This window comes from Aotus nancymaae, unplaced genomic scaffold (assembly GCF_030222135.1).
Source record: "Aotus nancymaae isolate 86718 unplaced genomic scaffold, 86718_ANA_hifiasm-v0.15.2.pri h1tg000028l, whole genome shotgun sequence".
NCBI lineage: Eukaryota > Metazoa > Chordata > Mammalia > Primates > Aotidae > Aotus > Aotus nancymaae.
In genome coordinates this window covers 6,132,354-6,347,511 of record NW_026988441.1, presented here as the reverse complement: position 1 = coordinate 6,347,511, position 215,158 = coordinate 6,132,354, and the positions used below count along the sequence as shown (strand labels likewise).

At 53.2% G+C, this 215,158-nt stretch overlaps 12 protein-coding genes and 2 non-coding genes across 22 annotated transcripts; 5 read left to right on the top strand and 9 right to left on the bottom strand.

Annotated features, from left to right (window-relative positions):
* Positions 1-1,957: 1,957 nt before the first annotated feature.
* GYS1 (glycogen synthase 1) lies at positions 1,958-30,033 on the bottom strand. Of its 2 annotated transcripts, XM_021668618.2 has the most exons (16): positions 29,728-30,033; positions 28,029-28,210; positions 22,332-22,523; positions 20,998-21,183; positions 20,609-20,753; positions 18,151-18,268; positions 17,541-17,661; positions 16,039-16,145; positions 11,918-11,977; positions 11,745-11,823; positions 8,718-8,831; positions 8,312-8,438; positions 4,725-4,820; positions 4,342-4,505; positions 3,580-3,660; positions 1,958-3,418 (listed from the first exon to the last, which is right to left on the bottom strand). In XM_021668618.2, exons 1-16 carry the CDS (start codon positions 29,843-29,845, stop codon positions 3,095-3,097), a joined length of 2,214 nt encoding a protein of 737 aa, XP_021524293.1. In that variant the 5' UTR covers positions 29,846-30,033; the 3' UTR covers positions 1,958-3,094. The 2 variants fall into 2 exon arrangements, with proteins under 2 accessions (XP_021524293.1, XP_021524294.1); XM_021668619.2 differs by lacking the exon at positions 28,029-28,210.
* Positions 30,034-30,295: 262 nt separating this feature from the next.
* On the top strand, positions 30,296-66,029 carry RUVBL2 (RuvB like AAA ATPase 2). Its single transcript, XM_012460406.3, has 15 exons — positions 30,296-30,632; positions 49,725-49,776; positions 53,331-53,386; positions 53,984-54,125; positions 57,395-57,524; positions 57,679-57,745; positions 59,134-59,240; positions 59,329-59,422; positions 59,846-59,969; positions 60,363-60,457; positions 60,556-60,674; positions 63,963-64,082; positions 64,498-64,627; positions 65,676-65,790; positions 65,921-66,029. Exons 1-15 carry the CDS (start codon positions 30,621-30,623, stop codon positions 65,944-65,946), a joined length of 1,389 nt encoding a protein of 462 aa, XP_012315829.2. The 5' UTR covers positions 30,296-30,620; the 3' UTR covers positions 65,947-66,029.
* A 6-nt stretch (positions 66,030-66,035) lies between these two features.
* LOC105722736 (choriogonadotropin subunit beta) lies at positions 66,036-67,953 on the bottom strand. 2 transcript variants are annotated; one of them, XM_012460418.3, is made up of 3 exons: positions 67,540-67,953; positions 66,641-66,808; positions 66,036-66,410 (listed from the first exon to the last, which is right to left on the bottom strand). In XM_012460418.3, the coding sequence occupies exons 1-3, from the start codon at positions 67,552-67,554 to the stop codon at positions 66,099-66,101; spliced, it is 495 nt and encodes a 164-aa protein (XP_012315841.1). In that variant the 5' UTR covers positions 67,555-67,953; the 3' UTR covers positions 66,036-66,098.
* Positions 67,954-68,044: 91 nt separating this feature from the next.
* Positions 68,045-71,011, bottom strand: SAXO3 (stabilizer of axonemal microtubules 3). Its single transcript, XM_064380772.1, has 6 exons — positions 70,854-71,011; positions 70,388-70,588; positions 70,127-70,288; positions 69,346-69,473; positions 69,251-69,296; positions 68,045-68,425 (listed from the first exon to the last, which is right to left on the bottom strand). The coding sequence occupies exons 1-6, from the start codon at positions 71,007-71,009 to the stop codon at positions 68,045-68,047; spliced, it is 1,074 nt and encodes a 357-aa protein (XP_064236842.1). The 5' UTR covers positions 71,010-71,011.
* A 1,328-nt stretch (positions 71,012-72,339) lies between these two features.
* Positions 72,340-76,140, bottom strand: NTF4 (neurotrophin 4). Its single transcript, XM_064381059.1, has 3 exons — positions 75,795-76,140; positions 75,263-75,386; positions 72,340-74,264 (listed from the first exon to the last, which is right to left on the bottom strand). Exon 3 carries the CDS (start codon positions 74,250-74,252, stop codon positions 73,620-73,622), a length of 633 nt encoding a protein of 210 aa, XP_064237129.1. The 5' UTR covers positions 74,253-74,264; positions 75,263-75,386; positions 75,795-76,140; the 3' UTR covers positions 72,340-73,619.
* A 5,956-nt stretch (positions 76,141-82,096) lies between these two features.
* KCNA7 (potassium voltage-gated channel subfamily A member 7) lies at positions 82,097-84,666 on the bottom strand. The gene is made up of 2 exons (XM_064380674.1): positions 84,097-84,666; positions 82,097-82,918 (listed from the first exon to the last, which is right to left on the bottom strand). Exons 1-2 carry the CDS (start codon positions 84,649-84,651, stop codon positions 82,103-82,105), a joined length of 1,371 nt encoding a protein of 456 aa, XP_064236744.1. The 5' UTR covers positions 84,652-84,666; the 3' UTR covers positions 82,097-82,102.
* A 6,596-nt stretch (positions 84,667-91,262) lies between these two features.
* Positions 91,263-91,408, bottom strand: LOC135276901 (U4 spliceosomal RNA). The gene has a single exon (XR_010344452.1). It is a non-coding gene; the product is annotated as a U4 spliceosomal RNA (small nuclear RNA).
* Positions 91,409-95,288: 3,880 nt separating this feature from the next.
* SNRNP70 (small nuclear ribonucleoprotein U1 subunit 70) lies at positions 95,289-114,544 on the top strand. Of its 3 annotated transcripts, none has more exons than XM_012460447.3 (10): positions 95,289-95,372; positions 96,155-96,311; positions 100,093-100,155; positions 100,270-100,324; positions 104,456-104,520; positions 104,663-104,725; positions 107,305-107,386; positions 110,547-110,648; positions 113,560-113,647; positions 113,729-114,544. In XM_012460447.3, the coding sequence occupies exons 2-10, from the start codon at positions 96,165-96,167 to the stop codon at positions 114,378-114,380; spliced, it is 1,317 nt and encodes a 438-aa protein (XP_012315870.1). In that variant the 5' UTR covers positions 95,289-95,372; positions 96,155-96,164; the 3' UTR covers positions 114,381-114,544. The 3 variants fall into 3 exon arrangements, with proteins under 3 accessions (XP_012315870.1, XP_012315875.1, XP_012315864.1); XM_012460452.3 differs by lacking the exon at positions 95,289-95,372 and adding an exon at positions 95,604-95,780 and having other exon boundaries at positions 113,756-114,544; XM_012460441.3 differs by lacking the exon at positions 95,289-95,372 and adding an exon at positions 95,604-95,780.
* LOC135276853 (U6 spliceosomal RNA) lies at positions 97,529-97,630 on the bottom strand. The gene has a single exon (XR_010344408.1). It is a non-coding gene; the product is annotated as a U6 spliceosomal RNA (small nuclear RNA).
* A 6,405-nt stretch (positions 114,545-120,949) lies between the features above and the next one.
* On the top strand, positions 120,950-125,159 carry LIN7B (lin-7 homolog B, crumbs cell polarity complex component). The gene is made up of 6 exons (XM_064380673.1): positions 120,950-121,021; positions 121,420-121,538; positions 121,831-121,902; positions 122,960-123,169; positions 124,567-124,730; positions 125,051-125,159. Exons 1-6 carry the CDS (start codon positions 120,985-120,987, stop codon positions 125,070-125,072), a joined length of 624 nt encoding a protein of 207 aa, XP_064236743.1. The 5' UTR covers positions 120,950-120,984; the 3' UTR covers positions 125,073-125,159.
* On the bottom strand, positions 125,078-125,834 carry CUNH19orf73 (chromosome unknown C19orf73 homolog; the record flags this gene model as incomplete). Its single annotated transcript, XM_064380771.1, has 1 exon — positions 125,078-125,834. A coding segment is annotated over exon 1 (756 nt), but the record flags the coding sequence as incomplete, so codon positions are not given.
* Positions 125,835-133,250: 7,416 nt separating this feature from the next.
* PPFIA3 (PTPRF interacting protein alpha 3) lies at positions 133,251-159,809 on the top strand. 2 transcript variants are annotated; one of them, XM_012460485.3, is made up of 29 exons: positions 133,251-133,505; positions 133,757-133,858; positions 134,253-134,417; positions 134,782-134,856; positions 135,396-135,470; positions 135,777-135,998; positions 138,769-138,915; positions 139,005-139,139; positions 139,576-139,659; positions 139,813-139,944; positions 140,418-140,480; positions 140,614-140,693; positions 141,536-141,680; positions 142,492-142,679; positions 144,323-144,545; positions 145,786-145,949; positions 146,075-146,202; positions 147,506-147,599; positions 148,925-149,006; positions 149,606-149,806; positions 153,996-154,058; positions 154,213-154,239; positions 156,034-156,209; positions 156,618-156,715; positions 156,932-157,107; positions 157,196-157,264; positions 157,451-157,622; positions 157,985-158,056; positions 158,141-159,809. In XM_012460485.3, exons 1-28 carry the CDS (start codon positions 133,266-133,268, stop codon positions 158,041-158,043), a joined length of 3,585 nt encoding a protein of 1,194 aa, XP_012315908.1. In that variant the 5' UTR covers positions 133,251-133,265; the 3' UTR covers positions 158,044-158,056; positions 158,141-159,809. The 2 variants fall into 2 exon arrangements, with proteins under 2 accessions (XP_012315908.1, XP_012315899.1); XM_012460476.2 differs by lacking the exon at positions 154,213-154,239 and having other exon boundaries at positions 133,266-133,505; positions 158,141-158,643.
* HRC (histidine rich calcium binding protein) lies at positions 159,092-163,861 on the bottom strand. 3 transcript variants are annotated; one of them, XM_021668611.2, is made up of 6 exons: positions 161,259-163,861; positions 161,113-161,183; positions 160,239-160,307; positions 159,932-159,986; positions 159,416-159,452; positions 159,092-159,231 (listed from the first exon to the last, which is right to left on the bottom strand). In XM_021668611.2, the coding sequence occupies exons 1-6, from the start codon at positions 163,654-163,656 to the stop codon at positions 159,195-159,197; spliced, it is 2,667 nt and encodes an 888-aa protein (XP_021524286.2). In that variant the 5' UTR covers positions 163,657-163,861; the 3' UTR covers positions 159,092-159,194. The 3 variants fall into 3 exon arrangements, with proteins under 3 accessions (XP_021524286.2, XP_021524287.2, XP_021524289.2); XM_021668612.2 differs by having other exon boundaries at positions 161,271-163,861; XM_021668614.2 differs by lacking the exons at positions 159,092-159,231; positions 159,416-159,452; positions 161,113-161,183.
* Positions 163,862-165,882: 2,021 nt separating this feature from the next.
* Positions 165,883-214,537, top strand: TRPM4 (transient receptor potential cation channel subfamily M member 4). 2 transcript variants are annotated; one of them, XM_064381057.1, is made up of 25 exons: positions 165,883-165,966; positions 166,266-166,333; positions 174,536-174,710; positions 175,220-175,400; positions 175,554-175,717; positions 176,245-176,428; positions 180,131-180,192; positions 180,344-180,535; positions 180,767-180,866; positions 187,330-187,442; positions 188,223-188,567; positions 188,737-188,871; positions 193,091-193,220; positions 193,392-193,537; positions 194,964-195,076; positions 195,451-195,528; positions 198,210-198,644; positions 206,416-206,548; positions 206,724-206,898; positions 207,666-207,843; positions 212,889-213,085; positions 213,374-213,506; positions 213,722-213,794; positions 213,880-213,985; positions 214,208-214,537. In XM_064381057.1, the coding sequence occupies exons 1-25, from the start codon at positions 165,943-165,945 to the stop codon at positions 214,210-214,212; spliced, it is 3,645 nt and encodes a 1,214-aa protein (XP_064237127.1). In that variant the 5' UTR covers positions 165,883-165,942; the 3' UTR covers positions 214,213-214,537. The 2 variants fall into 2 exon arrangements, with proteins under 2 accessions (XP_064237127.1, XP_064237128.1); XM_064381058.1 differs by lacking the exons at positions 165,883-165,966; positions 174,536-174,710; positions 175,220-175,400.
* Positions 214,538-215,158: the final 621 nt, after the last annotated feature.

The following is a 215,158-nucleotide window of genomic DNA, read 5'->3' as shown; positions in this document are numbered from 1 at the left end:
ATGGGATGTGAAACTTTGTGCTGGATTCTCCAAATGGGAACTGAAGAAGCTTAAAACGGGCTTTAAAAAGCACCTGCTGGGTCCAAGCTGCAAAACTGCTTTGTCAGCCCTGACCTCTCCCCTTCCCTTCCCCTGGGGCTGGGGTGGGGTGGTTCAAGCCTGTAATCCTAGTACTTTGAGAGGCCTAGTCAGGAGAATCACTTGAGCCCAGGAGTTTGAGATCAGCCTGGGCAACATAGGGAGACCCCTGTTCTTTACAAAAAAATAAATTTAACCAGGTGTGGTGGCATGTGCCTATAGTCCCCGCTACTTGGGAGGCTGAGGCGGGAGGATCACTTGAGCCTGGGAGGTTGAGGCTGCAGTGAGCCATGATTGCTCCACTGCACTCCACTCTGGGATACAGAGGGAGATCCTGTGTCAAAAAAAGAAGTGGTGGGGTCCGGTGGTTCACACCTGTAGTCCCAGGACTTTGGGAAGCCAAGGTAGGCGGATCACTTGAGGTCTGTAGTTTGAGACCAACCTGGCCAACACGGTAAAACCCCACCTATACTAAAAATACAAAAATTAGCTGGCTGTGGTGGCAGGCACCTGTAATCCCAGCTACTCAGGAGGCTGAGGCAGGACGGAGGTTGCAGTGAACCAAGATCGGGCCACTGCACTGCAGCCTGGTGAGAGCAAGACTGTCTCAACAAAAGTGGCTCTGGACACCTGTTGTTTTGCCTGCTCAGGACCATGCGTCTCCTGTCATCACACACTGGTGACCATTCTTGACTGGGGAGGGTTGGCAGGAGTGCTTCTGTGTAAATACGAAGAATCAGCCCTCTAATTGCCTGAGCAGTGATTGGCTCAGAGACGCACACATGGCCTAGTGAAGACCAGAATAAAAGGGAAAAGATTTTTCCGAAAATAGAATCATCCAGAGGATAGTGACACAGACCAGAATCCTAGAAACATGCTTTAAGGCAGTTCGATCTGTGATGTCAGATCGGGTAGCCAAGGACCACATGTGGCCACTGAACACCTGCATATGGCTAGTGCCACCGAGAAACTACATTTAATTTAAATAGCTACACAGGCCGGGCGCGGTGGCTCATGCCTGTAATCCCAGCACTTTGTGGGGCTGAGGCGGGTGGATCACCTGAGGTCAGGAGTGGGAGACCAACCTGGCCAACATGGTGAAACCCTGTCTTTACTAGAAATATAAAAATTAGCCAGATGTAGTGGTATGCTCCTACAGTCCCAGCTGCTCAGAGGACTGAGCCAGGAGAATCGCTTAAACCGAGGAAGTGGAGGTTACAGTGAGCTGAGACTGCACCACTGCACTCCAGCCCGGGGGAAAGGCAAGCGACAATCTCAAACAAACAAAAAAACCCACAAAGCTACACAAGGTTCACAAGTTCATGGCTGGCCTATAGATCTTCCTCCCAGCCACAAAGCCCCTTTATGTCTTTCTTTTTTTTTTTTGAGACAGAGTTTTGCTCGTGTTGCCCAGGCTGGAATGCAGTGGTGCGATCTCGGCTCACTGTAACCTCTGCCTCCCGGTTTCAGGCGATTCTCCTGTGTCAGCCTCCCGAGTAGCTGGGACTACAGGAGTGAGCTGCCATACCCAGCTAATTTTTTTTGTATTTTTAGTAGAGATGGGGTTTCACCATGTTGGCCAGGATGGTCTTGATCTCTTGACCTCGTGATCCACCCGCCTCAGCCTCCCAAAGTGTTGCTATTACAGGCGTGAGCCACCGCGCCCGGCCCAAAGATGTCTTAAGCCTAATTTTTGCCACTTGCAAATCAAGTCCCAAGTAAGCAATCAGAAATACCTTCCGAGCATGACACTGGAATTTTAGAACAGCAATCCAAGTCTCTCTAGAATAGGAAGATGAGCTCACACCCGGGACGGGGTGGGGTTGGGGGCACGTCAGAGCCAGGCCCACCAAGTGTTCATGTCCAATCACGCCTGGGATTCTTAAATATAGATGTATTTTTTTCATCTCATCTCCGGACACACTCCAATCACACCCCTCCTGCCCTCCCCTCCCAACTGCAGAACCAAGCAGTGCAGACACAGCACAGCACACGTGAGGGGTCCTCTCTTTCACCAAAGCTGGAGGCAGGGCACAGTCTGGGGATGGAAGAGCTTCAAGGTAAATGTGGGGGTTCTGGAACCCAGTGACCTCAGTTCCGGATCATGAGAAAGGGACCAGTATGCAGCAGACTGGGAAGGTTCCAGATCTAGAAGGCAGGACCTAGAACCCAGTGGTTTCACAGTGGGATGAGCAGTTGGGAATAAGCCAGGTTGGGGGCGGGGGACAGCCAGCCAGCTCAGTCCTCTGCAGGCACATTCCCTGGAGGGAGATTTTAGATTTAGAAAGGAGGAGTAGGATCTGGTCCAGAAAAGGCCAGAAAGGTAGGAAGGCATCTGGACCAAGACTGTGTGCCCTCCGGAAAGATTGAGCAGCCAAGGGGTTTTGCCATCTCTGGCTGGGCCAAAGTGTAGAGGAAGACAGGAGGCAGATGGAGGGATCCTCTAGGCAGCGCCAGACAGGCCAGGGAGGTCTAGAACACAAGCCCATCCCAGAGCCCAAGTTCTGGAGTTGAGATGGAGGACCATCTTCTCTCGGTTACCTTCAAACTCTGAAAGCGCCCTGGCTCTGGACTTGATTCCTCCATGAGCAGGGACACCACGTGGTTTCCAGCACTTGCTGGAGGGCGGCTGCTCTGTAAGCTGTAGAATTTGCAAGCCACATGGGGGCTCTTGGAGCCCCAGACCCGAAAGCACCATGCCAGGTTTCCTAAAACCTCTGGCACCACGGCAGAGTAACGGCAGATTCCTGGCCTCCGGGAAGCAGTCCAGGCCCCGGGGACTCCAGGGCGCGGCTTATGCATTCTGGAACCAGAGAAAGGCACGGCTTTGTGGACTCTGGAGTGCAGGAACTCGGAAAGTGGAGCTGGAGGGGCTGGAGTGTTTGGCGGACTGGGTGAGGGGCCTGTGGGACCACGCCCAGTGCGGATCTGGAGCGGGGGTTTAGGAGCAGCGCCCTTCTGCATCCTCTCTCTGGAGCAGGGAGGCAGGACAGGCGGGGAGTGTGGTGGGGGGGACTTAGTTGCGCTCCTCGCCCAGGGAGCTGGTGGGGCTGAGGGGCTCGCTGGGGGTGCTGAGCGAGCTGGAGGTGACCGTGTCCACAGAGTTACGCTTGCTCCCGCTGGTGGAGGAGGTGCAGGAGGCGCGGCGCGGCCACTCTGGTGCACGGATGTTGCGCCGGTCCTTGGCGGCCTCCTCGTCCTCATCGTAGCGCTCGCCGTCTTCCTCCAGCGGCCCGTTCCGGGGATCCTCCTCGTCCTCGCTTTGGTGCGGGCTGGAGTGTCGTGACAGCGAGGGCGACGGTGGCACCGAGGCTGGGCGTGGGTAGCGGTACCCCTGGGTCTGCACACGGGGATTTGGGTACAAACCAGAGTGAGCTGAGGACCTCAGTCCCACCCAGGCTTCCAGCCACCTCGAGGCCTTCCCACTCCGGGAGGGACCCCCATCCCACCCAAGCCCACCCCTTTAGCTCCTGGCTAAGCAGAAATCCAGGGTCCACTCACCGCATCCGCCTCGTTGGGCTCGTAGGTGAAGTGCTCTGGAAAGGCCTTGGACAGCGCCATGTGTCGTGCGGACATGTAGTACTAGGGGAAAGGAGGGGAGGGGGCAGAGGACGTGAGACCCAGGCCCCACCCCCAGGCAGATGATGGGGGTGGTGAGTCCTGGCCACACCCTTTATGCAGATGAGCACACTGTGGCACCGTTGAGCCTGCCCCTATGCAAATGATCCATCTGGCGCCACCCCTTATGTAGATAAGCAGAGCTGTGAATAGACAGTTTCTGAGCCACAGTCCTCGAACAGGGGCCGAATTCTCAAGTCAGGCACCTCTTTGGCCACGGCCTTATGCAAATGAGAATTCCTGATCAATGTTCTTCCTTTTTTTTTTTTCTTTAAAAGGGTTTTGCCGTTACCCAGGATGGAGTGTAGTGGGGTTGATTAAAGCTCAACCTCCGAAGCTCAAGCGACCCTACCATCTCAGCCTCCCCCGGTAGCTGAGACCACAGTCACGCACCACCACGCTCGGCTGATTTTTTAAAATTTTTAGTAGAAATCACTGTGTGGCCCAAGTTGGTCTCTTAACTCCTGAGTTCAAACGATCCTCCCTGCTGGGATTACAGGCATGAGCCACCACCTCGATCAGCCTGGTTCATTGCTTAAAGAGACAGCAACTGTCACAAGTGGGACGAGAACCTTCACCCTGCACCAAAGACCCAGAGCCAGGAGCGGCTGATTTGCCACTAGACAGTAAGAAGGGGGGTCCTACCCGGCCTAGGTATTTCCAGTCCAGAAGGTCGGAGAGGCGCTCTGTGCGGTTCCGCTGGATGATACGCTGCCGCCGGCTCTGCTGACAGAAGCTGTAGAGGAAGGAGGTGAGCTGCGAGCAGGAATCATCTAGGCTGCGGAACCGCCGGTCCAGAATGTAGATGCCTGTGGAGGCCAGGTTCAGAAAACGTCCTGGGGAAATCTTCATTGTCTCCAGGACTCTGTGGCACCAGGACGCCTCCCCTCCCAGGGGCCCGAGAGCCCACCCCATTTCCTGGTGCCCCCGGGTCCCAAGGGTGCATGCTCCTCCTTCCCAGGATCCAAGGGTCTCAATCCCCTGTTCTCAAGCCCCCTTCTGGAATCCTCAGGGGCCTGGGTGCTGACCGTAGGCTGAGGGGTCTGCGATGTGTTCCTCCATGAAGCAGCCAAAGCCGGAGAGATTGGTGGAGATACTGGGGATGCCCATAACCGTGCACTCAGCTGCGGGAAGCCGCGAGAGAGACCCACTTAGCTTCCCCCACCTCCTACCGTCTTAATCGCAATAGAAGCCTCCACAGCGCCCTCTACTGGCTCCTGCACCAAGTGCCAGGCGCTCTGCGGAGCGTCGCGGAGCCCCCACAACCAAGCTGTGCCTTTCCCTATTTCTCAGCGGGGCCGCTAAGAGGCTCGAAAAGATAATTACCCGCTCCAAGAACTCGGGATGTGGGAAAGTCTATAGTTGGGAGATAAGGATGCTAATTTATTGGGCGTCCCAATGTCCATTTGACTTAACTCTCACAACCTGTGGAAATGGGCCAAGGTCCATCATTTTACTTAATTGTCACAACATGTAAGATACTTTCTGTGCCAGTATTTTGTACAGATTTGGTCTATTTTGATGGGGGATCAGATAAGACCTCTCATTATTAGTGTCCCTGTGTACAGAGCATCTACTATGTTTTAATACCTTTAACAACCTTGAGAAATAGTTCAAGGGATGTATTATAATTTCTTGACGGATTTTTATGCTTTTTTTTTTTTGAGACAGGGTTTCACTCTGTCACCCAAGTTGTAGGGCAGTGGTACAATCTCGGCTCACTGCAACCTCTGCCTCCTGGGTTCAAGCAATTCTCATGCCTCAGCTGCCTGAGAGTACCTCAGACTACAGGCGCACGCCACCATGCCCTGCTAATTATTGTACTTTTAGTAGATACAGAGTTTCACCATGTTGGGCAGGCTGGTCTCGAACTCCCTACTTCAGGTGATCCACTCATCTTGGCTTCCCAAAGTGGTGGGATACAGGTGTGAGCCACCCCACCCAGCCCAATGCTTTTTTTTTTGAGACAAGGTCTCACTTTGTCACCCAAGCTGGAGAAGAGTGGCTTGCTCATAGCTCACTGCAGCCTGGACCTCCTAGGTTCAAGCAATCCTCCCACCTCAGCCACCTGAGCAGCTGGGACTACAAGCACACAACACTACGCCTGGCTGATTTTAAAAAATAAAAATAAAAATAAACCGTTTGTAGAGACAGAGTCTCACCATGTTATCCAAGCTGGTCTTGAACTCCTGGGCTCAAGCTATACTCGCATCTCAGCCTTCCAAGGTGCTAGGATTATAGATGTGAGCCACTGCTTCTGACCTGTAATTCTTTTTTTTTTTTTTTTTTTTTTGAGACAGGGTCTGATTCTCTCACCCAGGCTAGAGTGCAGTGGCACGATCTCAGCTCACTGCAACCTCCACCTCTCAGGTTCAAGTGATTCTCCCACCTCAATCTCCCAAGGAGCTGGGATTACAGGTATGCGCCACCACGCTTGGCTAATTTTTTTTGTATTTTTAGTAGAGATGGGGTTTCACCATGTTGACCAGGATGGTCTCGATCTCTTGACCTCGTGATCCACCCGCCTCGGCCTCCCAAAGTGCTGGGATTACAGGGCGTGAGCCACCGCGCCCGGCCTGACCTATAATTTTTATATAAATGTTCCTAAAAACCTCTGTAAACTGCAAAAGTAGGCACTAAATACAATAGGTCTGTCGGGCATAGTGGAGCGCACCTGTAATGGCAGAGACTCAGGCTGAGGCAGGAGCATCACCCGAGCCTAGGAGTTCCAGGTCAGCCTGGGCAACATAGTAATACCCCCATCTCAAAAAACAAACAAATAAACAGTAAAAAGCATTAAATAGACATGTATGGTACGGTTTCTGTATCCCCACCCAAATTTCATCTCCAAATGTAAGCCCCACGTGTCAAGGGAGGAAAATCACTGGATTATGGGGGTGGGTCCTCCCTGCTGTTCTCACGATAGTGAGTGAAATCTCGCGAGATCTCATGGTTTTGTAAATGGTGGTTTTTCTTGCACCTTCACACACTTCTCTCGACCGCCACCATGAGAAGGAGGTCCTTGCTTCCGCTTCTGCCATGACTGTGAGTTCCCTGAGACCTCCCCAGCCATGTGGAACTGTGAGTCAATTAAACCTCTTTCCGTTGGACAGATGCGGCGGCTCTCGCCTGTAAACCCAGCACTTTGGGAAGCCGAGGCGGGTGGGTCACTAAGTCAGGCATTTGAGACCAGCCTGACCAACACAGTGAAACCCCATCTCTATTAAAAATACAAAAACTTAGCCAGGTGTGGTGGCAGGGGCCTGTAATCCTAGCTACTCAGGTGGCTGAGGCAGGAGAATTACTTGAACTGAGGAGGTGGAGGTTGGAGTGAGCCGAGATCGCGCCACTGCACTCCAGCCTGGGCAACAGAGCGAGACTCTGTCTCAAAAACAAACAAACAAAAAAACCTTTTTCTGTTATAAATTACCCAGACTCGGATTTTTTTTAATAGCAATGTCAAAATAGACTATCTATCGATCAATCTATCTATAAAACAAGGCTGGCCGGGCTTGGTGACTCACGCCTGTAATCCCAGCACTTTGGGAGGCCAAGGCAGGTGGATTGCCTGAGGTCAGGAGTTCGAGACCAGCCTGGCAAACATGAGGAAACCCCGTCTCTACTAAAAATACAAAATTTAGCCTGGTGTGGTGGCCGGTGCCTATAATCCCAGCTACTTGGGAGGCCGAGGCAGGAGAATCGCTTGAACCCAGGATGCAGAGGTGAGATCATGGCATTGCACTCCAGCCTGGGGGACAAGAGCGAGACTTGGTCTCCAAAAGAAAAAAAAAGTATGGGAAAAAGAGAATTGGGGCTGACCACATGATTCCTAATTATCACACAAGCACAGTTTGCAAGACTTGTTAAATTACTAAAATAAACTAGGAAATAGCACTTAATCTAGCTTTAGAAACATTGGCTAACGTGAACAAACAGGAAGGTGGAGTTGACGGGCACCGCGCATGGCTTGGGAGGAGACTTGGCCACTCTCAGCTGTGTGTGAGGATTGTGCATTTGGTTGCTGCTATTTGGGGATCCAAATACCCAGGCCCTGGAGAAATCAGTGTGAACTGTGACATCCATTTGACACTAACTCGTCCTCAAAACTCAGCCTTTGGCCAGGCGCAGTGGCTCACGCCTGTAATCCCAGCACTTTGGGAGGCCGAGGCAGGTGGATCACGAGGTCAGGAGTTCGAGACCAGCCTGGCCAATGTGGTGAAACCCCGTCTCTACCAAAAATACAAAAGTTAGCCAGGCGTGGTGGCGGGTGCCAGTAGTCCCAGCTACTAGGGAGACTGAGGCAGGAGAATCGCTTGAACCCGGGAGGTGAAAGTTGCAGTGAGCCGCATGCCATTGCACTCCAGCCCGAGCAGCAGAGTGAGATGCAGTCTCAAAAACAAACAAACAAACAAACAAACAAAAACAGCTCAGCCTTCTAGTTTCTCAGTACATGAGCTACCATGTCACACAAGCCGTGCTGCAGCAGAACGATTATCACCATCGTTCTTGTTTTGCAAAGCAGGAAACAGATTCAGAGAAGCCCAGTGCCATGCCCCAGGACATGTGAGATCTCACTAACCCCATGACCACGCCGTCCCCTACCCACTACACTCACCCGGCGTGTAGCCCCAAGGTTCATAGTAGGAGGGGAAGACCCCAAGGTGACAGCCACGGACAAACTCCTCATAGTCCACAGGGAGCAGGGGGCTTGTGGAGGAGAGGAACTCCGGGTGGAAAATCACCTGATAGTGAAAAAGAAGGGCTCAGCCCAAGCACTTTATTTAGCTAAGCCCTGAGATCCCAAGGTGTCCCAGAGAGGGTAAGAAGCTTGTCTAACATCACACAGCATGTGTTTGGCAGGACCCATGTTCAAACCCAAGTCTGTTTGCCTCAGAAGCCAGGGTTCTTCCTAAACATAGCAATGCATCTGATAAAACATATGGGGGAATGGAGTGTGTGAGGCCAAGGACCCAACCCCTTCCCTCTGCTGTGCCCAACCCAGCCCTGGCCAATGCCTTCACCTTCACCCTGTCGGCACTGCTGTTGAAGAGGCCAATTCGGCGGATGGTGGTCAGGATGGGGTCTGAGGAGTCGTCCAGCATATTGTGGGTGCACACAGGGGGGAAGGACTGCCGCTGTAGGAGCCACAAGAAGGGTAGGGGGTCATGGAAGTTACAGGGGCTCCCTACTTCCCCATGAGCCATGCTGAGACCCTGGGGGAGCCCAGGAGACCACAAGTGCCCAGGCTGTGCAGCCATAAACCCAAGTGATTACCAGGTGCTGTGGATCCCCACTAGGCTCTAGTAAAACCCGTAAAGGTGTTCTCTCTTTCTTCTTTTTCTTTCTTTTCCTTCTCTTTCTTTTTTTCTTGAGACAGAATCTCTCTCTGTTGCCCAGGCTAGAGTGCAATGGCACGATCTCAGCTCACTGCAACCTCTGCCTCCTGGGTTCAAGCAATTCTCCTGCCTCAGCCTCCTGGGTAGGTGAGATTACGGGAGCATGCCACCATCCCTGGCTAATTTTTTGTATTTTTAGTAGAGACGGGATTTCACCATGCTGACCAGGCTGGTCTCAAACTCCTAACCTCATGATCTGCCCACCTCAGCCTCCCAAAGTGTTGAGATTACAGGCAAAAGCCACTGCTCCCGGCTCTCTCTCTTTTTTCTTTCTTTCTTTCTTTCTTTCTTTCTTTTTTTTTAGGGATGGGGTTTCACCATGTTGGTCAGGCTGGTTTCTAACGCCTGATCTCAAGTGATCCACCTGCCTTGGCCTCCCAAAGTGCTGGGATTACAGGCATAAGCCACCGCACTCAGCCTCATTAAAAAAAAATTTTTTTTTATATAAAGATGGGATTTCAATATTTGATGTTCGAGGCTGGTCTCGAATCCTTGGGCTCAAGCAATGCACCCATCTCGACCTCCCAAAGTGCTGGGATTACAGACGTGAGCCACCACACCTGGCCTGTAAAGGTTTCCTTTCCCTTAAGCGCCATGAGCTTAAAAGAACTACAATTCCCAGCTGTCTTTGAGGCAAAGCCAGTGTTAACACCCCCCTTACTTCCAAGGACTTTGAGGAGCTGTAGTTATCTCGTTCTGTACTCTTGACTCTATCATTAAAGAAACCAAAGGGAAGTGTAACTATCCCCAGCCAATGGGGGTGGAGACTGTGCCAATATGGCGGCAAGTTTTGGAGACTGCTGGGAATTGTAGTTTCCTTATGAAAATCCACAAACCCTAACAGAGGCTCAAAGAAATCACAATTTCCAAGAGTCACTGGAGCAAGACAGAGCTAGTGTGATAGAAAGCCCTGGGGACTACTGGGGTGTATAGTTCTTTGCAACTGTTCCATCATACCTCATTAAAGGTTTTACTTACCGTCACTCTATTTAGTCTAGGGGCCCGAGAAACTACAACTCCCAGCAGCCCCGTGGCAGAAACATTCATAATAAGGCGGGGTGTCTTAGGTACTATTGGAAATTATAGATGAGCCAAAAGCAGTTCACGTTTTGTTTGTACAGCTTAGTGGTCTAGGTTTCCATTTCCCAGGAAATGGCTCAGCAATGTAGATCACAAGTACTTTAGTCCCTTGGACCCCAGAGAATTAAAGAACTGTAACTCCCAGAAGCCTCTGGACAAGGGAAGAGTCACTACCCCAGAAGGTCAGCAGGGCCTGCTGGGAGTTGTAGTTCTCGTTTTATAAATGCCAATTCTCTCTGAAGTTAGGAATCTAAAGCAGCTACAATTCCCAGCGGTGTCTGGGGACCAACACACAGGCTTTGGAGTAAGAAACTGCAGCTCTTGAGAGTTCGCAATGTTTTCTGGAGAAAGCTGGGTGTTTTTGCTCACCTCCTGACTCTGTCCCAAAACCAGTACCAGCAATTTTAGGGGCTGAGGTGGAGCTGTGTGCAGCAAGGTCGAAAGAAAGCTGGGAGTTGCAATTCTTTTTTTTTTTTTTAGATGGAGTCTTGCTCTGTCACCCGGGCTGGAGTTCAATGGCGCGATCTCGGCTCACTGTAACCTCCGCCCCCCAAGTTCGAGTGATTCTCCTGCCTCAGCCTCCTGAGTAGCTGGGATTACCGGCGCGCGCTACCGCCCTCGGCTAATTTTTGTATTGTTAGTAGAGATGGGGTTTCACTATGTTGGCCAGGATGGTCTCCATCTCTTTTCCTTATGATCTGCCTGCCTTGACCTACCAAAGTGCTAGGATTACAGGCATGAGCCACCTCACCCAGCAAGGTGTATATTCTCGCTCGGCAAGGGTGTAATTCTTTTACAGCTGTCTTTTCTTTCTTTTTCCTCTTTCGTGTGTGTGTGTGTGTGTGTGGGGGGTGTGTTTATGTGTCAATCTCGCTCTGTCGCCCAGGCTGGAGTGCAGTGGCATAATCATAGCTCCCTACAGCCTTCCAGCCAACTTTCTACACTTCCTTTCAAATTTCCCTTTGGGCTGGGAACAGTGACTCACACCTGTAATCCCAGCATTTTGGGAGGCTAAGGCAGGCAGATCACTTGAGGTCAGGAGTTTGAGATCAGCCTCGCCAACACGGCGAAACCCCGTCTCTACTAAAAATACAAAAATTAGCTGGGGGTGGTGGGAGGCTCCTGTAATCCCAGCTACCTGGGAAGCTGAGGCAGGAGAATCTCCTGAACCCAGGAGGCAGAGGTTGCAGTCAGCTGAGATCATGCTACTGCACTCCCGCCTGGGTGACAGAGCGAGACTCTGTTGAAAGAAAGAAGGAAAGAAGAAAGGAAAGGGAAAGGGAAGGACACTTCCCTTTGCTCATTGATTCCAGAGTCCCAGAGAAACCACAACTCCCAGCAACCCCCTTGGCAGAATAAGCCACAGAAAACTGCCCGTCCTAAGTGCCTCTGGGAATTGAAGTTCTACCAATAAGCACACACCCTTCTGTGGACCTTAGAATAGATCCCTTAATAAAGGTCTTCAGGAGAAAGCAGCACTCCCAGCAATCTTGGGGGTCTGAGGTGGTGTGGCAAGCTGCCTCTGGGGCTGCCGAGAACGACCATCTCTCTGCACAGAGGGCCCATCCATACCTGCGTGGCAAAGATAGCTCTCTTCATCATGGTGAAATCTTCCTTATCCAGCATCTTGTTCATGTCCGGAAGGCTCCCACTGCAAGGCGAGCAGGGGCATGCAAGTGAGAACCGAGTGATGAGAGGGTTAGTCAGGGCCTAGGAGGGCACAGGGCTGAGGGCGGGGCACTCACACCAGCAAGGATTCGTAAAGCTTCCTCCCGAACTTTTCCTTCACGGTGTTGGCCGTGTCCCTGGAGGAAGCAGAGCAACAGCGTCACATACACCGCAGCTGCCATCGACTGTTAGGCTTCTTTAGTTTATTTGTTTTATTTTCTTTTTATCTTTTTGAGACGGAGTCTGGCTCTGTTGCCAGGCTCGAGTGCAGTGGAACCATCCTGCTCACTGCAACCTCTGCCTCCTGGGTTCAAGTGATTCTCCTGCCTCAGCCTCCTGAATAGCTGGGACTACAGGCACCCGCCACCATGCCCAGCTAATTTTTATATTTCTTAGTAGAGACGGTGTTTCACCATGTTGGCCAGGATGGTCTTAATCTACTGACCTTGTGATCTGCCCACCTCAGCCTCCCAAAGTGCTAGGTTACAGGCATGACTCACCGCGCCTGGCCTTTTTTTCCTTTTTTTTGAGACAAAGTCTTGCTGGAGTGCAATGGCGAGATCTTGGCTCACTACAACCTCCGCCTCCCAGGTTCAAGCAATTCTGCCTCGGCTTCTGAGTAGCTGGAATTACAGGCATCCACCACCACGCCCAGCTAATTTTTTCTATCTTTAGTAGAGATGGGGTTTCATCATGTTGGCCAGGCTGGTCTCGAACTCCTGACCTTGTGATCCACCCTCCTCAGCCTCCCAAAGTGCTGGGATTACAGATGTGAGCCACCGCACCTGGCCCTATTTTATTTTATTTTTTTGAGAAAGAGTCTCACTCTGTCGCCCAGGCTGTAATGCAGTGGTGTGTTCTTGGCTCACTGCAGCCTCTGCCTCCCAGGTTCAAGCATTCTCCTGCCTCAGCCTCTCAAGTAACTGGAATTACAGGCACCCACCATCACACCCAGCTAATTTTTGTATTCTTAGTAGAGACGGGATTTCTTTCACCATGTTAGCCAGGCTGATCTCGAACTCCTGACCTCTGGTAATCCACCCACCTTGGCCTCTCAAAGTACTGAGATTACAGGTGTGAGCCACCAGGCCCAGCTACTGTTAGATTTCTAGGGTAGAAAGGAAACACGTCTGAGCAGGGAAGCCGTACCCTGGGGCCTCCCGGCTGTAGGATGGGGACCCAGGCGGCAGGCCCTGGAAGGCTGAGATCCCACGTGCCTGACATCAGCTGTGTGGTCAGGGACAGGTGGCCTTCCCTCTCTGACTTCAGTGACTCATCTTTCAGACGAGGATGAAAATAGAATCGACCTCAGAGGTATGCAATGAGGACCCAGTGATGTCATGCCAAAAAGTACACATAGCCAGCCTTCCAGAAATGTCAGCTATTATTAGGACTTGTCCTTGTCCTGCAGGTGGCAATTCTAAGCCCCATCTTATACGAAAAGAACAGAAGATTCTGAGAATGACCCTTTAGGCACACAAGTAAAGCTAGCAGTGTCACAGGACAGCCTGATCATCACTCCTCTACTTAAAATCCTCCCAGGCCAGGTACGGTGGCCCATGCCTGTAATCCCAGCACTTTGGGAGACAGAGGAGGGCAGATCACCTGAGGTCGGAAGTTCGAGACCAGCCTGATCAACATGGAGAAACCCCATCTCTACTAAAAATACAAAATTAGCTGGGCATGGTGGTGCACGCCTGTAATTCCAGCTCTGGGGAGGCTGAGGCAAGAGAATTGCTTGAACCCAAGAGGCAGAGGTTGCGGTGAGTTGAGATCGTGCCATTGCACTCCAGCCTGGACAACAAGAGTGAAACTCCAACTAAAAAAAACCAAAATCCTCTCATAGCGCTGGCCTCATTTATTCATTTATTTTTCTTCCTTTTCTTTCTTTCTTTTTTTTTTTTTTGAGACAGAGCAGAGTCTTGCTCTGTCGCCCAGGCTAGAGTGCAGTGGCATAATCTCAGCCACTTCCTGGGTACAAGCAATTCTCCTGCCTCAGCCTCCTGAATAGCTGCAATTACAAGCGCACACCACCACATCTAACTAATTTTATATTTTTAGTACAGATGGGGTTTCACCATGTTGACCGGGCTGGTCTCGAACTCCTGACCTCAGGTGATCCGCCCTCCTCAGCCTCCCAAAGTGCTGGGATTACAGGTGTGAGCCACCGTGCCCAGGCTCTTTCTTTCTTTTTCTTTTTTTGAGATGGAGTCTTGCTCTGTCGCCCATGCTGGAGTGCAGTGGTGTGATCTAGGCTCACTATAACCTCTGCCTTCCAGGTTCAAGGGATTCTCCTGCCTCAGCTTCCCAAGTAGCTGGGATTACAGATGTGTGTCACCACGCCCAGTTAATTTTTGTACTTTTAGTAGAGAAGGGGTTTCACCATGTTAGCCAGGCTGGTCTTCAACTCCTGTCCTCAGGTGATCTATCCACCTCGGCCTCCCAAAGTGCTGGGATTACAGGTGTGAGCCACCACACCCAGCTAATTGTTTGTATTTTTAGTAGAGATGGGGTTTCATCATGCTGGCCAGGCTGGTCTCGAACGCCTGACCTCGTGATCTGCTGCCTCGGCCTCCCAAAGTGCTGGGATTACAGGCGTGAGCCACCTCGCCTGGCCCCTCACCGCATCTGAAACATGCCCAGGGCCTTCGCATTTGCTGTTCTCCAGATACCCACAGGGCTTGCTCTGTCATGACCTTTCCTCCTCTCTGCCCCATAACATTTTCTCAATGTGGCCTCTCCCGACAGCCCTGTCTCATATTCCAATCCTGCTTTACTTTTGCCTGAAAATAAATTCTGTCTACATGATTTTCTAGAATGCAAGTTCTATGAGGAAAGGGATCTTATTTTTCTGGTTCATAGTTGTATTTCCTGGACCTGGAAGAGTGCCTGGTAAGTAGTAGAGGCTCAATGAGGTTGCAGTGAGCTGAGATCACGCCACTGCACTCCAGCCTGGGCGACAGAAAAAAAATCAGAGAAAAGAAAAAAACTGGGCTGGGCACAGTGGCTAATGCCTGTAATCCCAGCACTGTGGGAGGCCAAGGTGGGCAGATCACCTGAGGTCAGGAGTTTGAGACCAGCCTGGCCAACATGATGAAACCCTGTCTCTACTAAATATACAAAAAAATTACTTGGGTGTGGTGGCAAGTGCCTGTAATCCCAGCTACTCAGGAGACTGAGGCAGGAGAATCGCTTGAACCTGGGAGGTGGAGGTTGCAGTGAGCTGACATTGCACCATTGCACAGCAGCCTGGGTGACAGAGCAAGACTCCATCTCAAAAGAAAAAAAAAAAGAGGGATTACAGGCGCAGTGGCTCACATCTGTAATCCCAGCACTTTGGAAGGCCAAGGTGGGCAGATCACAAGGTAAAGAGATCAAGACCATCCTGGCCAACATGGTGAAACCCTGTCTCTACAAAAAATACAAAAATTAGCCAGGTGTGGTAGTGTGTGCCCGTATCCAGCTACTTGGGTGGCGGAGGTTGCAGTGAGCCGAGATCACACCATTGCACTCCAGCCTGGGTGACAGAGCGAGACTTCGTCTCCTCCCTGGCAAAGAAAAAAAAAAGCAAAGAAAAATAAACTGAGGTTCAGACAGGGACAGCGGTTTGCCTAAACTGAGCAAGCCAGTGAGGGTGGGTGGCGTGAGTGGAATCTCACTGGGCTGGTATCAGAGCCCTGGTCGCACTGTCACACATTTCTTGCCCGTGCCTCTTACTGCCCTCGAGCTGGAGATGTCGCAAGGAAGTGACTTTGCTGGGAATCACTGGGACAGGTTGATCATGTTACAGATGACAAAACTGAGGCCCGAGGGCTGGGCGTGGTGGCTCAAGCGTATAACCCCAGCACTCTGGGAGGCCAAGGCAGGTGGATTGCTTGAGCTCAGGAGTTCAAGGGCAGCCTGGCCAACATGGTGAAACCCTGTCTCTACTAAATCATACAAAAATTAGCCTAGTGTGGTAGTGGGTGCCTGAATTCCCAGCTACGTGGGAGGCTGAGGCAGGAGAATTGCTTGAACCTGGGAGGCGGTGGTTGAAGTGAGCCAAGATCACACCACTGCACTCCAGCCTGGTCGACAGAGAGAGACTCCATCTCAAAAAAAAAAAAAAAAAAAGACTGAGATTCTAGGAGAAACACAGGACCCAAAGCACACAGCTGTGAGTGGGCTGGGCAGGGGTCCTGAGCCGAGGTCTGCTGACCAAAGCTGCTTGCGCACGGCCTGGCCTTTGAGGGTTTCCACGTTGAAATTGTTGGTCCGCGCCGGCATGATGAAGAAGGCAACCACTGTCTGCTCGCTGCCGTTCACCTGAGCAGAAAGAAAGAAGGGGGAGGTCATGATCACGTGGGGAAGCCTGGGACCAGCCAGCCTTTCTGCCAAGACCATTGGGACCCTGCCATACCCCTTCCTGTCAAGAATTACAGGATAGGCCGGGCGTGGTGGCTCACGCCTGTAATCCAAGCACTTTGGAGGCCAAGGCGGGTGGATCACCTGAGGTCAGGAGTTCAAGACCAGCCTGACCAACATGGTGAAACCCCGTCTTTAAAAAATAATAAAAAAAAAAAAAAAAAAAAAAAGAATTACAGGACAGTCCCCACTTGGACTCTGACCTGTCTGGGTCTCTATACTCCCTTCATGGCCCCCACCACACACGGGGGTTTTCCTACTCCATCTTCCTGGCTTCCTGGGTCTCTGTTCTAGTTATTTTATTTTATTTTATTTTTTTTGAGACGAATTCTTGCTCTGTTCCCCAGGCTGGAGTGCAGTGGTGTGATCTCAGCTCACCGCAACCTCCACCTCCCAGGTTCAAGAGATTCTCCTGCCTCAGCCTCCTGAGTAGCTGGTATTATAGGCACATGCCACCACACCTGGCTAATTTTTGTATTTTCAGTAAATACGGGTTTTCACCATGTTGGTCAGGCTGGTCTCGAACTGCTGACCTCGTGATCCACCTACCTCGGCCTCCCAAAGTGCTGGGATTACAGGTGTGAGCCACTGCACCTGGCCTGGGTGTCTGTTCTTACCAGTTTTTTGTTTCTTTGTTTGTTTGTTTGTTTTGGAGACAGAGTTTCGCTCTTGTTACCCAGGCTGGAGTGCAATGGCGCGATCTCGGCTCACCGCAACCTCCACCTCCTGGGTTGAGGCAATTCTCCTGCCTCAGCCTCCTGAGTAGCTGGGATTACAGGCATACGCCACCATGCCCAGCTAATTTTTTGTATTTTTAGTAGAGACGGGGTTTCACCATGTTGACCAGGATGGCCTCGATCTCTTGACCTCGTGATCCACCTGCCTCGGCCTACCAAAGTGCTGGGATTACAGGCTTGAGCCACCACGCCTGGCCCCTGTTTGTTTGTTTTCGAGGCAGCATCTTTTTCTGTTGCCCAGGCTGGAGTGCAGTGGTGTGATCTTGGCTCACTGCAACCTCCGCCTCCCGGGCTCAAGTGATTCTCCCCGCTCACCCTCCCGAGTAGCTAGGACTACAGATGTGAGCCACCATGCCTGGCTAATTCTTACATTTTTTATAGAGATGGCATTTCACCATGTTACCCAGGCTGGTCTCTATCTCCTGGGCTCAAATGTTCTTCCCACCTTGGCCACCCAAAGCGTTGGGATTCCAGGTGTGAGCCACTGCACCCGGCTGTTCTCCCCAGTTCTATACGGCTTTTCTTGCCCTCCCTCTCCCCCTCACAGCCCAGGCCTCACTCTGAGCAGATAGTTGAGCCGGGCCAAGGCCTCCAGGAAGACGTCAGCACCCTTGTTGGAGAACTCGTAGCGGCCGGCGATAAAGAAGTACAAGGTCTTGTCCAAATTGAAGTCCAGATGCCTAAAGAACCCACAAGACAGGGTAAAGCCCAAAGGTCTCACCCGCTAGCCCTGGCCTCAAAACTACAAATCCCAGAAGGTATGGGTGGGGGCAGAGGATAGCTCAAGTAATGCAGAGGCATCATGGGGCCTCCTGGGAGTTGTAGTTTTTTGTTGTTGTTGTTGTTTTTAAGAGATGAGGTTTCACCATGTTGGTGGCCAGGCTGGTCTTGAACTTCTGACCTCAGGTGATCCGCCCACCTCAGCCTCCCAAAGTGCTGGGATTACAGGCATGAGCCACCACGCCCGGCCAGTTCTTCTCTTTAGATGGGGGTTTCCTTTAATCCTCAGCCCACTGTTCCAGCACTCAAGAACTAAGGAGGCCAAATACCCAGGTGCCCCCTCCCTCAGACCCAGGAGTCTGGGCCCCCAGCTACCGCCTCCCCCAGTCCTAGATGATTAGGCTCCCAATGCCCTCCTCTCTGAAGACCTGGGTATATGCCCCACGTACCCATAAAAATGGCCCCGCACAAACTCCTGGATTCGAGCCTTGCTCTGAGCATGGAGGTTCTGGAACTCATGCATGGCAGAAAACTTCTTCACATTCAGGCCATTGGGGGTCACAATATCTGGGATTGGGGGTGAGGGTCCCATGTTTTATTTGTTCATTCAGATCAATGTTGTGGTTGAATGAATAAATTAAGGAAACGCCCCTTGCCTTTTGCAATTTCTTTCTTTCAGTAGCGTTCCTATGAGGTCCCCACTCCCGCCTTTTGTTTTTGGAGACAGGGTTTCTCTCTGTCGCTCAGGCTGGAGAGCAGTGACACAATCATAGCTCATTGCATTCTCGACCTCCTGGGCTCAAACAGTCCTCCCACCTCAGCCTCCCAAGTAGCTGGGACTACAGGCATGCACTACCACACCCAGCTAATTTTTCTTTTTCATTTTTTCTTTTTTTTTTTTTTGAGACGGAGTCTCGCTTTGTCGCCCAGGCTGGAGTGTAAACAGAGTCCAGTGAGCTTTCATTCCCTTTCATAAGACCAATCAGAATTTTATCATATCTGAAATTAATATGAAAGAAATTTATACCTCCCAATAGCCTCCAAAGTGTATAGTCAGAGAGCCTCAAATACAGGTCACCACCCCCACAGCCTTCTGGGAGCTGCAGCTTTCTATTCTTTAGGGAAAAAATGGTGACCGATGGTCCCCAACTTACAATGGTTCAAGTAATGATTTTTCTTTTTTTTTTTTTGAGACGGAGTTTCGCTCTTGTTACCCAGGCTGGAGTGCAATGGCGCGATCTCGGCTCACCGCAACCTCTGCCTCCTGGGTTCAGGCAATTCTCCTGCCTCAGCCTCCTGAGTAGCTGGGATTACAGGCACGCGCCACCATGCCCAGCTAATTTTTTGTATTTTTAGTAGAGACGGGGTTTCACCATGTTGACCAGGATGGTCTCGATCTCTTGACCTCGTGATCCACCCACATCGGCCTCCCAAAGTGCTGGGATTACAGGCGTGAGCCACCGCGCCCGGCCCCAATGATTTTTCTTTTCTTTTTTTTTTGGAGATGGAGTTTTGCTCTTGTCACCCAGGCTGAAGTGCAATGGCACAATCTACCTCACTGCAATCTCTGCCTCCTAGGTTCAAGTGATTCTCCTCTCTCAGCCTTCTGAGCAGCTGGGATTACAGGTGCCTGACATCACGCCCAGATAATTTTTGTATTTTTGATAGAGAGGGGATTTCGCCATGTTGGCCAGGCTGGTCTCGAATGCCTGACCTCAGGTGATCCGCCCGCCTTGGCCTGAGCCACTGCACCTGGCCAAGTTATGATTTTTCAGCTCTATGATGGTGTGAAATATTTATTTATTTTTGAAACTGAGTCTCACTCTGTTATCCAGGCTGGAGTGCAGTGGCCCGATCTGGGCTCACTGCAACCTCTGCCTCCTGGGTTCAAGCAATTCTCCTGCCTCAGCCTCCTGAGTAGCTGGGATTACAGGCGCCTGCCACCACACCTGGCTAATTTTTTATTTCAGTAGGGATGGAGTTTCATCATCTTGGCCAGGCTAGTCTTGATCTCCTGACCTTGTAATCCACCAGCCTCAGCTCCCCAAAGTGCTGGGATTATAGGTGTGAGCCACCACAACCGGCGTATTCAATACTTTATTATAAAACAGGTTTGTACTGGATGATATTGCCCAGTTGTAGGCTAACGTAAAGTGTTCTGGGCACATTTAAGGTATACTAGGCTAAACTCTGATGTTCAGTTTTTTGAGATAGGGTCTCACTGTGTCACCCAGGCTGTGACAGGGTCTCTCCATGCCACCCAGATAGTTTGGTAGCCTGATCACAGCTCACTGCACCCTTGACCTCTTAGGCTCAAGCAGTCCTTCCACTTCAGCCTCCTGAGTAGCTGGGGATACAGGCACACATACACACACCACCATGTCTGGCAAAGTTTGTAACCAGGGATTCGCCATGTCTCAAATTCCCGGACTCAAGTGATCCTCCTGCCTTGGCCTTTCAAAGTGCTGGGATTACAGGTGTGAGCCACTGTGTCCAGTCAAAATACATTTTCGGTTTACACTTTTTTTTTCTTGAGATGGAGTCTCACTCTGTCACCCAGACTGGAGTGCAGTGGCACGATTTCGGCTCACTGCAACCTCCGCTTCCTGGGTTCAAGCAATTTTTCTGTCTCAGCCTCCTGAGTAGCTGTGATTACAGGCGTGTGCCACCACGCCCAGCTAATTTTTGTATTTTTAGGAGAGACGGTTTCACTATCTTGGCCAGGCTGGTCTTAAACTCCTGACCTCGTCATCCACCCACCTCAGCCTCCCAAAGTGCTGGGATTATACCATGCCCAGCCCATGCCATTTCAGTTTACAGTGGGTTTCTTGGGATTAGGAGCAACTGGCTTTAGCATAGACAGCTGTCTGCCTCATTCGTGTCTGGGGGCTTCAGCCCGGCCCATACCTGGTTTCCTCTTGAGCAAGTGCTGTGCCTCAATGGCGGTGATCTGGGACACGGTAGTGAAGACGTGAGCGCAGTGGGCTGCCGCCCTTTCCATGCAGTAGCGGTGATAGATCTGCCTCTCACCTGCTTCCTTGTCCACGTTGAACTGGGCGGGAGGGGACGACATTCAGGTTAGAAGGACTGAGGAGAAGACTCTGCAGGTCCAGACTCCTGGGTCCTAAGGGAAACTGTTGCTGGGGGCTGGATTCCTGGGTCTGAGGTAGGAGGGGGCTTGGGACTTGGACTTCTGGGTCCTGGGAGGAGAGGGGATGCCATCCCCTTGGGCTCCCCGGAGCTTTGGGTTGTCCTGGCATACTCGCAGCCCCTCATCTGCCACGGTCCCAGCTCACGTTCTCCAGGTTGTTGTAGAAGTCCACGGCACCAGCACACAGGTAGCGCCCCAGCAGTGTGGCATGGGTGGTGAAGATGGTTGCCACAGGCAGTCGCCGGGCACGACACAGGCAGAGTCCAATGCCTGCCAACCACTCATGGAAGTGTGCAACCACGTGCGGCTTCTCCTCACTCTGCGCCAGGAACTGTGGGGCAAGAGGGAGAGGGCTGCTGTCTCCACGAGTGTCGGGAAGGGAATTGGCAATCCCCGGTAGGGACGAGGACTTGGGGAGAGGTTCATCTATCACCACACTGCACAGAGTGGGCAGCAGCCTATGGCAGCAATCCCGACTGGACAGGGAACTGGAAATCCCTGAGGCAGCAACTCCTGGGCTCAAGTGACTGGCTCCCCAGGAGTTGATGGGAACTGAGGATTTTTTGGCCAACCTTCTAAGTCCTGGCAGGGTAAGACGGGAAACACTGAAGTTTTCATGTCTCCAGGTCCTGGACATAGTTTCTCAAGACCCCTTGTCTCAAGGGTACGCTGTCTGCATCCAACACTGGCAAAAGGACTACAACTCCCAGAATGCCATAGGAGCAACCAGTTCCTAAATTATTTGTCCCAGGGCATGGGAAATTAAGCTTTTTCTTCTTTCTTTTTTTTTGGACACAGTCTTGCTCTGTTGCCCAGGCTGGAGTGCAGTGGTGTGATCTCAGCTCACTGCAATCTCTGCCACCCAGGTTTAAGCAGTTCTCCTGCCTTAGCCTCCCAGATAGCTGGGATATGGGATTACAGGTGCTCGCCACCATGCCTGGCTAATTATTTCATATTTTTAGTAGAGAGAAGGGTTGGCCATCTTGAACTCCTGGCCTCAAGTGATCTTTCCCCATCAGCCTCCCAAAGTACTGGGATTACAGGCGTCAGCCACCGCACCCAGCCTGGAAATTAAGCTTCTTGAGCCTTTTAAAACCTAGAAAGGGGCCAAAGCCAGGTCAGGCTGGGAATTCGTAAGCATCTGGGGCAGCATCTGAGAGTCAAGTCCAGCGATAGCACCCTAGAGAACTACAACTCCCAAAATTCCCCGGGACAGCCCGCCGGCCTCACTTTGAACCAGAATTCCTCCGCTTGGAAGACTGGAGTAAATGAAGTTGGCATCAAGAGTTTCGGGTCTCTGAGGAAAGAAGATGCTGGGTCCCTGGATGTCCATGTCCCCAAAGGTCAGAGCTAATCCTTGGATTAAAGGACCTTATGACTCCCAGAATGCCCAGGGAAAAGCCCATCCTCTGGCCTGATGGTCATTGTAGTTTCAGGTATAGGTGGAAAGTGACAGATGGGGACTGCAGTGGGACCTACCTCACCCAGGAACCAGGTGGTGAGAAAGCCAAAGAGGACAGCGTCGTTGGCCTCGCGGTCGTACCACGGCACCCCAATGTTGCAGGTATCCCAGAGCTCTCCCTTCCAGCGCTCCAGGGCCCAGGCTGAGGCCCCCACGTCCAGGAGCACCACCAGGGGGCCTCCCTCGATCAGCCAGCGCCCAAAATACACCTGGGGTTGCGGGGGGGCACCACAGAAAGGATCAGGGCTTCAACCTCATGTCTGCATGCATTTGTGGTTCTCCCAGTTGCAGGCAAATGTCTAGACTTAAGCCTCAGCTCTCTTCCCTTCTGTTTCTGTATTTGCTGCTAATTTCTCACCTGCTGCCTGAGCCTATTTCTCTATTTGCATGATTTATTCCCACCACACATTTTTTCCATCTATATTCCTGCCCCTGCTTTTCTTTCTATTTATTTATTTTTGAGATGGAGTCTTGCTCTGTTGCCCAGGCTGGAGTGCAGTGGCATAATCTTGGCCTCCCAGGTTCAAGTGACTTTCCTGCCTCAGCCTCCCGAATAGCTGGGACTACAAGCACCCACCATTACGCTCAGCTAATTTTTGTATTTTTAGTAGAGATGGGGTTTCGCCATGTTGGCCAGGATGGTCTTGATCTCTTGACCTTGTGATCCACCTGCCTCGGCCTCCCAAAGTGCTGGAATTACAGGCTGAGCCACTGCACCCGGCCTAATTTCTTTTCTTTCTTTCTTTCTTTTTTTTTTTTTTGAGATGGAGTCTCACTCTGTTGCCCAGGCTGGAATGCAATGGCACGATCTTGGTTCACTGCAACCTCCGCCTCCCTGGTTCAAGCAATTCTCCTGCCTCAGCCTCCCGAGTAGCTGGGATTACAGGCACCCACCCTCAGACCTGGCTAATTTTTGTATTTTTAGTAGAGACGGAGTTTCAGCATGTTGGCCAGGCTGGTCTCGAACTCCTGAGCTCAGGTGATCTGCCCTTCTTGGCCTCCCAAAGTGTTGGGATTACAGGGGTGAGCCACTGCACCCGGCCTCCTGTTTAATTTCTATAACTGCTGCCCTTCTCCCACTCCCTGCCCCCTTTCTCTGCTTATAACCAGGTATGTCGTCACATGTCCTGTCTCTGTGCCCCCACTGCCCTGTCTGGCCACCCTGCTAATCATTCCCCTACCTGCCACCTTGCTTCTGTACTTGTGGCCACGTTTCTCTGGCCAACCATCTTCATCTCCCGTTGTCTTTTCTTTCTGTTGCTAGTTCCTTCCCTAGGATACTACTTTTCTGTTTTGAGACAGGGTCTTGCTCTGTTGCCCAGGCTGGAGTGCGGTGGTGTGAACATGACTCAGTGCAGCCTCAACCTCCCTGGCTCAGTCAATCCTCCCGCCTCACCTCCTGCGGGTGTGGACCACCATGCCTGGCTAAGTTTTAAATCTTTTGTGGAGATGGAGTCTCACTGTGTTCCCCGGGCTGATTGTGAACTCCTGGGTTCAAGCAATTTTCCTGCTTAGCCTCCCAAAGTGATGATGGGATTAGAAGTGTGAGCCACCAAACCAGGCCCTTTTTTATTTTCAGAGACAGGGTCTTGCTCTGTCACCCAGCCTGGAATGCAGTGGTGCAATTACGGCTCACTGCAGCTTCGGCCTCCCAGTCTCAAGCAATCCTCCCGCGGCAGCTTCCCACGTAGCTGGGACCACAGGCACACGGTACCACGCCCAGCTAACGTTTAAATTTTTTGTAAGGACAGGGTTCACCATGTTGCCCAGGCTGGTCTCAAACTCCTGGTCTCAAGTGATCCGCCTGCCTTGGCCTCCCAAAGTGCTGGGATTACAGGCATGAGCTACTGTGTCCGGCCTGTGATGATTCTTTCACTGTTCATGCTGCCACTGCCTTGTCGCCTTCTGTTACTTTCATCACATATCTGTCACCTGTGACCTCTTTCCTCTATCCATAGGCCCACTCTGTAGTCCACAGCCACATTTCCTCCCTCCCTCCCTCTCTTCCTTCCTTCCTCCTTTCTTTCCTCCCTCCCTGCCTCTCTTCCCCCCTTCCTCCTTCCTTCCTTCCTCCCTCCTTTCTTTCCTCCCTCCCTTCCTTCTGCTCTCCCTCCCTCCCTCCCTTCCTTCCATCCTCCCTCCCTCCCTCCCTCCCTCCTTGTCTTCCTGCCTCCCTCCCTCCTTGTCTTCCTTGTCTTCCTGCCTCCCTCCCTCCCTCCCTCCCTCCTTGTCTTCCTTGTCTTCCTGCCTCCCTCCCTCCCTCCCTCCTTGTCTTCCTGCCTCCCTCCCTCCCTCCCTCCCTCCTTGTCTTCCTGCCTCCCTCCCTCCTTCCTTTCCTACCTGCCTGCCTCCCTTCCTGTCTTCCTGCCCTCCTCCCCTCTTCCCTTCCCCGCCCCTCTTTCTTTCTTAGACTGGTTCTCACTCCAGTGGCCCAGGCTTGGAGTGCAGTGGTGCAATCATGGCTCACTGGGCTAGGCACAGTAGCTCATGCCTGTAATCCCAGCAGAGGCCAAGGCAGGCAGATTGCCTGAGTTCAGGAGTTCGAGACCAGCCTAGGCAACACGGTGAAACCCCATCTCTACTAAAATACAAAAAATTAGCTGGGTGTGGAAGCATTCGCCTGAGGTCCCAGCTACTCAGGAGGCTGAGGTAGGAGAACTGCTTGAATGCGGGAGGTGGAGGTTGTGGTGGGTCGAGATTGCACCCCTGCACTCCAACCTGGAGGACAGAGCGTGACTGCATCTCCAAAAAAAAATATCATGGCTCACTACAGACTCGACTTCCCAGGATCAGGTGATCCTCCCATCTCAGCCTCCTGAGTAAATGGGATCACAGGCATGCACCACCATGCCTGGCTAATTTTTTGTATTTTTAGTAGAGATGGGGTTTCACCATGTCACCCAGGATGGTCACAAATTTCTGGGCTCAAGCTATCCTCCCACCTTGGCCTCCCAAAGTACCAGGATTGCAGGCATGAGCCACTGCGTCCGGCCCGCAGCCACACATTTCTTTTTTCTTTTTTTTTTTTTTTTGAGATTGGCTGGACGTAGTGGCTCATGCCTGTAATCCAAGCACTTTGGAGGCCAAGGCGGGCAGATCACCTGAGGTCGGGAGTTCAAGACCAGCCTGACCGGCCTGGCATGGTGGCTCACGCCTGTAATCACAGCACTTTCGGAGGCCAAGGTGGGCGGATCACGAGGTCAAGAGATCGAGACCATCCTGGCCAACATGATGAAACCCCGTCTCCACTAAAAATACAAAAATTAGCTGGGCGTGGTGGCGCACGCCTGTAGTCCCAGCTACTCGGGAGGCTGAGGCAGGAGAATTGCTTGAACCCGGGAGGTGGAGGTTGCAGTGAGCCCAGATTGCGCCACTGCACTCCAGCCTGGTGCCTGGCGACGGACCAATACTCTGTCTCAAAAAAAAAAAAAAAAAAAAAGACCAGCCTGGCCAACATGGTGAAACCCCATCCTAAAAAAAAAAAAAAAAAAAAAAGAGATGGAGTTTCGCTCTTGTTGCCCAAGCTGGAGTGCAGTGACGAGATCTCGGCTCACCGCAACCTCTGCCTCCCGGGTTCAAGCCATTCTCCTGCCTCAGCCTCCCGAGTAGCCGGGATTACAGGTGCCCGCCACCAAGCCTGGCTAATTTTATATTTTTAGTAGAGACAGGGTTTCTCCATGTTGGCCAGGCTGGTCTCGAACTCCCGACCTCAGGCGATCCGCCCGCCTCGGCCTCCCAAAGTGCCTCATTCCAGGCGTGAGCCACCGCGCCCGGCCTGAGCCACACATTGCTAACATAGCCCATCCTCGTCCATGCCCCAGGGCTGCGTTTTTCTAGCCGAGGCCACGCTTCTGCATCTTGCTGCCTCACTTCTGCCTCTGCCTCATTTCTCCAGTTGGCTGCGTTCCTCCCGGAGATGGTGGCCTTGGTTCTGGGCCCGCTGCCACTGCAGAGGAGAAGCAGCCTCACTCCTCGCTGACCTGGCTCTTTCCTGCCCGGGGCCTGGCTCTGAGGCCCCTCCCCCTCACAGCTGTCGTCTGCCCTTTTGCTGGGGGGGGGCTATTCTTAGGCCCCCAGCACGTGGGAAGCAGCTGCCCTCAGGAAGGGACCAAGCTGTTCCTGGGTCCCTTAGGGACACAGTAGGGCCTGAATGGATTCCAGACCCCACCCCAAACCACAGGCTGTGAATGAGTGAAGGAACCACAGTGCCTCTCCCTCCCAGTCCCGGACTTGTCCGTCCCTCAGTCCCTCAGCCCTGCTTTCTCCTGGGACAACAGTGCGTCTCTTTCCATCTTCATCCTGTGGCCCTGGGACTCTCGCTCCTCTCTATTCCCTGATCCACCCATCTCAGACTCTGTCCTGTGGCTCTGTCTCTTTCCATCTTCATCCTGTGGCCCTGGGACTCTCGCTCCTCTCTATTCCCTGATCCACCCATCTCAGACTCTGTCCTGTGGCTCTACCCGCTGACTTCTCCTGTCTTTCCCGATACTCCATGCTTCTCCCTCCTTCTAGGTCTGACTTTCTGAAACACCTGGCGGTCTCTTTTCTGTTCCTAGTCGGTCTCCCTGTTACTCCTTGCCCTTGGCTCCATCCGCACCTCGCCCTTTGTCTGCCTGCCCCCCTCATTCTCCAAGCTTGGCCATTTATAGTAACAATAAGAATGAAGATCATAATAACAATGACAGCTGGGTGCGGTGGCTCACACCTGTAATCCCAGCACTTTGGGAGATTCATGAGTTCAGAGTTTGAGACCAGCCTGGCCAACATGGTCAAATCCCGTCTCTACTAAAAATACAAAAATTAGCCGGGCGTGGTGGTGGGCGCCTGTAATCCCAGCTACTCGGGAGGCTGAGGCAGGAGAACCACTTGGGCCCGGGAGGCGGAGGTTGCAGTGAGCCAAGATCGCACCACTATACTCCAGCCTGGCAACAGAGCAAGACTCCATCTCAAAAAAAAAAAAAAAAAAGGCAATCACCGCCCACACACTGTGCTAACTTCCAGAACTCTACTAAGCACTTTATCCTTGTTAACGGTTTCATCCTCCCAGCACCTCTAGAAGGTAGATGCTGTTAGCACGTCCATTAGCCGAGGACACAAGGGCGGCAAGTGGAGGGGATGAACTTGGACTTCAGGCTCCAGAATGCTGCTCCTGCCTGACGCCAGGCCCCCTCTCCCCAGCTCTGCCTGCCTGGCTGGCTGGCTTTCTTTTTTGAGATGGAGTCTTGCTCTTGTTGCCCAGGCTGGAGTGCAGTGGCTCAATAGCAGCTCAGTGCAACCTTCGCCTCCCGGGTTCAAGCGATTCTCCTGCCTCAGCCTCCCGAGTAGCTAGGATGTCAGGTGCCCGCCACCACGCCCGGCTAATTTTTGTGTTTTTAGTAGAGATGGGGTTTTGCTGTGTTGGCCAGGCTGGCCCCAAATGGCCATCTTCTGATCCCGCTCGTTTTCTCTCTGGGTCTGAGGATCATGGCCTCTTGGATCTGCGTCTTGGTCTCTCTCATACTTGCCATCTGCCTGTGCCTTTGCCAATGTCTGGGATCCACCCACCCACTTCCAAGCCCGGCATCTGTCTGGGTGTGCTATCATGCCTTGTTTCTGTGTCCAAGCATGCCTCGCTCGCGCTTGAGGTATCACTCCGCACCCCCTCTCTGTTTGTGGCTCCCACCCTGATGGCAGGCTGTCCACCCCCTCCTGCCCTGGGCCGCGCCATGTCCCACCTTGCAGCCCTTGCTGTTCATGGAGTCCAGTGTCCTCTTCAGGGCCGGGGTGGGGGCCTCCAGCAGCTCCACCTGGGTCCTCACGCCCTGCTCCGTGTACGGCCCCACCAGGTAGTAGTTGTCGCCCCATTCATCCCCTGTCACCTTCGCCTTCGTCTGCAGCACCGTGTAGATGCCACCCACTGTGGGCCCAAGCGTGTGAGGGCAGGCCCCGGCCAAAGTCCACAGTTCTGGGGCCTGGGGTGGGGTGGGCTGGGGACGTGGGAGTGCTCAGGCCCCAGACCCCTAGCTCAGGGGGAAGAGGGGGCTAGGAGCTGATAGTTTGGAGTAGGGGGTTTGGAGGCTTGGATCAAGGGAACAGGGGGCTGGAGGGCGGTCCTCCAGGGTCTAAGGGAGAAGGGGGCTGGGGTCAGGACCCTGAGGGAGGACAGGGCTCAGGCTAGACTTCCGGGTCTGAGAGAGAAGGGGCTGGGGGCCGGGACCCCTGGGTCTGAGGGAATTAGGGACTGGGGCTCTAAGGATGGCAGAGCTGAGGACTACCTGGACCCGGGTTCCTGAGTTCCCAGCTCACAGGAGCTGGGTTTAACCCAGTGAAGGAGATTCCCTCTTCATGACAGATTCAGCTTCTCACTGTTGCCCAAGAGAAGCCTGCATGATCACTTCCTGCCCCCAGGGACCCTGCTGACCTGCCTCCCAATTTCCTGACTAGGGACAAAGCATGCAGGGCCCATGGCCCTATCCCAGACCCAGGAGCCGCCGCCCCCAGCCTCCTACCCTCCTGGAGCCCAGGCCCTGGCGAGACCCGGCTATGTGTTCAAGGGGCCCCCCTCTCCTCCTGGGAGACCCAGTCCCTTTCCCCTCCAAGACCCAGCAAAGAAACCCCCAGCCTCTGCTCTTTGAGGTGGGGGACTGGCTTGTTCCTGGGGATTTGAGCCCCAGCCTTCTCCAAGGTCAGAACCTCAGCTTTTTGGAGCCCAAGACACAGAAATGCGGGCTCCCAGCCACTCCCATCCTAGGGCCCAGCCCCTGCCTAACTTAGGACTTCCCAGCCTTCCCTATTCGAGTACGCATGTGTCCCAGGCCCCGGCTCCTCTACTAGGAACTAATAGCTCAGGCCCTCAGCTCCTTCAAAGCCCAGGCATTCAGGCCCGCAGCCTCTCCTTACCGAGGATCTGCGGATTAGCGTCCCTAGCCGCCCTTCTCATCTTTATTCTCAAGCAGTCAGGTCCTCAGGTCCTCCCACTGCAGCTCAGGCCTCCTATCTCCCAGTCAGCTCTCTCTCAAATCTGGAGTTTTATCCCCTAGACCATGCTGTTAGGGCCACAGGTCTGAAACCCCGGAAGCGTCCCAGGTTTGCACACACAAGTCCCAACTCCCCATCCCCTTCCCTGTTCAGCACCCAGGTATCTAGTCTCCCTGAAGCTTCCCTACAGGACCCAGGAGTCTTGCATTTCAGCACCCTCTTCCCTAGGACCCAGAACCCGGGCTTCCAGCCTCCTTTCATCATAAGTCAAACGACTCATCCCTCTCCCACTCACCTCCGGCCTCCCAGTCCCTCCTCAAGGACACAGGAGTCACAGCCTCCTTACCCAGGACCCAACGGTTCCCCTTGTAGCCCCGTCCCCCTACAACTCAGAGTTCCGGGTCCCCATCCACTACTGTCCTTCTCATCAAGGGCCCCGACACCTGGCGTACTCACCCTTGTTGGCCACCTCCCAGGCCACTTCGAAGAGCACTGTGTTCTCCAGATCGAATTCATCCTCCCAGTCCTCCAGTCCTGGCAGTGAGGACATGGACAAAGTGCGGTTTAAAGGCATGGCTGGCGCTGGAAGGCGGCTCCGGGGACCTCAAGCAGGGACCCCGGAGGTGTCGGGGGAATGCACCAGGTAGGGTGCGGGACCGAGCAGCTAGTGCCCGACGGGAAGCTTGCAAGACGCTCAGCTTCCTATTGCACGACCGCACCCCCGCCCCGACTTAGGCAGAAGGCGCCCGCAGCGTCACTGAGCCCAGCGGTGCCCCTGCAATGAAACCTCGCGGCCGCCAGGAGGCGGTGGCCAACCCCCAGCTAGCGCCATTGGCTCATGCCCGGGGGCGGGGATTTCTGCGTCTCCTCGTTGGTGGAATGGGTTAGGGGTCGCTGTGTCCAGGCCCCGCCTCGGCTGTCCGGGGGGCCGAGCTTGTCGCCGCTCTCTACGGAAGCGATTGGCCTTCAGCTCTGTCAATCTGAAGCTGGAGGCCTCAAAGTCGCGGGGAGGAGGAGGGTGGGATAAAGAGGAAAGGAGCGTGGAGGACGTGTGGTTACTCAAAGAACAGCTAAGAATTTCGCAATCGGCCTGAGCGGGGGCGGGGGGCTGAGCAAAAAGAGGAGGAGCCAGAGGCATTGGAAATGGACCCAGGAGTTCCGGACACCGGTCTTCCAGCGTAGCCTAGGCGGGCAGGCGGGGCCTAAAGTGCTGTCACGCCCCTACAATATTTACATATTTATAAGGAATCATAGAGCTCTTTGGAGGACCTGCTAGCCTAGAGGGGCCAGAACAACTTGCTCCTCGCGCGTTTCCGTTTCCCTTAGGACACTGGGAGTTGGTGAGCATCATGGCAACCGTGGTAAGTGTGAGTGCATGGAGGGTGAGGAGCGAGCCCACAGTCTCGAGTCTGAGAGAGGAGGAGGCTAGACGCCCTGACTTTTGGGTCTGAAGGAGGAGGAATCGGGTGTTCCAGACTCTTGGGTCTGGAGGAGGAGGAAGCTCGGACTCCCGGGTCTGGGGGAGAAGGGGACCTGGGGGCTAGACTTCTGGGTCTTAGGGGAGGCGGGAGCTGGGTACCAGGGCTCCTGGGTTTGAGGGAGTGAAAAAAAGAAGGGACTGAAATCCCGGAATCTCAGATCTGGCCCCATCATGCTATAGGAACTCCAACTTCTAGAATACTCTTGGCGCAACGGCTGGTTGTACAGTCCTTGGCGCCAGTGTGTGATGATGAGGGTTGTAGTACCTTGCGCTGCTTCGAGCCATTTGGGAACCTTGGCCTAGTGAACCTTTAATGGGAATAAATTGTGAAGGAACAAGAGAGTCTTAGTGGAGAAGACTAAAGGATTAGGGACTCAGAGGTCTGGATCTTGTCATGCGACCGTTTTGGCCATTTTCATATCTCCAGTGTTTCACACGGGGCATGTCTCAGTGTAAATGCTCAATAAATTATCACTTGAATGTTTGAATGAATGAATGAATGGATGGATGGATGGATGGATGTGAATGAAGGAAAGGCCGGGAAACTTGGTCTGGCACCTGCTCAAGAAATACCTGAATAAAGAATTGATTTGGGCCAGGTGCGGTGGCTCACGCCTGTAATCCCAGCACTTTGTGGGAGACCGAGGCGGGCGGATCACTAGGTCAAGAGCTCGAGACCATCCTAACATGGTGAAACCCCATCTCTACTCAAAATACAAAAATTAGCCGGGTGTGGTGGTGCACGCCTAGAATCCCAGCTACTCGGGAGGCTGAGGCAGGAGAATCGCTTGAACCCGGGAGGTGGCGGTTGCAGTGAGCCGAGATAGCGCCACTGCACTCCAGCTTGGGCGACAGAGTGAGACTCCGTCTCAAAAAAAATAAAATGACCTTGGTTTTCGTGGGACCAGTGTGCAGCAAGGTTTAGGAGAGGTTTATGGTGAAAGAGAAAGACTTTGTAGGAGACAGTCCTTGGTAAGGGGCCCGTTTATGTTGAGAGAGCTAAATTTGGGATTCCTGGATTCATGTCTTTTTTTTGTTGAGGGAGGGGTTGCCTAGTCTTTTGGAAGTAGTTTGTGGGTAATGTCCCATACTCCAGGGTTCCAGCTTCATATAAGGAGAAACTAGGTGGGAAGGTTCACACAATGATAGGGAAAGTTTCTGACCACTGATGGCCAGAAAGTCTAAACGATTGACTCCAGAGAGAGAAGACTTCCTCTGGGCTGGATAACTGCATGTTCTGTCTGGTGGAAAAAGAGAAGAAAGACCTGTGGGCCAGGCACAGTGGCTCACAGTGGACTGTAATCCTGTATTTGGGGAGGCTGAGGTAAAAGGATTGCTTGAGCCCAGGAATTTAAGATCAGCCCTGGAAACATAGCGAGACCCTGCCTTTGCAAAAAAATAAGAAAATTAGCCAAGTGTGGTGGCACATGCCTGTAGTTCCAACTGCTTGGGAGGCTGAGGTGGGAGGATTGCTTGAGCCTGGAAGGTGGAGGCCACGGCAGTCCAGCCTGGGTGGCAGAGTGAGACCTCGTCTCAAAAAAAAAAAAAAAAACTCATGGGAAGGAAAGTTGGGGATAGGTGACTTAGGGGCTAGGTTAACCTGCTGGCCTCTTAAGCTTCCTTTTCCTTATTAGAAATTATGAAGTATTAGCCGGGCGTGGTGGCTCACACCTGTAAACCCAGCACTTTGGGAGGTCGAGGTGGGTGGATCATGAGGTCAGGAATTCGAGATCAGCCTGGTCAACATAGTGAAACCCTGCCTCTAAAAATAAATAAATAAAATAAAATAAAAAAGAAATTATGAACTATTCTGAAGTGTCAGAAAATAATGTAATAGACATGCAAAGATCCACCATCCAGCAGTGTTTTGTTTTGCTTTTATTCAAGACAGAGCTTCACTCTGTCTCCCAGGCTGGAGTGCAGTGGTGTGATCTCGGCTTACTGCAACCTACACCTCCCAAGTTCAAATGATCCTCCTGCCTGAGCCTCCCAGTAGCTGGGATTACAGGTGTGTGCTACCACTCCCAGCTGATTTATTTTTTATTTTTATTTATTTATGTTTCGTGAGACAGAGTCTTGCTCTTGCCCAGGCGGAAGTGTGGTGGTGTGACCTCAGCTCACAACAACCTCAGCCTCCCAGGTTTAAGCAATTCTCCTGCCTCAGCCTCCCAAGTAGCTGGGATTACAGGTGCCTGCCACCATACCCAGCTAATTTTTTTGTATTTTTAGTATAGATGGGGTTTCACCATATTGGCCAGGCTGGTATTGAACTCCTGACCTCGTGATCTGCTTGCCTTTGTAGGGCTAAGGGCCCCGCAGGGTCGTGGGGTGTCCCTTATGCTGTGCTGAGGCACAGGATCTGAGAAATAAAGAGACAGGACATAGAAGTACAAAGAAAGCGCAGCTCAGCTGGGGATGGTGGCACACCACCTATAAGTGGAGACATGTGAGGCCTGAATGTCCAGAGCGTCTGTATTTATTGGGTATAGGTTAGGGGGCAGGGTAGTGAGTGAAATCATCTTTAAGGATAGTGATAGGGTCGTGAGCAATAAACAAGGGGTCCACCCCCATTAGGTCATTGAGGCAAGGAGGCAGGCCTTGTGCAGTAAGGGGTCCACCCCCGTTAGGTCACTGAGGCATGGATGTGGGCCGTGCGCAGTGAAGAGGGCTCAGTGTGCAATATCTCTTATCTATGAGAATATCTATAGGAGGATGCCTTAAGTCACACAGCAGTGACAAAGCTGACAGGGTCTACCGCCACCTGCTGGCAGCTTCCAGTGAGTTCTGTAGGAGGATGCTTTTGAGCCAGCACCATAACAAGAGCTGATAAAGTTCACAGTCACCAAGGTGCGATTATCCGGAGAGGTTTTGAGCCCTCGGATGCTTGAGGGATTGCTGGTCTGAGGGCAGCCTTCCACAGAACTGGAGCAAGGTCCTACAACTCCTTTATCAGGAGGAGTGGCTCTCGCCCCAAGCCTGCCATACAGTGGGTATCTTTACGATACTGAACGCTGCCGCCTGGGCCGTGGATTCTTGTCCTGGTATAACTGTTTTTCCCTTAAGTCATGCTCTGAACTGTGTCTGCTCCAGACATTCTTCCGACTATAAGCTGCTTATTCCTTAAGTCAGGCTCTGCACCGTGTCTGCTCTAGGTATTCCTCTATGAACTAAGATATAATAATATACATATAGGGAAATAACTGAGTGGTAAGATATTCTTTAGGCACTCAGTCTATGAACTAATATATGATTATAGAGAGAGGATTATATAAAGGGAAATAGCTGAGTAGTAACACTATAAACTGAGATACTCTTAGGCACTAATTGTGCCAGGATTCTGCTTAGCTCTCCTTCCTCGGTGCCTATATAGAAGGTTACCCACAGCCTTGGCCTACCAGAGTGCTGGGATTACAGGCATGAGCCACTGCACCTGGCCAATTTTTGTGTCTTTTGTATTTTTTTTTTTTTTTTTGAGATGGAGTTTCGCTCTTGTTACCCAGGCTGGAGTGCAATGGCGCGATCTCGGCTCACCACAACCTCCGCCTCCTGGGTTCAGGCAATTCTCCTGCCTCAGCTTCCTGAGTAGCTAGGATTACAGGCACGCGCCACCATGCCCAGCTAATTTTTTGTATTTTTAGTAGAAAAGAGACAGGGTTTCACCAGGTCAAGAGATCGAGACCATCCTGGTCAAGATGGCGAAACCCCGTCTCTACTAAAAATACAAAAATTAGCTGTGCACGGTGGTGCACGCCTGTAGTCCCAGCTACTCGGGAGGCTGAGGCAGGAGAATGCTTGAACCCAGGAGGCAGAGGTTGTGGTGAGCCGATCATGCCATTGCACTCCAGCCTGGATAACAAGAACGAAACTCTGTCTCAAAAAAAAAAAAACAAAGATGGCAGGATGGGGTGAGGAGTATTCACATCATCATAAGAACAGTTAAGGCCGGGCGCCGTGGCTCACGCCTATAATCCCAGCACTTTGGGAGGCCGAGGCGGGTGGATCACGAGGTCAAGAAATCGAGACCATCCTGGTCAATAAGGTGAAACCCCGTCTCTACTAAAAATACAAAAATTAGCTGGGCATGGTGGCGCGTGCCTGTAATCCCAGCTACTCAGGAGGCTGAGGCAGGAGAATTACTTGAACCCAGGAGGTGGAGGTTGTGGTGAGCCGAGATCGTGCCATTGCACTCCAGCCCGGGTAACAAGATCGAAACTCTGTCTCAAAAAAAAAAAAAGAACAGTTAAGATGGCAGGGTGGGGTGAGAGACTTGTCCTGGGGAAGCTCCGCTGGGTGATTGGGGTTGGTGGGGAACGACGATCAGCCAGGGCAGGACTTCAGACTCTGGGTCCAGGCTTGCACATGGAGACCTGACATTCCTTCTTTTTACATAGAAAGAGAAGAGGGGGTGATGACAGGTTTCGGGGGGTGGGGGCTAAGTTTCTCAAGGCTACTTCGTGTGTGACGGGGACTGCGCAGACACCTAAAAATTTGTTTTGAGCGGAGGAGACGGTAGAAGTGGGAACAGGACAGGGACACAAATAAGAAAGATCCGGACAATACGTCTGGCCTTACACATGCTTCAGCTGCTGGGAACTCGGAGGCACTGCGCGGTGTTGTGCGGTTGTCCAGAGCAGCATTTGCCGATCTGTGATAGCCTGGATGCGGTGTTGTATGAACTGGGAGAGTAAGCGGAAGATACAGCATCCGAATAGGAGAAGAAAGATGGGTATTAAAGGAGTAAGGACTGGAAGGAGCCACGACCTCCAGTTAGAAAATGGCCAGGCAGGTTCGGCGTAGGTATTTGCTTGGTTAGCAAACTTCTGAGCCCCGTCTTTGAGTTTTTTGATATTATCATGCACTAGGCCAGATTGCTTTAAGTAAAAACAACATTCTTCATTTAGAAATATACAGAGTCCTCCTTTTTCTGCGGTAAGTCGAGGCCACAATGGTTTTGGAGAACAGCTGCAGCCAAGGAGTCAATTTGAGCCTGAAGGGCAGACAAGGTATTAGCTAATTAGTAATGCTGGCAGAGAAATCAGCAGACAGACTGCGGAATGCTGTGACAGAAGTGGTGAGCCCTGCTATGCCAGTTCCAAGGCCTACTGTGGGGGCTGCAAGCCCTATTCCTATGAGGAATGGAATTAGTTGCATAGCTCTTTCTCGTCGGGTAGGTGTCATTAGAGGGACAGGCAGTTGTTCGTTACCATTGGCAAATTGGATTTTAGGAATAAGGAAGACTAAGGGACAGGTGCCCATCCAGTTAGCAGGCACACACACATAGGTAGAGGAGCCACCTGGGAAGAAAAGGCCTGGGGCGGCGCAGAATTGAAAACCAGGGTGAAGAGGTGAGAGGGAGTATTGAAAGAGGAATCAGATGCTCAGATTCATAAAGATCCAGCGAGGACGGCAGCTGTTAGGGGTTGAAGGGGCGATGGGGTGGCAGCTGTGTAGTGGAAGTGGTTTGATTTCGTAATGTATGAAGAAGCGTGTGGTGTCAATAGCCTCTACTCACATTTGTAGGGGTGGGCATAAGTAAGCATGATGAAGGACTCGGAGGAGAATCGGAGGCACAAGGAGAGGGTAACCAAGGCTGAAGTGAGACACAGGGAAGATGACTGTTAATGTTTTTGAGATTATTAGTAGTGATAGAGGGTCTGTCAGTAAAGCGGAGTAAGTATGCCCCCATGGGCATGTTAATATGTGTGTTGGGACTTTGAAGATGAAGGGTAAAAGCGCGTTTAGAAGGTGGAAGGTTACCTAAGGGGATTCTTGTGGTTCGTTGACGGGAAATGCATAGAGAGGCAGGAGTGGGGATAGTTGTTTGTGCAGTGAGGGGTCCTAGCGTGGGTGGAGTGGAGTTGATACGAGGTAAGAGTTGCTGTAAATGTGCATAGGAGCAAAGCAGCTTGTTGGTATGAGACATCTGAAGAGGTCCTGCTGAGTCTGTTTAAAAAGTAAAGAAGCCCTGTAGGAGGTAGAGGCGGGGATTGTCAGCAGGTACGCAGAGGTAAAGAGACAGGAGAGGTAGCCCAGTCAGCCGGCAAGGCAGGAATAGCGGCCTAAGAGGAGGAAGAAGGGGTGGTATGGAGCCAGCAGTTTTTTTCCAACGACGGGTTGGCATCATTGAGGAGGGAATGAGTTAGATTGATAGTATGTGAAAGAGAACTAGGAAAGGCCAGAGAGCGACAGAACGGGACCGAGAGTAAGAGTGAGTAGGAAAGTAAGAAGGAGAACTTCATTGGGGGAAAGAATTGGAGTGTTCTTTGCTGCACATTGTCATCTATCCACTCTAGAAAGGAATTAAGGGTGGCGTCTGGAGAGTAGGACCGGGAGGTGTCAGCTGGGAGGGCTTGCAGGAAGAGTGAGAACCTACAGTGCAAACACGTGCAGGGCATTTAGGGTCTAGGATTGCTCTTCAGGGATTCGAGCGAGCCTGAGGGAAGTAGGGGAGAGTACTTGTGCCTTCCAAGAGGAGGTGGATGGCCTAGGCTGGTCGTCTTGAAGCAGGAGCGGCCGCGAGAAACAGACCTTGGACACCGAACTAGGAAGGAAGAGGTGATTTATTTTGGCCGGGAGCAAGGCGACATAGTTGTCTAACAGCCAAGCTCACCTAACAAAGAGAAGCTCTGCCTTTCTATAAGCTTATAACGCCAGATACTACATGTGAAAGGGTCTTGGGTTTACAGTTTTAGAAGTTACATGTGAAAGGGTCTTGGTCGATGGAGTAGGAGTGGGGTGGGGATTTGATCTTGTTTAAGTAAAAACAATGCCTTCTGGAGAGATTCCCCCATACTATGCCTGCCATCTATAGGAAGGCAATTAAGGATGTGCCAGTCGGCCAGCCGTTTCTTCTATTGAAATACAGTGTGGAAGTCAAGGGGGAGTGATCTTAGATGCTTGGGTCTCTTTCCTCACTCTTCCCCACTTTGAGAACCTCACCTATAACATTAGGAAGAGTTCTCACTATTCTTATTTTCATGATCCCTGAAGGAACTGATTGATAATGACAGATATAAAACATTTGTGGTATGGTTCTCTGGTCCATTACAGCAGTAAAGAATTTCTTAGCCATTTAGAGGAATAAGGGGGGAAAACAGGGGAGTAGCAAACACCTACTTTTGTTACACCACTTATCATGAGGGTTTTTAATCCTCCCAAGGCTGAGGGCCAATCTTTAAAGAACTCAGGGTTGAATTTGTGCCCTGCCAGCACAGGCACATGTGCTAGTTTGGTTATATTCTTAACTGCATGACCCTGGTCGTCTGTGTGTAGGCAGCAGTTGGTTACTTTGAATTTTTTACAGACTCCTCCTTCAACTGCCAGCAAATAATCTAAGGCCAGCCGATTCTGATAAATTGCATTTCTCATCTGAGTTTCTTGTTTGGCCAAAATGGACAGAGCTTTGCCCGTTTCATTAACGAGTATTTCCAAGTCAGCCTGCAACTTGATGATCTGATTGAGCATATAGATAGGAGTCCATAGACCGGATATCCTAGCAGCTCACCTATCTTAACAGATAATAGGCGAAAAGAAGGCTTGACGATGCCTAGGACACAGCTACCTGTCCATCTTTCCAGCAGCCATACGTATGCTCTGTGTCTGCATATCCAGTACAACCCAGGCGGGGCTGTCCAGTCTCTCCCGTACCCAGGATGATCCCAAGCATCCTGTAATTTTTGAAATTTTAGGAGGGGGTTCTTTGCTGTGTGGTTTGAGGTCTACCAGGTTACCCCACTATTCCATTATACAGTCGCGGCCCTAAGCAGCTAAGCTTTCCTACTGGAACAGTGAAGACTGTTCCTTCTCTGGTCAAGAAGTATTGTCCAGTAATTGAAAGCTTTAAAACCCAGAAACTGTTGGTTTGAATGCTTTGGGCTGAGGTCAGGTCAGGGACAGGGTCAGAGGGTAATAACTCACAGGCTTCCCATGGCCACCTAGTACCCGTGGTAATTCACCCACATACATAGTAAGAAGTGACATTAAGGGAATGGGCTACATTTTCAGCAAGTTGGAGGAACAAGTTCTTTGTCTTTTTCGGAAGCTCCAGCACTGGCTCATTTAATATTTCATGGAAGTGCTGGTACACTGCCTGGGCTGAGCGTTTCTAGATTTCTCCCTGACTCTGGGATCAAGCCCTTTCCCATGAATTCCCAGCATTACACACTCCCCTTTTTCCCATTTAGAGTCTTGGGGGTTTGTGATTATTAATTCTACTGGGTTACAATGTCCCAAGACACAGGGGACATTACTCCCTGGAATGGTGTCTCTCCCTTTTACAGGATGAATGGGATTATTTGTATTATTTTTCAAGTGGTCATTTTTCAAATGACGCAAAAATGCATTTACTGCACCAGTAGGTTTTCTGGCAGATATTCTTAGGCTCTTTCACGTAACTTTGTTTCCATCCGAGGGGACCACAGCTCCCCCTACTGGAAGGATAGGCATTGATGGCTGCACAGGCATCAAACCTTAGGGTGACCTGTTTGGGGCTTCCCTTCTCCTCTGTTTTAGCTATTAACTTAGTAGGGCTGATTCCTCGCCCTGTTAGGAGTTTGATTTCAAAAGTCGTATGTGTAGGGGACTCTGATGGATGGTAGCAGACATCGGGCTGTCCATCCCTTGGATTACACACCTTATGCTGAGTAAACAGGTTCCCTTCTGTGTCCTGTACATTCATAGTAACTGTAGAGTGAAAGAATGGCAGTCACTTTACGTCCTACCTCAGTAACCTGGTGCACACACTGACAGCATTCTTCAAAATTAGTTGATGTCCCTACTGTACAAGTCCAAATATTAAGAAGAGTGAGTCCCACGATGAATTTCCTCATGCTTAGGCCGTGCATGGACCAGCCAGCTTCCGGGATGTGGCTGGAGCAGGGCTCGCTGTCCTTCTTAAGGTGATTCTGCAGTCATTATCTGGGTCTGGTGTAGCTTCCCAAGTTTCAGCTGCTGCTGGTTTCACGCAGCTGTGGTGGATCCAGGCTGGGATTCCCTCTGCCTTTACGGCTGTGAGAGTGGTCAGGATCACAGTCTGGGGTCCTTTCCACCGTGGCTTCAGAGGGGCTACATTCCAGTCCTTTATCCACATGTGATCACCTGGTGAGAAAGGGTGAACTGGGGAGAATAAAGCTTACAAGACATCTCTCATTTACCCAGGTTGAAATATCCTGAGTGATCTTCCCTAGAGCTTGTAACTGCCATCCTAGTTCAATCTCTCCTCACTCCTGAGAAGTTTCTGGGAGTGCCCGCAGTATGGGAGGGGGCCTGTAATATAAGACTTCATGAGGGGAATATCCTGTCTTCTTAGAGGGAGTGCATCTAATTTTGAATAACACCAAGGGAAGTGCCTGCACCCACTTTAATCCTGTTTCCTGACTCATTTTCTGTAAGCTATTTTTGATGGTCTGGTTCATTCTCTCCACCTTTCCGGAACTCTGAGGTCAGTAGGCAGTGTGCAGTTTCCAAGTAATACCCAAGGTCATTGCTGTTTTCCGGACGAAATTCGCCGCAAATGCTGGTCTGTCGTCTGATCCGGCGCACAGTGGCAGTCCAAACCTAGGGATGAGATCTCAAAGCAGCACACGGGTTACTTCATGGGCCTTCTGGCACCGGGGGCAAAGTGGCAGGTTTTAAGGTGTTGCACAGATCCCAGTGGTGATGCGGGGATTTCCACTTTAGCAGGCTCAGGTATTTGGTTGGCTTAGCATTTGTTAACCAGTGATGCCCTTTGTATTCATTAGAGTTAGTACTGTGTGTGGTGTTTGATATTTAAATTTTGCCCCAGAGTTGATGTTAGCACGTCAATTCCCATTTTTTTTTCCTCTTTGATACAGACAGCGTGAGAGGCTTTGTTAAATCGGGTAGCCCCAAAGCCAGGGCTGACAAAAGTTTCGCTTTCAGTTCCTGCCGCTGCTGGGATCCCCATTCAAAGGGTTCCTTGTCTCCTCCCCTCTTTGTCACTTTGTGTAAGGGTTTGCCGAGTACTGTGGAAGTTTGGAATCCACAGTTTACAAAAACCCACGGCTGCCAGGAGCTCTCTCGCCTGCCTCTTAGTTTCGGGTTCTGGTAGGTTGCAAGTGACTTGTTTCCTCTCTGCTCCACTCTCCCTGCCGGATGGTGAACTCCAGATATCGCACTCACTGTTGGCAAATCTGGGCTTTCTTTTTAGACACTTTATACCCAAAGTCCTCCAGGTGCCGAAGTAAGGCATCTGTTTCTTTAGCGTACCTGACTGCTGTGGGGTGTCCCCATTAAAGGTCACCAGCATATTGGAGCAACATGCAGCCTAAGTCCTTAGCAAGAAACTTCTGGGTGGGGGGGGTGCGGATCACAGGTTAGTGCCTCCCCACAGATGGTGAGAGAGTTCTTGAGCCCCTGGGAAGCCGGGTCCAGGTATACTGGGTGGTCACACCTATTTCTGGATTTTCCCATTGAAACGCAAATAGTTTCTGACCTTCCGAGGCCAGTTCAATGCTAAAGAAATATTCTTTTTATTTATTTATTTATTTTTTAAAGACAGGGTTTCACCATGTTGGTCAGGCTGGTCTTGTACTCCCGACCTCAGGCGATCCACCCGCCTTGGCCTCCCAGAGTGCTAGGATTACAGGCGTGAGTTACCACGCCCGGCCTAAAGAAGTATTCTTTAAGTCCAATCAGGTGAACCAACTCTCCTCCACTGGCAATAATCCTAACCGTGTGTATGAGTTGAGTGCAAATGGGTGCAAAGTCAGTGTAGTCTGATGAACCAAAGCAAGCCCTGCATCGGCCTGCAGTCTTCAGTCCCTGGTTAGGAAGGGGCTCCACTCCTCCCGAGGGACTGTGAGAGCCTTGATAATCTCTGCCTGAGGCAGTTTTAGCTGCAGGGAGTCCTTATTATTGAATGTGATAGTTGTAGCCCTTGATTTGCATAACAAGTTCCCCCCACAGAAGGGGGGGTAGGGGTAGTACCCCAAGTACAAGCACTGACTTACAGCTTCATGGCGTCCTGCCGAACAGGTCTGAGGCAAACAGGACGACTGTTTTTCTAACACCACAGTAACTCCAACAATATTGTTTCCTTTGATGGGAGGGCGGTTTACAGGGCTGTCATCCGGATCATGGGCTCTTTGGGGGCACATGAGCCCGGCCCCCCCTTTAGTCCAGTGGCCCTTCCATTAGACCGAGCAGAACTCCTTCACTTTCGTCTGAATCCTCATGCTTAGGATCGCCCTGTTCTCTTGTTAAGTGGGGGCACTTTTCCTTCCAATGCCCTACTTCCCTACGGTAAGCACACTGATCATGTTGCAGGCGCGGGCGAGCAGACTGGGTGGCTTTCCAGGAACCCCCCTTTCCCCGCCCTCCTGGGGGTGCGCCTCTAATAGCGGCAGCTATCAAGTCGGCATTTCGTCGAGCCTGACGCTCGTTTTCTCTACAGCTTACCACGTCTCGGTTCACAAACACCTGGTTAGCTATTTCCAATCACTGTGAAGCATCCATGCCCACAAATCCTGCCTGTTTCTGCAATTGTCTTCTAATGTCCTCTGCACACTGAATCTGCCAGGACCTTGGGAGTCCTTGTCTCCTAGGTGCGGGTGGGGGGCTCCTAGCTGTCTGTCCTTTTGCCACTAAAACAGTCGCTGCCTGTCCTCTTAACTACTGCGGAGGGTTTAAAACTAACTGTAACCACGAGTCTATGTACGGAAATTGATCAAGATGTTCTGGCTTGCCGCATATAACCTCGTGCCTTACTTTAGAGACAAGAGGCCTGTCCAGGGTCCCCTCTGAGGGCCAATCCATGCCAAATGCTGGCCAATCTACCTCACATAAAGTCCTTAGCTTCCCTGGTGTTATAGTTACTCCATAATCTCCACTAAATCCCTTCTTGAAATTTTTCAGCATGGTCCGTAAAGGAGTGGGCTTGCTATGAGTGTGACTCATGCTTACCCGAAAAACAATCCTCACAGTTAAGAGAGTGTTTCTCCGCCCACAGCAGTTCCTGCCCAGTAAGGGGCACTACACACTCTCTGATTCACATGTGCTTCAGGTTGGCAGAATCGCCTTTCTTTCAAAAGTATTTCAGACGCCACTTGGCATAAGAGAGATGGTTAATCCCCTCACAACGCCTAGATTGCGAGAGCTCCTCCGTTTAGCCTAATGTGGTCGTCTCTGATTCCAGCCAGCCCCACAAGTGGCTCGGAGTGTAAGGCCCCCTCTAATGGGCCTGACGCTCCCACATTTCACGGCTGACGAGTCCAGTTGGACCCCTCCATTCACTCATACAATCGCTCTCCTCCCTCCACCCAAATCGAAACCAAAAGCAAAACTTCCGAGGTTAGTTGCAGGAGAGAGCGAGCGAGCCAAGTTCAAGAGTGCCAAATCCAGCACGCCTGGGTGATCAGGCCTCGCTTCCACCTGAAGGAGGTGGGCACGCTTCCCAGGATCGATCCTACCGTGTTTCTGTTGTCTGGACATTCCAAGTACCCGTTCCTTCTCGGTGTTCAGCCACTGGGTGGATCCACACTGCGGGGGTTTTCCTGCTCTGCCCTGGCGAGGCTTTCCACCAGGCCAATACCTGCCCAGGAGCTCTCTCAGGAATTGCGTCGCCCAAGTGGGCAGGAGCCCCCGCAGAGATGCTCCAAAGGGCTAGGCAAACCGCCTGAGAGTCTTTGCCGCTGTCTGCCAACTGAAACTCGCTTCCCGGGCATGAACGGCCACAAGAAACAGACCTCTTGGACACCAAACTAGGAAGGAAGAGGGGATTTATTTCAACTAGGAGCAAGGCGACATAGTTGTCTTAACAGCCAAGCTTGCCTAACAGAGACGTTCTGCCTTTATATAGGCTTATGACTCTAGATATTACACGTGAAAGGGTCTTGGGTTTACAGACTTAGAAATTACATGTGAAAGGGTCTTGGGTTTACAGTTTTAGAAGTTACGTGTGAAAGGGTCTTGGGTTTACAGTTTTAGAAGTTACATGCGAAAGGGTCTTGGGTTTACAGTTTTAGAAGTTACATGCGAAAGGGTCTTGGGTTTACAGACTTAGAAGTTACATGCGAAAGGGTCTTGGGTTTACAGACTTAGAAGTTACATGCAAAAGGGTCTTGGGTTTACAGTTTTAGAAGTTACATGCGAAAGGGTCTTGGGTTTACAGTTTTAGAAGTTACATGTGAAAGGGTCTTGGGTTTACAGTTTTAGAAGTTACATGTGAAAGGGTCTTGGTCGATGGAGTAGGAGTAGGGTGGGGGTTTGATCTTAAGTAAAAACAATGCCTTCCGGAGAGATTCCCCCATACTATGCCTGCCATCTATAGGAAGGCAATCAAGGATGCACCAGTCAGCCAGCTTTTTCTTTCTTTTTTTTTTTTTTCTTCACTTCGAGTCACTCTGCTGGTAGGCCAGCCTTTTCTTCTATTGAAAAGCTGTGTGGAAGTCAAGGGGGAGGTGATCTTGGATGTTTGGGTCTCTTTCCTCAGTCTGGTGGGCACAGTTTAATCCTGGAGCGGTGAACCCAGTGGGGAGGGTCTTGCAGGCGGACAGCGTTGGGGTACTGTAGACAACCAGGTAAGGACCTTTCCACTGAGGCTGTAGAGCTGGATGGGTTAAGTCATTGACCAGTACTGATCGTCCAGCTAAGATGTCCTTCCTCGTAGGCTGGGTGTCTGGAGTGGGTAAGAGGAGGTTAACAGCTCGGCAAATTTCCTGCCTCGTGCGTTGGAGAACTGGAAGATAGTCTCCAAGAGGGCTGGGGTCTGGAAGAAGGTTGGGCCCGAGTCAAAAGGTGTGGCCATACAGAAGTTCAAAGGGGCAAGACCGGGTGGGTTCCCGGGGAGTGGCATGAATTTGGAGAAGAGCGATAGGCAGAAGAAATACCCAGTCCTTTTTTAGTTGAAGGGTGAGTTTAGTAAGTTGTGTTTTTAGAAGGCCATTAGCTTTCTACTTTCCCTGACGACTGAGGGTGGTAAGGCGCATGGAGATTCCATTGAATGCTGAGTGCCTGAGAGACTGCTTGGGTGATTTGGCTAATGAAAGCAGGGCCATGATCCGATTGTATGGAAGTAGACAGGCCAAACTGGGGGATGATATCGTTTAATAGACAAGAAATAACCACAGTAGCCTTTTCTGTTCCAGTAGGGAAGGCTTCAATCCACCCTGTGAAGGTATCCACGCATACAAGAAGATACTTAAACTTTTTGACACGGGGCATATGAGTAAAGTCAATTTGCCAGTCTTGCATGGGAGTAAATCCTCGCACTTGATGGGTAGGAAAATGAGGAGGTCTTAAAAATCCTTGGCGGTTGGTAGAGTGACAGATGGAGCACTGAGATTGATTGTTTTAAGGATGGACTTCCGTGAGGGGAAAGAGATGAGAGGCTCTCAGAGATGGGCTAAAGGCTTATATCCTACATGAAAGTGGTTATGAAAGGAAGAGAGGATGGAATGAGCTTGCCAGGCCGGAAGAAGGAATTTTCTGTGATCTAAAAACCAATTACCTTGAGTGGGAAGTGACTGATACTTTAATGACTCTGAGGTTGAATAAAAAGGATTAATTGATGAAAAAGAAAAATACTGTCCACTAGGTGGGGACAGCAGTGCGTTGGCTGCTTCCCTAGCTGTCTCATCTGCTAATGCGGTTCCTTGAGCGATGGGATCTGAAGTTTTTTGGTGCCATTTACAGTGGACAACCCCGGCCTTAGCTGGGAGAAGGGCAGCTTTAAGGAGGCTTTTATTAAAGAAGGCTTGATAATGGAAGATCCTTGTGTAGTGAGAAAACCTCTTTCTGCCCGTATGACAGCGTGGTGATGGAGGATGTGGCAGGCATATTTGGAAGCAGTGTAGATATTTACTCTGAGCCCTTTGGCCAGGGTAAGGGCATGTGTGCGTGCTATTAATTCAGCCTGTTGCAAAGTAGTAGATGGAGGGAGAGTGGCAGCTTCAATGATAGAGGTATGGGAAACAGCGTAGCCAGCCTTTCCTGGAGAGGACTGGTTAGGTTTGGAAGAGCCGCCATCAATAAACCATGTGTGATCTGAGTCTGGAATAGGGAAACAGAGGCGTGGGGCAAAGGGGAGACAGCAGTATGTCCTGGGGACATGCAGTTACGCGGTGCAGGAGTAGGGTTCATGTTTGGTATTAGGTGAGAGGCTGGGTTCAGATCGGGGCCATGTGCAGTAGTCACAGAGGGAGCTTCAGTAAAGAGCGAATAGAGCTGGACCAGACGTGGGGCAGATGGCAGCTGCAGAAGATGAGAAGAGGAGGTTAAAGCCTGGAGATTGTGAGAAGTGTATAAAGTCGGTGAAGCGTAGCCTGTGATTTTGAAAGTTTCCAGAAGAACTGGAGCGGCTGCTGCAGTGGCCCGCACACACTGGGGCCAGCGTAGGACAGTGAGGTCCAGTTGTCTAGAGAGAAAAGCAGCAGGGCTCGGACCTGGCTCTTGTGTAAGAACTCCAGCCACACAGCCCTGGATTTCAGCAGTATATAATGAAAAGGGTTGAGACAAGTCGGGGAGAGCTAGGGTGGGAGCAATTTGTAGAGCTGTCTTTAAGGAGTGAAGCGAGGAGTGAGGGAAGGATTTATTCTTTTAGTGAGTTTATACAATGGCTTAGTTACAATAGCAAACCTGGCATCCAGAGGCGAAAGTAGCCGACCACACCCAGGAAGGAGAGAAGCTGTTGTTTGGTAGGTTGGGGTGTCAGAGCTTGGCTGGACCCCATCGCTAGGGAGAGTGCAGGTGTTTTGTTAGAGGATGATGCCCAGATAGGTGACAGGCATGGAAGAAATCTGGGCCTTAGAAGGGGACACTTGATATCCTTTTAAAAACAGGTGCTGAAGAAGCAGGATGGTGTCTTGCTGAGAAGTTTCATAAGAGGGGCTGCACAGCAAAAGGTGGCCTGCATGTCGAATAAGGTGGGAAGACGAGGGGCAGAAAGAGTGAGTTGCGAGCGAGGGCCTGACTGAAGTAGTGTGGGCTGTCCCTGAAACCTTGAGGCAGGATGGTCCAGGGGAGTTGCTGTGACTGTCAGGTATCAGGGTCAGTCCAGGTAAAGGCAAAGAGAGGCTGAGAGGAAGGGTGTAGGGGGAAGTGAAAAGGCATCTTTGAGATCAAGGACAGAATAATGGGTTGTGGACGGAGGAATTGAGGACAGAGAGCATATGGGTTCTGCACCACAGGGTGTATAGGGAGGACGATTTGATCGATAAGGCGGAGGTCCTGAACCAGCCGGTAAGACTTGTCCGGTTTTTGGACAGGCAAGATAGGAATGTTGTAAGGAGAATTGGTGGGTTTTAGGAGGCCATGCCGTAACAGGCGGGTGATAACAGGTTTCAGCCCTAGCAAAGCTTGTTGAGGGTGGGGTACTGCCTTTAGGCGGGATGGGGATGATTGGGTTTTAGTGGAATAATAATGGGCTTATGTTCAGTGGCCAATGACAGAGTAGATGCATCCCAGACCTTCGGGTTGAGATTTGGGATACGAGAAGGGGTTGTGGGGAAGGCTTAGAACTCAGCTATGAGATGGGGCTGGAGTCCAGGAATAATTAAGGAAGCAGACAATTTAGTTAAGATAATTTGGCCTAATAAAGGGACCGGGCAGGTAGGAATGACCAAGAAGGAGTGGGAAAAGGAGTGTGGCCCTAACTGACACCAAAACTGGGGGTTTGGATGGTCTAGAAGCTTGGCCGTCAATTCCCACAACAGTAATAGGTGCCAGAGAAATTGGCCCTCAAAAAGAGGGTAAAGTGGACAGGGCAGCCCCCCGTGTCGACGAGGCAGGGCACGGACTTACCCTCCACAGTAAGAGTTACCTGTAGCTCCGTATCCGTGATGTTCCAGGAGTGTCCGGGTGGCGTTAGTCTTCAGTGGCCTGGCCAAGGAGACCGGGGAAGCAGCCGGCTTGGGCTCCAGGTGCCGCTGGGGCGTCAGTAGTGTGGGTTGGGCAGTCCCACCTTCAGTGCAGCCCCTTGCAAACAGGACATGGCTTGTGAGGGGCAGGAGGCGGCCGCCAGTCATTTGCCCAGTGTGGTAAGACAGAAAAGTAGTTAAGATGGCCGGGTGGAGCAAGGAATATTCACATCATCATAACAGTGAAGATGGCAGGGTGGGGTGAGAGGCTTGTCGGAGGACCACTGGGTGATTAGGGATGATGGGCGAATGCAGGCAGGGGGTGGGGGATAATCAGCCGAGGCAGGCAGGACTTCAGACTTTCTGGGTCCCGGCTTGCACATGGAGACCTAACAGTAAGTAGCATAATGTTTTTAAAGTTCATCCACGTTGTAGCATGTATCAAAACTCCATTCCTGGCCAGGCAGCGTGGCTCATTCCTGTAATCCCAACACTTTGGGAGGCGAGGCAGGTGAATCACCTGAGGTCAGGAGTTCAAGACCAGCCTGGCCAACATGGTGAAACCCCGTCTCTACTAAAAAATACAAAAAAAAATTAGCCAGGCATGGTGGTACATGCCTGTAATCCCAGCTACTCAGGAGGCTGAGGCAAGGAGGATGGCTTGAACCCAGGAGGCAGAGGTTGCAGTGAGCTGAGATTGTGCCACTGCACTCCAGCCTGGGTGACAGAGTGAAACTCCATCTTAAAAAAAAAAAAAAGAAAGACCTCCATTCCTTTTTATGGCTGAGTAATACTCCATTGCACAGATAGACCACATTTTAGTTTGCCATTTATCAGCGGATGGACGTGTGGGTGGTTTCTACCTTTTGGCTGCTGTGAAGAGTGCTGCTGTGAACACTTGTGTGCATGTTTTGTGTGGATTTCCAGACGTGGCGGCGGGGGGGTCCTGAATTGTCCCAGGTGGTGTTTACTCACCTTTCCCCATGTGAGAAGAGGTGGTAGCTGGCTCCTCTCTTTGGAGAACTGTCAACATGGGAGGCCTCAGTATATATATATATATTTTTTCCTCTTCTTAATTTATTATTTTTTCTTTTTTATAAAAAGACGGGGTTTCGGCATGTTGGACAGGCTGGTTTCAAACTCTTGACCTCAAGTGATCCACCCGCCTCGGCCTCCCAAAGTGCTGGGATTACAGGCGTGAGCCACTACACCCGGCCAGTATATTCTTGTTGAATGAGCTCGGCACCTCAGAGTATCACTTACACAAACCACAGACATTGAGTCCCGAGTGAACAAGAGAGACATAGGCCATGGCCTTCATAGCACATCCCCGGGAGCCGAGAATATTGATCCACTCATCTCCCTCAGGAATGTGAGATTACATAGGGAGACTAGGCTCCCGGGGGGCCCTTCATCTGTCTGATGTCCTGAGGTCCTAGAACTAGCCTGGCAGGGGTGGTCAGAAGGGGCCTCCCTTAGGGGCAACACTTGATCTAATTGAGTGAGGAGGCAGGGAGAGCAGTCTGGACTCAGCGGCCAGCACGTGCAAGGCCTGGTGGTTGAGAAGTGGGGCCGCCTGGTACAAGGGATGCTGGGAAATTAGCAGGAGGCAAACCATGTCCAGCTCCATGCCTGCTCCTCATGGAACTCACGGTTATTAGATATTGGGAGGACTTTGCGGTGACTCACGCCTGTAATCCCAGCACTTTGGAAGGCCATGGTGGACAGATCACTTGAGGTCAGGAGTTTGAGACCAGCCTTGCCAACATGATAAAATCCCGTCGCTACTAAAAATACGAAAAAATTAGCCAGGCGTGGTGGTGTGCGCCTGTAGTCCCATCTCCTCAGGAGGCTGAGGCAGGAGAATCACTTGAATCCGGGAGGCAGAGGTTGCAGTGAGCTGAGATTGGGCCACTGCACTCCGGCCTGGACCCTGAGGACAGAGCTGTGAATGAGACAGACAGTCCTTGTCTTCCTGGGCTCAACCAACCAGCCATTAGGCAGTGACAGGCGCGAGGGATGGGGGTGACCAGTGCTTGGCCCTTCGCCTGCCTCTGAGGGGAAGGAGTGGAAAGGACTGTCTCACGGGAGGGACAGAGGAGGGGCTGGTGAAAGCTGGGACCACACTAGTCCTCTGACACGTCTTCCTGCACCCCCAGACAGCCACTAAAGTCCCGGAGATCCGCGATGTGACGAGGATTGAGCGAATTGGTGAGTGAGTGGGGTTGCAAATAGGACGTAAGCCCTCCTGCTGTGTGCCTGACCGAGCAAGTCTATTGAGGACCCCTCAGAGGGAGGGGGTGTGGCCTGCACACCGACTGCCCCTACTCATCCCCCCATTCTCCCGTCTAATGGGGGAGGAGGATCCCGAGTTCTGGAGTTGGGTCAGATGATGCATTGGTGACCAGGCTACTAGCTTGGCTACCCTGGTGGGGTTCCCGGGTATACTTGCCTGGAAGTCATGAAAGTAGATATTTACTAGGTGCTTTACTGGGTTTGGCCTCATAGACCCAGTATATACTCAGGAGTGAGTTCCCTGAGGACAGGGACCAGGTCTGTCTCATTCCTAGCTGTGTCCCTAGCACAGGACCTGGCAGAGCAGATAATCAAGGGATAACCATGGAATGCATGCGTTCGCATCCTGTGGAACCCTTGCAGCAGCCCCATGATGTGCATATTGTAACTGTGAGCTGAGGCAACTGAATTTCAGACCAGTGAAGTCACTGGCCCCAGCTCACAAGAGCAGGAGGTTGAGGTGCAGTGGGGCCACCAGGGTGTGCTCTCACAAAGAGCTTCACTTGCAGGGAAGAGACCACATTCGTTCATTCAGCAGATTTACTCATTCAGTACCTCTCAGAAAGGCAGTAAGGGTGCCTGACTGTGAACATGGGTTAAGAAACTCAGTGCTGGATTCCTGCAGCTTAGCTCTGCCACTTTCCTCCATGTGGCCAGGGACTAGTGCCCCTCTGTGCCTCAGTTTCCTTATCTACAAGATGAAGCTAAGATAGTTCACCTCATCAGTTAATGTAAGATTCAGTCACCCAGGCAAAGTGCCTCATGCCTAGAATCCCAGCACTTTGGGAGGCTGAGGTGAGTGGATCAGGCCACAGCCACTGTCTGTGGCTACCTTCACACTGCAACAGCAGAGCTGGGTAGTTTCAACAGAGGATATCATCTGGCCCTTTAAGAAATACTTGCTGACCCCAGTACTTGACTGTGAGCACTCCTGAGGTCAGGAGTTTGAGACCAGCCTGGCCAACGTGGTGAACCCTGTCTCTACTAAAAATACAAAAATTAGCCAGGCATGGTGGTGCATGCCTGTAGTCCCAACTACTAGGGAGGATGGCTTGAACCTGGGAGGCGGAGGTTGCAGTGAGCCAATATTGCACCACTGCGCTCCAGCCTGAGTGACAGAGGGAGACTCCATCTCAGAAACAAACAAACAAAACGCCAAGTATGGGTGGGCACGACGGCTCACGCCTGTAATCCCAACACTTTGAGAGGTTGAGGCAGGAGGATTGCTTGAACTAGGAGTTCAAGACCAGCCTGTGTCACATAGTGTGACCCTGTCTGTAAAAAAAAAAATAAAAAAATTAAGGCCAGGCGCGGTGGCTCACGCCTGTAATCCCAGCAGTTTGGGAGACCAAATTGGGCAGATTGCCTGAGCTCACAAGTTCGAGACCAGCCTGGGCAATACAATGAAACCCTGTTTCTACTAAAATACAAAACATTACCCAGGCGTGGTGGTGTGCGCCTGTAATCCCAGCTACTTGGGAGACGGAGGCAGGAGAATTGCTTGAACCCGGGAGCTAGAGGTTGCAGTGAGCCAAGATCACGCAACAGAGTGAGACTCTGTCTCTAAAAAAAAAAAATTAAAAAAAAAAATTAAAAATATAGCTGGGCATGGTGGTACATGCCTGAGTGCCAGCTACTTGGGAGGATTGCTTGAACCAAGGAGGTTCAGGCTGTGGTGAGATGTTGTGACCGCACCACTGCACTGCAGCCTGGGTGACAGGGTGAGACCTTCTCTCAAAAAAAACAATAAAAAATTTAAAAATAGATGAAGAGCCAAGCACTGCTTGGGAGCTGAGGACCCAATAGAGACTAACTGTGCCCGGAAGCCTCCCTTGGGGTGCTCACAGTTAAGCACTGGGGTCAGATGGTAAATCTCTCCTGTGTTGAAACCACCCCGCTGAGCCGTAGCCGTGCGAAGGCAGCCACAGACAGTGGCTGTGGCAGTGTTCCAATATAAAGATTTGTTTTGTTTTGTTTTGTTTTTGAGATGGAGTCTCGCTGCGTCGCCCAGGCTGGAGTGCAGTGGTGCGATCTCAGCTGACTGCAACCTCCACCTCCCAGGTTTTTTTTTTTTTTTAATTTATTGTATTTTTTATTTTTTTGACTTTTTTTTTATGAAAGACCAGGGGAAAGCGCCAACGCAGTCTAGGTTTTAGTGACTCTCATGCCTCAGCCTCCTGAGTATGTGGTACTACAGGTGCACACGACCACGCCAGGCTAATTTTTATATTTTTAAGTAGAGATGGGATTTCACCATGTTAGCCAGGCTGATCTTGAACTCCTGACTTCAGGTGATCTGCCTGCTTCTGCCTCCCATAGTGCTGGGATTACAAGCGTGAGCCACTGCGCCCAGCCCCAATAAAATTTTATTTACAGAAGGCCGGGCGCGGTGGCTCATGCCTGTAATCCCAGCACTTTGGGAGGCTGAGGCGGGTGGATTACCTGAGGTCAGGAGTTCAAGACCAATCTGACCAACATGGTGAAACCCCGTCTCAAAAAAGAAGAAAAAAATTTAAAAAATAAAAATAAAACAAATAAAAAAATTTTTTTTTAATTTTATTTACAGAAACAGGTGGCTGGCCTGCTGGCTGAGGTTTGTTCAACCCTCATGTTTTGGAAAGCATTAGAATCTCATCTTCAGCTCTCGCTGGCTGTGTGGCTGGGGCATGAGACCTAACCTCTCGGAGCTCCCTCCTTGTTCATATCAATGGGGGCTGGGACTGTTGCCAGTGATACCCAGAAGTGCTTTCAGGGTGACAGCAGCCAGGGCTTTTGTTTCGTTTGGCTTTTTTGAGACAGGGTCTCGCTCTGTCACCCAGGCTGGAATTCAGTGGCACAGTCTCGGCTCACTGCAGCCTCCGCCTTCCAGGTTCAAGCAATTCTCCTACCTCAGCCTCCCGAGTAGCTGAGATTATAGTCACCTGCCACCACACCTAGCTAATTTTTGTATTTTTACTTAAGATGGGGTTTTACCATGTTGGTCAGGTTGGTCTAGAACTCCTGGCCTCCGGTGATCCACCCGCCCCAGCCTCCCAAAGTGCTGGGATGGGATTACAGGCCTGAGCCACCACGCCCAGCCCCGGCCAGGGCTCTTGTCTTGCAGGGTCATATGGAGTGAAATGAGAACCTGTGTGTGCCATGTAAGCCATAAACACAAAGTAATTGTGATCATTAGTCCTTGTGGTTAGTTCTTGGTACAATTATGTGCTTAATCAGGTCTCAGTGACTTTTGTTTAACTAGGATGCATCCTCAGAGCAACTCCAGTTCATTGAGCATTTAGCATGTTCAGCCATCTTCTTAGTGAGGTGGCAATTTGGGAAATCCTTCCCTGTGCCCCTTCATTCCCCCAGGCCCCTACTCCCTAGTCCCTCGCACCCCTTTGACCAAAAAGGAAACCAGGGCTCAGAGGGGTCAGGCCACACGTGCAGCAGGCTGGCTAACTGAGTCTCTGTTCTCTCCCTGCATACAGGTGCTCACTCCCACATCCGGGGGCTGGGGCTGGACGATGCCTTGGAGCCTCGGCAGGTAGAGCAGAGGAGGCTGGGGTGTGAGGGCCTCTCCACGAAGGTCTTGGGTAGTGGGTACCCAGGGCCCTGGGAAGTGTGGGAACTGTTAACGGTCTTCCAGACCTTTGGCTGCATATCCATAAACTTCAACCACACATGGGTTTTCTTGGTACTAAAGCATTGGGTAGGCTGGGCACGGTGGCTCATGCCTGTAATCCCATCACTTTGGGAGGCCAAGGCAGGCGGATTACCTGAGGTCAGAGTTCGAGACCAACCTGGCCAACATGGAGAAACCCCATCTTTACTAAAAATACAAAAATTAGCCAGATGTGGTGGCGGGCGCCTGTAGTCCCAGCTACTCGGGAGGCTGAGGCAGGAGAATCACTTGAACCTGGGAGGTGGAGGCTGCAGTGAGCCACGATTGTGCCACTGTACTCCAGCCTGGGTGACAGAGCGAGACCCTGTCTCAAAAAAAAAAAAAAGCGGAGAAAGCTGTTTTGGCTTTTCCTGGAAGTCCCAGCTAGTAATGACTGCTTCCATCTCAGTAGCCAAGATGTGGTAGAAATGGTGTGTAGCCCAGCGGGAAGTCACCTCACGTGCTGCGTCCCACCCACAGGCTTCCCAGGGCATGGTGGGTCAGCTGGCGGCACGGCGGGCAGCAGGCGTGGTGCTGGAGATGATCCGGGAAGGGAAGATTGCCGGGCGGGCAGTCCTCATTGCTGGCCAGCCGGGCACAGGGAAGACAGCCATCGCCATGGGTAAGAAACCTCCCAGGGCCGGAACTCTCATGGTCTCTGCTCGATAACCCCTCCTGTGTAAGTCAGAGTCAGGATCACCCGCATTTAACAGATGACCTGAAATGGCAGTGGCTTAAACACTCAGGCTTCATTCTCTTCCATGGAAGAATCTAGAGGTAGGTCATTTGGAGCTTACTAAGCAGTCCCAGGAAGTCTTCCATCTTCCTGCCTCATCCTCTGCACTTGGTTCCAGTGTCAAGAGGATGTTGTGTTCCAAGAGGGCTGCCTAAGCTCCAGCCTTCCCGCCATAATCCAGGCAGCAGGAAGAAAGAGCAATTGCCATGAGGGTAAACCCTCTTGAGTCAGCTTCCTTTAACCGGTCACCTTGGAAATCTTCCATGCTTCTGCTTGTATCTCATTGACTAGAACTGAATCTCATGATCACGCTTTGCTTCAAGGGAGGCTGGGACATTACATTTCTTTTTGATTTCATAATTTGAACCATTTTTGCCTTAAGAAAATGAGGATTCTTCTGTTGGACAAGAGGTTGTTGTAAAAATTTAAAAATTAGGCCGGGTGTGGTGGCTCATGCCTCTAATCCCAGCACTTTGGGAGGCTGAGGCAGGTGGATCACCTGAGGTCAAGAGTTCAAGACCAGCCTGGCTAACATGGCAAAACCCTGTCTCTACTGAAAATACAAAAATTAGCATGGTGTGGTGGCAGGCGCCTGTTATCCCAGCTATTTGGGAGGCTGAGACAGGGAGAATTGCTTGAATCCGGGAGGTGAAGGTTGCAGTGAGCCGAGATCACACCACTGCCCTCCCGCCTGGGCAACAGAGCAAGACTCTGTCTCCAGAAAAAAAAAAATTAAAAAACAGGAAAGAAAATGAGGATTCTGGAACTAAGGAAGCAGGGGAAGGTGGGCATGGAGTAGACACCCAGCAGCCTCTGTTGCAATCCACTAGTGGTTTATGATCTTTTCACTCCCAGCTGTTCGTCATCTTCCGTGTTGAACACCTATTTGTCCTTCCAAACCAACTACTTAGGCATCTCTGCCTCACTGAGGCTTTTCCTAACTCACCTCTGTTCGCACTCACTCCCACCTCTGTGCTTAGGCTGGGGCCAGGCAGGGAGAATCAGAGTAACAACCAGGTGGGTCTTCAGTGAAGGTAAAGCAGTGTCTTCTGAGGTGCCCTGGGGAGCCAGGCCTCGGACTGGACACTGGGTACCCATAGATGAGTTAGACCAAGGCCTGACTTCAAAGAGCTCCTGGTCTGGAGGAGGCGGTCATGGACATGATCCCTTCCAAGGCGACATGTGTTACAATGGAGGTAGCACGGGACAGAGGAGGCTCCTGACCTTGGTAGGAAAGCAGAGCATGTGGTGGCATTTGTCGGGAGAGGCTTCCAGAAAAGCAGATACCTAAGCCGGGTGCAGTGGCTCATGCCTGTAATCCTAGCACTTTGGGAGGCTGAGGTGGGTGGATCACCTGAGGTCAGGAATTCAAGACCAGCCTGACCAATATGGTAAAACCCCATCTTAAAAAAAAAAAAATTAAAAAAAAAAAAAAGAACGGATACCTGAGCTAATCCTAGTGGGATGCCCAAGAGGCTCCAGGGCAGACACTGAGGGCAGCATGTCTAGGCCCAGAATGTGGCACACACAGTGCCTTCCCTCCCTGCATCCCTCAATCCTTTCTCCTTTCCTCTTCTTATTTATTTATTTAGAGACAGAGCCTTGCTTTTTCACCAGGCTGGAGTGCAGTGGTGCAATCTTGGCTCACTGCAACCTCCGCCTCCCAGGTTCAAGTGATTCACCTGCCTCAGCCTCCTGAGCAGCTGGGACTACAGGCGCATGCCACCACGCTTGGCTAATTTTTGTATTTTTAGTAGAGACGGGATTTCACCATGTTGGCCAGGATGGTCTTGATCTCTTGACCTTGTGATCTGCCTGCCTTGGGCCTCCCAAAGTAGGCCACGGTGCCCGGCATTTTTGTTTTGTTTTTTGAGACAGTTTTGCTCTGTTGCCCAGGCTGGAGTGCAGTGGCATGATCTTTGCCCACTGCTGCCTCCGCCTCCCGGGTTCAAGTGATCTTCCTGCCTCAGACTTCCAAGTAGCTAGGATTACAGATGTGTGCTGCCACGCCCAGCTAATTTTTGTATTTTTAGTAGAGTCGAGATTTCACCATTTTGGCCAGGCTCGTCCAGAACTCCTGACCTCAGGTGATCTACCCGCCTCGGCCTCCCAAAGTGCTGGGATTACAGGAGTGAGCCACCGTGCCTGGCCTTGCCTTTCCTCTTCTTGTGTCTCCTGGGCAAAGCCTCCTGCAGGCCAAACCCTGTACTGGGCAGGGGTGAGGCCAGCCTTGCCCTGGGGATGCTCCTTAGTCTAATGGAAGAGGCAGGGAGGACCCAAGGTGTCCCCAGGTGGCATGGGCAGTGCTCATCCACTCGGTCCTCCACAGATACTTGCTGAGTTCTGTGATCAGGGCCATCGTGCAGCCACAAAGGGGACCAGGAAGAGTTCCCGCTTGACGCCGAGCAAGAGGGTATGGCACCAGCCTGTCTGTGAGGACGTGCTCCACACTGACAGAGCCTTGAGGCTTAGGGCCATTGCTGGAGACAGCCCTGCTTGCTGCCAGCCACCCCAGGCCACATGCGGTAGCACGCCCTGCCCTGTGACAGTTTCAGGCCGTGTGACTATGTTACAGCTGAGCACCAGTGCCTGCCTGCCCACAGTCGCTCCTAAGCAGAGTATCATCCCATGGCAGCACCTACTGTCATCCCCATTAGACACAGGGGGAAGCTGAGGCTCAGGGAGCAGTCAAGATCTCTCGGGATCACACGGCGCCAGGTGCACCAGGTGTTGGAGCTGGAATCTGAACCGAGGCAGTCTGGCTCTGTCACCTGTAACAATCGTGTTGGCCCTTGGCCTTTGTCCCTGCTCCCCATCGCCCAGCTCTGAGGCTAAACAGCTGGTAGAGGCTGGGAGACTGAGGTGTGGCGAGGCTCTAGGGTGAACCCTCTGGGCAATGTGGGATTCTAAGCCCGGCCTGTCGGAGCAACCTGCCCTCCCTGGCTTCTTACTGTCTGTCTGTCTGCCTCGTGGCTGGACCCCTCTCTCCAGTTCCCCCTTACCAGGGCTCTCCTCAGCTCGAAGCCAAGGTTTTATAGGTCAGATGACACTGAAACCTCTTTCCTGGAGTGGGAGAAGAGCTGCTTTGCCACAGAGCAGGTGTCAGGGACCTGGTACCAGAGTGGCTTCACCTACTCAGACCGCCTCCTCCCCAGGCATGGCGCAGGCCCTGGGCCCGGACACGCCGTTCACGGCCATTGCCGGCAGTGAAATCTTCTCCCTGGAGATGAGCAAGACCGAAGCGCTGACGCAGGCCTTCCGTCGGTCTATCGGCGTTCGTATCAAGTAAGTGCGTGATGAGAGGCTGACGCCATCCCCAGAGCCTGGGGGCAACCCCTGGGCCCTGAGTGGCTTGTCCTTTGTCCCAGAGCTGGGGGAAGGTTGTGATTTGCGAGGTCTCAGGCCTCAGGCTGTCTCCTCAGTTCTGCTCTCTGGCTAGGGAGGAGACGGAGATCATCGAAGGGGAGGTGGTGGAGATCCAGATTGATCGGCCAGCAACAGGGACGGTGAGTCTGTGAATCTGCCCCCTGCTAAGAACACCTCCAGCGCCAGGAGTGGAGAGAGGAGATGCCAGGTCTACACTGAGGTCAGAATCCTATGGAAGGTTCTAGCAGCAGACAAGAACCATGTACATGCCTATAGTAGGGGATCAGTTAAGTTGGCAATGGCTTATCCCTCATGAAGGACATTCTTACCAATAGAAACTGAGGTGGTGAAATTTTTAGTAGAGATGGGGTTTCACCATTTTGGCCGGGCTTGAACTCCTGACCTCATAATCTGCCCACCTCGTCCTCCTAAAGTACTAGGATTACAGACATGAGCCACCACACTCAGCCTTCTGTTTTTTCTTTACAATTTCTGTTTTCTCCTTTTTGCTTAGCTGTGTTTTCTGATTTTGTTATCAACAAAACACCTTTTATTTGGGTATAAAATAGGAATGTCACCCTGAAGAAGGAATCTCCAACTCTGAAGAGCAAAAAGAAAAAATTAAAAATAATAATAATAATAATAAAATGAAATAAGAATGTCAAAGTGTGACCTTTGGCCATTTTGTGAGACCTCAGGGCTATGCTTTTAATAGACTTTATTTTTTAGGCATATTGTTTGTTTACTATTTTTTATTAAGAGCTTTATTGAGTTTTGGCTGGGGATAGTGGCTCATGCCTGTAATCCCAGCAGGCCAAAGCAGGCGGATCACTTTAGGTCAGGAGTTCAAAACCAGCCTGGCCAACATGGTGAAATCCTGTTTCTACTGAAAATACAAAAAATTAGTTGAGCATGGTGGCAGGAGCCTGTAATCTCAGCTACTCAGGAGGCTGAGGCAGGAGAATTGCTTGAACCCAGGAGGTGGAGGTTGCATTGAGCTGAGATCGTGCCATTGCACTCTAGCCTGGGCAATAAGAGCGAAACTTCATCTCAAAAAAAAAAAATCTAATTAAAAAAAACAAAACAAAACAATTAGCCAGGCTTGGTGGCGCACAACTGTAATCCCAGCTACTTGGGAGGCTGAGGCAGGAGAATCACTTGAGCCCGGGAGACGGAGGTTACAGTGAGCCAAGATTGTGCCATTGCACTCTAGCCTGGGTGGCAGAGCAAGACTCTATCGCAAAAAAAAAAAACAACAAATTTGAGTTTTAATTGATAAACAGAAAGTTGCATACATTCTAAGTGTCCAGTATGGTCAGTTATGACATACATGTTCACCACAGAGCTTCACCACGTCAGGCTGGTGAGCACACCGTGTCCCTCCCCCCAAGAGCTCCCTTGCATCATGTCCATTTTGAAGCTGTGTAAGTAGAGGCCAGAGCAGGGCCAGAAGCTTATGAACACTGGGGGCATTGGGGCAACATCAGGGCCCTCTCTCAGCCTCTCCCCTGACTTTCCCCACTCTCAGGGGTCCAAGGTGGGCAAGCTGACCCTCAAGACGACAGAGATGGAGACCATCTACGACCTGGGCACCAAGATGATTGAGTCCCTGACCAAGGACAAGGTCCAGGCCGGGTGAGCAGTCGGGCTGTGCCAGGTGGCCAGGGAGGATGGGGGAGCTCGGGCTCGTTCCTTTCCTTACCCCACCCCCCATCCCCCATAGGGACGTGATCACCATCGACAAGGCGACAGGCAAGATCTCCAAGCTGGGCCGCTCCTTCACACGCGCCCGAGACTACGATGCTATGGGCTCCCAGGTGTGCCGGGACTCTCAGGAAGCCTTCCCTGCCCCCAGCACTCGGTGTTTTCATCTCCTCCATCAACCCGTGACCCCTGGGGTCTGCATCTTCCTGTCACCCTGACTCTTTGTCCCTGGTACTCCTGGGTCTTCTCTGTAACCCTAGGATGGCTGGGACCCCTCAGCCTGGCACTGTAGTTTCCCATCACCCCATGTTACCTGTGGCTTCTGAGGTCCTCCGGGAGCCCCCATGACCCTCAGCGCTCGGGAAAACCCCTAGACCTGACTACCTCCTGGGCCTGGGGTTTCCAGATGACCCCATCTGGCCTCCCAGCTCCATTTCCCAGAGCTCTAGTCTCCTGCAGACAGAGGCCTTTAGGGCCCCCTTCATGCCCTTACCTGTTCTTGTCTCCTCTCTTCTTTCCCCACCCCTGCCCCATAGACCAAGTTCGTGCAGTGCCCAGACGGGGAGCTCCAGAAACGCAAGGAGGTGGTGCACACCGTGTCCCTGCACGAGATCGACGTCATCAACTCCCGCACCCAGGGCTTCCTGGCACTTTTCTCAGGTGAGGCCCTCCCGCCTGCCCTACCCCAGGCCTGGCAGCCTCCCTCAGGTTCCCTCTGTCCCTGAGCTCTGAATGTGACCCACTTGCTCCACGGCCTTTCCTGTAACTCAGGCCCATGGCTGCCTCTCTTCTTCACCTGTGAGTCTGCTTCCTCCTGCCTCCGCTGTTGCTGTCTGAGCCCTTCTGTGGTACTGTGATGGGGGTGTGGCCCTGCCTTCTCTCCTGTTTTCTCTGCCTCTGTTCCTCCTCTCTGGGGACATATCGGGCTCCTCACCCCTCCTTGCTTTGCTCTCCCTCATCCATCCCTGGCATCTGTCCTTCTCTGTCTCAGCCACATTCCAGCCCTGGAGCCTGCCTCTCTGACTTCCCTGATGCAACCTGTACCTCCCATAGGTGACACAGGGGAGATCAAGTCAGAAGTTCGAGAGCAGATCAATGCCAAGGTGGCCGAGTGGCGCGAGGAGGGCAAGGCGGAGATCATCCCTGGGGTGAGGACCCAGGACATGGCCGGGGCAGGTGGCGGGGTGGGGGTGGACTGGGGAAGCAGGGGCACAGATGACGACTCTCACACATGCACCAATCCTAGGTGCTCTTCATCGACGAGGTCCACATGCTGGACATTGAGAGCTTCTCCTTCCTCAACCGGGCCCTGGAGAGTGACATGGCGCCTGTCCTGATCATGGCCACCAACCGCGGCATCACACGGTGAGCCGGCACCAGGGGCCTCTGGGGAAAATGGGATGCTCTGGGCAGTGGGTGTGGCCAGAGGGTCAACAGGGAGCATGTGTTTACCCTGGGTCAGAGAGGGACCCGTGACTTCGGTGTGCGCTCTTCCCTTAAACAAGGCAGGCAGGAGGCAGCCCTGCTCCCTGAGGAAGCCCAGACACTGAGTTCTTCCTGTCTCCTGTCTTTCTGTTCCTTTAGCCCCAAAGCCTGCAGTTTCCAAACTGCATGCCGAGGCACCCCAGGGTGCTGCGGGAAACTCACAGGGAGTACTGTGGGATTGTTTTTTAATCTTGAGGGAAATACAGCGACATCTGTTAGACATGACATAAACTACGATGGTTCAGTCACTTCGACCCAACTACTTCATCAACAGAACTCTTAGTGCTGTGTTTGGCGTAAGAATGCCGTGGACAGATTCCCGTGACACAGAGCTCTGCTGAAGCCTGGGAACCTCCGCTCCCCAATGTGCGTTGTCCCCGCTGGCTTTCTTCTCCACCTCGTCCACATTTTGGCCCACAGGAAGAGGGGGATGTGGAGGGCGGGCAGCCCCCATAGGCTGCAATCCACAGGCTGAACCCCACATTTCCACCCACATCCCATTGCCTGGCACTGCTTGGGTTCAGGGCCATGCCTGTCGTTGAGGAAGGCTAGGGAGTGTCAGCCCCAGCACTGCAGCCATAGGCCCAGAAACTGGGCAGTTGGGGCGTGCATCGCAAAAGAGAAGAAGTGAGCCAGGCGCTGTGGCTCACACCCGCGATCCGAGCACTTTTGGAGGCTGAGGTGGACAGCTCATGAGGTCAAGAGTTCCAGACCAGCCTGGCCAACATAGTGAAACCCCATCTCTACTAAAGATACAAAACATTAGCCAGGCATGGTGGCATGTACCTGTAATCCCAGCTACTCAGGAGGCTGAGGCAGGATGATCATCTGAACCCGGGAGATGGAGGTTGTAGTGAGCCAAGATTACACCGTTGCACTGTAGCCTGGGCGACAGGGCAAGACTCTGTTTCAAAAAAACAAAAAATGGGAAGAAGTGGGCACCCTACAGAGGATGGATGGTGGGCCGCCGTGCCTGGCTCTGGGTTTGCCTCTTGACTCCTTGGATCCTCAGAAGCTGAGAAGGTAGATATCACCTCAGCCCCATTTTACAGGGCAGGACAGTGAGGCCCAGTGACTTGCCCAGGTCACAGGTAGTCTAGAAGGTGGCAAGGTCCAAACTCAGTCTCTGGGTGGCAGGGCACTGGAAGAGACCCCAGGGCGGATGGTGTGCTCGAAGCAGCTGCAGGTCAGGCCTGGGGACTGCCCAGGGCACCTCCTAGGCAGAGACAGCAGCGACTGGCGGCCCTGATTGTTAACAGACTCCGCATTGAGAATCTGTTCGCTTGCTAAGATTCATTTCTAATCCCCAAATAAATATCTACCCTGCTTTCGGGCAACAAATTCAAGTCACCCGACACCTGCTTTCCCAGCTAAGTGTGAATGAGGCCAGGCTGTCTGCTCCCTTTAGCTGTCATGTCGTAAATAAGTGTCCTTGTTGTATTCTGTTGAGTGCTACATTTGTCGCTTTTGTTTTTTGAGACAGGGTCGTGCTCTGTCACCCAGGCTGGAGTGCAGTGGCACGATCATGGCTTATTGCAGCCTCAATGCCCACCACACACAGAAACACACACACACACACACACACACACACACATATCACCCCCCCACCCCCGGGCTTAATCCTCTGTCCTCAGCCTCCTCAGTAGCTGGGACCGTGGGTGTGCACCACAACGCCTGGCTAATCTTTGTTTTTGTTTTTGTTTTGAGGCAGAGTCTCGATCTGTTGCCCAGGCTGGAGTGCAATGGCGCGATCTCGGCTCACTGCAGCCTCCACCTTTTGGGTTCAAGCAATTCTCCTGCCTCTGCCTGCTGAGTAGCTGGGATTACAGGCACCCGCCACTATGCCTGGCTAATTTTTCTGTTTTTAGTAGAGACAGGGTCTCACCATATTGACCAAGCTGGCGTTGAACTCCTGACCTCATGCGGTCTGCCTACCTCAGCCTCCCAAAGTACTGGGATTCCAGGCGTGAGTCACTGCGCCTGACCTGTTATTTTGTTGTTGTTGTATGTTTTGTAGAGGTGGGGTTTCGCCATGTTGCCCAGGCTAGTCTCAAACTCCTGGGCTCAAGTGATCTGCTTGCCTCAGCCTCCCAAAGTGTCGTCAGTTTTTTGTGCCTTTTTTTTTTTTTAAACCTTTTTAGGGTCATTTGTTGGTGATTTTGCTGTGTGAAATGTTCCCTGAACACCGTGCTGAACTGCTGTCTAGCCTGACAGAGGCAGTAGCAGACACTTTGCTGAGCCCATGTTAGAATGCTGTTGGCATGAGCTCCATGTTAGAGAATCAACAGTGATATTACATAATAGACACACAGAAATGAGGCCAGGCACGGTGTCTCACGCCTGTAATCCCAGCACTTTGGGAGGCCAAGGCTGTTGGATCACGAGGTCAAGAGATCGAGACCATCCTGGCCAACATGGTGAAACCTTATCTTTACTAAAAATACAAAAAATTAGCTGGGCGTGGTGGCACACTCCTGTAGTTCCAGCTACTCAGGAGGCTGAGGCAGGAGGATTGGTTGAACCTGGGAGGCAGAGATTGCAGTGAGCCAAGATTGTCCCACTGCACTCCAGCCTGGCAACAGAGCGAGACTCTGTCTCAAAAAACAAACAAATGAAAAAACTAGAAACACACATAAATGAAAACACACGTAGACCAAGGTTACATGTATATTGGTTGATGAAAATATTGTGACTAGGGGCTTGAGAACTTAACCCTGTATTCCACTAGGAGCAGTGGTTCAGGATTGGCTAGTTGGTGTATTCACGGTGACTTTCTGGAACTTCACTACTGTGAATAAGGAGACCTAGCTGTATCCCCTGGCACCAGCCCTGGGCTGGCCCCACTGCAGCAGGGAACAAGACACGTGCAGTCCCCTCCTTTGTGGAGCTTTATGTCCAGCACGGGAGTTGGGGGCTTGATCCAGTAATCCTGGAGGCAGAGATCTGTTTTTAGTAGAGACAGGGTCTCACCATATTGAGATGGCTGACACCATTGTGGAAGCCTTCGCCATCAGAGGGTGATGTCATCAGGTGACAGGAGGCACAAGCTGAAGGTTAGGTGGTGTTCGGCCCAGCGAGTGAGTGGTGGTATGAGGTGGGAGTGTTTCCAGCAGAGGGAATGAAGAGGGAACATCACCCTGACAGCCCCTCTTTCTGCCTTTTCTGCAGGATCCGGGGCACCAGCTACCAGAGCCCCCATGGCATCCCCATCGACCTGCTGGACCGGCTGCTCATCGTATCCACCACCCCCTACAGCGAAAAAGACACGAAGCAGATCCTCCGCATCCGGTGCGGGCAGGACCAGGCCGTGTGCCTGAGAGGCAGGGCTGGGGGCCGCCCCTAGGACAAATGCCGACATTGAGGTCTCGGGGGTGGCATGGTTGCTGGGCCTGCAAGAGAGAGGGCCGAACGGGCACCCAGACAGTGGCCTCCAATCTGGGGGCAGGTGCCACTGTGGGGAAGGGAGGTGAGATGCTGTGACTGGGTGTGGGGGTCAGTGCCCCGGGTGGGGTCAGGAGCCCTAGGTTTTAGTTCCAGCCCAGCCCCTGTCTCCATAGCTCTTCTAGCCTCAGCATTCTGTGATTCTAAGATGCAGGCACCACATATTCCCAGGGGGGAAGGGCCAGAGGGTGGCTGCGGCCACTTCTGCTGCAGTCAGAGGCCAGGCCCTGGCTAAGCCATCCCGCCCCCCCACTGCCTGCAGGTGTGAGGAGGAAGATGTGGAGATGAGTGAGGACGCCTACACAGTGCTGACCCGCATCGGGCTGGAGACGTCACTGCGCTATGCCATCCAGCTCATCACGGCTGCCAGCCTGGTGTGCCGGAAACGCAAGGTCAGCCGGCCGAATTTGCCAGCAGGGCCAGATGGCCGGCGGGAGCGAGTGATGCACTATTTCAAGGGCTTCCAGGGGGTTCTGTGTTTGATCCTAGAATGTACATTTTCAGGGGCAGGGAATTTTCATTCCTCAGGTTGATTTCTGTATCACCTGGCCTAGCCTATAGTAGGTGCTCAGTAAGGCCAGGTGCAGTGGCTCACGCCTGTAATCCCAGCACTTTGGGAGGCCGAGGCGGGTGCATCACCTGAGGTCAGGAATTCGAGACTAGCCTGGCCAACATGGAGAAACCCCGTCTCTACTGAAAATACAAAAAAATTAGCCTGGAGGCCATGTGGGTGGTGGTGCATGCCTGTAATCCCAGCTACCCGGGAGGCTGAGGCAGGAGAATCACTTGAACCCGGGAGGTGGAGGGTTCGGTGAGATCGTGCCATTGCACTCCAGCCTGGGCAATAAGAGCAAAATTTCATGTCAAAAAAAAAAGTAGGTGCTCAGTAAATCTCTGTTGACTGTAAGTAGATGCTGTCAGGCCCATCTTACAAATAAAGAAACTGAGAAGGCCGGGCGTGGTGGTGGCTCATGCCTGTAATCCCAGCACTTTGGGAGGCCAAGACGGGCAGATCTTGAGGTCTAGAGTTCCAGACCAGCCTGGCTAATGCGATGATACCCTGTCTCTACTAAAAATACAAAAAATTAGCCAGGTCTGGTGGCAGGCGCCTGTAGTCCCAGCTACTCAGGAGGCTGAGGCAGGAGAATTGCTTGAATCTGGGAGGCAGAGGTTGCAGTGAGCCAAGATGGTGCCACTGCACTCCGGCCTGGGCATGATTTGAGACTCCATCTCAAAAAAGAAAAAAACTGAGGAATGAAGAGGCTGGGCTCACACCCAGTGGAGAGCCAGGCAGGATTTGAACACAGGCAGTCTGGTCCAGAATGCCTTCCCCTCGCCTGCTACCCGCTACTGCCTGGAGCTGGAGGTGGCATAGGCTGGGGTCTGTGCTGTGGGCCTCATGAGGACGGTCCCCACTGAGGACTTGCCCTCCCCCTCCAGGGCACAGAGGTGCAGGTGGACGACATCAAGCGGGTCTACTCACTCTTCCTGGACGAGTCCCGCTCCACACAGTACATGAAGGAGTACCAGGACGCCTTCCTCTTCAATGAGCTCAGTAAGCGTCCCCACCCCGTACCTGCACTGCCAGTGCCGCCCCCAGAGGGAGGAAGAGGGAACTCGGCCTAGAAGACTCAGGCCCTGCCCTCTGGGCCACACTGACCATCTGGCCTTCCTTCTCCCCATAGAAGGCGAGACCATGGATACCTCCTGAGCTGGATGTCACCCCCATCCCTACCCTGTTTTCTACCAGAGTTCTGACACTGTGACTTTGTATAAAGTTGTTTTGAAGCTGGACCCACCCTGTGTGTGTGTGGTTGCCCTGATTCCAGAGAAAGACAGCCCAGAGTGCGGATTGAGAAGCCTTTATTGTGGGACTAATGGAGCGTCTGCTGGCTCCGGGAGTTGGGATGGACTTGTAAGGTTGCGGGGAGGGTCCTTAGAGGAAGAGTCCTGGGAGGTGTGGTAGTCACAGCCCAGGGGCTCGCTCTTGAGATTCCCGCAGTCAGAATAGCTTCGGCGGCAGAGTGCACAGCGACAGCTGACAGCCACCGGAAAGTAGACCACGGGATTCACGCCGCGCCGACAGCCAGGGAGCCGGACAGAGGTGAAGCGCAGCTCGTGGTAGTTGCACACCAACTGGGGTAAGGGCGGCATGACGGTCTGCAGCACCCGTACCTAAGACCATGTGGGTGGGGGAGTGGGCATGTGTCTGGGGGCCAGCACCTCAGCTGAGCACCCCAGCTCCCTCCACAGGTCCCAGACTCAGATATCCAGGAAGCCCTCTGTTCCTGCCCTCCAGCCCCATTTCCCAGCCCCTGCCCAGAGAGCCAGACCACCCTTCCCCACTGCCTCTGTGGGCCCCGCCCTGAGGTGGCAGCACCTGCCCCTGGTCCCGGGCAGCTCACCATGCTGGAGCAGTAGCCGGCACAGATGGTGGTGTTGAAGGCGACGCACACGGGGCAGCCCTCCTTCTCAGCAGCCAGGATGGCATGGGTGGGGCGGCACAGTGGCCGAAGTGGCTCATTGGATGCCCATGCCCCACCCGTGCTGAGCAGCAGACACAGCAGCAGCCCCTGGGACAAGACCGGTGCTTCAGCCGAGCCTGAGACTGAAGCCCTGAGCCCTGGCCCATCCCCAGGGGTACACCACCCTCAAGGACCCAGGGACCCTGCCTGGCATGTCTTATTCAGGACCTGCCACCCAGACACCTGCCTTTCAGAGCCCACCCCACAGCCCAGAGGACCTGAGATGTCCCAACATTTCAGTTCCCCACCCTCAGGGACTTCTCCACCTGAAGCTTACTGCGGGGTCACACCCCTCCAGAAAAAGGCCTCCTTCCCCAGCTCACACGACTCTGCCCCTCTTCATTTCAGTGATGGCCTGGAGGGAGGTGGAAGGTACCCAGGGGCCCTGCAGTCTTACCTGGAGCATCTCCATCCTTGGTGCCTCCCCTGCCTCGTGTACCTAGCTTTATACCTCAGGGTTGTGGGGGCGACAAGGCCACCAGGTGGTGGTAGCATCCTGGGGTAACCTGGACACTAATCCCCCCGGGGGCGGGAGGCGGACAAGGCCAGGGAGACGCAGCAGTGGCTCAGTGGAGCGCTCCAGCCCTCTCCCCGCAGTGGCTCCAGCGCCAGGGGTGAGGCGGAGACCACAGTGAAGTGACCTCAGAGACTCAGTTGAGTCGGCGTTGGAGGCACAGGAAGTAGGGTACAGAAAGGCCTCGCCCTGTCTCTTCCTGGGGCGGGGGAGCCAGGAGGAGGCCGTGACCCAAGAAAGGTGCCAGACTGAAGCGTCAACCCACCTCCACCAGAGCCATTCCTGCGCCACAGTCCAGATTCCCAGGAGCGCCGCGGCTTCGGTGTTAGCTTCTGCCCAGTCCGAGACGGCCTCCGCGAGACTGCTGCGAGGGGAGCCGCTGGACCCAGATACTCACCAACGAGGGATTCAGCCGGAGCCCACCTCTCCCTTAGGAACTTTCTCCCACACCACTCTCAAGCCAGGATGCCCGGAGAAGTCCCCAGAAATGAGTGTGGTTCAGGTTATTTAACTCATTATTTAAAATACCCGCAGGGGGCGTGTCCTGCCCGCGGGGCCACAGCCTGCATCAACATTTTCTGGACTTAGTCCCCTCCCCGCGAAACCGCGGGGCGTGTCTGGGCTAGTCCCGCCCGCACATTGCCGATAGACTCAGTGAGTGTGGTCCAGGCTCGGTCGAGACCCCGTGTCCCGCCCAACGAGCCCGGATCCGGGTCGGCTCCGCCCCTCTGTCCAGGGGGCGTGTCAGGGGCGGGGCTTGCCCGGCCAGCTCACACCAGCGCCAGCTTTAAGCTACCGTAGCTGGAGTTCTCGGTGTTGTAGGCTTTCTGCACGCTGTGGATGCCCGGCAGGGGCTTCCAGTGGGGGCCGCTCCAGGGCGCCTCCAGCGAGCAGAAGCGGTCGAGCGGGCGGAGCGGGTGCAGCGGGAGACTGTAGGACTCCTGAGCCAGAGACAAGGCCCCGCGGTGCGGCACGGCCAGCGTCACCGGGCGGGCGCGGGGCACGCGGACCCGTGGCGGTCGGGGCGGCTGCTCCGGTCCGTGCCCCCAGACCTGGGGCATCTCTTCGAAGCTCCAGTAGGTCAGGGAGCCTTTGCGGGGGATCCCGACAGCTCCTTCCTGTGGGAGCATGGCAGGACGGTAAGGATACAGCTAGATCCTTGGGGACGAAGTTCAGACCCCGGGACCTAAGGAGTCTGCACACAAACTCCTGCATTTCGAGGCGAGGACCCCTTAGAAAGAACGGGGCCGGGCACGCGTAGCCTGGGTTCCTGGGTTCCCGAGGTAACTTAAGGTCCTGGAAACGGCTTTCGCATCCTAGGGAAGAAAACGGGGGCTTTCGCTTCCTTGGGAAGGAGTGTCTGGGGCTCAAGTACCGAAGGAGGCCCTGCCCTCCGATGCAGAATCCCTTCTGTCCCTACCGCGGTTCCTGAGAGTTGACATTAAAGATTCCTGGCTGCTAAAAGAGGGAGGGGCGGCCGGGCGCAGTGGCTCACGCCTGTAATCCCAGGACTTTGGGAGGCTGAGGCGGGCGGATCATGAGGTCAGGAGATCGAGACTGTCCTGGCTAACACGATGAAACCCCGTCTCTACCAAAAATAACAAAAAGTTGGCCGGGCGCCTTGGCTCATGCCTATAATCTCAGTACGGAGGCCGAGGCGGGCGGATCACGAGGTCAGGAGTTCGAGACCAGCCTGGCCAAAGAGACCAGCCTGGCCAACATGGTGAAACCCCATCTCTTCTAAAAATACAAAAATTAGCCGGGCGTGGTGGCGCGCGCCTGTAGTCCAGCTACTCGGAAGGCTGAGGCAGGAGAATCGCTTGAACCCGGGAGATGGAAGTTGCAGTGAGCCGAGATCCCGCCGCTGCACTCCAGCCTGGGCGACAGAGGGAGACTCAGTCTCAAAAAAAAAAAAAGGGGGCGGCTGGGGCCTGAATTTTGGTTCTTGCTGGTGCAGGAGTCGAGGCTGAGGCTACCGAGTCAGAGAATGGGAGCCACACCAGGGGTTTGGCGTGCACTGGTCTAGGCGGGGGCTGTACCGGAGGCAGTGTCGAGCGAAGGCCCGGCTTACTTGGGATAGAACCTAAAGTCCCGCGCCGAGGTGGTCAGATAGAGCTGCCGGCGGGCCAGGACGCCCCGGTCGGATACTATGAAAGGCCAGCCAGACAGCCTGGGGTTCTTCGTCCAGAGGATTAGAGCGTGAGGAAGATTGGGGGAGGAGGCATAGCCAAGACATAGAGTTTGTACCTCGTGCCAAGCCCTGGGTCCCGGGTTCAGAATTCCTCTCTTTCCGCCCCAACAGCCCTGCCGGTCCCGGCCCTCGCACCCCGCCCCAGAGGCAGAGCCCTTCCTGCCACCCACGCCAGGTCACTAAAGCTTTCTTCCTCAAACCCGCCCTTCCCAGCCTCACCTCCCCAAATCCAAACACGTCCTGCTGGTTAAGGAACTCAAACCCATGCCCCTAGCCACCAAATAAACCTCCCTGGTTCCGCCCCCGGCCCCAAACCTTCTTGGTGTGGCCACTGGAGCTGAGCCACATCTGGGGCAACAACTCCACGTTATCTCCCAACTCCCACCCGACCCCGTCTCAGAATATTCTAGTCTCGTCCCCATCCACAGCCCCCCGCCTAGCTTCGCCACAGCTTCAGAGACCAGAAGGCGAGTTTCCAGCCCACTGGTCCTTCTGGCCCCACCTCGAGGCCCTCCCCACCGCCCCCCCGCCCCGCTCCCCTAACCTCCCGATCCTGCCCAAGACCTTGTGGCCACGCCCCAAAGCCGTGATTCCTTCTGGCCCAGCCCCAGGCTCCCCGAGCTCCGCCCCGTCTCGCCGGCGCGGGCTTTCATCCAGCCACCTGGGAAGACCCCCCTCGGTGATGGTCTGCGAGCTGCGGGGGCTGGAGCCCGACATATTCGGGGGCGCGTGGGTCCCGGCCGGGATAGCCCGTGTACTGCGCCTTCGTCTCGCTGCTCTGGTATTTTGTGGTCAGTGGGAGGCGCCAGCTGCTGTGTCTGAGCTGCGGAGAGGTGACCGGGAGACCCAAGTGATGGAGCAGGGGACTCAAATGCAGTCTCCTGCCTGTCCCCTGCCGACGCCGGCACCCCCCAAATCTTACCTTTTCTTCTAAATCCTTGATCCCCACAGTCCGCGTGGGGTCTGCAGGCTCTGGGGCTCTGGGCTGGGCGCAGGGCCCGCCGTGGGTCTTGGGCACATAGGCCGAGCCAGAGGTTGTCTCCCATCTGCTGAGGACCTCGTCGAAAGCCCAGATGCGCGAATCCTGCTTTGCAGCCGGGGGTAGAGGGTCCGCGACCGTGGACTGGAGAGAAGGCGCTGCACATCAACTAGGAAGACTCAGGAGTCCGTATCACCCCCCACCCCAAACTCTGACCTCTTCCAGTCGGCCCCCGTTCCTTTCCTCTGCAGTCCCTGGCATCCAGCTTCCCTGGCGCCTCCTCTCGCAGACCCAGGACTCCTGGACCCTCCTCCTTCAGGCAGGAGTCCAAGCCCCCAATCCCCTTTACTCAGCACCCAGCTTTCTAGGTCCTCAGGCCCCGAAGGGCTTCAGCCTAGGGTCCGCGCACCTGCACCGTGGGCGGGGGGAAGGGCGCGGGTCGGATGTTGCGGTGGGCGACCCAGCTGCTGGTGAGATTCCAGTTGGGCCCGGATCCAGGCACCTCGGTGGCAGAGATGGGAGACCACGGGGGGCCACAGCACGGAGCCCGGGTGCCACTGGCCATGGTTCCACCCCCATCCGGGAGCCAAGCAGAAGGTGGCTTGTTGTTGCTGTTGCCCCGGGTGACAGAACCCGCCCACCCTGAACCCAGCCAATGAAGGGCCTGCAGGCATGTGGATGGAAAGAGTGAGAAAGAGACCCAGAGACCGAGGGACTGGGACCCCGGGAGGGCCACAGAACAACACGGGAAGGGGGATGGAGACTTAAAGCGAGGAGGGCAGAATGGGAAGGAGAAGTTTAGAATTTCAAAGACCCAGGGGGTGGAGGAGACAGAGACCCAGAAAGAGGGACAGAGACCTGGGGGTGTCAGAGATCCAGGCAGAGACCCCTGCACTGCACCCAGCACATCCGGGCATCCATGAGAAACACCCCCTCCCTTTCCTCCAGGGTCCAGATGCTCCGTGCTGCTTCCTCCCTCTGCCAGGCCTACCCACCTCGAAGTAACGATTTCCAGACGTCCCGGAGCTCCCCCACCCTCCCCGCACGTGCTGAAGGAGTCAGGCTGGCGTCGGCTGTCCTGCCTGCCTTTGATTTGGTTGAAAACTTCCACCTGGGTAGGCAGGGTGGGCAAAGATGGAGAGACCCACAGAGAAGTGCACAGGGACATAGCAAAAAAGAGGGGTGTGTGGAAAGAGCTTTGATGAGTGAGAAGGAAATACAAGAAAGGGGAGAGACAGAAAAAAACTGACCATGATGGAAAGAAAGCTATTAATACTAACCCAGAGGCGGGAGACACCAGAAGTTAGAGGCAGAGATGAAGGTGGCAAAAAAGAGCAAAATCACAGATGGAAAAGAAGGAGATGTAGAAACTGAGGCAGCCAGGCCCCACCCCACCCAGGGGCCTGGTCTATATAGATCGGGGGAGGGGATGCCTATGTCCTTTGCTCAAAGCTGGATGCTGGACCTGAGAGAGAGATGGAGAGAGAGAGAGAGAGAGTGAGAGTGTGTGTGTGTGTTGGCAACACGTGGGGCATGTGGTCTGTCCCTGGCTTCCCTTGTCACTTCTTCACTATAAAGAGCTTTTGGTCATTGGGTGCAGTGGTTCACGCCTGTAATCCCAGCACTTTGGGAGGCTGAGGCAGGCAGATCACTTGAGGTCAGCAGTTTGAGACCAGCCCGGCCAACACGGCAAAACCCTGCCTCTACCAAAAAAATACAGAAATTAGCCAGGCATGGTGGCACACCCCTGTAATCCCAACTAAGGCAGGAGAATGAATCGCTTGACCTGGGAGGTGAAGGTTTCAGTGAGCTCAGATCGCAAGATCGCGTCACTATACTCCAGCCTGGGCGAGAGAGCAAGACGCTGACTCAAAAAAAAAAAAAAAAAAGAGCTTTTGGCCAAGGCTTCTGCCTCCTTGAGCCCCATTATCTCATCCCACCAGCCCATTCGTCAGACCAGGAAAACTGAGGCTACCTTCTGCGGCCAGGTCCAGATCCCTCCTCCCCAGTGAGGATTCTGGGGCCCCTTCTGTTGGATTTTGCTGGCCCCACTCAAAGGTTGCCGATGCCCAGTGGCCCCTGATCCTAGCCAGGGGGCAGGCCAGTTAGAACCTCATGTCCCACTCAAGCTGGACAATTTTTTTTTTTTTTTTGAGATGAAATATTGCTGTTTTTGCCCAGGCTGGAGTGCAATGGCATGCCCTTGTCTCACTGCAACCTCTGCCTCCCGGGTTCAAGTGATTCTCCTGCCTCAGCCTTCCGGGTAGCTTCTGCCTGCCACCACGCCCAGCCAATTTTTAAAAATAATTTTAGTAGAGATGGGGTTTCACCATGTTGACCAGGCTGGTCTCGAACTCCTGACCTCAAGTCAGGACCCACCTCGGCCTCCCAAAGTGCTGGGATTACAGGTGTAAGCCATGGTGCCTGGCCATCAGGCTGGACACTTTTGAGATCTATTTCTTTCCCAATGTAGGGTAAAGGTTGGGACAGGGAAGAGGGGTAGAAACCTGATTCCAGCTCCCCGCCCAGGGCTGAACTCTCCAGCATCCTGATCACTTCTCATTCAACCTTGCTTGTACTCCCCCTGGGATGGGTGGCTCATTACCTCAAAACAGAATACTCTAAGCCAACCCCTGTGTTCTCTCACCAAGTAAGATTTCCCATTTGAAGCCCAGATCCCTGAAGGCCTTCTGTAGATCGTATTCTCAAGGTCCCCTGGCCAGCTGCCTGCATGTTCCAGGTTCTATCCTCCCCAACCCACATATTGAAATGTCCCTTCCCCCTCTCCAGGATGAGCAAGGTGGTGTCCTCTGAGACTGAGTAGTCAGCAACTTAACCCCAAGGGCCACCAATGATCAAATCCATGAGAGTTGATCTGAGGAGTTATGTATTAGGACTAAGAAACAGCAAACACTCAGTAAATATTGGCTGTTATTATTATCACCATCATCATTATTGCCCTCAAGGTCCTCCGGGAGAACTCCTATTCATCCTTCAAAACCCCATGTGGTTTCACCCATCCTGCACAGATTGAGCTCAAAATCAGAGACTTGTGATTTTGTGATCATTTGATGAGTTCCCAAACTGGAGTCCTTGGAGCAGCTGGGCCACCCCTGAGGTCTCTCAGAATCCAACTCTGATCTTTTCCTGCCTGACCAGTTCCTGGGCATGGGCCTCAGGCCCGGCCAGTCCGGCTGAGGAGAGTGCAGACGCAGGCAGTGTCAATTCGAATCCATCGCCAGCCCACACGGCCCTGGGCGTCAGCAGTCAATGCGCGCACATAGGACTGCTTGGCCTTGCACTCAGACACCCAGTGCCTCCGATCCACACCTCGGCAGCCCCCTCCGCCCACCCCCGGGCCACCTTCCTCAGCGTTAGCAGCCTTGCAGCGGGTTTCAAAGAAGTACTGGCGGAGGGGACTGCCGCCAGCTGCAGGCACCTCCCCCAACACCTCCACCTCACGCCCACGCAGGTCCACAGCGGTCCGACGGTCTGTCACCCAGCCACTGACTGCATCGCACACGGCCAGCTCTCCCCGACGACTCGCTGGTGCAGTTTCGCTCACCCCACGCCGGCTGCGGTTGGCGGGGGTGCCTGCTGACTCCCCAAAGGCCCCAGCCTCCAGCAGCAAGAGCAGAGGGGGCCCAGCAGGGGCACCCCGAGACAGGACCACTCGGGGAGACAGAAGGTCCCACTCAGGGGCCAGAAAAGGGGGCAATGTTGAGGGTGGGGGTTGGGACTCCATTGGCACACTGGGGAGGAGGAAGAGGAAGAGGATGGGGAGGGAGCATGAGGGCAGAGGGAGCATCTCTCGGAGCACCTGGAGACAGACAGAGGGAGGCTGGGATTAGAGAAGAGGGTAAAAACGTCAGTGGGGACAGAAGTTGGGAACCCCAGGGGAGGCTTGCCTGCTAGGACTGTGGGGAAGCCCTTGTTCCAGAAGTCTGAAGGACCCTATATCTAGGACTTGTGTAACGCCCAACTTGTAGATTAATAATAAATATTCAACTACTACTGGCCAGGTGCTGTGGCTCATGCCTGTAACACCAGCATTTTGGGAGGCTGAGGTGGGCGGATCAATTGAGGTCAGGAGTTTGAGACCAGCCTGGCCAACATGGTGAAACCCCATCTCTACTAAAAATACAAAAATTAGCTGGGCATGCTTCAGAAGGCTGAAGCAGAAGAATCACTTGAATCCCAGAGGCAGACGTTGCAGTGAACAGAGATTGTGCCACTGCACTCCTGCCTCAGCCTCCCGAGTAGCTGTAGTTACAGGTGCCCACCACCACACCCAGCTAATTTTTGTATTTTTAGTACAGACAGGGTTTCACCACGTTGGCCAGACTGGTCTCGAACTCCCTACCTCAAGCGATCCTGCCTTGGCCTCCCAAAGTGTTGGGAGTACAGGCGTGAGCCACTGCGCCTGGCCCCAAACAAATATTTTTAAGATGAAGTCTCTATATGGTTCCCCACTCGACTTGAACTCCTGGGCTCAAGCAATCCTGCTGCTGCGGCTCCTGAGTAGCTGGGACTACAGACTGAAGCTGCCACGCCTTGGACACATTCCAAAATTTTGAGAAAGGCCACAATCTGGAATCCTAGGAAGACCCCAGTTTACCTCAAAACTGATACTAAGGAGGTAAAATCCTGCCCGTCTGAGGCAGGCTTCAGTTTTCCTGTGTGTGAAATTGACCTGGCACTGGGTCAGAGCCAGGTAGAGGCATGGATATTGTAGTTTCTCTGCATCATTCTGGAAGCCTGTGGTTCTGGGAAAGGGTGCTGTGTAAAAGACTGGGAAATAACCAGTGGTGACCAGACCTGTCAACACCTCCTCCACCTCCAAGCTCTGGGGCTGGGAGCCCCCAGGCTTCGGGGGGCCCCTGTGGAGGACACCGGTGGCCCCCTCCTCCCTGACATCTCAGGAGAGGGAGGGGGCAACCACCTAGGAGAAGAAAAGAACAGACAGGTTATAGAGGCAGGTGGGGAAGGGGCGGGATCCCTGAAAAGCCTCTTCCCAGAATTCCTCTTCAAGCGCAGGGTACCCAATAGTCAAGGCCCCGCCCCCTTTCCAGAGGCCCCTTTTCTAACCAGGTGATGGCTCCTGGCTGGGATGGGAAGCAGATGGAGGGAGGGAAGGGGAGGGGAGGGGAGGGGAGAGGCAGTGGATGAAGGAAGCTAGAAGAGATTACAGCCCCCTCGGCCCATTCATCTCCCAGATGGGGCGGAACTGGCCTGGACACCCGGGTCCCTGAGGGCCCACACTCAAGAATCCCTGGGTCCCCAAGCTGCTTCCTGGAATGTTCCCTCCTCACAGGACAGGCCGGGGCCCGCCCAAGACTTCTGCACATACCTGGAGTGGCTGCCTGCCCTGGCTCCTCGGTAGGGAAAGGGGAAGGGTGGGGAGTGAAAGGCGCGCAGGCTGACCCAAGCAGGACCGCCTTCTCCCTCAGACTCAGGCGTGCAGATCCCGGGCCTCCACCTTCAGACCCAGGAGTTCAGGTTCCCAGCGCCCTATTCCCTCAGACCCAGGAGGAGTCCAGGTCCCCAGCGCCCCGCATTCAGACCCAAGAGTTCTGGAATTCAGGCTTCTCCTTCTCGGGTACTAAGAAATGCGGACTCCGGGTTCTTCATCCTCCAGATTTGGATTGGGGGTCTGGACTCCTGAGACCCCTTGGGGGAAGCCGGATGCATCTCTGGGACACTTCCCCTCCTGCCTCAGTTTCCTCCGCCAAGCCCCGCCCCCGTCGGCCCCGCCCCCGTCCCTCCCCACCCGAGGGCAGGGCGACCCGGACGCCGGAATCCCGGGGGAGGAGGCGCGGAGCTCTTACCTGGGGCGCCCTCCTCGGCTCCCCCGGCTGCCCTCGGCCTGGCAGCAGCTCCTCCTCCTGCTCGCTGGCTGCCGGGACGCCCGCTGGCCCGCCGGCTCCTCTCCGCTCTCGCTCGGCAGGGCCCGGGTCGGGGGCAGGGGCGGGGCGGCGCCCGACGGGGGAGGAGGGGCCGGGGGATCCTGCCTTGCACACGCGTGCCGGGACCTTGGAAGCCAGGCCTGGCTCGCTCAGCCCGGCCGTCTCGGTCCCAGGAGTCCCAGCCTCCAGCCGCGTCCTCCCTCAGACCTAGGAGTCCAGGCCCCCAGCCCCTCCTCCCTCAGACCCAGGAGTCCAGGGCCCCAGCCCCTCCTCCCTCAGACCCAGGAGTCCAGGGACCCAGCCCCTCCTCCCTCAGACCCAGGAGCCCAGACCCCCAGCCCCTCCTCCCTCAGACCCAGGAGCCCAGGCCCCCAGCCCCTCCTCCCTCAGACCCAGGAACCCAGACCCCCAGCCCCTCCTCCCTCAGACCCAGGAACCCAGGCCCCCAGCCCCTCCTCCCTCAGACCCAGGAGTCCAGGGCCCCAGCCCCTCCTCCCTCAGATTCAGGAGTCCAGGCCCCCAGCCCCTCCTCCCTCAGACCCAGGAACCCAGACCCCCAGCCCCTCCTCCCTCAGACCCAGGAGCCCAGGCCCCCAGCCCCTCCTCCCTCAGACCCAGGAGCCCAGGCCCCCAGCCCCTCCTCCCTCAGACCCAGGAACCCAGACCCCCAGCCCCTCCTCCCTCAGACCCAGGAGCCCAGGCCCCCAGCCCCTCCTCCCTCAGACCCAGGAGCCCAGGCCCCCAGCCCCTCCTCCCTCAGACCCAGGAGCCCAGGCCCCCAGCCCCTCCTCCCTCAGACCCAGGAGCCCAGGCCCCCAGCCCCTCCTCCCTCAGACCCAGGAGCCCAGGCCCCCAGCCCCTCCTCCCTCAGACCCCGGACTTGCGACCCCAGCCACTTCTCTCCCCAGCCCCAGGAGCCTGAGTACTAAGCCCACAGTTCCCCCCACCACCTCCCAACCCCGCCCCGTCTCAGACTCTGGAGTCCAGCCCCCAGCCTCCTCCTCCATTAGCCCCCGGAGTCTGGGCCTGAGATTCCTTTGCCGTCTTTTGCCAATTGCGTGTCAATCCCAGGGCAGATTCCCACCCTCTGCTCTCCTCCCCACTTCCCAGGAGCTCCATGCCAGACATTAACCAGCTGGGCTTGGGCAGTGATAAGGCCCTAGGCCCGGGGAGACAGTGGATGTGGGGGCTCCCGCATACTCCTCTCCCCTGGAATTTCCTGGGTGGGGGCCAGGGAGAGGGTCTTGTCCTGAGCTCAGATAAGAGACCTGCAGGGTATCCTAGGACCCAGAGGTAAACAAAGATGTGTCTTAGAACAGAATGAACTGCTTCCAGAAATGGTGCACGGTGACAGATGAAGGGAGAGATGGGAGAAGGCATGGAAAAGTGGGGAGACACCCAGAGAAAGAGGGGGACCAAGGCTAGAGAGAGCGCGGACCCAGGGAGAGTGAGGGCAGACCCCCCAAAAGAGGGGGACAGAGCCCCTGAGAGACCCTCAGAAAGACAGGGATGGGACCGGAGCTGGAGTGTCTCCGGAGAGAAGAGGTCTGCGGGGCCCCTCACCCCACCACACCTCCACCCTGAGACTCCACTCCCCTCTGCCTGCGCTATTTTCAGAAGGAAAACTGACACCTGCCTCGGGGGTCATCCCGCACCCCCCCCAGCCTAAATATAGCATGGTGAGGTGGCAGGAGGGTGTCCCCGGGTCGGGGTGTTTCCTGCTCCTCACCATCCCAGCCAGGGCGACACCCAAGGCCGCTCCAGTTATTTATTAGGGGGCGGGAAGGGCCACTACCCAGGCTTTGAGTGTGTGTTCAGGTCAACTCTCAGGCTTCTCCACACTTCCCAGTCCCTAAACACCCAATACATCCCGCCACATAGCAGGAAGAATCTAGCTTCTAACTTCTAGTCCTGGAGGGGATAGTAGGTGTGAAGTTTCCAGAGTGACTGGGAAACAGTCTCTGTCCCCCTATCTCCAGGTCTCTGTCCCCCATCTCTCTGGGTCTCTGTCCCCCAATCTCTCTGGGTCTCTGTCCCCCTCTCTCTCTGGGTCTCTGTCCCCCAATCTCTCTGGGTCTCTGTTCCCCTCTCTCTCTGGGTCTCTGTCCCCCCCGGGTCTCTGTCCCTCCATTTCTCTGGGTCTCTGTTCCCCTCTCTCTCTGGGTCTCTGTCCTCTTCTCTCTCTGGGTCTCTGTTCCCCTCTCTCTCTGGGTCTCTGTCCCTCTCTCTCTCTGGGTCTCTGTCCCCCAATCTCTCTGGGTCTCTGTCCCCCTCTCTCTCTGGGTCTCTGTCCCTCCATCTCTCTGGGTCTCTGTTCCCCTGTCTCTGTGGGTCTCTGTCCCCTTCTCTCTCTGGGTCTCTGTTCCCTTCTCTCTCTGGGTCTCTGTCCCCCCCCGGGTCTCTGTCCCCCCATCTCTCTGGGTCTCTGTCCCCCACTTTCTGGGTCCCAGTTTTCTTCTCTCTGGTTATCTGTCCACCCTCTCTGGGTCCCAGTCTCCTCTCTGAGTCTCTGGCATCCTCTCTGTTGGGGTCACTGTCTGCTTCCCTCTCCCCTCGTGGGGGCCTCTGTCCCCACTCCTCGCCATCTGCCCTCTTCCCCCTCGCCTTTGGCTTCCTCTCTTTTGCTCTGAGCCCCTCCTCCCTCCCGGGCCTGGGTTCCTCTCTGAGTCTTCTCTTTGGGTCTCTGTGTTGGAGTCCACCTTGTCTCTTGTCACTGTGAGGTCCGTCTCCATTCTGTCCCTAAATGTGGCTTTCTCTCCATTTCAAAGACGAGTGACTCCCTAAAGCTCCTATTCGTTTCAACCATGATCAAACTCTTTCTACCATCTGTACCTTCATCTCTTTAGCTGCATGAAAAGGGACTCAGATGAAACCGGGGCTTTCCACGTGAATTCCTGCACTGCATTTTGAGTTGCTGAGAGGGGGCGTGTTCTCCTCCAACCATTCCCCTTCTGATGCTTCCCACTGGTGTCTCTAAGGAAGATTTATTTGACCCCAAAAAGGGGTGGGTAGGGCTAAAAATAACAACAACACTCTAAACCACTGGATAGGTTTTAATAAATTAATCCAAGTAAAGAACTTTGTGCCAAAGGAAGCCCTATATGTGTTTGATTTCAACCTTCCTCCTCCTCCTCCTCCCTTAAATGCCCTTTGAGCTCTGAAAGACTTCTGAAAATGTTCAGCCTTGTGACCTTGGGTAACACGTGCTCCTCTGAGCCTCAGTTTCCCTGTCTGTAAGAAAGGAGTCTATGGGACTCAGGAGGACCCGTGTGTCCCAGCAAGCTGATGGGGACATGTGAAGCAGACAGACAGCCTGCCTGGCCCCTGGGGACAAGCTGTGAGACCTTGGGAAGCCACTCCTCTGCTCTGAGACTCAGGTTTCTCCCCGGGAAAACAGAGTGAGGCACCCAGCTTGTCTGACAGCCTTCCTGAGCTGAGGGGAGGGTGGGCTACACGCCTGGTTTAGGGTCACTCTGTGATTCTATGGAACAGAGACTGTGCGTTACTCTTGGGTTCAGGGGCACCAACTTTCTGTGCCTTTTTTTGTCTTTCTTTCTTTCTTTTTTTCTTTTTCTTTTTCTTTTTTTTTTTTTTTGAGACTGAGTCTTGCTCTGTCACCAGGCTGGAGTTCAGTGGCAGGATCTCAGCTCACTGCAACTTCCACCTCTCAGGTTCAGGTGATTCTCCTGGCTCAGCCTCCCAAGTAGCTGGGACTACAGGCATGTGCCACCATGCCCAGCTAATTTTAGTATTTTTTAGTAGAGACGGGGTTTCACCATGTTGGCCAGGATAGTCTCGATCTCTTGACCTTGTGATCCGCCCGCCTCGGCCTCCCAAAGCACTGGGATTACAGGCGTGAGCCACCGCTCCCGCCTTTTCTGTCTTTTTCTATTTTGGTTCTCTTTCCCTGAGACTCTGTTGATGTGTCTCCAACTCTGGTAACCTGACACTGCCCTCTGGGTCTCTATCCCCCGACTCTTTTTGTTTGTTTGTTTGTTGAGATGGGGTCTCGCTCTGTCCCCCAGGCTGGAGTGCAGCAGTGCAATCTTGGCTCAATGAAGCCTCTACCTCTCAGGCTCAAGGGATCCTCCCGCCTCAGCTTCCTGAGTGGCTGGGATCACAGGCATACACCACCACACTCAGCTAATTTTTGTATTTTTTTGTAGAGATAGAGTCTCACCATGTTGCCCAGGCTGGTCTTGAACTCCTGGCCTCAAGCAATCCCCCTTCCTTGGCCTCCCAGAGTGCTGGGATTAGAGGCGTGAGCCACTTCACCCGGCTTCTATCCCCAGCTCTCGGTCTCTGTCCCCTTCCCACTCTGCATTTCTGTTCCCCTCTTCTGCGTCTCTGCTCTACCCCCTCCAGGTCCTTGTCTCCCTCTCCCTGAGTCTCTGTTCCTCTGCCTGGGGTCTCTGTCTCTCTGGGTTTCCATCTCTTCCTCTTTCTGGGCCTCTGTCCCTCACCTGGTCTCTCTCCCTATCATTTTGGTTGTGTCGCTCTATCATGTCTGAACAGAGTGCAGTTTTCTCCCCCTCTCCCCCTTCCCTTGGGGCTCTGAGCTCCACGTCTGAGTGTAAGACTGTAGGGGAGAATAGGGTGAACGGCACAACGAAGTGGATGTGGATAAACGGGGGGAGCATCCACCTCTTCCTAGTTCACCCCGATCACCTCTGATGAACCCCCAAACCCATGGATACAGAATGCAGTCCCACCTCCTGCAGTGAGCTGGGGAGCCAGCTCAGTACATCTCCCACAGCCCTCGCCACTGCATTTGCTCCCTGATATATGATGCTCCCCCGCTGCTATTACCTTTGGGTCCTGGTGCTACCACGAAACCCAAAACAACCCAATGTAGCCCTATGGAACTCATTCACACAGTCCAACTCAACCCAGCTTCCTATAGGACTCACGTAGTGATACAACTCAGTGGAACTCAACTCAACATGGCCCTATGAGATTGAAACAGTGGCGTGACCCAACTGAACAGACCTTACAAGGCTCATAGGATTGTACAGTTCAACACAACTTAACTCCCTGTGGCCTTGAAAGACGTCCAGCCACACACCTCTGCACAATTCAGCCCAACAGAACCCTACAAGATGCATTCGGTCATACACACGTAACCCAATGTGACCTAGAAAGCTCAAATTCTATCACTTGACTCTTCACATTTCTACATGACTCACAAGTTCACAGAACCTAAAATAACATGGCCCTAGAAGAACCACAAAGCTGCACAATCTCCACCACGTCTCAACGAAACTTAGCACCACGCCTGACCGCACAATCTCAATGATGCCATGAGGGGCCATCTAACTTGACCCACAATGGCCCCAGGGGACCCACCAAACCACAGAATCCCACCCAATGCAGCCGGAAAACACTCACCCAGACTCACAACCCAACCAAACCCAACATCGACCCAGGAAACTCACAAAATGATATGCCCAAATCTACCTCGACACCACCCCACAAGGCTCCACGAGCTTTGCACAACTCAGTGTCATTTGAACCCACCAAGTCTTCATCAACACGACACAACTCACTGCCATTCGCTGCTGCTTAAGGAGGTGCCCACAGGAGCTACTGAACCATACCATCCAAGACCCAGCAAGACTCAGCGTTCTCCCACTCATTACCACTTAACCTAGCTCTTCCTAAACCCAATCCCCTCCCACAAGCCTTTCCCTCCACCCTGCCCTCCCTCCCTCCCTCTAAGGAGGTGTGAGGTCCCGCAGACCTCAACTGTCCCTCACACTTCGGTGACCAGGTGTTTCCCTGGGGGCGCCCAGAGTGGAGGTGGCAGCTCAGGTACCTCCGCATCCACCAGCCCCCCATTGACCTTGCCCTCCAATGGGCCACAGGGCTGCGTGTCCACGTGGCTGTACATCCCGGCCTCTTCACCCTCTGTCTCCCGGTGATAAAAGTAGCTGAAATTGGAGACAATGACGGGCACGGGCAGGGAAATGGTCAGCACGCCGGCAATGGCGCACAGAGAGCCCACGATCTTGCCACCCACAGTGACGGGTGCCATGTCTCCATAGCCGACTGTAGTCATAGTGACCACTGCCCACCAGAAGGACTCCGGGATGCTAGTGAAATGGGAGTCCGCCCGGTCGACTTCGGCAAAGTAGACCGCGCTGGAAAAGAGGACCACACCGATGAAGAGGAAAAAGATGAGGAGGCCCAGCTCACGCATGGAGGCCCGAAGCGTCTGGCCCAAGATCTGCAGGCCCTTGGAGTGCCGGGACAGCTTGAAGATGCGGAAGACACGCACCAATCGGATGACTCTCAGGATGGCCAGTGACATGGCCGGCTGGCCCACCCCTCGCTGCCGGGCCAGCTCAGTGCCCAGCGCCACGAAGTAGGGAAGGATAGCCACGAAATCGATGAGGTTCATCACGTTCTTGAAGAAGATCGCCTTGCTTGGACAAGCCAGGAGGCGCACCAGCAGCTCGAAGGAGAACCAGCAAATGCACAGCGTCTCCACCACGAAGAACGGGTCGTTGAAGGGCAGGCGGGGCGCATTTCCAGGCACTAGGCCGGAGCCATTCAGCCGAGCCGGGAACTGCAGGGAGGAAAGTGTTTAGGGAGGGCCCAGCCAGGGCTGGGATGCTGGGAGAGCCTTAATCGTCGTTTAAATACCCAACTCCTCTTTACACATTGGTCAGTAGCCGCTGCACCGATGTCCCCAGTGACCTGGTTGTCCCAGACTTCCTCCCAGGACCCCAGGGATCGTCCCTGGATGAACTTTCTGGTTTCCTGACCTGCTGGTGGCTGGAGAGGTGCTCCCTGCCCCTTCATGCGTGGGAACTTATGTCTGAGTAGGGTGCAACCTCTTCTCTCCCGAAGTCCCACCTCCAGTGTTGATGTTCTAGATGGGGAGGGTCCCTGCCCTGGCCCCACCACCTTGTGCCTAGCTATTCCTTGCCTTCCCCAACCCAAGCCCAGATTATAACGCTTAAAGACCGTCTTTACGTCCAGATGCAGTGGCTCACGCCTGTAATCCCAGCACTTTGGGAGGCCGAGGCAGGAGGATCACCTGAGGTCAGGAGTTCGAGACCAGCCTGGCCAGGATGGTAAAACTCTGTCTCTACTAAAAATACAAGAATTAACTGGGCGTGGTGGCGTGCACCTGTAGTCCCAGCTACTCAGGAGGCTGAGGCAGGACAATCACTTGAACCCGGGAGGCGGGGGTGGCAGTGAGCTGAAGTCGCACCACTGCACTCCAGTCTGGGCGACAGAGTGAGACTCCCTCTCAAAAAACAACCACAAAAAAAGACCTTCTCTGCAAGCCAAGCCCTAGGCCCCTCCTCTGGCCCCTCAGCCCGGCTTTCCTTCCATGGATTCCTGCTACTCTTGCCCCTTGGGCTCCAGCACCCTCAGCAGCGTTCTCGGGGCCCGCCTTTCATCAACCCCAGCCCATCCTTCCCAGCTGCAGAGACCCCGGAGTTTTCAGGCTCTCCTTGGCCCCCTCAGCTCTAATTTTTAATGTTCCTGTCCTCCTACCCCTTGCACCAAGGGCCCTGCCCTCGGCACGCGGGGTTTCTCACCGACCTCAACCCCACCTTCTGACGGGGCAGGTGCTCGGACTGGGATCCTCAGGCGCCGCCTCCAGCCCACCCTGTCTTTGGCTGACCCACCCCTCGCAGCCCCTGGCCCCGCCTTATGATTGGCCAGGTCCCCCTGGACCCCGCCCATCTCCTCCCAAACCCCGCCCGTCTCCTCCCACGCCCCGCCTCTCACCGGGCCGGCTGCGGCCACCGCGGCGAGCCCCGGGCCGTCGCGGTCGTCGCGGAAGTCGGGCAGCGTCTCGAGGCAGAAGACGACGATGGAGACGAGGATGACCAGCACGGAGACCACGGCGAGCACGCGCGCGGCCTGCGAGCTCTCGGGGAACTCGAAGAGCAACCAGAGCTGGCGCGCGAAGGCGCGGCGGGGCAGGGGGCGCTCGGGGGGCACCGGGCAGCCCTCGTCCTCGCGCAGGCGCGCCAGGGCCGCCGCGCCCAGCCCGTAGAAGGCCACCTCCTCCAGGAAGACGTCCAGCGGCACGTGCGCCGGCCGCCGCAGCCGCCCGCCCGACTGGTAGTAGTAGAGCACCGCGTCGAAGCTGGGCCGGTGCCGGTCGAAGAAGTACTCGCGGCGCGCGTCGTCGTAGAAGCGGCCGCGGCGCGCGGGGTCCCCGAGCAGCGTGTCCGGGAAGCGACCCAGCGTGCGCGCCCGGGTCTCGAAGCGCAGCCCCGCCACGTTGAGCACCAGCCGCTCGCAGCAGCCGCACGGCGGCGGGCACCGCGGCTCCATGGCGCGCGCAGCCCCGGCGACCCGCGAACGGACGTGTGGCCCCGATGCCCGGCCCGGTGCGGCCCCGCCTCGGCCGCCGCCGCCGCCGCCGCCGCCCCAGCCCCAGCCCGGTGTCCGGTGTCCGCGCGTAAAAATAGACCGGCAGGGCGGCCAGGGCGCGGGGGAGGGGGCGCCGTGACCCCGGCGGGGCGGAGGGCGACAGGGCGACCGCGCGCCCTCTGCCGGGACACCCGCCCTACCCCGCCGCCGCCGCCCGCTCGGGATCTGCGTCTTTCCCTCCCCGGGGTCCCCTTTCCCTCCGTCCCTCTGCCGCCAGGATCCTGTCTGCCTCTCTCCGGGTTTCCGTGTGCGTGTGTCTCGTCTCTTTTTATGAGAATCTGAGCCCTCGGTTGCAGTCGCCTGTTTTTTCTTTTTCTTTTTTAGAGACACAGTTTCTTTTTTTTTTCCCCCCCTTTTTTTAATTTTTTTTTTTTTTAAGACGGGGTTTCACCATATTGATCAGGCTGGTCTTGAACTACCGACATCAGGTGATCCGCCCGCCTTGGCCTCCAAAGTGCTTGGATTACAGGCGTGAGCCGCCACGCCCTGCCGGAGACACAGTTTCAATCTGTCGCCCAGGCTGCAGTGCAGTGGCGCGATCTCGGCTCACTGCCGCAACCTCTGCCTCCTGGGCTCAAGCGATTCTTCTGCCTCAGCCTCCCGAGTAGCTGGGATTACAGGCGCCACCACGCGCAGCTAATTTGTGTGTGTGTGTGTGTGTGTGTGTGTGTGTTTTAGTAGACATGTTGGCCAGGCAGGTCTCGAACTCCTGTCCTCAAGTTATCTGCCCGTCTTGGCCTTCCAAAGTGCTGTGATTGCAGGCGTGAGCCACCGCGCCCTGCCTGGAGTCGCCTGTTTGCAGCTCTGTCTCTCACTCTTGTGTGCCTGTGTCCGGCTATGTCTCCTCTGGGGTGTATCTGGGTTGTCTCTGTTGGGATGTATCTCTGAGTATCTCTGTGGGTCATTTATTTATGAGATTCGTCGTTCTGGGGGCCTCTGGTTGGGTCCCTCTACCAGCCTCTGCGTCTTGGTCTCCGTCTTTATTTTGACTCTTGGTCTATCTCCGTTTATCTCTTGTCTCTCTGCGTCTCTTTGCTCATTACCTCTTAGCCCTCCATGTCTCTGTCTCGGGGTTCCTCTGCCGCTCCCCTTTGGGTCTCCCCCTAGCGTCTCTAGAGGACTTAGGATCTCGAGAGTCATATCTCTGAATCTCTCCCTGACCATCACTCCAGGTCAGTCCCGCCACAGTCCCGGTGGCCGTCCCGTCCCAGGGTCACTCTGGCAGCTGTAAACCACTGAGTATGTGCACGCACGCCCCATTCTCTCCCCAGAGTTGGCCCCAAAGTCTCCACCTGGATTTTACGCAAGACATTCTGAGACCCAGTGGGGCCTGAGCTGGGCTGTGACTCGCCAAGGAGGCTGGGCTGGACTGCAATGGGCAGGGGTTGGGAGTGTGGGCCGGGGAGATGCCACAGGGTCATTCTCAGGAACCGAAGGGCGCAGAGACGAGACGGTAGCCTTCTGGCCACTGGTGTCCGGTGACACTACGTAAAAATAGCCCCATCAAGTGGACTTGGGGGAAGTGGAGGGGATTGGTCATCGCGCCTCCCGGGGAAGGGATCGCGGTTGCCCTCTGCTGGGGATGTGGAGAGAGGCACTAAGGGTTAGAACGCCCTGCTGATCCTGGCCCTCATTCTCTTCCTGTTTTCCTTCCTTCCCTCCTTCCTTGCTTCTTTCTTTTCTTTGTTCTTTTGTTTGTTTCTTTCTTTTTCTTCCTTTCTTCCCTCCCTTTTTCCTTCCTTTTGTTTTTGTGACAGAGTCTTGCACAGTCACTCAGACTGGAGTGCAGTGGTGTGATCCCAGCTCACTGCAACCTCCACCTCCCGATTCAAGCTATTCTGCCTCCACCTCCTGAGTAGCTGGGATTAGAGGCTCCCACCACCATACCCAGCTAATTATTACATTTTTCGTAGAGACGGGGTTTCGCCACGTTGGCTGGGCTGGTCTCAAACTCCTCACCTCAAGGGATCCGCCACCTCAGCCTCTCAAAAGTGCTGGGATTACAGGTTTAAGTCATCACGCTGGCCTTTTCTTTCCTTCCTTCCTTCCTTCCCCCCCGCCCCCAGTCTGTTGCCCAGGCTGGAGTGCAGTGGCACAATCTCGACTCACTGCAGCCTCAACTTTCTGGGCTCAAATGATCCTCCCACCTCAGCCTTCTAAGTAGCTGAGGCTATAGGTGTAAGCCACCATGCATGGCTATTTTTGGTAATTTTTCTATAGGTGGAGTCTTGCTGTGTTGCCCAGGCTGGTCTCCTACTCCTGAGCTCAGCCAATTCACCATACTAGGCTTCTCGAAGTGCTGGGATTACAGGTGTAAGCCACCCCACCGTACCTACTCTTTCTGATTCCCTGGATTTCTGTGTCCCCCCCTTCCCCCAGGTGTCTCTTCCCCCTGTATGGGTCTGTTTCCATTTGTTTCATGGTCTTTGACCTTCCCTGTCTCTGATCTCTGTCCCCCACCTTTCTGGTCTCTGTCTCCTATTTTCTCCCATTCTTCTTCTTCTTCTTTTTTTTTTTTTTTAGACCGAGTCTGCCTTTGTCACCAGGCTGGAGTGCAGTGGCGTGATCTCAGCTTACTGTAGCCTCTGCCTTTTGGGTTCAAGTGATTCTCCTCCCTCAGCCTCCTGAGTAGCTGGGATTACAGGCACCCACCACCATACCTGGCTAACTTTCGTATTTTTTAGTAGAGATGGGGTTTCACCATGTTAGGCTGGTCTCTAACTCCTGACCTTATGATCCATCCTCCTCAACCTCCCAAAGTGAGCCACCATGCCCAGCCAAGGTGACACTTTTCTGCTCAAGAAGTTAGAACAAAATTTAAAAGGTAGGCCAGGCCCAATGGCTCACTCCTGTAATCCCAGCACTTTGGGAGGCTGAGATGGGCGGATCGCCTGAGGTCAGGAGTTCGAGACCAGCCTGGCCAACATGATGAAACCCCATCTCTAATCAAAATATAAAAATTAGCTGGGCAGGGTAGCATACACCTGTAATCCCAGCTACTCTGGAGGCTGGGGCGGGAGAATTGCCTGAACCTGGGAAGCAGAGGTTGCAGTGAGCTAAGATTGTGCCACTGCACTCCAACCTGGGTGATGGAATGAGATTCTGTCACAAAAAAAAAAAAAAAAAAAAAAAAAAGGCTGGGTACTGGTACTTGGGAGGCTGAGGTGGAAGAATCCTTTGATCCGAGGAAGTCAAGGCTGCAGTGAGCTATGATCACGCCAATGCACTGCAGCCTGGGTGACAGAGCAAGACCCTGTCTCAAAAAAATTAGAAATAAAAAGTTGGGCCGGGTGCGGTGGCTCACGCCTGTAATCCCAGCACTTTGGGAGTCTGAGGTGGGTGGATCACAAGGTCAAGAGATTGAGACCATCCTGGTCAACATGGTGAAACCCCGTCTCTACTAAAAATACAAAAAATTAGCTGGGCATGGTGGCGCGTGCCTGTAATCCCAGCTACTCAGGAGGCTGAGGCAGGAGAATTGCCTGAACCCAGGAGGCGGAGGTTGCTGTGAGCCGAGATTACGCCATTGCACTCCAGCCTGGGTAACAAAAGTGAAACTCCGTCTCCAAAAAAAAAAGAAATAAAAAGTTAAGGCTTATGAGTTAGGGAGATTATCTTGGATTATTTGGGTGGATCCACTGTAATCCTAACAGTCTTTTTTTTTTTTCCAACCCAGGCAATGCTGAAGAAATTTTTTTTTTTTCCTAACAGTCTTTAAAAGTGGGATGCAAGGGCCGGGTGTGGTGACTCACGCCTGTAATCCAAGCACTTTGGAGGCCAAGGTGGGCAGATCACCTGACGTCGGGCTTTCAAGACCAGCCTGACCAACGTGGTGAAACCTTGTCCTTAATATTAAAAAAAAAAAAAAAAAAAAAAGTGGGATGCAGGGCCGGGCGCGGTGGCTCACGCCTGTAATCCCAGCACTTTGGGAGGCCCAGGTAGGTGGATCACGTGGTCAGGAGTTCGAGATCAGACTGGCCAATATGGTGAAACCCCGTCTCTAATAAAAAATACAAAAATTAGCCGGTCGTGGTGGCGCATGCCTGTAATCCCAGCTACTTGGGAGGCGGAGCCAGGAGAATCACTTGAACGAAGGAGGCGGAGGTTGCAGTGAGCTGAGATCACACCACTGCGCTCCATCCTGGGTGACAGAGGGAGATGCAGTCAAGAAAAAAAAAAAAAACAGATGAGAGGACAGACATAGAGGTCAGAGAGGAGAGGATGTCATGCTGCTGGCTGTGAAGACTCAGGAACAGCCATGAGCCAAGGAATGGGGGCGGCTTCCTGAAGCTTGAAAAGGCAAAAAAAAAAAAAAAAAAGGCAAAGAAACAGATTCCAGATTCTCCCCTGGGGGCCTCCAGAAAAAACAGTCCTGCCACCCCGTTTTGGATTTCTGACCGCTAAATCATATTCTAATAAACTTGTGTTGTTTTAAACCACTAAGTTCCTGGTAAGGTTGTTATAGCAGCAACAAGAAAAAATAATACACAGACTCTCCCATTCTGAGTTATCATAGCATTTGTTTTATTTTTTAAAATTTATTATCATTATTTTTTTGAGACCGTCTTCCTCTGTTGCCCAGGCTGGAGTGCAGTGGCTCAATCTTGGCTCACTGCAACCTCTGCCTTCCAGGTTAAAGCAGTTCTCCTGCCTCAGCCTCCTGAGTAGCTGGGATTACAGGCACCTGCCACCATGCCTGGCTAACTTTTTGTATTTTTAGTAGAGACAGGGTTTCACCATGTTGGCCAGGCTGTTCTGGAGCTCCTGACCTCAGGTGATCCGTCCACCTCAGCCTCTCAGAGTGCTGGGATTACAGGCATGAGCTACTGTGCTGTGCCTGTTTTGTTTTGTTTTGACTTTTAACTAGTTTTAGCTTTATGGAAGAGTTGCAAAGATAGTACAGACATTTCTTAAGTATCCATCTTCCGGGTTCCCCAAATGTTAGAATGTTGTATTGCTTTGGCACATTTATTAAAGCTAAGACATTGGCCGGGCACGGTGGCTCACGCCTGTAATCCAAGTACTCTGGGAGGCCGAGGCGGGTGGATCATGAGGTCAGGAGTTCAAGATCAACCTGACCAATACGGTGAAACCCCGTCTTTACTAAAAATAAAAAATTAGCCAGGCATGGTGGTGCAAGCCTGTAGTCCCAGCTATTTGGGAGGCTGAGGCAGGAGAATCACCTGAGCCCAAGCGGTGGAGGTTGCAGTGAGCTGAGATCATGCCACTGCCCTCCAGCCTGGGCGACAGAGCAAGACTCCATCTAAAAAAAAAGCAAAAAACCTAAGACATTGGGGTGACACAATACTTTTGACAACATGGCAGATTTCACTGGGATTTTGTTCCCGCGACCTTCTCTTTCCCATGCCAGGCTGTGGTCTGGGATACGTTGCATTTGGTCGTCAGGCCTCCTTAGTCTTCTGCAATCTGTGATAGTTTGTTACCTGTTCCTTGTCTTTCATGATCTAGAAATTTAAGATTACTAGTCAGTTGTTTTGTAGACTGTCTCTTGATTTGCGTTCCTCTGATCTTTTATCTTGTTTAGATTGAGGTTATAGTTTTGTGGGGTGGGGGTAGACAGAATGCCACAGAGAGGCATTGCTGCTCTCATTACATCATCCTGGGGGGGGGGGGTGTGATGTCCATATGCCATATCACTGGTGATGTTAACATTTTTTTCTTGAGACAAAGTCTCACACTGTCACCCAGGCTGGAGTGCAGTGGCACAATCGCAGCTCACTGTAGCCTTGACCTCCCAGGCTCAAACAGATCCTCCCACCCCAGACTCCCAAGTAGCTGGGACTATAGATGTGAGTCACCACACCCAGCTAATTTAAACCTTTTTTTAAATTTTATTTTGAGATGGAGTTTCACTCTTGTTTCCCAGGCTGGAGTGCAATGGTGTGATCTCAGCTCACTGCAACCTCTGCATCCCGGGTTCAAGTGATTCTCCTGCCTCAGCCTCCCAAGTAGCTGGGCTTACAGGCACTCACCACCACTCCCAGCTATTTTAGTAGAGACAGGGTTTCACCATGTTGGCCAGGTTGGTCTTGAACTCCTGGCCTCAAGTGATCTGCCCGCCTCTGCCTCCCAAAGTGCTGCGATTACAGGCATCAGCCACTGCACCCAGCCCATGTCTTTTCCTTATAAATTGCCTGTCTCAGGTATTCCTTTCTTTCTTCTTTCTTCTTTTTTTATATTCGGTCTTCATAGAGATTGTTAAAAATTGCCAATGCCGCCGGGCGCGGTGGCTCAAGCCTGTAATCCCAGCACTTTGGGAGGCCGAGGCGGGTGGAACACGAGGTCGAGAGATCGAGACCATCCTGGTCAACATTGTGAAACTCCGTCTCTATTAATACAAAAAAATTAGCTGGGCACGGTGGCGCGTGCCTGTAATCCCAGCTACTCAGGAGGCTGAGGCAGGAGAATTGCCTGAACCCAGGAGGCGGAGGTTGCGGTGAGCCGAGATCGCGCCATTGCACTCCAGCCTGGGTAACAAGAGCGAGACTCCGTCTCAAAAAAAAAAAAAAAAAAAAAAATTGCCAATGCCGACTATATTGCAAGTCATCATGCTGAGGTATTGGGAAAAGTTTTCAATTAGCAATAATCGCGCCTCGGATAAACCTCATTGGCTACGATACTGCCGCTGCGCAAAGCTCAGGTATTCCATTCTAGCAATGTGAAATGGAAATTAGCACAGAAAATTAGCGGAGGGGTCATTGCTATAAAGATACCTGAAGATGTGGAAGCAGCTTTAGAACTGGGTAATGGGCAGAGGCGAGAAGAATTTGGAGGGCCAATAAGAAGTTAAGAACATGAGGGAAATTTTGGAACTTCTTAGATTGGTTAAATGGTTGTGATCAAAATGCTGACGGAAATGTGGAGAGTGAAATCTAGGCTGATGAAGCCCCAGGTGGAAATGAGGAATTGCTGGGAACTGGAGTAAAGGTCACCCGTGCTATAATCTAGCAAACAGCCTGGCCACACTGTATCCACACTCTAGGGATTTGTGGAAGATTGAACTAAGAATGATGACCTAGGGTCTCTAAGCTTCAGAGTGTTCAAGTAGTGATGTGGCAGCTTCTAACAGCCTGTGAGCAGATACAGGAGTAAAGACATGACTTACAGCTGGAATTTATAATTAAAAGGGTGCCAGGCATGGTGGCTCAGCTGGATGTGGTGGCTCATGCCTGTAATCCCGGCACTTTGGGAGGCCGAGGCAGGTGGATCACTTGAGGTCAGGAGTTCAAGATCAGCCTGGCCAACATGGTGAAACTCTGTCTCTACTAAAAATACAAAAATCAGCCAGGAATGGTGGCGGGTGCCTGTAATCCCAGCTACTTTGGAGGCTGAGGCAGGAAAATCGCTTGAACCCAGTAGGTGGAGGTTGCAATGAGCTGAGATCGTAACACTGTACTCCAGCCTGGGCAACATAGTGAGACTTTGTCTCAAAAAAGGAAAAAAAAGGGCCGGCACAGTGGCTCATGCCTGTAATCTCAGCACTTTGGGAGGCCGATGTGGGCGGATTATGAAGTCAGGAGTTCGAGACCATCCTGGCCAACACGCTGAAACCCCGTCTGTACTAAAAATATAAAAATTAGCTGGGAGTAGTGGCACGTGCCTATAGTCCCAGCTACACGGGAGGCTGAGGCAGAAGAATTGCTTGAACCCAGGAGGTGGAGGTTACAGTGAGTTGAGATCACACCACTGCACTCCAGCCTGGGTGACAAAGCAAGGCTGTCTCAAAAAAAAAAAAAAAAAAAAAAAGGGAGGGAAGCAATCAGACTCTGTGGCATGTGGCGTGTGCCTGTAGTCCTAGCTACTTGGAGGCTGAGGCGGGAGGATTGTTTGAGCACAGGAGTTCTGGGCTGTAGTGTGTTATGCTGACTGATGTAGGGAGCCAGCCCCACACCCCACCCGTGGGTACCCCGAGTTCAGTGGCGACAAAGGAATTAGAAAAAGACAGATTAGGAGAGAAAGCGGGACCAGGGTAGCATCACTTTTTTACTGGAGGCAGTGAAGGCCCCGAGCTCTGGTTTCCACACTATTTACTGGACACAATCACTATTATCTGTAGTGCAAGTGGCAGGGTGAATCGGTGAAGGGAGGCTGTGCATCAAACATAAAATTGTTAACAGTGGTGGTTCATGTGAGTTTCTCAAGAGCTAAAAGCCTATGCTTACCAATAGACAGTGTAGCTGGTGGGCCGACAAGTCTGGTTACTTTGTAATGCTACAAAAGGGGCTTAAAGCCCTTGAGCATGTTATGTACTGTTACAGAGTCAAGGTCACTCTGCACCTGGAACAAGAAGGCTTGGGGAAGTTTGCCTCCCCAGAGGCCTGGCAGTTTGCTGCGGTTTACTGTTCCCAGCACTTGCAGCCATTTTATGGAGGCACTCTGTGAGCCCTCCCTCCGTTGCCGTTCCCCTCAACAACTGGGTGTCCATACTAAGTGTGGCTTCAAAATGGTAACCTCCCAGGAGCAGGAGACTACCAGGTTGCCTGGCAAGGGGTGAACTAGCCTAAGGCTGGAAATGGAGCAGGTCAAAACTCCCATATTGATCAGGAGTGGGATCATGGCAGTGAATAGCCACTATACACCGCCTGGGTGACACATGAATAGCCACTGCACACCTGCCTTGGTGACACAGTGAAACCCTGTCTCTGGAAAATAAATAAATACATAAATAGGAAGCAGCACAGCAGAGAAGTCTGGAAAAGTCACAAACTGGCAATGTGGAAGAGAAGGAAGAGCATTTTTTTTTTTTTTGAGATAGAGTCTCGCTCTGTAGCCTGGGCTGGAGTGCAGTGGTGTGATCTTAACTCACTGCAACCTCCATCTCCCGGGTCCTGGTTCAAGCAATTCTCCTACCTCAGCTTCCCAAGTAGCTGGGATTACAGGCATGAGCTGCCATGCTCAGCTCATTTTTGTATTCTTTAGTAGAGACAGGGTTTCATCATGTTGGCCAGTCTGGTCTTGAACTCCTGACCTCATGATTCGCTCACCTCGGCCTCCCAAAGTGTTAGGATTACAGGTATGAGCCAATGCACTTGGCATTTTTCTTTTTCTTTTTCTGTTTTTTTTTTTTGAGACTGAGCCTCGATTTGTCGCCCAGGCTGGAGTGCAATGGCACGATCTCAGCTCACTGCAATCTCTGCCTCCTAGGTTCAAGCGATTCTCCTGCCTCAGCCTCCTGAGTAGCTGGCCTTTTTCTTGAAAATTAGTCATTTGAATTTTGCAATAATTTCTGTAGTTATTAAACTGGCTATTGAATCCATCCACAAAACTTAAAATGCAATACTTAACAACAGGGCCTTAAATAAAATAAATGCCAGCTCTCTGATCTCATGGCCAACAACCTGAGATTCCTGCCATCTGGTCCCAGTTCAGGACCTTTGAACCTGCTGTTAACCTTCCCCACCCCCTAGATCTTGCTTCTATCTGGCCTTTGTTCAAATGATACTTCAGAGGAGCCTTCCCTTTATAAAATAGCCTCACTCTCACTTCCCATCCCTTTACTCTGCTCCGTCCTTTTTTATTATGCTGGTCACCATCTCAAATTATTATTATTTTAAGATAGAGTGTCGCTCTTGTCACCCAGGCTGGAGTGACAAGATCTCAATGGCGGTGATCTCTGCTCACTGCAACCTCCGGCTCCTGGGTTCAAGCGATTCTTCTGCCTCAGCCTCCAGAGTAGCTGAGATTACCGGCTCACACCACCATGCCCGGCTAATTTTTGTATTTTTTTGTAGAGACGGGGTTTCACCATGTTGGCCAGGCTGGTCTCGAACTATTGATCTCAGGTGATCCACTTGCCTTGGCCTCCCAAAGTGATGGGATTACAGGCGTTAGCCACCGGGCCCGGCCCTCAGATTATCTTTATTCAGTTAAACGCTTTTATTGTCTCCCTCAGTACAATGTAAGCCCAAGCAGAAGACTTTGCTTTAGTCACGTGCTGTAGCCCCCAAAGTCCAGACAGTGCCTAGCATGTTTGAGATGCTCGATGAGCAGTTGTTGATTGAATAGATTAGACATCAACGCAATCAGGCTATTCACTTAGGGACTCTTTGCTAGGCGGCGGAGAGGTACGTTACTGTACTCTATGAAACACGCATGCGCGAAAAAAATCAGGGACGTATGATCGGGAAAGGGGCGGAGCATCAGGGAGAGTTTCGCGGACATAGGCGGTTTGGAGCGGAAAGCGAGAGGTGGAGGGGCGGCTTGGGGCTGAGCGCGCGCGCGCGCGCAGCGCAGACGCCAGCTCCCGGAGACTAAGGTACTCAAGGTGCCCGAAGGCGGGGTAGTGACCTCGCGCGTGCGCTGTGCCCGCGACGGCGCCTGGTCCTGGTGTGTGGGTTGTTCTTGGCCTCTCGCGGCGCGTGCGCAGTGCTGACGGCGGAGGGATTTGAGGCCGAGACCCACCCCCTGCTCCAGTCGGTGGCCGAGGCCGCGCGGGTTCTTGAGTAGCGGCCTTGTGCGCTCGCTGAGCGGGCGACGGAGTCAGGCAGACGCGGACGCCCTCGGAGTGGAAGCCGAAGCAGGACTTCTTGTTGCTGAGGGGCCGCCGCAGCCGCCCCGAGCCTCCGGACCGACGCCAGACCGAGGAGGGCGCCGCGCGGCGAGTGAGTGTGGCCGAATGGTCCGACGGGGTGCGGGGCCGCTACCCCCAAGCCCTTGCGATGGGCCCCGGTCCTTTTCCCTGTAGCCAGGCCCCCTTGCCGCGTTCCCTGCTGCAGGTCACTTCTGCGTCCCTTTCCCGAAACCCGAGTCCTTTGGGCACCCACGCCCGCTTCCCACAGCGCCCTAGGTCCCCTACCCACAGGCCCTTGCGGTGTGTGGCCTTTTTTCTTTTTAGTCTTTCCATGTTGTCCTGGACCCTTACCCATAATTCCTTTCGTCTTAGGGGGGCCCAGGTCTGTTACCCACAGGCGCTTGGCTTTGGGGCTTCGCTGCTTATGTTTCTCTTCTTTGCTTGGAGACTTCCGACCCCCAGGCCCCTGCAAACCGCATCTCATAATTTGTCCTCCAAGGTACGATACGAGCAGCCACAACTGCTCTGGGCCTCCTTCCTCGGATCCTTAATTTCCCCCAGAAAGCCCCAGGGAACCTCTCCGCCCCACAGCTCGTGGGTCAGGACTCAGACCTCACTGCTCAGGAACCTTTTCCAGCCTTTGTTTTTTGTTTCCTTTACCGGCCTGACTTTCACCTCCACCCCCACCAAGAGATACCCTTTTCTTTTCCAGTGTAGGACGGTTCTCTGCCCTTACAGAGCCTCTTCGAATTCCGAGACTTTTCTCCTGTTTTCTCTTTTTTTTTTTTTTTTTTTTTGAGAGCCAAGGGACAAATAGGGGCTTTCTTTGTGCAGACCCAATCTAACCTGAGGCTGTCCTGCTTCTGCTCTCAGACTTGGCAAGATGACCCAGTTCCTGCCGCCCAACCTTCTGGCCCTTTTTGCCCCCCGTGACCCTATCCCATACCTGCCACCCCTGGAGAAACTGCCACATGAAAAACACCACAATCAACCTTACTGTGGCATTGCGCCTTACATTCGAGAGTTTGAGGTGAGTTCACTGAGCAGGCCAGGAATGGTTTCGGTTCTGGGGAGCAAGGGATTGGATTTGGGAGTCCAGCCTCTGGATTTGCTAGCTGTGTGATTTAAGCGACTGGCTTCATCTTTTTGATCCTCAGTTTCCCTGTTTTAAATGGGGTTGGAGCCAGGTGTGGTCGAGTGCACCTGTAGTTCCAGCTACTCAGGAGGCTAAGGTGGGAGGATTGCTTGAGCCCAGGAGTTGGAGGCTGGATTGTTTGTGATTGCGCCACTATACTCCGGCCTCGGTGACAGAACAGGACTTCGTCTCTCAAAAAAAAAAAAAAAAATTTTTTTTTAAGTGGAGTTGTGGCCGGGTGCGGTAGCTTATGCCTGTAATTCCAGTACTTTGGGAGGCTGAGGCGGGTGGATCACCTGATGTCAGGAGTTCAAGACCAGCCTGGCCAACGTGGTGAAATCCTGTCTTTACTAAAAATGTTAAAATTAGCTGGGCATGGTGGTGGGCACCTGTAATCCCAGCTACTCGGGAGGCTGAGGCAGGAGAATCACTTGAACCCAGAGGGCAGAGGTTGCAGTGAGCCCATATAGAGCCATTGCACTCCAACCTGGGCAATAGAACAATACTGTCTCAAAACAAACAAACAAAAACAAAGTGAGGCTGGGCTCAGTGGCTCACACGTGTAATCCCAGCACTTTGGAAGGCTGAGGCAGGTGGATCACCTGAGATCAGAAGTTCAAGACCAGCCTGGCCAATATGGTGAAACCCCATCTCTACTAAAAATACAAAACTTAACCGGGCGTGGTGGTGCTTTGCCTGTAGTCCCAACTACTTGGGAGGCTGAGGCAGAAGAATCACTTGAACCGGGGAGGTGGACATTGCAGTGAGTTGAGTTTGTCCCACTGCACTCCAGCCTGGGCAACAGAGTGAGACTCCCATCTCAAAAAAAAAAAAAAGTGAGTTTGATAGTATACCTTTTGCAGAATTTTTGTGAAAGTTCAGTTGAGTAGTGGTTGAGGATTCACACTTGGCTTACACCATTTATCAGCTCTGTGAGTTTGGGCAAATGTGTATCTTAATGCATTGGTTTCTTTATCTTTCGCAGGGGATAGTGTTAGCACCCCTCATACTGTTGGTGGAGAATTAAATGGCAAAGTGTATGTCGGGGGGCTTGGCATCAAGCAGTCAGCCTATGTCGGCCTTTGTTACTCTGTTTACTACTTTTATTGTTTTTTTTTTTGTTGTTTTTTTTAATACTTTCTTTTCAAATAGGGGCCATGCTAATCTTCTCTGTATCATTCCAATTTTAGTATATGTGCTGCCGAAGCAAGCACTACTTTTATTGTTAATAAGATAGTGTTCATAAAGGGCTAACACCAAGTGTTGGAGGGCTTAAAACCACAGACTGGGATCTTAGCTCTACACCTTTAGGGTAAATAGGAATGAGTGACTTAGGCTCCTGGACCTCTCTGTTTTTATTTGTGAAATTGGGATGACAGTGGTCATCTTGTAGGTGTGTCTGAGCACACCTGAGAAAAGCTGGCACACAGCCAGAAGTTACAAGAACAACATTCTCGCATTGGGTAGAAATGGGCAGCTGGAGGCGGAGGGAGTTGCAGAGCAGAACTTCGTAGATAGGACGGGCGCAGTGGCTCACACTTGTAATCTCAGCACTTTGGGAGGCTGAGGCAGGCAGACCACGAAGTCAGGAGTTGGAGACCAGCCTGGCCAATATAGTGAAACTCCGTTTCTACTGAAAATACAAAACTACCTGGGTGTGTTTTTAGTCCCAACTACTTGGGAGGCTGAGGCAAGAGAATCACTTGAACCTGGAAGGTGGAGGTTGCAGTGAGCCGAGATCACACCACTGCAGTCCAGCCTGGGCGACAGAGTGAGACTTCATCTCAAAAAAAAAAAAAAAAAAAAAAAGTTTGCAGATAATAGAAAGGTGGATCTTTGGTGGGATTTGCCACCCTCGGTGAACCAGCACTTGAGAAATGTTACTAGCCAATTAAATTAATTTAATGGGCACAGGCAGGTGGTAGATGCCCTTTGATGATGATGTGCCAGTTACTATTTATGAGACAGAGTTTTGCTTTTGTTGCCCAGGCTGGAGTGCAATGGCGTGATTTCAGCTCACTGCAGCCTTCAGTTCAAGCAGTTCTGCCTCAGCCTCCCAAGTAGCTGGGATTACAGGCATGTGCCACCATGCCTGGCTAATTTTGTATTGTTAGTAGAGATAGGGGTTCACCATGTTGGCCAGGCTGGTTTTGAACCCCTGACCTCCAGTGATCCACTAGACTTGACCTCCCAAACTGCTGGGATTACAGGCGTGAGCCACCACATCCAGCAGCCAGTTACTATTTAATGCATGGTTGGTAACACCTTTAAGTGCTGCCCTGGCCCTCAGAGGGTGTGCAGTTGTGGGCTTCAGAGCCCTGTCCTGTCAGCTTATGTTGCTTCAGGCCTGGTCCTCTTAACTGGCTCTCATAAACAGGGCCCTCCTGTCACTCTGCTCCCATCACATCCTCTGGCACTTTGTTCAATGTGAGTGATGCTTGTAGCTGTGAGAAGCAGTGTGTTTCCTGAATATGGAAGACAAGGACCTTCAGCACTGTATTCTTTTTTTTTTTTTTTTTTTTTTTTTAAAAAAAAACTGGGTTTCTCCATGTTGGTCAGGCTGGTCTTGAACTCCTGACCTCAGGTGATCCACCCACCTTGGCCTCCAAAGTGCTTGGATTACAGGCATGAGCCACCACGCCCGGCCAGCACTGTATCCTTAAGCTAGGTGTCACCTGTGCCAGTGCTTTTCAAATTGTCATTGGTGAAGGACAGTTTCCAATCTGTTGCAGAGCGATGCTTTTGATAAATAGGATAGAATTATTTTTTAAAGAAAGACCTACAGTCAGGAGTTCTCGACCAACCTGGCCAACATGGTGAAACCCCCTCTATACTAAAAATACAAAAATTAGCCAGCATAGTGTCGTTTACCTGTAATCCCAGGTACTCAGGAGGCTGAGGCAGAGAATCACTTGAACAATTCTAGTCAGTTCCTGGGTTCCTTGTAGAGACAGCACAGAGGGGAAAGCAGGACGTAGAATCGTTTGAACCTGGGAGGTGGAGGTTGCAGTGAGTCGAGGTTGCTCCATTGCACTCCAGCCTGGGCCACAGAGCGAGACTTCGCATCAAAGAATAAAAGACCAAATTTGTATTAGAGTCAATGGGTGTAAAACTGAAATTGCTGTAGAAGTTTCTGAGCACTTCCTCCTGGTTTCTGTACTTCTCACAGCCCAGCAAGTGTGGATAGTGCTGGTCCATGGACTGTGCTTAGTTTTTGACATAGGGTCTTATTCTGTCCTCCAGACTGGAGTGCAGTGTCACAGTCATGGTTCATGGCCGCCTCGCTCTCCAGTGCCCAAGAGAACCTCCTCCTTAGCCTCCCTAGTAGCTGGGACTATAGACGTGTGCCACCACACCTGGCTCATTTGTAAATTTTTAGTAGAGATGGTGTTTCACTGTGTTTCCCAGGCTGGTCTGAAACCTCTGGGCTCAAGCATTCTTTCTGTGTCATCCCCCCAAAGTGCTGGGATTACAAGTGGAAGCCACTGTATGTGGCTGCAGACCATGCTTTGATCTGTGCCACTCCCCTCCCTCCACTGTGACTGGGGAAGTAGTGTACGTGTGTGTTTGTTTTTGTAGCGGGTGTGGGAGGGTCGACATGCTTATTTCCTTGGTGAGCGTCCCTTGCCATTTCCCCTAGTCCTTCCCACCCTGTCACCTCTCTTCTTGTTCCTAGGACCCTCGAGATGCCCCTCCTCCAACTCGTGCAGAAACCCGAGAGGAACGCATGGAAAGGAAAGTATGTCGTTTTTGCTTCCTGACCACCCCCCTTTCGCCACTTTGTCCACGTGGTCCTTGACACTAGGGTACTTCTATCTGCATTTACTTATCCACCTCCCCTTTCTCATGACAGAGACGGGAGAAGATTGAGCGGCGACAGCAGGAAGTGGAGACAGAGCTCAAAATGTGTAAGTCTCTCCACTGTTCTCCTCTCTCCTCCCCCCAAACCCTGTGTTCTTTCCAGGTCATACCCAGGATCCTGCTGTCTCCCAAAGGCCTGTTTTGGGGGGAGCAGGGTTGTTCGTTTATCTTAGCCCCTGCCACTTGGCAAGCCCTGTTTTTGGTTTGGGCTTTTCAGCAACAGAACATGGGGTAAAAGTTGGCGGGAAGGGAGACCCCTGGTACCGTGGGCTCTTCCTGCAAGGGAGGACAGTTATAAGGGGCTCCCACAACCCAGCTGGGTCTCAGGCTGAGGCGGTGAGTTGTGGGCTAGTGGGTCCGTCCTGGCTCTACCCTTAGCTCCCTGACCCTTGGGCTGAGGACGTTCATCCCCTCCACGTATCGGAGGAAGTGGGAGTACAGGACAGGTGTGTTGTTGCCATTAACCAAACTGATAAGAAGGTCAGCTGTCAACCTCCAGTGGCTCTGTATTGTTGCAGCATAGTGATGTTTCGGTCAGCAGGAGGCCACAGGTGTGACGGTGAGCCCATGTGATTAGACTGTATTTTGCTGGGCACGGTGGCTCACGCCTATAATCCCATACTTTGGGAGGCTGAGGTGGGTGGATCATGAGGTCAGGAGTTTGAGATCAGGCTGGCCAGCCTGGCGAAACTCTTATCTATATAAAAATAAAAAATTAGCCAGGTGTGGTGGTGCATGCCTATAATCCGTTACTCTGGAGGCCGAGGCAGGAGAATCTCTCGAACCTGGGAGGCGGAGGTTGTAGCGAGCTGAGGTCATGCCATTGCCCTCCACCCTGTGCAACAAGAGTGAAACTCCATCTCAAAAAAAAAAAAAAAAAAAAAAAGGTCCAGTGGGCTGGGGGAGGGTAGAGATGAAACAAGTTTGGCCGCACGTTGATGACGGAAGCGGCTTGTGGGAGTTTGTTGTACTGTTCTCCACTTCTGTTAAGTGCTTGAACGTCTCCATAATAGAGGAGGAAGAATGGGTCAAGTTCAGTAGGGTTTCTGTGCCCTTGAGAGCCTCCACTCCTAACCATAGAAGCTTGCTGTGCCTCGTCCCAATGACCAGCTCCCGTCAAGGGGACCGTGCTCCTTGCTGAGCACTCGTCCTTCCTGTTACTGACTTCTCGTGTCTTCCAAGCACATCAGGGGTTGCTTCTCCCATTTTCAAGATGAAGAAATGGAGCCTTGTTGAGGCAGGCATGCTTACAAAGAGTGAGAGTTCCGAGATGGGGCTTCCACCATCCCAAAGCCTAATGAGGTTTCCCAACTCCACGGCCCAGTTCCTTTGAGTCCCTGCTCTGGGCTGCTGCTTAGATGAGCCCTTAACCAATGATTTCCTAAGGGTGGAGCCGCCGGCAGGGCTCTGCACGCATACCCTGGCTGGTGGGGTGCTGACTGGCACTGGTTCTGTGCTGCCCTCTTCAGTACGTACGTACCATTGCTTTGCTGCACTTTTACCTTTAGTCGCATTCGTGCCCCACCGCACCCCCACCGGCCTAGGGTAAGCGAGTACTCTTGGGAACTCACGCAGTGCACTGGGGTGGGTTCCCTCCTCCTGCCCTTCGGGAGGCTCAGCTGTTGTTTGGCCTTTGTTCACTCGCCCAACCCCACAGCGGTCATTGGTTCCACTGTAGTGTGTAGGGACCAGCCCTACAGGGTCGTGGGGTGTCCCCTATCGCGTCCATGGTAACTTACAGCACCTACTGTCTGGTGTTGCCAGGTGTGTTTCCCCATGGCTGTGACAATCTTCTGCTCTTCATTAAATGTCAGCATCTTATGAGGTCTCTCCTAACCTCTTATAAAATCACCGCTTTCTATGTCTGTCATCATCTGATGTGATCATATGATCTTATTCCATTAGCACATGAACCCCATGAGGGTAGACACCTTTTTTGTCTTTTTGTTTGTTTTTTGAGACAGAGTCTCACTCTGTCACTCAGGGAAGCGCAGTGATGTGATCTCGGCTTACTGCAACCTTTGTCACCTCTGGTTCTTAGCGATTCTCTTGCCTTAGACTAGCTGGACCGTGCCTAGCTAACTTCTTTCTGTATTTTTAGTAGAAACGAGGTTTTGCTGTGTTGGCCAGGCTGGTCTCAAACTCCTGGTCGCAAGTGATCCGCCTGCCTTGGCCTCCCAGAGTGCTGGGATTACAGGTGTGAGGCACCGTGCCTGGCACTGTTTTTGTCTTGTTTACTGCCAAATCCCCAACAACTATAGCATTTCCAGGCACATAGTAAGTGCTTAAGAATTACCTATTTACAAAAACACAAACATGGGGAACAAAAAAAGAATTACCTGTTGAATGAGTGAGAGTTACGTGGTGCAAAAAAAAAAAACAAGCCAGTGCAGATTGAGAGACCTGGACAAAGAAAATTACAAAACTGAGGGATGAGGTATGGCAAGGAACTTTTTTTTAAAAAAAAACAGTCTTACTTTGTTGCCCAGGCTGGAGTGCTTTGGCACCATCTCGGCTCACTGCACCCTCTACCTCCCAGGCTCAAGCGATTCTCCTGCCTCAGCCTCCTAGTAGCTGGGACTGCAGGCACACGCCACCACCATGCCCTGGTAACTTTTTCTTTGTAGAGACGGGGTTTCTCCGTGATGGTCAGGCTGGTCTCAAACTCCTGACCTCATGTGATCTGCCCTCCTCAGCCTCCGAAAGTGCTGGGATTACAGGCATGAGCCACCGCGCCCGGCCTGGCAAGGAACTTCGAGGAGTGGGTAGGGAGCACGCCGAGATGGAGTAGTTTTCAGATGTCTCCATCCGTCCTATATAGTGATTCCCTTAAATTGTGGCTCAGGCTACTGGTTTTTGAAGCATTCCTTAAAGTCATCTTGACCTTAGTTTAGGCTTGTAGTTGAATCCTCTCATAAGAAACAAATCTGAGACTTTATTTCTCTAGCTTCTGGCAACACCTGCTGTCTTCCTGAAAAGGTAGCACCTGGGGACTTGGGGCAGAAGCCTAGTAACATGAATGCCTGGGCTGGGAGGGGAAGTTGGCCTCGCCCTTTGCCACTTTGACCACCTCCCTTTCCTGTGTCTTGAGTTTGTTCTGTTTTGCTTCCATTTACAAAGTAGTAATAAGTTTCAGTGTCCAGCACTGACTGGGCCATAGTATGTGCTCAGTAAATTTATGCCTAGTGTTCCATTATTGGAACGCTAAGCATGTGGGAGTTATTTATATCCTACTGCTCAAGATCATTACCAAGGTCTGATTTTTCATGTCTGCAGGTCAGAAAGTTGCACCCTCCGGCATAAATGGGTTACTGTTACTCATATTCTCCCAGAATGTGCTGGCTTCTGAGGGGACACTGTACCAAGGGAGAAAGGGCAGAGTGTCCTGAGAGCCCCGCAGCAGTCAGGGTCATTATGTGCCGGGGCCATCACATTTGCTGAAAAGGACTCATTCCCAGGCCTGACCCAGCAGAATCACCTGTGGAGGTGGTTTCTTAGGATACTCCTGGCTCTTCTCTTTGGAGATTGTTATTCCTCAGTAGCCAGATAGGACAGTTTGCCTCACAGTAATGGGGCTGGAGTGAGAATCTCATCCGACGCTCGTCAGTTCCTGGGTTTCTTTTAGAGATACAGGGCACACGGGAAAGCAGGCCTTAGACGAGCTTGGCTCTCCCGGCTCTCATTCGTAACCTTGGGGCCACTAGGTCTCAAAATTTTCCTGTGGGCTGCAGTTGCAGTCTGTGTCCAGTGGGTGGCAGTGTGGCTCTGCTGATGGAGGGAGCTCAGAACCTGGGGGCATCAGCTTCATCTCCAGGGAGGCCCTTTTGGGCTGTTACTATTTGGGTCACCTTGCATCTGGGAGCAATGGGGCCCTTGTGGCTTCTGTAGGTCTGAAATGGTAGTTGGCCTGCCACATCCTGTCAGCTTAAAGTCAGCCTTAACTCCTTCCCTCAATAGCCTGGATTATCATCTCAGCCACTCTGATAAAGGCCACTGTGCCTTAGAGAAACAGGTTCAGAGAGGGGCATGCTTGAAGTCACCAGGTCACCGCCCATGCTCCTCCAGTTAGGGGCCTCTCCCAATGTCGCCTTCTTCTTGGCCTCTGCCCATCTGTATTTGTTTTGCTACCTGAGACTGTGGACACCTTCAGCTTACAAAATTCCTTTCTTCCTACACAGGGGACCCCCACAATGATCCCAATGCTCAGGGGGATGCCTTCAAGACTCTCTTCGTGGCAAGAGTGGTAAGTCCCCAGCTCCCAGCCCCTGGAACCCCAGGCTGCTGAGAGCCTGGGTCTGGGACAAAGGGCAAATAGGCCAGGTCCCACGGAATGTTCCAGGGGCATCTTTCTTTTCTCATTTAATGTCATCTCCATCTCCTTGTAGAACTATGACACAACAGAATCCAAGCTCCGGAGAGAGTTTGAGGTGTACGGACCCATCAAAAGAGTAAGTGGAGTAGGTCAGGGTGTTTGAATGGGGGGTGCGTGGAGAAGGGCTGTAGCCTGAAAGGGAGAGGGCGAGGTCCCAGCCCTGAGCCTGGCTTGCAGCGTTTCAGGGCCTGGGTTGATGCATCCTGAGTGTATCTCCATGCAGCAGGCCTTGGGGAACAGGAGTCAGATGAGAAGTAATGATTTAGTGGCTGCTAGTGGCTGGTTTAGAGCAGGGGCTGGCAAACTACAGACTTACTGCTTGTAAATAAAGTCTTACTGGCTCAGCCGGGCAGCTGTTTGTTTATACATTGTGTTTGGCTGCTTTTTTTTTTTTTGAGACAGAGTCTAGCTCTGTTGCCCAGGCTGGGGTGCAGTGGTGCAATCTCGGCTCACTGCAGCCTCCACCTCTCGAGTTCAAGTGATTCTCCTGCCTCAGCCTCCTGAGTAGCTGGGATTACAGGTGCCCGCTACCACGTCCAGCTAATTTTTGTATTTTTAGTAGAGACGGGGTTTCACTGTGTTGGCCAGGCTGTTGTTGAACTCCTGACCTTGTGATCCACTGGCCTCGGCCTCCCAAAGTGCTGGGATTACAAGCATCAGCCACCACGTCTGGCCTGGCTGCTACTGTTGTAAGGCAGGTTTGGGTTGTTATAACAGAATATAAGGCTATCAAAGCTGGAAATAATCTACTCTCTTGGTCTTTGCAGAATATGTACGCTGACTCTTGTTTTACAGAAAAACTTTGTTTTACCGATCTTCTTTTGAGTTACTTAAGTGCTCTGCGCTTGATTTTCTTTATCTAAAGTGGGAGACAGATGTCTTCACTGGGCAGTAGTAAGAGTCTGAGGCCGTCCAGCACAAAAACTGACATTAGCCGTGTCTGTTCTCCTCCTCCCTCTGTTTCTGATACATTTTTAGACAATATTTATGGCCGGGCGCGGTGACTCATGCCTGTAATCCCAGCACTTTGGGAGGCCGAAGCGGGTGGATCACGAGGTCAAGAGATCGAGGCCATCCTGGCTAACATGGCAAAACCCTGTCTCTACTAAAAATAAAAAAATTAGCCAGGCTTGGTGGCGTGCGCCTATAGTCCTAGCTAGTTGGGAGGCTGAGGCAGGAGAATCACTTGAACCCCAGCAGCAGAGGTTGCAGTGAGCCGAGATTGCGACACTGCATTCCAGCCTAGGTGACAGAGCGAGACTCCATCTCACACAAAAAAATATATATATATGTTTATATGCGTCAGGCCGGGCACAGTGACTCACTCCTGTAATCCCAGCTCTTAGGGAGGCAAAGGCAGAAGAATAGCTTAAGCCCAGGAACTGAAGACATGCCTGGGCAATATAGTGAGACCCCGTGCTCCACAAAAGGGAGGAAAAAAAAAGTATTGTAGGACAGGTGTGGTGGCTCATGCCTGTAATCCCAGCACTTTGGGAGGCTGAGAAAGGCAGAACACCAGAGATCAGGAGTTCGAGACCAGCCTGGCCAACGTGAACCCTGTCTCTACTAAAAATACAAAATGTTAGCCAAGTGTGGTGGCTCGTGTCTGCGTGTATATATATACGTATATAAACACGGCACACGTGTCGTTATGCCCTGCACAGCCCAGTGACAACCTTGGCCCTGCCCTTGTCCCTTTGATCCCATTCGAGTCAGGAATCTCAGTTGGGTTTTGGAGGCTGTGGGTCCCAGGTTCAAGTCCTAGGACCAGGTGAGCTCATCCATGATGCGAGTTGGATTGGTTGACAACTGGTAGTAACATGAATGGAGAACTAGCCATCCTTTAGGGACTAGCTCAAATGCTGTCACCTCCCAAAACCTTCCCTGCTTCATTCTGGCCTCCTCTGTCTCAACAGCCCTGCCCTGCCCATTGTTGTCCCTGACGTGGTCCCAGGGGGGTCTTTCTGCCATCCAGAGCTGACCCTGTCTCCTGCGCACAGCCTCCCATGGGTCCCTAGCATGTTAGGACAGGTCCAGGTGCAACTGCCTGGCCTTCCAGGGCCCTTCCTCAAGCTGTATGGCCTCGTGGACCTCCATCTCACATCTCCCCTCCCCTCCCTTGCTGCCATTCTCAGATGGGACCCATCCTTAGTGTGCCACATTCTCTCAGGCCTCCCTGGCTGTGCACACGTCCTTTCTTTTTCTCTTAGAACTCCCCTGTCCCTGGCCGGGCTCAGTGGCTCACACCTGTAATCCCAGCACTTTGGGAGGCCAAGGCAGGCAGATCACGAGGTCAGGAGTTTGAGACCAGCTTGGCCAACATGGTGAAACCCCATCTCTACTAACAATACAAAAAATTAGCCAGATGTGGTGGTGCACTCCTGTAATCCCAGCTATCCGGGAGGCTGAGGCGGACGCCTCACTGTCCCTTCATCTCTGTTCGGTCTTTAGGTCTTAGCTTAAGTGTCATTTTCTCTAGGAAGTCACCTCTGTGCCCTCTGCTCCTGCCATTAGATCATAAGTCACTCGGGGATCTTGAAGGACAGAGAAGGTCTGAGGCCTTGCCCTGCCCTGGGTCTGTCGTGCAGGCTGTTGTGGGATGGGTGGGGCGGAGCTGCCCTGTGGTGGGACTCAGCCCTGTCCCTGTGCCCGCAGATCCACATGGTCTATAGTAAGCGGTCGGGAAAGCCCCGCGGCTATGCCTTCATCGAGTATGAACACGAGCGGGACATGCACTGTGAGTACCAACCGCCGCAGCGCTGTCCTCTGACCCTCTCACTTCTCTGCTGCCCCAGCCCTTCCCAGTCTGTCCCCTCCCAACCCTGCCACACCTGACATTAGCGATGTCTCTTCTCCTCCTCCCTCTGTTTCTGATATATCTTTTTTTTTTTTATATACGTGTTTTTTAAAAAACAAAAACCAAATCCCCCACAACGTGTGTGTGTGTGAACCTGGGGAGGTAAGTGTCACACGTTGAACCTCAGGGGCAAAGAGGGAACTGAGTGGGGGGCTGGGGCCAGCCGGAGGTGGGGGGAGGGGTCGGATTTTAGGGGAGCCTCTCCCCATTATTCCCCCGACTGGAGTTGGGGGCGGCCAGGTTGCCAGTGAGGACTGGCCTTTGAACTTGACCTCTCTTCCCCCCCAGTAGAACTGGGGCTGGGCCACCCACCCCTCCGCCTCCCCAGCTCTGGCCCCCACCCCGTTCCTCAGCGGGCAGTGGGGTGATAGGCATGTTGAGCGCCTGCCCCTACAGTTCCAAAGCCCCCTTTGAGGCTGCCGCGGCGTCCACATGGGCAGGGATGGGTGGGGGAGGGGGGGCAGGGCTGCGGCGTGTCCAGGGGCCGCCGTATTAATTGACTGTTCTTATTGTCACTGCAGCCACCACGCAGCTGGCTTGCAGCTGATGCTTACGCTCCCCTTACAACACCTCAGTGTATGGTTGGTATAAGGGTTTGTATCATGGGTAAGATCACTCAGCACCGCACACCAGCCCAGCTTAGCCAGGCAGCTCAGGAGCAGCGAGGCACCCCTCCTCCCGCCCCAGTCGCCCCCGCAGCCTCCCCACACCCACAGCCCTTTCCTTGTTTGGGTGCCCTTTGTCCCTCCTGCCCCGATCCGTATGCTTTCTGAGAATCTTGCTGATCGAAGGAGGGGAAGGGTGAACCCGGTGGGAAAGGCAGCAGCCTCTCCGCTTGGGCTCCACCCGGCCTCTAATGACCCGGCTTCGCGATGTCAGCGGTGGGGTGTCAGGAAAACCGAGGGCAGGGCACCAGGCCAGGGCTCCACTGGAACCCTCCCGCCTTCCCTCCCTGCCCCGTGCTTTCTGTGGGGCCGCCACTGTGCTGGCCCTGGAGAACCTTTTTGGCTGCTAGTTTTGGGGTGCTCTGCCCCCTTCCTCTCTTCCTTACTGTGGTTGAAGCCTCCCGAGGGGGCTGGCTGTGGTGTCCAGCCACTCTCCAGAGGTGGTCACGAGCTCCCCAAAGTGCATGGAATTGGGACTTGGGGTGTGGGAGGGACCAAGGGGTAAGTTGCCAGCAGCTGAAGATGTCGTAGGTTTTAACTAAAGAACCTTCCACTGTCTAGAGACTTCAGAGAGAGGGAAAGAGAGAGAGGCCTAGATGAACACAATCACATGATCACATGTTTTCTTTGCTGTTCTTCCCGGGTTGGGCCTCTTGGGGTTTGGGACTTGAACCCAAGCAGGGTTCCTTCGCTTGACTTTGATCCTGGTCCTTAAATGCCTTTCCCCACTCCCCTCCTGTGGGTTCAGGGGCCAAGCGGCCCCTCCTCAGAGCACTGGCAGCACCATCTCCTGGACCCCGCGTGCCAGCCTCTGCAGAGGCAGCTGGTGGGAGGGAGCATGGAGTTGGAGGTGGAGAAGCCACTCCTGGTCCTCTGGGTGGCGGGCTCTGTGCCTAGTTCAGTGTGACTTGGGGATTGGTAAGGGCGGACAGGTGTTTGAGGCCTCCCTGCCTTCTTTGGAAATTGACACGCTATAGTCTAGGGCTTTCCAGCTCCCAGCTTGGGTGGTAATCCTCGTCTCCCCACTGTAAGGCCTCCTTGAGATTTCTTTGGGGTCCACCACTTCCTCTGCCTGTCTCCAGGTGGTACAGGAGAGGTGGTTCCTCTTCCTCTCCTGGCTCCCTAGAATCCCCACTTCCCCTCCCTGTAGCTTTAGCTGACCCCATGGTGGTGGGTGTGGGGTCTGTGCGCGTGCTCAGGTAAGCTTGGGGGCTCCAGGTAAGCGGTCCCGTGTCCCCCCCCGGGAAGCCCGCCTCCTCGCCAGGCCCCCAGGAGTTGCCGAGCCCCCCCCATCCCGCTCGGTTTGGACACCCGCAAGGCCGGCATCGGTAAATGGCACCTTTTTCTCTTCCTCTGGTTGTTATTTGGGGGGGAGCGGGCTGGGGTGGGGCAGGGTATTACGGTTGGTTGAGGACAGCCCCCCTAGGCCAGGGCTGGGTGGGGGAACAGGGACTTTTTGGCCTTCCCGACAGCCCCGAGTGATCACAGGCCAGTGCCTCAGGTTTGACCTCTGCTGAGCCCTTCCCAAGAGCAGCAGCGAGCCCCTCCCCTATCTCCCCTCTATGACTCCCGACTCCCCTTTTGTGGCAGGCTCAGGCTGGGGTTTGCTCCCAGCACATGTTGAGCCAGGGCTGTGGAGGGCGAGAAGGGGCGGGGCTGGGGGGAGGCAGGGTCAGTCGTCTCAGGTAAGGCAGGGATTTTCAGCAGCACCGCACGGCTCCCCATGCTTCCTCCACTGCCCCTTTCCCCTGCTGCAGGGGCCCCTCCAGGCCCCCTGGGAGTGTATAACCCGCCTCTCTGCTCCCTGCCATTTCCTGAAGATTTCTCCCACCCCCTTCTGGTTCATTTTCTGTTCTGATGTCTGTTCACCCCACACTCACCCCCCTCCAAAAAAAAAAAACAAAACCGGTGTGGTCTGGGGTGCGGAGCGTCCCAGCTGGGCCTCCTGCCCTGGCATGGTGTCTCAGGGTGCATGCTTGGGGTTGTGGAGGAGTCCCCTCCCCCACAGCAGAGTCCAGCGTGGAGTTAACCTTCAGTTTCTTTGCAGCAATTTTGGCCGCCCTGGCGGGAGGGGGCTGCTCCATCGTGTGGGAGAGGAAGGACCTGGGAGCCTAGAGGGTGGCGGGTGAGGGTGGACGTCTCCCCCGGCCAGGAGTGGTTGGGGTGCTCAGGGGAAGCAGACACTGATATGGAGCAGGCCCCTCGCCGGTTTGGGAGAGGGTTGGTCTGGCTGTCAGTTGCCTGGCTGTCTGGTGGGCGTGTGCGAGTGTGTGATGATGGGGACACGGGGTGGGGATGCTGTACAGCTGGGCCTGTCCTGACTAGAGGACCCTCTGGGGACTCCTCTCCCCTCCCCCTCCCCACATCTGTTACAGCCGCTTACAAACACGCAGACGGCAAGAAGATTGATGGCAGGAGGGTCCTTGTGGATGTGGAGAGGGGCCGAACCGTGAAGGGCTGGAGGCCCCGGCGGCTAGGTGAGCACATCCTGCCAACACCGGGCTCTTGGGGGCCCTAGGCCTGGTGGCCTTGTTCTCCTCTGCTGCTTCCTGTTTCTCTTTCTCCCGCCGGCTCACCACTCTTGTCTCTTCCTCATCTCCAGCTTTCATGGCCATCATATTTCCTACAGCCGCCTGCCTCCTCGTTGTAGGTTATTGTGAGGAGCAGGGGCATCAGCCTGGAGAGGCCTGAACCCACATGGCTGGTGTTCGCACTTGCTAGTTGGCGGGGTGAGGGGGGTCCCTCTTCCTGCCTCATTGTTCTTCTCCTAGTGGAAATAACCCCAAGTTCACTGAGTTCAGTGTACTGGGTGCCCAGCTTGGCAGTAACACATGCTGGGGTTGTAAATGTCACCTGCTTATCTGCTTCTGCTGCTTGCTCTTGCTCTTGTTCGCTTATTTACTGATTCAGCAAGTACGTATTTGATCAGCAGCCATGTGCCACGCTTCTAGTCAAGAGCAACACAGAGGCAGCCTCTGCCCTCTGAGCCTTCTGCATTCAGGCTCCTTCACTGTCATTCGCTGTCTCAGGCAAGGTCAGTTTGGCTGCAAGTATCAGAAATACACTTGAGCTTCCTGAAACGTAAAGGGCCCTGTTGATACAGAATCATGGGCATCCTTTGGAGTTGAGAGGTATGTGATGGCTGTGGACCTAAGAGGACTGGTAGCTGAAGCTGTTAAGAGCTAGGGTGGCCAGGCTGGGCGCAGTGGCTCACGTCTGTAATCCCAGCACTCTGGGAGGCTGAGATGGGTGGATCTTGATGTCAGGAGTTCAAGACCAGCCTGGTCAAGATGGTGAAACCCCTTTACTAAAAATACAACAACTAGCCAGGCTGATGGTGGGTGCCTGTAATCCCAGCTATTTGGGAGACTGAGGCAGAGAATTGCTTGAACTCAGGAGGCAGAGGTTGCAGTGAGATGATGAGAGGTTGCAGGGAGCCAAGATTGTGCCACTGCATTCTAGCTGGGGTGACAGAGTGAGACTCTGTCTCAAAAAAAAAAAAAAAAAGCTGGATGGCCCACAGCTTGCTTCTGCCTCGTTAGCCTCCATGCAGCTGGGTCTGTCCCATGCCTCCTCACGCTGACCCAGCGCAGCATGCCACAGGCTCCAGCTTTACACTCATTCCTAGATAAGTCTCTGTTTCGGGGTGGGCACATCTGATTGGCTCAGTATTGGGCCTGGGCCTGGGGTCCTGTTACTCAAGCATGCTTATTGAGGACCGAATCCTGCAAAGCTGAGTGACAGTTGTCAGAGAAGAAGATGGTCCCTGGGCAGACAGCCAGGAAGTAGTAGCCACTCGGGGCTCCTGTCCTGCCTCCCAGCCCTGTGTCCTCCCTCGCTCTGGATTTGCCTGTGGTAGGGAGCCCACACTCAGCTGCTGAGCCTCTGAGCTTACCAGGCATGTTCTTACGTTACTCTGGTCTCTCTGGGGTGGAGTGGGTTCTTATACCTCTGCTGTTTCCTGTCATGGTGGGAGAATTCTGGAATCTCAGAATCTTTCCAGAATCTCAGAATCTTGTAGTGCAGTTGGCATTCATATTTTTTGTTTGTGTTAGCCAATAATATCTTGACTTGGTGCACCCACAGAAATACTATAACCTAAAGCTTGAGGAAACGGGTTTTTCTGTGTAGTAAGTATATTGTATATTGTGCTGTTTTGTTTCTTAAGATGTTGGTTGCAACCCATCAGATTGATGATGTGACTCACTGCTGGTTCATGACCTGGAAAGAGGAAAGGCTAGTCTAGCTGCCCTGTGCCTGTGACATGGCAGGTGCCTGGCCCACTGTCTGCTTCCTATATGAATGTCTCCCCGGTGTCCCCGCAGCCTCTTTGCTATACACAACTCAGCTCTGCCTCTCGGAAGCTTTTCCAGGCAGTGTGGGATGGATGAGAAAGGCAGGTTCTGCAGCAGACGGCAGTGACAGCCCAGTTCGTCACCTTCCTTGCTGAATCACTGTGGGCCAGTGACTTGATCTGAGATCCTTTCCCCATCAGAACAGTGAGGTTATCATCTGTGCTTTGGGGCTGTTCATTTATTCACTTGACACATATGCATCCGCCTTTCTACACCAGCTGCAGCGCCACCTGCTGGTACCGTGAGCAAGAGCCAAGCGCGTGCGCGGTCCGGCGGCGCCTTGCAGTCTGAGAGAGGCAGGTAGGGTGGACTCGGACAGGTAGCAAACCTGAAACTCCGGGGAAAGGAAGTGTTTTTCTGCAACTGTGAGTATGTAGAATGGTCAGAAAAGGCTTCCCGAGGAAGGGATGCTCGGGTTAGCGTTAAAGGTGAGCGGGAGTTCACCAGAGAAGGGAGGCCGGTCCAGGGCGAGGAGAATGCGCAGATGCTGTGGTAGGAAGAAGGTGAGCGTGGACACTGGGAAAGGCCTGGGACACGCAGAGCCAGCGGCCCCGGCAGGGCCTGCTCTTGCTGCCTCTGCCACCAGTTGACGGAGTTTGGACCTCAGGCTGGGGGACGCCACCAAAGGCTTCCAAGCAGAGCACATTTTCTGGTGGAGAGGATTGGCCTGGGGTTTGTGTGAGGGTGAGGATGATTGGGAGCGTTTTGAGAAGGCTATGAAGTGCCCTGTGTTTAAGATGATGCATTTTGGGGTCAGAGGTGGGTTCCAGTAACAGCTGTTTCCCAGCGAACGCTCTGTGTGAGTTACTCAACGCTCTGTGTGGGTTACTCAACGCTCTGTGTGGGTTACTCAGTGTCGGCAGACGTGTCTTGCGATGGGAGTGCGTGAGATGAACTGCACGGGAGGGACCCGGCCCTGGGAACACTAAGCCAGGGCTGCCTTCCTGCCCTTTGCTCTCGGAGCTACCTATTTACGCTCCTCTGGGCCCCGCCCCTGCCCAGACTGACCCTCTGTCCGTCTGCCCTGCCCCAGGAGGAGGCCTCGGTGGTACCAGAAGAGGAGGAGCTGATGTGAACATCCGGCATTCAGGCCGCGATGACACCTCCCGCTACGATGAGAGGTAAGATTGGGCGACCGGTGTCCTGGGGCGGGGGGCGGTCACGGGGGAGCCAGGTCACACAGGTCTGCCCACCTCATCCAGGCCCGGCCCCTCCCCGCTTCCGCACAGGGACCGGGACCGGGACCGCGAGCGGGAGCGCAGAGAGCGGAGCCGGGAGCGAGACAAGGAGCGAGAACGGCGACGCTCCCGCTCACGGGACCGGAGGAGGCGCTCACGGAGTCGAGACAAGGAGGAGCGGAGGCGCTCCAGGGAGCGGAGCAAGGACAAGGACCGGGACCGGAAACGGCGAAGCAGCCGGAGCCGGGAGCGGGCCCGTCGGGAGCGGGAGCGCAAGGAGGAGCTGCGTGGAGGTGGTGGCGACATGGCGGAGCCCTCCGAGGCGGGTGATGCGCCACCTGATGATGGGCCTCCAGGGGAGCTCGGGCCTGACGGCCCTGATGGTCCAGAGGAAAAGGGCCGGGATCGTGACCGGGAGAGACGGCGGAGCCACCGGAGTGAGCGTGAGCGGCGCCGGGACCGGGATCGTGACCGCGATCGTGACCGCGAGCACAAGCGGGGGGAGCGGGGCAGTGAGCGGGGCAGGGATGAGGCCCGAGGTGGGGGTGGCGGCGGCCAGGACAACGGGCTGGAGGGTCTGGGTAACGATAGCCGAGACATGTACATGGAGTCTGAGGGCGGCGACAGCTACCTGGCTCCGGAGAATGGGTATTTGATGGAGGCTGCGCCGGAGTGAAGCGGTCCTCTCCACCTGCTGTGATTGGACGTGTTCCTGCCCCACCCCCTTGCTGTCATCCCCACCCCCAACCTTGGCCACCTGTTTGTCCTCCAAGGGTAGGTGTCTCATTTGTTCTGGCTCCTTGGATTTAAAAATAAAATTAATTTCCTGTTGCTAGTGGGCACCTTGGTTCCTTCACTGCTCTGTCTTACCCACAAGGTTGTCTCTGACTCGGTAGCCCTACTTGGTTTGCGTAGTTACAGCTTGAGGGTTAGGCTGTGAGGCTGGCTGTGCCCGGTAGCCAGAGCTGTTGAAAGTGGGGTGAGGAGGCCTCTCTAGGGCTCCTTGTCACCCTTGTGTTTTTCAGCCTTTTTTTTTTTTCCACTTCTTCCACACATTCCTCAGAGCTGACCATACCCCTGCCTTGGTGGGGGTTGGGATTTAGGAGGGGACTCGTTTACTCAGGGGAAGCAGCAGTTTTAAATGTGAACCCACCTTTTGGGTGAGACGGGGCTGAGCAGGAAGGGTGGGCGGGGCCTCCAGTTCCCACCGACTCACATACTTCCCAGTGACAGGAATGTAGTGACAGGAATAACGAGCAGAAACACAGAAGAGGTTCCACCAGCAATTGAGATTTCAAGCAGATGCCTGGACAAAAGATTAAAGACTTCGGTGGTGAGGACACTTGAGTCTGGTGAGTGCTGAGAAGCCAGTCCGCCCTGCAGAACCCTAGAGGGTCAAGGCTGCAGCTGCAGGAGAGCGAGGGTGGAAGGCCAGAGGCAGAGCTCTGTACAGCTGGCCTCCCTGTTGGCACTCAGGATGCCTGGGAGCTGGGCCGGGGGTGCCAAGGCAAAGCCAAGTTCAGACCTGTTTGTGTCTTTCAGAAGTCTCAGCCTGATAACACAAGAGAGTCTGTGACTGGCACGCAGAATTGCAATCTGCTTTTTAATGGCTTCAGTTTAACCAACTAAGGATACTCAGACATTTGAGGAAAAACAGAGACCACAAGATAAACAGAAAAACTGATCCTGGAAGAAATAACTTAGGAATAAAAGAACTTGATACCTCTAATTAGTATATTTCATAGAGATCCCAGATATTGCAACTACAGACTTCTAGTACTGGCTACAAAAAGCCCATTTTGGACTAACGTGGTGCACACCAGTTATATAAAGGCTGGGCAGTAGACAGAAACTTAGGAAAGGTGCTGGAGAGCAGCCGCTTTGATGAGGCTTGAGGGAGTGTGGTCCATAAGAGCACACAGGTGTGTTTTATGCCTACCCTTGCCTTTTCCTTGAGGATGTTTTGCCATTTAGCATGGGGAAGAGATGACCAGGCAGGACTGACTTCCACTGGGCCAAGTTCACAGAGGCTCGGCCAGGCAGCTGGGACTGACAAAACGGGAGAGGAGGGCACTGAGCTCCCAAATCTCCTCGCACCTCCCCAGACGCATTCATCAACTCAAGCTGCTGACTGTCATTGCAAGACCCCCAAGAAACTCATCAGAATGCAGTAACTGGGAGGCCAAGGAACTGACTGCCTGGAGATGGCAGCAGCCATGCTGTTCTGGGCCCACCATGGTGGAATGGCCCTGTTTGAGATGCCCAGGGTGCCTCAATATCAGAGTAAGGCCACAACAGAGGGAATCGGGCTAAGAAGCCAGGCACACTGGCTCACGCCTGTCATCCCAGCACTTTGGGAGGCAGAGGCGGGAGGATCACTTGAGGCCAGGAGTTAGAGACCAGCCTGGCCAACATGGTGAAACCCCACCTCTACCAAAAATACAAAAATTAGCCAGAGGCTGGGCGTGGTGGCACACACCTGTAATCCCAGCACTTTGGGAGACTGAGATGGGCGGATCACCTGAGGTCAGGAGTTGGAGACCAGCCTGGCCAACACAGCAAAACCCCATCTCTATTAAAAAATACAAAAATTAGCTGGGTGTGGTGGGGAGTGCCAGTAATCCCAGGTACTCGAGAGGCTGAAGCATGAGAATCCCTTGAACCTAGGAGGTGGAGGTTGTGGTGAGCCGAGATCGTGCCACCGCACTCCAGCCTGGGTAACAGAACAAAGACTCTTGTCTCCAAAAAAAAAAAGCCGAATATGGTGGCACATGACTGTAATCCCAGCTACTTGGGAGGCTGAGGCAGGAGAATCGCTTGAACCTGAGAGGTGGAGGTCACAGTGAGCCGAGATCGTGCCACTGCACTCCAGTCTGGGCAACAGAGTGACACTCCGTGTCAAAAAATACAAATAGGCAGGCTAAGAAAGCCTAAAACCAGACTTTGTCAGGATTCAGGCCATCTGCCAGCCAGAAGAAAACTGAAAGAAGATAAGCGTTCTCAGCCTCCACATGTACTATTTTTAGTACCCATTACGCAGCATCTACTCAAAAGTTTCCAGGTTTGTTAGAAAGGAATTAATTTGCTGAAAACCGAGAGGGAAACAAAATAGACAGTAGAAAGAAACCCAGGGGTGATTCAGATGTTGGAGTTATCAGAGCTATGATATATTCAGAAAATAAGAAAGAGATGTGGAGAATGTTAAGATATCTGGAATCTAGCTACTTGAGAGGCAGAGGTAGGATTTCAGGATTCCTTAAGCCAAGGACTTTGAGATTGCAGTGAGCTATGATCACACCACTGCACCCCAGCCTGGGTGACAGACGAAGACATCGTCTCAAAAACAAACGGGCACAGTGGCTTACCCCTGTAATCCCAGCACTTTGGGAGGTTGAGGTGGGTGGATCACGAGTTTAGGAGTTTTAAGACCAGCCTGGCTAACACAGTGAAACCCCATCTCTACTAAAAAATACAAAAATATTAACTGGGCATAGTGGTGCGTGCCTGTAGTCCCAGCTACTCAGGAGGCTGAGGCAGGAGAATCACTTGAACTGGGAGGTGGAGACTTCAGTGAGCCGAGATCGTGCCACGGCACTCCAACTTGAGCAACTGAGTGAGACTTCGTCTCAAAAAAAAAAAAAAAAAAATCTGGAATCTGACACCAAAAAAACGGCAATTCTAGAACTGGAAAACACAACTGGAATTAAAAAGTAAGTGGTGGCTAGGCATGGTGGTTCATGCCTGTAAACTCAATACTTTGGGAGGCCAAGGTGGGAAGATCACTTGAGCCCAGGAGATGGGAGACCAGCCTAGGCAACATGGCAAAAGCCTGGTCTCTACAAATATTAGGAAAACTAGCCAGACGTGGTAGCGTTTGCCTGTGGTCCCAGCTACTGAGGAGGCTGAGGTGGAAGGATTACCTGACCCCAGGGAGGTCGAGGCTGCAGTGAGCCATGATCACACGACTATACTTCATCCTGGACAGCAAGATGAGACCCTGTAATAACAGCAAAAAAAAAAAAAGGCCACACATACACAACAAAAGAATTTAGTAGTTGATGAGACTAGATAACCTGGAGTCTTCCTTAGAAATACTAGGAAACTCAAGCCTGTAATCCCAGCACTTTGGGAGGCCGAGGCGGGTGGATCACGAGGTCGAGAGATCAAGACCATCCTGGTCAGCATGGTGAAACCCCGTCTCTACTAAAATACAAAAAAATTAGCTGGGCACGGTGGCGCGTGCCTGTAATCCCAGCTACTCAGGAGGCTGAGGCAGGAGAATTGCCTGAACCCAGGAGGCGGAGGTTGCGGTGAGCCGAGATCGCGCCATTGCACTCCAGCCTGGGTAACAAGAGCGAAACTCCGTCTCAAAAAAAAAAAAAAAAAAAAAAAAAAAAAAAAAAAAGAAATACTAGGAAAGATTGGCTTGAACAAACTTTCTTGAGAGACATCTCACAGCCTCTTTACAAGTAACTGAAACCATACTTCACTAAAATGAAGGACTTGGAAGAGGAAACTGGATGTAATTCAGGAGACAAGTGGAGGGAAGTCCCAGGATGGCAGTTTCTAGAGCGCAATTGGTTCAGCGTGGGGTAAGAGGACTAAGGTTTCCCAGAAGTTTAGGGGAGAGATGCTAAGAGCAGAAAATCTGTAATCTAGTACATCTAAATTGATAAATCAAGGGCCAGGTGACGTGGCTCCTGCCTGTAATCCCAGCATTTGGGAGGCTAAAGTGGGCGGATCACTTGAGGTCAGGAGTTCAAGACTAGCCTGGCCAACATGGAAAAACCCCGTCGCTACTAAAAATATAAAAATTAGCTGGGCGTGGTGGCGGGCACCTGTAATTCCAGCTGCTCAGGAGGCAGAGGTAGAAGAATCACTTGAATGCAGGAGGTGGCGGTTTCAGTGAGCTGAGATTGTGCCACTGCACTCCAGCCTGCAACAGCGTGAGACTCCATCTCAAAAAATAAAATACCAGGTGCGGTGGCTCACGCCTGTAATCCCAGCACTTTGGGAGACCAAGGCGGGTGGATCACGAGGTCAGGAGTTCGAGACCAGTCTGGCCAATATGGTGAAAACCCATCTCTACTAAAAATACAAAAAATTAGCTGGGCATGGTAGTTCGCGCCTGTTGTCCCAGCTGTTTAGGAGGCTAAGGCAGGGCAATCCCTTGAACCCGGGAGGCGGAGGTTGCAGTGAGCTGAGATTGCCCCACTGTACTCCAGCCTGGGCGAAGAGCAAGACTCTGAAATAAAAAAAATAATAGATAAGAAATAGCATGTTACTTAGTGAAGCAGCTCTCAGACAAAATATCTGTAAGTTCCCTCTTGCAGTGAGTAGAGTTAGAGGTACAGAAGCTGCCGCTTCTCCCTATTGGCCGTCTGTGTTATTTGATTTTGTTTTTAATCTCATGAAGACATTACTTTTTGCTAAAGAGAGAAATAGAGGGAATGAGACAGCCACACAAACCTGCTCTAGTCCTCCCACTTGGAACAAGCCCTTTTCTGGACTCCATATCGCCACCCAGTGGAACCAAAAGAGCAGCAGCCAGACTTCAAAGCCTTGTCCCACATCTGGGCCTCTACAGCATGATACCCCTGACCACTTCCTCTTTATTAAAACACTCTCAGCCGTGCACAGCGGCTCATGCCTGGAAACTCAGCACTTTGGGAGGCCGAGGCAGGAAGACCGTTTGAGCCTAGGAGTTCAAGACCAACCTAAGCAATGAAGACCCCTCGACCCCTCTAAAAAAAAATTTTTTTTTTTAAACTCTCTTCTCAGTTTCTCCCACCTGGGTTTCCTCCTCCATTTCAGGCCATTCTCTGCTGTCCCCCTTTTAAGTGTTAGAGAGGTTTGGGGACCAGTCCTACGCCCTCTTTCTATTCTCTTGCCCCTGACATTCCTACCCACTCCTGTGGTTTCATTTGCCACCTGTGCCCCAATACTCAAGGATGCCTGCAGACCAGGTTGCTCTTCTGAGCCCTAGACGTAGATCGACTGCTTCTCCTCATGGATTCTGCACAGGCTCCTCAAACTCAAAATACCCAGTATCCACCGGGCAAGGCGGCTCATGCTTGTACTACCAGCACTTTGGGAGGCCGAGGTGAGCATGGTGGTGCATGCCTGCAGTCCCAGCTACTCGAGAGGCTGAGGCAGGAGAATCACTTGAACCCGGGAGGCAGAGGTTGCGGTGAGCTAAGATCGCAACACTGCACTCGAGCCTGGGCAGCAGAGTGAGACTTCGTCTCAAAAAACAAAATATCCAGTATCCCTCCTCACGTGTAGACCATCTTAAAAATGTAACCAAAGCAGGCCGGGTGCAGTGGCTCACGAGGCCTCTAATCCCAGCACTTTGGGAGGCCGAGGCGGGTAGAGTTTGAGACCAGCCTGACCAACATGGAGACACCCCGTCTCTACTAAAAATACAGTATTAGCCGGGCATGGTGGCGCATGCCTGTGATCCCAGCTACTCAGGAGGCTGAGGCAGGAGAATCGCCTGAACCCGGAAGACGGAGTGGCGCCATTGCACTCCAGCCTGGGCAACAAGAGCGAAACTCCGTCTCAAAAATAAATAAATAAATACAAATTTGAGTACCATATTTTACCCTTAGGCGTTTGCATGAAGCCCCAAATCCCCAACACACATGCCAACGCAGGAGCCCAAGCATAAACTATCCTGCCGGCCTTTTCACCTCATCATCAACGAATCCCAGTTCTGCTTCCAGCCACGTGGGCTCTTTCTGCGTGGTGAGGGTGTTCAAATTACCTCCCAGGACTCTGTCAAGTCCCTCCTCTAGGATTTCCTTCGTCTTCTGGATCATCACCTCCCCACTCAGCTCTCATCACCGTCGTGGTTGGCTGTCTACCTCCCCCATAGACTGGAAGCTCCGTTCGGGCCGTGGGCTTGGCTGTCCTGCTCACCACAGTGTCCATGCCTTGGGCCCAGAAGACGTTTCACAAGAGTTTGTTGAATGAATGTGGGGAAAGGATGGACAGGGGGTAGACAGGTGTGGAGGGCAGGCAGACAGGGATCGTGAAAGGGACACACAGACAGAACCTGCAATGGGAGGGCTAGCCAACAGGACCGAACGGCCGGGACGGAGGGCAGGGCTGCGGGTGGCGCGCGGCAGCGGGTCGGGGCGGTCCGGCGTCGGGGAGCTGGGCGCTCTCCAGGCTGCGCCTCCGCAGGGGGCGCCCGTGGCCCGGGGCGTGGCCTCGCGCAGCCCCGCCCCCCTCGCCGGCGCCAGGGCAGGCGGGCGGCTGGCAGCGGTGGCGCCGACATGGCTGCGCTGGTGGAGCCGCTGGGGCTGGAGCGGGGTAAGCGCGCGCCAGGGGGCCCTGCCCACCGCGGCCTGCGTCCCCAGTCCCCGGTCCCCTCCTTCCCGGGCCTGGCCGGCGCGGGTGGGCGGGGCGGGCGCCGGGGCCGGGCGGTCGTTGGGTGTGGGAGGCTCCGTGGGCGCGGGCCGGGGCGGGGGGCGCCCGCCTTACACCCCGGCCTGTGGAGCGGTCCCGGGGCCGCAGGGCGCCCGGCTGGTGGCGGTTTCTCCCGCGTCACCCTGGACTGTGCAGGGCGTCCGACTGGGCTTTGGCCGTCCTCCCGGGGCTGTTCGCTCGCCCTCGCTCCGCCGCTCTCCTCGCTCCGCCGCTCTCCTCGCTCCTCTGCGTCTCGGGGTCTCTGACACTCGCGGTCTCTGCGCCCCGCCCCCGCCCCGCAGACGTGTCCCGGGCCGTGGAGCTCCTCGAGCGGCTCCAGCGCAGCGGAGAGCTGCCCCCGCAGAAGCTGCAGGCCCTCCAGAGAGTCCTGCAGAGCCGCTTCTGCTCCGCTATCCGAGAGGTGAGGGGCGCGCGGCACAGGGTTGCGAGCTGGCGACCGCCGTCCTCCTCCTCTTCCTTCTGCTCGCCTCGAGCTCGGGGACTACGCCTCCCGGCAGCTCCCGAGGCGGCCCGCCTTGGGGTGCCCACTCTTCAGCTCAGGGGTTCTTCGGGAGTTGTAGTTTCCTCGGGCTCTGGTTGCGGGGGCGGGGCGGATCCTGGCGTGGGATCGGGAGAAGGTCTAGGGGCCCGGACTCCTGTGTCTAGGGCCGGAGGGGCTGGTGGTTCCCTGATGCGGCTGTCTCTTCACCCAGGTGTATGAGCAGCTCTATGACACGCTGGACCTCACCGGCAGCGCCGAGATCCGGGCCCATGCCACAGCCAAGGTGGGCCCCGCACCCCATTCCATTGCTCCTGGTATCTGCGTAGCTGCCTGGTGGAGCTCAGTTACCTCCTTCACGCCAGTCATTTCTGTTTCCTCCCTCAAGATTTTTGCCAAATCTATGTGCCGCCCTTCCTATTATTAAATAATTGCACATTTTTAACTTAAAACAAATGTCATACGAAGGTATCTTTAGCAACTGCAAATGGAAACCAGTGTGGCATGGCTGGCTAGAAGATAACCTTCAACATCTGTACAGTGCAAACCAGGAAAGTCATGGCGCGCTGGCATCCCACTGCACCATAGTGAGATGCTGCCTCTTGCTTCTGCCCGGAGGCTCTGAGTTCCCTCCAGGCCTGGCTTTCCTCAGTTTAAAAGTAGGATCGAAGAGCTGGGTGCGGTGGCTCACGCCTGTAATCCCAGCACTTTGGGAGCCCGACGTGGGCGGATCGCCTGAGGTCAGGAGTTTGAGACCAGCCTGGCCAACATGGTGAAACCCCGCCTCTTAAAAAAAAAAAAAGTAAGATTGAGGCCGGGCGTGGTGGTTTATGCCTGTAATCCTAGCACTTTGGGAAGCTGAGGTGGGTCCTGACTTGAGGTCAGGAGTTCAAGACCAGCCTGCCCAACATGGTGAAACCCCATCTCTACAAAAATACAAAAAAATTAGCTGGGCGTGGTGGTGCACGCCTGTAATCCCAGCTACTCGGGAGGCTGAGACAGGAGAATCGCTTGAACCCAGGAGGCAGAGGTTGCGGTGAGCCGAAATTGTAGCACTGCACTCCAGCCTGGGAAACGAGCGAGACTTCATCTCAAAAAAAAAAAAGATTGGCAAGCGTGGGGTATTCAAGACACACTCACACCAAATGGACACATTATCTTGCAAAGTGAAGGGAAAGGGGCGCACAGACATTTCAGGGGGATCTTGCATTGTGTCATGGCAGGTGTCCCAGGCTTAGGGATAGCAACCCAGTCTAAATCGCTGTCCTCGGTCCATATTCCCCTCCCCAGCCTTCATGCCCACCTTGGAGGGGTTTCACCTCCAGCTGCTTTCTCTCTCCCAGGCCACAGTGGCTGCCTTCACAGCCAGCGAGGGCCACGCACATCCCCGGGTAGTGGAGCTGCCCAAGACGGATGAGGGCCTGGGCTTCAACATCATGGGTGGCAAAGAGCAGAACTCGCCCATCTACATCTCCAGGGTCATCCCGGGGGGCGTGGCTGACCGCCATGGAGGCCTCAAGCGTGGGGACCAACTGTTGTCCGTCAATGGTGTGGTGAGTGGGGGGCTGAGGCAGGGCTGGGGGACACAGTCTGTCCAATGTAGCATAGCCCCTGCTTTTGACATTGATTCAACACACACTCACTGAGCGCTGCCTCTATGGCTAGCCCTGTGCTGGGCAACGTTACAGACCCTGAGAGATGTTGGCCTCAGCTCCTACACTCAACCTTCCCTCTGTGGGGAGGACAGTAGGCCCTAGCTGAAAAAGTCCTAATGCAGAGACATAACAATGAGGAAGTGCAAAGTATTGTGACAGCCCAGATGAGGCACCAGGCCAGTGTAGATGCAGGAAGGTTTTGCAGAGTAAGGAACATTTGGGTTGGGTGTTGAAGGATGAGTAGGAGTTCTCCAGGCAAACAAGGTAAAGGGTGTTCCTGCTGAAGGTACTGTGGAGGATACTGACTTGGCATACCTCTGAGCTGAAAAGAAAGGGCTTGGTTCTCATAGAGGTCTGGGCATGCAGGTAATTAAAATCACTGTGGTTAGGTAGGGCGCAGTGGCCCACACCTGTAATCTCAGCACTTTGAGAGGCCGAGGCGGGTGGACCACCTGAAGTCAGGAGTTTGAGACCATCCTGGGCAACATGGTGAAACCCCATCTCTACTAAAAACACAAAAATTAGCTGGGTGTGGTGGCAGACACCTGTAATCCCAGCTACTTGGGAGGCTGAGGCAGGGGAATCACTTGAACCTGGGAGGTGGAGGTTGCAGTGAGCTGAGATCACACCATTGTCCTCCAGCCTGGGTGACAGAGCGAGACTCCATCTCAAAAAAAAAAAAAAAAAAAAAAAAATCACTGTGGTTAGAGTTGAGGGAAGCATAACTGGAGAGGTGGCTGGGGTCAGCCATACAGGGCCTGAGTGTCAGCCTGAGAAGCTGGGACTTTGTCCCATGGGTTCTGGGGAGCCATGGGAGATAAGGAGTGAGCCAGGGATAAGCTCAGTTTGCAGGTACAGAAAGACCTCTCTGGGAGCCTATGGGAGATGAACTGTGGGGAGAGACTGAAGGCCAGAAGGCCAGGGAGGAGGCTGAGGTAAGACTCCAGGAGGAAAGAAGACGAGGCCTGAGCTGGGGCCAGGGCTGTGGGGACAAAGAAGAGGGAGTCAAGGCAGGCGGGCATGCGTGGGCTGTGGGCAGGGAGGCCATAAAGATGGGCCTGGACGTTTGGCCAGGAACTGAGGGAACATGGGGCTGCCCCTGACATGGGGAGTCTGGCAGGTTTTTGAGGAGGACACTGAACCAGGAATTAATGACTCTGCCACAAAGAGGACATGAGGCATTGGCACTCAGGGCTGGAACCAGGCTCACCAGCAGTGGGTCCCCTCTCCCTGGGAGGAGGGGGCTGGGCAAGGGCAGCCGGCCCCAGGCCCAGCATCTGTGTTGGGCACCGCAGAGTGTTGAGGGTGAGCAGCACGAGAAGGCGGTGGAGCTGCTGAAGGCGGCCCAGGGCTCGGTGAAGCTGGTGGTGCGTTACACGCCTCGAGTGCTGGAGGAGATGGAGGCCCGGTTTGAGAAGATGCGCTCTGCCCGCCGGCGCCAGCAGCATCAGAGCTACTCGTGAGTCCCTGGGTCACCACACCCCTGGGGCCTCCACTGGCTCCCTTTAACCCAGGCTCCCAAACCAGGCCAGTGTTTCCTGGACATTCCAGCCCTGGCCCCTCCTGTGGAATCCTGACCCCTGCCTGGCCCAGGCCCTCACCCCAGGCTCTTCTGGCCGGATCCCCTGGGGACCTCTTAGCTTCCTTCCATCCCAAGATGTGGAACCTGCTGTGGCTGGGATCCCTCAGCCCACCCACTTTGCCTCTGCGTCCCCAATCCTGCCTCTCATCTACCGGAGCCCTCGTTGAACCCAGGTCCCTTCTCCACCCCTCTTGCAGGTCCTTGGAGTCTCGAGGCTGAAACCACAGATCTGGACGCTCACGAGCACCCTCTCCCTGTACAGTATTTATTGTCCCTGGCACCTTATTTAAAGATCTTTGACCCTCACTGAGTGTCTGTGTGTCTGTCCTGCACCCCTGGGTTGGTGTCTTGAGATGTGGGCGAACATGAGGACCTGAGGTCAGGCCAAGTCTTTGAGAAGCCCTTTTCGGAGTCTGAGAGCAGAGGTTGAGAGCTCTCCCTAGGTCTGAAGGCGGAGACAGGCCGGCTTCGAAGGGGCTAGTCCGAGGGCGGAGGCCGGGACCCCGTCTGGGTCTGAGTGCAAGGAAAGAACTGAGGACAACGCCGCCTACCCTTAAGAGCGTCTGAGGGCGAAGGCCAAGTCCCATCCTCCGGAGTCCTGAAACGCAGCCGGAGCTAGTGGGCGGCCTCTGTGTGGGCGGGGCGGAGCGAACCATTAGCCTCGTCCGCCGGGGGAACCCTGCAGGCCGCACTACCGTCTGCGTGGGAGTCGCGGGTGGGGGTGCCGCGTGCAGTTCCCGAGGCGGGCGCAGGGGTGCAGAATGAGGTGCCCTCGCCCACCAGGCGCTCACTCCACCTTCCAACCAGAGCGCGTCTTTCCGGAAGCTGCCTCCGCCTTGAAATCCAACCTTTAGCCTCAACCCGCTGCCCGCCCAGCCCTCGTGTCCCGTGCGGCGCGAGGGCCGGCGCGCGCCACTGCCGGGAGCCGGGGTCGCGACACGCGTTCCACGCCGCGCGCTACTCGCTCCGGGTGACATCATCCCCCTGCCGGGCTCCGCCCCCCACCCCAGCCGCCGCACGCCGCGCGCCTATTGGTAGACGCGCCTTATGCCCCGCCTCTCGCCCTCCGCCCGCGCGACCCCTCCCTGCAGGTGTGGAGGCGGGGTCTAGTGGCCGGCCGGCGCCGACGCTTCCTCCCATTGGTCGCTCGTCGCCGTCTGTCAGTCTCCTGTTAAAGGGGCCACGACCGCCCGGGAGTCTTGGGGGGAGGGGGAGGGAGGAGGAATTTTTTTGGGGGGAAGGTGGGATTTGGGGGGCGCTGGTGGGCACCCCTGAATCTGGCGGCTGCGGCCTCGCGGGGGGAGGCTGAACGGTGACAGGGGCAAGGGGCTATTTTGGGGGTAGAAGGCAGTGAGAACGTGAGGGGGAGGGGGGTCCCCAGCACCCGAGCCGGAGCCAGAGACGCGGAGCCCGCGCGGGCGGCGGAGACAGGGCTCCAGGGCTCCGGAGCGACAGAGCCGGGCCCCGGCCGCTGCCAGGGGCCCCGCCCGGCCCCCCCACTCCACCCCAGGTCCCTCCTGCAGCCCAGCTCCACCCGCAGCCGCCGCGGACCAGGCAGGTAAGAGCCCGGCCCGGCCCTCCTGGCAGCGCCCACCCCGGGGACCCCTTGGCGAGCCTCCCCCGCCTCCCCGAGATCCCGGATTCCCTTCCTCATTCCCGGGGACCCCTGAGCCCCGATTTCACTGCCCAACCCCGGGGACCCAGGCGTGCCCCTCCCGGCGCCCAGAGTCCCCGACCGAACCCTAGAATCCCGGGCGCACCGCCGCCTCGCGCCTCCTCCAGGGCCCAGGAGCCTGGATTTCCCGGTCCGGCCCCGGGACCCCCTTGAGCCTAGATCCTCCTTCCCGGCCCTGTTCAGGGAGCTCCAGACACCCGCCGCTGCGGTGCCAGACTCCCCCGGCGCGTCCGCATCGTCCCCGCTTCGCGCACCCCGTCTCCCGTCGTCAGCCTCGGGCTTGCACGGCCGGCCGCGTCCCTCGGTCCAGGCAGGCTCGGCGGCCGCCCTGGACACAGGCCCGCTCTGGAGCTGTCCATGGTCAGCGCGCTCGGCAGCCTTGCCTCCCCCCACCGCCCGCCGCCGCCGACAGGGAGGGGGCGCAGGCGGCGCGGGGATCCCCCCCGCCGCGCCTTTGACCCGGGGATACCCGGGCCCTCCCCAACCCGGGCGCCTCAGCCTTGGGGTTCCGCCGGCCAAACTCGTGGCCCGGTCCTCGGCACCCCAGGTTCCTGGGACTCCAGCTGCTCCCTAAGGAGCCAGGGCTTCTGAATTTTCCTGTTCTGGTCGCCGTGGGGACCATGGCACCCGGTCGTGCAGCTCCCACCCTGTTCGGGAAGCCTGTCCGTGCCTACACCTCTGCTGGCCCCAGGTGGTAGCCCTCACCCCGTCAGAACCTAGGAATCCTGTTCCCCAGCATTGCTCTGCTTAGAACCTGGTTCAACAGCCCTTGTGTCCCGCAGACCCACAGACTCAGGCTCCTGGCACCCAGCATCTGCTCCCTGAGGGACTCAGGCGCCATGACTTGCTTCCTTTGGGGGATCCGGAATGTGATTCTTAATGCAGTTCTCTGATTTCTGTTTACACTCCCCCTTGGGGACCTAAATGTCCTGGACCCAGTCTTGTATCCCCTCAGGGACCCAGGAGTTCAGACCCCAGCTTCTGTACTACCCACCAGCTTTTACCGAGGCTGTCCGCCCCAAACCCTCTCTCCAAACAAGACCTCAGGCTGTCAGCTTCCAATCCCTCATCATTTACCTCCACAACGATTCAGGAGTCCAGGCTCCTAGCTCTGTCCACTGCCTTCCCCAGCAGGTATCTAGTTTCTCAGCTCTCACTTTTAGGGACCAGGTCTTCACACCCTCATCGTTCTGCCCCATCAACTTACATCTCCTGTGGCCTTAACAAACCCCTGTCTCATCCTCATGTCACCCCAGGTGGTGGCTTTGGAAGTCTCTACTCTCTCTCCCAAGACCCAGCTTCTTGAGATGTTTCCAGCACTCCATTGCCCCCTGAGGCCCATATGAGTTCCTATTCTCCAAGTACACTCTCCCAGGCCAATGAGCCGAACACACATCACTTCCTCCAGATGTATTTGGTGGCGTGGGCTCATAAGGAAATCTAGAAGCTACCTACTGTCATCCAAATTTCTTTCTTCTTTCCTTCCTTCTTTCCTTCATTATTTTTCTTTCTTTGTTCCTTCCTTCCTTTTCTTTTCCTTCTTTCTTTCTCTTTCCCTCCCTCCCTTCTTTCTTTTTTCTTTCTCTCTCTCTCTTTTTCTTTCTTTCTTTTCTCTTTCTTCCTTGACAAGTTATATCTCTATTGCCCAGCCTGGAGTGCAGTGGCATAATCACAGCTGACTGCAGCCTCCACCTCGCCGGGCTCAGAAGATCCTCTCACCTTAGCCGCATGAGTAGCTGAGACCACAGGCACCCATCACCAGGCCTGGCTAATTAAAAAAAAATTTTTTTTGGCCAGGTGCGGTGGCTCACACCTGTAATCCCAGCACTTTGGGAGGCCTAGTCAGGAGTTTGAGACCAGCCTGACCAACATGGAGAAACTCTGTCTCTACTAAAAGTACAAAATTAGCTGGGCGTGGTGGCACATGCCTGTAATCCCAGCTACTTGGGAGGCTGAGGCAGGAGAATCGCTTGAACCCAGGAGTCAGAGGTTGCAGTGAGCCAAGATTGTGCCATTGCACTCCAGCCTGGGCAACAAGAGTGAAACTCCATCTCAAAAAAAAAAAAATTTTTTTTTTTGTAGAGGTGGGGGTTTCGCAATGTTGCCCAGACTGGTCTCAAACTCCTAGGCTCAAGTGATCCTTCTCCCTCGGCTCCCCAGAGTGCTGGGAGTACAGGCATGGGCCCTCGTGTTCAGTCCAGCCGCATTTCTTGTTGCACATGTGCTCTTGTATTGCTCCATGTTCTAGACGCCTTCTAAACACAGGAACACTCCCCCTTGATGTCTGTTCTGTGTTCCACTCTCACTCAAGACATGGCCTGAGTTCTAGGCCAGATGCCAAATTCTAGGCATGTCTTTTCTCAGTTGTTGTTTTCAAATATTTAGATAAGACCCCTGAGCCAGATTCTGATCCCACTGTCTCCTCAGACACGTTCCAAAGTTCTAGCAACCTTCCTTCTTTGCTAAATGTTCATTTTAAGTGTGTTCTAGGTTCCAGCCACATTTTTCTAGATTCCATTCTCTTTTGAGAGGCAGTCTACCTTCTAAAATGTGTGTGTTCTAAATACCCTAGGCTTCCTAATTCGTGCTATTGATTCTAGAATGCCCTTCCCTGTTTCCCTGTTTTACGTTCTAAGTTCCATTTAATTGCACATTATTTTTTGTTGTTGTTTAGTTTTTATTTTATTTTATTTTATTTTGAGATGGAATCTTTCTCTGTCACCCAGGTTGGAGTGCAGTGGTGCTATCTCGGCTCACTGCAACCTCCGGCTGCCAGGTTCAAGCAGTTCTCCTGCCTCAGCCTCCTAAGTAGCTGGGACTACAGGCACCCGCCACCATGCCTGGCTGATATTTTTGTATTTTTAGTAGAGATGAGGTTTCACCATGTTGGCCAGGCTGGTCTCGAACTCCTGACCTAAAGTGATCCTCCTGCCTCCCAAAATAGTGGGATTACAGGCGTGAGTCACTGAGCCTGGCCTGTTGTTGTTTATACATTGGGTCTCGCTATGTTACTGAGGCTTGTCTCGAACTCCTGGGCTCAAGCAATCCTCCCACATTGGCCTTCCAAAGTGCTGTAATTACAGGCATAAGCCACTGTGCCTGAACCTAATTTCACATTCTGAAATGTAAAAGATTTCCAATGAAGTGTTCTACATTATGTTTTCCTTCCCCAGGTTTCAGGTTCTAGGCCCATTCATTTTCTGTCAGTTTTTCCCCCAGTACAGCCTTAGTTTAGAACTTGTCCCCTGGTAGATCGTGGGTTTTCTCCTCCATCTGCCACTCTGGCACTCTAAGCTTGTTCTAGGCTCTCTCCTCTTCTGGAGACTTCAGCCTAGAAATGTTCTTATTTCCAGAACATCCCTCCTTTGCCAGCTCAATCTTTATTCCAGGAAATGCTCAATTCTCAACGTGCATCCTTTTGACCCGTCCCCTGCCCCTCCCCATAGACACTTCTAAGTTCCTAGCAAACTCTTAGGCACATGATAAAACCAAGGATGTGACCCCTGCTATATTCTTTTTAAAAAATGTAACTAAGGCCAGATATGGTGGCTCACGCCTGTAATCACAGCACTTCGGGAGGCAGAGGTGGGTGGATCACCTGAGGTCGGGAGTTCAAGACCAGCCTGGCCAACATGGAGAAACCCCGTGTCTACTAAAAATACAAAATTAGCCAGGCGTGGTGGCACATGCCTGTAATCCCAGCTACTCGAGAGACTGAGGCAGGAGAATCGCTTGAATCCGGGAGGCAGGAGGTTGTGGTGAGCCGAGATCGTGCCATTGCACTTCAGCCTGGGCAACAAGAGGGAAACTCTGTCTCAAAAAAACAAAGTAATTAAATTTTTAAAAATCTATTTATTTATTTATTTTGAGACTGGGTTATGAGACTGGATAATTTCTGTATATTTTGTACTTTTTTTTTTGAGATGGAGTTTCACTCTTGTTGCCCAGGCTGGAGTGCAATGGTGTGATCTCAGCTCATTGCAACCTTTGCCTCCCTGGTTCAGGCAGTTCTCCTGCCTCAGCCTTCTGAGTAGCTTGGATTACAGGCATGTGCCACTACACCGGGCTAATTTTGTGTTTTTAGTAGACACGGGGTTTCTCCATGTTGGTCAGGCTGGTCTCGAACCGCCAACCTCAGGTAATCTGCCCATCTCGGCCTCCCAAAGTGCTGGGATTACAGGCGTGAGCCACTGCGCTCTGGCACCTGCTATATTGTTATACCTTCATCCCTAGTAGGTTCTGAGTTCTAGATTGTATCTGCTGACTGTGTTTGTTATGTATTGCATTATATGTATTTATGGGTATCATGTATATCGGGTTCTGGGGTGACCTGGACACTAAATTATGGGGTTGCTCTTGGCTGGTTCTAGATTACAGGCTTCAGAACTTAGTTCTAGAATACATCCCTCTACTTAGTCCTATGAGCCGTTGTTACCCCAAGTCATCGAAAGCGTGGAAGCATTCTGCACCCTGTCCTGTGTCTTCATGCCAGTAGTTTTTTAGGTTATATGTCCAGCCTTGCTGTGTTTTATTTCCTTTTAGAGGAACTTAAAGCTCTGGGACAGCCTCCCTAAAACATCTGTGTTGCATTGTCTGAGTGAGTTGCTGGTTTGGGATATCATGTTGGTTTTTGGCCGAAGGCTGGCCTGCCCTCTTAGAATCATTTTCCTGAATCTTTCCTCTGAGTTCTAGGATTATCCTGTCTAGCTTCTCAAACGCACCTCTTCAAACACCCAAGGGGACAGGAACCCAGCTTCCTCCTCTCCCAGGGCCCAAGGCTCTCAGGCCCTCCTCTCCTCACAGGAGTCCGAGGCTCGGGTCCCAGGCTTTGGACACAGTCCGCATATTGGGCGGGGCTGGGAATTATCTAAGCTCAGAACCGGTTATGTGCTGCCCGCAGGGGGAGAAGGAAAGGAAGGAACTGAGTGAAAGTCCCTCCTGCTTTCTGCCGGGCCAGCTGGACCCGTCGGACCTGATGTGTGCGGAGGGAGCGGTTCAGGGGGCCTGGCTTCATCTCCGCCCTGCCCCTGGCTCCAGGGACCCAAGTCCCGCCTTCTTGCCCCCAAACCCCGCCCCTTTTCCTCCCCCGCCTTTGGATATAGCCCCCAGGTGGCTGGGGCTGGGGTTGCGGGGGGAGCTCCCAGAACTCCTGGGTCCTGGAGGAGTAGATGTGCCCTCAGGGGCCGGGGAGAGGAGGAGTCTGAAGGCTGAGATTTCTGGGTCTAAGCGAGAAGGCTGAGCCCAGACTCTTGTCTCTTAGGGAAGGAGAGGGGTACCGTCTCCGACTCCTGGGATTGGGGAGGTGGGGGATGGAGGCTCAGCCTCTTGGGGTCTGGGGGAACCAAAGGGACGGGGGACCTGAACTCCTGTGACCTGAGGGAGGCGGGAGGTAGTTCTTGGACTTCTGGATCATGAAGAAGGAGGTGACTATAGTGGTCCTGGCCATGCCGGTATTTTTTTTTTTTTGGAAATGGAGTTTTGCTCTGTCCCCCAGGCTGGAGTGCAATGGCGCGATCTCGGCTCACTGCAACCTCCGCCTCCCGAGTTCAAGCTATTCTCCTACCTCAGCCTCCTGAGTAGCTGAGATTACAGGCTCCAGCCACCACACCTTTTTGTATTTTTTTTAGTAAAGACGGGTTTTCTCCATGTTGGTCAGGCTGGTCTTGAACCCCCAACCTCAGGTGATCTGCCCACGTCGGCCTCCGAAAATGCTGAGATTACAGGCGTGAGCCACAGCTCCCAGCCACCCTGTGGCCTTCTTAAGGCATGGTTCTGGTCTAGGTGTCAGTTTTCCTACCCATGCAGTGGGTTGAGGGTAGAGACTGATTTTAAACACACATTCCCTCAGACAATGCCAGGGTCACCCAGCCTTTGTTCCTCTGAGTAGGCCAGGCCTAGGTTTGCTGCCAGTGTCTGATGGGAGTCTGACTTCAGTTTTCCTAAATCCTCTCACCCAGGTAGCCAGGGTTTAACTAGAAGCAATGGGTTTCAGTTTATCCTGGGCCACGATTAGAATGGATAGGCCTGGCCAGGCGTGGTGGCTCAGACCAGGTAAATAGATGGCTCAGGCACGGTGGCACACTTTGGCATGCCAAGGCGGGAGGATCTCCTGAGTCCAAGAGTTTGAGACCAGCCTGGGCAACATAGTGAGATCTCGTCTCTACAAAAAAAAAAAAAAAAAAAAAGCGGCGCGCGGTGGTTCATGCCTGTAGTCCCAGCACTTTGGGAGGTCGAGGTGGGCGGATCACGAGGTCAGGAATTCAAGACCAGCCTGACCAACACAGTGAAACCCCATCTCTACGAAAAATACAAACAGTAGCTGGGCATGGTGGCGAATTCCTATAATCCCAGTTACTCTCGAGACTGAGGCAGAAGAACTGCTTGAATAGGGACCTGAGAGGCTGAGGTTGCAGTGAGCCGAGATTGTGCCACTGCACTCCAGCCTGGGCGACAGAGTGAGATCCTGCTTAGAAAAAAAAGAATAGGCCTCAGTTTCCCCTGGCAGCACCTGGTGGCCAGTATTTGGTTTCCTGGTGGAGTGACAGGGCGGTGGTGCCTGTTTCCCTGTGTCATGATCAGAGTGGCTGGGCCTCAGTTTCTTCTGTGCAGTGCCTGGTTTGCCACAACTGTTTCTCCTACGTAGTATCCGAGTGGCCGTGTCTCAGTTTCTCCGTTGTGCCTTGACGAGGCCGGTCTGTTCCTTGCCCTTCCCCGCCCCGCAGGCCCGCACCGCCGCCATGATGTGCGAGGTGATGCCCACCATCAGCGAGGATGGCCGGCGGGGCTCGGCGCTGGGCCCGGACGAGGCGGGCGGGGAGCTGGAGCGCCTCATGGTCACGATGCTCACGGAGCGCGAGCGCCTGCTGGAGACGCTGCGCGAGGCACAAGACGGGCTAGCCACGGCGCAGCTGCGGCTGCGCGAGCTCGGCCACGAAAAGGACTCGCTGCAGCGTCAGCTGAGCATCGCGCTGCCCCAGGTCTGGGCGGGGCCGGGGCGGGGCCTGAAGGGGCGGGGCCTCGGTTGAGAGGGCAGTCCGGAAGGGGCCGGGCTTGGCGCCTGGAAGGGAGGAGTCTGGGCGAGGCTTGCTATTAATGGGCGGGGCCTGAGTGGCAAGGGAGAGCGGGACTCAGCAGGGTGGGCGGGGCTTTCAAACTTCCAGGCCCAGGGAATGGAGGAGATAGGGAAAGTATTGAGTTGAATGTCCTGATCCTGCCAATGTCTGGACAGGAGTTTGCAGCTCTAACGAAGGAACTGAACTTATGTCGGGAGCAGCTGCTGGAGAGGGAGGAAGAGATTGCAGAGCTGAAGGCGGAACGGAACAACACGCGGGTGAGGGGTGTTGAGGGCGGGGCCTAAGTGGGGGCGGGGCCTCGCGGTGTTGAAATGGGGGGCGGGGCCTCGCGGTGTTGCAGCCTGACCTATTTTTTCCCCCATCTCGCATTCCTGTCTTCTCTTCCCTGCTTACATTTCCTGGCTGGTCTCCCACTCCGGTCCCACTCCTTCCTCCCTGTCTCCATAACTTTTCTCTCTTCTGTACCACCGCTTCCTTGACCCCGACCCCACCTCTGCTATCCTTCTCTCTTTCCCTGACCTGTCTCTCTCGGTGCTCCTTTGTTTGGCTCCATGTTTTCCTCTATGTGTCCGCCCTACCTGTCACCCTTTCTCTCAACCCTGCCCCTTTTCCCTTGCCTCTTTTCCTTGACCCCATGCCCTGTGCCTGTAGCTGCTCCTGGAACACCTGGAGTGCCTCGTGTCCAGGCACGAGAGGTCACTGCGCATGACCGTGGTGAAGCGCCAGGCCCAGTCCCCGGGTGGGGTCTCCTCGGAGGTAGAAGTGCTCAAGGCTCTAAAGTCCCTCTTCGAGCACCACAAGGCCCTGGATGAGAAGGTATGAGAATTGGAAGAGCGGGGTGGAGAACGGAAACCCTTAGTTCACTGCGGCTGTTCTGAGTGGGAGAGGTTCTGGCTGTGATTGGTTGGGGATGTGCTGAGTTGGAAGAATGTTGACTGCGATTGATCGGGACAGGCTACAAAGACTGGGACTTGACTGGTTGATAGCAGAAAAATAAACCAGGATGGGGCTACCAGTGGATGGGGCAGCCTGGGTAGCTGGTTGCGGCTGCATACCGGTTATGGAGAGAGGAGTCCCAACGCTGCCCTATCAGACCCGTCCTAGGGGTGTTCTGGGCCAGGAATAACTGTCCTAAATTGGGTTTGTTCTCCAGCTGACTATTGCCCTGCCCCGTCCCCAGGTCCGGGAGCGGCTGCGGATGGCGCTGGAGCGAGTGGCAGTGCTAGAGGAGGAGCTGGAACTGAGCAATCAGGAGGTGCGGGTGTGGCCAAGAAGGGGAGGTTGAATCCAAGGGGAAGGGCTAAGGGACAGCCCAGTGGGGCGGAACCGATTGGGTGGGTTTCAGAGAGAATCTGTTGGGGCACGACTAGGGCAGACAACCAATGGAATTGGACTATGGAGAGAAACCACTGGGTTTCTTAAGTGGGCACACGTTGCGCAGGGCTCCGGGGAGAACCTCCCAGTAAGAGTGAGATTAAGGGTAGAACTAGGGACTGGGGCTCAGGCTGGGACTAAGGAGGAAGTGATTGGATGGGGAAAGGCAGGGCTAAAGCGGAAACCTTCCCCCGGAGGCTAAGGGGAGGAGTACGGGTAGACGCCCTTCACGGTGGCGGCCAAGGAGGATGTAAGGAGGGTACAAGGCCTAAGAGTAGATCGTGGGGTAGGCATCGCCCCAGCAGGACCAAAGGCATTTCAGATGGGGCCCCCCATCCCCTTAGAGGGCCAGTGCCAGTGGGAAGTAGAACTGGGGGTTCAGGGAGCCCCTGTGCTCTGAATTCCCTTTGACGCTTCCAGACTCTGAACCTTCGAGAGCAGCTGTCTAGGCGGCGGTCAGGGCTGGAAGAACCGGGCAAGGATGGGGACGGGCAGGTGAGATATGGAAGTCCCCTCCCCAGGAGCTCCATTCCACTCCCTGACTTCGTGATGGTGTTTGCAGTGTTTGGTGTGATCCAAACACTTAGACGGCTGCACCTCTAAGACAGTCACAAACATTTGACCTCTGATCCCGGTCACCTAGCTAACTTCTGTGACCGCCTCACTGACCCCTGTGGACTCTGACCTGCATGATCCTTATTGATCTTTGATCGTCTTTCAGCGGATTGACTTTCTCCCTGCATTCCCTCTGTGTCTCTGGGAGACACTCTGGGATGTTGTCCCTTCCTTCCCTCACTCCAGACTCTTGCCAATGGCCTGGGTCCTAGCGGGGATTCCAACCGGCGCACAGCAGAACTGGAGGAGGCCCTGGAGCGGCAGCGCGCCGAGGTTTGCCAGCTGCGGGAGCGCCTGGCGGTGCTGTGCCGTCAGATGAGCCAGCTGGAGGAGGAGCTGGGCACTGCGCACCGTGAGCTGGGCAAGGCGGAGGAAGCCAACTCCAAGCTGCAGCGCGACCTCAAGGAGGTGAGGCCCAGGGAGGTGGGCTGCCTTCGATCGCTCGCCTTTCCTTAGCCCTCTCTCTTGCGCATTGCTCATGAATGGTGGAACTTCGATTCAGTCCACAGGCTGGGTGGCTCCTCCTCTCTCAGATTCAGTTTCCTCACCTGTGAAAGGAGATGTGTGATTCTCAGAGGGTGAGCCGGTGGCGCAGAGTAGGCGCTCCATAACTGTTTGTCATTACTTTGTTACCTCTGGGTCCTTCTCTGGTGCCTCTAAATCAATTAATTTTTTTTGTTTTGAGGGGGATGGAGTTTCGCTCCATAGCCTAGGCTGGAGTGCAGTGGCCTGATCTCAGCTCACTGCAACCTCTACCTCCTGGGTTCAAGTGATTCGCCTGCCTCAGCCTCCTAAATATCTGGGATTACAGGCGAGTGACACCATGCCCAGCTAATTTTTGTATTTTTAGTAGAGACGGGTTTCACTGTGTTGGCCAGGACGGTCTTGATCTCTTGACCTCGTGATACGCCCACCTCAGCCTCCCAAAGTGCTGGGATTACAGGAGTGAGCCTCCAGGCGCCCAGACTGTTTTTTTTGAGACGGAGTCTAGCTCTGTCGCCCAGGCTGGAGTGCAGTGGTGCGATCTTGGCTCACTGTAACCTCACTGTAACCTCTGTCTCCCAGTTCAGGTGATTCTCCTGCCTCAGCCTCCTGAGTAGCTGGGAGTACAGGTGTGCCCCACCACTCCTGGCTAGTTTTTGCTCTTTTTGTTTGTTTTTATCTTTTTAAAATTTTTTAATTTATTTTTATTTTTATTTTATAAAGACGGGGTTTCACCATGTTGGTCAGGCTGGTCTTGAACTCCCAATCTCAGGTGATCCACCCGCCTTGGCCTCCAAAGTGCTTAGATGACAGGCGTGAGCCACCACACCTGGCCTGTTTATATCTTTAATAGAAATGGGGTTTCATCATATTGGCCAGGCTAGTCTTGAACCCCTGACCTCAAGTGATCTGCTCACGTCAGCCTCCCAAAGTTCTGGGATTATAGGCGTGAGCCACCTCGCCCAGCCTCTAGCTGGAATCTTTTGTGGTTATTTCACCTCTTCCTGGCCTAGGCCCCTTTATCCTAAACCTGGCATCCCTAGGGAGCTTCTGGGATATTCGGAACTGGATTTTTATTTATTTATTTATTTATTTATTTATTTATTTATTTATTTATTTTGAGATGGAGTTTTGCTCTGGAGTGCAGTGGCGCGATCTCGGCTCACTGCAACCTCTGCCTCCCAGGTTCAAGTGATTCTCCTGCCTCAGCCTTCCGAGTACCTGGGATTACAGGCGTTTGCCACAACGCCCGGCTAATTTTTTGTATTTTTAGTAGAGCCGAGGTTTCACCATCTTGGCCAGGATGGTCTCAATCTCCTGACCTTGTGATCCACCCGCCTCGGCCTTCCAAAGTGCTGGGATTACAGGTGTGCGCCACCGCGCCCGGCCGGACCTGGGTTCTCGATGGCAGTGGATGAGCACTAGGACTAGCCTGGGCAACATAGCGAGATCCCGTCTCTATTAAAAAAAAAAAAAAAATTAGCTGGGTATGGTGGCAGGTGTTTGTAGTCCCAGCCACTAGGTAGGCTGAGGCATGAGAATCACTTGAGCTTGGGAGGTGGAGGTTGCAGTGAGCGGAGATGGTACCACTGCACTCCAGCCAGGGTGATACGTGAGACTATCAAAATCCAGTCAGGGTGATAGAGCTACACTGTCAACAACAACAACAACAAAAAAGAGGCCGAGTGCGGTGGCTCACGCCTGTAATCATGGGAGGCCGAGTTGGGTGGATCACTTGAGGTCAGGAGTTCAAGATCCGCCTGGCCAACATGGTGAAACCCCGTCTCTGCTGAAAAAATACCAAAATTAGCCGGGTGTGGTGGCATTCCCCTGTAGTCCCAGCTACTCGGGAGGCTGAGGCAGGAGATCACTTGAAACTGCTATGTAGAGGTTGCAGTGAGCCAAGACCACGCCACTGCACTCCAGCCTGGGTGACAGAGCAAGACTCCCTCTCAAAAAAATAATAAATAAATAAAAGGGCCGGGCGTAGTGGCTCACGCCTGTAATCCCAGCACTTTGGGAGGCCGAGGTGGGTGGATCACTTGAGGACAGGAGTTCGAGACCAGCCTAGCCAACATGGTGAAATCCCATTTTAAAAAAAAGAAAAGAAAAAACGAAGAGAGAAAGAGATAGAGAGCCTTCATGTGGGATTTTAAGCCTGGATAGCCGCGGGGGCTGTTAGGAAATGTAGTATGCATCCCACCACGTGGGCTACCAGATTGAGGGTCCATCTCTCATGAGACCTTAGAGCACCTCTTTTGGGGTTCTAAGCCACTGCTACCCTGGTAGCTCTTGGGAGGTGTTGCCTTTTAGGTAAAAGGGATCCTTATTTCTCAGGAGACCCCGGGACACTGGTCTTTGATTCTAAGTCAGCGCTGTTCCAGAAATTAGTGAGAAATCTAAGGCCTGGGTTTTGAGGAGACGGCTGGAGTGGAGACTTCACATCCCACGGGCCTCGGACCCTGTACACCTAGAGGATCTGAGCCTGCAGTGCCCTAGAAGCTCATGGGAGGTGTAGCACCAGCATTTTAACTCGCAGGTGGCAGGGACTGAAGATGGGCTGAGCTCTTAGCAGGTGTATTACCACCATTCTGACTCCCGTGTCAGGGCACTTGGTTTCCCAGGGCACCGCGGGGTGCCTCGTCCGCTCCCCAAGGAGCTGACAGTCCACGTGGCCTTTTTGCCACCTCCGCAGGCGCTGGCTCAGCGGGAAGATATGGAGGAGAGGATCACGACCCTGGAGAAGCGCTATCTGAGCGCTCAGCGCGAGGCCACGTCTCTGCACGATGCCAACGACAAACTGGAGAACGAGTTGGCCAGCAAGGAGTCGCTGTACCGGCAGGTGGGGGCTCAGCCCGGGAGGGGCGATGGGGATGGCCCCGGGGCCCAAGTGACCCAACCTGTCCTCTCCCCCGCCTCTCCCTCCCTCAGAGTGAAGAGAAGGGCCGTCAGCTGGCCGAGTGGTTGGACGACGCCAAGCAGAAACTGCAGCAGACGCTGCAGAAGGCGGAGACCTTGCCGGAGATAGAGGCGCAGCTGGCACAGCGCGTGGCGGCGCTCAACAAGGTATGGGGACGACTCGGGTTGGGGATGGGGCAGGGCCTTGCATGGGGAAAGGGGTGGGGCCCAGAGGAGGCAGGACGGTGAATCTGGAAGGGTAGGAGCCAGGCCCAAAGCCTGGATCTGGGGGAAGAGGTGGGGCCCAGGGGGCTGGGAAAGGGACAGAACTTAGAATGGGGAGAGCCTGGAAGTTTGCATGGGGGACGGATGAGAGCCGGGTTCTCTAAACTGGACTGAAAGGATGGGTGGCCTGGGATCTGAGAGGAAAGGACCAGGTCCTGAAAAAGTGAACTAGACGCAGGTGGGGCCTGAATCAGCGGTGCAGGGGAGGAGCCTGGCGCTTTGGGGGCGGGGCCTGGTGTCCATCCTTGGAGGAGGTGGGGCTCGGAGCCTGACTGATCCTGGAAGGGTGAAGTCACAGGCCATGGGTTCCATCCTCTAGGCCGAGGAACGTCATGGGAATTTTGAGGAGCGGCTTCGGCAGCTGGAGGCCCAGTTGGAAGAGAAGAATCAGGAGCTGCAGCGGGTGAGGGGGCGGAGGGCTGCATAGAGGGTGGGGCTTCGAGGCTGGGGCAGAGCTTAGTGGGGGTTGGGCGTGGCCCAGGGGCGGGGCTTAGAACAAGGGCGGTGCTCTGGGAGGGGTGGGCTTGAGCACCCTGCCCTGCTCTGCTATGCGCAGGCCAGGCAGCGAGAGAAGATGAACGACGACCACAATAAGCGGCTGTCCGAGACGGTGGACAAGCTGCTGAGCGAGTCCAACGAGCGCTTACAGCTTCACCTCAAGGAGCGCATGGGGGCGCTGGAGGAGAAGGTGCGCCCCAACCCAGGACTGTGGGGACTCGGAATTCTGGGACTACCTCTTGCTGGAATCCTGGGTCCTCAGGCCTTTCCCCCAGATCCGTTATTGGAGGCCTCCCTAAGCCCCAGCATTTTGAGTTGGGCAGGCTTCTGTGCTCTATTGCGCAGACCGCTTTTTCACCTATTCTAGACGTTCCAAGAGCCGAATTCTGGGGAACCCATGCCTTGAGTCCTTGACTTTTCCCAAAGCTTCCAATCCCATGGGCCCCCAACCCTGAACCCTCTGAGACTGCACAGGATGTCGCATCCCGAGGCTCCTCTCCCCAGAAACATTGTTGCCCCTGCTCCCCTGAAACGCACCGTTTGTGTCCAACTCATTCCTCCTGGGTCCCCTCAGGCCTATCTGTACTCATTGGGAGCTGCCTGCTGCTCCAAGGGCGTGCCCCCCTCAGGCCCCACCCCCTCACTTCGACTCTGTCCCCACAGAACTCTCTGAGCGAGGAGATTGCCAACATGAAGAAACTTCAGGATGAGCTGCTTCTAAACAAGGTGGGGTGCCCTGGGGGAACAGGAGGAGGATGTAGTGCAGGGGTTGCTGAGGCTATGGTCCGCAAGGCTGGCAGGGGCTGTTCCTCCTGGGTGGAGCAGATGCTAACCCGACACCTCTAACCGCTGCCCCCAGGAGCAGCTCTTGGCCGAAATGGAGCGGATGCAGATGGAGATCGACCAGCTGCGAGGGAGGCCACCATCGTCCTACTCCAGGTGACAGCAGCCCTCCTGCCCTGCCTCTGCCACTGAACCCTGTTGGCCAAGCTCCTCCCTTCTGATCCCCACTTCCTGTCCTCCCAAGACTTCCACTGACCCCTCTGTTTTTTTTTTTTTTTTTTTCCCAGACACAAAGTCTTACTCTGTCACCTAGGTTGGAGTGCAGTGGCACGATCCTGGCTCACTGCAACCTCCACATCCCAAGTTCAAGCGATTCTCATGCCTCAGCTTCCCAAGTATCTGGGACTACAGGCGTGCGCCATCACAGCTGGCTAATTTTTGTAGTTTTAGTAGACATGGGTTTCGCCATGTTGGCCAGGCTGGTCTGGAACCCCTGACCTCAAGTCATTCTCCACCTTGGCCTCCCAAAGTGCTGGGATTACAGGTGTGAGCCTCCATGCCTGGCCCCCTCTGATTTTTGACCCTGACTTCATTTTTTCTTTTTTTCTTTTGAGATGGAGTCTGGCTCTGTTGTCCAGGCTGGAGTGAAGTGGTACAATCTCAGCTCACTGCAACCTCCACCTTGCCTGTTCAAGCACTTCTCCTGCCTCATCCTATGGAGTGGCTGGGATTACAGGCACCCACTACCATGTCGGGCTAATTTTTTTATTTTTAGTAGAGACAGGGTTTCACCATGTTGACCTAGTCTTGAATTCCAGACCTCAAGTGATCTGCCCACCTCAGCCTCCAAAAGTGCTGGGATTACTGGCCTGAGCCACCGAGCCCGACCCCTTGGCCCTGACTTTATGACCCCGACCCTAGGTCTGTCTCTGTGACCCCTTACCTCTGTGCCCTTTTCCTGACCCCTTGGTCCCTGACTGCCTTCCTCATGCCCACAGGTCTCTCCCTGGCAGTGCCCTGGAGCTCCGTTACTCTCAGGCACCCACATTACCTTCTGGTGCCCACCTGGATCCCTATGTGACTGGCAGTGGCCGGGCAGGCAAGAGGGGCCGCTGGTCGGGGGTCAAGGAGGAGCCCTCCAAGGTTAGCAGCTGCCTCTGGGGCCTGGACTGGGCAGGGCTTGGGCCGGCAGCGGTAGGAAGTGGAGCTAAATCCGTGGGGTTCTGGGAGGAAGCTGTGTTGAGAGGCAGGATCGCCTGGACTCACCCACTCACCCTTTCTTCTCTCCTTCCCCGCAATCGTATCATCCCCTCTTGCCTGGATTTCTCCTCACATGAATGTACTGCCACCTGGTGAGAACCTGACAGTAATGATGAGATGGGGAGGGGCGTGTAGAATCCCAGAGTGGGCGGGGTTAGGTGAAGACCATGAGCGGGCTGAGTCTTAGTAATCAGGGGAGGGAGGGGGTGGAGTCATGGGTGTGGGTGTGGCTTAGAGAGGTTTGTGGGAAGAAGAACAAGGACCTGTCAAGAGAGGAAGCTGGAGGCTGGGCACAGAGGCTCACACGCCTGTAATCCCAACACTTGCGGGCGCTGAGGCAGGCAGATCACTTGAGGTGAGGAGTTCGAGAGCAGCCTGGCCAACATGGCGTCTCTACTAAAAATGCAAAAGTTAGCCGAGCGTGGTAGTGGGCGCCTGTAATCCCAGCTACTCAGGAGACTGAGGCAGAAGAATCGTTCGAACCTGGGAGGCGGAGGTTGCAGTGACCCAAGATCGCGCCACTGTGCTCCAGCCTCGGTGAAAGAGTGAGACTGTCTCAAAAAACGAAAAAGAAATAGTGTTGGGCTGGGAAAAGCATCAGTGAGGTCGGACAAGGTTAGGGTTATGAGTGAAGACCCAGCACCAGCCTCAGCCCCCACCCACCTTATGTCCCTCTGTCCCCACACAGGGACAGGATTGGGAGCGATCTGCCCCTGCAGGCTCCATACCACCCCCGTTCCCTGGGGAGCTGGATGGCTCCGATGAGGAGGAGGCGGAGGGGATGTTTGGGGCGGAGCTGCTGTCCCCCAGTGGGCAGGCCGACGTGCAGACGCTGGCCATCATGCTTCAGGAGCAGCTGGAGGCCATCAACAAGGAGATCAAGTGAGTCGTGGCCCTGCCCCACCTGAGCTGACTCCATAGCCCTTCTGGCTCTGGAGATCCTGAAAGCCTGAGTCCATCTCCTCTTACACCATCAAGGAATTATTCCAGCCCAACAGTCACTTCACTGTCCAGGCATCCCCTAGGATACACCCAGAAGTCTTCCATGTGGTACCTATACATACATTCCCCGGCCAGGACTCACCAGTCCCCAACACAGCAAAGACTGCATCCCAGAATACCCCAGTTCCAGTCGATGCATCAAGAATCTTCCATTGGCTGGGCGTGGTGGCTCAAGCCTGTAATCCCAGCACTTTGGGAGGCCGAGGCGGGTGGATCACGAGGTCAAGAGATCGAGACCATCCTGATCAACATGGTGAAACCCCGTCTCTACTAATACAAAAAAATTAGCTGGGCATGGTGGCGCGTGCCTGTAATCCCAGCTACTCAGGAGGCTGAGGCAGGAGAATTGCCTGAACCCAGGAAGCGGAGGTTGCGGTGAGCCGAGATCGCGCCATTGCACTCCAGCCTGGGTAAAGAGAGTGAAACTCCAGCTCAAAAAAAAAAAAAAAAAAAAAAAAGAATCTTCCATTACACCATGGATTTTGTGGCTTCACATAACCAGTGCCCAGAGTCTCCCACTACCCCAAGAATCTCAAGACAACACAAGGTTCCCAACCCCTAACACCAAGAATCTCATCCTAACACATTAATCAATACCTTCAGCTCCATATACCAAGAATTTTTAATATAAAAAAAGTCCCCCACTGGGCTCAGTGGCTCACGCCTATAATCCCAGCACTTTGGGAGGCCGAGGTAGGCAGATCACCTGAGGTCAGGAGTTTGAGACCAGCCTGGCTAACGTGGTGAAACCCCGTTTCTACTAAAAATACAACAAATTAGCTGGGTGTGGTGGCACATGCCTGTAATCCCAGCTACTCCGGTGGCTGAGGCAGGAGAATTGCTTGAACCTGGGAGGCAGAGGTTGCAGTGAGCCAAGATTGTGCCATTGCCCTCCAGCCTGGGCAACAAGAGCAAAACTCCATCTCAAAAAAAAAAGTCCCCAACTTGTTAAGAAGCCCTCAGTGATGTAAAGTCTACCTGGATTCACCAGCAATGTCCATAGTCGGCAATTCTACAACACACTCCCCAGGAGCCTGCGGCAAATGTACCAACATGACATGTGACCACTGCATTCCATCCACACTCTGACTTGACATTCCATTCTCACATACTGAAAGACTCCATCCCCTTCCCAGATCCTGGATTAACCCGAGTCCCTGATCTCACACTGTTCCTGTTACGACCTTGCTCTTGCAGACAATCTTGAACTTGACCTTTTCTCCATAGTAATCCCTTCATGATTTTCCAAACCACTTGGCAATCATATCAGGGCCACCCTGATGCAGACCCCAGTCACCTTGACAGCCCTAATCCCGCCATGACTTCCTGAGACTATCATGACCCCTTGACTCTCCTTGAGCCTGGGAGGCCTTCAGAAACCCACCGAGGCCCTCTGACGTCATTGCACCTTCCCCAGAATGCCCCTTGCCCCACCAAGCCTTTCTGGCCCACTGTCCTTCCGGATCCTCTCTCCTGCTGTCCGCTGCAGCTCCTTACCCCATTTCCCCTATTTCCCTCCTCAGGCTGATCCAGGAGGAGAAGGAAACAACAGAACAGAGAGCAGAGGAGCTGGAGAGCCGGGTGTCCAGCTCTGGCCTGGACTCATTGGGCCGCTACCGCAGCAGCTGCTCCCTGCCTCCCTCCCTCACCACCTCTACCCTCGCCAGCCCCTCCCCTCCCAGCTCTGGCCACTCAACACCGCGTCTGGCACCCCCTAGCCCTGCCCGTGAGGGCACCGACAAGGCTGTGAGTGTTCCGAAGTCTCCCCGGCCTGGTAGAGGGAAGAGAAGAGGTCAGAAGCAGGGTTCCCCAGAGAACAACAACGATAACCCCTCCCACCAGTGGTTTTCCAAAGCAACCTTAGCTTTCCCTAAAGGTTCAAACTCAAATGGCAAAGGCGAGGCTGAGTCACTGGGTTCTTGAACCCTAACTTTTGCTTTAGTCAGTTCTGGTCTACTTTTATTTCTTATGCATCAAGTTTCTGCATAGGATTAAAAAAAAAAAAAAAGGCTGGGCACAGTGGCTCACGCCTGTAATCCCAGCACTTTGGGAGGCCGATGCAGGTGGATCATGAGGAGTTCAAGACCAAGTTGGTGAAAACCTGTCTTTACTAAAACAAAAAATTAGCTGGGCGTGGTGGCAGGTGCCTGTAATCCCAGCTACTCCAGAGGCTGAGGCAGAGAACTGCTTGAACCTGGGAGGTGCAGGTTGCAGTGAGCCGAGATCACACCATTGCACTCCAGCCTGGGTGACAGAGCGAGACTCCATCTCAAAAAAAAAAAAAAAGTTTCTGTGACAACATGCATTTGAGAACTACAAATTAGATCCTCAGAACTGACCTTTGAGGAAGGCAAAGAGATATTGGCCCTATTTTACTCCCTTAAATTCAGCTTTCCTGTGTCCAGAACCTGTGACTCATTAGCATTCTTTGAGGCCAAGCATTTCCCAATCCCGTCAACAGAAGTGAAGATACTATACGTGTGAGCTTGTCAAGCTCCAGGGGACCTACAGTCATCGCCTTTCTGCAACTCAGGCCGGGTGTGGTGGCTCACACCTGTAATCCCAGCACTTTGGGAGGCCAAGGCAGGTGGATCACCTGAGATCAGGAGTTTGAGACCAGCCTGACACATATGGTGAAACCTCATCTCTACTAAATACAAAAAAATTAGCCAGGTGTGGTGGCACATGCCTGTAATACCAGCTCTCAGGAGGCTGAGGCAGGAGAATCTCTTGAACCCAGAGGGCAGAGGTTGCAGTGAACCGAGATTGTGCCACTGCACTCCATCCTGGGCAACAAGAACGAAATTCCATCTCCAGAAAAAAAAAAAAAGCTTCTGCAACTCACCCTGACTTGAGTCAGGCTACCTTTGGATACTGTGTTCTAAACCAGGGTCACCCCACACACCCCTTAGTAGACATCCCAGTTAATAAGGAGCCCCCGACATGACTCCTTGAAGTCAATCCAGCATCTGTCCCCTGTCCTCAGAATCACGTCCCTAAGGAGGAAGCTGGAGCTCCACGAGGGGAGGGACCGGCCATCCCAGGAGACACCCCACCACCCACTCCCCGCTCTGCTCGTCTTGAAAGAATGACCCAGGCCTTGGCACTGCAGGCGGGGTCCCTGGAAGATGGTGGACCCTCACGGGGAAGGTCAGCAGGGACAAGGGATAGGGACAGGGAGAGGCTTGGAAAGATGAGAAGGGAGCAGATAAGGACTTGGGAGGAGAGGGGGCATCCCAGCCAGGATATGCACTCATTCGCTCCTGCTTTCCCAGTGAGGGCGCCCCAGATTCCCTGCACAAAGCCCCCAAGAAGAAGAGCATCAAGTCATCCATAGGCCGCCTCTTTGGCAAGAAAGAGAAGGGACGAATGGGGCCCCCAGGCCGGGACAGCTCTTCTCTGGGTGAGCGCCGCACTCCAACCCTTCCCTCCTTTGTTCCTGCCTCTCTTCCTCCCTCCTTTTCTTTCTTCTTTGAATATTCATTTGACATTCATTCATGTCTTCATTCATTTAGCGATTCATTTAGAATTTGGAAGGAACACAGCTTGCCAAGGTAGACAGGAGGAGGAGGGAAACGGAAGGGGCACTCTGGGGCCTGCTTGGGTGACTGGGTGGGTAAGTGAACTTATTTCATTTACCTATTTTTTGTTGTTGTTTTTTCTGTTTTTTTTTTTCTTTCTTTTTTTTTGAGACCAAGTTTCGCTCTGTTGCCCAGGCTGGAGTGCAGTGGCACAATCTTGGCTCACTGGAACCTCCACCTCCTGAGTTCAAGTGATTCTCCTGCCTCAGCCTCTTGAGCAGCTGGGACTACAGGTGCCCAGTACCACACCTGGCTGATTTTTTGTTTCACCATGGTGGCTAGGCTGGTCTTGAACTTCTGACCTGAGGTGATCCACCCACCTTGGCCTCCGAAAGTTCTGGGATTACCAAGTCATTTCCCTATTTTTTTTTTTTGAGACAGCGTCTCACTCTGTCACCCAGATTGGAGTGCAGTGGTGCAATCTTGGCTCACTGCAACCTCTGCCTCCCAGGTTCAAGCAATTCTTCTGCCTCAGCCTCCTGAGTAACTGGGACTACAGGCATGTGCCACCACGCCTGGCTAGTTTTGTATTTTTAGTAGAGACGGGTTTCTCTATGTTGGTCAGGCTGGTCTCGAACTTCTGACGTCAGGTGATCCACCTGCCTCAGCTTCCCAAAGTACTGGGATTACAGGCATGAGCCACCACACCTGGCCATTTACCTATTTTTTAAATAGAGGAAGAGGGTGAGGCATCTTCAAGGCAGGGCACCGTCCTATGGTGTCCTGGAGCCTGCTTGCACTGGCTCAGGAGATCAGCTATTGCAGGAATTGGCTGACATCACACTGGTAGCTTGAAATTTGTCATGGTTGGATTATCTACACCATGGAAATTGGCAAATGCTACAAATCAGGGATACCCTTCTGCCTCCCCAAGGAGCCAGTTGTTAGGCATTTACCAGCACACACTGCCACCTTACCAAGGCCAGCCCAGTGCATCCAGCCGGATTTGGGGGTGTCTCCAATTCATTGGTGCTTCTGTCTGGCTTTATCACTTCCTTGATGTGGCCTCACTCCCTGCTCCCTCAGGACCTCTGCCTTTCTGGCATTTTCCTCATCACCTCCAGCATGAAAGATTCTGCCTCCCCATTGAGATTTTTCCAAATTTTCACCCCTCCCTGCCTCCAGCTGGAACACCCTCAGATGAGACACTGGCCACTGACCCTCTGGGATTAGCCAAGCTGACAGGCCCGGGAGACAAGGACCGAAGGAACAAGAGGAAGTGAGTGTGTGTGTGTGTGTGTGTGTGTGTGTGTGTGCAGGGGTGGTTGTAGTGAACAGAAATGAGAATTCAATGCTGGAAGTGGGTATCTGTGATTCTGAACTTGCTCACCTGGAAATCTAGGAAATCCTAGAGTTTTTCTTTATTTTCTCTCTTAAAAAAATTTTTTTTTCATTATTATTATTATTATTATTATTTTTTTTTTTTTTTGAGACGGAGTTTCGCTCTTGTTACTCAGGCTGGAGTGCAATGGCGTGATCTCGGCTCACCGCAACCTCCGCCTCCTGGGTTCAGGCAATTCATTCTCCTGCCTCAGCCTCTTGAGTAGCTGTTTTTTTTTTTTTTTTTTAGACAGAGTCTCACTCTGTCACCAGGCGTCAGGCTGGAGTGCAGTGGCGCGACCTCGGCTCACTGCAACCTCCGCCTCTCGGGTTCAAGCAATTCTCCTGCCTCAGCCTCCCAAGTAGCTGGGATTACAGGCGCGCGCCACCACGCCTGGCTAATTTTTTTGTATTTTTAGTAGCGATGGGGTTTCACCATGTTGGCCAGGATGGTCTCAATCTCTTGACCTCGTGATCCACCCGCCTCGGCCTCCCAAAGTGCTGGGATTACAGGCGTGAGCCACCGCACCCAGCCTATTATTATTATTATTTTGAGACAGAGTCTCACTCTGTTGCCCAGGCTAGAGTGCAGTGGTGCATTCTCAGCTCACTGCAACCTCCACTTCCTGGGTTCAAGCAATTCTCCTGCCTCGGCCTCTCAAATAGCTGGGACTACAGGTGCGTACCACCATTCCAGCTAATTTTTGTAGTTTTAGTAGAGACGGGGTTTCACCATGTTGGCCAGGATGGTCTTGTTCTCTTGAACTCGTGATCCACCCACTTCGGCTTTCTAAAGTGCTGGGATTACAGACATGAGCCACTGCGTCCTGCTGTTTTCTTTCTTTCATTTTTTTCTCTCTTTTGATAGGGGTTGGTGGGGAGAGGAATTACAGATTCACATGTATTTTTGACCTTCTACTATTTTTTTTTTTTTTTAATAGACAGGGTTTCACCATGTTGGTCAGGCTGGTCTTGAACTCCCGACCTCAGGTCATCCGCCCGCCTTGGCCGCCAAAGTGCTTGGATTACAGGCGTGAACCACTACGCCTGGCCTTTTTTTTTTCCTTTTTTTTTTTAAATAGGACTTTCTGCTATGTTTTATACATTCATAAAACGCGTGCACGCGTGTGTGTGTGTGTGGTGGTGGTGGTGATGGGGGCCATCCACAGGGCAGAGCTGTCTCCACCCCTGACAGCTTCTATCCCGGCCCCTTCACCCCCACAGGCATGAGCTTCTGGAGGAGGCCTGCCGCCAGGGCCTGCCTTTTGCTGCCTGGGACGGGCCCACAGTGGTGTCCTGGCTGGAGGTACTGGGGCCCAGAAATGCTCTGACTGTTGGTCCCCAACCCCTCGGACAGCCCTAGTGGTAGGGGCTGCCTGGTCCTCCTGGCACCACCCTGCTTCTAGCCCAGAGGTGGGGTGGCCATGGGCTGGGCAGGTGAGGACCCGAGAGGGCTGAGCTTCCTGTTCATCTAAACAGCTTCTTTCTCCTTCCCCTTCCACCCATGCTGCTCCGGCCTTGCCCACCTGGGTCACGGTCTCCTGTCGTTCTCTCTACTCTCTCTTTCTGGATTCTCTGTCTCTATTTTTCGGCATCTCTGACCATGCTTTTGTCATTCTCCATATTTCTCCTCTTGTCTCCGATGGCCCTGCTGACGTCTGTCTCTCCCCACCCTCTTTTTCTCCCTCCCCTCCGCACTGCCCCCTCCCCCCCATTTGTCTCCCTCGGACTCTTCCTCATCTTGTCCACGTGTCTTCCTTGTCCTGTTTTTTCTCCCTGTGAACTTTCCCGCGCATCTGTTTCGCCTCCCCTTGCCTGTCCCCATCTGCCTGTCCCCCCCCATCTCTTTGTTTTTCTCCTCTTCTGTCCCCTCTGTCCCTCTGTCCCTCTGTCCCTCTGCTGCAGCTATGGGTAGGCATGCCTGCCTGGTATGTGGCCGCCTGCCGGGCCAACGTCAAGAGCGGTGCCATCATGGCCAACCTGTCAGACACAGAGATCCAGCGTGAGATCGGCATCAGCAACCCGCTGCACCGACTCAAGCTACGCCTCGCCATCCAGGAGATGGTCTCGCTCACCTCGCCCTCGGCCCCCGCCTCCTCCCGCACCGTGAGTGTCTGGCGGCCAATCCCAGCCTTCGCTTCCTCAGGGCCCCGCCTCTTTTCCTCAGTCTAGCCAATCCTGGGACTGCTCACTCCAACTTTGTCCCACGACCCTGCTTCCCATTGGTTCTCAGCCCCCTCAGGCTCCCGTTTGCTCCCAACTCTGCCTGTGGTCCACGTGGCCCCTTCCCTGAGTCTCCCTCTCCTCGGCCTTTGCTGTCCCACTCAAATGTCACCACCTCCAAGAAGCCTTCCTTAAGTCATCAGCTAAACTAGTTTCCTTCATCATTCTAGCACATTAGCACCTTCTAATTTTCCCCATAGCATTTATTGCCTTCTAATTATTTTATCTTTTTCCTTCCAACTTTTTATTACGAGAAATTTCAAACATACAGAAAATCATGTGTACCCAGTTTAGCAATTCTCAACCTTTTGCTGTACTTACTCTGTTGTCTGTGTTCGGTGGGGGGAGTGGAATGTACGGGTTGCGTATCCCTTAGCTGAAATACGTGGGACAAGAAGTGTTTAGAATTTGTGATTTTAAAGTTTTTTTTTGGAATATTTGCATATAAATGAAATATCTTGGGGATGGAAGCCAAGTATAAACATGAAATTCATTTATGTTTCATATGCATCTCATACACATGCCTAAAGGGAATTTTATTATACAATATTTTAAATAACTTTGTGCATGAAACAAAGTTTTGACTGCATTTTGATTGTGACAAGATGGGGGATTTTCCTCTCCTGGCCTCATGTCAGCACTTAAGAAGTTTAGGGCCAAGTGCCATGGCTCACACCTGTAATTCCAGCCTTCTTCGGAGGCCGTGGGTGGCTGATCTCTTGAGACCAGGAACTCGAGAACAGCCAGACAACATGGGAAAACCCTGTCTCTACTAAATGTAGGGCTGAGGGCCCCACAGGATCATGGGGTGAGCCTTATGCTGTGCTGAGGTGCAGGATCCGAGAAATAAAGAGACAGGACACAGAAGTACAAAGAAAATGCAGCTGGGCTCAGGGGCCACGCCACCTATGAGTGGAGTCAGGCGAGGCCCCGAATGTCCAGAAGCGTGAGTATTTATTGTGTATAGGTTAGGGGGCAGGGCAGTCAGTGAAATCATCTTTAAGGATAGTGATAGGGTCGTGAGCAATAAAACATGGGGCCCACCCCCATTAGGTCACCTAGGCCAGAAGGTGGACAGTGCGTAGCAAGAGGCCCATTCCCATGAAGGCAAGGGCCGTGTGCAGTAAGGGGTCCACCCCCATCAGGTCACCGAGGCTTGAAGGAGGGCCGTGCACAGTGAAGAGGGTGCAGTGTGCAATACTTCTATCTATGGGCAAACTACTTCTAAGAGGATTTAGGGGGGATGCTTTAAGTCTCACGGTAGTGACAGAGCTGTCAAGGTTACTGCCACCTGCTGGCAGCTTCCAATGAGTTCTATGGGAAGATGCTTTTCGAGCAGCACAGTAGCAAGAGCTGATAAAGTTCACAGTCACCAAGGTGGATTGCCGGTCTGAGGGCAGCCTTCCACAAGAACTGGGGCAAGGTCCTACAACTCCTTTATCAGGAGGAGTGGCTCTCACCCTAAGCCTGCCATACAGCAGGTATCTTTATGATACTGAACGCTGCCGCCTGGGCCATCGATTCTTGTCCTGGTATAACTGTTTGTCCCTTAAATCATGCTCTGCACTGTGTCTGCTCTAGGCATTCCTCTGATTATAAGCTGCTTATTCCTTAATTCATGCTCTGTACTGTGTCCACTCTAGGCATTCCTCCGATTATGAACTAAGATATAATTATAGGTATATATGTAGGGAAATATTCTTTAGGCACTCATACTATCAACGATTATATGATTATATATAGAGGATTATATAAAGGGATTCTTCAAGCCCTATTTCTATAAACTAATATATGATTATGTAAAGGATTATATAAAAGGAAATAGCTGAGTAGTAACACTATAAAGTGAGATATCCTTCAAGCCCTAACTGTGCCAGGGTTCTGCTTAGCTCTCATTCCTCAGTGCCTTTATGGGGGTTACCCACACTAAAAATACAAAAATTAGGGCAGGTGCAGTGGCTCACGCCTGTAATTCTAGCACTCCTGGAGGCCAAGGCAGGCAGATCATGAGGTCAGGAGATCGAGACCATCCTGGCTAACACGGTGAAACCCCCGTCTCTACTAAAAATACAAAAATTAGCTGGGTGTAGTGGCATGCGCCTGCAGTCTTAGCTACTCTGGAGGCTGAGGCAGGAGAATCAGTTGAACCCAGGAGGTGGAGGTTGCAGTGAGCCAAGATCGAGCCACTGCACTTCAGCCTGAGTGACAAAGCAAGATTCCATCTCAAACAAACAAAAGACAACAAAAAAAAAAACCCAAAAATTAGTTGGGCATGGTGGCTCACACCTGTAGTCCCAGGTACTAGGGAGACTGAGGTGGGAGGATCCTTTGAGCCCAGGAGGTCAAGGCTGCAGTGAGCTGTGACTGTCCCACTGTACTCCAGCCTGGTCGACAGAGAAAATCTGCATCCAAAAAAAAAAAAAAATTTTTAGAATTTTGGAGCATTTTGGATTTTGGATTTTCAGGTTGGGGATTCTCACAGACCTATGCTTGAATGTAATTTGAGGCTATCATAACAGTTTAGCCCCCAAAATTACTTTAATGGGTCTTTTTCTTCTTCATAAACACCACATCCTTTATTACACGTAAGGGCATTTGTTTTTTTTTTTTTTTTTTTTTGAGGCAGAGTCTCACTCTGTCGCCTAGGCTGGAGTGCGGTGGTGTGATCTTGGCTCACTGCAACCTCTGCCTCCTGGGTTCAAGTGATTCTCTTTCCTCAGTCTCCCGAGTAGGCGCATGCCACCATGCCTGGCTTTTTTTTTTTGAGACAGAGTTTTGCTCTTGTTGCCCAGGCTGGAGTACAGTAGTGCAATGTCGGCTTACTGCAACCTTCGCCTCTCAGGTTCAAGTGCTTCTCCTGCCTCAGCCTCCCGAGCAGCTGTGATGAAAGGCATGCACCACCATGCCCGGCTAATTTTGTATTTTTAGTAGAGACAGGGTTTCTCCATGTTGGTCAGGCTGGTCTCAAACTCCCGACCTCAGGTGATCCACCTGCCTTGGCCTCCCAAAGTGCTGGGATTACATGTAGGAGCCACTGCACCTGGCCTAAGTTTTGTATTTTTAGTAGAGAGGGGGTTTCACCATGTTGGCCAGGCTGGTCTTAAACTCCTGACCTCAGGCGATCTACCTGCCTCCACCTCCCAAGGTGCTAGGGTTACAGTGTAAACCACCGTGCTCAGCCTAATTTTTGTATTTTTTTAAATATATTTTTAAATAGAAAAAAAAACTTTAATAGAGACAGGGTTTCGCCATGTTGGACAGGCTGGTTTCGAACTCCTGACCTCAAGTGATCCACCCGCCTCGGCCTCCCAAAGTGCTGGGATTACAGGCGTGAGCCACTGCACCCAGCCAATTTTTGTATTTTCAGTAGAGACGGGGTTTCACCACGTTGGCCAGGCTGGTCTCAAACTCCAAAAGTGATGTGCCTGCCTCGGCGTCCCAAAGTGCTGGGACTACAGGTGTGAGCCACCGTGCCCAGCCACAGTTGTTAATTTCATCTATTCAGTCTCTATTCAAATTTCCCCAACATACTTACAATATGTTGATTGTTTCTCCCCTACTGCGATGAAAGGGTCTGCTGTGCCCCTTGCCATATCCCATACCTTACTAATGGTGACTGGTGACTGGTGCCTGACACTCACCAGGAGATACGTAAATGTTTTTATCCTTGCATGGATTTCTAACTCGTGGGGTTGTTGGGAGCAGCAGCTCAAAAAATATGAAACCCCCCCACCCCCGGAACATTTGCCCCATGGCTGTGTGTCTGCCCCTGACTTCTGAGTCTTCACTCTGTAACTCCGTGTGAGGTCAGCGAGGTGACATCATTTGCACAGGGCCACACAGCAAAATGCACAGCAGGGTCCCAATTCCAACCTGAATTTATTCAACTCCAAAGTCACATTGCTTGGTACATGGCAGGTGCCGTATAAGGATCATTCATTTTCTCTGTTACGGCTTGTTGCAGAAAGCAGGAGGGACATGAATGAATGGCCTAGAGCATAGGAGCCCACCCTCCTTCCTTTCCCCATGCGAAGCCCTCTGTCACCATCCATTAACACTCTCTGCCCCTCAGTCCACAGGAAACGTGTGGATGACACACGAGGAGATGGAGTCCCTTACGGCCACGACCAAGCCCGTGAGTGCCCCCTGCCGGCCGCCTTGGGGGTGGCACTAACCCTCTTTGGGGGTGGGGGCGGGGACAGAGTCTGTGGCCATCCCTAAGTCTGCTCCTTGCGTCCTCCTCTGCCTGCCCCTTAACTCACCCTTCTCTCTTCCTACTAACGGGTCAGGAGACCAAGGAGATCAGCTGGGAGCAGGTAGGGGGCGCGGGGCGGGGCGTGAGCGCATGAACAGGCTGTGCACGATGCATGGTTGCCCCTCCTCGGAGCCCTGCCCCGTCCTCACCAGAACATGCCATCATCCCCATGGGGGGGCGCCGTGCCGAGCTCTGGACTGTTCCATTTTGGCTTGGTGGTGGGGAGGGTAGAGGGGATGCGATGTGGAAGCACAGACTGCTGCATAGTCAGCCTAATGCATGAACCATTGCATAATCGTGGGTTGCGGGGGCTCTAAGGTGCTTCAGTTCTGTAGGTCAGGAGAGAGGAGCAGCCCGTGTCCCTGTGTGGAGGGAGGGTGAGGGGGGGCTACGATGGACTTCTCAGTGTACCAGGGCCAAGGAGGAAGCATTGGTTGTGGTGGTGGTGAGGTAGCCAGGCTGAATGAGAAGTTGGAGAGGAGGAGCTACACTTTGTTCTCAAGCAACAAGAGGTGGCCGGGCGGGGTGGCTCACGCCTGTAGTCCTAGCACTTTGGGAGGCCGAGGCAGGTGGATCACCTGAGGTTGGGAGTTTGAGACCAGCCTGGCCAACATGGCGAAACCCCGTGTCAACTAAAAATACAAAAATTAGCTGGGCATGGTGGCGAGTGCCTGTAATCCCAGTTACTTGGGAGGCTGAGGCAGGAGACTTGCTTGAACCCGGGAGGCGGAGATTGCCGTGAGCCGAGTTGAGCCATTGCACTCCAGCCTGGGTGACACAGTGAGACTCCATCTAAAGGGTGTCGGGGGGAACCAAGAGACATGAACGCACTGTCAACAGAGGAATTATAGTGGGTTGGACTGTGATCATGGATCACATATTTCCAGCCAGGGGGAAGCATGGATTTTGTGCTGATGCTGAAAGGGGTGGGGGGCTTGGGAGTCATCTGGAATGTTGTCCTGGGCCAGATATAGCATTAGACTAGTATTGCAAAGGTGGTGGCCCTTTCTTAGTGGGAGAGCTGCCCTGAAAGAATTCATTGCCCTGACTTGCGGGTGTAGCGACGTTGAACTGCAGTGAGACAGAATTAAAGCAGTGCTTCCCAACATTTAATGTATAGTGGGGTGGCACACACCTGTAGTCCCAGCTACTTGGAGGACTGAGGCAGGAGGATCGCTTGAGCCCAGAAAACTGAGGTCAACCTGACATAGCAAGACCCTGTCTCTAAAAAATAAACAAATATGGTCGGGTGCAGTGGCTCATGCCTGTAATCCCAGCACATTGGGAGGCTGAGGCGACCGGATCCCTTGAGGTCAGGAGTTCGAGACCATCCTGGCCAACATGGTGAAACCCCGTCTCTACTAAAAAATACAAAAATTAGCTGGGCGTGGTGGCGCACACCTGTAATCCCAGCTACTTGAACTCAGGACGGGGAGTATGCAGTGAGACGAGATCGTGCCACTGTACTCCAGCCTGGGTGACAGAGCGAGACTGTGTCTCAAAAATAAATAAATATAACGTATATTTCAAGGCACCTGAAGGTCTTGTGAAAATGCAGATACCGACTTCAGTAGGTGTGGAATAAGGTCTGAGATTCTGCAGTTCCACCAAGTCCACAGGTGATGGTGACGCTGCAGGTCTCAGGACCACTGTTTGAGTAGCCAAGAGTGTATGCTGTCACGAAGGTCTAGGAGACAACTCTGGATCAGTCCGCTATCCTGAGCAGAGATGGGTCATTATCCTGCTATGGGGTGGGCAAAAAACCTTGGACTGGGGGGTTGGACTGTACCCCTCTCATGCACAGTGGGAAGGGGCCAGAGGGTCTGACTCCTCCCTCACCTGCCCATGGCCCCAGATCCTGGCATATGGCGACATGAACCACGAGTGGGTGGGAAACGACTGGCTGCCCAGCCTGGGGCTGCCCCAATACCGCAGCTACTTCATGGAGTCGCTGGTGGATGCCCGAATGTTAGATCACCTTAACAAGAAGGAGCTCCGGGGCCAACTCAAGATGGTGGACAGCTTCCACAGGTGGGGGTTGCCTGGTCAATGGGGATAGTCCAAAGGGAAGCCCCGCCCCAGAGAGTCTTTGGCCAATGGGATTGGCCATGGGCGATTCCTAGGCTTATCTTGGCCCTTTTAGCCTGGGTTCTCAGGATATCCTGACTCTGTGCCCCTTTCACCAATGCGATGGTCCACAGGAGAAGTTCATTCAGATCCTGAGACGGCTTGGCTAGTTAACCCCGTACCCCTTTCCAGGCTGGCCAATAGGAATTGCCTGTTGAAAATGCCTCACCTCCAGAGGGGGTCAACAGTCAATAGAACTGATCAGCTCTCTACCCTTTCCAAGAAGAGCATAGTCAGTGGGGAGGGACCCGCAGGAGCAGCACCCGGGGGATTGGAAGGCTCATCCGTGACTCCACTTCCCCTGCTGCTCAGGGTGAGTTTACATTATGGGATTATGTGCCTGAAACGGCTCAACTACGACCGGAAGGACCTGGAGCGGAGGCGGGAAGAGAGTCAGACCCAGATCCGAGGTGAGTAGAGTGTAAGGGTCCCTCTGGGAGCCAGGTGGAGGTTGTGGAGCTGGATGGGGAGGAGACGGGGTCGGGGGAGGCCGGAGAAGAAGATTGGCACGTGGAACCAGCGTAGGGGGCGTGGCCCGAAGAGAGGAAATGGAGGTGGAGGTATGGGTTAAACTGGACTCTCCAGGCCACGGGACGGACACGGCTGAGGGTCCCTTCCATCCCCAGACGTGATGGTGTGGTCCAATGAGCGGGTCATGGGTTGGGTGTCCGGGCTGGGCCTGAAGGAATTCGCCACGAACCTCACGGAGAGCGGGGTACACGGGGCACTGCTCGCCCTGGACGAGACCTTCGACTACTCCGACCTGGCCTTGCTCCTGCAGATCCCCACGCAGAATGCTCAGGTAAGCTGCCGCGAGGCCCGGAGCATGCTAGGCGTCCCCACCTCGCAGACTGCACGCTCCAATCGCCCCCTCCACCTCCCCTTTCCAGGCCCGGCAGCTCCTGGAGAAGGAATTCAGCAACCTTATCTCCTTAGGCACAGACCGACGGCTGGACGAGGTGGGCGCTCTGCTCCCAGCGGCGAGCTGAGGGGGCGGGGCCTATTAACAAGTCACGGTTGAAGGCGGGGCCAGGAGAGGGGCGGGGTTAAGGGGAGGTGAGACCCTGAGAAGGGTGGAGTCAAAGGAAGGGGCGGAGTCAGACGAGGCCCGAGTTCCTCACCGGCTGCCCGGCTCCTATACCTAGGACAGCGCCAAGTCCTTCAGCCGCTCCCCATCCTGGCGGAAGATGTTCCGGGAGAAGGACCTTCGAGGCGTAACTCCCGACTCAGCTGAGATGTTGCCCCCCAACTTTCGTTCGGCTGCAGCAGGAGCCCTGGGCTCTCCAGGTCTCCCTCTTCGCAAGCTGCAGCCAGAAGGTGGGGGGCTCCCAAATGCAACAGCCCCTCCTCCCTTCCCTAGGGTGGGACATGGACCACCTCAGTAGTCTGGGTTCTGGAATGGCCTAGTCCTTTCTCCCTTACCCCTGAGGAATGGACTGCTCCAAAGTTCCGGACTCCCCCCTCAGGATGGAATGGATGAATCCCACTCTCCCTTCCCAGGGCGGAGAGTGAACTCGTCCAAAGCGAGTTTGAGTCCTTGGCTGCAGGGAAGGGAGGGAAACCCACGTGGAGCCCGGCGAATGTTGTGACATAGGGAAGGGAAGTCCAAAGGGAGGACTCCTGGAGAGGAACAGGGAGGGGGGTGCTTCAGGCTGAACTGCTGCTCGCTCTCCCTCCAGGCCAGACTTCTGGGAGTTCCCGGGCAGACGGCGTTTCGGTCCGGACCTATTCCTGCTAGTGCAGGCCTCCAGGTGAGGACCGTGTTGGGCGACCTTGGGGGTGCGGGGCGGCACGGTGGATATTCACTGCTCCACGCGCTGCCCGGCGTCATGCAGGTGACCTCACTCGGACGGAAGGATCTTCCCGAGGCTGGGCTGTTCCCTCTCCTGCCCAGTGTGGCCTCGCCGGGGAGAGCGGGCGGGGGAGCTCGCGCCGAGGACTGGACCATCTGTATAGACCAGCGGGAGTTGCGCGCGCCCGCCTCGCACGCGACCGGGGCCTGGACCAAACCACACGAACTGTACTGAGAGGGGGAAGAAGCGGGCAGGAAGCAATCCCGCCCCACACGTCCGCCTTCCTTTTCTCTACTTTGTAATTTATTGATCAGTTTCTGTTGGGAGACGGGTGTCCTTTACCCGCGAGAAGTGGGCGAGACTTCCCTCCCGGGCCGCATGCGGGGAGAGGGTGCCCCCTCCCCTTTTTCCTGCCCAGTCGCGGGGCCCAAGTCTTCCTTCTTCGTCCGAAAGGAGGGGAGGGGGGACTCGCTGCTACAAGCCTCGCCCCCTGTGCCACTCAGTCCCGCCCCGCCGCGTCCGGTCGCCGGTCCCCCGGGTCATCTGCGGGCGGGGTCCCCTCTCCCCTCCCCGTGTCTCGTGTCCCCGGGGCCTCACCGCCCCCAGTGCTGTGGCCATGTCCGTGCCCCGGGGGTAGGGGGCGCTGAAGTGCGCTCCCCGTTCCCCTCTGGCTCCGGGGTTTGCATGGGAGAATCCTCTTTCCACGATGCCGCTGGGCGACATGGCGTGGGGGCAGGGGGGATGGTGGGGGAGCCCTCGCCCCCGACTCTCGGTCGGCCTCCCCGCCCCAGGCGTCACTCAGTGATCACGGGTAAAGAGAACTGTTTCAAAAAGCTCCCATGTTGACTGATTTTTTGGGGGGCGAGGGGGTTCAACCAACAACTTCGAGGAGCCAGGAGTCCAGGCCCCTCATCCCTCAAGTCTGGGTCCAGGTCCCTAGACCCTACCCGCATTCCCTGATGCCCTGAGATTCTCAGACCCCACGTCTGACAATGGAGTTTCGGGGAGCACGTTTATTCAGAGAAATAAATATGGCTCGTGGAAAGGGGTTGGAAAGCAGAAGGAGGTACACCTGCGTCGCAGCCGCGCAGCTGGGTCAGGGTTCCGGTGTTTCCAGCATGTCCGCCAGGGCCCTGGAGAGGAGGACGCCAGAAGTTAGACAGCTGGTGTTCAAAGCTCACCCCAGGACGCTTAGAGATCATTAACCTGCCCATTCCATGGACGGGGAAATGGAGTCCCAGAGTCATCCGTTAACTCATAGCGAGACAAGCACTTCTCTAAACGGGGCCTTTACGCTCCCCCCGCCCATACACTTACTGATATAGGAAGGAGGAGAAATAGTCGACGTAGCTTCCTATGGGAGAGCAGAGAAGAGAGGATTGAGGAGTACTGCACGAGCAAAATTAGTGGGGCACTCAGTATGGCGTGCAAGATGAGTGCTAGCTCCACGCACTTTTCCCTAATTCCTCCTTCAAACTGAATCATCTTCTACCGGACTCCTTTGGGGGCACGCCCCTTTTTCGTTCTGGGTGAGTCCGTTATCCAGTGGCCCCGCCCCTTCGATTCCTACTTGAGTTGGCCTCGCCCATTAGGCCGTAGGCCCGCCCCTCAACCCTCCACTGATTTCTGTTCCTTTGGCTTCAGCAACTCCACCTGGGTTCCTCGGGCCAGGTCCCGACCCACGTGCTCACAGCCTTGGCCACGCCTCCCTTCTTAGCCCCGCCCGCCAGCCTTCCGGGCCAGTCCCTCAGGTTTGGCTCCGCCCCCGCCAGGATTCCCCACGCTGGGCCTGGCCCCTGCCTCAGGTTTTTCTAGGGCCCCTCCCATGCTCACCTGGAGTGCAGACCGTTTCGCAGACCAGCGGGCAGAGATAACAGAACTGACAGTGCTGGGGGCGGGGGACAGGGAGAGAGACAGTGAGCGTGCGGCGTGGCCGGGGGCGGAGCTAGGACGGGGCCGGGACCAGACCCGGACAGAGGCGAGGTCTAAGTTAAGGTTGGAGTCAGGATCCCTTGTGGAGTAAGGGTTGCATCAGGGGTAAGGGGTTGGGTCAGAGACCAGGACTTAGGACTGGGGTCCTCAGAGGGTCCCGGTGCGTCCTGAGGCCCAGTGGAGCCTTAAGTGTGAGGTGAGGTCTCACCTGGCACTGGTCGCAGTGCTCACCCATGCTCTCCTCATCACAGTGACAGCTCTCGCATTCCGTGCATCGCTGCGGACCGGGGGAGCCTGGTTAGACGGAAACTCTAACCCCACTTGGGACACACCTGCCCCTGGTACACTCTTGCACCCTGGACGTTTCCCCAGACTCTACCCTCTGCAACCTCCGCCTCCCGGGTTCAAGCGATTCTCCTACCTCAGCCTCCCGAGTAACTGGGATTGCAGGCGCATGCCACCATGCCCGGCTAATTTTTGTATTTTTAGTAGAGACAGACGGGGTTTCACTATGTTGGCCAGGATGATCTCAATCTCCGACCTTGGGATCCACCCACCTCAGCCTCCCAAAGTGCTGGGATTACAGGCGTGAGCCACCGCGCCCAGCCGTCTCTACCCTCTTTACCTCCAACACTGAGCTCCGTATCTGCCCCCGAAATCAGCCTCTCTCCCCTCCCCTGCCCCTGGTTTTCTATCTCAAGGTGACCCCATGTCCCGCAGTCAGGGTGAGCTGGACTTCAGATACTCTCTCCACTCCCTCTCCCCCTATTCTGCCCCTGGCCTTTCAGCTCCCGTGCCATCCCTCTTGCCCTCTGACTCTCTTTGCCACAGACCCCCGTCTCTGTCCCCACATCCTCAGATGCAGCTTACGTCTTGTCCTCTCCTTCCTGGACCATTGCTCCAGCCTCTTCCCCAGGCTCCAGCCTCCCGTCTGTCCTCACCTCACGACCCTGCAGAAGTATCTCTTCACTCAGAACTGACCCTGGCCTGCTCTTGCTCTGAGCCCTCCCACAGCACCACCCCAGGGCCCTGGGGCAGATTCTGGGGACACCTTGGTGGGTGGATCTGGGCTGGGGACATACATTGCAGAAGGAGCAGTAGCCACACAGGGACCCTGGCTGGTAGTTCCCGTACTCCTGAGCATCCTGTGGACCTGCGGGGACAGGAGGGCAGCAGTGACCCAGGCTGACTCGGTTCCTCCCCACCCACACCGGGTCGGGCCATTTACCTGTGTCCTCACCGCTTTCCTCCTCACTGGAGGCACCTCCGGCCTCCTCTCTCCCCTCCAGTGGGTTGGGGATGATGGTGAAGGGGAGCTCATCTTCCTCCAGCCCCTCCTCCTTCTCTTCTTCCTCCTCCCTGTGGTCTCGGCTTTGTGGGGCCCCAACCTCAGCCCTCTCTTCCCTCCTCTCCTCCTCTTCCTCCTCCTCCTCGTCCTCCTCTTCTTCCTCCTCCTGGTTCAGGTGGAGGCCATGACCTTCCTCCTCATCCTCCTCATCTTCCTGGTCCTGGCTGCCATGGTGGGTGCCTTTCTCTTCCTGCTCTGAGCTTTCATCATCTTCCTCATGGGAGCCGGGGTCCTCTTTCTCCTTTTCCTCCTCAGAATCATCCTCCCTCACATGGTTTCTATCCTTGACCGCTGTGCGTCCTGGGGGGTGATGGCTCATCTCTTCAATGGACTCTGCTTGACCATGGCCAGTTTCTTCATCTTGGTGGCTTTGCCTGTGGCTGGGGGCCTGGTGGCCAAGCTCAGCAGAGATGTCCTCATCTTCCCTGAGGACCCTGTGGTGGTAATGGTGAGGGACTTCTGTTTTATACTCCTCTGGGGCATCCTCCTCACCATTCTTGTGGCCTTCAGGTTGGTGGCTTGCAACATAGTGGCTGAACTGGACTGTGATCTCTTCTTCCTCCTCCTCATCTGCAAGGCCACGGTGGACATGTTGGGGTCCCTGGCTCCAATGTTCAGTGAACATATCCTCATCTTCTTCCTCATCTCTGTGGCCTAGGTGCTTGTGGTCAGGGACATGATGGTGGTGTTCGCCTGACACAGCCTCATCCTCTTCCTTTCTGTGGCCTCGGGGCCTGTGGGCCTGGTGTCCATGCTCAGTGGAGACATCATTATCATCATCATCATCGTCATCATCATCTTCTTCGTGGCCTTGGTGCCTGTGGCTGGAGCCATGATGGTGGTGTCCATCTGAGATATTATCCTCTTCACTCCTGTGGCCTTGGTGCCTGTGGGCCTGGTGTCTATACTCAGTGAAGACATCATCATCATCGGCATTCTCATCTTCTTCATGGCCTCGGTGCCTGTGGCTGGGGCCATGATGGTGGTGTCCATCTGAGATATTCTCATCCTCTTCACTCCTGTGGCCTTGGTGCCTGTGGGCCTGGTGTCTATACTCAGTGAAGACATCATCATCATCGGCATTCTCATCTTCTTCATGGCCTCGGTGCCTGTGGCTGGGGCCATGATGGTGGTGTCCATCTGAGATATTCTCATCCTCTTCACTCCTGTGGCCTTGGTGTCTGTGGGCCTGGTGTCTATATTCAGTGAAGACATCATCATCATCGGCATTCTCATCTTCTTCGTGGCCTCGGTACCTGTGGCTGGGGCCATGATGGTGGTGTCCATCTGAGATATTCTCATCCTCTTCACTCCTGTGGCCTTGGTGTCTGTGGGCCTGGTGTCTATATTCAGTGAAGACATCATCATCATCGGCATTCTCATCTTCTTCGTGGCCTCGGTACCTGTGGCTGGGGCCATGATGGTGGTGTCCATCTGAGATATTCTCATCCTCTTCACTCCTGTGGCCTTGGTGTCTGTGGGCCCGGTGTCCATACTCAGTGAAGACATCATCATCATCATCGTCATTGTCATCTTCTTCGTGGCCTCGGTGCCTGTGGCTATGATGGTGGTGTCCATCTGAGACATCCTCATCCTCTTCACTCCCGTGGCTTCGGTGCCTGTCGGCCTGGTGCCTATACTCAGTAGAGACCTCCTCTTCCTCCTCCTCCTCGTTCTCCTCCTCCTCCTCTTCCTCCTCCTCTTCTCCTTCATCATCTTTGCCATTATGGCCTCGGTGTCCATGCCTGAGGATATGATGGTGAGGCTCATGGGACACAACTTCGTCCTCATCCTCGTCTTGGTGGCTGTGGCGCCTGTGGCTGGGGGTGTGATGCCTGTGCTCCGCTGAGTCTTCCGTGTCTTCACTCTCATGGCCTCTGTGCTCACGGGCCTGCCCACCATGCTCTGCAAAGACCTCCTCACCTGAGACATCCTTGTCTCTGACCTCGTGGTCTTGGGACCTCTGGCCTGCGGCGTGGCCATATTCCTTGGAGACATCCTCATCCTCCTCTTCACCGTCTGGATGACCCCAGAAGTGATGCCCCTTCTCTGTGGAGACATCCTCGTTCTCGTCTGGATGGTCTCTAGGGCTGCGCAGGGGGTGGCCAAGCTCTGCCAATGACTCCTGGGAGAGCCCAGCGGCTCCAGCGTTGTTGTTCCGGTTGCTGAAGCCCAGCCCGGCCCCTCTCAGCTGCTGGGTCATGGCCGGGGGGAGGAGCAGGCTGGCCACTGCAGCCCAGAGGACAGAAGTGTGCAGCCATGGCCTACGGTGGCCCATGGGGACGGACAGGCAGCAGAGCTTCTCCTATAGCAGCGGCTCCAGCCGCCTCTGCGGCTCCGTGGATGAATATTGGGGTCTGTCCCTTTGGGGTCTCTTTTTTTCTCTGTGTCTCTGCTTGGTCCTCTCAGTCTCTGTCCACCTTCCTCTGGTCCTTGCTGCCTAGCTCTGGACACCCCTCTGAGGCTGACTCCGGAGCCCCCTGACCCCCCTCCAGGGCCCTCCCTCCCCACTCCCCAGCCAATAGGGCCTTTCCCCTCCCCTCTCTCCAGCTAAATTTACTCTCAGCCCTGAGTTATTCTGGGTCAGTCCCCCGCCTGCCCGCCTCCTACTCCTCCTCCTCCCAGCTGGGGAGGGGACCTGTGGAGGGGTCTCTCCCCGGCCAGGAGATGGAGATCAAGGGGCTTGACTTTGGCCTGCCAACAAGCTCCTGCTCGGCAGCTGCAAAGACAAAGGCTAGACTTTTAGCAGGTCAAGTTCAGGGACACTGGGGTACCTGGGGGAGGCAGAGGGGAGAGACCCCAGCGACGGAAGGACTGGGGGTTGGATTGCGGGGAGTTTCTAGCCGGAATGGCATGTGTTGGTGAGAGAGTGATGTCAATTTCGAGACCCTGGAATTGAGGGAAGGAACGTGGCCCTCAGCACAGGCACCCATGACCTCCTGTCCCTGGAACTCAGATCTGGGGGCAGGGACTGGACCAGGCCAGGGCTATAAATATAGCTGGGAGGGGTAGGGGGACTCAGGTTACAGAGGCCACAGCTGTCCCTATCACAGAGGGCTGGCAGGAGACACGTGGCTTTGCCCATCTCTGTTTCAGTATCTCCCCTCTTCACCTGTTGTGACTGCCCCACTCAGGGTCTCCTTTCCTGTTCACGGATCCTCCTTTCTCTTCCATTCTGTCACCTGCTTTCTCATGGTCCCTGTCCCCCTCCATGGGATTGCCTCTCCCTCTCACTCTGGGTTCTGTCCCCCTCTCATCTGAGTGTCTGTCCTTCACCCAAGTCTGTGTCCCTCTCTCTCCCCCTCTCATCTGAGTGTCTGTCCTTCACCCAAGTCTGTGTCCCTCTCTCTCCCCTCAATCTCTGGCTTCTCCTTTCTGAGTTCCTGCCCTTCGCCCCACTCTGGTTTTTCGCTACCCTCTGCCCCTTGTCTCAGTCAAGGTGGCTTCTCTGCCATCGCTGGCATCCACCTCTCTGGGTCCAAGTCCCCCTCTCCCTGCATCTCTGTCCCCACCTCTGAGTCTCTGTCCCCCCCTCTCTGAGTCTCCATGCCCCTCTCTCCCTGGGTCTCTGTCCCTCTCTCCCTGGGTCTCTGTCCACCTCTCTCTCTGGTCTCTGTCCCCCCCCGGGTCTCTGTCCCCCTCTCTCTGGGTCTCTGTCCCCCTCTCTCTCTGGGTCTCTGTCCCTCTCTCTTTGGGTCTCCGTCCCCCTCTCTCTTTGGGTCTCTGTCCCCCTCTCTCTCTGGGTCTCTGTCCCTCTCTCTCTGGGTCTCTGTCCCCCTCTCTCTCTGGGTCTCTGTCCCCCTCTCTCTGGGTCTCTGTCCCTCTCTCTCTCTGGGTCTCTGTCCCTCTCTCTTTGGGTCTCTGTCCCTCTCTCTGGGTCTCTGTCCCTCTCTCTGGGTTCTCTGTCCCCCTCTCTCTCTGGGTCTCTGTCCCTCTCTCTCTGGGTCTCTGTCCCCCTCCTCTCTCTGGGTCTCTGTCCCCCTCTCTCTGGGTCTCTGTCCCTCTCTCTCTCTGGGTCTCTGTCACCCTCTCTTTAGGTCTGTCCCCGTCCCCCTCTCTCTGGGTCTCTGTCTCCCCCTGTCTCTCTGGTCTCTGTCCCTCTCTCTCCCTGGGTCTCTGTCCCCCTCTCTCTCTGTGTGTCCATCTCTGGGTCCCTGCTGCCTCACCATCTGACCCCTGCCCCTAATCTCTGTCTCACTCTCTTTGGGTTAAAGTATCCCCTCCCTGTGTGGCATCCCCCTTTCTGATCTCTGTTCTCTCTCCGCCACCGGCCCCCCAACTCCTTCTGTCCCCCTCTCGCTCTGTCCCTCGGAGTCCCCGCTACGTGTCTCTCGCCCCCACAGCCCCCGGCCCGGGCCTCTGCGTCCCCCAGATCGCGGTCCCTTGGTCCCTTTATCGCGGCCTCGGGCCCGCCCTCTCTCCGCCTCCCGCTTTGGCGTCTCCAAGACTCCCCGCCCCTCAGACCTTGCCCCGCCCAGGCTGGGCTGGAAAGTGGCGGATCCGGTTTGTCCTGGGCGGGTCTGGAAGCGGAGCCTGCGGAGGGAGCGCCGGGGCCGCGGGCAGCATGGTGGTGCCGGAGAAGGAGCAGGTGAGCCCCGGACCGGGATCTGCGGGAGCGCGGAGCTGTGGGCCTCACCTCTAGGTTCTCAGTAAGGAGGGCGCTGGACACCCCGATTCCTGGGTCAGACGCAGGAGGGGGATGGGAGGGTCCGGGTTCCAGGGTCCCGGGCGTGGGGGTCGAGACTCCTGAGTCTGGAGCAGGAGGGCGCTGGGGGCCCGGACTCCTGTGTCCGTGGAGAGCGCACGGGGTGGGTGGCTCTGTGTCCCAAAGGGCAGAACGGGGTGCCCCCCACCCACTTCCACCCCGACATTTGTTCCTGTGCCCAGAGCTGGATCCCCAAGATCTTCAAGAAGAAGACCTGCACGACGTTCATAGTCGACTCCACAGATCCGGGGTGAGTTCGCCCCGGGACTGACCCCAGAGGGTCCGCAGCCCGCTGACCCCGCCCACACGGCCACGCCCGCCACTGGGCCACGCCCATGTCACGCCCCTTTTCCGATTCTGGGACTCGGGGACCTTCCCAAGGGCGTTCCCTGCCGGCGCTCTCCCTCTAGGAGGGTCTGGCTCTGTGTAGACACCCCCCCCACTGTCCATTTGCCATTCTCCCGCCCGGGGTCCGTGTAGGCGCTCCAGAGCTCGGTTCTGTTTCTTTCCACCCCAGTGTCTCTTCTGTGTGTCTCTGTCTCTTCGTGTCGTTTTTCGTGTCTCTTGTCTTTCCCTTTTGGGTATTTCTGTTTCATTCATTAGTTTATTCGTTCATTCATTCATTCATCCATCCGTGCAAGAAACCCTCACTCAGCACTCCAAAGGGAGGAGGTCTCTTTAGTCTGATTCAACGGCCCTGCCAGCTTTCAAATTTCCCTTAGGACACGTGCTGTGTGGCTTTGGGCAAATCATTTCACCTCTCTGGGTCCCGTTTCTCATCTGAGCTTAAAAAGAGGCTTGATCTCCTGGGGTTCTTATGAGAATTAAACAAGTTAATGCTTGTGATATTCCTGGAACAGTGCCCAGCGCAGAAAGTGGGAAAATATCTGCAGTTCCCACTGGGAGGTGGCAATTATTACTGCCTCTTGACCTGTGCTGACCCGGCCCAGAGGCAGGCCCTGTGCCTGGGTGGCCGGGGAAGCCACTTGACCTAGATAGGGTGTGTGCGTCCTTCAGGAGCTCCTGGCCTTCAGTGATGGCCTCTGAACCGGATTCAGGCTTTCTAGTTTTTTGCATTTTTTTTTAAGACAGTGTCTGGCTCTGTCGCCCAGGCTGGAGTGCAGTGTCGTGATCTCGGCTCACTGCAACATCCACCTCCAGGGTTCAAGCAATTCTCATGCCTCAGCCTGGAATTACAGGTGCCCACCACCACGCCCAGATTAGTATTTATTTATTGAGACGGAGTTTTGCTCTTATTGCCCAGGTTGGAGTGCAATGGCATGATCTCGGCTCACTGCAACCTTGCCTCCCAGGTTCAAGCGATTCTTCAGCCTCAGCCTCCCTAGTAGCTGGGATTACAGGCATGCGCCACCACATCTGTCTGATTTTCTATTTTTTAGTAGAGATGGGGCTTCTCCATGGTGGTCAGGTTGGTTTTGAACTCCCAACCTCAGGTGATCCACCCGCCTTGGCCTCCTGAAGTGCTGGAATTACAGGCGTAAGCCACCGTGCCTGAACAATTTTTTGTATTTTGGTAGAGATGGGGTTTCACCCTGTTGCCCAGGTTGGTCTTGAACTCTTGATCTCAGGCAATCCGCCCGCCGTGGCCTCCCAAAGTGCTGGGATTACAGGCGTGAGCCACCACACCCGACCCTCTAGTTGTTTTCAAGACAGGTTTTGGGGTGCGGTGTGGGACGTGTCCACATTCCTACTTCAGTATCTATTTTGTTATGAATATATATCAGTGCAGTATGGCTTGTAAATCGGATGAATAAACAGATATGCACTTGTTGGATGTGAGTGCTCAAAACTTTGTACTGATAGGGCAGCATGGTCAAGAAAATGTAGGAAACTCTGGTCTGGCCTGAGGAGGAAGAAAAGCAGAGGATAATTATAGTAAGGCAAGGGGTTCTAGCTGCGAGGGACTGGGTTCCATGGGAGCTGCGAGGAGGTGTCTGCTTAAGACTGGGAGCTCACGCCTGTAATCCCAGCACTTTGGGAGACCGACCCTGGCAGATCACAAGGTCGGGAGTTTGAGACCAGCCTAGCCAACGTGGTGAAACCCCATCTCTACTAAAAATAGAAAAAATTAGCTGGGCATGGTGGTGCACGCCTGTAATCCTAGCTACTCGGGAGGCTGAGGCAGGAGAATCACTTGAACCTGGGAGTCAGATGTTTCAGTGAGCTGAGATTGTGCCACTGCACTCCAGCCTGGGCAACAGTTTGAGACTCTGCCTAAAAAAAAAAAAAAGGATTGGGAGGGGACCCAGGGTGTCACTAATGGTTTCTGGAGGAGGAAGAGCAGCTAGTGAGGGGACATTTGAAAGTGGGCTAGAGAGAGGCTCACGGAAAGTGATTTGGGCTCGGCATGGTGGCTCACACCAGTAATCCCAACAATTTTGGAAGCCGAGGGCAGTGGATCACCTGAGGTCAGGAGTTCGAGACTAGCCTGGCCAACATGGTGCAACCCCATCTCTACTAAAATACAAAAATTAGCTGGGCATGGTGGCGGGCACCTATAATCGCAGCTACTCAGGAGGCTGAGGCAGGAGAATTACTTGAAGCAAGGAGGCGGAGGCTACAATGAGCTGAGATCGCATCACCGCACTCCAGCCTGGGTGACAGAGCGAGACTACATCTCAAAAAAAAAAAGAAAGAAAGTGATTTGGAACAGCATGTGCGAAGTCCTTGCTAAGGACTGTGTGGTTCAGCTTCAAAATGAAGCAAAGCTCAGGGTCCAGAGAACACTGTCATGAGCGAAGAGGCTGCAGAAGAGGGCGGGCCAGAGTTTGCCGGGTGTCAGAGGTCATCCTGAAAGGCTGGGACCTTGTCCTGGGGAGCTGGGGCGTCACCGCAGGGGTGGGGTTGGCTCTGCGTGTGGAGAAGCCTTCCGGGGCTTGGAGAGGATGAACAGGAGGCTGGATAGAGGGTCCGAGCAGGAGGCGAAGAGGCCTGAGCCAGCTCAGAGCTTTTGGGACACAGAGAGGAGGAGATGGGGCAAAGACTCAGGGGACAGGAAGGTAGAGCTTGGGGACTGATGCAAGGGAGAGAGAGGCGCACCCATCGATGGATGGCTCCCGGATGGACGTGTGGTCTGCTGACTGGGACACGGCGGGGCTGTTCCTGAGATGGAGAACTCGGGAGCGTGAGTAGGACTGGGAAATGGTCGCTGAGTGTGGCGTGGGACTCTGTGCGTGTGAGCGGCCCTGGGGGACCCGGGGGCATGTGGAGACTGAGACTTGGGAAAGGTCTGGACTGATGTCCAGGATCTGAGAGGTCCGAGTTGTAGATGGTAATTGAAACTGAGAGTATGTGAGATGTCACGGGGGAAAAACGTGTCAAGTCAGGGGAGTTGCAAGCCGGCGATTCTATGGCCAGTTGTGTGTGTGTCTGTGTGTTTCGAAGAGCGTTTAGGCTGGGCGCAGTGGCTCATGCTTGTAATCCCAGCACTTTGGGAGGCCGAGGCAGGCGTGTAATGAGGTCAGGAGTTTGAGACCAGCCTGGTCAATATGCTAAAACCCCGTTTCTAGTAAAAAATACAAAAATTACCCGGGCATGGTGGCGAGTGCCTGTAATCCCAGCTACTCAGGAGGCTGAGGCAGGAGAATCTCTTGAACCCAGGAGGTGGAGGTTGCAGCGAGCTGAGATCGTGCCACTGCACTCCAGCCTGGGTGGCAGAGTGAGACTCTGTCTTTAAAAAAAAAGCACTTAGGGCCGGGCGCGGTGGCTGACGCCTGTAATCCCAGCACTTTGGGAGGCCAAGGCGGGTGGATCACGAGGTCAAGAGATCGAGACCATCCTGGTCAACATGGTGAAACCCCGTCTCTACTAAAAATACAAAAAATTAGCTGGGCATGGTGGCGCGTGCCTATAATCCCAACTACTCAGAAGGCTGAGGCAGAAGAATTGCCTGAACCCAGGAGGAGGAGGTTGCAGTGAGCCGAGATCGCGCCATTGCAATCCAGCCTGGGTAACAAGAGCGAAACTCCGTCTTAAAAAAAAAAAAAAAAAGCACTTAAAAATATCTGCTTTCTGTCTCTCTCTCTCTTTTTTTTTTTTTTTTTTTTGAGACATGGTCTTGCTCTGTTGTCCAGGCTGGAGTGGGACGATCATGGTTCCCTGCAGCCTTGACCTGCTGGACTCCAGCAGTCCTCCTACGTCAGCATCCCCAGTAGCTGGAACCACCGCCATGACTTGCTAATTTTTAAATTTTTGTAGAAAATACTCAGGTGTATTTTTTTTTTAGTCTTCCTGTGTTGCCCAGACTGTTATCGAACTCCTGGGCGCAAGCGATCCTCCCGCCTCATCCCACCAAAGTGCTGGAATTACAGGCGTGAGCCACCACACCTGGCTACTTCTTTTTTTTTTTTTTTTTTGAGACGGAGTCTCGCTCTGTCATCCAGGCTGGGGTGCAGTGGCACAATCTCAGCTTACTGCAAACTTTGCCTCCCAGGTTCAAGCAATTCTCCTGCCTCAGCCTTCTGAGTAGCTGGGATTACAGGCACTCACCACCACACCAGGCTGATTTTTTTTTTTTTTTTTTTTTTTTGAGACGGAGTTTTGCTCTTGTTACCCAGGCTAGAGTGCAATGGCGCTATCTCAGCTCACCACAAACTCCGCCTCCTGGGTTCAGGCAATTCTCCTGCCTCAGCCTCCTGAGTAGCTGGGACTACAGGCACATGCCACCATGCCCAGCTAATTTTTTTTTGTATTTTTAGTAGAGACGGGGTTTCACCATGTTGACCAGGATGGTCTCGATCTCTTGACCTCATGATTCACCCGCCTTGGCCTCCCAAACTGCTGGGATTACAGGCGTGAGCCACCGCGCCCGGCCAGGCTGATTTTTGTATTTTTAGTAGAGATGGGGTTTCACTGTGTTGCCCAGGCTGGTCTCGAACTCCCGACCTCAAGTGGTCTGCTGACCTCAGCCTCTCAAAGTGCTGGAATTAAAGGCGTGAGCCGCCACGCCTGGCCCTGGCTATTTCTTTCTGTTGAGTTACTCGCCTGGCTTCTGCAAGCATGGAGTTTGAGAATCAAGTAGAATCATGTAATCATCATGGGAATCATGTGAGCATCACACTGGGAATACCCACACTCAAGGGAGGAGAAAAGGAAGAGAAAGCCACAAACGAGGCAGGCATGTAGCAGCCGGGGCGGGAGGAAGGCCAGCAGGGCAGGCGTACCCTGCCAAGGAAAAGGTTTTCCAGAATGAGAGCCTTTCAGCTGTGGCCAGAGCCGCTTGTGATACAGTCAGATGAGATCTGAATAGGGGCCGTTGTATACGGGACCAGGCAGGTAATTGCTGATTTTTATCAAGAACAATTTCAGGCCAAGCACGGTGGCTCACGCCTGTAATCCCAGCACTTTGGGAAGGATTACACAGAGACAGGATTTCACCATGTTGGCTAGACTGGTCCTGTACTCCTGATATCAGGTGATCCGCCTGCCTTGGCCTCCCAAAGTGCTGGGATTACAGGCATGAACCACTGCACCTGGCCTGAATGTTTTATTTGATTTTAATTTTAATTTAGGAGAACAGACAGAGCCCCATGGATATAAAGAACCCCATGTGGCTATCGTATTGGACACATAGGCTCTGGACCATTCCTTGAAGACCTTTTAATTAATTAATTTTATTTTTATTTTTGAGATGGAGTCTTGCTCTTGTCGCCCAGGCTGGAGTGCAGTGGCACCATCTCGGCTCACTGCAACCTCCACCTCCTGGGTTCAAGTGATTCTCCTGCCTCAGCCTCCCGATTAGCTGGGACTATAGGTGGGCACCACCACGCCCGGCTAATTTTTTGTATTTTTAGTAAACATGGGATTTCACCGTGTTAGCCAGGATGGTCTCCATCTTGTGACCTCGTGATCCACCTGCCTCCACCTCCCAAATTGCTGGGATTACAGGCGTGAGCCACCTCACCCGGCTATTTATTCTTCAGACGGAATCTCGCTCTGTCACCCAGTCTGGAGTGCAATGGTGCGGTTTCAGCTCACTGCAACCTCCGCCTCCTGGGTTCAAGCGATTCTCCTGCCTCAGTCTCCCAAGTAGCTGGAACTACAGGCACATGCCACCACAGCTAACTAATTTTTGTATTTTTAGTAGAGACGGGGTTTCACCATATTGGCCAGGCTGGTCTCAAACTCCTGACTTTGTGATCCACTTGCCTTGGCCTCCCAAAGTGCTAGGATTACAGGCATGGGCCACCACTCCCAGCCTATTTTTATTTTTACTTTTAGTGACACGGTCTTGCTCTGTCACCCAGGCTGGACTGCAGTGGTGTGATCATGGCTTATTGCAGCCTTGAACAACTGAGCTCAAGCGATCCTTCTGCTACGGTCTCCTGAGTAGCTGGAACCACAGGCTTGCACCACCATACCTGGCTAATTTTTTAATTTTTTTTTGTAGGGATAGGGTCTTGCTCTATTGCCCAGGCTGTTCTCAAACTCCTGGGCTCAAGCGATCCTTCTGCCTTGACCTCGCAAAGTGCTGGGATTATGCCCAGCTGTCCTTGAAGTTTTGCTCAGAAGAGCAAACTTCCCGGGAAGTAGCTGCAGGGGAACTGAGGGGTCCGAGGATGGAGCTGAAATAGGTAACAAAGTGGGTAAACTGAGGCATGCCAGGGCCCCGGAGGTAGCTCTCGCTGTGCCAGGACCTGGCCTTCGTGTGCTTGGTTCATCCCGTGTGTGGATCAGTCAGCTGTTTTAGTGTCTTTACGCCTTTGGTGAAATCCTTGTAGCACCTCTGCTATCCCTTCTGCAAAATTGCTCTCAAATCCGCTCACTCGGTTTGCGTAAACACAGGTCTCACAGGTCTCCGCCAATAACTAAACTCCTTCTGGAATCTGGAACAAAATAAATTAGATACATTTTTTACTCCCTCCCTTTCTCCCTCCCTCCCTCCGTCCCTTCCTTCCTTCTCTCTCTTTCTCTCTCCCTTCTTTCTTTCTTTCATTTTTTTTTTTGTGGGTTTTTTTTTGGGACAGAGTTTTGCTTTTTTCACTCAGGCTGGAGTGCAATGGTGTGATCTCAGCTCACTGCAACCTCTACCTCCCAGGTTCAAGTGATTCTCCTGCCTCAGCCTTCCGAGTAGCTGAGATTACAGGTGCCTGACACCACACCCAGCTAATTTTCGTATTTTTTAAGTAGAGACTGGATTTCACCATCACCATGTTGGCAAGGCTGGTCTTGAACTCCTGATCTCAGGTCATTCACCCTTCTGGATCTCCCAAAGTGCTGGAATTACAGGCGTGAGCCACCGCACCCGGCCAACTTGTGCATTTTTTTAGGCAGGGGAAAGTTTTTTATGTGATCACCATAAATGGAAAACTTCTTCCATTTGCTGCGAAGAGAAGGAAGCCACACAAGCCAAACACAATGAAAAGCAAACAAAGGTGTTTCCCTCCTAGCTGGATGGCTGTTGCCAGCTCAGGTTTTTGAGCCCGAGGCCTGCTTTTCTCCTTAAAAAGAGTAGCAAAGGGTTAGGCATTCAAAAATATTCTGGCAGCCGGCTCAGCCTCTCTACTCGACGGTTGTCAGGAGAACTGAAAAAGGAATGACTTTCTCGCTGCGTTATTCAAGGTTATTTAAAGCTGTGTGAAGTTTGTGTCGCGTTGCCTCTGGCTGGGACTCTGGCATGCGAGTCTCATTTCAGAAAACTGCGTTCTTTCCCTGGCTCCTCATAGCTCCGTGGAGTAGGCTGCGCTATTATTGTCTTTTCATCAGAGGAGGAAATCTAGGCTCAGAGAGGTGAAGCCGCTCGCCCAGAGTCACACAACTGCGTCCCTGGATCTTTCTTTTCTTTTCTTTTTCTTTTTTTCTGAGACGGAGTCTTGCTCTGTTGCCCAGGCTGGAGTGCAATGGCACAATCTCGGCTCATGGCAACCTCCACCTCCCGGGTTCAAGCGAGTCTCCTGCCTCGACCTCCCTAATAGCTGGGATTACAGGCGCCTGCCATCACGCCCGGCTAATTTTTGTATTTTTGTAGATATGGGTTTTCATCATGTTGGCCAGGCTGGTCTCGAACTCCTGACCTCAGGTGATCCTCCTGTCTCGGCCTCCCAAAGTGCTGGGATTACAAGCGTGAGCCACTGCACCGGGCCTGGATTTTCCTTTCCATGGTGAGCACCATGTGTGTGGATGGGGAATGGCGAGGACACCCCTGATGGGCGTCTGCCTTTCACTTGAGGCTGTGCAGGTGACAGTGACCGACCTCTTCATGCTCAGACTTTCTGGAGTCACTGGCTTCCTTCTCGTGGGGAAGGGGGACTGTCCTCGGCTCCAGTCTCTCCCTGGGGCGGTCAGAGCCAGGGTCAGGGGCAGAGTGGACTCTGACTGCCTCTGGATGTGGGGTCAGTATAGACAGCCCCCTCGACAGAAGTTATGAACACGCAACAGAATGCTGGGGGGGGGAGGGCAGCCCTGGGTTCACACTCCGCCCTCGAACCCCCAGAGGGACCTTGTGCCAGTGTGGGCGCCCCCGGACCGCCCACCCCGCCGTGGCCACAGAGGACGCCTTCGGGGCAGCCGTGGTGACCGTGTGGGACAGCGATGTGCACACCACGGAGAAGCCCACCGACGCCTACGGAGAGCTGGACTTCCTGGGGGCCACCCGAAGGCACAGCCATGTGAGGCAGGCCTGTCTGTGGGCCTGGGTGCTGGAGGGCTGCATGCTCAGGGCTCAGAGTGGAGCCAGGACCCCCGAACACTGCCCCTCTGCCCATCCTGTCTTTGCTCTCTGTGTCCCCTCCACCCAACCTGTCTTCTCTCCGACGCGATCCCCTTCCTCTCGGTCTCTGTGCCTCTGTGTCTCAGTCTCCCTCTGTCTCTGTGTACCTCTCTCTCTGGGTCTCTGTCCCCCTCTCTCTCTGAGTCTCTGTCCCCCTCTCTCTCTGGGTCTCTGTCCCCCTCGCTCTCTCTGGGTCTCTGTCCCCCTCTCTCTCTGGGTCTCTGTCCCCCTCGCTCTCTGGGTCTCTGTCCCCCTCTCTCTCTGGGTCTCTGTCCCCCTCTCTCTCTGGGTCTCTGTCCCCCTCGCTCTCTGGGTCTCTGTCCCCCTCTCTCTCTGGGTCTCTGTCCCCCTCTCTCTCTCTCTGAGTCTCTGTCCCCTCCCTGTGTCCCCCCTCCCATGTATCCACAGTTTCTCCGGCTCTCTGACCGAACGGATCCAGCTACAGTTTATAGTCTGGTCACACGCATGTGGGGCTTCCGTGCCCCGAACCTGGTGGTGTCAGTGCTGGGGGGATCAGGGGGCCCTGTCCTCCAGACCTGGCTGCAGGACCTGCTGCGTCGTGGGCTGGTGCGGGCTGCCCAGAGCACAGGTGACCGAGGGGGTGGGGCTGTCTCCCAGGCCTCGGTCTGCCTGCCATCTCCCCGCCATGCTGGGGGTCTCCCCCGCCCCCCAGTCTCTGTGTGTGTGTCTCTGTCTGACTCTTGGTTTCTCTCCGTTTCTGCGTGTTCCTTGGTGTCTGTAGGGGCCTGGATCGTCACTGGGGGCCTGCACACAGGCATCGGCCGGCACGTTGGTGTGGCCGTTCGCGACCATCAGACGGCCAGCACTGGGGGCACCAAAGTGGTGGCCATGGGCGTGGCCCCCTGGGGTGTGGTCCAGAAAAGAGACATCCTCACCAACCCCAAGGTATGACCCAAGGATTTGGAAAAGGAGGGGCTTGGGTCTGGACTCTTGGGTCTGAGGGAGAAGGGGCTGGGGGCCTGGACTCCCGGGTCTGAGGGGCTGGGGGCCTGTACTCCCGGGTCTGAGGGAGGAGGGGCTGGGGCCTGTACTCCTGGGTCTGAGGGAGGAGGGGCTGGGGCCTGGACTCCCGGGTCTGAGGGAGGAGGGGCTGGGGGCCTGGACTCCTGGGTCTGAGGGAGGAGGGGCTGGGGCCTGGACTCCCGGGTCTGAGGGAGGAGGGGCTGGGGGCCCTGGACTCCCGGGTCTGAGGGAGGAGGGGCTGGGGCCTGGACTCCCGGGTCTGAGGGAGGAGGGGCTGGGGGCCCTGGACTCCCGGGTCTGAGGGAGGAGGGGCTGGGGCCTGGACTCCCGGGTCTGAGGGAGGAGGGGCTGGGGGCCTGGACTCCCTGGTCTGAGGGAGGAGGTGGGGCTTGTGTCTGTCCTTCTGGCCCTGACTCCGAGGCGCTCTGATCTGGCCATTTTTCCCTTAGGGCTCGTTCCCTGCGCAGTATGATTGGCGCCGCGACCCGAAGGACGGGGTCCAGTTTCCCCTGGACTACAACTACTCGGCCTTCTTCCTGGTGGACGACGGCACGCACGGCCGTCTGGGGGGCGAGAGCCGCTTCCGCTTGCGCTTGGAGTCCTACATCTCCCAGCAGAAGGCGGGCGTTGGGGGTGAGTGGCTTCTGGAGCCCACGACCCACCGCCCATGGCCCGGTGCTCAGGATCCCAGTAGTCTGGTCTGGTCGAAATTTGGGGAATTAAGTGTCTTTCCCTATCATTTTTTGTGCTCTTTTTTTTTTTTTTTTTTTTTTAAGACAGGGTTTCACCATGTTGGTTAGGCTGGTCTTGAACTCCCGACCTCAGATGATCCACCCGCCTTGGCCTCCAAAGTGCTTGGATTACAGGCATGAGCCACCACACCCAGCCCATTTTTCGTGCTTTTACAAACCTCTATCTGCAAGTGAGATAGCTCACATCCATAATTCCAACACTTTGGGAGGCCAAGGCGGGAGGATTGCTTGAGGCTGGGAATTCAAGACCAGCCTGGGTAACAGAGCCAGACCTCATCTCTACCAAAACAATAAAAAATAAAATAAAAAATAAAAAAATTAGCCAGGGGTGGTGTCGTGTGCCTCTAATCCCAGCTACTCAGGAGGCTGAGGCAGGACAATCGCCTGAACCCGGGAGATAGAGGTTGCAGTGAGCCGAGATCACGCCACTGCACTCCAGCCTGGGCGACAGAGCGAGTCTCCGTGCCAAACAAAGAAACAAACAAACAAACTTTATTTTGGAATTTCTCATGCATACAGAAAAATGCGTGAAGGTGGACGAGGGCTTGATGCATTGTTTTTTTTTTTGGGGGGGGTGGAGTCTTGCTCTGTCACTCAGGCTGGAGAGCAATGATGTGATCTCGGCTCACTGCAGCCTCCGCCTCCAGGGCTCAAGGTATCTTTTCCACCTCAGTCTCCTGAGTACCTGGAACCACAGGTGCCCATCATCATACCACGCCTGGCTAACTTTTTGTATTTTTGGTAGAAGTGGGGTTTTGCCATGTTGTCCAGGCTGGTCTCAAACTCCTGACCTTGTGATCCACCCACCTCGGCCTCCCAAAGGCTGAGATTACAGGCGTGAGCCACCGTGCCCGGCAACAAAATGTAAAAAGCTACATTTATATGGTGTCTATTGCTATAAAAAAAGGCTACCATTTTTATGGGGTTAGATCTATCTTTTGTCTCTTTTATAACCTCCTTGGCTGCCTGTCTTGGAAAGGCCCATCCCACTCCCAGACAAGCATTCTCTTCAGTGTTCTTTTAATATCTCATAGTTTTATATTTAAACCTCTAATCCATCTGGAAATGATTTTTACATATTTTGAGGTCAGGCGTCTATATTTCTTTTCTTTTCTTTTTTTTTTTTTTTTTTTTTTTGAGACAGAGTCTGGCTCTCTTACCCAGGCTGGAGTGCAATGAGGTGATCTCAGTTCACTGCAACCTCCACCTCCTGGGTTTGAGCAATTCTCCCCTCTCAGCCTCCCGGGTAGTTGGGATTACAGGCGTATGCCACCACGCCCGGCTGATTTTTTTGTATTTTTAGTAGAGACGGCGTTTCACTATGTTGGCCAGGATGTTCTCGATCTTCTGACCTCGTGATCCCGCCTGCCTCAGCCTCCCAAAGTGCTGATATTACAGGCGTGAGCCGCCGCGCCCCGCCAGGAGTCTGTATTTCTGTTCGTCCAAATGAGAAGCTGTTTTCTTTATGACCATTTAGTAAATAAACCATCCTTTCCTAGCTGAATAGAAATCCTTGCAGTTGTGTATTCAGATCCTTCATCTGCTGAAATCTGTTTCAAAAACTTTTTAAAACAATTTCTCTACTTATATATTCCTGTGGCCAAACTATGCTTTGATTATAGCAGTTTAAAGAGGTTTTCAGGACAGGTGTGGTGGCTCACGCCTGTAACCAGCACTTTGGGAGGCCAAGGCAGGTGGATCACTTGCACTCAGGAATTCAAGATCAGCCTGGCAACACAGTGAAACCCCATCTTTACAAAACATAAAAAAATAGCCAGGCATGGTGGCACATGACTATAGTCCCAGCTACTGGGGAGGCTGAGGTGGGAGGGTCCCTTGAGCTCAGGAGGTCCAGGCTGCAGTGAGCTGAGGCGGCATCACTGCATTCCAGCCTGGGTGACAGAATGAGACCCTGTCTCAAAAATATAAATAAATAAATAAATAAATAAATAAATAAATAAATAAAAATGTTTTAATATATGTTAGTGAAAGCTCCTTCTCACTGTCCTTTCTGAAAAATTTATTGGCTCTTCTCTGACATTTCTTTTTCCGTTTGAAGTTGAAAATTGTTCCATTTAAAATAGGGTAAACACCTCCCAACTTCCTCTCATACCCCCTCTTTCCCCAGGCTGTATTGAATTAATGTGTTAATTCGTGACAAGTTGACTTACTGTTAGTTTTCCCACTTTAGAGTCCCACTCTGTGCCCAGGCTGGAGTGCAGTGGCGCAATCTCAGCTCACTGCAACTTCTGCCTCCTGGGTTCAAGCAATTCTCCTGCCTCAGCCTCCCGAGTAGCTGAGACTGCAGCCACCCTCCACCACTCCTGGCTAATTTTTGTATTTTTGGTAGAGACGGCATTTCACCATGTTGGCCAGGCTGGTCTCCAACTCTTGACCTCAGGTGATCACCCCCTCGGCCCCCCAAAGTGCTGGGATTACAGGCGTGAGCCACCGGACCCGGCTTACTTTTTAAATTTAATGGGTATAGAGTTAGTATAGTGGTATCTTTATGGTGCAGTTGGGCTTTGGTGAATATCTAGATTGTGTTTGGATAGCCCTTTCTATTCCTATTTCCTTCACTTTCTATTTGCACCTTCACCCCCTCACGCTCCTGGATGGTTAATCAATTACAGAATTGACTCATTCAAGAAACACCTGCCTCATTCAGGGACTCAGGAGTCCAGGCCCTCAGCCCCTCCTCCCTTAGGAAGTTAAGCGTTACTGTCTTCAAAATCTAGCTCACTCCTGAAGGAGGGAGGTGGCCAGCGAGGTGGCTCATAGCTGTAATCCCAGCACTTTGGGAGGTCAAAGTGGGAGGATCCCTTGAGCCCAGGAGTTAGAGACCATTCTGGGCAAGCTGGCAAGACCTCTGTCTCTGCCAAAAATTAAAAAATCAGCCGGGCATGGTGGTGCGTGCCTGTGGTCCCAGCTACCTAGGAGGCTGAGGTAGGTTGATCAAGACTAGTGAAGTGTGATCATGCCTCTGCACTCCAGCCTGGGCGATAGAGAGACCCTGTCTCAAAAATTAGGCTGGTGCGGTGGCCCATGCCTGTAATCCCAGCACTTTGGGAGGCCAAGCGGGGCGGATCACAAGGTCAAGAGATGAAGACCATCCTGGCCAACATGGTGAAACCCTGTCTCCACTAAAAAAATATAAGGCCAGGCGTGGTGGCTCATGCCTGTAAGCCCAGCACTTTGAGAGGCCAAGGCGGGCAAATCATGAGGTCAGGAGTTCAAGACCAGCCTGACCAAAATGGTGAAACCCTGTCGCTACTAAAATAGAAAAAATTAGCTGGGTCAGGCATCTGTAGTCCCAGCTACTTGGGAAGCTGAGACCGGGGAATCACTTAAACCTGGGAAGTGGAGGTTGCAGTGAGCTGAGATCGTACCACTGCACTCAAGCCTGGGCAACAGAGCGAGACTCTGCCTCAAAAAAGAAAAGAAAAGAAATGACAATTCCAATGAACAGAGGATTAGGAAAAGGCTGATGTTTGCCCCAGGGACTCCTGGGAAATGTGGTTTTCTCCCATCTCCAGCAAAGGCTGATGGGAGGTAACCAAGCCCCCTTCTCTTCTTGCCTCAGGGACTGGAATTGACATCCCTGTCCTGCTCCTTCTGATTGATGGTGACGAGAAGATGTTGATGGTATATGGGCCTGGATGCCTGGGTCTAAGGGGGAAGGAGGGTGGGGGCCAGGACTCCTGGGTCCTGAGTCTTAGGGAGGGTCTGGGAGTCTGCCCCCAGGTAGGGTGAAGAACCTGCCTTCTCTGACATGACTCTCCCCTTTATTCTGTAGCAAATAGAGAATGCCACCCAGGCTCGGCTCCCCTGTCTCCTGGTGGCTGGCTCTGGAGGGGCTGCAGACTGCCTGGCGGAGACCTTGGAAGACACTCTGGCCCCCGGGAGTGGGGGAGCCAGGCAAGGTGAAACCCAAGATCGAATCCGGCGTTTCTTTCCCAAAGGGGACCCTGAGGTCCTGCAGGCTCAGGTAGGACATTGGGGGCTCAACTTTGGATCCTGAGATGGGAGGGAACTGGGATTTGGGCTCCTGGGTCTGAAGGAAGCGGGGCTGGGGGTTGGACTTCCAGGTTCAGAGAGCGTGCTGGGTGCCTAGACTGTTAGGTCCTGGAGGGCAATGGCCTCCTCCCTCCCTTTGGACAGGGCCTGCAGGAGCTGGGGATGGGGCCGGGCTAGGGATGCAGAGTTTGCTGTTCCGCAGGTGCAGAGGATTATGACCCGGAAGGAGCTCCTGACAGTCTATTCTTCTGAGGATGGGGCTGAGGAATTCGAGACCATAGTTTTGAAGGCCCTCGTGAAGGGTAAAAGTTGTGCCCTCCAGCCCTCCCCTCTCTCAGTTCAGCACCTTCCCCGGCCTGCCTGGGCACTTCATCCACCCGCCCTAATCTAAGGCCCATGGCCCCCTTTCCTCTCATGTCTTTCACCTTTGGGGCTTTGCGTGGTGCTGTTTGGGCAGCTTTCCCAGATGCTTTGATTATGTTTCGTTATCCATTCTTTCATCTTTTCATCCATCCATGTGAGCAGATCGAGCTTTCCATCTCTTCACCTACCCATCCTTCCAGTCATCCTTCGTTCTTCCACCCATCTATCCTTTCACCTGTCTATCCACGCATACACTGACAATTCCATCCGCTCATCCATCCATCCATCCATCCATCCATCTTTTCACCTATCCATCCACAGACCTCTGACAATTCCATCCGCTCCTTCTTCCAACCATCCATCTTTCATCCATTTAGCCATCTAAACGCCAGATTCGATGTACCTGTCCATCTTTTCATTCATCCATCCAGTGTTCTTCCATCTTTGCATCCACCCACCCATTCTTCCTTTCCTGCGTGCCTCTAATATGCGTGAAGCACTCTAGTTAGAATGAACAGAGCACTGTCTCCCAGTGAAGAAGTCCAAATATTTCACTAGGAATGGCAGCTTGAGGGACTGAATGATGAAAACCAAGGCGGGAGCATAATGGAAGAGGCTGGGGTGAGGGGGTCCTTTTTTATTGATTGATTGATTGATTGAGACAAGGTGTTGCTCTGTAGCCCGGGCTGGAGTGCAGAGGCTGGCGTGGGGCTCCTTTATTTATTTATTTATTGAGACAAGGTGTTGCTCTGTAGCCCAGGCTGGAGTGCAGTGGTGTGATCATGGCTTACTGCAGTCTTGACTTCCCAGGCTCAAGTGATCCTCCCACCTCAGCCTCCCGAGTAGCTGGGACCACGCCTGCCTGCCGATACACCTGGCAAATTAAATTTTTGTTTGTTTGTTTGTTTACAGGCTATGGTAGGGTAGAAAGAGCAGTTACTTCCGACTTTGGAATCAGACGAAGCTGAATTTAAATACTTGGCTCACTACAGTCTCCACCTTCTGGGCTCAAGAGATCCTCCCACCTCAGCCCCGCAAGTAGCTGGGACCACAGGCATGTGCTACCATAGCTGGCTTATTTTTGTATTTTTAGTAGAGGCAGGGTTTCACCATGTTGCCCAGGCTGGTCTTGAACTTCTGGGCTAAAGCTGTCTGCCCACCTCGGCTTCCCAATGTGCTGGGATTACAGTCAGGAGCCACTGTGCCTAGACCAGAATTTTGTGAGGTAAACACCCACTTTGATAAAAACTCCCCAGGGACATTGTGGCAATATTAGAGCCTTCTGTCTCAGCTCCCCACCCCAGCTGTATCCATGTTTGTGGTGTGGTATGTATTTTATTTTATTTGAGACAGAGTGTCACTCCGTCGTCCAGGCTGGAGTGTAGTGGTGTGATCTCGGCTCACTGCAACCTCCACCTCCTCGGTTCAAGCGATTCTCCTGCCTCAGCCTCCCGAGTAGCTGGAATCACAGGTGCCTACCACTATGCCTGGCTGATTTTTGTATTTTTAGTAGAGATGGGGTTTCACCATGTTGCCTAGGCTGGTTTTGAACTCCTGACTTCAGGTGATTGGCCAGCCTCGGCCTCCCAAAGCATTGGGATTAGAGGCATGAGCCACCGCACCTGGCCTTAATTCATTTTCATATATTTTTTGAGATGGTCTCATCTGTCATCCAGGCTGGAGTGCAGTGGCACGATCATAGCTCACTGCAGCCTTGACCTCCTGGGCTCGAGTGATCCTCCCACATCAGCCTCTGAGTAGCTGTGCACCACCACACCAGCCTAATTTATTTTTAATTTTTTTGTAGGGACAGGGTCTCCCTATGTTGCCTGGAATGGTCTTGAATTCTTAGGCCCAAGTGATACTCCTGTCTTGACCTCCCAAAGTGCTGGGTGGTGTACAGGTTGTGGTAGGATAGAAAAAGCAGTTACTTTCGATTTTGGAATCAGACAAAACTGAATTTAAATACCAGCCTGGGCCAGGTGCAGTGTCTCACGCCTGTAATCCCAGCACTTTGGGAGGCTGAGGTGGGTGGATACTTGAGGTCAAGAGTTCAAGACCAGCCTGGACAACACGCTGAAACCCTGTCTCTACTAAAAATATAAAAATTAGCCGGGGTGGCAAGTGCCTGTAATCCCAACTACTCGAGAGGCTGAGGCAGGAGAATTGCTTGAACCCAGGAGGGAGAGGCTGCAGTGGAGCCAAGATGGCGCCATCGCACTCCACCCTGGGTGACAGAATGGGACAAAACCCAACAAACAAAAAAACCGGCTTGGCCCCTTCCTTGCTGTGTGACCTTTAGAAAGTAGCTTCCCCTCTCTGAGCCTCAGTTTCTCTCTGTGGAAAATGGAGATAGTATCTTGCAAGAGTGTTATAAGCCCGAAGACAAGGTGTAAGTTGTGCCCGGTCCCTGGTGGGGGCCCAAGAAGAGGGAGCTCTTCTTTTTTTTTTTTTTGAGACGGAGTTTCGCTCTTGTCACCCAGGCTGGAGTGCAATGGTGCAATCTCGGCTGACTGCAACCTCCGCCTCCTGGGTTCAAGCAATTCTCCTGCCTCAGCCTCCTGAGTAGCTGGGATTACAGGCACGCGCCACCATGCCCAGCTAGTTTTTTTGTATTTTTAGTAGAGACGGAGTTTCACCATGTTGACCAGGATGGTCTCGATCTCTTGACCTCGTGATCCCCCGCCTCAGCCTCCCAAAGTGCTAGGATTATAGGCGTGAGCCACTGCACCCGGCCAGGAGCTCTTCTTAATATGATTCGGTTTCCTCTGGGGGCACATCCTTCAACATAAGATAACTCTCAGTGGGCGAATCCAATTCACTCTGCGGAGGTTAACTCGGCAGCCTCCTGGGAGAAAATGAGGCAGTTCTGTACGATGTGGTTTGCGGGGTGGAGTTGTGGGCCCAGCAGAAGTGGAAGTGATCGCAGTTCACTGGGGAAATTGGAGATGGCTGATGGGCTTGGGGATAGCAGAGTTGATGGATGGAGTTTCAGCAAGAAGGAGGAGGCAAGGTCATGAACGCTGAGGAGTCTGGCGTAGGCAGGCCCGGCGCTCGGCAGCTGGTGCGCTCCTTTCTTCTTCGTCTCTCTTCCCTGCCTGCAAGGATTTTCACCTCATTTTGCAGCTAAAAACACTGAGGCTCAGAGAGAGGAAAAATGGCTTGCCCAAGGTCGTCCAGCTCGTAGCAGGGACCAGGCTTTTCCTGCAAGTCTGTGTGATTCTCAAGCCCATTGCCAGGGGCATGTTTGGAGAGAGGTCACGGGCTCGCAGAGTTAATATGTAGCACTGGTATGAAGGGAGTGTTGGTGACAAGGCCAGTGGGGTGGGTGGGTGGGGTCCAGGTGACAACTGGTGCCAGATTAAGGCAGGATATAAAGCAAGATATTATTATTTATATATATTTTTGGAGGCAGAGTCTCACTCTGTCACCCAAGGCTGGAGTGCAGTGGTGCGATCCCAGCTCACTGCAACCTCCGCCTCCCGAGTTCAAGTGATTCTCCTGCCTCAGCCTCCCAAGTAGCTGGGACTACGGGTTCATGCCACCATGTCCGGCTAATTTTTTTGTATTTTAGTAGAGACAGAGTTTCACCGTGTTGCCCAGGCTGAGCTCAGGAGTTCAAGACCAGCCTGGACCTCAAATGCCAGGCAGAGGAGCTAAAGGCTGTCCTTGAGACGGAGCAGAGGGCCAGGGTCAGTTGTGTGGATGAAAAAGACTCTGAGGCCGAGCGTGATGGCTCATGCCTATAATCACAGCACTTTGGGAGGCCAAGGAAGGAGGTTTGCTTGAGCCCAGGAGTTTGGGACCAGCCTGGGCAGCATAGTGAGACCCCATCTCTATAAAAAATTAGCTGGGCAAGGTACTGTGTGCCTGTAGTCCCAGCTACTCAGGAGGCAGAGGCAAGAGGATCGCTTGAGCCTGGGAGGTCTCAAGGCTGAAGTGAGCTGTGATGGCACCACTGCACTCCAGACTGGGTGACAGAAGGAGATCCTGTCTCAAAAAACAAAAACAACAAAAGACCCTCTGGGAGTGGGTGGGGGCAGACTGGAGAGAAGAGAAGAGGCTGCAGGGATGGTGGTGGGAGGGGGCGAAGCTTGAGCTGCAGCTGGGGCCAGGGGACAGCAGGAGAGGCTCAGCAGAGAGTCAGGAGGGTGGACCTGGGACATGGAGCTTGGGGGGCTGATGGCCTGTGATGTGGAGGGCGGGAGGGACAAGGACAGTACCTGGGGGTCTGTCTCATTGACTGGGTGGATGGAGGGGCCGTTCCTGGGATGAGGACATAGGGAGGATGGGTTTGAGGGCTAGAAACTGAGTTGAGTATGGGACATGGTGAGTGTGAAGGGACGGGGTGGGGACAGGGTCGGGTGTCCAGGTGACAAATGGTGTCAGATTAAGGCAGGATATAAAACAATATATTATTATTATTTATATATGTTTTGGAAACGGAGTCTCACTCTGTCACCCAGGCTGGAGTGCAGTGGTGCGATCTTGGCTCACTGCAACCTCCGCCTCCCGAGTTCAAGTGATTCTCCTGCCTCAGCCTCCCTAGTAGCTGGGACTACAGGCACACGCCACCGTGCCTGGCTAATTTTTTGTATTTTAGTAGAGATAGGGTTTCACCATGTTGACCAGGCTGGTCTCGAACTCCTGAGATCAGGCAATCCACCCACTTCAGCCTCCCAAAGTGCTAGAATTACAGGGAGCCATCATGCCCAGCCTATAAAGCAAGATATTATAAACGATTTTCTTTCCTTCTTTGGAACTGTGGGGAAAGTAGGGGAGCTTCATAGACTCATAGAAAATCATAGAAAAGCCTGCTCTGAATGGACGTCTGGGCTTTGAAAAAGCACATAAAGCCCCGTGGTCCTCGCCATGTTACTGCCTTTCCTGGGGGGTTCTGCTTCCTCAGCCTTAGAGATTACACTGGCCAAGCTGCAGAGTCAGCGTGGAACTTCTTCCCACAGTTACTGTCATTGATTACAGTGCTATGAAGGGGGTGCCACTATTCCCACTTAATAGATGAGGAAACCGAGGCTCCCAAGGTCCAGTGGCTTGCCTGAAGTCACTCAGTCAGTATTGGTGGACAGGGGGTTGGAGCCCGTGTCTGCCTGCCCCAGAGCGCGGTGCTCATCTCCACGGTGGACAGGGCGTTGGAGCCCGTGTCTGCCTGCCCCAGAGCGCGGTGCTCATCTCCACGGTGGACGGGGGGTTGGAGCCCGTGTCTGCCTGCCCCAGAGTGCAGTGCTCATCTCCACGGTGGACGGGGGGTTGGAGCCCGTGTCTGCCTGCCCCAGAGCGCAGTGCTCATCTCCACGGTGGACAGGGCGTTGGAGCCCGTGTCTGCCTGCCCCAGAGCGCGGTGCTCATCTCCACGGTGGACGGGGGGTTGGAGCCCGTGTCTGCCTGCCCCAGAGCGCAGTGCTCATCTCCACGGTGGACAGGGGTTGGAGCCCGTGTCTGCCTGCCCCAGAGTGCGGTGCTCATCTCCACTACAGGAGATTATCTCTTTCTGTGCTGCCAGTTTTTGGAACAACCGAAATGAGGTGAATTTGTTTTGGAAATAGATTTGGAGCAAGTGGAGGCAGAAGGAAAACCTAACTCCATGTCATAATAGATGCCCTTCAGGACTTTTCATGCCCCTGTTGACTGCACGTGTTTGCATCCACTAAATAGCTGGATCAAGTTTTTAAAGGTTGCTTGTTCTCTCTTGAGGTTTCACTGTCCTCACTTTCCGCTGTCGTCACCTCTTTCCCCTACGACATACCCCAAGCTTCAGAAATGAGAGTGACTCACATCTGTCATCGGCTGCTGTGTTTTCTCATGCCCCACCTTTGCTTCTGCTGTTCCTGCTGCTTTGAACGCTCTTTTCCCACCTTAAACACACACCTCCCGATGCTGGTGGTCTTTCAAGGCGCTACCTCAACACCCATCCTCCAGGAGCTCTCTTGGGCCACTCTATACCTCTGTGACCGTAGCCTCCTCTGAGCCCTAATATATTTACCCACCTCTGAGGGCACCAAGCACTCTGAGGGTAGTCATGTGTTGGGGAGCCATATTTCCCCCAATAGAACCAGCTCCTTCAGGGTAGAAACTGCATCCGATTTCTCTCTCCGTCCCCTCCACTGCCTGGTCCATAACATACCTCAATAAATACTAAATGAATAAGTGATTCCCTTTCTTTCTTCTTGGGGGCCGTAAGCTAGTGGTCTGTGCTCTGGCCCTGAGCCAAATGACCTTATGCCTATGATAACCTGACTGCTTAAAGACCCCCACGCTCTGCTCAGTCGCACCCACTTTACGCAGGGTTTAAAAGTCAGGCATGCAAAATAGAAACAAAATAGGCATCCGTCAGATGTCCCTCCTCCCCTGACTTCTTGCCCCTTCTCCCTCTCATCCTTCCAGCCTGTGGAAGCTCAGAGGCCTCAGCTTACCTGGACGAGCTGCGTTTGGCTGTGGCTTGGAACCGTGTGGACATTGCCCAGAGTGAACTCTTTCGGGGGGACATCCAGTGGCGGGTGAGGGGTCAGGGCCTGAGGGTTGGGCATCCTGACAAAGGGACTGTGCTCTCCTCCCTCCCTGTCTTCTTGGGCACCCCTCCACCCTGCCTTCCATTATGGCCTGTCTAGCCTTCCCTTAATTGTCCCTCGGTCTCTGATTGTCCATCTGGCCGCTTCTGTTTCCTCTCTCCCCATCCATCCATCTGTCTGTCCATCTATCTATCTATCTACCCCGTACATCTATCTATCCATCATCTTTTCACTCATCCCTCCATCCATCCATTTGTCCATTCATCTATCCATCCATCTGTCGGTCCATCCATCCATCCATCTGTCCATCCATCCATCCATCCATCTGTCCATCTGTCCACCTGTCCGTCCATCCATCCATCTGTCCGTCCATCCATCCATCCATCCGTCCATCCATCCATCCATCCATCCATCCGTCTATTCATCCATCCATCTATCTATCCATCTGTCCATCCATCCATCCATCCATCTGTCCATCCATCCATCCATTCATCTATCCATCCATCCATCCATCCATCCATCCATCCATTCATCCATCCATCCATCCATCCATTCATCTATCCATCCATCTGTCCATCCATCCATCCATCCATCCATCCATCCATATTTCCATCCATTCATCTGTCCATCCATCCATCCATCCACCCACCCACCTATCCATCCATCCATTCATCCACCCATCCATCTGTTCCTCATACCCTTGTACCCCTGTCTCTTGTCCTTAACCTTTGAGCTAATCTCTTCCCTCATTCATCCCATCCCTGCCAGTCCTTCCATCTCGAGGCCTCCCTCATGGACGCCCTGCTGAATGACCGGCCCGAGTTCGTGCGCTTGCTCATCTCCCATGGCCTCAGCCTGGGCCACTTCCTGACCCCGACGCGCCTGGCTCAACTCTATAGCGCGGCGCCCCCCAACTCGCTCATCCGCAACCTTTTGGACCAGGCGTCCCACAGCGCAGGCACCAAAGCCCCAGCCCTAAAAGGGGAAACTGCGGAGCCCCAGCCCCCTGATGTGGGGCACGTGCTGAGGACGCTTCTGGGGAAGATGTGTGCACCGAGATACCCCGCCGGGGGCACCTCGGAACCTCACCCAGGCCAGGGCTTCGAGGAGAGTGTAAGGACTGGGCAAAGCTGAAGTGGGGACCCCTGGAAGGACTTGGAGCAGGACTACATCAGGGATGGGGCATGGCCAGAGCAGGGGGGTGTGGCCAACCAGGGGCAGGGGTGGCAGTGGCCAGTGTTGGGGAGTGGCTAGTCCTCACCATGCCTCCTTTTGCTGGCAGATGTGTCTACTCCCGGACAAGGCCCCCTCAAAGCCCTCGCTGGACGCTGGCCTTGGGCAGGCCCCCTGGAGTGACCTGCTGCTTTGGGCACTGCTGCTAAACAGGGCACAGATGGCCATGTACTTCTGGGAGAAGGTGAGTGGTGACTTGGTGCTCCTGCATCCCTGTCCTTTGCCAGTGTTCACCATGCAATTCCCAGACCCCTGACATCACCTGACAGCTGCCCCATCCTCCATCCCTGATATATATCTCCAACCGCTTCCTCTTTCTTTCTTTCTTTCTTTTTTTTTTTTGAGACGGAGTCTCTCTTACTGTCATCCAGGCTGGAGTGCAGTGGCACAGTCTTGGCTCACTGCAACCTCCACCTCCAGGGTTCGAACGATTCTCTTGCCTCAGCCTCCTGAGTAGCTGGGATTACAGGCACGTGCCTCCATGCCCAGCTAATTTTTGTATTTTTAGTAGAGACGGGGTTTCACCATGTTGGCCAGGCTGGTCTTGAACTCCTGACCTTGTGATCCTCCCGCCTCAGCCTCCCAAAGTGCTGGGATTACAGGTGTGAGCCACCACTCCCAGCCTGCTTCCTCTTTCTTTTCTCTCTCTCATATCATGCATTATTTTTTATTTTTATTTATTTATTTATTTATTGAGATGGAGTCTCACACTCTGTTGCTCAGGCTGGAGTGCACTGGCATGGTCTTGCCTCACTGCAACCTCCACCTCCCGGGTTCAAGTGATTCTCCTTCCTCAGCCTTTCGAGTAACTAGGATTACGGGCACCAGGCACCCTCCACCACACCCAGCTAATTTTTGTGTTTTTAGTAGAGACGGAGTTTCATCATGTTGGCCAGGCTAGTCTCGAACTCCTGACCTCGTGATCTGCCTGCCTCGACTTCCTAAAGTGCTGGGATTACAGGCGTGAGCCACTGTGCCTGGCCTATTTTTTATTTTTCCAGACAGTCTCAAGTCTATTGCTCAGGCTGCAGTGCAGTGGCATGATCTCAGCTCACTGGAACCTCCGCCCCCCGGATTCAAGTGATTCTCCTGCCTCAGCCTCCCAAGGAGCTGGGATTACAGGCATGCAACACCACACCTGGCTAATTTTTGTGTTTTTAGTAGAGATGGGGTTTCACCATGTTAGCCAGGCTGGTCTCGCACTCCTGATCTCAAGTGATCCACCTACCTTGGCCTCCCAAAGTGCTGGGATTACAGGCGTGAGCCACCACACCCAGCCTGTTTAGTAACTTCTCTAAACTTTTTTTGCAAAGTCTGTATTCTTTGTCATGTGTGGCTACGAAAGCCCTCTTCTGTTAGCTTAGTGGTCTACTAGTGACTTGACAAAGATATCCTTAAATGCCTGGAACCATAGAGGCAAACAAAACAAGGAGCTCTCTCAGTTTTCACCTTGGCTGTATATATGTATTTGCTCTGTCACCCAGGCTGGAGTGCAGTGGCATGATCTCAGCTCACTGCGACCTCTGTCTCTTAGGTTCAAGTGATTCTCCTGCCTCAGCCTTCTGAGTAGCTGGGATTACAGGCGTTCGTCACCACTCCCAGCTAATTTTTGTATTTTTAGTAGAGACAGGCTTTCACCATGTTGCTCAGGCTGGTTTTAAACTCCTGACCTCATTATCTGTCTGCCTCGGCCTCCCAAAGTGCTGGGATTACAGGCGTGAGCCACTGGGCGCGGCCCACCGTGGCTACATATAGAAGCAGTTTTTCAATACTTAGCCACGCTGTTTACAATTCTGCTTTCGTCTTCACTTTCTGCTTGAGCAGAGCCTAAAGTTCAGCTAGAGATAAGAGCTTCAGGTTTTCTCTGGTATTTTCTGAGCATGCCTCGAGCCCTAGTCATGCATCTAGCCTTCTGGATTTCCTAGTACACAAGGAAGCTTTTCAAAGCCCTTGTTCCCCCAAGTATTTCCTTTCATGGCCTCTTTCTTCCCAAGCTGCTCAGTGTATCTATTGCTGCCTCCGCTGGGATTTCTTGCCTCAGGTGGCTGTGGTTAATTCATCTGCCTTAAAAAGATTTTAAAACACACTGCTTGGGCCGGGCGCGGTGGCTCAAGCCTGTAATCCCAGCACTTTGGGAGGCCGAGGCGGGTGGATCACGAGGTCAAGAGATCGAGACCATCCTGGTCAACATGGTGAAACCCCGTCTCTACTAATACAAAAAGTTAGCTGGGCATGGTGGCGCATGCCTGTAATCCCAGCTATTCAGGAGGCTGAGGCAGGAGAATTGCCAGAACCCAGGAGGCGGAGGTTGCGGTGAGCCGAGATCGCGCCATTGCACTCCAGCCTGGGTAACAAGAGCGAAACTCCGTCTCAAAAAAAAAAAAACACTGCTTCTTCTCTGGGAAAGTTCTAAGGCAGGTGAAGCAAAGTCAAGCCTTGAGCTGTTACTTCAGGGAGCCACCAGACAGGTCCACACACACGACCACAATTCTTAGGGAGTAAGGTCTGAATTGTGCCCTCTAGTGCCAGCGACCCACACCAGGAATGTGTCTGTCTTCAAGGCTGCCGCTGAGCTGGGGATCTGGGGACTAAGTAATTAGGTTCAAATGTCACAGTGCCCTCTTACTGAAATTTAGTACTTTCTTCATTAAGCATTTTCTTTTCTTTTCTTTTTTTGAGATGGAGTTTCGCTCTTGTTCCCCAGGCTGGAGTGCAATGGCATGATCTCGGCTCGCTGCAACCTCTGCCTCCCGGGTTCAAGAGATTCTCCTGCCTCAGCCTCCTGAGTAGCTGGGATTACAGGTCTCCACCACCACACCTGGCTAATTTTTTGTATTTTTAGTAGAAACGGGGTTTCATCATGTTGGCCAGGCTGGTCTCGTACTCCTGACCTCAGGTAATCCACCTGCCTTGACCTCCCAGAGTGCTGGGATTACAGGCATGAGCCACCGCGCCCGGCCTCATTAAGCATTTTCTTGTTTTTTGTAAGTTTTGGATTAGATTCCAAAATTCTAGAAAAGTTGATTCTGGCAGTTTTTGATAGCTATCGATCGCTTTTGTGGAAGGATGAAGCTTTGAAGTCCCCTACACTGCCAATTTTGGTCACCTCTCCAAGTGCTTTCAGAAACTCTAATTGTTAGAGACAGGGTCTTCCTCAGTCATCCAGGCTGGAGTACAGTAGCACGATCATGGCTCATTGCAGCCTCAACTTCCTGGGCTCATTCCATCCTACTCCAGCTTCCCTAGTAGCTTGGACTCTAGGAGCACACCACCATGCCTGGCTAACTAAAAAAAAAAAAAAAATTCTTTTTTTGTAGACATGGCTGGTCTTGAATTCCTGGGCTCAAGCAATCCTCCTGCATTTGTAATCGTCCAGTGGGTTCACCTTGCCCGCTGCCTAGACAGAGCTGATTTATCAAAACAGGGAAATTGCAATGGAGAAAGAGTAATTCATGCGGAGCTGGCTGTGCAGGAGACTGGAGTTTTATTATTACTCAAATTAGTCTCCCTGAGCATTCGGGGATCAGAGCATTTAAAGCTAATTTGGTGGGTAGGGGCTTGGGAAGTGGGGAGTGCTGATTGGTCAGGTTGGAGATGGACTCACAGGGGGTCTCGCTGTCTTCTGTTCCTGGACAGGGTGCAGAACTAGTTGGGCCAGATTACCTGTCTGGGTGGTGTCAGCTGATCCATCGAGTACCAGGTCTGCAAAATATCTCAAGCACTCATCTTAGGTTTTACAATAGTGATGTTATCCCCAGGAGCACTCTGGGGAGGTTCACACTCTTGGAGCCAGAGGCTGCATGAACCCTAAACTGTAATTTCTAATCTTATAGCTAATTTATTAGTCCTGCAAAGGCAGACTGGTCCCCAGGCAAGAAGGGGGTCTTTTTGGGAAAGGGCTGTTATCAATCTGTTTCAGAGTCAAACCAGGAATGGAATTCCTTCCCGAAGTTAGCTCAGCCTATGCCTAGGAATGAGCAATGGCAGCTTAAGGGTTAGAAGCACGATGGAGTCGGTTAGGTCTGATTTCTTCCCCGTCATAATTTCCTCCATCATAATTTTTGCAAAGGTGGTTTCACCTCAGCCTCCCAGTGTGCTGGGATTACAGTCATGAGCCACTTTACCCAGCCTCCAACTGGGTCTTGACCTGTCTGTGGCTGCGGAATTTATTCTACCTCCAGCCCAGCCCGACTTGTATCCCTGGTCTCTGAGCCACCTGACTTCTGATATTTTCAACTGACATTCAGTTTCTTCCAGAGCCATCTCCAAATATGACTTCATCTTTGGCCTCTGATGAGTCCAGTTAGCTTCTGACCTCTGGCTCTGTCCCTTCCCTTGACCTCAGGCTTTCTCCCCCTCCGTGACCCCTTTCTGACCCATCCATGCCCTCTTTGTCTCTCCAGGGCTCCAATGCAGTTTCCTCAGCTCTTGGGGCCTGTTTGCTGCTCCGGGTGATGGCACGCCTGGAGCCTGATGCTGAGGAGGCAGTGCGGAGGAAAGACCTGGCAACCAAGTTTGAGGGGATGGGCGTTGGTGCGTAGGGCATGGTGCCTGGGAGCAGGGATGGCGGCTACCACCGGAGGGGGCATCTCCCCACTCCTCACATATCCCTGTGCCATCCCCTTAAATTCCCTTTCCTCTCCCTTTACACCCTCACCCTACTCCTTCCCAACCCTGTCACATAACTAACTCCTCTACCCCTAGACCTCTATGGTGAGTGCTATCGCAGCAGTGAGGTAAGGGCTGCCTGCCTCCTCCTCCGTTGCTGCCCGCTCTGGGGGGATGCCACTTGCCTCCAGCTGGCCATGCAAGCTGATGCCCGTGCCTTCCTTGCCCAGGATGGAGTACAGGTGAGTATCTGCAACACCAACATCCCAAACAGTCTCCAAGCCGACTCTGGGAAGTATGGGGATGAGCCCCTGCCGTTGGGAACAGCCATGGTCTGGACCAGCCCCTCTTCCTGGAGACAACCCAGAAAGTCTCTCTTCTCTCTCAGAAAGGCTGCTCTTCCCATAAGAAGCCTCACTCCCTTCCACCAAAAGCCAACCTTCCCATGGCAAAGCCCATCTTCCTAAAAAGTTCCACTCCAGATACTCTTGGTGACCCTATCGGGAAGTTCTACTTTTAACCTAGGAAGTCCTTCCTGCTTCCACAGAAGAGCCCATTTCTTTCAAAGTAAGTCCTTGCTCATCCACAGGAAGTCCCGCCTCATCCATAGGAAGTATTTTCCACTTCCTTTAGAGGTCCCTAGTTCCAGTTCTCAGCAATTAGAATGGTCTTACTGGACAATCACCTATATATATATATTTTTTTTTGGACATAAAGTTTGGCCTAGGAAATCTCACCCTTTCTATAGGAAATCATCTCCCTTGAGAAGCCCTACTTGCTCCCAAATCTCTCCAATTTCTCAGTATTTTTAATTTAACTCTGTATTTTAATGTTCTCAGTATTTTTAATTTAACTCCGACAGGGGCTCAGAGTCCCACCTCAGTACAGGAAGTTGTGCCCACCCAACAGGAAGTCCTATCCTCATCTGTTGGAATGGTTTGGCTGACATTTCAAACAGCTACCCAGAGTCCCTTGCTGTGGATAGTGGTTAAACTCATGGATTCCAGCTCTACCACATACAGGCTGTGTTTCTTTTTTTTTTCTGAGATGGAGCCTTGCTCTGTCACCAGGCTGAAGGGCAGTACCACAGTCTCAGCTCACTGCAACCACCACCTCCCCAGCAAGCGATTCTCCTGCCTCAACCTTCAGAGTAGATGGGACTACAAGCATGTGCCACCACATCCGACTAATTTTTGTATTTTTAGTAGAGATGGGATTTCACCATGTTGGCCAGGATGGTCTCGATCTCCTGACTTCATGATCCATCTGCCTCAGCCTCCCAAAGTGCTGGGATTACAGGCATGAGCCACGGCCCCCAGACAAGGCTGTGTTTCTTTGGGTCATTTCCTTGACCTCTCTGTGCCTCATGTGTGTCAAGGAGGAGATAATAGTAGACGCCCCCTTGTGTGTCAAGCGTTGAGTGAACGAATCTGCATAAAGTGCTTAGTTCTGTATCTGCCATATCGTGTCAGTAGTGTTGGCTGTTCACTGCCAAACCCTGGCCCAGGTTGTCTTTGCCTTTCACCACCATTCCCCTACCTCAATAGTTGTAGCTGTGACATAGAGCACTTGCTCTGTGCTCTGCAGCTGTGGTCCAACCCTTGCTGGGTGTCTAAGGGAGGGAGCTATAGGGGAGATTTGGATCCTAATCCTGCCCACCCCCCACAGTCTCTGCTGACACAGAAGTGGTGGGGACACATGGCCAGCACCACACCCATCTGGGCCCTGGTTCTTGCCTTCTTTTGCCCCCCACTCATCTACACCCACCTCATCACCTTCAGGTCAGTCCCCTGGGGTGACAGTGGTGGGAATGGGGGTGGAGTGCTCAGTTTCTCCTTCCCGCTTGCTCCGCCCACCTTTCTTCCCTGGTCTGCCCATTATACTCCTTCCCTGGGAATGGGACTCTCTCTCCCTCCACTAAGGGAGTATTGTGGGAGGTGAGTTTTGGGGGGATCCTCCCTACGGTGTCTCTCGTAGCAGTTTCTCTGCCTTTCTGGTCCTGGCTCTCGAGGAAGCTCCCTTTTGGGTGACGTTAAGGGGCCACCTCTCTGTCTGTCTGCCACGTGTCCGGGGGAAGAGGTTTGAGTTTTTCTGGAGAACCCCTCTCCACCTTCTCTTCCCCTCATTTCTCACTCTGTGCCTCCCTCCTTGCCAGGAAATCAGTAGAGGAGCCCACACAGGGGGATCTGGAGTTTGACATGGATAGTGCTGTTAATGGGGAAGGGCCTGTCAGGTGAGTGGACCCCCCAGCACTGTGTGGGGTGGGGACACCCTGGGCGGCTTCAGGACATGTGCCACCTCCATGCTGTTAGTCCCCTCTTGAGTTGCTACAAAGGAATACCTGAGGCTGGGTAATTTATAAAGAAAAGAGGTTTCATTGGTTAATGGTTCTGCAGGCTGTACAGGAAGCATAGTGCTGGTATCTGCTACTGGTGAGCCCTCAGGACACTTCTGCTCATGGCAGAAAGTGAGGGAGGAATCGTTATAGCTAACGATTCTATAGATCAACGAGATAGAAAATTAACAAGGATATTCAGGACTTGAACTCAGACCCAAAACAAGTAAACTTAATAAACATTTATAGAACTCTCCACTTCAAATACACAAAACATACATTACCACCTCACACCTATTCCAAAAGTGACTATATAATTGGAAGTAAATCACTCCTCAGTAACCGCATAGCATTTCATAGGTTTAAATGAAATATTGGTTGGCTGTTTGTTTGTTATCTTCTTCCCTTATTCCTTCCTGACTACATCATTAAGTATAATTATCAGTATACAAGAGGTTTTCAATACCCATTACTAAATTGCATTCTAGCCTGGGCAAGAAAGCAATACTCCCATTCTCTCTCCCTCTTTCTTTTCCTTTTTCCTCCTCCCCATTCTCTCTCTCTCTCTCTTTAAAAAAAAGAAAGTGAGGGAGGAGTCAGTGTATCACATGGCGAGATCGGAAGCAGGAGTTAGGGGGTGGCCACACACTTTTAAACAAACAGATCTCACGTGAACTGAGCAAAAAGTCACTAAAGGGACGGTGCTAAGCCATTTGTGAGGGACCCACCGCCAGGACCCAGACGCCTCCCACCAGACCCCACCTCCAACATTAGGGATTACATTTCTTTTTCTTTTTTTTTTCCCTTCCTTCCTTCCTCCCTCCCTCCCTCTCTCTTTCTTCCCTTTCTTTCTTTTTCTTTCCTTCTTTCTTTCTTTCTCTTTCTTTCTTTTTTTCTTTCTCCTTCCTTCCTTCCTTCCCCCACTTCTTTCTTTCTTGCTTTCTTTTTCTTATTCCTCTGTGGCCCAGGCTAGAGTGCAGTGATGCAGTCTCAGCTCACTGCAGCCTCTGTTTCCTGGGTTCCTGATCCACCTGCCTCAGCCTCCCAAGTAACCAGGACTACAGGCATGCACCACTACACCTGGCTAATTGTTGTTTTTGTTTTTGTTTTGAGATGGAGTCTCACTCTGTTGCTAGGCTGGTGTGCAGTGGCGCCATCTCGGCTCATTGCAACCTCTGCTTCCCAGGTTCAAGCGATTCTCCTGCCTCAGACTCCCGAGTAGCTGAGATTACAAGTGTGCATCATTATGCCCAGCTTTTTTTTTTGTATTTTGGTAGAGATGCTGTTTCACCACGTTGACCAGGCTGGTCTCCAACACCTGACCTTGTGATCCACCTGCCTCGGCCTCCCAAAGTTCTGGGATTATAGGTGTGAGCCACCACACCCAGAGACTTGGAAGGAATAAACATCCAAACTATATCGCACGTCCCATCAGGGACTGAGATACTGAGGAAGCTTCCCAAATGCCAAGTTCAAGGCTTGGCTCACAATGTGGTTCTGTCACCAAGGAGGCCATCACTAGAAACCGATTTGCTTCATGCTACACGTACTTCCATTCCTCTGTAGCAAGCAGGATCCGTTCATTTAGGGATTGTTTTTTTTTTTGAGATGGAGTCTCACTCTTGTTGCCCAGGCTGGAGTGCCGTGGCATGATTTCAGCTCAGTGCAACCTCCACCTCCCAGGTTCAAGCAATTCTCCTGCCTCAGCCTCCTGAGTAGCTGGGATTATAGGCATCTGCCACCACCACACTCACTGATTTTTGTACTTTTAGTAGAGATAGGGTTTCGCCATGTTGGCCAGGCTGTTCTTGAACTGCTGACCTCAGGTGATCCACCTACTTCGGCCTCCCAAAGTGCTGGGATTACAGGTGTGAGCCATTGCGCCCGGCCTTTTTTTTTTTGAGACAAGATCTCACTGTCACCCATTCTGACTGCAGTGGTGTGATCATGGCTTCTTGCAGCCTTGACCTCCTGTGCTCAAGTGATCCTCCCCCCTCAGCCTCCCAACTAGCTGGGACCACAAGCATGTGCCACCATACCTGGCTAATGAAAAAAAAAATTTTTTTTTTAAGTCTGTGTCTTGCTAACTCCAACTCCTCAGCTCAAGTGATCTGGAGGTCTCAGAAGTCAGAGGTTAGATACAAGGGAAAAAGCTGAGAAGGTGGTCTGGGCCTGTAATCGCAGCACTTTGGGAGGTCGAGGCAGGCAGATCACCTGAGGTCAGGAGTTGGAGACCAGCCTGGTCAATATCGTGAAACCCCATCTCTACTAAAAATACAAAAATTAGCCAAGCTGGTGGTGCGCACCTGTAGTCCCAGCTACTCGGGAGGCTGAGGCAGGAGAGTCGCTTGAACCCAGCAGGCGCGGATCTCCCTCCAGCCTGGTGACAGAGCGAGACTCCATCTTAAAAACAAAACAAAACAAAATAAACAAAGCCAAGAAGGGGAGCTGGGCAGACTGAGTTTTGGGTTTCGGGTCAGGCAGGGTCAGATGTGGCAGGCCAGAAGTCCCCATCGTGGTGGAGATCAGGACTCAGGGATCAGAGCGAGGCCTCCTCCCTTCTCTTCTCTCCCCCACAGGCCGGGGGACCCCGCGGAGAGGACGTCGCTGGGGGTCGCACACCAGCCGGGCCGCCGGGGCTGCTGCAAGGGCTGCTGCGTGGGGCGCGCGTACCTGCGCCGCTGGGCGCACTTCTGGGGCGCGCCGGTGACCGCCTTCATGGGCAACGTGGTCAGCTACCTGCTGTTCCTGCTGCTGTTCGCGCGGGTGCTGCTCGTGGACTTCCAGCCCTCGCCGCCCGGCGGCCTGGAGCTGCTGCTCTACTTCTGGGCTTTCACGCTGCTGTGCGAGGAGCTGCGCCAGGGCCTGAGCGGGGGCTGGGGCAGCCTGGCCAGTGGGGGCCCCGGGCCTGGTCATGCCTCGCTGCGCCAGCACCTGCAGCTCTACCTCGCCGACAGCTGGAACCAGTGCGACCTAGTGGCCCTCACCTGCTTCCTCCTGGGCGTGGGCTGCCGGTGAGTGCCCTGGGGTCCTGGAACCCCGGTCCCTGGCCACCTCTCATCCTCCCTGCCCATTCCGGGGTCTCCACTCCCAGGTCCGCTGAAGCTGGGCAGCAGGTCCAGCCATCCCGGCTGACTGGAGAAAAACAAAACTCCTTAGGAAAGTTGGGCGTGACGATTGCCCCAGGGTAATTGGCTGGCACCTGGATATCCGGCTTTAGGGACGGCAGGATTCTAGAAAAAGCCCCACTGTCCGCCACTCAGCCTCTGCTATTTATTGCTAGGTCTGAAAGTTACCAGATATTTCTGGGAGGCCTTACCTTACCTCCTCCCTCCTCTTCATCCACACAGCTTGTAAGTCTCAGGCCTTGCCCTCCTGCTCCCAACTTTCTTTCTTTCTTTGTTTTTTTTGTTGTTGTTGTTGTTTGATTTTTTTGAGATGGAGTCTTGAGACTCCGTTGCCCAGACTGGAGTGCAGTGGCGTGATCTCGGCTCACTGCCACCTCTGCCTCCCGGGTTCAAGCGATTCTCCTGCCTCAGCCTCCCGTGTAGCTAAGATTACAGGCACCTGCCACTACACCTAGCTAATTTTTTTGTATTTTTAGTAGAGACAGGGTTTCACTGTTGGCCAGGCTGGTCTCAAACTCCTGACCTCATGATTCACCCACCTTGGCCTTTTAAAGTGCTGGGATTACAGGTCTGTCTTTCTTTCTTTTCTTTCCTTTTCTTCCTTCCTTCCTTCCTCTCTCTTTCTCTCTCTTCCTTCCTTCTTTCTTTTTTTTTTTTTGATGAGTAACGTCTTGCTCTGTTACCCAGGCTGGAGTGCAGTGGTGTGATCTTGGCTCACTGCAACCTCTGCCTCCTGAGTTAAAGAAATTCTCATATTTCAGCCCTCCAAGTAGCTGGGATTACAGGCGTGCACCACCATGACCGGCTAATTTTTGTATTTTTGGTAGAGTTGGGGTTTCACCATGTTGGCCATGGTGGCCTCGAACACCTAACCTCAGGTGATCCACCTGCCTTGGCCTCCCAAAGTGCTAGGATTACAGGCGTGAGCCACTGGGCCCAGCTTTTTTTTTTTCTTTGGTAGTGACGGAGTCTTGCTACATTGCCCAGGCTGGTCTTGAACTCCTGGCCTCCCACATTGACCTCCCAATGTGCTGGGATTACCAGCATGAGCAACTGCGCCTGGCCCCCTGATTGGTTTTATATTCAGGGCAGTTAAAGTCATTTCAATGATTTTCATTTTTACTTTATGAAATTATTTCAACTTAGTTAACTGTTATTGGGGTAAAGTTTTATACCACATTCAATTCCCCATTCATGTTTCGGTTCGTACTGAATTTTGCCAAAGTCTAGGGTCTGTGACTATCAATTGCCCTCGGTGCCTGTTAGCTCTTTCGTGTCCAGTTTTCCTGGGTCAGATTTCATAGCTTCAAATTTCATCAGGGAGGCTGGAATGCTCTGCCAACATTTTTTTTTTTTTTTTTTGAGGCAGAGTCTTGCTCTGTGGCCCAGGCTGGAGTGCAGTCGCTCGATCTCGTCTCACTCCGGCCTCTACCTCCTGGGTTCAAGCAATTCTCCTGCCTCAGCCTCCTGAGTAGCTGTCTTGCTATGTTGAAATTACAGGTGGGATTACAGACACCTGCCACCATGCCTGGCTAATTTTTTTGTATTTTTAGTAGAGATGAGGTTTCACCACGTTGGCCAGGCTGGTTTTTGAACTGCTGACCTCAGGCGATCCACCCCTCTCTGCCTCCCAGATTGTCAACTTTTTAATCATGAAACCCTTGGCTGTTTCTGTTTACTTCTTAGCTAAGTCTACACAAAAAACCAATTGTGAGGAATTTTCCTCAACTGTTTTCTGTTGCCGGGACTGGGCCACGTGGTATTAGTTAATTTCTTCCCCAGTTTCCAGACCATATCGTTAGTTCCCGAAGGGAGGGGAAGGCGTAGGTCAGAATGTCCTTGGGAACAAATTGCCTTGTCTTTGGGTCTTGGCACATGCTGTTCCCATTCCTGAAACTCTTCCCTTCTCTCCTCTGCCAAGCCAACTCTGACCCTTCCTACAGACGTCATCTGCTGTCCCTGCCTTTGGAAGCCTTTCTTACCCTCCTTCGACCCTAGGTCCCTCTCTGCTGGTGCCCTGTGTTCTTGGATGAGGTCTGTGCAAACCTACCTTTGCAGGCCGAGGGGAGCTGAGAGGCTGAAGAAAGAGGCTGACAAATCCAGCTTCTCGGAAATAAACATTCAGTGAGGATTTATGAACAGAAGCCCTGTCTCAAGGTGGATCCCTCAGCCCACCCTCCAGAAAATATTCATTCTAATTTTTTTTTTAAGATGGAGTTTCACTCTTATTGCCCAGGCTGGAGTACAATGGCACGATCTCAGCTCACTGCAACTTCTGCCTCCTAGGTTCAAGCCGTTCTCCTGCCTCAGCCTCCCGAGTAGCTGGGACTACAGGCATGCACCACCACGCCTGGCTAATTTTTGTTGTTGTTGTTTTGAGACGGAGTTTTGCTCTTGTTGTCCAGGCTGGAGTGCAATGGCATGATCTTGGCTCACCGCAACCTCTGCCTCCCAGGTTCAAGTGATTCTCCTGCCTCAGCCTCCTGAATAGCTGGGATTACAGGCATGTGCCACCATGCCCAGCTAATTTTGTATTTTTAGTAGAGACAGGGTTTCTCCATGTTGGTTAGGCTGGTCTCGAACTCCCGACCTTAGGTGATCCACTTGCCTCAGCCTCCCAGAGTGCTGGGATTACAGGCATGAGCCACCGTGCCCAGCCTCTGAATTTGTCTTTTAAAGATAGACACCAGGTCTCACTAGGTTGGTCAGATTGGTCTTACACTCCTGGCCTCAAACAGTCCTCCTACCTCGATTTCCCTAAAGTGTTAGGATTATAGGGGTGAGACACTGTGCCTAGCTCAGAAAGTAGTAAGCCTTTTTTGTAAAACACATGTGGCTGGTTTAGAGGGTTTGTGAAACTCTGGCCACTGGGGAAGTTAGATAAGCATCTTTATGAGGGGTTATCTCTGCCACAGGCATTATTTCTTTATGAGGGGTTATCTGTACAGAGATCATGGGTCATTGAAGCCTCGCCCAAGACATCCTGCTGCCTCAGCCTCTTGAATAGTTAGGACTACAGGCATGTGCCTCCGTGTCCAGCTAATTTTTTTTCGATTTTTTTTTTTTTTTTTTTTTTTGGTAGAGATGGAGTTTCGCTGTGTTACCCAGGCTAAAACGTTTTTAAATTTTAATTTGATATTTTTATAGAGACATGTCTTGCTCTGTTGCCCAGGCTGGAGTGCAGTGGCACGATCATGGCTCACTGTAGCCTCAACCTCCCTGGCTCAAGCCATCCTCTTACCTCAGCCTCCCAAGTAGCAGGGACTGCAGGCACGCACCACCACATCTGCCTAATTTTTATTTTTATTTTTTTGGTAGATATAGGATCTCAAGATCTCACTATGTGCCCCAGCTGGTATCACACTCCTAGCCTCAAGGGATCCTCCTGCTTCAGCCTCCCAAAGTGTTGGCATTACAGGTGTAAGCCTTTGCACCCGGCAACATCTTTTAAATATCGGCTATTACCAAAGAAATGCAGAAATATGGCCCCATTGAACAAGAGGAAACAAATGAAGGACACAGATTTTCCTCCACTGTTGCAAGCATCCTGCTTTTCTCAGTGGTTACCTCCATCAGTAGTTTGGTGCACATCCTGTCTGTTCTTTTTCTATTCATTTACATGGACAAGTACACATAATTCTCTTTACACCAGTTACATGATATTTATGTATCTTCTGGTAACTTTTTCTTTCTCTTTTTTGGAGACAGAGTCTCACTCTGTCACCACGATCTCGGCTCACTGCAACCTCTGCCTCCTGGGTTCAAGTGATTCTCCTGCCTCAGTCTCCCGAGTAACTGGAATTACATGCATCTGCCACCACATCCAGCTGACTTTTTGTATTTTAGTAGAGGTGGGGTTTCACCATGTTGCCCAGGCTGGTCTCGAACTCCTGACCTTGTGATCGGCCTGCCTCGGCCTCCCAAAGTGCTGGGACTACAGGCATGAGCCATCGTGCCCGGCCTTTTTCTTTTTTTAAAAGATAGGGTCTCACTAAGTTGCCCAGGCTGTTCTTGAATTCCTGGGCTCAAGCAATCCTCCCACCTCAGCCTCCAAAAACCTTTTTCTTTTTCTCTGCAATGTGTCCTGAGATTCTTTCAATGTCAATACAGTATTTGCAAATGTACTTTATTTTTTGAAAATGCCACATCAGATTCCAAAAGAAAGAATTTTAGCCATCTTTGACTAAAGATCAGATGAGACACACTTCTTGACAGAATTTAAGGAATGTGGTGTTTTCATAAGGCAGTGAAACAAAAATTCTGAGCTTCAGGAGATAGAAATCAGCCTAAGAATTTCTCAACAACATCTCTTTCATTTTCTACTCCAGATAATTTGAGGGCAGGTGCTGTGTCTCACGCTGGTAATCCCAGCACTTTGCAAGGCTGAGGAGGGAGGGTTGCTTGAGGCCAGGAGTTTAAGATCAGCCTGGGCAACATAACAAAACCCCTGTCTCTACCAAAAATTTTAAAAGTGGGCCAGGCGCGGTGACTCACGCCGTAATCACAGCGCTTTGAGAGGCTGAGGTGGGTGGATCACCTGAAGTCGGGAGTTCGAGACCAGCCTGACCAACATGGAGAAACCCTATCTCTAATAAAAATACAAAATTAGCGGGGCATGGTGGCACATGCCTGTAATCCCAGCTACTCAGGCTGAGGCAGGAGAATCAATCACTTGAACCCTGGAGGCAGAGGTTTCGGTGAGCTGAGATTGTGCCATTGCACTCTAGCCTGGGCAACAAGAGCAAAACTCTGTCTCAAAAAAAAAAAAAAAAATTAAAAAATGAGCCAGGCACGGCAATACGCCTTGTAGTCCCATGTACCTGGAAAGCTGAGGCTGGAGCCCAGGAATTTGAGGCTGCAGTGGACTATGATTGTGCCACTATACTCAAGCCTGGGTGACAGCGAGACCCTGTCTCTTAAAAAAAAAAAAAAAAAGGTAATATAAAAAGTTTTTAAAATTTATTTTTTATTTTTATTTTTTGAGACAGGATCTCAGCTCTGTTGCCCAGGCTGGAGTGCAGTGGTGTGATCTTGGCTCTGCACACTCTTCCTCCCGGGCTTAAGCGATCCTCTCACCTCAGCCTCCGGAGTAGCTGGGACTACAGGCACAGGGCACCACAGCCGGCTAATTTTGGTATTTTTTGTAGAGATAGAGGCTGCCCAGGCTAATGTAAAGTCATGATCAGATAATTACTGCTCTGGTTCCAGTTCTCTGCTGATGGGGTCTCCTCCCTCCCTCCCTTTCTTCCTTCTTTCCTTTCTTCCTTTCTTTCTTTTTGTTTCTCTCTTTCCCTCTCCCCACTCCCTCCCTCCCGCCCGGCTACTCTCCTCCTTTTGAGGAGAGCAAACAGAAAACTTTGTGGACACAACCTGGTGACTGGTTTCTGTTTGTTTTTATTTTCTTTCTTTCTTTTTTTCTTGAGACAGAGTTTTGCTGTGTTGCCCAGGCTGGAGTACAATGGGACGATCTTGGCTCACTGCAACCTCCACCTCCCGGGTTCAAGCGATTCTCCTGCCTCAGCCTCCTGAGTAGCTGGGACTACAGGCGTGCGCCACTACACTCAACTAATTTTTTTTTTTTTTTTTGGTAAAGATGGGGTTTTGCCTTATTGACTAGGTTGATCTCGATCTCCTGGCCTCAAGTGATCCACCCACCTTAGCCTCTGAAAGTGCTGGGATTACAGGTGTGGGCCACCGGCGCCCAGCCAACAACCTGGTGACTCTTTACAAGGGACCCGACATGTCCTGAATGGTGGACGGTGATGACCCCCTACTCAAGCTTTTCTCAGTAGACACGCTGAGAGGCAGGCTTCCTCTAAGCTGCGTTACAAAGTGATTCAACATAAATAATTTCTTTTTTTTTCTTTTTTTTTTTTTTATCGGTTTTCCAATTGTTAAGTGAGTTTTAAATAAAAAATTTCTTTAAGCAGGGAGCAAGCTATGAGAGTTTTGCAGAACACTAATACTTTACTTCCGTTTATCCTTTGTTGTATTTTATATAAAGTGACTTTTGAGATGAAAGGGCTAAGGCCATTTGCTACCATGCTCTAGGATTGCCAGCGATATTTTGGACAGTTTATCAAGCCCGGCACTTTCAAGGTGAAGGAAGCAGTATTACATGAGAAAAATGGAGAGCTCTCAGATTACAAGGGAGAAATGTCTAATCATCATCAGAATTGAATGGATTCCCTCTAGATGGACACTTAGGTTATTTCTTTCTTCTTCTTCTTTTTTTTTTTTAACTCAAATGGCCTTGCTGTAGTCTTTCTTCTTTTTTTGTTTTAAATAGAGATGGAGTCTCACTGTGTTGCCCAGGCTGGTCTCAATTTCCTGGGCTCAAGCAATACCTACTCCTTGGCTTCCCAAAGTGCTGGGATTACAGGCTTGAGCCGCCGTGCCCAGCCCTGTTTATATTATTATTATTCCAGAATAATAAAAGTTTACATCCCAGATGTAAAGTTCCTGGGTCAAAGGGTACATATATTCTTGACATGATAAGATTTCTTACTAAGTATCCCCACCCATTTCCACGCCTACCATCAGGGCGAGAGAGTGCCCCCTAGAGGACGTGCTAGACAATGCCTGATACTTTCACTCTTAAAATGTAGCTTTCAATTGAACTGAAAACAAATTGGCCAATTTAAAGGGTAAACATGACCTCTCCTTGTTTTCATTTATGCACTCTTGACTGCCAGGTAGGCAGGACATCTTTTCCTAAGCTTAAAGGCCACATGTACTTGTGTCAGTTGTCTTCTTTGCACCCCAGTTTTTAAAATTGGGGTTCATTGATTGCATATGTATGTATGTGTATATATATGTATGTGTGTGTATATATATATACACACACATACATATATATATATATCACTGTTCTCCTTATACTGTGGATCCTAATTCCTGGTAGTTTTGTTAGTGTTAATATCTTCATCTCTTCTCGAAGTTTGTGGCTTGTCTTTTCACTTTCACTTTTTTTTTTTTTTTTTTTTGAGACGGAGTCTCGCTGTGTCTGTCACCCAGGCTGGAGTGCAGTGATGTGATCTCAGCTCACTGCAACCTCCGCCTCCCAGGTTCAAGCGATTCTCCTGCCTCAGCTTCCTGAGTAGCTAGGATTATAGGCGCCTGCCACCATGCCCAACTAATTTTTGTATTTTTAGTAGAGATGGGGTTTCACCATGTTGGTCAGGCTGATCTCAAACTCCTGATCTTGTGATCCCCCCACCTCGGCCTCCCAAAGTGCTGGGATTACAGGCGTGAACCCCCGTGCCTGGCTGTGCAGCCATTTTAAAAATAGGTCCCAGTGCCCTGCGTGGACCAGCACTGAGTCCACGCAGAGACTGAGTCTCTGTCCCCGCTCCCTGGGACTCTGTATCCCTGTCTCTAAGAAAATGCCTCTGTCTCTCTGAGTCTCTGTCTCCCTCTTTCTCTGAATCCCTGAGTGACACCCCACATCCTCCGCCATCATCTCTCTGGGTCTCTGCCCACCCCACTCCCTCTTTCTTTCTTTCTATTTTTGAGTAAACCTCGGGTGACTTGGAGGGTCCTGGTTCTGCCCAGTGGAGGCTGCGGCTTTATCTGAAGCATGGCATTGGGGAGACTCAATTTTCCTTGGCATCTTGTGACATTTGAGTGACCCTTGCGGCATCTCCCCACACCCCAGGCTGACCCCAGGTTTGTACGACCTGGGCCGCGCTGTCCTCTGCCTCGACTTCATGATTTTCACGGTGCGGCTGCTGCACATCTTCACGGTCAACAAACAGCTGGGGCCCAAGATCGTCATCGTGAACAAGATGGTGAGTGAGGGGCGGGGCTGAAGTGGGCGGGGCCAGAGGGAAAGGGGTGGGGCAAGGGAAGGAGTGGTCTGTGGAGAAAGGGCGTGGCTTTGTGGAGTAGGGCGTGGCTTTGGGATATAGGGGTGGGGCCAGAGTAGGGAAGGGCGGGGCCGGACTCAGCCACATCTCCCTGCAGGTGAAGGACGTGTTCTTCTTCCTCTTCTTCCTCGGCGTGTGGTTAGTGGCCTATGGCGTGGCCACGGAGGGGCTCCTAAGGCCCCAGGACAGTGACCTCCCAAGTATCCTGCGCCGTGTCTTCTACCGTCCCTACCTGCAGATCTTCGGGCAGATCCCCCAGGAGGACATGGACGGTAGGGAGAGATGACAGGGCCTGACAGCCTCCCCTCCCTCTGAGCCTCTCTGTCCCTGCTCCCTGGGTCTCTATACCCCTGTCTCTAAGAAAATGTCTCTGTCTCTCTGAGTCTCTGTCTCCCTCTTTCTCTGGATCTCTGAGTGACACCCCACATTCCCCTGCCATCATATCTCTGGGTCTCTGCCCACCCCACTTCCGTCATTTCCTTCCTTCCTTCCTTTCTTCCCTTTCTTTCCTTCCTTCCTTTTCTTTTTTCTTTTTTTTATTTATTTATTTTTATCTTTATTTTTTTATTTTTTAAATTTTTTATTTATTTTTAATTTATTTTTAATTTTTTTTACTTCTTTTGTTTTTTTTCTCCTTTTCTTTTTTCTTTTCCTTCCTTCTTTCCTTCTTTCTTTTCTTTCTTTCTGGTTTGAGATGGATTTTTACTCTTGTTGCCCAGGCTGGAGTGCAATGGCTTGACCTCTGCTCACTGCAACCTCCGCCTCCCAGGTTCAAGCAATTCTCCTGCCTCAGCCTCCCAAGAAGCTGGGATTACAGGCACCCGTCACCATGCCCAGCTAACATTTTTGTACTTTTAGTAGAGACGGAGTTTCATCATGTTGGCCAGGCAGATCTCGAACTCCTGACCTCAGGTGATCCGCCTGCCTTGGCTTCCCAAAGTGCTGGGGTAACAGGCGTGAGCCACTGGGCCCAGCTGTCTTTCTGTCTTTGTTAGATCTCTGTCCCCTTCGCCCCATCTCTGAGTGTCTCCCTTCACAGTGGCCCTCATGGAGCACAGCAACTGCTCGTCAGAGCCCGGCTTCTGGGCGCACCCTCCTGGGACCCAGGCGGGCACCTGCGTCTCCCAGTATGCCAACTGGCTGGTGGTGCTGCTCCTTGTCATCTTCCTGCTTGTGGCCAACATCCTGCTGGTCAACCTGCTCATCGCCATGTTCAGGTGAGGCCTGACGGCTCTCCAATCTGACCCCACCCAGCATGACCCATGACCCTCTCATGACTCTCAAACCCTGTCTAATCAATTTCTGTCTTTAGTTCCTGAACTCTGATCAAGTCTAATGCTGCCTTCTCCCCAAATCCAACCAGACCCTTCCCGGTACAAGCGATTCTTGTGCCTCAGCCTCCCAAGGAGCTGGGACTTCAGGCACATGCCACCACACCCAGCTAAGTTTTTGAATTTGTAGTAGAGACAGGGTTTCTCCATGTTGGCCTCGAACTTTTGACCTCAAGTGATCGGCCCACCTCGGCCTCCAAAAATGTTGGGATTATAGGCGTGAGCCACTGCGCCCAGCCAACTTCATTTTTTATTGTGGTAAAATTACATAAAATTTGCCATTTTTACTTTTTTTTTTTTTTTTTTTTTTTTGAGACAGTCTTGCTCTGTCACCCAGGCTGGAGGAGTCTAGTGGCACGATCTTGGCCTGCTACAATCTCCGCCTCCCAGGTTCAAGGGATTCTTCTGCCTCAGCCTCCTGAGTAGCTGAGATTACAGGTGTGCGCCATCATGCACAGTTCATTTTTGTATTTTTAGTAGAGATGGGGTTTCACCATTTTGGCCAGGCTGGTCTTGAACTCCTGACCTCAGGTGATCCACCAGCCTCAGCCTCCCGAAGTGCTGGGATTATAAGCGTCAGCCACCACACCTGGCCCATTTTTAAGTATACAAGTTAGTGACATTAATTACATTTACCGTGCTCTGCAGCCATCACCACTACCTATTTCCAGAACGTTCTATCACCCGGAACAGAAAGTGCGTGCCCATGATACAGGAACTCCCCATTTCCCCTCCCTACAGGTCTTGGTAACCTCTAATGTATTTTCTGTCTCTATGGATTTGTCTAGATGTTTCATGTAAGTGGAATTAGGCAATATTTGTCTTTTTGTGTCTGGCTGATTTTACTTAGCATATTTTCAAGGTTAATCGATGTTGAAGCATGCATCAGAACTTCATTCATTCCCTTTTATGAATGAGTAACATTCCACTGTATGAAGAGACCACATTTGGGCCCGGCGTGGTGGCTCACACCTGTAATCCCAGCACCTTGGCAGGCTAAGGCAGGTGGATCACTTGAGGTCAGGAGTTTGAGACCAGCCTGGCCAACATGGTAAGACCCCATCTCTACTAAAAAGTTAGCTGGGCTCACGCCTGTAATCCCAGCTACTCGGGAGGCTGAGGCACGAGAATCGCTTGAACCCAGAAGCAGAGGCTGCAGTGAGCCAAGATCATGCCATTGCACTCCAGCCTGGGCAACAGAGCGAAACACCATCTCATAAAAAAAGACCACATTTGATTTAGCCATTCATCTGTTGATGAACACTTGGGTTGTTTCTGCCTTTGGGCTGTCGTGGCTAATGTTGGTTGGAGCATTGGCATGGAAGTATCTATTTGAACGTTTGTTTTTATTTTCTTTGATCGTATATCTCAAAGTGAAATTCCTGGATCATATGGTAAATCTATGTTTAGCTTTTTGAGAAACCACCAAACTGGTTTCCACAGCAGCTGCACCATTTTTTATTCTCACCAGCAGCGTATGAGGGTTCTAACTTCTCCACATCCTAGCCAACACTTGTTATTTTTCTTTTGTAAAAATTATAGTCATCCAGCTGGGCGTAGTGGCTCATACCTGTAATCCTAGCACTTTAGGGGGCTGAGGTGGGAGGATTGCTTGAGCCCAAGACTCTGAGACCAGCGTGGGCAACATAGCGAGGCTGCTGTCTCTACCAAAACACAAGAAATGAGATATCACTTCACACATGCAGCCTCAAGCTCCTGGGCTTAAGTGATCCTCCTGCCTCAGCCTCCCAAGTAGCTGGGACTACACTTACGTGCCACCACACCTGGGTAATTTTATTTTTATTTTAAAATTTTATTGATTTATTTATTTATGATGGAGTCTCCCTCTGTCACCAGGCTGGAGTGCAGTGGCGCAATCTCGGCTTACTGCAGCTTCCACCTCCCAGGTTCAAGCGATTCTCCTGTCTTAGCCTCCCGAGTAGCTGTGACTATAGGCACACGCCACCACACCCAGCTAATTTTATGTATTTTTAGTAGAGATGGGGTTTCACCATCTCAGCCAGGATGGTCTCGATCTCCTGACTTTGTGGTCTGCCAGCCTCGGCTTCCCAAAGTCCTATTATAGGCATGAGCCACCACACCCGGCCCGCTGTAGGAATTTTCACAGGGATTGTGTTGAATCTGTAGATTGTTTCAGGTAGTACTGATATTTCATGTAGGTGTTCTTTTTTTCTTTTTTTTTTGAGACGGAGTTTCGCTCTTGTTACTCAGGCTGGAGTGCAATGGCGCGATCTCGGCTCACCGCAACCTCCGCCTCCTGGGTTCAGGCAATTCTCCTGCCTCAGCCTCCTGAGTAGCTGGGATTACAGGCACGCGCCACCATGCCCAGCTAATTTTTGTATTTTTAGTAGAGATGGGGTTTCACCTTGTTGACCAGGATGGTCTCGATCTCTTGACCTCGTGATCCACCTGCCTTGGCCTCCCAAAGTGCTGGGATTACAGGCATGAGCCACCGCGCCCGGCCTGTAGGTGTTCTTTTTAATGCTTTTCCAGCATTATTTGGTAGTTTTCAGGGTACGAGTCTTTCACCCTTTGGGTTAACTTTATTCCTAGGTGCTTTCCCTTTAGCTGCTGTTGTAAGTGGAATTGCTTTCTTAACCTCCTTTTCAAATTGTTCATTGCAGTGTGTAGAAATAAAACTGAGTTTTGTGTGATCTTGGACTCTGCAGCTTTGCTGCATCTGTAGCTCTAGAAGCTTTCTTGTGATTCTGTGGCATTTCCTATATATAGGATCATGTCATCTGTGAATAGATATTTTCACTTCTTCCTTTCCAATTTGGATGCCTCTAATGTTTTTTTCTGTTTAATTGTTCTAACCAGAACTTCCAGTACAATGTTGAATAGCAGTGGTAAAAGTGGATGTCTTTGTCTTTTTCCTGATTTTAGGCAGAAAGCTCTCAGTTTTTCACCATTGGGTATGATGTTAGCTGTGGGTTTTTCAGAAGTACCTTTTCTCATATTGAGGAAGTTTCTTTCTATTCCTAGTTTATGATTTTTAAAAATTATGATGACTGGGCATGGTGGCTTATGCCTGTAATCCCAATACTTTAGGAAGCCAGAGAGGGAGGATTGCTTGAGGCCAGGGATTCAAGATTGACCTGGGCAACATAGTGAGATCCCATCTCAATTAAAAAAAAAAAAAATTGGCCGGGCAAGGTGGCTCACACCTTTAATCCTAGCACTTTGAGAGACCGAGGTGGGTGGATCAAAAGGTCAGGAGTTCTAGACCAGCCTCACCAACATGGTGATACGCCATCTCTACTAAAAATACAAAAAAAATTAGCCGGGTGTGGTAGCGCATGCCTGTAATCCCAGCTACTCAAGAGGCTGAGGCAGGAGCCCAGGAGGTCAAGGCTGTGGCTTCAGTGAGCCATGATTGCACCACTGCCGTGATTGTGCCAGCAACAGAGTGAAATCTTAAAGAAAAAAAAATCAGTGCAGTGTATTACATTGATTTTTGTATGTATTTATCCTTTCCTAGGATAAATCCCACTTGGTCATGGTGGTCATGGTGTAAAATCCTTGTAATATGCTCCTGAATTGGATTTGCTAGTATTTTTTCAGGATGTTTACATATATATTCGTAATTACTGGTGTCTGTACTTTTCTTGTGATACACTTATCTGGCTTTGGTATAATGGCAATGCTGGCCTCATAGAATGAATTAGGAGATGTTCTCTCCTTTACATCTTTTGGACAAATTTGAGAAACATCAATGTTATTATAATCCTCTTTAAATGTTTGATAGAATTCATCAGCACAGCCATCCAATTTTGGGCATTTCTTTATTGAAAGGTTTTTGATTCAATCTCTTATAATATGTCTATTGAGATTTCTATATTTTCTTTTTTCTTTTTTTTTTTTTGAGACAGAGTTTCGCTCTTGTTACCCAGGCTGGAGTGCAATGATGCGATCTCGGCTCACTGCAACCTCCGCCTCCTGGGTTCAAGCAATTCTCCTGCCTCAGCCTCTCGAGTAGCTGGGACTACAGGCATGCGCCACCATGCCCAGCTAATTTTTGTATTTTTTTAGTAGAGACAGGGTTTCACCTTGTTGACCAGGATGGTCTCGATCTCTTGACCTCGTGATCCACCCGCCTCGGCCTCCCGAAGTGCTGGGATTATAGGCGTGAGCCACCGTGCCCGGCCTCTATTTTTTCTTGAGTCAGCTTAGGTAATTTGTGTGTTCCTAGGAATTTGTCCATTTCATGTACCTAGTTTGTTGACATATAATTGTTGATAGTATTCTCTTACAGTCCTTTTTGTTTCTGTAAGGTCAGTAGTGATGTCTCCATTTTCATTTCTGATGTTAGTTATTTGTGTCCAGGCTAACTTTTGAGCCCAACTCTAACCTGACTTCAACTTCCACCTTAAGCCATGACACCATCCCCAACTTGACCTCTGATATCTGACCCTTGGCCCTTCTAAACTGACTGTGTGTGTGTGCGTGTGTGTGTGTGTGTGTGTGTGTGTGTGTGTGTGTGTGTTTTCTGTCTCCCAGGCCGGAGTGCAGTGGCTTGATGTTGGCTCACTGCAACCTTCACCTCCTGGGTTCAAGTGATTATCCTGCCTCAGCCTCCCCAGTAGCCGGGATTACAGGCACCCACCACCACACCCGGCTAATTTTTGTATTTTTAGTAGAGACGGGGTTTCACTATCTTGGCCAGGCTGGTCTTGAACTCTTGACCTCAGGTAATCCACCCACCTCAGTCTCCCAAAGTGCTAGGATTACAGGCGTGAGCCACATTGCCCTGCCCTAATCTGACTTCTCATCGCATCCTGTAACCTCTGACTTTAGTGATCTTGACTTCTGTCTGCTGCCATGGACTTTGAACAATTATGACCTGGCATCCAACCTTGCCCTCGGCAGGGCTCTGACCTGAAGTGACCTTTGACCTCTCACCTCTGCAGCTACACGTTCGGCAAAGTACAGGGCAACAGCGACCTCTACTGGAAGTCGCAACGCTACCGCCTCATCCGGGAATTCCACTCTCGGCCTGCGCTGGCCCCGCCCCTTATCATCATTTCCCACTCGCGCCTCCTGCTCAGGAAATTGTGCCGGCGCTCCCGGAGCTCCCTGCCGCCCTCCTCGGTCATCGGGGATTTCCGTGAGAACAGAGCTTGGCTTAAAAAGGAGAAATAGAAGGGACCGGGAGCCTGGAAGCCGAGGGGATGGGGGCATGCCCCTAATTACTAGTGGGCGTGGCATGGGTAGTGAGGGGCGGGGTTAAGCAGCACGGGCGGTGCTTAAGTACTGAGGGGTGGGGCTTACGGGTGAGGAGCGGGGCCTGTTCTCGAAACACCTGGGGCCGGGTCTGGGAGAGAGTGCTCTGATGAGGCGGCTGGGCTTGGGAAGGGGCATGGCCTGAGCCCTCTGACTCCGTCCGCCCCTGCAGGAGTCTCCTTTTCTCCGGAAGCCGAGCGGAAGCTGCTGACTTGGGAATCGGTGCAAAAGGAGAACTTCCTGCTGGCACGCGCTCGGGACAAGCGGGACAGCGACTCCGAGCGTCTGAAGCGCACGTCGCAGAAGTGAGGGGAGGGCCTGGCCAGGGGCGGGGCTTCTGGCCTTGGGGGTATCCCGACTTCCGCCGAGCTGAGGAAAGGGGTGGGGCTTACACGGAGCCAGGCAATAGGGCGGAGCCTGGGGGCAGGGTGCTGGGAGGGAGGAAAGAGGCTGGAAGCAGGCGGAGCTCCGGGCGTGGGTGGGCTGTGGGTGCCCCCAGTAAGAGGCCCTCCCTTCTCAGGGTGGACAGTGCGCTGAAACAGCTGGGACACATCCGCGAGTACGAACAGCGCCTGAAAGTGCTGGAGCGGGAGGTTAGGACTTGGGGCCTGGCTGGGGGACTGGCGGAGGTTGGGCAGGGGTTCGGTCTCCTGCTCTGACATCCCTCCCGCTCCCCAGGTCCAGCACTGTAGCCGCGTCCTGGGGTGGGTGGCCGAGGCCCTGAGCCGCTCGGCCTTGCTGCCCCCAGGAGGGCCTCCACCCCCAGATCTGCCTGGGCCCAAAGGTCAGTGTGTAGGATGAGCCTGTGCATCTCCAGCCTCTGTTCCTGTATTTTTGCGTGTTTTTCTCTCTCGGTGCCTTTCCAGTGGCCCTGGGTCACTCTCTTGGTTTCCTTTGGGCATTTTGTCCTCCTGTCTTCGTGTTTCTTCTTTTTTTGCCAGTCTCCCAGTTTTTCTCTCCCCGCTTCCCCGCCAATCTCCTGTTCTCTCTTCTGTCTTCCCCCTAGACTGAGCCTTGCTGGCGGACTTCAAGGAGAAGCCCGCTCTAGGGTTTTGCTCCTAGAGTAAGGCTCATCTGGGCCTCGGCCCCCGCACCTGGTGGCCTTGTCCTTGAGGTGAGCCCCGCGCCCATCTGGGCCGCTGTTGGGACCACCTTTGGGACTGTCATCCGTACCAACCACAGCATGCGCCTCCCAGAACCAGCCGAAGCCTGGGAGGAGGAAGTCATGGAGCCCCGGCTGTAGTCCAGACAGGCTGGAGGGTCCTTGGGGTAACAGGGACCACAGACCCCACTCACAGATTCCTCACACTGGGGAAATAAAGCCATTTGAGAGGAATCGTGTCCGGAGGCTTGATTCTTGGGGGAACTGGTGGGTGTCTAGATCCTTCCAGGATGGGGGCTGGAGCTGGGGTGGTGGGTTTGGGGTTCTTGGTGGGTTTGCTGCTGATATTTTGGAGTCCCTTTCCTTCTCTCAGGCCTAGTGTTTCTGCCTGACTGAGACCCAGCACCTTCTGTCTGCATGGTTCTGGCGGCTGTCACTTCTGTAGGACAAGACCCCATGTGTACCCCCTCCTACCCAGTTTCAACTTTCCAGTGGAAAAATAACTCAGTGATCATAAGTGAATTATCTCCTGGAGAGGGGCCGGGCGGGTGTTGTGTACATCTGCTTTGGCAATAGGGAAATGGGTGACGCAAATTTGGATAAATGCATACGTGTCTTTAAAAAGTCTAATTCGTGGGAAATTGCAGGCCAGGCGCACACAGGGGTGAGGCAAATAGGCATGATTATACATGCAGTTTAACTAAATAACCCGTAACAAGCTAAACAGCTAATGACAAGGCTGAACTGACAGCAATTATTAGTTAAATAGCAAGAAAGCCACCAACAACCAACACACCCAAAACTCAAACCCAAAATATCCTTCCTCCCAATTGGAGGAGAGCCAAGTATCTGTCA

Excerpts from the sequence above, each read along its gene's own strand:
- GYS1 (XM_021668618.2), bottom strand. The coding sequence starts at position 29,845 with ATGCCTTTAAACCGCACTTTGTCCATGTCCTCACTGCCAGGACTGGAG. Across the intron at positions 11,824-11,917 it reads CTTTACGAATCCTTGCTGGT|TGGGAGCCTTCCGGACATGA; the intron begins GTGAGTGCCCCG and ends CTCGCCTTGCAG. Across the intron at positions 3,419-3,579 it reads AGCCCAACGAGGCGGATGCG|ACCCAGGGGTACCGCTACCC; the intron begins GTGAGTGGACCC and ends CCCCGTGTGCAG.
- RUVBL2 (XM_012460406.3), top strand. Across the intron at positions 57,525-57,678 it reads TCTATCGGCGTTCGTATCAA|GGAGGAGACGGAGATCATCG; the intron begins GTAAGTGCGTGA and ends CTCTCTGGCTAG. Across the intron at positions 65,791-65,920 it reads CTTCCTCTTCAATGAGCTCA|AAGGCGAGACCATGGATACC; the intron begins GTAAGCGTCCCC and ends TTCTCCCCATAG.
- LOC105722736 (XM_012460418.3), bottom strand. Across the intron at positions 66,411-66,640 it reads CCGGCTACTGCTCCAGCATG|GTACGGGTGCTGCAGACCGT; the intron begins GTGAGCTGCCCG and ends ACATGGTCTTAG.
- SAXO3 (XM_064380772.1), bottom strand. The coding sequence starts at position 71,009 with ATGGCCAGTGGCACCCGGGCTCCGTGCTGTGGCCCCCCGTGGTCTCCC. Across the intron at positions 70,289-70,387 it reads TCAAGGATTTAGAAGAAAAG|CTCAGACACAGCAGCTGGCG; the intron begins GTAAGATTTGGG and ends ACCTCTCCGCAG. Across the intron at positions 69,297-69,345 it reads GACTTTAGGTTCTATCCCAA|ACCAGTGCACGCCAAACCCC; the intron begins GTAAGCCGGGCC and ends GCCCCCGCCTAG.
- NTF4 (XM_064381059.1), bottom strand. The coding sequence starts at position 74,252 with ATGCTCCCTCTGCCCTCATGCTCCCTCCCCATCCTCTTCCTCTTCCTC.
- KCNA7 (XM_064380674.1), bottom strand. The coding sequence starts at position 84,651 with ATGGAGCCGCGGTGCCCGCCGCCGTGCGGCTGCTGCGAGCGGCTGGTG. Across the intron at positions 82,919-84,096 it reads CGGTGGCCGCAGCCGGCCCG|TTCCCGGCTCGGCTGAATGG; the intron begins GTGAGAGGCGGG and ends TCCTCCCTGCAG.
- SNRNP70 (XM_012460447.3), top strand. The coding sequence starts at position 96,165 with ATGACCCAGTTCCTGCCGCCCAACCTTCTGGCCCTTTTTGCCCCCCGT. Across the intron at positions 100,156-100,269 it reads AGGAACGCATGGAAAGGAAA|AGACGGGAGAAGATTGAGCG; the intron begins GTATGTCGTTTT and ends TTCTCATGACAG. Across the intron at positions 113,648-113,728 it reads ACCTCCCGCTACGATGAGAG|GCCCGGCCCCTCCCCGCTTC; the intron begins GTAAGATTGGGC and ends CACCTCATCCAG.
- LIN7B (XM_064380673.1), top strand. The coding sequence starts at position 120,985 with ATGGCTGCGCTGGTGGAGCCGCTGGGGCTGGAGCGGG. Across the intron at positions 121,903-122,959 it reads GGGCCCATGCCACAGCCAAG|GCCACAGTGGCTGCCTTCAC; the intron begins GTGGGCCCCGCA and ends TCTCTCTCCCAG. Across the intron at positions 124,731-125,050 it reads CAGCAGCATCAGAGCTACTC|GTCCTTGGAGTCTCGAGGCT; the intron begins GTGAGTCCCTGG and ends CCCCTCTTGCAG.
- PPFIA3 (XM_012460485.3), top strand. The coding sequence starts at position 133,266 with ATGATGTGCGAGGTGATGCCCACCATCAGCGAGGATGGCCGGCGGGGC. Across the intron at positions 142,680-144,322 it reads GCCATCAACAAGGAGATCAA|GCTGATCCAGGAGGAGAAGG; the intron begins GTGAGTCGTGGC and ends TTCCCTCCTCAG. Across the intron at positions 154,240-156,033 it reads AGGAGATCAGCTGGGAGCAG|ATCCTGGCATATGGCGACAT; the intron begins GTAGGGGGCGCG and ends CCATGGCCCCAG.
- HRC (XM_021668611.2), bottom strand. The coding sequence starts at position 163,656 with ATGGGCCACCGTAGGCCATGGCTGCACACTTCTGTCCTCTGGGCTGCA. Across the intron at positions 159,987-160,238 it reads AGCACTGCGACCAGTGCCAG|CACTGTCAGTTCTGTTATCT; the intron begins GTGAGACCTCAC and ends CCCCGCCCCCAG. Across the intron at positions 159,453-159,931 it reads CGAAACGGTCTGCACTCCAG|GAAGCTACGTCGACTATTTC; the intron begins GTGAGCATGGGA and ends GCTCTCCCATAG.
- TRPM4 (XM_064381057.1), top strand. The coding sequence starts at position 165,943 with ATGGTGGTGCCGGAGAAGGAGCAG. Across the intron at positions 176,429-180,130 it reads GCAGAAGGCGGGCGTTGGGG|GGACTGGAATTGACATCCCT; the intron begins GTGAGTGGCTTC and ends TTCTTGCCTCAG. Across the intron at positions 198,645-206,415 it reads CTCCTGGGCGTGGGCTGCCG|GCTGACCCCAGGTTTGTACG; the intron begins GTGAGTGCCCTG and ends CCCACACCCCAG.